At 44.2% G+C, this 288,358-nt stretch overlaps 3 protein-coding genes and 5 long non-coding RNA genes across 13 annotated transcripts in view; 4 read left to right on the top strand and 4 right to left on the bottom strand.

The window, feature by feature from the left end:
- CTDSPL (CTD small phosphatase like) overlaps positions 1–2,015 on the bottom strand; it is a 64,472-nt gene extending 62,457 nt beyond the window's left edge. For 2 of the 4 annotated variants that reach the window (XM_015852919.1, XM_015852920.1), the window contains exon 1: positions 776–815. In XM_015852919.1, coding sequence (XP_015708405.1) covers positions 776–800 — 25 coding nt within the window. In that variant the 5' untranslated portion in view covers positions 801–815. Of the gene's footprint in view, positions 1–775; positions 816–1,841 lie in introns of those variants that run through there. The other 2 variants (XM_015852921.2, XM_015852922.2) reach the window with 2 other exon arrangements.
- Positions 2,016–2,574: 559 nt separating this feature from the next.
- Positions 2,575–5,899, top strand: LOC107308796. The gene is made up of 2 exons (XR_001552918.2): positions 2,575–2,818; positions 3,131–5,899. It is a non-coding gene; the product is annotated as an uncharacterized LOC107308796 (long non-coding RNA).
- A 56,607-nt stretch (positions 5,900–62,506) lies between these two features.
- Positions 62,507–72,167, top strand: LOC107308856. Of its 2 annotated transcripts, XR_004306339.1 has the most exons (4): positions 62,507–62,553; positions 67,055–68,197; positions 68,596–68,818; positions 69,123–72,167. It is a non-coding gene; the product is annotated as an uncharacterized LOC107308856 (long non-coding RNA). The 2 variants fall into 2 exon arrangements; XR_004306338.1 differs by lacking the exon at positions 62,507–62,553 and having other exon boundaries at positions 66,587–68,197.
- On the bottom strand, positions 69,882–86,297 carry LOC107308857. The gene is made up of 2 exons (XR_001552947.2): positions 85,982–86,297; positions 69,882–72,487 (listed from the first exon to the last, which is right to left on the bottom strand). It is a non-coding gene; the product is annotated as an uncharacterized LOC107308857 (long non-coding RNA).
- A 7,276-nt stretch (positions 86,298–93,573) lies between these two features.
- LOC107308858 lies at positions 93,574–102,352 on the bottom strand. Its single transcript, XR_001552948.2, has 3 exons — positions 102,195–102,352; positions 96,642–96,707; positions 93,574–94,503 (listed from the first exon to the last, which is right to left on the bottom strand). It is a non-coding gene; the product is annotated as an uncharacterized LOC107308858 (long non-coding RNA).
- Positions 102,353–102,407: 55 nt separating this feature from the next.
- Positions 102,408–106,763, top strand: LOC107308735. Its single transcript, XR_001552887.2, has 2 exons — positions 102,408–105,636; positions 106,270–106,763. It is a non-coding gene; the product is annotated as an uncharacterized LOC107308735 (long non-coding RNA).
- A 2,889-nt stretch (positions 106,764–109,652) lies between these two features.
- On the top strand, positions 109,653–129,818 carry GARS1 (glycyl-tRNA synthetase 1). Its single transcript, XM_015852924.2, has 17 exons — positions 109,653–109,945; positions 112,764–112,865; positions 114,081–114,183; positions 115,139–115,280; positions 115,926–116,014; positions 117,103–117,179; positions 118,709–118,854; positions 119,348–119,497; positions 121,026–121,188; positions 122,096–122,260; positions 123,645–123,752; positions 123,994–124,139; positions 124,810–124,895; positions 126,184–126,293; positions 127,451–127,544; positions 128,270–128,460; positions 129,478–129,818. Exons 1-17 carry the CDS (start codon positions 109,769–109,771, stop codon positions 129,601–129,603), a joined length of 2,175 nt encoding a protein of 724 aa, XP_015708410.1. The 5' UTR covers positions 109,653–109,768; the 3' UTR covers positions 129,604–129,818.
- A 31,262-nt stretch (positions 129,819–161,080) lies between these two features.
- CRHR2 (corticotropin releasing hormone receptor 2) lies at positions 161,081–269,034 on the bottom strand. Of its 2 annotated transcripts, XM_015852925.2 has the most exons (13): positions 268,936–269,034; positions 260,284–260,377; positions 236,925–237,044; positions 210,467–210,552; positions 204,870–204,976; positions 195,320–195,437; positions 191,128–191,281; positions 190,447–190,507; positions 186,429–186,501; positions 175,563–175,648; positions 172,835–172,970; positions 171,087–171,128; positions 161,081–162,241 (listed from the first exon to the last, which is right to left on the bottom strand). In XM_015852925.2, the coding sequence occupies exons 1-13, from the start codon at positions 268,999–269,001 to the stop codon at positions 162,101–162,103; spliced, it is 1,284 nt and encodes a 427-aa protein (XP_015708411.1). In that variant the 5' UTR covers positions 269,002–269,034; the 3' UTR covers positions 161,081–162,100. The 2 variants fall into 2 exon arrangements, with proteins under 2 accessions (XP_015708411.1, XP_015708412.1); XM_015852926.1 differs by lacking the exons at positions 260,284–260,377; positions 268,936–269,034 and adding an exon at positions 237,177–237,684.
- Between the last annotated feature and the right edge of the window lie 19,324 nt (positions 269,035–288,358).

The raw sequence follows: 288,358 nt of genomic DNA, 5'->3' as shown, positions 1-288,358 counted from the left end.
CTCCTCTGCCAAAGTTCCTACCATTGCATGCTCAAGGCTCACCGCACAGCACGTACCACCATGCTGCTAAGCAGTCAATCTGTCCAAAGCACTCACTTAAGACTACACTTAAAATAAGATAAAGGAAAACCCATCTTCCTCCTGTACCACACTCATACTCTTGCCTGTTCAACTTCAACTACCCTCCTGCTGCTCTCCCCAACCCACCCATGTTTGCACGCAGCCTTCAAGGCCCCTGCTATGTAATTAAAGCCCATCGTGATTTTTCTGCTCCAGACAAACCAACAGCAAGAACACAATGCATCTTATGCAAGTTACTGCATAGTTATGCAAGTTAGATGCATCTTTTCGATACACAGAGTGGCTGGTTGCACTCGAGCCACTTGTTTGATGTGGATTCTCAGCCTTATTTTGAGCTGTCAATTTTTCCTGTTTCTCCTTTTTTTTTTATATTAAGGCTTCGACCAGCTGTTAGCAACGCTACCCAAACCCTTCCAGCACTGCAATAACAGGCTGTTAAGACCACGGCACCATCTGAGCTCTATGTGACATAAATCTGCTCCAAAGCAGCCTTAGGAGATGTCATAAGCAGAGCAGCAGCGCCGTGCTCCTGCAGCCACCCCACACTCGGTGCTGCCAAAAGAGAAGAAAATATCAGTAATCTCCAGGGATAAGATATAGGTCTTGGAGTGCCACTTCTCAAGCAATACAAATTAAAGAGTAAGCAATGTAAGAAAAAAAGAAAATCATCTTTTAGTTTAATGGGACACCCCACCTTCACGCCACAATGTTTTTGACATCCATCTCCATCCTCCTTTTGCAGGCAGCACACATGAGATGAGCTCGCAGTGTCCTGGTGGGAGCCTTTGGCTTACCAGCGAACAGCAGCAACTTCTGCAGCTGCCCAGGACCCCCTTGCTGTGAGCCATGCAAAAATGGAAGGCAGGTTTGAGACGTAAACCTATCAACCTACCACTTGGAGACCACTTGGAGATCTACCACCATACCTATGCCAGATAACACCACCACAGCATTGGCACGTGAGTAATTTCTGCCTTTTTTCCCCTGCTTGCACAAACCTACAACACCAAAACCATTCCAAATGTAGGACTCCGTTCACATCAAACCTAAAGAGGAACCTTCATCCCACCAACACGCTGTAAGGACGCAGCCCAAGACTCAGCCAGGCTTCCAGATGGGAAGGAGGTGATGGCGGACTGATGGCTCTAAAGGAACAGCAGCTCCTTTGGCCGAGCTGGATCCATCTTATTTTGGAGCAAAATACCGCCTGGATGCAACGCTTTACGCAAGCAACAGCTGTTGATCCACCCAGCCATTGGGATGGCCAGCTTTTAGAAGTCGCCTGCATTTCTTCCAGCAGCGAGCAGCCTTTAAATAAAAACACCAATCTGAAAGCTACATGGATTCTCATAAGCAAGGAAAACAAGATGAGAGAAAGACAGAAAGTGGGAAAGGAGGGATCCCAAAGAAGAGGGATGAAAACACTGAAACTGAGATCTCAAAGCACAGATCTCAAAGCCAGGGAAGGTACCGACCCCACGCTGCACAGTGACAACCTGCCAAACTTCCATCCCCACCTCGTGGAACAAAAGCCTTCTATCCAATTAAGCCCCGATTCCAATCCGTACCCCACACCCCAATCTCTTGGCAAGTTGTGGGCCGTATCCAGCCCGTAGTGCCCCAGCAAAGCCTTCCATCCCACCAACAGCACAACCTTCCATCCCACCAACAACAGCACAACCTTCCCAGCTCCCCAGTTTGGGGGGGAAGGGGGTGGTTAGGAAAGCCGGCTGCTCCCCGCGCATTTCTCGGCCGCTCACCTTTATCCTGAGCGCAGGACAGGATCTCCTCCTCTTTGGGGTTAGTCACCTGGGTGATAATGGACGGGTTGTCCATGGAAACAGAGGGAGATTTCACCTGGCCGTTTTCCCTCCCGGAGGCTTCGTGTGTGCGAGGAGGGGGGCGGTGAAAAAGGGGGGGGGGGAGGTTGGCAGGCGGAGGGAGTTGTTTGTGTTTAAAAAAAAAAATAAATCAATACGCAGATTTAAAAAATAAAAATACTAAAAAAAGGAGGGGAAAAAAAGAATAAAAATAAAAAAAAAATCCCAAAACTCCTCCAGGAACGAAGCCAAGAGGACGGGCGGGAGGAGGGGGGGGGGGGGGGGGGGGGCAGCCCCACACTCGGGGCCCCTCCGGCCCTACCACCACCACCGCCTCCTCCCGGCGCCGATTCCCTGCGGAGGAGGGAAGGGGGAGGGACAGGGGAGGGGGAAGGGGAAAGGGGAAGGGGGGGGAAGGAAAAGCGAGAGGAGCCCCCCCCCGGCACCGAGAGCTGCCCCGTCGGGAACCGCTGCCCACACTAAAAATCCCCTCGGTTCTCCTCAGGAGCCCCCCCCGCCCTCCTCACACCGCCCCCCGCATCCACCTGAGGCCTCTCCTCCTCCTCCTCCTCCTCCTCTTCCTCCTCCTCCCCCCTCAGCGCGTCCCCCTGCACAGCCGCCCCGCTGCCTCCATGCCCGCCGCCCGCTTATCTCATCCCCGCGGCTCCCCCCTCCCTGCTCCCTGCTCCCCCCTCCTCCTCCTCCTCCTCCTCCTCCTCCTCCCGTGGTGCCTCCGAGCTCGGCCGAGGAGGGAAACGCGCTACGAGGGGAAGAAGGGAGGGGAAAGGGGCCGCTCTGCGCCACAGCCCGCCGCCACCGCTCGCAGCCTGTTAGCGCCCCGCAGCCCGGCCCCGCCCGGCCCCGCCTCCGCCAACATGGAGGAGGGCGGCGGGCAGCGCCCGGGCCCCGCTGAGCGGGTAAACAACGAGGCGGAGCTTCGTGTGTGATGGAGGAGGGGATTCGTGTGGGGGGAGGAGAGAAGGGGCCATTGTTGTGGGTTACAAAAGGGGGAGGTGTTAGATCAGAGGGGGCGTGGGAAGGGGGTGGGGGCGGAGATGAGGATGTGAGGGGCCCCTGAGGAGGCCTCGGAGGGGTCTGTGTGAGTGTGGGCTCATGTCAGGGTCTGACTGGAATAGCAGTGTGGTGAGCTGAGGTTAGAAGTGAGGAGCTGCCTACTGAGATTAAATGATATATGTGTTTTCCAATAGAGTGTCTTAAAACCTATCCAGGAGTACCCAGCTCTGACGTGCCAGGATGAGGACTGTGCTTCTCAGAACCTTAGAATGGCCTGGGGTTGAAAAGCACCACGATGATCATCCAGTTCCAATCCCCTGCTATGTGCAGGGTCACCAACCAGCCCAGGGCCCCATTTAACCTGGCCTTAAACACCTCCAAAGATGGAGCATCCACAGCCTCCTTGGGCAGCCCATTCCATTCAATGTATGTACACACATATAGCTGCTCCCATTGCTTTACCAGCAGGCCTGGCCTGGAGGAGTTCATCAGAACTGTAATAGTGCCCCATTGAGTTTCTGGGTCAAAATACTTGCAAATCTGGACTCTTGTTTCACTCCTGGTCAGTATATTCCTACAGTCAACATATGTAAATGTTTTGCTGTGCATTTTCATATCACTGCGTTGGTTTATTGCAGAAAAAATGCTGTTCCACATCTTGCTGTGTGTTCTCTCTCACAAACCTAACACTCCCTGAGCAGCAGCACATGCAGAGATACCAGTATTGCAGGTTTCTCAGACTTGTATTTTAGGTTTGCCCGCCTAGTCCTATGACAAACACTTGCACGGGGAATGAGTGCAATGCCACTGCTTGCACTGCATCCCGCTGTGCAAGTTTCAACCTGTTGTTTAGCTTTGGCTTCTGCAGACAAGAGTCTCGCAGTTGCAAGCAGTCCCTTACGGGTTAGATCGGGCACAGATGAATGGGGTTTAGAACACGTTGGCTGGTGGAATCGGTCCTCTTAGCTGCAGAGGCTGAGAGCTGCTGCTCCTAAGCCATTAGGAAGATTTATCGCAGCTTTAGCTGTGTTGTAATCCAGCAAGTGCTTGATCTTTTACCCGCCCAGACACTGCAGGCATTTTTAATTATCCGATGGTTAATTTACGTGGAAGCTTTTGCTGAAATAATAAATTCATACCTCTGTTGTTATTCGCTTCTATATCAACGTTTATATTTGGATAAACCCGAGTAGCTTCCTACAAAGTGGTTGATTAAGAGCGAGTTCGAGAACCATCCAGCACTAAAAGCATCTGTTTCTGTGCATGGAAAGGGCAATTATAATGTATAATAGGAGAACATGTGCTGCAGTGCTTCTTTCCTATGCAGGAATGAGGAGGTACAAACATCTCATCTGATGAAAGGTACATTCTGCAAGGCCAGACAAATGCAGTTCTCACCCCACGCCGGTGTTTTATGTGTGCATTAAATGCTGGCGAGTTGTTTTTACAAAGCACACTGTAAAACTCCTGTTGAACTACCTGTTTACTCATCTTTCCTGAATAATTTCCTTTGAGGGGAGCTGCCACTTATGGTGAAGCATAATGTGGAAATAGGGTGAGAGGCCGTGCCAGGAGGGGATGCATCTCCTCACTCCCATTCATGCACCAAGACTTCAACAGAATCAAGAGCAACCCATGCAGTTTCCTTTCTTTGCTTTCGAGGCACTCTGAAGCACATACGGGATCTTCCATCTGTGATTCTTTATACATTGCTTGAACTAAACCCTAAATAATCCTGTAGATCCATCTCCATTTTATGGATTGGAGGGTGAGGCGCAGCCAAAACAAGACTGTATTGGAAATTGCAGCCTAAGCTGGTAAGAGATTCAGATTTCCATCACGACTCCTGACATTTGTCCTTGCCCTTAGAATGTGTCCCCCCTTGCACTGCCACGGGATGTTTTATAATAGGAGAGAGAGAAAAAAAAATGCTTTTTAGCAGAACTGTTCTACATTAAAAAGGAAGCATTTATTTTCATTGATATCAGCTCAGTGAAGGCTTGACCCTGGGCTCACAATGGGAGTTTTATCCTTGACTTTAATGGAAGAACAATCAAGGTCTCATGATATTACATCCTAAAGAAAAGGAAAATACCACAGTTTATATCAATAAGACAAATGCTTCCCAGTTAGTGGAAGCTCCTATAGTCTTGCAATACATGGTTTATTAGATTGATTAGATGTCTTCAGCTATTAATCAGTTTTGGCAGCTGTTTATGGCTTTGTATACTTCAAAGTAATGGAGATTATCTGTTAATTATCTCACTGCAGCCCATTCATTGTTTCCTAAATAGTGCCATCACAACAGTAAATTGCAACAGTAAAACAGTGTCAATGCAAACTTATGGAGTTCCCATTTTTATGGTGCTTTCATAAAGTTAACACAGTCCATTTGAAAAGTCGCTGTTATTTCAACATAGTGACCTATTTGATGGGGCAGAAGAGATTTTGATGAGAATACAATAAAGCATTAAATGCACCGAGGCTCTGCTTTCACTAAAGTAAAACACAGACTATTCCCTTATGGAATGTATGTATGTGTAAGAATTAACCTAACGCTTCTTTTTGATCACTTGCAGTTTCACCCAATGCTGTGAATCCTGAAGATTTTGTGCTTTTAAATGCAATGTATTTCTTTCTTTATGAGAAATGAGAAGGCAAGACTAGTGTTCAGAGGATAACATTGCTATGCCACAGGAGGGTAAAGGAACACCAAATAGACCAGAAGAAAGCAGCTGCTTTTTGGATTATCACCCGATCTGGCAGCAGTTCATAAAGTAGTGGTTGCGTAACAATCTCCATCCTAAGTCCCTTTTTCCTTTGCTGTAACTATACGTCATTTTATGAGCTGTCTGTTTCAGGCTGAGTCTCTTTGGAGGAATTGGAAGTACTGTCAAGCCTGGAAAGATTCATGCTTTCAGAAACTGTAACATAAATTGTTTCCTTCCTTGCTCTGAAATACAATGTTGTTGGAGAAAAGATAACATAGAATATGTTGGTTCCTATTTATTTAGTTATTTTTAATTCTCCTTGCCTTCCTCTGACTGTAAGCTAGCAGAAAATGTAGGTTCTTAGTGTGTGTTAAACTAGTGCTGGAAATAAAGCCAACTTAACTTCTTTTGTACAACCATTAAGTTTATATTCTACCCAGGCTCCCCATAGACTTCTATTCCAGAAACTCAGATTAAGGAACCCAGTGGAGACAAGCCCCAGTTGTGCCAGACACCAGACACCCACATGAGAAACAGTGCCTGAAAATCACTCTAGTCAGTGTGAAGCAAACATATAATTAAAAAGCCTGTCCATAATATTAATGCTGGGTTGAACTTAACTGATGACCAATAGATGGAAGGCTTGGTGTAACTCATCACCTGGTGACCTACAGGTGACATATCCAGTCCTCCCTATTTGCTAATGGTACAGTGTTGCAAGAGAGCCTGCTTTTTTAATTAATTAATTAGCAACTCAATCATGCTCTGGCCTTTTCAGCCAAAGTCTCCCATTCATTGGGTGTGCTAATTGTGTCTTCTGCTTCTTATGGTCAAGTTTAAGCAGCCTGCTGCTGCCCTAATATGCTCATCAACATCTTGGAGCTGGAGGTCCACTGCCACCAGCATTCAGCAGCAGCGATTGCCTTAAGGGAACTCCCACTCAGCCAGAACTGGCTGACTCAGGGCAACTACTTAGAATCCTTAACCTAGATAACTTGGCCTAGAACAGATAAGGGTTTACACTGAATCTTTCAAGCTACAGAAGTTATAATCTCTACCACAAAACACCTCAGGAGGCAACAGCATCTTCACGTAGTGCAATTGCTTGTCTGTCTGCAGCATCAGACAAGATCTACGCTATAAGTTTTTGTTGGTGGTCAGAGATGAGAGGTGGGAATTCTGTGTCATCAAGGCTCCACAGTGGAGATATGAAAGAATTCACTCCTAATTCTACTTCAGTTCCATTTTAGCTCAGCAATAGAATATGCTAAAACTTGGTTTTGCCTTTATCTGTGTACCCATTACGAACACTGTTCTTCAGTATCCTGCTGCATCACTTCTATGGATACAGCGATAGAGGCCTGGTTTCCTTTTTAGTTCTACTGGTTGTCAGATAGTTAATCTATGAAATAAATATAATAACAGCTAACGTCATGTAACGGTTCACTGACTATTTATAAACCCTATTAATAGCTACTGTGGAAAGCCTGGGACTAGGTTTTATAGAGCACTGGGTAACTAGTTACTGCACATTCCCCTGAGGATATGTTGCATCAAGAGTTGCAGCTTATCCTTTCCAGACTAGGTCATGATCATCTCAACTAGCATTCCTTAATTTGGGGCAATTTGACTTTGTGTTCTTAGTATTCTTTCTGTGATGTGATTGGTTAGCAATTGATTTTGCTCTGTGACCGACACTTGAGAATGTCCCAATTCATTTCCAAGGAGAGGCCATATAACTAAGCCCTACCTACTGTATCAACTCAGGTGGATGTCTGATGAGCTGTGAGAAAGTTCTTGACTCATGATAGGACTGTGGATAAAAAAGACTTGACAAAGGCCTGAAACAGCTCTTAACAAGGACTCCAAGTCATTTTAGCACAGTATAGTAGTAATTTATTATAGGAGTCGCTGTACTGAAATAATCATCAGCTAGGAAATAAAGCAATGGTATGAATAAAGGTAGCAGAATCTGGCCTTATTGAGTAACAGAAAAGGAGGAGTGAGGAACACAAAAGCTCTTGTGAGTATGATGTGCAGTCATCTGAGTGAAGTGATGGTTACAGTAGGCAGCTTATTTTAAAAAGGAAGAAAGAAAGAAGGAAATAGACTTTTCAGAAGAAAATCCTGCTTTGGGAAAATAAAGCCAAAACAATTAGGAACTGCAATAGGAAAAGTCCTACTTAATTTTATGCCATTCATTTAAAATTGCATAAATGGTACCTTAGCTCTTGGCCTCTTGCCTAGAAAAGCACCTGAGAACGCACCATTGCATCATCACTGAGAATCTATTGGGCTTCTTTTTTTAATTACAGGCTGGCTTTTGAAAGGGAAGGGGTTTGATTGATGAAGGCTGATACTAGACCTAACTAGTACTGAATGACTACCACAAGAAATGCCTGAAAACCACAACTTCTCTTTGAAGTCTTTGGAGTTATCCTTACTTGCCATCCCTGTGACCATTTGCATGGTTGAAATTTTGTTCACACGGCTGGTTGCGGTGCATCAGAGTGTCAAGAATGTGTAAAGGTATTTCTGAGCTGGTGGAGCAATGGCTGGAAGTAGAGAAGAAAGAGTTAATATATGAAGGAGATTATTTAGATGGAGGAAGTTGTAAGGCAGAGAACAGGAAAATGAGCTACAGAAATGGTATGAAATAGGAAATCCTCGAACAAAAGCTCCCAACAACCTTCAACACTTCAGTCCTACTGACTTGACTCTGGACCGTTTCCTGCTGGGGCAAATATGAAAATTGAGGTGATCTTCAGCACCTTGTTGGTGGAGAGCTGCAAAGAAACTTGGTGGCATTTATTGAGGAAAGGAGCTTTAAGTGTTAGAAATTCAGAGCTAATGTAGAAGAGTTCTGTGACTTGGCAGCTGGGATGGCTTGGACAGGGCTACTGGGTGAAGAACCATATGGAGAGCTGGGATCAAACAATCCTAGTGAATGGAGCTCAATCCAGTCAATGGCCGATCACCTGTGGTGTCCCCCAGGGCTTAGTCTTGGGGCCAGTTTTGTTCCATGTTTTTATCACTGATAAGGGGACCAAGTACACCCTCAGTGAGTTCACAGGCAATATCAAGTGAGGCAGGACTGTCAATCTGTCTTGGGGTAGGAAGGCTTTGCAAAGGGAGCTCTTCAGGCTGATCAATGGGTTGAGTGAGCCCAGTCTCATGACATTCACCTAGAATAAATGGTGGGTTCTATGCTTGAGTCACAACAACCCAATGCAGCAATATAATTGTGGGGAAGAGTGGTAGAAAGTTGCTCATCAGAAAAGGACCTGGTTGAACAGGAGCTAGCAGTGTGCCTAGGTGGCCAAGAAGGCCAAGGGCATCCTGACCTGCCTCAGGAATAGTGCGACTAGAGAATTAGGAAAGGGATTGTCTGTCCCCTTGTACTAAACACTGGTGAGTCCTCACATCAAATATGGTGTTCACCTGAGGGTCCTTCACTACAAGAAGGCTGCTGAGGTGCTTGAGTGTGTGCAGTAAAGCTGATGAAGGGACTAGAAAATGAGTGTAAGTGGAAAAACTAGATCAAATGTGGGGAAAAGAGAATATAATTTCAAGTGGAAAGAATAATTAAGCTGAGATTACACAGGCAATTTCTGTCAGCGTTAGGAATACCCAATTCTAACTCTCCAGTCAGAGAAGATACTGTCTTGTTCGGTTTTGAAAATTCACTCAGTAAATACACAGGAAGAAATACTGTGTGGCAAGTGATGTATTGCTCCCAGAAAATGGACGGAGACCATAATTCCTGGTCCTATCACCCACCCATCAGAAACAGAAGCACTGAGCGGCCCCCTGGGTTGCAAAAGCTCAGCACTCTGAGCAGACACAAAGGACTCATGGAGCGTGTGCTATTGCCTCATGCAACCACAGTGCAGTCATTTGTTAAAAGGGTGCCAAGTGTAAAAACGTAACTGATGCTGTGTCAGTGGGTCAGTGGGAAGCCTCTGCTTGTTTATTTTTGTAGCCACCACCGCCCCAGCAGGATACTGCTGAACTGAGATTCTCACATAAGCCATTCCCCGCTTGAAGCCCATCCCAAGCCACCAGCTTAATGAGTGCCATTGCTGTCATTTGCAGCTAGCAGAGCCTCGGTTGTAAATGCAAGCAAATAGATTGTGGTGTTACGAACCGAAGATGCGTAGGCAGGCTTGCCACAGCAACAGACTTCACACAGTTGCAGAGTGTTGACTGCTTAGGATAACGATATGCCATGCTAATTCAATTAATTGGTTCTACAGCTCGGTTGAAAGATCAACCCATGAAGTACAAATATCTCAGGCCAAACAATGTTTTCTTGTCTATCATGGGTGAAGTTCTCTGCATGTGATTGTTTTCCAAGTGTTCATCTTGGTTCTCTCAGGTGTTTTTCTCCAAGCTTCACATGACAGCTCTTCCATATTTCAGTTTCCCATGGGTCAGCAACTAAAGGATTTTCTTTGCATGCTGGCATTGCATTCGGCTGGGGAGATATATATGTCTGGTTATGAGCCAAACTGGTATTTAGGGACAATCATACAACTTCAAAACAGTATTGCAATGTGTTACACCAACCACCATTCACAGTGCTTTGCCCCTGGCTGGTCATCCTGCAGTTCTGTGTACCAGAAGCATACTCTGCTCTGTTTGCAAAAGGAGAAGACTTTGAACTAACTGCCTGGTATTTCGCATGAAATTTCCCCTTGGCTGAAGGCCCTATGCAAGGTCTGTGTACCATTTAAGCTCTTTATGCATTAGCTTTTACCAGAATAGTTAAATAATGAAGACAGTCTGTTGGCCAACGTATTGATAAATGAATTACTTGGCTTCCATTGACTGCTATTTATGTGACTGTGTGGTTACTATTCGGAAGTATTCATGCAGCTTCAACTACATGTGGAAGTTCCTGGGTCAGGGGGTAAAAGTACTTGTGTAGAGAGCTGGGTTTTGACCTCCCCAGGACCTCCCCGGCTCTCTCCCCAAGGAGGAGTTGGAGGCTGAGAGGTTGTGTTGTATTTACTGGCTGCCTGGGCCTGAGACAAAACCAACAAACAGCTCGAGGACACCTGCTTGACCCACACCGCTTTGATGTAGAGAAATAAAACTCTGCCCCACAGAGAAAGAGCTGAAATCTCGCTGCTCTTGGGAATGTTATTTCATTGCACTTGTTCAGTGAGTTGGCCTGGTAGCTCACAATTTAGAAACCCTAGAGCATTTCTGAATTGTGAGGGAAGTACACTATTCATTATCTGCTGTCAGGCATTCATCATTCCAGTGTAAGCTTCAATCCTCTCATCAAGATGCAGAACATTACTTATGACCAGTCGCAGGCCATGAATAATGGCTTAACGAAATGAACAGTTCTCTAACAATTCAAACTCGAGTTTGTTAATCAAAACTATTCAGATCCAGCTTCTGGCACCCCATCACACACATATGCACTGAATAACACCTTCCCCTAATGCAATCTCTTTGGTTTTCATTGCATTCATAGTTTAACAAACTTCCCCCCTCCCCCTTTATTTTTGTCTGGCTGACCTCACCAAACAAGCTCACAGAAAAAGCTGGAGTTTGCCTCCCTCAGAATAAGCAGTTCTTGTCTTGTTCTGCATTAGCACTTCCTGTGCAAAACCACTTTGGCAGTGATGACAAATCTGCACGCCTTTTCCTCAGCTCCATCAGCTGGGATATCCACACCGGTCAGCAGCTAAGTGCTGCCTAAAGCTAAGCACTGATTTAAACACATCTTTTATTCTTTATGTGGGAAAAGTAACTCAAAGTGACACATTCTTTATGGGACCTTTTGCACAGCAATAAAATATCATGACCATATTCATCCATGAGTGGGATTATGCACTGTTCTAGTCAACCTCCCAGCTGAGGTTTCACACCATCAGCAGTTCTTCCCAGTATATTGCCAAACATACTTAAGGCTCCTGGAAAGTGGAATATACTGATGTATGTGCAGCCCAGTCCCCAAGCATTCCTCTACAAACGTTCAGAGCAGCTGGTAGCTCTAGCTCTCTTCCCCAGCCGTAGGAGGCTTCTTACATTTTTGCTATTCTGAACTATGCCAAGGAAGCTGGTACTGCATTTCCAGAAGCAGAGATTGATTCAGTTGGCACACTTCATTTACAGAGAGATTTCTGGGTAGAAAGGTAAAATCCTGGAAATTCTTATCTGCACATTCTGTATCCAATACTATCTTTGTACTGTAAAGCTCAGCTTTGGCACTACATATATTAGGAAAGACCTCTAAGAGTGGTTTCCTAGCTCTGTTCTTGGGCACGTGATTGCTTAGCAGATGTGAGGGTGGTATAATATGACCAGAGTCCTGATTGTATTCCTACTTGCTTGCATTCCTTGGCAGAGAATTCCAATGGGATTCTCAGGGATGTAGGTACCCAGCTTCCACTGTGGTCAGACCCTATTATGTGTTTAAGCAGAACTCTGCATTCTACTGTATGTATTCATTTCTAAAATCACTTTCAACGCACCATCTTCCATAGCCAATTCTTCCTTGGGGCCATACTGTGGGAAACACTCGCAGTAGTTTCTCCCCTGGAATGTGCTTCCCCATGTGATTAAATGTCAGTCTGTTTGTATGATTAAATTGGTGCTCAAAAGGAGGGAGAAAAAACCCTCTAGAGTTGTGTTGGAGGATCTCTTGATCAGCAACGGCTGGTGCAGGGGAGGCACAGTATGCACTGGTTTTTTTCCAGCAGATCATGGTTTGAGGCAGTAGCTGCAATGAGTGGGAAGGAACGAGTGAGGAAAAGAGTTGGAGAGGAAAGAAAAGGCCCTAATCTAGAGGGAAGTCAGGGTGCTTACCTCACACTTTCTCTCCCTCCTCTGTCTTGCATTCACTCTTCAAGATCTCATCCTGCCCTTAGCCAACGTCTTTGGACGTTGTATGTTTATTAGAGAAAAGAGAGGGAAAAAAATGCAACCCAAACAACATTTCAGCTTCTCCAGCAAAGTTTCTGTTTTGATTTATTGAAAACTTGTCCAACCAGTTATTTATATTTCATCTGTGAAAGACTCAAAAAATTTCATCTGAAACAGAGATTTCCATGGAAACGTCCATCTTTGATGAGATGTCAACCCTCAGATGTTTCAGCTGAAGAATTTTGTCAGTTCTGGCAGAAAAAGGGTGGGGAGGGGGCAGAACAAACAAAGAAGAAAGCACGCAGGAAAACATGCAATGCTTCAAGTTAATGGGCAAAAATGTCAGCTGGTGAACTGCCATAAAGCCAAAAAAGTCAACCAGTCAACCCAAGTCAATGGAGCTATGCTAATTTGCAGAGGATCTAGCCTTAGATTTTAATAAAACCAGCCTAGCAAGCTCTTTCTCCTCTTGCCCATCCTCCTCCCTTTTTAATAAGCTCTCAGTCATACTTGGCCTATCCTTTAATAATTCACCCTTCTCTCTTCACGATCCTTCTTTCCTTTCTGGAGATAATGGGCTGGGATTTTCTGCTCGCAGCCCTCACAGAAATATCACAGGCAGGTTAAACTGCACAGCTGGCTGCTGGCTTCTGCCATATCCCTTGTGCCTCTTTCTGGACTCTAATATCAACACTCTGTTTGGTCCTTGCTTAGACAGTGCCAACTGACTTTAGTGGTATTTGCTATATATTATGATATAATGTATTGTATTGTAATGTATAGATCCTGGGATAGTGAAGTATTAAGCTCAAGGAGCAATCAATTACTTTAATGTGAGTTTTGTGCACACTGTTGCAGTTCTGGAAGGCAGATCTATGGGATAGCTCTAGGACACAATACAGCCTTTGGAACAAGAGACTTTTCTACAGCGGAAGTTACTATTTCTTGTTCTTGCTAAGGGCCAAATAGATACTTAAAACACAATTGGCAGGATGCACATTAAAACATGGATTTTTTTTGTTGTTAAGTGTAACTACAGTATATAACAATCCTTAGTAACTGTTCAATCCTAAGCAGCCTGAAGGAAATACTTGGATGATATCCATTTCCAGAGCTGCAAGTTCCTTACACTTTTCCTTTGAAGTCAAAATCCAAAATACTGCCTCTGTCCATCCCAGCAGATTGCTTTTCTTAACCTACTTCTAATATCTCTGTGACCACATCCTTCTTTCTCATCTACTTTTTTTTTTTTAAACAAAACCTCCCTTTCAGACCTTAGAAGGCTCATGCATCTTTATTTGGAAGATCCTGGTAGAAAGAGGAGCAGCACCTGATTGTCCCCTGTATAGGCAAATATTTCTGAGCCCCCAGAGAATCTGTTTCCAGTGACATATTTCAAATGCTTCAGTTTGCTCTACCAGATCATGTTTGTGTGGAGGAGTGGAGATGCATTGTGAAGTCTGGGATCTCTTCTCTGCTGATTTTTAAGAAGCACATCATGTGGAGCGCATCCTGTCATCTGAATTTCAGCTCAGCATCTCGACTGGCATTCTTTTGTAATGACTTTTCCCTTATTTGATACATTTAATTGATGGTTTTTTGTATTTGTTTCCAAAGAACGTTGCTTTAATTAAACAATTCTCTGCTCTACGGGAATTAATACTCATCATGTATATGGCACAAAAGGGTATGCGGTGAAGATAGAGAACAATTACGGAGGAGAACTTATGAGAAAGTGATTATAAATATGTAATGGAGGAAATAGACTACAAGGAAATTAAACAGAGAAAATTATGAGCGAATAATTGGTCTCTCAGTAAATAGTAGCATTCTTTCAACAGCCACTTGAAGTGTTGTTAACCACTCAGTATTTCAAAACATTAACCACTCTTCTAGCTAACCAGCTCTTTGCTATCAGCAATGGCTTGCTTGGGTGTTGCTTTACTGTTTTACAGTGTGACTGCTTACTGTACACACAATGCTGAAAATACATGTGCTGCCAAAGCATTGGGGTGGGTGTGAGAAAGGTCATAGCCTAAATATCAAGCTAAGCCCTCAACCGGAGAAAATAGCAATAGGGACTAACTATATCTGCTTCCAAAATCGTGCTGTTATAAGTGAGGTCTAATTTTTATCACAGCTACCAAATAAATACAGAAAGCTATGCCCAATGCATCAGCCTAAATATGGGATTTTTAGAGCTGATAGTGAAGATTCTGAATTTGATTTTCAAAGTTTCCAAGCTTTCACTTCTCCTTGGATTTGTTGAGTAATTAGAAATTCTTCCTGTAGGTTTAAGACTGTGGGCTAGAGGTATAAGCTCATTCCAAGGAAAGTCTCAGTATCTTCCAAATGACAGCTGTGATGGATATGAGCAGATAGGAAAGCAAGAAGACCAATGCTGACAGCAGTTTTATTTAAGAGGTAGGCCCCAAGAAATGCAGAGGATCCACGAGTAAGGGGTAGGCCTTCTACCCGAACTGTGTGATTAAGTAAGTAGGGTCAAAGTTTCCTGAAGAGTGCTGGGGTTCATCTTTTGGGGATTCGGAATTCATAATGTTAAAAAAACAAGATGGAAAGGATGGTTCATTGGAAAATTTTATATTATGGTGGCCCATGCAGAATGAGGTATAATGGCCGTATACAAAGGATCGTCATAGAATCAAATAATCATAGAATGGCCCAGGCTGGAAGGGACCTCAAGGATCATGAAGCTCCAAACCTCCTGCTGCAGACAGGGCCACCAACATCCACATTTAATACCAGACCAGGCTGCCCAGGGCCCCATTCAACCTGGCCTTGAACACCTCCAGGGATGGGGCATCCACAGCCTCTCTGGGCAGCTGCTCCAGCAACTCACCACTCTCATAGTAAAGAACTTCTCCCTGATATCCAGCCTAAAGGATAAAGATTATAGTTTCATTCCAGAGAGAATATTTATTCCTTCTGATTGTGGAACCGACACCTTGCTAAGTTATTGCTAGCTTTACACCCCTGAAATTGATAAGAAAGATATGGTACTGGTGAAGCTTTCACTCTTTTCCTTCCCATTAAGGAATGGTTAGTGCACTGAATATTTTACATCAATGAATAAACGACGTGTAGTTACCTAGAATATGTAATGATCAACTCCAATATGTGACTGATTGAATCAAGTGAGGAGCGTGAAAGATGAGGTTCAGCTGCTGGCCTTGACTGCATTGTTTGGCAAAGGCAGATAAGTAGACAAAGCTCAGTTTCTTTTGGAAGTTAACAAATGACTAAGTAGATGAGAATCTCATCTCAGCTTTCTATTTCACTGCGATCCAAGTAAATAATGTAGTGTGTTTGAAGGAAGAGGTAAAACACCAAACTTAGTACTTTTTTTGTTGTCCCCATCATTTCTGCTGGAACGTAAAGGGGTACTGCTGGGATGCATCGGTGTGGGCCAGGTAGAGCTGTTGGATCTGAAGGCAGTTTCTTTGAAGGATCCTAATCTGCACAGCTGCAGTCACTATCAATCCATACCCACAGTCCCAAGTCCCACCTTTGGGACTTCCAGCTTTTGGGCTGAAAGTCAGTAAGTTTGGGGAGCAAAGTTGTGAGCCATATGAATGAAACCATGAGCTTATCCCATGGGAAAGAAATGTGGATGTGCTGCACTTCAGCAGGGATCTTGTAAGTAGTGAACATTTCTTCCTCTCTGGGAAAAAAACAGATTTACACATTAACCCATAGTTCAGAAAAAAATTGATCTGAGCGTTTTGTTTGTGGTGGCAGGAAGGTTTTAAAGTATAGATCAACACTAGTTAAATAAACAATGTTGGATCCCTTTGGATAGCCAGACTGTGCTAGTTGGCTTCCGGACCATAAAATGCTCCCTGGTACGATTTAGACCATTAGAAGAGGTGAGGCTGAAACACTTTGGGCTGTGTTCAGATATTTAGGGGAGATCCAACTGGGAACAGCTGAGGTAAATTGTAAGAGGAAGAAGGAATGCACGAGATCTTCAGTGCAGGTAAACTATATTAGAAATGATAAGCCTGTCTGAAAGAACTAACATTATTTGAACTGCAGTTTAGTGATTTCTGGGGCATTCTTCTTTGCAGGAGGTTTTCAGTGTGGAAAATGGAGGGCACAATGGAGAACCTGGGCTGTATTTTGAGTCTCTGGCTGTGCTGTTTCAAAACAAACAGCAGCAAAGACTCAAAGGCCAAAGTTCAGACAGAGATTCTGCAGGATCCTGGGGCTCGGAGTGAGATGCAAACAGAGTGAGCTGCAGAGAAGGCTCCAGGAATGCATCTTTTTTTGCAAGCAAACACTGATTTATTGGTCTAAATAGGTTAACAGGGGCTTATGTGCTTCTGAGAGATTAGAGTAGGGTCATGCAGAACTAGAAACGTGATGCTACAGGACTTTGATTCTGAAGTTCCTGAGACATGGCTTTAGGGGGTTGGGCTTGGCTGTATGGGAGGGAAGGTGTTAGAAAACTGGACAGTTGCAGAAATCAAAGGAAGCCAAGAGGCTGTCCGTAGGAAGAGATCTGAAGAAGTAAAGGTTAGCTTTGTTTGACTGACATTAACATTTTCTGCATTCTTAAGCAATGGGCCGAGTTCATTTGTACTGGCACAAATGAGAAAGAAACCTCTCTGCACACTTGAGCTTCTGCTGCATGCGAGATCAAAATCAGAGCCAGAGGCATTTGGAGTTTGAAAGAAATGTTTTTGTTTTTGATGTCTATTTTTGCTGTCTCTATTTAGAGCAGACATAGCCAGGGCTGGAAGTGAATGCAGCATCTCTGAAGAGGTGAATTATTCCCAGCCAGTCTGTAGTGGCAGAAGTATGGTATCTTATGGGCTTGAAATAGACTATCCTCATTAACCACATGTAGGGCCAAACTCCATTAATTTCTACAGCCCCTCAGGGCTGAATTTAGCCCATTACAACAAAGTGATAATATTGTTGTGAGCTATTTTTATGTCCTGTGCTGGAAGTTGAATACTACGATACATTATAAACTAGGCAAAGCCAAGATATTTTAGGCTTCTTGGCATAAAATAATTTCTCAGTGTTTATCAATGCCTTTCTCAAGAGTTCCCAACAGTACTAATTAGTGGAGATTAATGATAGTTGCAATTGAGGGAGAACTAATGTGGGGGGAATGCTGGGGGTGCTGTGATGGCTTCAGAGTCATGTCCTAAAGGTGTGCAAAGGAAGCTGTGTGATGCTGGCTGGTGGTCAGGCTGACTTTACAAGTGGTAGGGATTGTAGGTGCCAGTGATATGGAAGGAAGGAAGGAAGGAAGGAAGGAAGGAAGGAGAACCAAGCAAGACTCTAGGCTTTATTTTACTAAAGCCTCTAGTGTGACCCAAATGAGGTTATTGAGTTGTATGTGGCTCGTGTGCATCTCCCCTCCTGGTCTAAGTTACATGAAAAGCTGTAGGGCTTTGCTAGTGTGACTTAGACTCCCAGCTGAGGAAAGTGTAGGGATGAAGAGGACATTTAGGCTGGCCAGATCCCTTTCCATAGGGGACTGTAGGAAGCAAGAAGTGATTGATGTATCTGATCTGTGCGCCACTTAAGCCCTCCCCTCAATTTGTCTTTCTGTTTGTCACTTGTCTCATGGCTAAAAGCCATATCAAGATTTTGGTACATAGCTGGTGAGCTCAAGAATGTCAATCACTGCTGGGGTTCAGAAGCAAATAGAACACACTGAAAACCTCTCCCGCACACATTTTGTGCACGGTGTCTCAAAATCTCACTCCCTTTCTGACAAGGGTGCAGGTGGATGCCATGCTAAGAAGTCACCATCTACCACAAGGCTGCATGATCTCCTCTGTGTTGTTATTCCCGTGGCAACAACAGCCATCATTTGACACATCAGCCCTCCTGCCGCATGCCTGAGCTGCACTGTACTGGCGTTAGCTGGCTTTACACCTGCTAAATAATTGTGCTCTCCCTTCAAGATCAGGCATGTCAGCTTCAGCCATTCTGAGAACAGCCTCACCAGAGCAAAAAAATCCAGTTAAAGAGAGGAACGCAGCAGGCAGAGCTGCTGAGTCATTCCTCAGCCCTCCTCGGGTAGCCTTGCAGCAACCAGGGGATCAAAGGTGAGGTGACCTTGTGCATCCAAGGTGAGGCAGAGTTCCTTGCACGGGCTGGAATGTGCATTAGCTTTGGAATGCAGACATGCAAACAAGGCTGAGCGAGCGCCTTTAGAGCTGCTGGGGGTACGGCTCTAATTCACCTGCATCTTGGGGGGAAAAAGCTGTGTGTGTGTCTGAAACACAGGGGTTCAGATGCTCAGAGGATGTTCTCTTAGCCCTGTTCTTCAGACTAGGATTGTGATTAGTCTGGATGATGTTTGGTTTGGATCTGTTCTGTTTTGAAGCTGGCTGGGTCATTCTGGAGAGACTAGAAACCTCTCTGTAATTTGCTAAGTAGCAAACCTGCACCCAGCCTGTAATTTCACAATTCTCATTTCAATCTGCAAAGTCATGTTTTGAAGAGTATTGTTACTCACCCCACTTACAGCCCACTCCTTGTATGGCAGTGGACAAAATACCAATATTTCTGGGTACGTCTTGACCATTGGTTCTGTATTGCTGATATTTGTACTGTCTTCTGTCCTTGGGAATAGAACTAAGCAACCTCCTGTCTTCTTATACAGGGATTGTCTGACCAGGCCTGTTCTACTGGCTTGTCCTATAGATCCAAAGCAGGAATGATCCCGGTGCTGACTCCTCCATCGCTCTGGAAGGAGTGTTACAGAGAACACAGAACAGTTTGTGAAGATGAAACCAGGACTGCTGTCTTTTGTTTTGACGCTTTGCTGTGTTCTGGGATCACAGGTGTTACTACAAGGTACAGACAAATGAGATTCCTCATCAGTAACCTCATAGGTCTGCAATTTACTTCTGAGGAGTCATCCTGGACCCTTTTAAAGGCCAACAATATACTTCCCTCTAAAGTAGACATTGGCATTCTTTTGGGATATGCCCTAGAAGACTCCATTTGTCTTCACAGACCCTAATGGAGTTCAGCAGATAGTAGAGAGAGATATTTATGCATGAGCTATCCAGATTTATTGACCTCAGATTTTTAGTCTAGTTTTCATTGAAACTCAAGATTTGAAAACCAAACCTCTTTTCAGCCTTACTCTTACATCACTTAAACATCTCTGGAGATGGAATCGCCCTCTTCTCAAGATACGATTTGAATTTGTTCACTAGAACATCTGCTCATATGGCCCCACACAGAAATTATACTTTCATGTGTTTCTTGCCTTGGGCCACACCACTCTTTCAACCCATCCTCTGGGAAGAGTTTTGTAACAGGGTGAACAAATGGGATGGATGTGTTTCTTTCCACTTCTTTTTGGGAAATAACTGGTGGGTAGGCACAGACTGGCTCCCCCTGGAGAAATTCATTGTGATGTCCTCATGAGCCTGCCTACCTGCTGTGCCTGGGTCATGCCATACAGAACACTATGGGATCCTTGGGATGAAAGGAGCTGTATAAAACATACACATCTCCATTGATGATAAGTGACGGGGAAAGGGAAATGTGTGATTTAAAGCAGTGCCAGCTGTGGTCTAATACCAGATAAACCACACCAAGGCTGTTCTCAAATAGCCACCCTGAGCCACTCATGGCCAGGCAAGCTAGGGGGTAAGAATAATTTTTCCTATCAACCCCGCAAAGATCTTTCTGCTCCTGAATGTCTTTCCTGTAGAGATAAAGCCATGGACACTGCTGACATGTTGCATTCCTCTTATCTGGGACGGTTATGTCATCCAACTGGTGTAAATCTCCTGCTTCCTTGTGCGCTGCAAGCAAGCTCTGCTGTTGTGAAGAGGCAGTTTGTCTTGGTGCTGCTACCCAGAGCAAGAGGTGTGACTTGTCAGCAAAAAGTCATGGGAGTGCTTATACGGGAGGTGGCAAAAGGTTGAAAAGCTGAGGCAGGGAGCTCAGAAAGCACCACACAATCTGCACAGCGATCCCTCCTCTCACCATGTGTCTTATGTAAGGTGATGAGACTGACTCACCGTGCTGGGAAATCTCCTGACAATCTGGGCAGGACTGCCTTGCTGCAGCTTTGGAAACGCAGAGCCATCAGGAGCGCCTGTACATTGTGCTTTACCAGACTTTGCATCTCTTGCAACTTCAGGGGGATGAGTGAGGCACTCAGTGCTATGCCAGATGGCAGTGTTACCAGAGACCTCAGCACGGACACCTCCCACCAGACCAGGCTGCCCAGAGCCCCATCCAGCCTCACCTTGAGCACCTCCAGGGATGGAGCATCCACAGCTCTTTGGCAGCAGTACCAGTGTCTCACTGCTCTCTGAGCAAAGAATTTCATCCTAACATCTAATCTAAGTCTCCTCTCTTTTGGTTTAAAACCATTTCCCCTTGTTCTACCTTAGTAGTGGCTGAGTTGTCCCCCAAACACCACTGACCATCACACACGCTTTTCTATGCCTGCAAAGGGAGTGTGGAGTTGCAAACGTGACCACATATATTTGCATCCCATCAGCTGCATCTCAGCCCAGGTCCAGTCTGTCTTGTGTTGACATTAACTTCACACCAAGAAAACTGCAATTCCCGGACCTGATTTTACATGTAATTGCAGCAGTGCTGAGGAGATGAGATTCAGAACCACCATTTGGCAGTTTTGTCCCCCAGTGTACACTCTGACAGTCATTACAGTACAATTTCCATGGCTCCTTTCATAAAAAGAAGCCTTTCAGTTAAGAATTATTTGCTTGGATTGGAGCCAATTGCAAACTGCTGCTATCTTAACAGGGTGTCCCGCGATGCTTTCAGCTACAACGAGGTGTGCGAGAGGTGTTTTGGTTTGCTGGCAGTTCTGAAAGATAACTACATGCATCTCCGTAGTTCCTGATCTACTGAAAAGTTTCACTCAGCCCCAGAGAAAACATTTCAGTTGGTCTTTAAGTGAAAAAGAAAAACAGAGTGAAAGGAAACCTCTGAGCAGAAAGACATCTCACAGCAAAAGCCCTTCTCAAGCAACTTATTTTTACAGTTCTAACTGAATTCATTTGGCAAAACTGACAGAAATTCGCAGTGTTTCTGCTCTTTTTTTTCCCACCAGAAAGAGCACTTAGCCCCCCAAAATCCACCCACACTGTTTCTGCTGCAGTGTTTAAAAAGCCACAGGGCTCCGGGCCCTTGCTGGCAAGATGGGAGGGATGAGGATCAGCCCTGCAGGTTGGTGACAGAAGGTTTAGCAAAGGGCTCCTGGAATCCTTCCCTCTGCCATACTTCCATGCAGTGAATGTTCCCGTTACTACTTGCAAGCTGGTCTCAGAACACAGCAAATACCAGGTACAATAAAGACCCAGACAGCAGAAAGGAGTATAAATAGATGATGGAATTCCTGGCATTAGCTCTGGAGCAGTTTGGGACTGGAACGAGTGAAAAATACAGTTTCTCTAAAAGGGAAATTTCCTGCGAGTAAAAGCCAAATGTTCCCCCTTTGCTCCCCCTCCTTCTTTCCCCAGATTCCAGTTTTTCACTGGGGAGAATCCAAGTGTTTCAAGTGAGTTCAAGCAGAATTTCGCTGCGTTGAACTGGCCTGATTTGGGATGCAAACCGACCTCTGAAACACCGAAATTTCCCGTGGGAGCAGAAATTCGGAATTCTGCTCAGCTCCAGTTACTCTGTGCATGGAAATGGCCTCAAGCAAACAAACAGCGCAGACAGGAGATGCGCCTGGTAAGTAGGTTAAGCTGGAAGGGGTTCCCTGGTGGCTGCTCCTCTTCCTCTCTTCTGCCCAGGGAAACCTGGGAATGGAACAGCACTGCAGAGTGGGCAGCAATGAGCTCCCCTGCAAGGCAAAGGGAAGCATACATATCTTTAAGCTCAGAAGTACAGCGGTCATGTACACTCCAGGGCAGGTTGATCTGGTCTGAATGTGCTCCACTGACCTCAAAAGAGCATCCCACCAAGAGGGTCACTGCATCCTCTTTGTGAAAACATGCAATTTTCCAGCAAAACAAGACTCAAACATTTTGTGGTCTGCCCCACAGAGCCCCATTCCTGGGTGCATTCAAGGCCAGGCTGGACGTGGCTCTGGGCAGCCTGGTCTGGTGGTTGTTGACCCTGCCCATGGCAGGGGGTTGAAACTGGATGATCTTTGAGATCCTTTTCAACCCAGGCTGTTCTATGATTCAGTGATTCTATGATAACAGCCTTTTACAGGCTGTTGGATGGCTGCAGTCCTTTACCTCTTGTGCGAGCACTGCAAAGTGCCCTGCAAACAATTAAGTCTCACAATCCCCTAGCGAACCAGGGAAGAATTATCTCCTCATTTTTACCTGTCTGGAAAATGACACAGAAATTAATTGACTTCTTCAAGGTCACTCAAAGAGTCAATGGGAGATGTGAAAATGGGACCCAGGAGTCCTGACTGCCGGTCTTTTCTATCCACCAGATACCTAACATCAATTGCCGGAGAACCCACTCTTAGGCTTTGTAATTTTGATTAAAGATTCAAACAATATTGGAGCTTTAAGGGAGAAAATAATTCACTCCAACTTTACCAAGCGGTGCATGACCAGGCACGGCCCCTCTGGGGATAGGAGCATTGTTGAAGGAGAGCAGATCTGCTGTATGCTCTGCATACACATGAGGTCCTAGGCTTGACGCCAGGGGACATGGGCAGCAGGTCTGGCTCCTTGGAGCCAGCAGCTCAGGGCTCTGGCAGGGCTTTGCATATTTGTGAGTCACCAGAAGATGAGGCCCTGAATAGAAGAAGGAGCAAGCTGTGCACTTATGCCTTGCACTGGATGCGTGTTTAGTATCTGTATTGATTAACTGAATTGTGTGCATGCTCAGTAAGTTTGCAGACAGTATCAAGTTGGGGGAAAGTGTTCATCGTGTAGAAAGGCCCTGGAGTGTGTCCAGAGAAAGGCAACAGAGCTGTGAAAGATCTGGAGCACAAATCTTATGTGGGGCGGCTGAGGGAGTTGGGGTTGTTCAGTCTGGAGAAGAGGAGGCTCATCATTCTCTACAGCTGCCTGAGAGGAGGTTGTGGTGAGGTGGGAGTTGGCCTCTTCTCCCAGGTAACAGTGATAAGATGAGAGGTGATGGCCTTACGTTGTACCAGGGGAGATTCAGGTTGGATATTAGGAAAAATTTCCTCTCTGAAGAAGTAGAAATGCATTGGCACAGACTGCCCAGGGAGGTGGTGGAGTAACTATCCCTGGAGGTGTCCAAGGGTAAAATGCTGCACTGAGTGATGTGATTGATTGTATGGTGAGGGTGGGTTGATGGTTGGACTAAAAGACCTTAGTGTATTTTTCCAACCTTAACAATTCCTTGGTTCTGTGAATAGTATATGGAGTTTGTCAGATGTGCCTCCTGCTCTGCATGCACAAAGGTGGCCCCTTGCCCTGTGTAGAGGAGAATGCACCTCCCACCAAGCTCCCTAACCCCTTCCCTCCAGTCCCATGCAAAGCTTGGTAGCCCATTTCCAATGCCATCTCCTTTCTTCTCCTACCAGCACCTGGGGACACCCTCACAGTACACTGCACTAGTGCTCCACACCCAGGCTGGTGAGGGGACCACAACCAGCCCCTTTATTTGTTCTCACCTTGCTCTTATCTCTCTGGGTTCACCACTTCTAAACACTCCATCTCCTCTGTCAAGACCTTACCCAGACGTGAGTCTGGAAGGGCCTAACTCACTGTTACCCTCTAGTGCTGGACCAGATGGCTACCAGCCATGGAAAAATGGGCTCTGTAGGCATCAGCAGGTTATCCCCATAATTTCAGGCCACCTCAAATGCAAGTCCTGCTCACAGCAACTTATTTTAGCTCCTCAATACTTTGCCTTCCTTTGCCTCTCAGAAAATAGTTGCCTGTGTGTCAGTAGCATCAACAAGCATTTTGGTTCACTTTATTACATGCCCACGGTGGATTTATTTATTTAAATGTTTAGATAATTGTTGATTCTTCCTTTTTTTTTTTTTAATTTATTTTTTTTTCTTTTATTTGAAGTTCTACCTGTCATCTCGAGTTTTGTTCTCATGTTTGCTGTGGTTGCAGCAGAGGGACTGGTTGCTGGTTGGCTCATGGAGAAGCTGACTGTGCAATAGCTGCCAGCAATGATTAGAGAAACTCATTTTATGAAAAAAATTCCTTATATTTTTGTAATGAAAGCAGTGCTGGAGATGGCGGCTATGTTTTGCTCCCAGTCTGCAACAGTAAGGGTTGGATGCTGAATATACTGACGTCTTCTTCTGCTTATTCTGCCATGGGCTTCCAAACAGCCAGGATTTCAGCTCTTGTATGGGAAAGGGGGAGCTGAGCTTCTCAAAAGTAGTCTTTATGGATGACAGCCACACAGTGGTCCATCCAGTAACCTGACCATGGCATGGGAAGATGCTTGGGTCTGTCCAACAGGCCATAGCCCAGATGCCAATGATTAAATACTGGAAACACTAATAAAACCACTTTTTATTTCAAAGTTTTCTTCTTTATTTTCTTTTTCAACATGAAATGCTGCATACTGTATTCCATTCTAGTGCACCTAGTTAGACTGTATTTTAACTTCATTTAATGTTCTCATTGATAGAATAAACGTTAGTATTCATATAAATCATTTACACGTTGAGATACTGTGATAAAGCACGGTAAAAGTGTCTTGCCCACACTAATGAACTGAGCAAAGCAAACATCCTGTAAGATAAGGAGCGTTTTGAAACTTTACGGACAGAAACAACATTTGATCTTTGAGTCTGAGTACTTGTATATACAAGCCATAAAAATTCACCCACATGTTTTTGCACTGTGTCCAGTAATGCATTCTTGAGTAATGTGTCTGTTCCTGGAAATCATACAGGGGTTCATTTGCCTAAATGGAGGTGTATGGGTTTGGTTGTTTTTTCTTTTGAGATTCTTGGGGAATATGACATATCCTTGCAGGTCTGGTAGGAAATGACACAGGGCTACAGATTGCTGGGTTCACGGAGACAGCTGGCAGTGGGGCAGGACACCTCTATGGCCATCTAGATGTGTGAGATATCTGCGTAGCCAACAGAGCTAAGCTCTGTGCAGTGATTTGAAGGGTGATGCTGCAGCCCCAGAGATGAACATGGCACTCACAAGAGTGAATTAGAGGTGGACAATCAAACCCCTCACCCTGCTGACCATGCTTCTTTTGATGCAGCCCAAGGTGCGATTTGCTTTCTGGGCTGTAAAGGCACATGGTTGGATCATGTTGAGCTTTTCATCAGCCAGCACCCTCAAGTCCTTCTCGTAACAGCTGCTTTCAGTGCACTCACTGCCCAGTCTTTATATGTGCTTGGGGCTGCCCAACCCAGGTGCAGGACCTTGCTGTTGGTCTTGTTGAACTCCATGAGGCTCACATAGGCCTCTTCTCAAGCCTGTCTAGCTCCCTCTGAATGGCATCCCTCTCCTCCAATGTGTCAACCACACCACTCAGCTTGGTGCCATCTGCAAGAGTAGATGCTGTCATTTAATGAAAATAATTGGATTTCAGGAGATAGACACTCCACCAATTCCCTTGATAAATTTTCCTTTTGACTGGTAATATTCTCATCTGAATCTATGTGCCTTGATCTTCTGGATTTGGTTTACAACCTTTTTCTCCTTGGTAGATTGAAGAACCCTTTAGTTCTGCAGTGAGTCCTATATTACCATCATCCCATTGACAAAATAAACAGCTGCAGCTGCTCATGGCCTTGTGAGATTGCTGGAATTTTGTAGGAACTGATGTGACACATGGTTGAACACATTGTTTCTGTCAAAGAGGACACACAGAGCAAGTTATTAAGTAATTCTCTGTTGCGAGATAACTAACTTAACAGCATCATCACAATGCAACCCTCTATGACAAATCAAAGCAAAGCCACGTGTAAGTCACACACGTGTGGGAGAGTTTAGCTGCATATCAAAGTTTGCACATCCATGGAAGGGACTCAGAAAGATCAGAAAGCTGGAAAGAGAAGATCCAGTGCATGTAGTCACAGGAAACACTGTCAGTGTGCGCTGAGGAAGTAGAGAAGAGAATGATAGTGCAGTTATAGAGTGATATAATGTAGTTATCCAGAAAGTAGATTGGAGCTGTGAACTCAGAAAATACTTTCAGTTCTTTTCCACCATTTCTAGAGATTTAAGAAATAAAAGGACTTTGCAATGAACAGGACTGCTCTGTTGGGTATCTCAGTCTCACAGTGATTTTTCCTTCTGGACACAACCCTGAATTTTGATGGCTGCTTCAACACAACCCACAATAGATAGATACCTTTCTTGCAGCCTTCTGACCACTGTGTTTTGTCCCAGGTTACAGAACAGGACGCAAAGTCTTCTCCCTCTTGCCTTTGAAATGGGGCATGACATAAAAGAAGCAACAGGGAAAGTAAATGAAACTGGTAGGATAAATCTGCTGAGTGTTTTCTGAGCTGTGTAGCTCTTCTGATTGAACTCAGCCCCCGTGATGCTGTAAATCAGCTCCCATGCTGCTGACTGACAAGGGAGGTCAGCCTGGAGTTTGCACAACAGCCAGAGAACTGCAACACGTGAATCCTTATCCCTTGGGCAAAATTCACAGCCAAGACTGGGAGCCAGAGAGGGATTTCCTCACTGGAAACATCACAGTGCTACCCCAGGGAATGGAAGCAAAACGAAGACCACATGCCACCCTCTTTCCAGGCAGAGTTTAGTTGAATTTTAAACAGCCTCACTCAAACCTCTCCCTGTGACAGCAGATGTCACTTGTAAAGTATGTAATTTGTGCCTGCAGGCTTGTGTCATCCAGGTCACATGCAGATGTGCACTCCCTGCTGTTTCCTTCTCAGCTCTGAAAGGATGTGGTTTCAGCGCTGCCTGGCATCCCAGTGAGGCACCCACAAAGCCAGGGCCTTGTTGTAACATGGGAACACTGGTGGGGCTTGGGGACCTCCAAATGTCCCCACTGTTGTGGTGACCACCTCTGTGCAGATCCTCAAACCACTCAAACCATGCTGGGAGGCCATGCAGCCTTCTGGGACAGAGTTTTCTTGCTTCATCCTGGGCAGCTATCCCTGATCTTGGCCTTGGGCTTGCATTCTTCCTGGCCAATAGACTGCTCCCTTGGCTTCACTGTGGTTGAAGGACAGATGGTGCGCACAGCATCCGGCTTGCCCATCTGAGCAACATGATCAAGCTGTAGGTGTTCCTGTTCATTGCAGGAGATTTGGACTAGATGACTTTTAAAAATCCCTTCCAACTCAAATAATTATATGCTTCTATGATTCCCTGACTCTATGCCCAGCCTGACATTGCAGAGGTCTCGTTTCTCTAACTAGAAAGCTGACACTGGTGGATGCTTTACAAACCAAGCCCATGCTGGAAAGGAGCTGCAAGACCCTTGGGAAGCCCTCATCACCTCCACGCTGTGACCTATTACTGGAGACCCTCCGTGGGTTGTTGAGGCTGTGTTGGTCACACTATGTTATATTTTATCACAGCAAAACCGTGGTGTGGTTAAATAACTCCACAGTATCATCTGGCTAAACAAGTGCTCCGACATTTTGGGAAATGAAACCTGAGCTTCTTGTGTACCAGCCCAGCAAGTGCCCTCTGAAGCTTGTTTGTAAACTGAGTGGGCATTTGGCTCTTCTGGGGGTCAGGGACACATGGTTGTAAAAGCACTCGGATGAATGAGAGTCCTGAACTGCCAGTGGCCCTGGATGATCCTACAAGGCACTTACTGTATTTCAAAGACAATGGAGGACGAATGAGGCTGGGCTCTTGTCTGGACTCTGGATGCTTCTCCTGTGGTTAAGGTATTATACACAAAGAATAAAGAATTTTTATGCCTTCCAGTAAGCACAGTAAAATCTGCTCATGAAAAGCATCTTATGGAAAACAAATATTCCTAGTGTTGTTTATTCCAATGTCAGAAGTGTATCTGCATCTAATAGGGTGCTGTCACAAAGACCTCACCATCCCATCATCCACATAAAGGTAGAAAGGATGGAAACACATCTCCCTACCTCAGCACAGCAGCTCTTAGAGAGAGGTTCCAGTTCCTCCCAGTCTCTGTGCTGGGTGATGAGCATGTGACAAGTGGGCTTCCCTCTGTATTAACCATGACATCATTTTGTTGCTTTCTCAACCCACTCCCATACACAGCTGAGACACATGTAAGTAGCTGGGTCAGAGAGGAAGCTTCCATTAAAATATTTTTAGAGTCCAAAAACTGGGTTCTTACATACCTTTATACGCCCTGCTAAATGAAATGTATGCATCGAACTCCTGTTGGAAAAGGAGGAAAACATGTGGGGCAAGAGACATCAGCGTGACTTACCCAGCCAGACAGCGTGTGAACAGAACAAGAACCATGTCCCCATCAGATCTAACTTCTGTCCTTAATTAGAAATGCTTTAATCTGTGGTGATGAAGTAAATTAGAGTGCAGTGTGAACAAAGAAGGTGCTCAGTGCTGCAGTGAATCACCTTGGTGGCTCAGTCCTGAGCAGGTGGGAGAGCAGATGCTGCTGGGTGCAGCGCTTGGAAGCAAGATGAGGATGACTAGAAAGTCTTGTTTCTTGGGGTTCTGGTCAGCCAGCAAAAGGACCTTCTTTTTAGATATGTCAGTTTGTTTGCTTTCTGTTCCTCCCTTATTCTGTATTGTGCCACAGGAGTGTTCCTCGATTTACCTTTAGTAAATGGCTCCTTTCTCCCCCCACCTTCAAGCCAAAAAATTGGATAGTGCTATAACAAGTCACTGTTGAGTGATGGTAAACAAAATCCCTTGATGGAGGGTTGTGGCATAGGAACAGATTGCCCAATTTTCTTAGAGAGATGGAGACGTGCATGTCATTAATAAAGCATCTCGTTGTATGGTTTTTAATTACTTTTCTTGTCTCAGTTAAGAGAAGAGAAGCACCCAGATAACAAGAGAAAGCAGATAATTTGATGGAGGTTCTTGTAATAGGCATTGTTGGAGCCATCATCTGCCAGAGTATCTTGGTAATTAATGTTTGTTTAAATTCCAGCGCATAATTGTCTTTGCATTCTTGACTCTGACTGCTATTTAAATCCATGTGGGATATTTGTAGAGAAAACAGGAGGGAAGTGGGAGTTTCATAGAATCATAGTACAGCTTGGGTTGGAAGGGACCTTAAGGATCACCCAGTCCCTGGAGCAGAGGGGACAGTCCCCTCCCTGTCCCCTCTGTTGCCCCACTGCTGATGCAGCCCAGGATGCTGGTGGCCTCCCAGGCTGTAGGCTCACACTGCTGGCTCGTGTGCAGCTTTTTGTCCATCAGGACTCTAAGTCCTTCTCCGCAGGGCTGCTTTCAGTGAGTTCTTGAATCTTATTAGGTTCTCGTGGACTCACTTTTCGAGCCCATGTTATCCCTGGATAACATCCCTTCCCTCTGTTGTGTCAACTGCTCCACTCAACTTGGTGTCATCAGCAGACTGCTGAGGGTGCACTTGACCCCATCATCAATGTCATTGATAAGGATGCTGAAGATCATTGATCCCAGGATGGATCCCTGGGGGACACCACTTGTGACCAGCCTCCACCTGGACACAGAACCATTGACCACAAGCCTCTGGCAGTGACCAACAAGTAGAACAACAACAAGTAGAAGGCTCTCACTCCTTGTAAAGGTAGAAGAAATACTGAAAGCACGATCCAGCCACAGCTCTGAAACAATCAGAAACCAGGAGGCAAGAAAATGAAGCATCCTGTTAAAAAAAAAAAAAAAAAAAGATAAAAAATAAAAAATAAAATAAAAGGAAGGAAAATGGAAATCATTGTGACATATATCTGAATAGATGCAAATCCTGAGGAGATGAAGGGGCTGAGGGATCTGCTCACACTGCTTTGAGGCCGGTGGGTCGTGCCATCAGCTTCATAGGGACTGTCGTGTTGCAGACATTAAGGCATTCAGCACAAGTGCAGTTTGACATACACTGGAGCACGAAGCTAATTTTGGTCAGTGACATCCATGTAGGACTGGCAGATGAGCGCATATTATCACTGAAGAGATTAATGCTGTTGGAGTGCATAAAAGGAATGAGGAATAAAATCATTGCTGAAAACAGCCTCCCCGCTCTGTGCCTCGAGAATAAACAGTGGGAAAATCCTCCTTGGAGGGTCTCTGTGTGCCACAGGAGGCAGTGACTGGAGCTGGGATTGCAAACAGTAAATAAAGGTTTTTATACCTCAGTGACTTTATGGCCTGTAATAGCATTCATGGTTCTGTGCTCTAATCAGATCTCATGCTTCAGGACATAAAGCATCCTGGCATGGGGGAGGAATCTGTCCACGGATGACCACAGGTGACCAATGATGAGGTGCATTATGTAAAACCTGCCTCTGAAGCATCCCCTATAATTGCTTGCTGATACCTAAAAGTCTTTGGCCAAAATGTTGAGAAGCTGCTAATTAAAGGAGAGCAAACAAGCTACTCATCATCTCATTGCTGATTATATTTGGGAGGCTCTCAGATACTGCAGGGAGGAGAGTCCAACATGGGTATACAGCATTAGGTGCCTTAGGACACATGAATTCCTGCAGTGTGCTGCTGGCTCCCATCTTCCAACTGTGGTATGGAACCACACAGGGTGGTTACAAGCAGTGACAGTGACAAGGGAGAGTGTCCCCAGAGCACAACTGACAGATGAGGATGATGGTTGGATATCCCACCTGTCTGGGTGGAGGTTTGGAAAATACCCTGTTCATATGAGTTGCATTAAGCAGCTTGTTGTGAAGCTCCCCAGGGAGAGAGGAGCTTCTATGATGCTGTGAGTTGGACTCAATGATCTTTATGGATCCCTTCCAACTTGGGCTGGTCTATGATACTGGAGAGGTAGCCCAGCCAGATTGGGATGGTGGGACCTACTCTCTTCCTGAGGTCTTGTCCTCTGATGCATCATTGAGAAAGAAACCCTTTGCCATGGGTAGGAGTCAGTCTGTAGACTGAGACATGAATTCATCTGTTTTGATGTCGAAGCCTTCCCAGAAGTGTGTTCTGGGTGTGAGAGTGCCTGTCACAGTCTACAGAGAAGAACTCAGTTGTCAAACAGATCCATCCCCTGGTGCCTATAAACCACATCTCAGGTCGTGGACCTTAGACTTGAAATAGAGGGTCTGGAGGAAAGTGACAGGCATGTAGAGCTGCATGGATGAAGCCATGTTGGTTTCTGCCTAAATGGTGAGGAATGGCAGCATCTCTCCTTTGAGCACCCACAGCTTTTGTCTTGCACTAGCTGCCATCCTCCTTCTATTCCTGCAAATGCCGTAATTCAAAAATAGAAAAAGGAGAAGAATGAAACAAAACAGCTGCTTGAAAAGCCCCTCAAAAAAATAAAGTAATAATAAAAAGGAGAACCTAAGATATAATTATGCCTCCTGGATGATATTTTCCCCTGATAACACTGGAAAAATGTTAAACACGTTCATGTGATATTCCAGCATACAGAGCCTGCCTCCTCTCCTCTCCCTCCCTCTTTGTTCAGGGAGCTGCCAGCTCTTACTCTGGATTTATCTGGGGACAGCTCAGAGGTGAACCTGGAGCACTGCCATACCCCGATTTAAGGAATTCAATTGCAGCCACACAGTCTGACCCAGCCCTGTTTTGAACTCTCATTCTCTATAATTTGGGTCTTCAGTTCGGGGTACCATACTAGAACTAATTGCAATGGTGGTGCTGGGCCATCCCTGCTCCCTGCACAGCCGTATTTCCCCACAAAACAGTATCAGAGCTCAAGGCTCAAGACTAAATGAATACTCCTATGGGCTGGATGCTGGCAGAGGCAGTGATGTACCATAATAGGGCTGAAGGCAGGGGATGGGCTGTGGTGTTTTAAGCCTAAACAAATGGAAGCACTGGGGGGGGGGGGTTCTGCAGCTCAGAGCACACAAGCAAACAAGCAGTGCCTTCCAGCTGCCATCTCTGCCTCTCTCCTTCCCTGTCCCCCAGGACCCACTGCTAATTGCACTGTCGAAGCTCTGCAGAAATTCCCCCTGCCTTCCCATGGGGCTGTATCTGGGGTCAGAGCATCCCGCTCTGAGTTTATGCTCCATTTTCAGACTCAGGCCCAAATAAAGACCTATGCTTCCCCTTTCACTTCTCTCCCCAGGTCTGCAGTAGCTGAGATCCAAAGCCTGCAGCAGATCACCATGTTTTGTGCTAATTTAACGTGAAGCTTCAGGTGTTCAGCCATTTCTGCAGTCTTTGAGCATGAAAGTGGCCTTATTTTCCTTTGCCTCCATTCCCTCAACTGCCGGTTCCATCTACATAAACAACCAGCAAACATTGGTGAATGTTAATAGGTGCCATTTTTCCACATGGAGGAGTTTAATCCCACCCCCTTTGCTTCATATGCACTTTGATCTCAGACACCGTTTTGCCACCCTGCCCCTCTGCTGCCATCTGTCACAAGGCAACAAAATGTAATGGAATATTGATGGGAATATTCCACCCCTCTACTGCCATCCCAACATCCGCCTCTGACATTGTAGACCAACATCATAAAATAGGAGGCATTACTTTCAGAGCAGCCCTTTCATAACAGATCTTCTTAGGTGACATTTTCTATTGGATAATGCTCAAATGAAGAGAAAAAGAGGAAAAGGGAGAGCAATCTGATATAAAAACCACAATGTGACTGTTTTTAAATGCCTGTTTTTGACCCATTGCTTTGAAAAGGAGCTGCAAATCAAAGTTTCTCCTTCCCAGCTGCAAAGGTGCTGTTCTAAATTCAACCTCACACGAAAATTCAAGTCGCCTCATCCTCACTGGGGCTTTAAATTGAATTAGTTAACTGAATTAGGAATGCTTTTTGCTTTTATAGGTTTGGTTGAGACTGATGAGCCCGGAGCTGTGAAGAAGCTCAGTCTGACTGCAGCTGCTGCTGGACCTGCATGCATTGTTCCCCGTGCCCAGAGCTTCCCTGAGCCAGCCCTGTATTTTCTGAGCCAATGATACCCGTGACAAATACCTGGTGTCATTGATATTCCATTAGTTTCCTTCAGTGAAAGACCGGACAGCTTTAAAAAGCCAATAAATTCCCACACGTTGTCTCTAAGAGAAGGATAAAGGATTCCTTGGCGGGCCACACACCATTAAGCCCCAGAAGCAAGTGGTGTTTTATGGTTTGCAGAGCTGAGGTCACTGCTTTGGGATGGATGCAATTAAGGCTCACAGAAGCTACCAAACCTGCTGCTTCTTCAGGTGCTCTCAAAAGACACCTTGCTTAGAGGAGTGCTGGTGTAGTTCCCCTTATTTTGGTCCTGGGAGCATACCTCAGTTTTAAGAGATGCTTTATTCTCTGAGAGGGAGGTGAGGCATTGGAACAGGGTGCTCAGAGCGCTGTGGGTGCCCCGTCCCTAAAGGTGCTTGAGGCTGGGTAGGATGGGGCCCTGGGCAGCTTGATTCAGTGGGAGGTATCCCTGCCTACTGCAGGGACTGGAACTGGGTGAGCACTGAGATCCATTCCAACCCAAACCATTCTATGACTCTCTGCAAAGCAGCATGGATCCCACCTCAGAAAGCCTCATGAAGATCCAGGGATTTGCATTTGAATGCAAATGCATTTGAAGCCACAGCACCCACTTGCTCTGTAGCCTAAAGGACACGTGTTCATCCACTACTTCCAAATGGTTTTTGGGATGCTGTTTGTCTCCCACCATGGACAATGTGCCTACCTTGTGCCCTCCACACCTCAAAAGATGTCACAGAATCATTAAGATTGGAAAAGACCCCTAAGATCATCTTGTCCAGCCATCAGCTCACTACGACCATGCCCACTGACCACATCCCTCAGTGCTATATGCCATATCTCAAGCCATGCCGCCTTCTCTTTTAATACTCAGGCATTAATTATTTGTGATGTGAAATTACAGCATCTTCCTCATTTCCCATTGTGCTCAGGATCTCTGGATGCTGTCCCTTTTTGGGTGCCATTCCCTGATGTTTGATGTCTCTCCACCCACCTCCCTGTCACAGTGATTTCCCCAGGGCTTGCTCTAGCTGTAATCCTTCGGTGAGTGCTTTGTTCCCCCCTGTTCTGCTTACAGCTGAAAAACTGTTACTTGTGCCCAAATTCCAGCCCCTTGCACCCAGATTTTGGGTTCCAGGAAGGCATGGGATTCTTTTCTATTGCTTGGTACATGTTAATCAGACCTTTTTAGTCAAATACAAGAATAAATGAATATGTAGATGTATTTTCTTTTTCTGAAGGTCTGGAGCACAAATGCTTGCTCTGATGAATGACTCATTCCCTTTGTCAGAGAAGCATTGTTGGGTGTTTTCAGGCTATGAGCAAGGCAAGGTTTGGAGGAGGAGTTACTCCCTTTTATTAGACTGGATGATATGGTTGGAAAAAATCAAGCAAGACTGCAGGCACGTGATCCCTTCCTTCAGGTGTAGAGCAGCTTTTGCTGCCTTCAAGCTGACTGTAAGAACAGCCATTGCACTGCTGGGCATAATGGAGCTAAAATCACAGCTGGTGTCCTCAGCTTGGACCTGGAAAAAGAGCCCTCAAGCTCCTCTGATCACATCAGCATCACCTTACATTCAACCTTATATTAAAAATCCTTAGCACTTAGTCTAATAATTTATAGCAGCTTCTTTGAGTGTATTTGCCCACATGTCCATGTGGCTTCCAGTTGCTCCTTTATACCTGACAAATAAGAGCAATTAAAACCTGGAGGTGATCAACTGCATTTCTACCTCCTTCCTCTTGACACTGGGACAAAATCTCAACATTCAGGTAATTCCAGTCCCACACAAGTGCATGGGAGGAACAGGAGGCAGGGAGGAGGTGCTTGATGTAAGTTGAAACCTCTATCCAAATTAATAGGGAAATAGAAAATCAGTGTGTCAGAATCGATGGGGTGTGTGGATGCAATGGTAATGCAATGGGTTTGCATGTCCCTGTAGGAACACGTGCAGCTCCAGCAGGGCAATGCTATCTCTAGGCTGGGGCACATGCAAGGTGCTGCCTGGGCTGGATATGAGGGAAAGTATTCAAGCAATCCCCAAATTCCACAAGTCTTTGTGTGGCACGTGTGCTTAGCAATGACATTCCTACCCTTGATCGAGGCTAGCACTGTGTACCCCCCAGCACTGTCTGTTCCAGCCTCTCTGAATGCAAGAAATCTTCCCTCCCCTCTCTCACTGCATCTGACTCAGAAATTGTTTGAAAATCCCAGTTTTCTGCCATCTCCTGGCTCTCCCCCTCTGGGTAATGGGAGGCTGAAGGCAAAGCAAACAAAGGAGTCCTTATGCTCCGGAGAGCTGGTGGATGGCGATGGCACCTCCTCCTCTCCTCCTGCTGCTGCAGTGGGTATCCGGCCTCGTTGTCTGAACAGCTCCAGGCATGGTGAGCACTCTCCTAATGTGACTTTTTCATCCCAGAGAGAGCTGGGGTCGACAGGGAGCCCTTGGTATTAATTATCTGGATTGCAGGATGCACAGGGAGGACGGCAGTGATTTGTTTCTCTGTTCCATTGAGAAGCAGCAATGGTCCCAGGCATAACTCAAGCCTGACACACTCATCGTGCTCAACTAGATGCAATTGCCGCTATGGGAATAGGAAAGAAAGGGGTCAATCCCTTACCTGGTGGTGCTGAGGAGCTGGCACAGGCTGCATAGACAAGGTGTGGATGCTCCATCCCTGGAGGTGCTCAAGATCAGGTTGGATAGGCTTTGGGCAACCTAGGCTGGTGGGAGGTGTCCCTGCCCATGGCCATTTCCTCAAACTGAAGCTATTCCATGACTCCGTGACTCCATGACACAGAAGGGCAGAGATACTGCAGATTGCAGTCCAGATGTTATCCAGCTGGAGTGGGTCATGACAGCACCCAGCTGTGACAACCGCGCCTCACGTTGAGCGCTGAATACTGAAGGAGTAAACACCACATGTCAAAGCAGTGAGATTGGGTTCAGAGAAGAAGGGCAGCTGAAGGTCTGAATGAGGCAGAACAAGTATGGGATTCTTCATCTGCCTCTGAGGACTCCTGTCTGCAAGAGGGAACCAACACCTTGCTATTTTGTATTTTAAAATGATGGCTTGTGTGCATGGCAGAACCACACCACTGCTTGGGCACTGGGGTATTGTAAAGATGCCGGAAAATAAAGGACAATCTATAGGTAACATTGTCTACAGGTAGCATTGTTGGGCATGTTCAGGTTAACGCCTGGGTGAGGTGAGGAAGAGCATTTCCATAAGCCTTCCTGGGAAGGTTTCTGAAAGTGTTTTCAAGCCTGTGACCTTGTCAGTTGAGCTCACAAACACTGCAATGGCCAAGAAGCCTTCATCCTCATGTGGTGTCCTCACCTTCTTTATATAAACTTGATACCCAAGCAAGGGCAGCCTGCCAAGCAAATACACACAGATTCCTCCCCTCCTTCCACCCTCTGCTCTGCTCAATGCATGGGCCCAACATGGGGCCTTGGAGAGAAAGGTCAGGACCATTTGGTGTCCTCTTACTTTGGCTACTGAAAGGGCATCTCTGGCTGTGCAGCTGTCTAAAAATAACCCGAGCTCTCAGAGCAGCTTAGCTCTGCCACATACAGGAATAAAATGATGGGAATGTATTCCAGCAACAGAGATGTCCAAAATGAATGTTGCATAGCATAATTCTGTTTAGCCCTGAGCTGACGGAGCTCAGGGAGCATTCGGACACTGATCTCAGGTACAGGGTTTGGATTTGGGGTGATGCTGTGCAGGGCTGGACTCAGTGATCCTTGTGAGTCTCTTCCAACTTGGGATAATCCACGGTTCTATGAATCAATGTAAATCAGCCCATTTATGTGCAGTGACACCACTACAACGTGGTAGGTTGACCATCCCACTTCTTCAAGCCCAGAAACCCAATGAACTGTTGTCTCCTTTTATCCCTTTGATAACCAAACAAATATGTCCAGTGACAGCAACTCTCCTATGATTTAAAACACTGAGTCCAGATTGATGTTCATCTAAAGATTATATTAAATGACTTTCTCACTTGACTTTTCCCAAGGAATTCTGCATCAACCAATTGCTCCATTCTCAGGACCTGCATGTACAAACCACTGGGTATACTGTCCAACCAACCATCGCTCTCAACATTAACCCCTTTTTCAACACCTACAAGTGTAAAACATACCCAGGGCCACTCTGCACCCAGTAGGGATTTCACATTGCCCAAACACCAGAGCTGTAGAAGTGAACACCAGGAATGTGGGACAGATGTTATGTGTACATCCCTGTCTTGTGATGGCTTTCTGGATGTGTGTGCGATGAAGCCTGTGGGAACTTTACAAGAAGAGAAGCTAACAGCTCTCTCTATTCAGTTGCTCCAACAGAAAGCCCTGGGCCATTGCTGTGCCATTGTTCAAAGCCATCTGAAATCACAGCTTCAGAGGCAGATCTGCTACTTGCACAGGGGGTAATTAACCCAGTCTGGGAGAGCTGAATATTAGAAGAAAAGATAAATTCTCAGTGGTACCTTGGAAAGGCTGTTGTTTCCTAAAGAAAAAGATTCCCCCCCAAACACACATTGTCCAGCATGCTGGAATTGTGACTTCAGTGTTCATCCCAGCTCTGGGCTGACTCTGCCTATGGTCTGCTCTTCTCAGTCTCCTGACTGTAAAGTGAGGATAGTTATAAATTAAGGTTGGAAAAGACCCCTAAGATCATCCAGTCCAACTGTCCACCTATCACCAACATTGCTCACTAAACCAATGTTCTTCAAAAAGCATTTGACAAACACCAAGCTTTCATAATATGCACAAGTGGTGGATTGATGAGGATGAGGTCCTAAGAAACATCCATCTCTGAGATGAATGTGATATGAGTAGACATTGTTCTTCAGGCTACAGAACGATGGTCACGGTGGGCAGGAATCATTCATGCAACATTTCAAATTAACTGATCAGCCATTGCTTAGGAAACACCTCTGGTCACTGGCAAAGGAGGATGCCAAAGAGTGATCTGATCCCTCTTCTCTCATCAGTTTCCACATGCCTTTAGAAAACCATTGTGCTCTCCAGATGATGGAAACCCATCCAAGGAAAGCAACACAAAACCTGCTCTGGAGGCTTATTTTGCAGGGAGCTATAGGGATTCTCACATACTCATAGAAACTTATCAATAATAGACAGTATCATTGGGAATATTTGTGTGTCCCATGTATGGGCCGGTGCCTTCAAGGTAGGGAAACTGAGCAAAGAGGGTCTGCAAAGGCACATGGGAACATCAGCATACGTACAGCTGTACCCTGGGGATTGCAGGAGGGGATGGATGAATCATGTGCTCCTGATCCAGGAGAGCCAGCTCAGAAATCAGAGCCAACACAGGCTGTTATCACTGGCGACTGTAAGAAATGAAAGAGGTGTTCCACGTGGTACTATCAGTCATCAGGTGTGTCAGTTTTCAGCACTTAATGGCTGGAAGTTAAAGCCTTTCTCAGCTGCATTTCCAGTCATTGGCTTTTGATTTCGGGCATAAGGGAAGGAATTACATTAGAGGTCTTGGAGGTGAGATTTCCTCCTTCAGTACACGTTTCAGTGGCAGTGCATCAGTAATGTGACTTTCTGTATTTCATCTTCCTTGAAGACCTTACTCTAAGAGTCTGCCTCAGGACACTGCCAGAGCAGCCTCCTATTTTCCCAGAGGTCAGATGTTGAAGGCCACCCATAGTCTGCACCAGCAGACCCCATCCCACCATGCCCACTGACCACGTCCTTCAGTGCCACATCTCCATGGTTCTGGAATACCTGGTTCTGGTGACCCTGGGCAGCCTGTGCCAATGCATCACCACTCTTTTCTAAGAGGGATTTTTTTTTTTTTTCTAATATCCTAATATTCCTAATTCAATGTAAACAGTGCTGCATAAACCCTGGTATTGTATATTCAGTCCTGGAGTGCAGAAGTGAGTGAGAGTAATGGCATAGGAAGCATAGGAGTTCTGAAGGACAGAGCCTCCTCGCTTTCACAGCTGCATAAATGTGTGTTAGGGAGATGAACAGACTCCTTTTTCTGTATACCAGCACATTTTTCAGATGACAGCAGCCTTTTAAGATTGTTTCTGATGGTGTCGTATGGATTTTCCTTTTATAACAATCTCTCTTTTGGAAATCCCCACCGGTCTTTGCTATTCCAGTGAAAGATTCTGCCTAATTCAGCTCGTTTTCCCCACAAATATCCAGCTGATCATGCAATAGCAATGTATATCAGCACGCTAATGATGCTTGGCACCTTCCTGTGCTGCAAGGGAGTCAGGGTAGATTGCTGTCATTGTGGAATCGGTTGTGCTGGAAACACCACAGGGTTTGTTTCATCCAAGGAGGAAAGAAAGATCTGTTCTGTAGTGGCTTTCTGAGCCAGATAGTGAGGCCAAGTGGATTCCCTGGATCTCCCCATGCCGGGGATGCCCAAAGATATAGGTGGGCTTTAAGCTGCAGGCTGTAGCTGGGGGATTTCTCACCATGCATGATCCCAGGCCAGTTCCTTGCATGCCCAGACTGAGGGGTCAGCAGCCAAGAAATGTGGGTCTGAGTGGACTGGATGACCTTTAAGCGTCCCTTCCAACAAACAATTCTATGATTCTATGCTCTCCAGGTGGAGAGAAGGGATTGGTAGCTCAAGTGCCTCATGGGGTGCATCCAGCTCCTTCTGGCCATCCTGGAGACATCCCTGCAGATAGGCTTGAAGTACATGGGACTTAGGGTCCATGCATGCCCTACCAGTTCTACAGCCCATGAGGGTTTTGGACATCTTGATTTTAAAGCCATGGTTGGACAATGGCTTCCCTGTGCCCCATGCCACTGACTGCATGCTCTATGCCATGGTGATGTTGGGATTATGCCAGCTGGAGGTCATCCTCCATTCCCCTCCACTCTCTTTGCCAGGTCATGATAAGGGACATTTTTTGTCTTTTGGTGCCCCAAATATATATACATATATATATAACAGTAGCAGCAAACCAGGCTGCATGATGGAACTCAGCCCCATCTCCCAGCGCAGAGAAAAGTTCCCATCAGTTGTCTTCATCTCTTACCCATGGTGAGAGAGAACAAGACACTGTGGGGATGCACGCTGCCCTGCTGGGTACTGTTAATTAGCATAAGAAACAACACCAGAGGCTATGAGGCATTGAGCTGGAGTATAATTAGCTACATGGGATTTGCTAAGTGTCTTGGTCCAGACAACAAGCACAAAACCTCAGGGCCAGCCTCTGTCAAAGAGCTGCTGTGTGAAAGTAGGAGCCCCCAAGGATTGCTTGGGGGCAGCCTGTCCAAGCCTGCAGATCATTTTGTGCCCAGCACAAGGCTGCGTTGAGTTGCACACAGTGTCCTGGTCCCTACCCCAGGGAGTCGACAGCACAGACACTGCTCTCCTTTCTGCTGCAGCTTCTTTAATATTTATGCACCCCAATGTTAGGGAACATCCTAATACTTCTTGTGCTCAGAGGTCCAGAGCTCTGCTGAGCTATTTTACTGCATGCATCTCCTTTCCCTTTGCACCAACTCTGGATTTCATCGTGTCATCCCCCTTTGCAGGTCAAGTGAATGTTGAAAGGGAGGCATCCAAATTAGGTCAGATGAATGACCCTTGCAGAAGTCCCTGTTTTGACCACTGAGAACACAGTGCAGTGTGGTCAATAGTAGGCGTCCATAGTTAGACTCAGATAGCTTGTTGCACCCCTCAGGTCCAAGGGCTTTAGGGACTGCAAGCCTCAGGTTCTCAATGCTTCACCTTGGTTCTGATCTCCAACTGGCAATTCATTGTGAGGATCTGAAATGAAACTCGCCTGCTTCTATGTGGTGTTTATTTGGATCACAAATAGCCTTGAGAAAGTCCATGGGTCTCCTCACTGTGCTCTTTGGTGCTCGGGAGTGTGGAGCTTGGAAAGTAATGCCCTCCCAAGGTGAGCCAATGTGGCACCCTGTAGACCTGCCTGAGCTGTGAGGGTAGATGGATGTTTTGGGAACTATGAGCCAAGGCAAAAATAAGTGAGAAAAACAACCCAGGAGCCAAACCCAGTGGAGTCCCTCAATGCCTCATTACCTTCCTGAATGCCTTGACTGCTCTGCCCAGAAACATGTGGAATATTTCCCTGCACTGGACCTATCCATGAAGTTCCTGACAGAGATTTGGCAGCACCGGGACCTGTCTCCACTACCCACATCCTAAGTCAGGAACAACATCCTTTTGTGTATCTGGGCAAAGGAGATCAATGTCTTGCCTGAACAGACATCAGGATTCACCAGCATTGCTGTAAATATAGCAAAGATGCAGCAAATAAAGGAGTGACAGGGAAGCTGATCAATTTGCCCAATTAATTAAGCTACCTTTCCTTATTAATAGCATCAAGCCTCCTTTGCAGATATCCCTCTGTCTTCTGAGGCTGTCTCCTCAGCATTTCCCCATGCCTTTAATCTGTTTTCTTCTTTCTCTCCCATGCTGGTCTCATGTTGCTGAACTCACACACCTTTTGAATGAGGATATTTTCTGGCTTCTGGAAGAAAAAATCAAGATCTGAAATAGGCTGGTTATAACCCAGTTGGGTTGATACAGGAAGATGGAAGTGAGGGGCAGAGCACAGCTGTCCCTTAGCCAGACACCACGGGCCTTGGATAGCTGAGGAAGTATGAGATGCCCCCCATGTCTTGACTGATTTATTAATCCCCACCCTCACTTCAGTGCCATCAAGAAAGAACCAATGTAAGAGTTTGGGTCTGACCCTAAACACTGGGACATGGAGGTGGTGCATCAGGAACAGGAAAGCGATGCTCAGTTCATGCAACGCCCCATTAGTAAACAGTTCTTCCCATCTGTTCCTACTGGAAGATATCAGTGCACACTGATGGCCACCTCTACCTTATAGAGAGGGATATGGAGGCTGGGGCACAGCTGGTGGGAGATCAAGGATGAGATCAGGATGCATGGGGTGCAGCCTTAAGATGCCCGTCCCCATGGGCTCACTGGCTCCACACAGCTGCTCCTCTAATCTGCACACATTCAGAGTATCTCCATTCAGTAGTGCTGCTTCCTGAAGCTTGAAAGGGATGCTGATTATTTTTAATGAGCCTTTGCCTTGCTGGAGCTTTACTTTGTGCTGATTGCGTGGGCAGCACTGCGGCCCCCTCCTACAAGGCAGGTTTGCTGGCTTTTCATGCTTGCACCTCTGGGGAGATGAGGGGCTCACAAGAGTGTCAAGGAACAAATACACAGGTGGTGCAGAGATCAATGCAGTGCACTGCCTTGGGTCAGAGAAGAACAGGATGCCTTCAGGGATACAGGATGGTAAGGAGGAAAGCACTATGCCCCTTCAGCTTAATTTTGGAGAGGGTTTGACAGTGTTTGCACAGTGTTCCCAGGCAGCATCAAGGTCATCCTGCCTTGCCCTGTAGTGTTCCTGCATGCCTTCCCCAAGGCCCCAGAGCATGATTCAGTCCATCCCAGGGCTAAAACACAGCAGGTGACTCACATCCTAAGAGTGCCTGCATCTCTCCATCAGCTTCAGAGGGATCCTATGGTGAAGAACTGAGCTCGTTATCTTTGGATGCTGGATCAGGACCTTTATCCACTGGAAAACCAGGTAGCCTTGAAGGAATTAAAACCAACATGATTGATAGGAGGTGACCTCACAATGATGGCATGGCAAGGTGCAGAACGTGGGGCTGTCACTGGTAAAGCACCAGTTCTGCTGCTCCATGCAGCGACTGCCTCGCTCATTAGTCTGTGCAATCTGATGGGATGTACCTCGTGGAAACCTGCTGCCCAGCTTTATCTCTTCCTGCTACTCTTGTTGCATTTTTTTCTCCCCTGAGAAATTACTTAAGCAGATGGCTGAGCTTGATATTAATACACTTATTTCAGCATTTTCATAGAGCATCTGTTGAGGAAAAAAAGAAAAAATACAGCACCAAAAACTTCTGCAAATTTAAAAAAAGAATTTTTTTTTTTATTTTTTTTTTTTGCATCTTTGAGTTGAATTTCAAGACTACGAAAAGACAAATATCTCTTCCAGGAATGCATAAAAGCTTCATCTGTAGACCAGTAAGATGCCACTCTACTGAGATGTCACTCACTGGTGGATGATTTGGAGTAACCCCCAATCTAATTTTATTTGGGTCAGATTAATGATTCAGAGCCAAATCATCCACTTCCCTTCATAACTTGCTCTCCCTTTATTGAGCTGTTCTTCCTGACCACTCAAAGGACCGGGATCTCCAAGGTGCAACTCGCGTGTCCTCAAAGAGAGCCCTGGGTGCAGCTCTTGAGGGGTCACTATATTTTTCTCTTAGAGAAGACATGTCAGTATGCCTCAGTTCCATTACACTTCTCCTGCGGAGGAACATCCTATGATCATTTTGGTCTACCAGATTTTTTTAGGGGCGTCCACAGTGCTGCATTTAAGAAGGTGGCTATTTGTGCCTTTCTGTTTGTACACTGCTTTCCACATGGCCCCTGGTCAGGTAGCGTGGTGGGTCCAGTCATTGAATCATCGATGCTGGAAGGAGCACTAAGATCATCTAGTCCAACCATCACGCCATGTCTGTGACCACTCTAGACTATGCCACTGAGTGCAGCATCCACCCTTTTATTGAACACCTCCAGGGATGACGACTCTACCACCACCCCGGGCAGCCTGTGCCAATGCCTCACCACTCTAAAACCAACTTGTAAAACCAAGTCCCACTCACTGACAGTAGTGGTAGAGACTGAACTCAGCAGACCTCAGCTGTGATAGTCAATTAAACAATAGCACTGTCAATGCAGAGCAGCGCCTTTTCTCTGTCGTCCTTCTGGATGGAGAGCTTAGCATCACAAGGGCAAGCATTCAGGTTCTCAGCTGTATCTTGGACTAGTTTTCCCTTATTTTTATACCACACTTAATCCAGAGGCACCATGGTCTCGGGTGTTAGAGGCGAGAGGCAGTATTATAAATTACAGCACACATACACTTTAATTATTTTGTCAAAATGATTTATAAGTCGTGACTTGCTGGAATGAACCAGGCTGTACCCGTGTAGATACCCGTGGTAACTCATCCCCTTTTCCTCCCACATTTGTGCTTTGAGGACAATACTTCCTTGAGCCAAGCAGCCCCTTTGCATGACAGCGACCATGGATATGAGCCTGACACCACACAGATGCCTTCCATCCAAAGTTAACAGAACACAGCCCCTGCCAACCATCCACCCCACAGCCCTACACTGGGATAGCTCAGATGGTCCCACAACAAACTTTTCAGGCAGGGTGTCAGCTCAGCCAGGACAATACAGATTTACAGCCACAACAGAGGCAGCACCAAAAATACTGACCATAAATAACAGCATCCCAGTACATCGGTAATGAGGTTGTGATTTAGGACCTGGGCAAGAAGGTGTGAGAGGAAGGGGTGCTGCTTTCTGATCTTCTTTCTTTTTTTGAGCATTTTCACTTTTTAATGACCTGCTTAACCCATTGTTGAAGGAATGGGTGGATCCAAAACATAACTGGGGGCATAATGCCTCCATGCTTTGGTTGCTCCATTGCTGGCTTCCTTCCTTACAGCTTTGCAAGAGGTCTAAGCGTGATGAATGGTAATGCAAACAAAACCAGGGGAGAAAGGCTTCCACTCAAAGGCCAGCACTGGTGGAAGGGTGCAAGGGAAGAGAACATTCTTGGGGAGGCCCAGGAGAAGCTGGGAAATGCTTCTGGAGCAGATGATGAGATAGAGGTGGATGTGGTGGAAAGCAAGGGCTGGATATGGGCCAAGAGGCATTAGGTGGGGAGGTGGGATCTCATCCCATCTCATCCCAACACACACTGGGATGGTGGGGTCCTCCCAGATCCTGCTTCTCTTGTATTCAGTCTGAAAATAAAGCCAGGCAGCCTCACCTCCCTCCTGCTTGTGAGATCTGAGCTCCAGAAACGTGGTTGCTTGCTCTGGCCATTTCCATAATTAAAGCAATAAGCAAGGGATATAATTTAAATCAAGCCTGAACTCTTGAAAAGCCACCTGTGGTGTTAAAAGCAAGTCAATAAAGTGTGTTAATAGAAACATTAACATTTCAGCAGTGTACAGGCAGTGTTAATTATGACATTCCCCAAGCCAGGGTCGCTTTAGGAGAGCACAGGGCTGATGGGTTTGGGTTCTGAGCTTCGGGCTGGAGAAGCAGCAGCCCAGGTCTGGAAGGGAACAGAACTGGGAGAATGCATGGGAGAGACAGTCTGATTTGCAGACTCATTAAATGCAGGCTGGTTTTCCTCTGCTTGTCCCTGGGTTACCAGGAATCTGATATTCCATCACCGTCAGCTGCGATATAGAACCATAGAATAGCTTGAGTTGGAAGAGACCTCAAAGACCTGGTATTCCAGAGCCATATGCTGGGACTTCACCATGTCCTCAAATGCTCTGCTAAGCAGTGGCCACCATCCCACTGAGCTAGACAAACCTCTGTGTCTCAATCTGTAATTAAATTCCATTTCGAAAGTAGGAAAAAGTGCTCATGAGTGCTCAATTACAGCTTTTTTTTCAGGTTTTTCAATCAGCGTGGAACAGAGGACATGTTCGATCTGTTGTTAAACAATCTCTGCTGGCTTCTGGAAGTTGAATGCTTGTCTTAAAATAATTTATCTCTTTTCCATACTTGCTGCTTTGTGATTTTGCCTTCTCCAAGTGAGCTCTCAGTGTGTGTGCAGGACAGAGAAAAATATTTGCTTGCACTCCTCCATATCTCCCATGTCTTGCATAGCTCAGACCCTGTTTCTGCCATGTTGGAAGAGGCAGCATCATTGCCCTGCATCACACATAGGGAAAGCAAGATGGAGAACTAGAACTGGAAACCGGGATCCATTCACTTTGGCTCTTTGGTCCATGTCCTCTAGTAATAACTAAGATCAGAACACAGATATTTGTCTAAGGATGAATTTATTTTCTTACAGCATCCATCAAAATGGCAGAGCCAACTCCACCAGCCTGGATGGGCACAGCTTGCTCCATGTTGCTCACTGGAGTGGGCTTTGTTATGTCCTTGTGATGAATGTGTTGGCCACTCCTGCTTACATCCCCCCATTAATATTATTTTTGTACCCTCTCACTGTCGGGAAATCTGTCCAAGAGAATCTATTTTGCCTTCTGTAAGCTGGCTGAAGTGTAGGAGACATGGTGGACAGTGGCAATGAGGGATGTGGTCAGTGGGCTCGGTGAGGATGGGTTGATGATTGGACTTGGTAACCTCAAAGGTCTTTTCCAACCTCAGTTCTTCTCTAATTTTATGATCCTGTGAGATTTGGTGTTCCCTCACAGAACCTCGTGCCTGCCTCTCCCCATCCCTTGCCCTTCATGCAGTCCCTTACAGTTCCACTTTTTCATGCAGGGAAGATCTTTTGGGATACGTGGAGCTCTGAGTTGAGGTCTTTGTTTCTTTGGTAGTGCTTTAACGCAAATGATTAAAGCACTGTGATAAGCCATCCCTGATGCTTATTGCAAAAGCAAACTGTTTCCATCCTGGCTGCTCCCTCTGTATTCAGACTCTTCAGGCATTTCCTTACTTGGCACTTGCCACTTCCAGTCTATCTACATGGGCTTTATTTTTCTCACTAAGACAGACTGAAAAAAAAAGCATTAATTTCTTGACTACTGTCCCCATTGCCTGTCACTAAATATTCTTTATCTTAGGACACGCTCCTGAAAAATGTATGGTTTCAAGCCTCTCACAGCTGCCATTTAGCTGAGATTCTTATTATTCATCTCTCCGGTCTCTCTGCAGGATCAGTCCTTCTACTCACCACTGCCTGGGTTCCCCAGTTACACATAACTTCTCCCTTCCCCTGGATGGAAATTTATTGCTTCTTGCTTGCTGGCTATGGAGGGAACAGAACCATTCCCACACTCAGTGCTGCAATCCCTCTACGCTTTGGCTGCTGGTGGCAATGAGCCAGAACATGAGCCCTGCTAGCCCTGAGGAGCTCACTGGGGTTTTGCTGGATCTGGTGGTGATGAGGTGCAGCTAAAACCATGAATCAGCCCTTGCCCTGAGGCTGGCAGGGATGGTAGGGTAGGCAGCAACACCAAAGGGGATCTCTGTGGTGCTGAGAGCTCATACCTCTATCTGTCCTTTTCATACAGTTTTCAGCTCCAGGAGCCAGGGGTTTATTTAAATAATAGCAAACAAATTGATTTCTGATGTGACCGAGGGAACTGGGAAAGCAAGCTCTGAATAACACACGAGGTTGTTATCAAATGTCACCATCATCAAAACAGACCAAAAACAGGAAAAGCACAGGACAATTAAACCCCTCTGTGGAGATGAGAGAGCCGTGTCTGCAGAGCCCATTGCTCTGTGCGTATGTATGTTGTTTTGGGCTGAATACTCAGAGATACAGTCATTTTCTGAAGCAGGACATGGCACTTGTTAGGGCTAATGATAATCATACAGAGCAAGCTTAGGTTCCAGCCAGCAACTCATTTCCACTGTCATCTTAGGGAAGCAGCCAGAGCAGAGTCCGAGATAGAGAACTTTACACCTGTGCCAATTTTAAACTAAGAAACACCATTGTGAAGTATCCAGGGAGGTCATCAAGCTGCCTTTGAATTTTATTCAGCTGGACAGGAAGGGACAACAGCACCTGATTTCTTAATAGTCTCAATACAAATAGAAGTGCCGAAGTCTCCACCAGGCTCCTCCATTATTGCTTTGGGATGTGAAATACAGGGACTTCTGCATAGTGAGGGGTCTCATCCCACCACATGCCCATGGTGTCTCCTGTGGTGGTAGCGTGCCAACCCTATGCTGCCCTAAAGCTTTCCTCCCATAAAGTCCCCTTTAAACCATGACTCAAGCCTTTCCGCCCTCTTATCTGCATTAGGCAAGAAGCCAAGCTATGGTTTTGTTGGTCGGGAGTGCCCAGAGCATAAAGATCACAGGTTTCCTATGAGATCTTGGCCAGTCTATTCACCTCTTGGCCTCAGCTTCCGTACTTTCAAAGTCTGGGCAATAACGGCCTGTTAGAGGAAGGAAACAGGAGGATTTGTATGTTAATATCTGTAGGACACTCAAGGGATACGTTGAGCAGGTCCATAAAAATATCTAGCAGCAATGAGTGATGAAAGGATCAGACCACTGCAGGAAAAGAACACAACTTCTTATGGAAAATTGACTGTCTGATGGTGGGCAATACAATCTGATCCTTGAACTTCATAATGAATAGGGTGGTGCTCATTAAACTAAATGTCAAGGTGTTTTCCATTCTAGGGAAGCACATTGCTTCACTTGCTTTGCTGGGGCTTTTAAAAGCTTTGCAGTGTTGCCTCTGTGGTTTTGGTGTTGGGAGCACCTCTCTGGTGGTCTTTCTGGATGGCTTGTCTTAGAATCATAGAATTACAGCATCATTACAGATGGAAAAGCCCTTTAAGTTCAGCTAGTCCAAGTGACCACCTACCACCAATATTGTCTACTAACCCACATGCTATATCTCCGTGGTTCTGGAACACCTCCAGGGATGCTGACTGCACCAACTCACTGTTGCAGCCTGTGCCAATGACTGACTGCTCTTTTGAAGAAGTTTTTCCTAATATGATTGCCCTATATGATGGAGACACTCAAGGTCAGGTTGGACGGAGCTCTGAGCACTTGATGGAGCTGTACATGTCCCTGTTCACTGTAAGGGAGTTGGACCACGTGGCTTTTAGTGATCCCTTCCAACTCAAACAATTCTGTGATTCTATGATAAATGTGTAGCCTGTCTTTCTGCATGGAAATGCCTTGGATCCAGAGGTTTTGCCCATCTGTCTGCATGGATTGCACCACAGGGTAGAGCTCAGGCTTGGTTACCAGCAGAGGGTTGAACTATCCTCAAAAAAATAAGCTGCTGAGATGTGAGCATTGCTATCCATAGCTGGTTCAGTCACCTGCCATGCAGCCCCCACACAGATGGGCTGTGTTTTGGGCTGGCTTTGGGTCTCACAGCAATTTGGGCAGAGCACTCTGCCACGCTCCTGCTGATGGAGCAGAGCTGTGTGGGAACACTGAGTGCTGCACGGTGCCCACATTTCCAGGAGGAAGTTGAAAAATTGAGGAAGGTGCCAAAAACAGCTGCAAAGATGATATGAGAGCCGGAAGAAATAGCTTGCAAGAGACTCAGAGCTCACACTGTTTAGCTTATCGGAAGGAAGACTGAGAGAACATTAAAGCACGTAAGTACATTCTCTTGAGGGAAAAAAAAATACAAGATATTAAAGGGATCTTTAATCTATTAGAGAGAGGAATAACAGGAGCTGGTGCTGAAGGGCAAAGGCAGACAAGCTCCAGCCAGGAAAAAGGCTTTGTGCTTTCCTCATAGCGGTGAAGGTGATGCACTGCTCAGGGAGGGAACCACGCTCCATTTCCTTGTATCCAGGCACAGCGTTTTCTGACACTGCCATCATTTCTCAGGCTCTTGACCTCAGACAGATGTGGTCTGCTGTGTCCTGGGGCTCGAACAAAATAATGCAATGATCTCTCCTGGCTTCAGGCTTTCTCATCGCTTGCAGCAAAACAGGAAGAAAAAGTACTGCTATTGGGTAGACTTGACCCAAAGCACAGGTTTACCTGCACAGCAGCCTCACGTGGGCTGTTTTTCAAGAGGTGGTGAATACTGGGTGAGCCCTGCTCATACCATGGGTAGTCCCAGGCAGTGGGTAAAGCTGGCCCATCTCAGAGGTGTTTCTCTAGTGGCACTTCAAGCTGTTAGTCTCATTTCCCCCTGTGGGGCCTTGCATGGAAAGCCCTTCCCTTTGCTCCCAGGCCAAAACCGGGTCAAAAATAACATCAAGCTTTGCATGATGCAAACTCAGCCCCCAGAAATAGGCAAGGAGCAGTGATATGTTTGCACATATCTCTGCTGGGAAGGGCTGGCTGAAATTAGGAGCTGACCGGAACCTGAAAATGAGCTGCTGGAAACTGCTTGTCCCTTCTCTACCCTTGTGCTCCTTCCACCGGCGTAACGAGGTGCAAAACATCCCCCAGCCAAAATACTAGCTTGTTTTCAATGCTTTCTCCATGTAGGCACAAATACTTACACACGGTACAGACAAGGAGAAATACAGCTTTAAATGCTTTAACATTCGAGAAAAGTACTCTGTGTACCAGGAGTTTTAGCGATCTCTTTGGGAGAGCCAAGTGTCTGAGCAAATTAGCCTTGGATACGAACAGCCTTGCAAGCGGCTGTCTAAGAGTGAGCAAATACCATATTATTAAAGACAAATGAAAGTAGCAATTGAACTGAAGAAGACAAAGAGTTTTGCTCATGTGGATGCTGAGCGTTGTTTTTTTTTTTCCCCGTGTGCATTTCTGAGCTCAAACCCAATGAGAGCCAAGCTGCTTTTACATTCACTGGCCTCCGAGTGATTATTTAGTGAAGGTCTTATGCAAATCGCACGTCACTGTCCCCATCATGAGCAGCAGCCCATGGCTGGGCTCAGCCTGAGGAAGATTCTGCAGTGTGAGATGTGTTTGTTCAAGAAATGGCCCCCACTTTGATGGGCTCCATTAAGCACAGAGCTTCCACTTTGGTCAGGAATGCGTCTCCTATTTCTAATAAACACAGCGGCTAATTAGCTGAGGGGAGGGGCTCAAAGGAAAGAAAGGGGTTGGAATAGAGATTGGAATTTCTTTAGGCTTTGAGATCTGGATGAGGTTTTTGCAGCTGGAGAGTGTGATACCAGGTGAGAATAATCTGACCCTTGTCAGCTGGGCACCATGAAGATGAAGCCAATGCTGTGATGGCAGAGCAGAGAGGCTCACTATGAGCTGTGAGTTTTGCTGCATACACAGACAGAAGCCCATAGACTCCAGCAAATGCATCCCAGAAAGACTTTAACCCCATGGGGTGGGATATAAATTACCTTCCATGAAATAACACAGAGGAAATATGCTACCTACTGTCCCTTCAGGGTGTTTTCTCCCCAGACCTACTGCCAAGCAAATTATTTCCACCCAGCTGAGCCCTAAATCCATCCCACATCAGCACAGATAGGGTTTGACCATCACCAAGTCATCCCTAGAGCGTCCTCCCAGGGGTCAAAGAGGCCATATCCAGGCTGGTGCAAAGCAGATCATTCACAGCCTGTGTGCTCATAGGACAGCTTGTGCTGCGCAGCCCTAATTCCCTGGCAGGCAGCCTGCACCAGATGTGCCTGACACATGGTGGGACTGACTGCATCGTGCCACGCACGGACCCTGAGCTCAGAGGGCAGCACCAGCAGCCAGAAGGCAGCTCGGAGAACCAAGTGGTTCCAAGTGTGCTCTTCTGCTGCTGATGCCATCCTCACAACAAGGTTGTTCAATGCAAACTAGACCGTTCTATGCTGTGATCTGACTTTGTGAAGTCCCCAGGGACTGTTCTGGGGTTGTTCCCCATGCCTGCCATGGAAAGCTCCTTGCTCTCTACATGCCATCTGCAAGACTCAGCATCAGGGGATCAGGTCTCACCATGGGTTGCACTTTATTGTCACTACAGTTTTGGTGCTGTTGCTCAGAGCTTGCCCCCTCTGTGTGGATCTGGGGTTGAATCCTGCTCCAGCCTTTCCAGCTGAAGCAGTCTCTGTGTGGAGCCTGCTCTGCTTGGGCTCGAGATAGCTAATCTTGCCTTGCTCCTCCTAGCAACAAACTAGTTGTTTGTGCCCAACATGATAGTAAACACAAGAGGTGGAGTAAGAAACATGCTGAGCCAGGAGAGCTGGAAGAGGGGCTCTCTGTCTGAGTGGAGGAGCTGGCTTGGCTCCTTCTTTTCAAGCTTGGACTGACTTCAGGAGCAAAGCAAGGCATCAGATGGGAGAAGTATTAGCCAGATTCCAAGTCTGAATTCTTTGTCCATTGCCACAATCCCAAGCCCTCGGGACCAGCCAGTCTCATCCCAGTGCAGCACCCATCATGACAATGGGACAACCCTTGGCCATCAGCTCTGTGCCTTTCCATGGTAGGGGACTGATGACCATTGCTATTTCTGCCTTTGATTGCTGTGAACCATCATTGGACCACAGAATCATTTGAGTTGGAAGGGACCCTTAAAGGCCATCTAGTCCATCTCTTCTGCAATGAACAGGGATGCCTACAGCTTGATCAGAGCCCTTTCCAGCCTGACTATGAATGCCTCCAAGGACAGGTCACCCACCACATCTCTGGGCAACCTCTGCCAGTGCTTCACTACTTTTATTATAAAAAACTTTTTCCTTAAATTCAATCTAAATCTCCCAACAGCCCAGCAGCAAAACCCCACATATAGCTTCTGTCTGTGCCAGCCTGCCTTCCTTTTACACCTAGGAAGCCAGGTGCTTAAGGATCATCCGCAAGCAGAGCTCTTCAATGTGCCTTCTCTTCCTGTGTTGTCAGACCTCAGGCTCCTATGACTTGCAACTTGGACCATGACAATTTGCAGTCACAACCACCCCCTACACACACAAGTGCCCCTTCCTCCTTCTGCTGGACACGCTGTCATTAACGAGTCTTTCTAACTTTTGGCTAATTGGCAGAGGTTATGTGCATGCTTCAGAAAAAGGGTAAATCGTTATAACCTCATGCCTCTGTAGTCAATTATAGATTGTTTTCCCAGCTCAGCCAATTTGGCAGGCGGTGACATTGCAGTAAAAAATGAAAGCCTTCAGCCAGCATGCCTGATGTCTCTGCTTGAGAGCAGCTCAAACCAGAACCTGCATCTTGGTCCTCACCCCAGTACAGAGAGAGATGAGCTCTGGATGTGTGTCAGTCCCAGAGCAGGCAGACTGGGCTTTATTCATTTGTTTGTTCCTTTTTGGTTGGATCAGAGGTGATGCTTCTATAAAGCAGCAAGGCTGATTTGTAAGAGCATCTGGTACCATCTCACAGGATAAAATGCTCAGGTGGAGCCTCTGTGTTACTTTGATTTTATCCCCATCCTTCAGTTTCCATCCTCCAGTGTAAAGAGGAGAATCCCTTGCACCTGGGCTCCCACATTGTCTCTAAGTGCTCTTGAAGGACAACATGATGCAGTTCCCAGCTAGAGCATAGAATCATAGAATCATAGAATCATAGAATCATAGAATCATAGAATCATAGAATCATAGAATCATAGAATCATAGAATCATAGAATCATTGGAAGGGACCTCAAGGATCACATAGTTCCAAACCCCCTGCCTGGCAGGGCCACCAAACATACACCTTTACTAGATCAGGTTGCCCAGGGCCCCATCCAACCTGGCCTTGAACACCTTCAAGGACGGGGCATCCACAACCTCCCTGGGCAGCCTGTTCCAGGACCTCACTACCCTCCTAGTGAAGAACTTCCCCCTAACATCCAACCTAAATCAACCCTCTTTCAACTTAAATCCATTTCCAGAAGAGCAGCGATGCAGTGGCACAGGATGCCCGGGGAGATGGTGGAGTCAGCATGCCTGGAGATGTGTGTAAGGATGTGGAGATGTGGCACTGAGGGATGTGGTCAGTTGGCATGGTGCATGGTGGGGGTGGGCTGGGGTTGGACTTCAGGACCTCAGTGGTCTTTTCCAACCTTAATGATTCTACGTCTGGATTCATGCTCACGAAGACTCTTGTAATTTCACATACTTCAAGATTTAATATACAAGAGCGCTGCAATTGCTCGCTTATAAGCTACTAGGGTCTGAGCAGGAGCGCCAAACCACAGACCCAGCCCCAGGCCTGTGTATTCCTTCAGCCATTAATACAGAACAGAAGCAGTGCCATCCCCCTTTGTAGATACTTGAGCAAAACAAAGTGGTTGTGCAAAGCTCAGGATTTTGGATCGTGCGTGGGGGCACTGCTAGGCAATGTCCAAGTGCTCTGTTTACAAGTCCACCACCTGTTAGTGCTGACTGTGCAGCTGTTTGGGGAATTACATCAAAAAGCACTCGGGGAGGTTGCTCAAACCAAAGGCAGCCAGACAACATCTTCTTGACCATCTGCTACAGAGTTCAGTGAGGTGTGGCACATGGCCACCTCCACAGTAAGGATGGGCCAGGGTTTTTGAGCTGTTTCACTCTGTGTCTCCTTTTACAAGTCACTTCCAAGGCAGTGCTGCAATAGCAGGTTGCTACTTATGGCGTTACGTAGTCCAGTCCTGAGACTGCATAGTGAAACTGGAAAAGGATGTAAATTGCAGTGCTGCACCTGGGTTCTTCCAGTTAAAATGGACAAGCTGGAAAAGGGCTCTGAACCTGAAATCTTCTGCTGCTTTTGCTAATCTTGAAAATAAGGAACCTCAAGCTTCTGGTTGGCCATGAAAACAAGGGCATATGTTATTCACCCTACATGAAGGTTAATCATTTTCACTGATATAGAAGATCCAAGAGCTCCAGCCATTTGGCAGCCTGCAAGTGTTAAATGTACCTCCTAGCCCACGGGATGGGACCAAACCCCAGCTTCTGTGGCTGCTTGTGACCAGCCATCTGCTCCAATAATAGAAGTGAAGAATTACGTTGTTTGGTTGACTTGGCTTCTCCAACAGAAAATGATAAGGCACTTTATATCTTAATATTTAATGTCTGCCAATATCCATGCAAGGAACAGATTTGTGAGAGCAGGTAGCTTTGTAGTCTTGCTGGAGCAGTGACCAGAGGATAGGAGCTAATGCCAGAAAAATCAGGAGCAGAAATGATGCACAATTTTAACAGCTTGAGTGATAAAACCAGTGGAAGTGTCTCTTTACAACCCAAATATGAGGACTTTAAATCATGATTGGATGTTCTACTGGCTGATAGATTGTAACTCATCCGGAGATTAGATGCTTGCTGAAGGCATTCCCAGATAGATAAAAAGCCTGGGTTAGGTGTGTGGGCAGAAGACAGGGGCTGCAAAGAGCAGCTCCCTCCAAACAGAGGTTTCCAAACAGCCCTGTGTTCCATCATGTTTGGATCTTTGGGTGCATGGCCATGACACAGCCATCTGTCAGAAAAGTGTTACTGATCCAAAGTCTCGGCCTAACCTCTGTATTTATCCCCACATTTTACCTCCATTAAGCACCGTGTAACTCTGCTTTGATTTTGGTGCCTCTTCCATCCCCAGACTCTTTCCTGGTGCTGATATCTTGCAGAGACACTGGAATACATGACCTTTTAAGGGTCTCTTCCAACTCAAATGACTCAATGGCTTTATGATTCTACAATAGGAGATGCTGAATAACCACTGCATTCCTCCTCCCCTGCTCTGTCACCTGGTCTGAAATTACCAAATATTTGTGGAAGAGTCAGACATGCTTTCCAGTTCCTCAATGGAGCCTTTCCTTCCACCCCAAGGTATTGGTGTCACAAGTTGGGGTCACCCAGCCAAGTGTTGGGGTCTCCATCACTGCTGCTCACTCTGGGCTGTCTCCTTGGTCAACAAGCCCAGGGTGAGTTTTTTCTCCTCTTAAATCCATCACCCAAATTAGGGCAGACAAATCTCATCCTGAAAGTGCCCCTTTCTCCTCTGTGCACTCATCCTGGGGTGAATATGTCGCATCTGATGTTAGATGAGCTTCACCCTCCGTGTGTCAGCAGCACTTGGTTCTGCTGCTGCTCTGTGGCAAGACGGGTTTCATCCTCTCTTCCTTCTCAATTCCAAAGCTCAGTTCTGAGCTTTAGAGATGCTTTGAAGAGAGCAAAGCAGCTCTGAGCTTGGTTTTGGATTGTTCCTGTAGGACAATATTGTCCTAATAATATCATCAGCACAGGGTGACGTCAGGAGGAAGGAACAGGAGGTTCTCCTCTCTCTTATTCAAACGGGTCTAAATCACGGCGATAGGGTTATTTTTTTTAGCCAAAGATTTTTTAGCTTTTTAAAGGGAATTCAGCTCCCCAGACATGCCCTGCAGATTTGTGTCAGCTTTTGTTGAACTGCCAATAATAAAAGAAAGAGAAAAGAAAAAGCAGGAGCCTGTAGGAAGGAGCCTGTAGGAATCATGTTCCAAAAAGTCTGAAGTTGGGATTAAAATAAAAGAGAAAATAATAATTAGCTTACGATCTATGAATTGTTGTTAATGTTGCCTCAATTTTACCTTTTACGAGTGTTTAAAATCTCTCAGAAGTTAGAAATAAGAATAATAAAAAATGGCTTTGTTCCCAGCAGAAACAAATGCTTTCTTCAGCAAGATCCTTCCTCTTTAATTGATTGATTCACTTCAGATTTTAAAGTGATTGCATTTCTGGTTGGCTTAAATCTGAACTTGCAGTGAACTAAGCGAGTCACTGAGCTGCTTTATGAGCTTAATTAACTAATGAAGTGCTTGTTATCAGCGCCAAAGATTTCTTTGACGCAAATTACTAGCACCCAGAAATGTAAATAACCCCCCAAAATGAGTTCTGAGAAAATCACATCGGCTAATTCATTTTAAGCACAACTAATGGCTTATATTGCTTGGCCAGTTAGTATCGATTTATTTTAGGCAGTAATTAACCACTGTGTGAGTAAGAAATATATTATCTTTCTCCTGTAAGAATGTGTAGTCATAAAGAGGAATCAATACTGATCCAACTAAACCCCACTGTACCGATAAATTGCCACTGTTTGCATTTATTATTTATGCTGTTTCTTAGGTGTCCAAGTACATAATATACAAGCAGATTTTTAATTAAAAAGTGATAAGATATCCAGTTAATTTATGGGCAGCAGTGAGCCAGTCTGTGAGAGCCTGGTGGGGCGGAAGGACCGGCTGCTCACAGGTCTCCAGCCAAGCTGAGTTTGCCATTCCCATGCAACATGAACACAAATGGATCCTTGCTCAGCCCCCATCACCTGCTGCCACCCAAAAATATGTTCCTGGGATGGGACTTGGCTTGGACCTGGTGAACCGTCCATGGCTTTAATGGAGAACAACACCTCCAGGCAATACTCAGTGCAGTATCTTCACTCATCCTTGCAACTCCATATAGTCTACTGGACAACACCGTTATAGCCTTAAAAAGCCTGTACAATCTAGTAGGTCTGCATCTTATCATAGAATCATAGAATCACTAAAGAAAAGACCTCTGGGATCACCAAGTCCAACCCCAACCCACCCCACCATGCCCACCACATCCCTCAGTGCCACATCTCCATGGTTCTGAAACCAACCTCCAGGGATGTTGACCCTACCTCCAATATGGGCAACCTGTTCCAAGATAGGTACCCTTTAAGAGCCCATAGAACCTAGTAAGCTGCTGCTGGGGAGCTCCTGTCTCCCAACACGATTTCCCAAGCAAATCCTCCTCGCCTCCAGGGCTGTTATTTATTTTCTTTTTCTTTAAATATGGAATTTCGCTAATCAGATGGTGTCAGATGGTTTAAGGTCGTTTTTATTACTATGATGATTATTTTTTTAAGCACGTTATTTATTTATGACGTTTTTGCTGCGTATTTTAGCAAGGCAAGATTTTGCCTGAGGGTTGAGCATGCATAGGCTCCATGCAATAGCCTTCCACCAGGCAGACAGAATAAGCACATGGGCATAAAAGCAAAATCTTTCCACTTGATATTTTAGTGTTACGGGATTAAAGTGTTCATTTATCTTCTATTCCTAGAGTGAACAGTGATGTGCAGTGTTCCTTAATCTCACAATGTGTCCCCCATAACTTACCTCCTACCTACGTCCTCTTGCAGTGTCTATTCACAAGTCCCTATTCCTGGAGCCTTGTGATAATTCGGCAATTTATGAACTTTTCTTCAATGGCAACAACAAAATGCTTCTCTTCCTTGTGACTGGAGGGAGCTGCTGGTATGAAACTCATCTGTGAAAACAACTAGCACGCAACGTTCTAAAACTCTGTGGTTTTTCCAGATCCAGTCTTATGATTTTTCGTTTTGGCTGAGGAGAGGGGAAATCTGCCTCGTGATTTTTGGTTCTCGTTAGCATTGCTGTCATGGTTGTTATGTGTGGGAATGCGGCTGGTGAAGCTGCACAGCTCATTTCCCTCTCTCTCCCTAGATACTGCCTTGGACAGCTTGGAAATCCCTCAAGATGAAGCTGTTATTTTGAGTGCTTTTATCAGGCTGGGTCAGGAGCTTGGGTCTGTCTGGGAAAATAACTGTGCTGTGGGGTTGGAAACACCAAGGTCCTCAGCTCAGGTGGGATGCAGACACACACATGGCCAAGGCCTTCCTTCAGCCAAATGACCAATTATTTATCAGACCAATTCTACAGCTCTAATGCAAAGTATCAGTACAGCATTGCCTTTCCCTGCAGGACTTTTATAATGAGGATGGTGAGACTTCGGAATGAACTGCCCAGGGAAGTTGTGGATGCCCATCAATGGAGATATTCAAAGTTGGGTTGGATGGGACTTTGGGCAACCTGGTCATGTGAGAGGTGTCCTTGTCCAGGACACTGGGTTGGAATGAGGTGAGCTCTTCCAAACCAAACCATTCTGTGGTTCTGGTACATGCAGGTGTATTGAGACAGGGATCAGGGAGAGCATCGCTGATGGACTCAAGCTTTTGCTTGACCTTGGAACTTTCGGGACAGTCAAATGAAGTGTCAAAGTATATCTAACTAATACTCTTATTTTCATCTAAGGCATTTATGTCAATATCACCTTGTCCAGCAAGGCTGTGGATGTCCCCTCCCTGGAAACCAGGCTGGATGGGGCTGTGAGCAACCAGGTCTAGAAGGAGGTGTCCCTGCCTACAGGAGGGGATTGGAACTGGCTGGTGTTCTTAAAGGTCCCTTCCAACCCAAACCATTCTATGATTCTATGATCACAGGTAATTATAGGTAACATTAATAATTTTATGTCATGTTATTATGCATGCATAAATAGAGCAAGGCAATTTTACACTTAACCAAAAATGCAATAGAAAAAAAGAATATAAAAATGGCAGTGATCTAATGGTTGTGAACTGAATATCTAAAAATATATTCAGAAACTGGAATTGCTGTGAGGAACAAATATCAACATAATGATGTTTCTCTTAAATATAGCAGAAAAGGATTGCAGCAGCAGAACTTTTTGCAAGTTAACTTGGGAAGTACGAGGTGAGACAGACCTGCTGTGTATTCCTTGTTTATCAGCCCCGATAGCCTGACAACTTCAGCTGGGAAAACCCTGCCTGGTGAGGCCGGGGAGAAGGGATGAACTCATGGGGGTGACAAGAGCCCTGAGGTCTTGGATCAAAGGACCGAGCCTTTCCCCAGCAAGAGACTTCATGGACAAAGCAGTGTGGTGGCACAAGTTTGGGAAATCTCTTGGTTGTCAGTGTCAATGGACAATGTCAATGGCTGTCAATGGGACTGATTTGCACTGAATTAAATTTGTTTCCAAGTTTTTGTTTTTAGAAAAGCTTCATTGAAACAATAAAATAGAAAAAATAGTGCCCCCAGATAAAAGGCAGCCCTTGTTTTCTCTGCATCAAGGAGTGTTGATGATGTTGGGGGCTAAACCTGAGCAAAGCTTGACAATATCCTCCTTGGAAGCTGCAGAAGACAAAGGACATGAATCCCTGTTGGAAAAGACTATGAAGGGTCAATAGACCTCATTTACAATGGGAAACTGAAGGAAAACGGGAGTACTCAGCAGCTGTGCAGACCAAGCAGGGTCACCGGTGGAGATTTTGGGTCTAAGTTGAAAGCTTTGGAGAAATGAAGAAAAAAAGAGAAGAAGTAAAATCTGGGGAAGTGCTTTTATCACAAACCCTTGTCCTCAGAAAGCTGTGGCAATAATAAATGCGTCCTCTAGCACATAAAGAAGAAGAAATAAAGGTTAAAACTATGTAGATCGTGTAGCTGTTTTTTTGTTGTTTTTTCTTTTTTTTTTAACCTTTTTACTTTAATTGCCAGTTGTGATGGCAGAGAAAAAATATGTAAAAAGCAAGAATAGCTAAAAATAGGTCAGATAAAAGGCAGCATATCAAGCCATAAATTATCCAGAGCCCAATAAAAGCTCAGTGAATGAGACAGTGGAATGTGTGGGGGCATGAAGACATAATGATATTAAATTAGAGCTTGCCTTCAAAACTGGAGAGGGTTGTGAATTACTCTCATTTAAGAGCCTTGCAGTAATCGATAGCAGCTTTTGCTGCCTGTGGACAAAATCTCATAAATTCCCTTTTATTGCAGGTGTCTGTGCAAGAAGAACATGTGTGATGGGGGCTCTGAGAAAGGGGAGTGGTGCGGATGAAGTGTCCGTGCTCAGGTTGTGCTCCTCCTGCCCTCACTCCCAGGATGCTCAATGCTCGCTGTGCTAATTGCCGTGCCGTTGCACTTAGGAGGTAAAATGCTGTCAAGCTAGGCTCCCTCTGGAGAAATTAAATGCTCTGCCTACACTGTATGCACCATCAGGTTGGGCATTTCCGTAATGGATTGCTGGGTCTGAGTCTACTCTCACTGGTGTAATCCTAATGTGTAGGAACAAGAGTATTCCTTCATTAAATCTGAGGGTCTTCTAGTTTGGGTCCAAAGCATCCAAATTCTTCATTTCTGAAGCCAGAAATACATAGCAGAGCTGCAGCCTATGTTTCCTACAAGGACTGTTGCTTTGTATGTTGGCAGTGTTTGTGGATTGCTACTTTGTCCATGCCTGGACACCCATATTATTCTGGAGACTGATGAGAAATGTTGGTGTCTTTGTTTTTAGTGCAGGAGACATGGGTGTGTTGGGGTATCTCTGGGTAGAGAAATATCTGCACGTTCTGGTATCTCACAGCCAAAACTTATTACAGGCCACAAAACTCAGGATCTTTTAGTATGCATGGGACCTGTAACACAAATACAGTGTACAGTGTACAAAGTACAAGTACAATGTGCCATAGTAACATAGGAAAGCACAAAGGAAAAAATTATTATCTGAAAGGCTGGTTATGCATTGGCACAGGCTGCCCAGGGAGGTAGGGGGGGGTCACAATCCCTGGAGGTGTTCCAGAATCATAGGGATGTGGTCAGTGGGCATGGTGGGGGTGGGATGATGAACTGGAGGTTGGACTTAGAGGTCTTTTCCAACCTTAATGATTCTATTTTTCTGTATCATGGAAAATGGTAACAAAAGGCAGCGTTCCCCAGACAATCCAGGATGGACGGAGCCTCTTGGCTTCCTGTGATGTTTGCATTGCTTCTTGTTTGTTAATAATTAACAGGAATCTCTTGGGCCAGTACCTCAGGAGCTGTGTGCATCTTCCTGATGGGCTTTGCAGGACAAGCCTTCACCCCAGAGAGACCTGGACAACTGGGAGATGAACGACAACAGGGCTTAGCTCTGCAGTGAGGACACAAAGCCACACTTTGGCCATGATGTTGGCTGGAGGAGAGCTGGAGTTACCAGGATCTTTGGAAGGAAACTGAGACCTGGTGTGCCTTGCTCAGTCAGGGCTTCAGGCCAGCACGCAGCCCGGCATGTGAGAAAGCAGCAACCAGCAGTTATCTGCATTCCTCTCATTCCACCAACAAAGTCTCCCCACAGTTCATTTCCTCTAGAAAGGTATTAAGGAATATTAAAAGGATAAGAATCTGCTCATTAAAGATATGTCCAGCAGATCCCTCGCTCACAAAAGGAAAGACTGCAGGGCTTAATTTACCCAATTGTTGATGATTGATTAGCAGGGCTATTTAGAAATGTTTTTGATCCTCCAGTCCCCACATTACAAGCATGGCTAAGGCTGTAGGGCTGGACTGTTCCCAACTAATCTCGGAAGCTGAGGGAACTTGGAACAAGATTTTATTAATACTCCAATCGATAAGCACCAGGGAGCAGAAAAAGAAAAGCATTCTGCCGTATTGCATCAAGGGTGGCAGGTTTTCAGTGGGCTTGGACAGCTTGCTTGGCTGCTGAGCACCTTGCAGAGCTGTGTGCTGGGCATGCACCATTCCTGGCAGCCCATGTTGTTCTAGCAATGTGCTTGGAAGCTGCTGCTGCATGGCTGCTTGCTTCTCTGCAGCTCCATGCCATGGGGGAATGTGGGGCAAGGATAGAGTTGCTTTGAAATGTCAGCAGGTCCCCTCTCCAAGATGTTCTTAATTGAGTCTTTTCATCTTTATCTTTTATCTTTCAGGCTAGATACTAGGAAAAAATTCTTCTCAGAAGGAGAGGTGATGGAGAGGCCCAGGCTGCCCATGGAGCTGGTAAGGTCACCATCCCTGGAGGTGTTCCAGAGCCATGAAGCTGTGTCACTGAGGGGACATGGTCAGTGGGCATGGTGGGGGTGGGTTGGGGTTGGTCTCAGCAGTCTTTCTCAACCTTAGTGTTGAATCAGTGGTGGTATCCAGCTCCCCTCACTTCGCTTGGTCTCCACATCAGTGCTGGTGACAGTTCCCTTTTCAGCCAATGAACAGAAGCAGACACTTGTAAGGTGTGATTTATTTACTCTGTTTTAAAGATGTACACTGGGATGCATTGTGTGGTGGGCTTCCATTGCCCAGATCTGTTTACAGAGAACTAAATTGTTAAAAAATAGCAGTGAGAGTCAACAGAGATGACTGGATAGCTCATGATGGTTGCATATGACCTGCCATTACAATGAGATGACGCCTAACATGAAAGACTATGGCCTTTGTGCTGTTCTCAAATGTCACATTTGGCCTCTTGCTGTTACCTGTAAACTTGATGTCATCTGGGTCTGCTGCCTGCCAGGTGTACATGAATAACTCAGATAGTCTGGGACATTTCAGATGGCATCAGCCATCTGTATTTAGACTTTCCTTATCCTGCCTACTAGCATCTCCCTGCTGGGTTGACATGTTGAACAACAGACAGTCAAAGAAAAAGACATGGAAGCTGTGATGTCTGACAGGGACGTGGTAGCCTTAGAGAAAATTTCAGACAATCATATCAGATCCAAACTACTTATGCTGGTTCTTGTCACTTAGCAAAGATTCAGTGGAAGGCATTAGCACTCCCTTGACTTTCAGTGCTAACATGATTTTGAAGACACAGTGCCTAAGAACAGAACCCAATTGTGGTGGGCAACAAACAGCTCAAATGGATGGAAAGATTGGCTGCACATTTTTTGCTATGTGAAGGAGAAAAATGGCTGCAATTAATCTTTTTGTGTAACTTTCTGCTTGAATCTTCCTCATGGTGAATCCTAACACTGCAGCTGAACTGAGGTATTCAATGGAATATGTTGCTTTCTCCAGTAATTGTCATGGTGGAAGACTGGAATCCTTTGTCCGCAGTCAATCAGTTTAATGACAAGCTTGAAAATTCCATGAATCCTGTGAATCCTTCCCTGTCTCTCCAGAGATTTGCTTGGATATACTGTGCAGTAAAGCATTGATATGGATATATTAAGGCAGTACTCACCCTCCACATCACTCACTGGTTGTGTCCCAGAGGTGTTCACAATCAGGGTCAAAGAGCAAGAAATCTATGGGCATCTTTTCTTTCCCTTAAATATAGCCCTGCAAGCAAGAACACTGTAAGGCGGTTCACAATCCCTGCACTTTGGCATTCCAAAATTAACATCTGACAAAGATCTCAGAGCTGCTCCTCCAAACCTGAAATCCTGTTGGGTCCATGGGTGCCTCAGTTTCCCCTCTGCAATAATGGGACACCAGCACTCATCTGTGCTGCTGGAGCTCTTCTAGTGGTTGCAGATTGTTCTGACAACATGTATGCTCTAACATACCGAGCTGAGGATTATATAACCTAGCTATGCACATAAATTGAAGGATTTATGAGGGGAAGAAGGAAGGTTATGTTTGTGTATTTTTTATTACAGGATATAAACAGGCAAATAAACAGTTTTCCATGTAGTCTGAGCTTTAAGGCAACCCAAATCCTTTCCCACTGTTTTTCAGAGTCCTGAAAGAGACAGGCAAGGGAGCAGATATGCATTTATTTCTCTGCAAAGAAACAAACAAGCACAAAGTAGTTTAAAGTTAGGATGAGGATGAATGCAGCCATTCTCATCTCTTAGGTCTGACAGTGATGCAGTCTCTCTTCATTTCCTGGTTTAGGGTTCACCAGCCTTTAGGTGCCCTAAGCATAAATTTTCCTGAAGGACTGATCATGGCAGGCTTCTTTAATGGGGAGGAATGGAGTATGAGTCATCTGATCTTGTCTCAACTATTGTAGATGGTGAGTCCATCTGTGAGAAGCACTGCAGTAGGGAGATACACAGGCAGTGCATTCACACTTGTGGGCTCAAAATTAGAGGTTCAGATGAGAGGACAGGATTCTGTTTCTTATCAAATGGATCCAGAATTACAGAAGTGGACACCTTGAGCTGCAGATCAAAGGGCTGTAAGCTTCAGCCCATCTAAGTGGTGCTTAATAGCTGTGGCCTCCATCTAAGGTAGTCTGGGATCTTGTTACAGGCAATGGAGGCCCCAGTTCATCATCATTACAAGCTGTCGTTGCATCACTTTAGCCCCAAGCCAATTGTGAGACTCTATCATACCCTGAAACAACTCCAGAAGGAAGTTGGATGTGGATCCATGGATGCATTAAGCTGTTAATGCAGAGTTTGGCTCAGCCTTGATGTTGGAGTAGAATTGTCAGTCATGTTCTTAGGGCATCCCAGCAGCCCGGGAGCATTGATATTCATGAGAGTTCAGCTTTTCTCACTCTTGTCAGGGAAAATTAAGCCTCTTCCCTCCCACCTGGGATTTACCACCTGAACTGGGAAATCCACTACTCTAGAAAAGATACAAAATGAACTGCATAAAACAGCTATGAGTTTTTTCTGGAAAATCTGGGCTTATCAGAAACAAACTTTTAAGCCTGGAGACAAGAAGTAATGTGTTGAAAAGAAACTTCAGTGAGCTACAGGGAAAAGACCTGTCTGCATTTCAGTCGGTCACAAGGTGCAATAACTGACCATACTAATGAATGCAAGTATGTACTCTGGATCAGTTCTCTGAGTTTGGTTAATCAATTACAGGACAGTTTTGCTTGCTATTGCCTTTTCAGCATGCCTCAGAAAGAAGGCTTGGATTTATTTGTGATTTAAAAACTGCATGTTATTATGAAAGGCACGTAGTGTCTGCGGCCCTCCCAAACCAACTTTGTATGGATTCCCACCTTCCTCAGGTTCTTCAAGAAGGGATGACAGGCTGGTAGAATAGTGGACGAATGAGACAGAAGAGAACCAGACTGCCCAGAAGACTAGGGCAAGTTTTCAAGGAACATATCTCACAGGATCTTCAGAGGATCTTCAAAGAACACTCAAAGGACAGGGCTGCTGAGAGGATGTCATGGATACAGGAGCACCCTTTCTGGCAACACTTTGTTATTTAGGTCCCTATATATTTTCCATTTCTGGGCATAGCTAGGTATCCTTCAGCAAGAATTATTTAAGCGGTGGTAGTTTGTTCTCTGCAGCATCTGAATTTTACTCAGAAAGATTAAGAAAAAAACAACACTGGAGGCTGAAAATTGTTGCTTAAGCTTTGACATCTAGTCCAGTAGACTTCCTTTCTCTTCCTGTCCCACTGTGCTTTCATATCCACTCCAGTCTGAGTTTGAGGTTATCTTCGTACAGATGTCACAGAGATGAGTGGCACTCATGGCCTGTTTCCTCTTTCCAAGAGAAGATCCCACGTGGGGTGACACATGGGGGCATGGCCTGCCAACAGACAGCAGCACAAATGATGTCCTGTAGGTACTTCAGCCTGTCTGGATAACTCATAGAACTGTATAGCCATAGAGGTTGGTTGGAAGGGACTTCTGGAGATCACTGGGTCCAACCATATGCTAAAAGCAGATTCCCTGCAATAAGTGGAGCAGGAAAGTGCCCACGTGGGTCTGAATACAGAGGACACTGATGTGGATACAATACTGAGTTACTTCGAGGAAAAAAAACAAACTGGAGGGTTTCCTGGTGTTAATCACACATTTTCCTCGAGCAACTGAAAAGTCTGAGTCAATCCTGATGTTTTGCTAACTTTGTTTTCTGTATCCCATCAGCAAGGCTGGTGTCCCTGATTGTGACCCAGCCCATGCTTGGCAGGTTAGCAGTTACCTGGTAAGTTGGTCCCATCAGAGAAATCCTGCTATTTTTTCTCCTTTGCTATAATTTGTCAGTCACAGAATCACAGAATCATTATGGTTGGAAAAGACCACTATAATCCCAAGTCCAGCCCCAACCCACCCAATCTGTGCCCACTGACTACATCCCTTAGCTCCATGTCTCCTTGTTTCTGGAACACCTCCAGGGATGGTGACTTCACCTCTCCCTGGGCAGCCTGTGGCACTGCATTACCACTCTTCTGGAGAATAATTTTAACTAATATCCAACCTGAACTTCACCTGGCACAACTTAAGGCCATCACCTCTTGTCCTGTTGCTATTCCCTGCGGGAAGAAGCTGACTGCAACTCACTACAATCTCCTTTCAGTAACAATGCAAGAATGACAGTCTACCTTCATGCTGTACCCTCCTCGGGGAGAAATCAATCCTTTAATTAAGCAATTGCTCTGAGGATATTAGGGATACCCATGTTGCTGGGCATGTATTGGAGGAATTTTGGAGGAGTGCTCAGTAGAGGCAACACCTGGAACAAAGAATCAAAAGCAGTGCGAGCAACACACCATAAATGTCCCCCATCCAACTTTGAATTAAACACCCACTCAGCTGAAACGTTTGAATGATGAACATCATCATCTGGGGATGAGGGGGGAGGGAAATCTAGGCGGCTTTATTTTTTCCAGCGTTACAGAAAGTTATTTCCTTCCTCCCGCAGATGTGCAGCTCGGCACTGGAAACAGTTACCCGTCGAGTTCAAGCAGCTGTACTCATGTGTCACCAGGCAATGAAACGCCAGCCCCGAGCTGTCAGCTCCACCATTGAAATTAATGGGCCAGACTGTTTACATTACTGGAAATCATCCCATTTAAATATATATGTTAGGCTGAATACGTAAAGCAACTGTGAATTGGCAGTGTGGAGAGAAGGGGATCGGGTCTGGAAAAGGGAAGTTGGATTGGGACATGACAGGGTGTAAAAGGAGAAAATCCGGGAGATTTCCCTCAGGGGAAAGATATTAATTTGATGAAAGAAGTGTAAGGAAAGACAAAAATTGATCAGATAGCACTGGAATGAGAGAGATAAAGGGGACAATCGTTTTATGTATGGATAAAAGGATGGATGGATATATGAGCTCTGTTCAAGAATAAACTCAGAGTGGGATCATATCAGTGTCCCAAGCACCAGAGGTCACTGGGATCAAATATCTCCAAGGGTCACAGAGCCTTTCAGCAGTAATGGAGAACTTCAAACAGAGGAAAACACACAGACTAGGAATGGAATTTTTTTTTTCTTTGTTAGTATTCAGGAAGAGCATCATTTTTCTGCAGCACTTTCAGAGAGTAAATAATCAAGAACATGCTGCTGGAAGAACTGGGAATGGGCCAGAGAACATGGGTGTGAGGCAGGGAATGTTCAGATGCAGGCATGGTCTGAGGAGAGTGATGAAGGCTTCTCAGTTGGAGATAGAAGAGAGGAGGAGCAGTGAACTGCAGCCTGTCCTGGGACAATGTGGTAGCCCAGATCCCCTATTCTGGGTTTGCTATGATGGGAATTTCTTGCCTCCACCAAAGGATACCTATTAGTTTCTTCTTGGAAAAGAAGAAGCCCATCTTGTTTGGGCTCTCAGCGGAGGGATCACACGCTACAAGACTCTGAAGATCCAGTTGTCATGGCTTTGTAGGAACTCCATGGTGGTGCTGGGCTGGAGGTTATCCGTGGTGACTCACACTGGGATGTTTGGGAACTCCAAGATAACGCTGGGTTGGAGATCCATCTGGGACTGTTCAAACTGCAGAAGAGGAGGCTCAGGGGAGACCTTATTTTTTTCTACAACACCCTGAAAGGAGGTTCTAGTGAGGTGAGTGATCAGCTTCTTCTCCCAGGTAACAGCAGTAAGATGAGAGGGAATGACCTCAAGTTGCACCAGGGGACGTTCAGGTTGCTAGGAAATTAGGAAATATTTCTTCTCTGAAAACGTGGTCAGGCACTGGAATGGGCTGCCCAGGGAGGTGATTGAGTCACCTATGAACCATGTTCAGATATTGCACTGAGGGACACGATTTGGTGGGGAAATATTGGTGGTAGGTGGATGGTTGGACCGGATGATCTTGAAGATCTTTTCCAACCTTGATGATTCTATGATTCTATGATCCTCCATGATGACAGTGGTGTGGGGCTACTTCCAAGGTGACACAGGGTTGGAAATCCTCCAGGCTCACAACTCTGGACATGTGTAAATGCACTTTTGTTTTGCAGAAATTTGTCTCTGCTCCAGAGTGCTGCAAGAAGCAGAACTGCAAAGGGAGGGTGCGATGTGAGCAGATCGCAGCATCCAGTCGTCAAGTATTAATGGGCCAGGAATGCTGCAGCTGTAAAATGTGGAAAGAAAATCATTCTGTTTTGCAGAAGGACCTCGCCGAGGATGACTCCACCAGCACAATCCACCAATCTATCACCTCCCAGAATCCCACATGAGAAGGTGGGATAATTACTATAATTTTAATGTACTCCAAGATGATTTAAATACTCTCGGTAACCTAAAAATATCCTGCTTTTCCGTGAAAGCTCTGATTTTCTGAGGTAATGCTGCCCCAAAGCTGCTGATGGTTCGCATGCCAGCCCTTTCTATTGCCCCACTGGGCTCCATAAACCATGTCACGGCTCTTTCCCTTTGGCCTTGTGGAAAGTCTTTGCCTCCTGCATTTTGCACATCTCTCTTTTGAAAAGAAAAAGAAAACACACATATATATGTGTGTATATATATATATGTATTTTTCTTGTAGCTTGAAGATCAGACAGGGAATTATGAATCCCATAGCTGTACTGGAGCCCCAGAAGGACAGAAGATGAAGAAGAGGACATTAGAGACAGGGTGGGGACCATGGAGCCTGGGCCAGATGAATGCTTCAGTATGCTCGGAAGTGTCAGTGAAGCAAATAGAGTGTTTCTAACAGAGTCCTGAGCATTGAAAAATAGTGCTTAAATTGCCTCCAGAACCAGCGTGAAATCTGAAGATTTGGGAATATCTCTTGTGACTGATTGAGTGACCGACTGATTTGCTGATATCTGTGCTGTACGTGTGCGCTAGTGTTTAATTCAGATGTTCAAACACCATTTCCTTGAGCTGAGTTGGATGCTAGAGGCTCCCAGACTCCAGCTTTTGCTTCTGAAAAGCACTCGTCTGCCCTTAACTGTGTCACTTTGCCAGCCCCGTGGGATGTGCCTCAGATGCACGAGGGCATCTTGGATGGCACCAGGCTCTGTGCGTGGGCTGCTGAATCCCACCCTCTGAGTCAGAAAGATTGTATTCTCAAGGTTTTCTCTACAGTTGCTGGGATCAGAACTTTACCTTCAAAATAAATAACATCCGAAGCCAAGATTCCTGGATGGTCAATTAATTTTGTGGGGGCTGGTTTGGAAAGATTCTGAAACCCAATCCTCTCTGTAAAACTGAGAGTCTTGGCAGCTGTGTCAAGAAGCAAAGTGTATGTTTTCTCTAGAATTATTTCTACCATAATAAGAGAAAATAGCAATAAGAAAGAGCCTCATCTCCTTTTATTTATTTTCAGAGGTCTCCAAGGGTCTCTTGTTTGTCCCTCTTCCTGCTGGAAAGCAGAAGAACACAAGATGAGGTCAAGCCTCATGTTTATTTGCACAAGAACGAAATTATTAGATAACCTCTCCTGACTGTACATGTTAATCCATGGGGTTTCGGTAACATGGATGTTCATCATACCTGTCCTACGGATAACTCATTTAATGAAATGAGGTGAAAGGTGCTAACCCTGCATTAGGAGCTGGGTTGGGTTTTGACCAGTAAAGGGAAGGTTTCTGGTTTGGACATCCACTGTTCTTTGGTCTTGAGCAAAGAATGAGATGCAAATGGCACATTCTGAACTGCCAGGCTTTTCCATTCATTTCTAGGGTCTCCTGCATCAAACTTGCAGGGCAAGCTCACGTAGAAGAAAACAAAGGATTGCACAAACTCCAGCTGATATGAAACTGATGACCTTTGTTCTGCTCCTTGGTTAACCACCATGAAATTATTATTGCAGAGATAAGCATCATAAATTTTGGTGTCTGGCTTTTTTCCTAGATCCTGCTTAGCAGTATTTCTTGGTAGTTTCTTAGTAGATACTTTTTAGCCCTGGCACCATTCCTGGAGTACTGGCAATTAATCCTATTAACATTTATCTTTAAAAATAGTGAGGTATTCAGCCTCCCCAGCTGAACACTGTTGAATACAGGGAGAGCCTGCAATAGAGCAGAGCACACAGATGGCAGGGAGACCACTGATCTCCCAACATTCCTTCTGCTATGGATGTCTAGGACCTTCTCACTTTGTTTCTCTCTCTCTGGTAAATTCATGCCCATCATTTCCAGACTTTGCAGAGGTGAGATAAATGTACCTGTTTTTATGTTTTCATGTTTGTTTTTTTATGTTTTTATGCCTCGCTTCTTATGTTGAGTTGTTGAAGTGATGCTGAGTGAAGCTTTTCCTCCAGCTTCTTCCAGGGAATGCTCCTGCACTGAAGAGATGCTCTGGACCCTCACATTGCTGGATTTATTGCCTAAGAGTAACATGGTATTCTTCTCCATTGAGAACCCAAATCTTTCAGTCCAAATCTGGGAGGAAGAGGGGCAGAAACAAAGGCTAGGACATGGAAAATGGAGAGCAACACAGTGACTGTGAGCTGTGAACCCAGAGGAAGCTCATGGAGTTGAACCCACTGCAGGAGGAAGCACTGCGGACCATGGAGAATGAAGAAGTCAAGGGCAGAAATAGGAGGAGCCTGAGCAGAGAAATGAAGGGTCCTCATCAGGAACTCATAGAGAATAGCAAAGGAAATCAGCATCCTGGGAAATGGCTTCCCTCCAGGAGCCAGCTGCCAAGGAGAGCTCTGCAGAACCAGGAGAACCCTTTGGGTAAAGCATGTATTTTTATTTGGGGTCCATGGTAGCCATGAGCTGCATTTCAATGGAATCTATTGGTCCAACCTTAAAAATGAAACTTGTAAAATACAGAGCACAGAAGCTGGTTATGGCTTAAAGAGAAAGGAAAGTCTTGCTCCTTCCTACTAGATCACTCCACAGATTCATGGGTTCCTCATCCTTTCAGCCTGTTGTCCCCAGCTACCAGAATCTCAAGCAATGGTTTTTGGAAAGTTGCTGGGGATGTATTCATCTCTTTTTGTGATAGACACTGATGACGAATGTCTATCTATTTATTTATTTTTTAACACATTATTTGGTCTTGAAATCTTGGCTGTTTTAGTCCTGGCTGCTTTACTATCAACAGGAAGTCTATGGCAATAGCTCACAAGAGTCAGTCCTTGAGAAGATGCCTTCCAACAGGCATTTTGAGGTTTTAATCCTTTTTGGTGTTCCTCATTATTTCAGTTAATAAATCCAGGGTGGTTGCAGTGATGATTCATGCAGGATGCATCCTGTTTCTTCTCTCCCACATCTTTCTGGCAAAAAGCTGCTATGGATTAGGAACCTTGCCCTTCATTTTTGGAGATTTCTCTCCCACTATAGACTTCAAATGAGAATTGCTGTGGTATTTCACTGTGTGCTATTTCAGAGTGCTGGCTTTTCTGACGCAGTCATCATCTATATGGAAAAGAGGTGTATACATGAATCAGTAGTATAGTTCAGCTGCATCTGCATTAGAAAGGCATAAAAATAAGTGCAACTCGTTCTTATAAACATAACTGCAGTATTTGAAATGTGTTCTTCTAGGATGCGATGCCAAGTCGGCAGTTCAGATATATGCCAAGACACTTTGCAGACAGGAAGTGCAGAATAAACAAGGTCCTACAATTTCACACCACGGCTTCTACGTTTCTATTTGTACCTCTGGTGACTGGAATGTGTCAAGGTTTGGGGGAGTTTCCTGAAAGTTGGCTGATATGTCTTTCATCTGGGCTTCCTTTTTTTTTTTTTTTTTTTGCCTCTAGTTCTAAAAAATTCAGATGTCTTTCAGCCTAGACCCCAGACAAAGGCTTCTTTCCTCCATAAAAGGCAGCAGAACAGTCTGTCCTCTGTCATCTTCACACCAAACTGTTCGTCTATGAGACTTTAGGTTGTTTTTAGGGGTCCTTTGCAGGTGTAGGACCAGTTTTCTGCTCGTGGTCTGTCCAGTCACCTGTTGGGATAGTAGAGTCACTCAACCCAATACCTCTTCTGCTGTGCTATTTGATCAATGAACAAACAAAGCAATAAAAAGCCCACATCCTCAAGGAACAGATGGCCTTAGATGGGAGGTATTTTTCCTTGTTCTTCAGTAACTGAGGGAAAAAATCACATATCCTTACCTTCACACAGCTGAATCCATCACCTGTTGCACCTCAGATGCCAGAAGCTGACATGTAAGCATAGCCGGCATCTCACCCAGAGAGGGGAACGCAAGGGACAAAGCAGGCTCTCATGGTGGTGGGCTTCTGCCTCTGGGCTGTTCTCAGGACTCTGCTTATGAAAGTGGAGAGCAGTAGGAACTAATGGAACATGATTTCAATTTGATTTTTAAAGTAGGTCAAGTAAATCTAACATCTTCTTACCAGTGGTTCTAAAGAGAGCCGGGGGTGCCACTGTAAGTATTTACTGTGTTAGGCAAGAGGAATCTCACCCTTTTATTGCAGAGATCTGAATATATTCTTTACCTCCCTGTGTGGACTTGGTAAAGGGAACAAGACCAAAGTGTATTCCAATAGGCTTAATCAGCATTGTCTCCATCTCCTACTCAACCAGCAACTACTGGAGATGGTAGAAACTTGATTTGGCTTATCACCAAACTATGCTTTAATGGCTGAGCTTTTCCTGGAGTCTTCAGGTTATGAGTCAACAGGAACATCCTTACTCCAGTTTTCAAAGTAGGAGGCGTATGTGTATGTCTGCTCATTGAAAAGAGCACAGAAGATAATAGGTAGAAGAGGAAATGAGCAGCCAAACCTACTCAATATTAACAGCAGTGCCAGGGGCGTGTTCAAGCAAGCTTATCTCCCCCTAAAACTGGCAGGCTGAGTAAAAGCACTTGGTAGAACAGTGACCCCAGGGAGGATGAGATACCTTCTGCATAATTATCCCCAGTCAGGGTTTGGCTCTGCCACCATAGATGTTAATCTTTCACACCCACAGTCAAATGGCTGCATAACAGCCCTTGTGGTGAAACGAGTGAATGGAAGGTAAAGGAATGCAGTGTTCTTGTTTTGCATGGTTCAGGATCAGATGCATCAAGCGTTGGTAGCTCGTATTGCAGCACACAGAGCTGTGCCTTATCGCAAAGGCTATATCCTGTTGGCAGCAAAGCACCCCCAACCTCACAGCAGAAACTCGTATCGAGCAATCTCTGCCCTGAGGATGTTGTAACTATTGAAGGTGAATGAAATAAAAGAAAAAAAGGGGGAAAAAAAAAAAAAAAAAAAAAAGCAATAAAGATATGTTGGGAGAGCTCTAAGCTTTGATTCAGCAAAGACTTTGAGAACATGCTTCATTTAAACGAGCCATAGCACCCACTCCCATTAACAGATCTTAAGCATTTTTAATGAAAATAAGCTGTGATGATATCTCTTATTTAAAAATAATAATAATAATAAAATAGGTCGAACTCCAAAATTATGGAAATAATTACCAGTAATTTACAGCCTAATTGACTGTGGGAGATATTATTGGTTTCTAAAGGATATTCATCAGGTTGTTAAGCACTGGGATCAATAACCACCTTGTGGTAAGACCCGGAGTTGTTGTCAGAGGCAACCACAGCATTTCCTGCAAGTGTTGCTCATCTCATATTTATGAGAGTGTGGTCACGAAAGCCAACTGCAATTCAACCTTGGTTTTGACCTGATGCCGTATCGATTCGTACCCATCAGCTGAACCTGAAATGTCATGCAATGAAAACCCACATAAGAGAAGTAGTATCTTTTTTTTCCAACTTGCTGACTTATAGGACTCTTTGGCAGTCCTGGTTTTAGCACAGGTTTTGGCTTGATGATGTTTCAGTGTCATCGTTGCAAATTTTATTTCTACAGACTCTTGAGACTGCTGGTTTAGGTGTAGGGATCACCTTTCATGTGACCCGTAACCTCGGTTTTCATGCTCAGGCTTAGATGGACTTTAAAATCACAGAAGCATTAAGGTTGGAAAAGACCTCTGAGATCATCTAGCCCAACTGTCCACCTACCACCAATATTGCCCACTAAACTATGTCTCTCAGGGCCACATCTCCGCATTTCTTGGGCAGTGACTCTTCCACTTCCCTGGGCAGTCTTTTCCAGTGCATTGCTGCTTCTGAGAAGATATATTTCCTAATATCCAATCCGAACCACCCCTGGTGCAACTTGAGGCCATTCTCTCTCATCCTATTGAAGACATTGAGCAGAGGCAACTATAGCTATAAAGAAAAGAAAAAAAAAAAAAAAGAATTTATAACCTTACATTTGTGAGAATCATGCTGCAATAAAAAATAAAATAAAACCAGCAACCGTGGCTCTGGTAGCCCTCAGTAGCTCTTTACATTCTGACACGTTGCACCCTTGAACCTGAGGCAGGAGAGTAAAATAGAGGGGAAAGCTGTGTTGACCCAAACCCAGGTTTGATGAAGTAATGCTTGTTTGGAGTGCCATAAATCCAGCAGGAAAGCAGAATCCTGAAAGGCAGGGAAGTGTGGAACAGGTAATCACAGCTGTTGGATGGATTGCCATCACTTTCAAGGCATAAATCAGCACTCAGTGCCCTTCTGGATGGCAGCACCAGCTTCTAAGACTTTCATATGTTCACCCAGATGTGGTCCTTCCTGATCTTGAAGTGGTGACCCAGTGGTGTGGCTGAGCCTGTCTGGCTCCCTGGAGCACACACAATACTGACAACCTGGTGGTGAGCACAAATCCCCCCTCCCTACCAGATGTGCCTCTTGTTTTTTGGGCTATCTGCTGCCTGACGACACACTGAGCTTACACAAAGGTGCCGGGCTTGATGATGCTCATCTTTTCTCCAGCAGAGGATGGAAAGGCCTTGTGTCCTTATGCTCTGTGGTGCTGCTTTGCTTCATCCCTCTCCTAAACCTATTGCTGGTGCTCAGAGTGAGAGTGGCTGCAACAGCCAGAGCTTGACCTGGGATGTGTTTTAGGGTCACCACAGCAACTATGATGGTTGCATTAAAAAATGGCACAGATGTCACTCAGTGCCCAAGGGGCAGGGGTGGAAGGGGAGGTCAGTGATGGATTTGCAGCCCTTTGGAGCTGCAGCATCACGAGGGTGCTTAAAGGGGGGATTTGCACGTGAGTGTGTGTGCAAGGAGGAATTTCCTGCAGTGAATGAGAGACACTATAAGCTCTGACTGAACAGCTGAAACTGGTCCTGAAAAGCAAGGTGCTTCATCTCTTAGCAGACAAACTTGCTGTAATTATACATGTGGAACAAGCAGGGGAGCAAGAACTGATAAGAGAGATGCAACAGCCCAGACAAAATTAGCTTAATTTCTCCTATGCCCTTAATTATCTTAGTGGATGAAAGGCTTGATGGGTATGCAGTGCCTGGGGAGGTGAGACAGGAGGGAAGGCAGCCCAGCATGCAAGGCTCTCCCAGCTGCTGGCTCCCAGACTCGCAGTCCTGGCATTCCTGGGCATGGCACTGCTGGGTGCAGACAACACTTGCTGTGTCCCTGCCTCAGGGTCTTTATCAAAGAACCATAAAAGTTGCTAAAGACCACTGAGATCCCCAACCATGTCCACTGACCATATCCTCAGTGCCACATCTCCATGGTTCTGGAACATCTTCAGTGATGATGACTTCACCACCTCCCTGGGCAGCCTGTGCTGCTGCATCACCACTCTTTATAAGAAGACATTGCTCCAAATATTCAACCTGAACCTCTCCTGGCACTACCCATCACCTGCCATCCTATCACTGTAACCAGGGAGCAGAGACCAACCCCCACCTCATCACAACCTCCTCTCAGGGGGTTGGAGAAAGCAATATGGTGTTCTCTGAGATGCTGTCATTACGTGGTGCCAATAAATGGTGCTGGGAGGTAGATCTATATTTGTGGTGTGGCTCTTGTTTGTGTCCCTGTGGGACAGTTGTTCATATCCACTGGGCTGGGTGGAAGGACAAGAGTTGCGTCGTAATCATATGTAGTACTCATAGAGGTATGTCCTAAATGACCTGTTGGGATGCTGAAATTAGGTGAAATTAATCCTGCCAGGATCATACTGAAGTCTTTACCAGTGGAGGTGCATTCTGAGGTTCCTATCTATGAGGGCTGCTCCAAAAGTAATGCCTTCTATTTTATTATGTTGGCCTATGAGAGGCCAACATAACAGAGGAGGATGCTGGTGAGATGTCAGTAGAGGCTGAACCTTACCAACAACATCCCATTAAATTTTGTTGCTCTACCCAACTGTGTTATTGTGCCCTTAGTTTCTGCTGTCATTTTCATGGAAATAAATCGGAGGCACAACTTTTGGAGTAACCCATATATATCCCTCCAGCCCAGCATGCAGACTCGGCTCTCCAAGAGATCCATGACCAACAACCACCCTGCCATCTATTTGGTGTGTTCTTTTACATCCTCCCAAACCAGAGGTGAATGCTTTGCCCACCCAATATGCCTCTGTCCTGCAGATGGGTCATTTCACAGCACTTTTAGCTCCAGCTGCTTTGCCAGAGCCTGGTCCTGCTATGTGGGGAGCAGCATTACCCAGACATCCAGCAAGGAATTGCAGGTGGTTTTCTCCAGGACCACCCAGGAAATAAATGGTGATACAAGAACAGGGTTTGGGTTCCTTTCTCCCTCTCCCAGCCCCAGGCTTCAACCATGAAACCAAACACAGCTGCAAACCACACAGTCTCATGTCAAAATAATCTAAAGAAATTAAGTGATGTTAAAATTGTAATCCTTCAGCCTTTCCTCAGGCTGGACTCCAGTTAAAATCAAATACACACAGACTACTACAGTAGTTCTCTTTCTTTTACCCACAGAACAAGCAATTATCCTAAATCTACGGCATTCTCAGGAAGAGGGCAGTATATATAATATGTTCCTTATGAATTTCTGGGCTGGCTCTGTGATTTTCCTTTTGGAAATTCTGAGACACCAAATGAAAGGGAAATTTTTTCACCATATCTGTGAGAAGACGGTGTGAGTTTCAATATTCGAAGTAGAAGTCTAAGAATGAAAGCATCCATGATTGGGTTGGTACAGCTTTATCTCTGAATGTCTGTCCTGATTCTTTCTATGAGTATGCCCATAAAAGCTTTACTGACAGGGGAATATACGTATTTAAATAAAAATGCACAAAAATATTGTGTCCTGAAGGTGACAACCTCTTGAATGGCTTAACTTTGTTTATTGCAACAGCTTTAAGACCTGGGAGCAATAAATGTGCAAAATAACTGTGTTCATAGGATATAATAGGACATGGTTTGCCCAGAGAGGCTGTGGGTGCTCCATCCCTGGAGGTGTTCAGGGCCAGGTTGGATGGGCCCTGGGCAGCCTGGTCTAGTACTGGATATGGAGGTTGGTGACCCTGCCTGCAGCAGGGGGGTTGGAGCTTGGTGATCCTTGAGGTCCCTTCCAACCCAAGCCATTCTATGATTCTATGATTCTATGACATCCACCAACTACATCATGATTTGCTGTTGGGAAAAGTAACGGCCTTAAGGAGCAGCTCTGCTGACAACCAGGGTGCTTTGGCTTCCTCCACTCTGTGCTGTGAGCAAAGGATCAGACCTAGCTGCAGAGCGTGGGGGAGCTTTTGGATTTGTGGTGATGTTTTAAAATACGTGCTTTATTGTACTGCAGCAGAACAGCCTATGAAAGGCACTGGGTGGAAAGAATAATTTTAATAATGGAGAAAAAAAGACTGGAGTTGGAGTCAACAAAAAGACAGGCTGCACTGGGTCTGCCAAGGGAAAAGGACTCTGTTCAGCCTTATTCTTCTCTCTCATAACTGACATAAAGGGAGAGTTGCTCAGGTGAAGTGAATGAGGTTACAGTGCTACTAAATCATTATAAGAAAGTATCAGGCTTGATATTTCATTCCTCCCAGCCTCAAAAACCACTGCTTCCCATGGGCTAGATTGTGCCTATGTAAGCCTTTCCTTCCAGGCTTTTTGTAGTGATTTATGCTCCCTTGCAGTGCGTTATTTAGCCATAAGTTATCCCTTTGTGCTATAGGAGCTCCAGGCAGGGTGCATCCCCTGGTCAATGAGACAAATCATAGAATCATCGAATCATTTGAGTTGTGAGGGGTACTGAAAAGCCATCTGGTCCAACCCCCCTGCAATGAACAGGGAACCCACAGCTCCATCAGGTGCCCAGAGCCCCATCCAGCCTGACCTTGAGTGTCACTGGGGACAGGGCACCCATCACTTCTCTGGGCAGCCTGTGCAGGTGCTTCATTACCCTTGTAGTAAACATCTTCTTCCTGATGTACCATCCTTCAGCACCTGATGGAGCTGTAGGTGTCCCTGTTCATTGCAGGGAATTTGGACCAGATAGACTTTAATGATGCAGGTGATTCTGTGATTCTATCATCCTTCATTGTTACGCTTGCTCACCAACCAGTCTCCAAACCAAATCTTGATCCTTCAGCATCCAAAAGCTGAGAGCAGCATAGCTGAGAGTCATGCAGTGATTTGGGTTGGAAGGTGTCCCTAGAGGTCACCTTGTCCAATCCTCTGCTCAGGGCAGGGCTATAGCAGGGGACAGCTCTGAAGTCACGCTGCATTGCTCAGGGCTGTGAAACTGCTCAACCATTGAAGAAGGTGACTCTGATTCCCACACTTCATTATTCTTTTCTTGAAATCATAGGAGGATTAAAAATATATCTTATCTTTTTAATTAAGGATCAGTTTAGCTTCAGATTGCAGCATAATTTAATTTATTCAAAACGTTCCTAGAGTTAATTGACACCAACTCACATACAATGGTGCTTTTTGTCTCGGTGCACTTCCCAGTCTGCAGCACACTGCGGTTTGTGCTCTGCATGGTACATGAAAGAGATCAGCCATGCCCTGGGGTGGCTCCTTGCACCCTGAAGTCACACTGACTTCAAAGGAATTGGATGGGTTGGTGCAAGCTGAGGCGCTTCACAAAATGACACCTATTCAAGACAGAGGGAAGGGAAGAATATACACAGACGTGGCCAATCCCGGGTCCTTCTTACAGCAAAGGAACTAGAGCTGAGGGATTGACACCAAGGGATCGAGAGTCTGGAGAAGAGTGTAAGAGGGCAAAAAATGGCATTGAGTGCCAGCCCCCTTCTCACAAACTGACAGAAGTGCAGGTGTTGTAGGTCCTTTCCAGCCTTGTGATTCTGTATGATTCTATGATAAGAAGGCATCATCATGTGTCAGAAGCAGTGCAAGCTGAAGATGCAAAGCTGTTGAGGGCTCTTATTGCATGTACAGATGTGTGAGCCTGAGCCCTGTGCTGAGGTCAGTTGTCAACAGCTACCTTATCATACAGGCTGCAGAGTTAAATCCATCAGCACTGGGGGCAAGCAGGTCACTCCCTTTCATATCACTATAAAAAAATCCACTGTTTTCAGCCACCATGGCTCAGCATGGCATTTCGTACAACAGAAATCAATGCAACTCAAACAATTCTATCATTCTGTGATTCTGTAAGTACTTGTGAATGAGTGGCCCACTTTAATTCATTAGTATCATTAAGTATTTAATTAAGAAAGTGAAGAATTAATCACACATGTTCATCCTATAGTAGTCACGATAATGTTGTTGCTAATGAAAAATAATTAACAGTGGGCTGTAGTTTGAGAGATAGTGGAAGTGGTGGCATCATTGTGATTACAGACATGCTTATGAAGAAAGCTTAGGAGTAGGAGAAAGCATCCATGGTGTTTATCTTCATGGACTGTAGATTCTGTTCCACTGCCTGGGGCAGGCTCCCTTTGCCCTACTCTTGCTATGCCTACACACACCGTAGAGGGTATATAAACTTGAAACAAAAATGGGAAACCACTGTTGTGCAGCTTCTCTTGGGCACTGCAAGAACTTAAAAAAAGAGACCGGTTCCTTCCCCCCAAAAGAATGGAGAAACCTCTGCCAGAGACTTCTATTTTGTTGTTTATCACCTGCCATTAATCATTACTCTATATGTCTGTTACTGCTGGCAGCTCCTGTCTGAGTTGGGGTCGATGAGAACTGCAGTATCACAAATAAAAGTAAGGCAGTGGTGGCTGCCCAGCGGAGATGATGATGGCAGCGTTATCACAACCTATTTCCACGCCAGACTCCTTGTGAGGTGTGGGATGAAATGAGAGCTCTCTACACACTCAGGAACAATCCAGAAAGTGTTTGGAAAATTCAAGGGGAAAAACTGGTCTGACTTTTGGCTTTTGCAAGGAAGGAAACTCACAGGAAATATTTTCCTGGCCGTGGGAGTAGCTGATGCTATGGGTAACACGTTCTCCGTACATACGTTCCTGTCTCACTTTGCATTCTCAGGAATGCAAGTTTAGCAGGAAAAGGCAGCTGGGAATCTGCAACAAAAAATCTTGCCCACTCTTCAAAGAGCATCTCTGATCATTTTGACGTGCACATTTAGCTTTGAGAAGCTGCTGCTGACATGAAGGCCTGAACAGAAGGGCAGTATGGGACTGGGGAAGAAGTACTAGGGCACCGGGAGGGTAAAAATCCAAGGTGCCAAGGGGAGTCTTTCCTGGTAGTTTCTGGTGTTTCACTTGAGTAGTTCTCTGTGACAGAAATCCCTGCCATCCATCCCTCCATTCATCTAACCTTCCCTCCCTCTCACCATCCATCCATCCATCCATCCATCCATCCATCCATCCATCCATCCATCCATCCATCCATCCATCCTTCCTTCCTTCCATCCATCCATCCATCCATCCATCCATCCATCCATCCATCCATCCATCCATCCATCCATCCATCCTTACATCCATCCATCCATCCATCCATCCATCCATCCATCCATCCATCCATCCATCCTTACATCCATACATCCATACATCCATCCATACATCCATACATCCATTCATCCATCCTTGCCATCCATCCATCCATCCATCCATCCATCCATCCATCCATCCATCCTTCCATTCATCCCTCCATCCATCATCTGTAGCACCATGCAAAGCCACACCAGGGAATGTCAAGGTTCACAGTGACTCGTGCTCTTCAGCACACTGTCTTTGATTCTTCTGAGGTTCCTTTGCTATTCCATTACTCAGTGGCCAAGTCCAATGCTGGGTGCAGGAATAGGTAGAGGCTGGAGAGAAGACACAGCTAAATGTTATCATAAAGCACTGGCAAGAATACTTCCTTGCCCCGACACCGGTGCTCTGTGATAGAGTGACAGTAATGGTGGACGAAGTGAAGGCAACTGCTTGACCTTTCATGTTTACCATTGAGATGAATGTGGGCATGGCAGCTGTATCCCAACACAACTCCCATTTTGTGACTAAGCAAGCAGGGGGAAGCCGTTCTGATGGGGGCAAAATGTTCAGGGATCAAAGGCTTTGATTCCACTTGTGTCAGGAGATTTGCCCTAAGAGCAGATTTGCTTTGACATTGTTAAACATAGCTCAGGAAAGGATAAAAAAAAAATGATGGAATATCCTCAGTCCTGGTAATGCTGAGCACATACACATAAATACATGTTTTTAAAATTAATAGAAAAGGAAGATCCATTATGACATCAAGGATCTTGGGGAAAAAAAAAAGCGTGCCATCTTTTTCTTTTCTTTTGCATGAACATTCCCATTTGTGCACTAGTGCTAAAATAGCTGCTGGAGGATGAGGGCTTTCAAAACTTAATTGATTAGAGGAAAATCCCACCTCCTTAATAGTTATTCGGGCTCATTTCATATTTTACAGCTATTACGTGGTTATAAAGGAGCTGATAGAAATGCCCCTGGATTGCAGATGGGAAAACTATTTCTCATGAAAAGATCAAAGTCCCAGTTTCCATATTTGAGCACCTCCACCAATAAATCACATGCCGGGATACTGAATTTCAGCGTCAGCTTTCTGCTTTCAGACCAATCAGACTCTACAGCTATTCAAAAGCAGAAAGTTTAATATTAGCAAGAACAGAAAATCCTTAAATACCTGGTACATGTAAAAATATTGTTGATTAATATGCTGTTCAGCTCTATTATTTAGCAAGCCTTTGTCTATAAGGAGATCGGCTGCAGATGGTCACTCTTCGAAGCATTTCATTGTGAAATAGTAGCTTTTTCCTCTGAAAAGTTACACTCTCATGGTGATGATCCATCATTGCTCATAGGGATGGTGTGGTCAATAATGCCTTATTTACTGCTGCTCTGACCAACAAGAAGCTTTCCAAATGGGCAAAAATCCATGTACCTCTAGAGAAAGTGAGAGACCTTCATGTCTGCGGAGAACTCAGCTGGTACTCCAGAAGTCTGAAACCACTTTTTACAGACCTGAGCACAGAATAAATACAGCCAGGAGACTCCTGAGCTGGCAAAGGACCAGTAAAGCACCAGCTAAAGTCAGTGAAAACAAAATGAGAGTGACTTTCTCTGGAAGGAGAAAAGGAGTTTTCTTTCTCCCCAAGGTTCCTAAAGAGAGAGCTGCTTTAGTTCAGCACTGGGGTGAAATTTGTATAGCTTTGCCCTACCATTGCCCATGATTCTGTCTGGAGTTTGACACTACTGGTGGTGATGAGAAGCCTGTGGTTGTATTTAATATCCCAGGTGGTGGAGTGGGACTGAGGACTGTCCCTTGGTTTGAGACTGTTCAAGGTCAGCAAAAACACTGAGGGAAGTTAATTTCTGAGCATAGAGACAAAAGGGCTTCATCTTACTCCAGGTAACCAGTGGAGTACCATGCACTGTCTGGTACAGCTGCTAAGGCCTGGAGCATTTTGGTGTAAGACGTGTCCATCTGGGTGGAACACTTGGGCCATGAAGGCATATGAAGAGCTCAAATACAGAAGCTAACATCTCCATCAATTTCCAGAAGATCTGCTCAGCCTTTATGTTTGCCTGCCAGCTGTAAAGTGTTCTCTTCCCTTCTCCATCTCATTCTCCTACTCATAATTATTTCATCAAATCAACTTATTCTCTCTTTTTTCTCCCTCAAGTTTCAAGCTGCCCAACTCCATTCTGCAATAAATATGTATAAAACCACAGCTGCTTCTGCATCCCTCATGCCTGGATGCCTGTTTTTATTGCCTGCTTTCTATTAGACATATATACGTATATATGAAATACATATATATTTTATGTGCCTTTCTTTCCCTCCCATTTCTATTTCCTTTCTACTGCATTGTTCTTGCTCCCTCTCTCCCTTTTCCTCTGGCCTCACTACAGCCATTTGTCACCCTCTGGACATTATTTTTCTTTTATCAAGATGTTTTGTCCAGGAATGTTTTCCACCAACGCAAATCCATTAACGTCCAGAGTTCAGCTGACAGCCTGGGCTCCAGGACCATTGCCTTGTGACATGGAGCGCTTTCAAGATGCTGGAATTGGTTGGTAAAATAACCCAGTCACATGCGTAAGAGAGAAAAGAAATGTAATTAAAAAAGGTAATAAATTTTAAAGCTGTGCTTGTGTCTCTCTGTCTCTGTTGTTTTTTTCCTTCCTCTTACATGGTAATCTGTTAAATGGTTGTGAGATTCTGTCTGTCCCTTAACCGGAGGTCTTTCTGATCCAGATTTCTCACATCCACCTTGAAGGATGCAACCCTTTGCAGTTCATGAGAATTGACCAGGCTTTGTACATGCTATCAACACAGATTAAGGCCTTTGAAATCATAGAATTACAGAATCAAATAATCATTAAGGTTGGAAAAGACCACTAAGATCATCTAGTCCAACCATCAGTCTTGGTTTAAGTGCTCAACTGGTACCTGAATTATCTGCATTTAAATTAGCAGGCTTACGTTTGAGGATTCTTTAGTCTTCACTGTTAATTGGATCTTGCTAATGATGAGAGCATCATTAAACTGACGTAATCCCTGTCATCCTGTTAGGGAATGATTTACAGAATTGGGAAGGGAAGCCAGCAGTGAGGCTGCGTGGCTCCAGATGCTGCTGATGGCTCTGGAGATGCTCAGCTCTCGGCCATGGTTTGGTGCCAGCTCAGCCTGTGGCTGTGTCACAAAAATAATTGCAGTGGTTAAAGCAGAGCTGGAAGAAGACACACACAGAATTAAAGAATAATAGTATCATTAAGGTTGGAAAAGATCTCTAAGATCATCCAATCCAGTCATCCACCGATAAACAATATTGGCCACTGACCATATCACTCAGTGCCACATCTCCATGGTTCCTGAACACCTCCAGGGCTGGTGACTCCACCACTTCCCCAGACAGCCTGTGCTGCTGCATTACCACTCTTTCTGAGAATAAATTTTTCCTAATATCCACCTCAAACCTCCCCTGATGCAACTTCAAGTCATTCCCTCTCATTCTACTGCTAATTACCCTCCTTTCTGTGCAGATGATGAAAGGTCAGCATCAGCAAACTGATGGACAAACCCACCTCGGGGTGTGGGATGCATCATGGGGTTTTCAGAAGTGTCTGAACTGTATAAAGGACCCACAGTGGTGGAATAGGACATGGGAAGAATTCATTAACTCACTGGTGGAGGAGAAACCTGAGTCATGGGTTTCACTTATTTTTGGGTGAGTAAAAAAAAAACAGGGGCAGGAATTTACATGAAGGGGTGACCAAAACCCATTAGAAATGGGCAGAACCTGCTCCAGATTCATTAGAGGGTAAATGTTTGAGTCTGAAGAAGGATGGTACCTGATGACCTAGTAAAACCTATAGAACAGAATGGGCTAGATATGTAATTATTACTTTCCACAGAAATTTATGTGGTTGATTTGGGTTCCATGGACCATTTAGACCCAAACTATCACATTACAGATACTTCTTCTTCCATAAGGTGAGGCACATCCCTCTCCTTAGAATCAAAGAATCACCAAGGTTGGAAAAGACCTCCAAGGTCATCCAGTCCAACCATTCAGTCCAGTCCTTCTGCCACAGAAGACTGAATGAAAAGCAGTGATGATATTCCTGAACTTGACCTAACAGAATAAAGAACCAAAGCATTTTAGCAACAACTTCCCCTTGGCCTAAGGAGGTTTAAGACACAGTGGGGACAGGCAGTAAAATACCCCCAAAACTGGGGATAAACCATGACCACCTTGGAGAACTCGTAACCAATATCAAGTGGTAAAGCTCGGAGATTTTAGGGATCACAACCTTAGTACAGCCCAAAGGAGAAGCCATGCAAGCCTGCAGGTATGTCATTCCCTCTCAGACCTCCTGGGGACCTGGAGATGTCCCCCTGAACAGGGACAATGGGGGAAGCTGGGGACAGGAAAGCAGAAGGTGGAGGAAGGAGTATCCAGGACACCTCCAAGCACTGCATATTTGGGATGGTTGGATAAGGTCTTTAGTTGTGCAGGCTCTGGAGTCTGAGTGTAATTCCCTATATCCCAACACAGATGTTGAAAATAGAGCGGATGAATCATGCTCTAAAAGCGCCTGTTTCTGCTGACTACAAAGGGAGCCTAGGGTGACCAGCTCAGCTGGAAATGTCTGCGTTGTGGATATATGAAATCAGGTGAGAGAAATCCCACATCTCCCACTGCTTTGTCTCAGTTTCTTACCTGGAAGAGTCACTTTTCAAGATAAAGGGCTGTCCCAGGCTCCAAGGCTTCTTAATTATGTACTGAGCTGCTCAAATAAATGACAGCAGTTGGCTATGTAGAAATTCCTGCAGACTTCTTTGCAAAGTTGGAGTCAGTTTTGAGGTAAGACTTCTGATTCAGTGCAGTGCACAAGAATTCATCAGAATTTTAAGGTTTTTAGTGCAGCCAATGGGAAAACAAGTGCTGCAATCAGCCCTCTCTCCCTCCTCATCTTGTTTACTCTGAGATTAAACTCAGTTATATCCCACCAACAGCATGCTCGTCCCACAGGTTCTTGTGCTGACTCCACAGATTTCCTTCATGAGAATTACTGCGGGAGTAATGTGAAGAATTTGGGTTCTTATCTCTTCTCCACCCCAAATAATCAAGACTGGGGCCTTCCTAGAAGCAAGTAACTCATCTGAACGTTTTCCATCAAACTGAACCCTGGGCAAATTGTTGATAAAAATGATATGCTTAAACGCCATCAAGCTGAACCCCAGGCAAAGTGTTGATGGAAATAATATGTTTAAATGCCATCATTAGGCTTCGTTATTATCAGCTTAAGCTGAGCAGCCCTGCTCACACTGAAACTTGCAAACTGAAGGAGACATCAGCAAAAGGCTTAGAGTTTATAGTAAAATCAGTTAAAGTTTTGGTGATAGTGTTGGGTTGTTTTATTTGTTTTTTGTTTTAATTTTCTGAAGATTGAAAAATGAAGGAGGAGAAACTGCAAAAAAGAAAACAGCAGCTAAGGCTGGTTTGGCCATGCATGCTTGACGGTAGCACTGGCTGTGATGCATACACTTGTGCAGTAGGACATGGACTGGAGCCATTACAGAGCATCTGTCAGATGATAACTTGCAGTCATTTGCAATCTCTGCTGGAGGCAAAACCAAAGGCCTGAGCCAATGCTTCACGTTACCCAGGCCTTTTCTCTGGGTCTTAATTCCATTTTCTTTACATCCCATAGAATAAGTCTCTTCTGCTGCTCTACAGTTGCACAGCAGTGACATCCAGGGGCCATTTTATTTGCTGTTGAGATCAGCCTACTGATATCAAAGAGCATATGTACCTGAGCCAAACCCCCACTGAATTCACTTGGAAAGATCCCCATCAGTGTCAACAAGCTTTCTATCCATCTGTTTTACTCCATGTTTTTTAACAGTTAGCAAAAAAAAAAAAAAAAAGAGCTTTCGTGCCCAATTACCTTGGTTGCTACCTTTTTGGCTGAGTAATTTAAGAAAGGTCCCCCTCTGTCAACCTTCTGTTCAACACACAAAGTGACTTTGTGTGCTGTGGTTCACCCAGTACCACCACACCTCCCAAGAGCAATGACCTACACGAGCAGCAGGTCCATCCACATCTGTGGGTGGTGCAAGTAGCACAACCTCAAGCTTTTCGTAGAATTACAGAATTGAGCTGGAAGGGACCCTGAAAGGCCATCTGGTCCAACTCCCCTGCAATGAACAGGGACACCTACAGCTTGAGCAGGTGCTCAGAGCCCCATCCAGCCTGACCTTGAGTGCCTGAAGCGATGGGGCAATCACCACCTCCCTGGGCAATCTGTTCCAGTTATCATAGCAAATCTCCTCCTTATATCCAGTTTAAATCTCCCCTCTTTTAGTGTGATACCATTTCACCTCGTCCTGTCACAACAGATCTGTCTAAAGATCCTATTTCCTTTCTTACAGCCCCTCCGCCCCCCCTTTAGATACTGAAAGGCTGCAATCAGGTCTTCCCACAGCCTTGTACCAAAAGCCAGTTCCATTTACTCCTCAAACATGTGACCAGCAAAACTACTGAGCCTAACACAATCATATGTGGTATTTACAATTATAATGAGCAGTTGGTACCAAAAACCTGATAAACTTGGGCCATGGATGTAACATCTGGGCTTGAAGAGGGGAAACGTGACCTCAGCACCTGCATTTCTCAGGCTGCATCTCTATGACACCCTTTCTTGATCTAGTCTCCATCACTGATACCTGGGCAAACGTTGGTAACCCGGAGTAAAGTCACTTTATCTCTTCTTGGATATGCTTTCTTACTCTAAAGCATTTTTCCAGTGCTGGCAAGACTTCTCCAAATCTTTCCTGTTTTCTTAAGATCTTTTTTTGGAAATGTGAACATCAGAACAAGGCATAACTTTTCAGAAATGGTCTCGCTAATGTTGTTTACAGAGATCCCATCACTTCAGCACTCCCTCCTCACATTTGCCAGCAGCGCGGCCAAGGATTACTCCAACCTTCTTGGCAAGGATACTGCTGGGATTTCATATAGATGATTGCTTACCAGCAGTGCTCAATCTGCTCTGAGTCATTGCTTTCCAAGACATGTGCCCCTATCTCCTAGGTGTGAGTGTGACCCACACCCCTTCGTCCAAAGCATCTGACTTTTCCCATGGCTGCATTGAATTCATTTCCTCAGACTTCCCCTCCATGGCCAAAAGCACCTGCTTGCCTCACCAGCCTGCGTCCACTGCGATGTAGCATCAATCTTGTTTTCATACCATCTGCACATTTTAACAGCTCTCCATTCTCTTGCCATTCGCATTGCTTTGAGGTTTCTGGATCGTTCTCCAGCTATTTGCTCTTCACATTTTTCTGCCTCCCACTTTCTCTCAGCTTACATTTCACCACCCATGCTACTACTTTCTCTAACACCAGACGGGTCTTCTGTTTTCCAAAGGTGACTTACTGAGCATGAATTACTGAACCCAAAGGCAGAGGTTTGGGTCTGAGGGCAGGTGAAACGAAGGAGGATGACACTGAAAACATGCCCTGTACAGACCAGAAATGCACTGTGTGGCCCAGTGCAGCAGTCATCCTGCATTGAAAATGTGAATATGAAATTATACCTCAACATGGAAGAAGTGCATAAAGCCACTGGAGGAGGCTCTGCAAAAATCCTTCCTTCTCAGCAAAAAGAAATTTTCCCATGGTCCAGCAACTGTTTTTATAACCTTTTCCTTGGTGTACAAGAATACCAATAAATAGGTAGCAAAGGAAATATTTTGCTACAGGCTTAACTACAGCATCGCAAGCACTTTCTCCAGTTGCTTTTTTCCTGCTTTCCACCTTTCCTTTGCAGACCTGTTGCTGGTTTTCACCCAGCTGGACTCAAAGGCAGGATGGAGAGCTGGGGGAAATTAAAGGACACCTGGAGCTTTTGCATTTGTATCTTTAATTCCTGGTTGGGATGTACTGGGCTGTGAAAAGGAGAAATGAGGAAAAGAGGATAAGAAATCATCTATATTAATAGTAGACATGGTGTACACAACTCAACACAGGCAAAGAGAAGCTGCTCACAGCCTTGTTAAATGCAGCAGTAGAGATTAAGGCTTAGGGCTTTCTTCATGAGAAAGTTGATTGTATTCCTGAGTTCCAGCCATGCACAGACTCTTCTTATTGGTACTGGAGAAGCTCCTCACCTTGTAATGGATGTAAAATCACAACACCTGCACCAATGGTGCTTAATCCCCATATTGTAGTTGGAGAACTTAAGGCACATCAAGCAGCTCACCCAGCATCCCACAGACAGTCAAAAGCATTTGGGGACATGTAGTCACAAGCTGGTGCTGGAGCTGCTGCACCGTCTTCCTTTACCCCTGTTGTCCCCATGGCAGGGAACCTGGCTGTCACCAGGGTGAGATGCCACCAAGCATCTCATGGTTGGAGGCCAAACCAAGCAGTAGTCCTCAGTTTAATACCAGTTTTTCTTTGAGCCTCCTATGCAAAGGATAAGAAGCTTTTCAAAGCAGGCAGAGTGATTATTCATGACTACTCATTTGCAGCAGTGCTTATTCTGCATGGCAGTGCTGATGAGCTCACCTGGAAGATTTATGGGAGGGAACTGAGGGCTGAGAATTCTGCCTGAGTGATGGTGAGGGCCAATCTGGTCCATGGGCACCTTCCTAGACCCCCATCCTGCTGCCAAGCCCTTCTCCTGCCATAGTCTGAGCTCAACCTGGCTTGTTTTATTTCTTGCCAACTACACAGGGTCTGTGAGGCTCTGTGCTTCCTAAAGCAGCTCAGCCTGGATATTGAGGGGTGGGCAGACTTGTTGGAGGATGATGATGAGTGATGATAGATTGCCCAGATAAATTGTTGATGCCCCATTCCTGGAGGTGCTCAAGGCCAGGCTGGATGGGGCCCTGGGCAGCCAGACCTTGTGGGTGGCAACCAGCCCACAGCAGGGGGTTGGAACTCAATGATTTCTCAGATCCCTTCAAAGTAAAACCGTTCTATGTTATGATGACCTAAAGGTATGAAGGTAATATGTGGCAGCACCCAGAGGGGAACACAAGCCCATAAGGTCCTCCATAAGGCAGCACATCCTGTCCTCTGCCACAGGCTGTAGGGACTGGAATTTCCTGACTTCCAAGCCCTGGGCTGCGCTGACTTCACACCCACTGAAAGTCTCCTTCTCTGCCTCTTTCCACACCCTACCCCCTCCCGATTTTGTTTGTCTGTGGTTTTGCACAGGGGAAAAAACGAAGTAACTGGAGGTTTTCTGGGAGACCAGGCTCTGTGCCACCCATCTGAGCGCAGACAATAATATTTAGCTGCTTTGGTCAGGTTTTTTTTGTTGCTGTATATTTAGATAGCGAGCTGCAAATTCCAGCACGGCAGCAGCAGCAGCAGCAGCTGTGAGCTGTGATGTGGTGCAGAGCCCAGAATACAGGCAGGGTTCATCAGCACAACTCAGCGCCGGTTGGGCTGGCTGCTGTGTGATGTAACTCCTCCTTTAATTGGTTTTCCAGAAAAATCATTTGGAGAATCGCTCCGTGAATGGTTTGGAGGTGACTGGGGGAGAGGAGGGCAGCTGTCAGCTCAGGGTGGTGTTGGAGCTCAAGGGTTGCACTCCCTGCCCAGGATGAGCCCCTGGGGCCGGATCTGTGCTGAGCTGTTGGATCTGCTGGCACAGGGACCGTGGTTATTTGTATGCTTGCACAGTGCCCAGTGCAGAGCAGTATGCACCTGTGGATGTGACAGTAAAACAAGTGATAAATAATAAGGCAAGAAGGAGCCAGTGCAATTTAATCTGTGTGAGTGGGGAAGGATGCTCGCGCTGGCAGAACACAGCTTTCCTTTGCTCAGTGGGTCTGGATTCAGGCTGAAGCCTTGCAGCATGCAGAGGATGCAGAACAGCATTGACAGCTCCCTTTTGCTCTATTTGGCCTGTTCAATTCATGTGTAGGATATGGAGGCAACTTGGCTGAGAGGGAAGCACAAGGTGTGCCAGCTATGGGGGGAGATGGAACAAGTGGAAAGTGGTCTACTCGCCCTTCCTCCCTCTCCGTCCCTCCATCCATCTCTTCCTTCCTCCCTCCCTTCCTCTCTTCCTCTCTCCCAGTGCCCATGTCCTAATAGACACAAAAGATCCCACTGTCTGGCTCTGAAGTTCCAATCCCTGTTACATCCTCTCCTCCTTTTTGATGACAAAGAGAATGGATCTCTCTCTCCTCTAGAGCTGTGAGGGGCCTCCAAGCCCATCCTACCTATCTCCAGCCTCAAGCAGAACCTCACCAACACCAACACCAACACCAACATGTTGCTATACAAGAAGCACACAGTGCTTGTTCCATGACCTCCAGAGCTTCCTGGCAGTGTGTCCTGGTGGCTGCTCACCCTTCTCCTATAGGAAGCTGCACCTGATGTGTATTCCAGGTTTCTCTTTGTGTGATGCAGTCCCTTACTTGTTGTGTGCTTGTGGGCATGGAGAAAAGACCTTCAGAATCATGAAGGCTGGAAAAGGCATCTAAAATCATCAGGTCCAATCCCAACCCTTCCCCACCATGCCCATTAACCATGTCCCTCAGTGCCACATCTCCATATTCCTTGAAAACCTTCCAGAATGATGACTCTACCACTTCCCTGGAGCCCATTCCAATGCATTACCACTCCTCCTGAGAAGATGAGATATGGTGAAAGTACCTGGTGACTTTCCTGGGCTTTGGGACATGGCAAATCACAGAAGTGCAGAGGTTGGGAGGGACCTCTGGAGATGATCTATGCCAGCCTCCTGCTAAAGCTGGTTCCCTGCAGCAGGTTGCTGTGTTAGAGCTTAATGCTGGAGGTGAACACAAGGGCAGCATCAGCTCCGTCATTACTGTGCTGCAGGTCAACTGATCCATAACTCACACAAAGCATTTCTTACAGCAGAGAAGTACAAGCCGAAGAATTCAGTTGGCCAGATTAGAATTGTCTTTTTGTCCTTTTGGAGAAATAACAGCATAGCAATTCTTTCACTTTGCCCTCTCCTGCGCTGTACCGGTAGCTGCACTGAAGCTGATTGATTAGTTTAATAACAAGCAGTTGATATGCAGCCATAAAATTATGCACTTTTACTCATCAGCCTGATTGAATTCCTCTGCTGACTGTACTGGAACAGCATGGCAGAGCTATAATAATGAGGGAAGGAGCCAAGGGAAAAGGCAGCGCGCTGCTGTTATTGTTGTTGTTGTAGAGCTGGGGAAGAAAGCGACTCCAGGGAGGAGCTGTTCCAAAATAAATAGCAAAATACAGAGGGAAAATGTTAAGATGTAATTAGCCCTGGTATAAATGACACTGAATGCCTACTGGGATTGGAGCTGCTCTGACACCCACCTGGTCTATGTTGGGGCTGCAGGAGGTTGGAGCTCAGTGATGCTGGCCCCACTGAACCCCCAGGTAGGTAAATAGGGTGAGAGGAGCTGAGCCCTTTGCAAGGCAACCCAATCTGATGTGAAGAAATGGGAATTCATGGCCTGTTCTGTCATAAAGGGAAGGATGACATGATGGACCAGAGGGAATGGTTTCAAGCTACAGCAGAGGAGATTCAAGCTGGACATTAGGAAGTATTACTTCTCAGAAAGGGTGGTCAGGCTCTGGAATGGACCGCCCTGGGAGGTGGTGGAGTCAGCAACCCTGGGGGTATTCAAGGAACAACTGGATGTTGTGTTGAGGGACATGGTTTAGTGGGAGCTATTGGTAATAGATAGGAGAACAGTTGGACTGGATGATCTTTTAGGTCTTTTCCAACCTTGGTGATTGTATGATTCTATGGAGCTGGGTAAGACATGCATGGGAAACATTTTCCCCTGCCAAGCCCATGTGAACAGCATACATGGGAAGAAGACAACATGAACTGAAGGATCATCAGGGGCAGGTTTGGGCTGATGGAAAGCCATGCAGCCCCATCCATGTGTGGAAACTGGCATTTAAAACTTCCCAAACAAATACTTCCCAGTGCTGCTCAGCACTTGGGCATGTCTCTCTCTGTTGATGGGCTCACTGTCCTGCACGCATTTATTTATATGACTAATTGGTCTGTGAATAGGTCATCTGCTCCTTGTGCCTCTGCTGGTGTCGTTGCTGAAAACCTTTTAATTTAATCACTCACAGGCTGCATCCCCAGCATGAGCGCTGTGCACAAGGAGGCTGCTGCCCTGGGGCCATATCCAGCTTCCATCAGAAGACCCAATCCACAATTATCAGGTTCTTCCCTTTGGAAGAGATGTCCCTAAAGGCCAGAGTGGGAAAAAGGGAGGGAACAAGTGCTGTTTGGCAATTATTATCTCCCAGAAGAATGTTAGGCAGATGCTTACACAGCTTTATTTTTTGCCTTTCTCCCTGATTGCACCACATCCACGTTGTTCCTGGAAGCAATGATCCTCCTTATTTACTCCAGTGGGCTTTGGGTCAGGCCAAGCATTTCTTGTATGACTCTGCTGGAGGTTACACACAGCTGATACACCCAATGGTGCTGCTTCCCCAGCTAGTTATTATGGGTGTACTTGTCTGTGGTCCTTGGGTGGGCATTCACTCTGGGTCCCAATATGCCTACAGAGCACATCCAGGGTATCCATCAGTATTCCATATAATAACACCACACCATAAGGAAACCAGGAACTACAACCCCAGCAGCCCAAATACAGAGAATGTATGGCATGATGTTATGATATGGAATTCTGATAAAAACAATGACACTACATACTGTACGAGGATAAATCAGACATTGGGAAGAGCATCCTCATACAAGCCAGATTAGCAGGAGTCAGATCCTGGGTTGCATAGGTTGCAGCTGGGTGCCGTTTTCAGTCTTTACTGCTGTGTGCCTCCCTAGCAGCCTGCAGCCCTCATTAGACTTAGTGAAGGAAAACATGGAGTGTGGAGCTGAATTCAGAGTGCTGCTGGTGCTAAGGCAATGCCTTGCTCCGCTGCTAAGCACAGCCTGTAGCAGAAGTGATGTGCACTCTTCTGCTTCATCTAAAGCCAAAGCAGACCCCCATAAACTGTCAACAACTTTTCTTCCTGCAAGTGTCAATGGTGGTAAAAGCTGTCAGGGCTTCTTTATGCAGCTGGGAGGAAGGAGTCCAGGTGGGTATCTTTCTCCAGGCTTGCAATGCAGCAGGTCTCAGTCCTCCTTCCAGCACTGGGTTACAGATGGAGCAGCACATCTGGCTTCATTTTGGGGATGTCTCACATTGTCTCCATGGGTTTTCCTTCCATCTTTTCCTAGGGAAGGGAAGGGAAGGGAAGGGAAGGGAAGGGAAGGGAAGGGAAGGGAACAGGATTTAGGAAAAAGATTTACTCGTACTTTTTAAAAGACTTTTTGTGGGATGAAAGTGCAGTGAAGCAAAGCACAGGTTTCAGACATGCTGCCTGTGTTTTCTCTCTGCAGAGGCAGCTCTCTGGCTGTGCACTGCAGGACAGTCACCGCCTGTGTTTTCTTCCAGCTCTGTGACCTCCTGCTCTCTCCAAATGTCACTGCAGTGCAGAGCCCAGCTCCCCCCAACAGCCCCTTCCGGACAGGGACACGCTGAGCACCCACAGCCTGGAAAGCCTCCAGCTTCCCCAGCTGCACTGGATCAGAGCTGGGTCTTTCCTGGGCTTTGTTTTGCCGCTGCCCTTTAGCTATCACTGCTAAACCCATGATAAGACAAATATTTGCCCAGCACCGAGAGCTGTCGTTAGGTAAATTGCGCTGCACGTCTCACACAGCATGGGTAGAGGTGCGTGGGCCGGAGCCAGGAAAATCCCCAACTCCTCTGACCAATTGCAGTTTATGAAAGATACCGATTACCCCCCCAGAGAGTTCATCTTCTGATTTAGAGCTCAGCTTGGCATGCGGGCAGCCTTGCTTTGTAAGTATAAGGGTTTATCTACCTAAACTCCAATCCTGGAGCAGCTGATGGATGCCGGGACCTGCTTGTCCCCTCCTCCAGCAAAACAGACCAGATGGGTCACCTCAAGGTGCCTCCAAGGTGGCACCAAGGGTTTGGTGTGGGGCAAGACATGCTGCTGCCCTTCAGGAGCATCCTAATCATTTGACACCATCTCTGTTAAAGGGTGGTTCTTTTTTTTCATTCAAATTTGCCCAAATCTCAGCTTTCCCACCCACTGCTATCATATATTTCTCCCCTAGATCAGGCAGCCTCTCATCACCTTCCCTCAGAGGCAATTCTATGCTGTAATCAAGTCTGCTCCCAATGTAAGCTGGTGTTTCTCAGCCCTCTCCCCACAGTGCATCAGCTCAGGCTTCCAGTTGTCTCTATGACTCCCCATCTCCAACTTCAGCCTCATTTTACCTCATATTTCTCCATTCACACCCCATGTAGAAGTAGCCCTACTACTCTCACAGACTGAACCCTCCACTTCCAAGACAAAAACTCTTCTTTGACATGAGTTCATGGGCTGCTCTTTGTCCATGCTGATCACTCTATTTTTTCACACCATCACAGCTCTCCTCATGACCAGATGGGACTGTTCTTTCCTTGGAACACCCCCAGCTGGTCAACACCTGTCTGAACTCAACCACTAATTTTTCATCCAGCATTGAATTCATCCATACCCACCACAGTGATATCCTAAATGGAGCGATTTCATTTTCAATGCATGATATGTCATACTCGTAAATTACCAGCTGGGTATTCAGGAGCACTAATGCTATTCTGCTGCCACAGTACAGGTTTCTCAGATTGAAAGCTCTGTCAAAGTGTTTTAATTTCTGCATATTAAAAACCGTAGCTCTTTTCCACTTGAATTCAATGGCTCATAGTGGATCCCCACCACTACCCACTCTTGGGTAATGTTAGCTCAGAGATGCGGAGGCATGAAAGATTCTCTGGCTCTGAGCTATCAATAAATCTTAAATGGAATGTGGGTATTTCCTTTTATTAATAGGTGTCCTTTGCTCCCTTTTCTTCTTCCTTTCTTCCTCACCACACAGCCCTACGCTGTAGCTCCCCACTTGTGCAAATGCCTCATTTGTCACTCCCAGCTCCCCGCAGCACTATGTAAGCTACTGAAAAAGCTCTCCTTCTTCTTTGTCACATCAACTCAATCTGCTCCTGTCACACAAAATCTGGTTTCGTTTTGCACTTGCTCTGCTTTACTCCTGCCCATTTTGTTACCGGTTTGTTACCTTTCTGAATTTTACTATCTGCAGCCAAAGAGAAACTCATAAACCTTCCTACCCAGGAGCTTTATAATCTGCCCACCTTTGTCTTCTTCCACAAAACCTGAACACGTCGCAGAGGAGACAGATCAACCCCCTTTTTTTCCTCTCCGTCTCTCAGAATAATTTCCCATCCACATCCCCTGCCAATTCATTGCCTCCTCAAACTCACGGGGTCTCCAAAGCCTTTGCTGACCTGCGTAGCTCCATGTGATGCTCCATCTGTTGTTGACTTCTATGTGTTTACTTGCTAAGGAGAAATCTGAAAGAAAAAAAAATAGTGACTTTGAGGTCTGGCCAACATCACTGTCATTCCTCAAAAACAAGGTCTGCTGTGGATAGAGCTCTGACACTGATCTGCTCCAGCTTTCTCTGGTTCAACCCCGGGGATGCTGTTTTTAGGTATGGGGAGCATGGGTTGCTATGGTAGAAGATGCTCTTCACGACAGCCCATAAACCCCTGATCTCAGCTTGGACCAGTCCCTGTGAACCTGTTTTAATGGGGATTAGACCTCAGTATTTTATCTTAACCAACATTCTGCATTCAGTTGTAGGCTGGACTGAAGGTGTGTCCTGGTTTGTACATACATAAAACTCCCTCTCTGTCTCTATATAGGCATACAAGATCTGGACCTCCAGGTCAAGTGTATTTATACATACGTGTGTATGTGCATGGCTGGTGAGGTGTATTAAAAACAGTTCATTTCAGAAATAGCATCATTTTTCCTGGTGGAGGAGAACAGCTTTTCTTGTTTTCTGTGCCACTCATATTTTTGGTCTTAGCGAGGCAAAATGCCAGGGAATGACTGTGTGTTTACCTAAGAGCAGCTAAAAGAGCTGTGTAGCAATCAAGGTACTGGGTGGGTTGGGCTGAAAATAGATCAGCATGGAAGGATTTTGGTCAGAAATGTTCAGCAAGGGACTAGATGGTTGTGAGCACTGGTGACAAACTACAGACACTCTCATTTTGGAGGAATATATCTCCACCTTGCCCAAACTAATTGCTGCAATGCTTTTGGACAGCATCTGTGGTCTGTCTTGCTGACTCATTGCACCATTTCCCCATCTGTGAGGAGTGAATTGTGCTCCTCCACTCTTTGAGGTTTAGCTTTCTAGGTGAGGAGACATGTGGAGCATCATGCTGAGCAAGATTTATGCTCCTTCCTCCTGCCCTGAAGCTTCCTCTGAAATGAGAATCACTGTTGGGAGCAAGATATTTGGGGAATGGGAAACACCTCTTTATGCAAAAACCTGTTTTGAAATGTGTTTGTGGCCCCCCTGAGACAGCACAGTGTCCTTTACCTCAGTCCTTCTGGATTAATTGTTTTTCTTTAAACCCTCATTGCTCTCATTAAGACGTTCCCCAACTCTTCTCAAGACCAGGTTGCATGAGCAGCAACTGTGCCCATGGCACTGGGGTTGGAGTTGGGTGGGCTTTAAGGTCCCTTCCAACCAAAGCCATTCAATGATTCAATAATTCAGTTATTCTGTGATTCTAAGGTGAAGTTTTGTCTCTGCCTTCCTTGATGAGCAGACATGCTCTGCCCTGTGCCAAGCCTAACTGACCCACGTGATTACCCAACTATTTGCCTGTGGCTTCACATATCCCACTTTACACACAACCTTGCACCATCTTTCCTATCTGGGCATGTCTATACCACTATTGTGGCCCAGGGTCTGGCATGTCCCTGACAGTCACGACACATTACAGGAGAAGGAAGTGTTTAGCAGGTCCAGGAAAGCTTTCAGCCTGCAAAAAGAAAACACAAACACGGTGCTGCCTTTCTGTGCTGTGGGTATGAGACAGGTCTGGTCCCAGGCCCTGGGCTCAGGTCCAAGCAATACAAACAACATTGCCATGTCTTTGCAATGCTGATCTCTGTGTCATAAAATCCAGGTCCTCTGATGGTCAGGGTAATCTAGCACTGTACAAGTCAAATGCAATGACAATGGCCATGCAGTTCATCTTAAAGATCTTGCAAACACTATAAGACGATCAGCATCTCATCAGCTGACTTCTGCCCAGCAGAGAGACCCACCAACAGCTACAAGTTCATGACATCTCTAAGTGAGCCCTGAGGGACTGGTTTCTCAGCCATGAGCAGCCACAGGCTGCAGTTCTGTGCAAAACAAATAGCAAATATATGAATGTGACTTTCCATCATCAATCTGATGGTCCTTCCCGGCTGCTGGGGGGAAGAGTGATGGGATTTTCCTGCCCAGAAGCAACTATAGACAGGGGTGTGTTCTCTATCTCAAATCCTTTAGTTGGAAGGGAATATGAAAGAAAACGTCAAGTTTGGCATAGCAACTGTGCTTGGGTTTTTAGCTTATAACTGAATATTACAGATCTATGTGTTGTGATGATTGGACTAGATGATCTCTGTGGATTTTTTCAATCTCAATAACTCTGTGATAACTTCCTTTCTCCTTCTGTGCTTGGCTATCAGAAATAGAGGAGGAGATGTCACCAGGCATTTGGGTTGCAGAATGACTGCTTAAGGGATGACAACTTTGGAAACCAAGGCAGAAACTGAGAAGACATAGTGTAAGTCCTGCAGGAACTTGTTTAGTTGCATGGATCAGCTGATGCACCTCTGCTTATTAAATCAGTATTTTGACCTTAAGTCTAAGCCCATAGGTGCGACCACAGAACACTTCTAAATGGAGGTTGTTCATCACATTTACATTCTCAGTTTTGGCTTTGAAATGGATAAAAGTCATGAAACTGGAGATATCGTAGTGCTGTTTCAGTGATCTGCCAAGATCGCAGTCCCTGCGTGCTCATAGCACCCACATTTTAGCTCCAGATGAACTGCTTGGACATGCTGCTCAACATTTCGGGCAATGGTATTGCATGCAGCACATTGACTATGATAAACTCACAGCTGCCGTCCAACCCACTGGCTGCAGAGATGCTGTAAGGATGCTTCATTTTAGCTTGCAGTGGGGACACAAAAGTATTTGCTTGTGGCCCAGGGTCTTGATCCTGCTTGCCAACAAGGTCTGCAGGTGCCTAATAATCTCTGCATAAGTAAGGACAGGTGTCTGCCCATCATCCAGTTCCATACCTGTTTGAATTTTAATGTGCATGTAGAAAAAATACCATGACTGGATAACACTCTCCCAGAGATCACTTTATTTCATATCAGCTCAGACTAATGCCACATTCAGAACTTCTCTGCAAACCTGGGAGAGTTATTTGCAGGGCTACTGAAATTACAAGAAAAGCTCAGGTTGAAGACTCCATGGCAGAGCTTGTGTAGTTACCATAGGAATCATGTTATTTCAGCTTTACACATTGGGAGGTACCCTTAGCCAAGGCAGGGAACTGGAACTGGATGACCTTTATGGTTCCTTCTGACTCAGGCCATTCTATGGCAATGGACACAAGAACCCATCCAGGGGCTGTTAGATGTACATCTAGGGAAGGTCAGGACACTTAGGAGAATCAATTGTTCTTCTTATCTCCAGTCCTGTGGCCTCCCTAGGAGTGAGGAGATCAGTCAGCGACACCAGAGGCTCATTCCCTATATAATCTCAGACTGATAACACTTTTTAAGGAGGGTTTCAATAGGTGTCTACAACCCTTCTCAGCTCAGCACACTTCACAACAGGGACCTCGCTATCTCCAGCCAAGGAAGGTTCTGGTGCACCACAAATGTGCCATTTCTCTGGCATTTGGGTTATCCATGTCTCTGCCAGCATCTCTGCAGGTTGGATGCACATAGCAGCCATGCTCCATTGTGGATATAATAACCATGATGTTGGGAGGCATTGGCAGTGACTGTAAGTTTGGTGACTTCAGCTGTTTGGACAAGGCATGTATGCACATATGTAGGTGTTGGAGGACTCATGAGTTGCTTCATTAATAGACCCTGTCCCTGATACATCAGGCTTCACACTGTGTGTTTTGCTTCCACATAAGCAGTTTATCCATCTGGAAAAGAGCAGGGTTGTCTACAAAGCCAAGCTGCAGGAGAAAGCAAGCAGTAATCTTCAACCCAAATCATCGCTGCTGTTGGATGAATCCATAACCTGTGCTCCCAACTGACTAACAGGAGCTTGCAAGGCTAAGTTTATGCCTCTGGCTTCAGGTTACAGCCTGGCACCTTAAAATAAATCAGCACCGAGTTAGAGTTAACTTAAAAACAAAACAAAACTGGGCAGTAGAAGAAAATGAATCATGGAAGACTTAAGTGAGCAGAGAAGGAGGCAGCCCCTGTGCTGCTGTCAACCCAAGCACAACTCTGGCATAAGGATAGGAGCCCTTGGGCAAAGGGGCAGCTGAGAAGAGGATGGGAGCCATGAGCAAAGCACCGTGCTCCTGCTCTGGGTACAAACTGTGCTCTTGTTACCACTGTTTCTTGTTACCATTGTTCCTTTTCTTTCTTTCTTTCCCTCTGCCAAAGGGGCAATGGTCCTGAAAACTAAGAATTATTGTGAGGAGAAATTTTTTAGGAAAAAATCCCCTTTATTTTTCAAAATGGGAAATTAAAAGGAAAAAATAAAAGATAATCAGATATTTTCTCTGCTCGTGACCAGTGAGGGCAGAAAGAGGGGAGAAATGCCTGCAAGAAAGAAATGCTTTCTCCTCGCTTTGTTGAGTGCTGGAACAGAAGCAAATGGATGAATCAGAAGTAAGGAAAAGCAAGCTGTGAGCAGTGAGTCCGAAGGCTGACTGCTGCTCATCTGCTCCCTCGGAGCAGGCAGTCTCACAGGACAGCTTCAGGTAGCATCTGACCATGTCTCCCAGCTCATCTTCATGAGGGTTTGGGGTGTGCTGGAGCTCAGCTAAACCTGCCAGCCATTTGGATCTGGCTTCCCCATGCACACGCCGAGGGAGAGGTCGGCTGGTTGGACCGAGCGTTGCAAAGCCGCTTTCTAGGAAAGAAGCTTTGCACAACAGAAGGGAAAATAGGTCATTGTCAAGGTTTAGGGCATTTGCAGAAGAAAGTAAACAAGTGGGTGAGATGGGAGGATGGCTTGGTTGTGATCCCTGGTAAACCTTTCCATGTGCACAAGGGAGGAATCTCTGCCCTGTGACATTCACAGGTGCCCTTTGGGGCACAGCTTGCATATACACATGGTGCACTTAGAGCAGATGCACCCCCTGGCATCACTGCTGATGGGAGGAGGAGGTTATGGGATGGTGCTGAGCAGTTTGCTGGGGTGAGCAGGAGGCTCCAGGTCCATGGGTTTCACTGTCTGGGGGTTTTGGTGTCACAATCTCTGGTTGTGCCCCATGGGATCCTCTAGCGACTCCAACCAGGGCACCCCAGCAGCCTCTTCCCACTGGTTCCTCCTCACCGCAGCCCTACAAAAATCCCCAAACCAAGACAGACAACAAATAACAACCACCAACCCACTGCAAAAACACCACAAGTCCCTAAAAACACCCTCAGCCTTCCACCAGCAAAACCCTTGGGGGAGCTCAGCTGCCTCCCTGCATGCTTCCCAACCCCATTACCACCCTACCAACCCCAGCGTTGGGGTTGGGACCTCGGGGGGGAGGGGGTAGGTGGGGTGAACAAGGTCGTGGGTTCATGCATTGCCAAGGAACGCTCTGTGCTCACGGTCTGCAGGGCAGCGGGGGCTCCTCTCCCACCCCACACATCTGCCAGCCGCCTGGCCCCGCCGCCAGCCGCCCCAGTACATCTTGTTTGTGTTTTTCCGCCAGCACACTCCCAGCGGGTTATGTCAGAGGTGAGGAATGCAGGGCCACCCTGTGTCATGAGATCAGACTTACATTTTTAGGCTGAAGGCTTTTTACCGTATTTTCTGGGAAGCAGCGCGCCCGCGGGGCCCCGGAGGGGTGGGAGAGTTCCCTTCGCCTCCATCCCTTCTTCCCAACCCTCGGACGGGAGGAGCGGATGGGGCCCGTCTGCTGGAACAAGCTCTCCCTCTGTTCCTTGCAAGGAAAGGCAGTGAATTAAGGGGAATGAAAAGGCAGCAGTGAAAGGCTGCCGGGCACCGGGCCAAGCGCTCTGCAAAAGCTGGCGGGGAGAAGAGGCAGTGAGCTGCGAGCTGGAGGGACCTGCACTGCAAATTGCTCCATGGGGGGAACTCATCCGAGCTCCAGTGGCCATAAAACAGCATCCTTCTGGGGGCTGAAAGCACGAGGAAGAGGCATGAACCCACCCAGGGGCATCAGGGTGCTCCTTGAGTGGAGGGTCTGACCCAAAGCAATGCACACATCCATGATTCCCCATTGCTGGTAGTGCAGCCTCACACCCAACCTTTCTAACTTCTTGCCCGTGCTGTGCAGAAGTCCTTCTGCTAAAGGAGTCCTGGTGCAAAACCCTGCAAAACCCTACTGCTTATGGCCTGCATTGCTTCCAAGAGGAGGGGAGATGGTTGGATCTCAATGCCATCACACAGAGGACCCATAGAGGTGGGCAGAAGGGCTGTGGCAGCGCTGAGACCACCTTGGTGCTGGGGAATACTCTCTTCTTAGCTCCGATGGGGATTTTGTTTGTTGCAGCGTTGTTTGATAGATGACCTTTAAGGGTCCCTTCCAATTCAAACAATTCTATCATTTTGTTTCCCTTTTTTTCTTCCCGTTTTCCTGACACAGTTGCAGTTGTACACATTCCGGGATGGAAAAGACAAAAAGCAAAGAGAAACACTTCCACTGATCACATCCGAAATGAACACCACTGTTATTTTTGTTGTTCTTCTTTGTTGTTGCTCTGTTTTGACTTATGGAGGGTTTTGACATGGTGGTGTTTTGTTCTGTGTCAGAAGGAAAACAAACCCTGAAATACCAAATTCTTTCACACAATGGCCTTTCCTTTCTCTACACACGTCCCTGTGAGATGGGCCTCTTGCAGCTCTCCTCTCTTCCCAGAACAAGAGAACAAATACCAGGAAATCTGGAGAGATGAGCTGCATGGAGCTGGCTGCAGTGCAGGAGCGCGGAGCAGCCCCATCTTTTTCATAGCTCCACTGCTGGCTGGTCCCCACCCAGAGGCCAGGTAAACCTCTAGCCAGGAAGGATGACCCCTCTGCCATTGTCATTATTCTGCTGAGGCCTTCAGACTCCTCAGACAATGATAATATATCACACACAGAATAGTAACTCAGGGAGGCCAAAGTCTGGATCTGCCCCAGATGGGGACTTGATCTCCCAAGTGGCAGTGCTGACCCTACTGACTGGGAACTTGAAGCTTATGCCTCAATGGCCAGAGTTTTCCTGCTGCATCCAGGACCACCAGGTATCCCAAAGTAAAATGAGCAAGTCAAATTCATGATCCATCCTCCCTGGTTCCCATGGAGCTCCAGGAGCTCTTAGTGACTTTGGTTCTCCTCCACTGTGGTTCATCCTCTAGTCCTCCTTGTTCTTATACCCTGCATGGCAAAACAGAAAAGATCTCAGTGCAGATGGTCAGCACTGTGCTCCATCTTCTTCCCTTGCACTAGGCAAGCACACATTCCCCTGGGGTCTGACAGCTGGCCAGCAGGAATCAGAAGGTGCTTTGGAGATGCTGAGAAGGGTGTTAGTGAACTGTTGCACAAGCCACTGCAGAAAAAAAAGGTGTGGGAAGGGTTTTAGGCAGCAAAAGCATGATGATTTAATCAACTTCTGCAGGATTTTTGCCAGCCATATCCTGTCCAGCTTGCATTGCACTGGCTGGCAATGAGGCGAGTCGGTGGCAGCCAACTTCCAATGACCACGACTAGCTTCCTTTCAGCCTCAGTAGCTGATTCATGTTTTGGTCTTCTGCCCCACCCAGTCTAGAGTGAGTTCAGCACGTCTTCCTGAGCATCGCTTTCCTGCCTCAAGGCTCTCCCTCCTCCGCTGACCTTCCCACATTCACAGTCCAACCTTCTGCCACCAGTCCCTCTCTGTTCTCCTGGACTGGACACCACGTAAGGCAAGAGCCAACAGCTTGTTGGCTTTGACTCACCATCATCTAGGAAAAACGCTGGCCTATCCTGATGGCTGTGCTTCCTCTTGCACCATCTGCTGTTCACCACAGCCATCCCCAGCCCAAAGAATCCGTGTTCGTCTCCATCACCCTGCCTCTTGGCAAAAGGCAGCTCCTGTGGCCACCACTCCTATATGGTGCTGCTGAAGATGGCATCTGGGAAGCGGAGCTGTGGAAATTGAGCATGGGCAACATGCTGGCACCCCGGCAGTGGCTTTTTGCATTTCTTGAGGCTTTTGCTGGGGCAGTGGCTCAGAAACATCAATCTACATAAAGCTCAAGTTTGGCCTCAGTGATGTACCTGTCTACAGTCGGAGACAGGAATCAAAACCTGATGGTTTCCTGTGGGATCTGGACTCTTCACCGATGGGAGCGTGTGTGGTCTGTTTCCTTAAATAACCACCACATGGGTTTTCTCTCTGACAGATGAGCAGCTCGCAGGTGCAGTCTGAGGCTGAGAGATGGAAAATCAAAAGAGCTGCCTTGATGTGGTCTCTTACTGTCTTGCAGAGAAAAGAATAGGTGAGGTCTGGCTCCCCTTTTCTGCCAGGATGTTCAGATGTTCCATCAGTACAATTTTTCCCCTCTGTTCCTGTGGGTCAGGAAAGTATCATTACTGCAACTTAAAGAGAGGAGATGGGTAATGTCTGAAGGACTGGGATGCATCCTCTGGAACAATGAGGATCTGCTTGCATAGCAAAAGACCCAGAAGAAGTGGGGCTTCGTCCATGTACAATAACAGAAAACAAAAGCTTTTCTTTCTCCCTAAATAAGTCAGTTCTGTGTTTCCTTTGTGGTTCACTTTTAAAAGCTTGCTGAATTTAAGGAGGATGTGGTCACACACATTGGAAGCTCCAGATGCTAAGACATAAAAACACAATTCTGTGCTAAACTCATCTTTCTGATGAGTTAAATCTCATGTGCTTTCACTCTATTTTTCTTACAGGCTGCCATAGCTCCCATGTCCCTGGGAGAGCATTTGCCCACCACATCAGATAACCCCTCCTTCATTCCTCTGACAGGACCCAGCCTTCTATTATTTACTGATGTCACTGTAGCCTAGGAGAGAAATCAACACAGTCATGAATTATGAACCATGCTGGTAGGACATTTCACTCTGATTGTTTGATTTGAGTGTGAACAAACACCAGATAATTAAAGATGAGTTCAAGCTACAGCACTCACTTCTGTCTCCTGAATTGCCCTGCGTGGTGAGTGGGAAGTGTCTGGATTGAGAGCTTCATGTGCATAATTACAAAGGTAAGATCCTTCAGCAAAACTAGCCAGTAGGTCTGAGTTGAGAAAGTATGGGCAGCCATTGTAGAGTTCTTCTCCATATACCCAAGCTACAGCACTCCACTTGACATAGTCAAGATGCAAGTGAACTTTTGCCTGCCCTCCAAGTTTATCGCTCATATTTTTGGTTACAAAGCTGAGAGAATTAAACATGTTGACTTTGGGTCTGGAAGACTCCTTAGCTTGGGTGTTTGAGCTTCAGCTCATCATTTTGAACTGCTGGACATCACGCTAGTGAATGTTGGCTTTGCTGTTGGATGAAGGCCATGGCTGGCAGCCAAGCACTTGACCTGGGGAGTGAAGCCCATTACTATATGACTCACAAGGCAGAATCAACAACAACAAAAGCCTTATAAACACAGTCCGACTCAACTGCTCTGTAAAATGCCACTATAGCAGCAGCAGCATGGAACAGTACTTTTACCACTCGCGAAGAAAGAAGGCTTTCCTCCCAGGAAACCTTTTTGGGTGTGACATTAAACAAGCACTTGTCCCTAGAAGGTGAAGATTTGGCTTAAAGAAAGCTGGAACTGAGCTGGGGTGATTGTTATTCAACACCTGAATTGCACTGGTGTCTATGACTCCTCTACAATGTAGGTTCCAAGTGCTGCTGCATGGCACACATCATGGCCTGGGTGGACAACTCACACAGGGTGAAGGCACTGAATGGCAGTCGATGGCCTGTCCCACCAGAGTCCGGATGGAAAATATGGATTTCCTTTAAATGCTCGAGAGAGGGAGTGGAGTCTCAGATGCAGCTGTCCTTGTAAAACAGGGAGCGTGAGGACTGCTAGGACTCGAGCTTTCCATGTATACACTGACCCTGGTGGTCTGAGCACCAAATTAGACCCTGAAGTTCCCATCATAATCAAGAGGATAATACTGAAATAAGACTCTATAACCCACAACATCTTCTACACGACACTTCAGTGCAGACCCCTGTCTCCTATTTGGGCCAGCCCCAATGTGCCATCTCCTGCTGCTCCTCCAAAATGAAGAAGGATGCTCTCATTGGAGGATGCTTTCAAGCTCAGGGGCGCTTCTAGACCCAAGCTTCAAAGCTGGGAATAAAGTGCAATCATTGCCTCAGACTTGTTTGGCTTATGTACCTCCATTGGGGTTGTCAGGAGTAGGATGTAAGAGCATGATCAGTGCTGAAATTCCAGTTTTCTGAGTGCTGCATGGGGACAGGCTCAAAGAAAAGACTTCTTGGAGGACAGTCTTGAAGAACAGAGAGGCTCCTCTCCAGACACCAAAGGCTGCTTTGCAGTTTGGAAACCTGGAGATCCAAAAGCTGCAAAGAGCTGGAAGGTAACTAACTCAATGAGGGTAAAACATGGTACATGGTCTGTGTGTCCTTTGGCCTCACTGCTCCAGTCTCTGTGTTCACTATTGCCCTGGGACACTGCTCATGCAGGCACACACCTGGAAGGACACTTTGTCTTCTTTGGCTGAAGGCATTTGTCTTAATTAAAGCATTTCAATTAAAAGTCAAGTCTGAATCACTGCAAAGTGCCAGAGACAAGAGTCATTAATACTGGAATGCAAGTTTTAAATTATTTTTAATGCGCTCTGCAAGGCATCCATAAAAGTTCCTTAATCAATATGCATTTGAATTCCCTGAACTAGAATTGAAATTCATGGCAGCAGGAGGGTTGGGAACCAACCAACGCTGCTGTCTGAGCTCTTGCACAGGCAAACCTGGCAGACCTGGGTGCCAGCTGTCAGGCAGATGTGGCCATATGGATGACAGTTCTTTGGTGATCTGTGCCAACATGAACTGCTGGTCTCTCTCCCTGGAGAATGGGCACATCATTGACGTGGGGGGTCTATGATGGAGATGGCAAACAGCCTTTTGCTTGAGCACCTGAGTCAGAATGAAGTATTCAGTGGCAGAATTGGTAATTTAAACATAATATGAGCATACCTTGTCAAGGAGAGCCCAGAGGATGAGGAGGGCTTAAGGGCAAGGAGTGAGGATGAAAGGAATGAGGGGAGTACAGGGGTCTAGATGGTCTGAAACTAAGGACACGGTTAAATGCTTGGCTGGATCAGGGCCAGTGGTGCATAAATTTCTGGCAAGGAGCAGCCTCTAGGAAGAACCAAACCCTAGAGGAAGCTCAGGGTGAGGTTTGAGCTTCCTATTTGAGTCTGAAAAAAAACAAAAACACATCGCAGGAGGGGGTGAGTTTCAGCAACACCGGCTGTTGCAGACCCCAATCTATTACTACCAGGATGGGGGGAATGAAAGCAAAGCAGGAGGTTGCCCCTATGTTGGGAGGTTGCATCCCTCCCTGCTGGCAGCACTTGGGGACCTCAATGGGACAAGCACAGACCTGGGGCAGAGCAGCATCACCCTCCTGCAGTTCACAGGAGGGATCATGAAGAGGAGCAGAGCAGCTTTATGCTCATAAATGAAAGCAAGGCCTGGGCACGGACCTACTTATCCCATGATTATTTGCATGCTCTGAACTGTGGGTTCGGACAGAACCAGCTATTTCTCTCCCCCATACATGGCTTGGAAGGAAGCAGCAGCAGAGGGGCTGCACCCTGGAAGCAGGCTGGATGAAGCCACCTTGTTTTGGAAGCAAAATAAAATAGGTTTTAAAAGCCAGGTCAAATACATGCACGCCTCAGGCCGTGCATAAGTTTGCTGGAAGCCTAAAAAATCCCCCAGTGCTGGGAAATCATAGTGAACCTCACATGTACGTTGCTGCGGCTTGGCCTGTGTTTGGAGGGATGTATCTGGATGGGTTTTTTTGTTGCCTTGAGGATTGAAACGAGGGAAGGGAAGGCAAGTGAGTGGGAGAAGAAGAGAAAGGGGGAGGAAAATAAGGAAAAGAGGGGGTAAAGGGAGAAAGGGGGGGGAGGTGGGGGGGGGGGGGGGGGGGGGGAAGGAAAAAAAGGGGGAAAAAAAGAAAGTAAAAAGAAAACAGAAGGCAGGAACGGGGGCGGGAGGGGAAGGCGTGGATCCGTCCCTGAGCTCAGCGCCGTCCCCTTGTGTTGCGAAACCTTGGGGCCCCGCTCTGCCCCCGGCTGCGCCTCGCCCCGGCCCCGCAGGAATGCCGGAGAGCGGGGCCCGCACCGGGGGCGGTGGGGATGGGGATGGGGCAGGGAATGAGCGGTCGCTGCCATCTAGCGACAACTAATAGCTCCTGCATCGGGTTTTGTGTTTGTTTCCATGTAGATGTTTGTGTGCTTAGCCTAAAAGCGGTCCTGCCCTCTGTTTGGTGGTCTCGCATCTCGCATCGCGACGTTGAGCATCGTAATGATGCTAAAGGACAACGGGGAGGGGACGTGGCCACCTTTTGGGTCTGACTTGGTCCCTGCATCACCCCTCGGCTCTTTCTGGGGGTGCTGAGAGCTGTGTGTCACTGCAGGCTGGGGGAGGTGGGGGAGATGCCTCTTCCTGCAGCTCCCTCATGCGATAAATCATAGATAGATAGGAAGGCAGCTTAAAACCCAGCTCCACCAGCTCCCTGTATCAACCCAGCTCCTCCCAGCTCCACCAGCTCCCTTTATCAACCCCAAGCTCCTCGCCATCTATTATCATTTCCGTGGGGGATAAATAGGAGGCATTACTTTCGGAGCGACCTTCATTTCCGTGGGGGATATATAGGAGGCATTACTTTCGGAGCGACTTCCATTTCCGTGTGGGATAAACAGGAGGCATTACTTTCGGAGCGACCTTCATTTCCGTGGGGGATAAATAGGAGGCATTACTTTCGGAGCGACTTCCATTTCCGTGGGGGATAAATAGGAGGCATTACTTTCGGAGCGACTTCCATTTCCGTGGGGGATAAATAGGAGGCATTACTTTCGGAGCGACTTTTGCACCCCCCCACCATCTCGGTGTGTGCGCATGCGTACTTAGAGAGACTCCATGTTTTAAAGCGCCCCCTGGCGGCTGGCGCTGCGCCGTGCCGAATCTGCCGTTGTGGTGGTGTTGGTGGCGCTGACAAGCGGCCCGCCCCATCCCGCTCGCCCGCCCTCCCATTGCCCGTGAGGAAAGTGCGTTGTGGAGGCGGGTGCCGTGTTTACGCCGCGCTGTATTTCATCATGCAGGGGGGGGCAGGGCGGCTCTCCGCTGCTCTCCATGCCGCTGCTGCCGGCCCGTAGCGCCCTGCCCGCCCTGCTGCGTCTCCTCAGCCGCCTCCCTGCTCCTCTCCGTTGTCCTTCATCATCAGCTGCTTCAATCCCGGCTTCCAACCTCATGGACGGCCCTCAAGCCGAGGCGCTGCTGGCGCCGCTGAGGCAGGCGGTGAGACATCAGGTAATTGATTGTGAAGGGGGGAGAGTGGGCCCAGCCATAGGGCTGCGATGTGGGGCCGTGCTGTTATCTATGTAGGGGCTCATTTGGGTTCATTTGGCTTCTTATTCATTAAGTGATCAGGGGGATGGAGCACCTCCACTATGAGGACAGGCTGAGGGAGTTGGGTTTGTTCAGCCTGGAGAAGAGAAGGTTGTGGGGTGACCTCATTGCAGCCTTTCAATACCTGAAGGGAACCTACATCCATGAAGGGATTAAGCTCTTGGAAAGGGCTGACAATAGCAGGACACGGGGAAATGGTTTGAAGTTAAAAGAGGGAAGATTTAGGTTGGATGTTAGGGGGAAGTTCTTCACTAGGAGAGTGGTTAGGCCCTGGAACAGGCTGCCCAGGGAGGTTGTGGATGCCCCGTCCTTGGAGGTGTTCAAGGCCAGGTTGGATGGGGCCATGGGCAACCTGATCTGTGGGGTCTCTATGGGGATCTATGGGGTCTCTATGGGGATCTATGAGGTCTCCTGGGCAACCTGATCTAGTAAATGTGTATGTTTGGTGGCCCTGCTAGGCAGGGGGGTTGGAACTACATGATCCTTGAGGTCCCTTCCAACCCGGGTCATTCTGTGTGTGATTCATCAATACTACTGATTCATGCAGGTCCTCCACCAGCATCTATGAAGTGGCTGAATCCATTGCCTTTATGCTTAGCTACACACGTATCTACGCTTGCATCCCATGTGCTGGGAGATTTCTGCACATGTTTCCCCCATTAAATGGATTTATGGCTTTTTAATGATACCAGTGCCTCAGTGAGTTGTTATGAATCACTACGCGGCATAATGCCTTGGTGGGGAAACTCCTTGTCAATAAAACACTGACCCCCTGCAGCCTTCCAATGTGTGGATGCTGCATTGATGCCTGTTTATAGCATCAGTGCCCCCCTATTTTCTGCCTGTGGGATTGGAGCAGAGCGCCTTTGGGGTGCCAGGGTGGGATTTGGGGGTTAACATGTAGGAATACTGCAGCTTATGGCTTACAGTGGTAATTCACTGCCATGTTTACGCATAGGGAAGGAAGGATTGGGGGTAGCTGGAACATTATGGTGCAGCAGACCCTGTCTGTCAGCCCTTGGAGGAGTGGAGGAGAGGCTTAATTAAGCCTCAGAGGGACTCATAGCCTATGGAGAGGGAAGTGAGCAGCGTATCTTCCTGCAGCAGCGCCTGATGCAATAAGCTGCCGTGCTCCAGGGGTGGATCCCTCTCTGCTCTATTGGTCTATGGGACAAAGCTGCAGGAAAATTTGCCACATCGAGTGCTGCTGTGCACTCCTCCTGGGCTGGGCTCAAGCTCTTAGCTTTAATTAGATCGAGTCCTGTCAGCAGACATAATTGCTTGCTTCGGTTGTGCTGTGTTGGTTGTTTTTTTCCTTGCATACGTCTGAACACTCTTAGACCTCAGGACAAAGAGTTGCTCTATGCTGCTTCTAGATGCTCTGCATTGAACGGGCTGATAGCTGTGTTGAGTCAGCACTAGCTGCCTTGCTGCTGCCTTGATGTTTTTACCACTGCCGATCCCTCAGCTCAACAAAAGCCATTGGAACTTCTTTAAAGGGGAAAAGAAATAAAGATCAGATCCCTCCCTCTGCCACGTTACCCAGGAATGGCAGTTAAGAGTCCTCAGCCCCTGAGTGAATATCACGTTTTGGTAGTAGTTAATAGGAATGAAACTGCAGCTTTGTTTTGTTCTTTTAGCTGTCAGAGCTAAGGGAGATTAGCTGTGTTATTTACCTGTCATATTTATTAACTTTAATGCATTATTTAGTGTCTTCTTCCTTCTATGCTCCTTCTGTTCTCAGGGATGTGATTTAGCAGGGGGTTGTTAGGGTAGTATGGTTAGTATGGTAGTATGGTTGCATTTGGACTTGATGATCTTTAAGTTCTTTTCCAACCTGAGCAGTTCTGTGTTTCTCTTAATATCCTCAGTCTTTAAGCTTGAAGCACTTGAACTTCCTTAAATCTGATTTCTGAATGACAGCTGTGCGTTCTCTTCTCTTTGGGTCGTCGATGCCTGTGGTATTAGTTAATGAAAAAAGCAGCTATTGTGGAAATGTGATTTTTGACCCTTTTTTTTTTGTAATGGAGATGTATGAGATATGAGCAAAGGGCTCGACTTGGAGCATCTTAGAGCACACCCCTTCAGCTACTAATACTTCAGGTACTGATATCTCTGTGCTTTATCCCTCCTGGTACTTTGTCTTCAGTAATTCAACTTAGACTTTGGTTTTGATTGAAGAAAGGTGGCCAGAAAGGAAGACTTGTAATTAATTCTGTATCCTATGAGATGTTCTTCTAAAAGGTGGTGCTCTTATTGGCTGGTTTTGATCAGGTTTGGCAGAGGAAAAGTCTTAAAGTGCTCCTAAACTTTGAAGAAAAGCAAAAGGGGTGGAAAATAGAGAAGCCTTATTAATAAGAGAGAGCACAGAGCCTGTACTGATCATCTGAGGATCTACTTAGTGCATCCTCTAAGACTGAAATCAGAATGTATGGATGTATTTGTACAGTGGTGCATGGAGGAGTATGTTTGCATGCTTAGATTTAATGGTAAGTCTGGGGTTTAACAAGGCTGGGGAAGCTGTGTTAATTTCACTAACGATGTCTGGTTTTGTGAACTCTCCAGTGTGTTTGAAACAACTGAAGCAAACCTCTTGGGACTGAAGTGAGGAGGCAGCACAAACCTTCCCTTTGGGTTGCTGGGAGAGCTGAAATACCTGGATTTCTTTTCAGTGGTGTTTGAAGAAAGAATCACAATCTTCTCTTTTGTCACCTTCTAGGGAGAACTGGTAAGGAAGCTGAAGGAAGAGAAAGCTCCCCAGGTGGATATAGACAGAGCTGTAGCAGAGCTCAAAGCTCGGAAGAGGGTCCTAGAAGCAAAGGTGAGTCAGAAAAGCCCTGAAATCTCTGCTTAATACACTTTTACAGCACTGAATCTGATAGAAAAATCACAGCATTTTAGAGAGTTGACTTCTGAAATCTTTTCTGTGCACAGTGAGAGGAAACACTGTTCATTGAATTTCATTTTCAAGATCCCTGTGTGACATTTGAATTCCCAAACTGATACTAAACATGCTTGCTTAGAAATCAGATCCTTTGCTACAGTTTAAATCAAGTTTTTTGATGATGTCACATAACCTATGGTTTTATTCAGCTTCCGAGAGCAGGATGCCATGAAGTTGTGTCCCCTTCTTAAGTGTGCTTATGCCCTGAAAAGTCTCTCTGCAAATGAAACAGCAGAACTTCAAGTTCATACAATAAATGTACAAAAGCACAGTCCTGTTCCTCAGCCATCAGGAGCTTGACATAGAGAATGGTGAGTGAGGATAGGAAACTCAGCCCTTTGAGCCCCACCTTTTGGTGGAGGAGTGCCTGTAGGATGCAGCATAGAGGTGTGCTTGGCATTACACAATTTGTGTGGGCTTTATGCCTGTCAGTGCAAGAGTGACCTTGCAAACACCGTGTCTGCCCTTGGGAGTGCAGCATTCAATATAGGTGTTTTTTTGACAGTGTTTCCTATGCATCACAGTTGCTTACGGCTTTTGCAGAAGGCAGCAGTGTGAATGCTTGTTCACTTCAGCAGCTGCTGGTACATCTTATAAGCTCTGTGGTTCCTACTTAAACACAGCACAATCTGGATGTGTAGGATTAAAAAGAGCAGAGTAGTGAAGTGTCACAGATTGTTTGGCTTTGTGTGTTTATCTCCATAAAGTCTATAGATGATTCTGCTCCTGTGCAGGGTTCTTTCACTCCCCCTTTCATCCAGATCAGGTGAGCAGTTGCTGAGCTATTGATTCAGGATCGTAACAGTTGTTTCTCCACTGGCTGTAAAGAAAGGTGCAGGCTTAGCTGCCTGAAAGTTAGGCTGGATGAACCCACCTCAGGTATCTGAAATGCTGTTTCAGACAGTCATGTTTGTCACTGCCTGCTTGAATCTCAGCATGACCATCCTGCTTGGGAAAATGAGCATGTTGGCAGGATGCCTCTGCTTCAAAATGTTCCTTACAGACTTTTCTCCATTTACTGTTATGAATCAAGATTTGTCCTTCTGCCAGAAGTAGGAGATGTTCACTGTTCTCTGTTTGTTTGAATTACAGGAGTTGGCCTTACAGCCCAAAGATGACATCGTGGACAGAGTTAAAATGGAAGACACTCTGAAAAGGAGGTTTTTCTATGATCAAGCCTTTTCTATTTATGGAGGTACAGATTTAAAGATACTTAAATCATCGTTCCTTCAGGCTAATGTTCTGGTCTGTGTAGCTGTGTGAAGCGCTGGACTCTTGGGGTGTTATCTTAATGCAACCCTGCATTTCCTTTTGTTTCGAGTTGGTTGTAAACCTTCTCCCCTCTTGAGTTTGTTAGTGTTTCTGGAAGTTTTCCTCTCCCTAAATGCGGATGAGTAGAAGTTTTAAGCATTACACAGTAGAAGGCAGAGGGGTAGAGTGTTTTGGCATTTAAGGGGAGTGATCAGCTTATTTCCTTATAACCATTTATCTGATCTTTTTTTTGTTGTTTTTTGGCAAGATAATGCTCAAAACTAACTTGAACTTTAGAACATGTTGCCATGATGAACTTTATTAGGCAGATGAACAGATGTGGCTGTTAAACCTTTTCATGTAGCTGATTTGAGGCAGCTCATGATCAGCACAGTATATGGTTAATGCTCTTTCACCTATGAAACTAAAGTAAGTATTCTGTTTTTCTCTAGTTGGTTTTATTTTTATGCTTAAACTGGTGATTAACAGAGTTGTCTTATTACTGAAGTAGCCTATTGCCTATGGAACATGCTTGATTCCTCTCTTGCATTCAGATTCCTTCTGCAGTTGGATAATATCTTATGGGAACCATCTATTGATGAAGGGAGTGTGGCTCTTAAAGTGGTTGATTGCACATACCAACAACTGTTTCATCTTCTGTCGTAATGTGATGTTGCAGTGTACTCTGCAGCTGAACTGTACTGAATAGTGTAGAGTGTTAGTGCTCTGTAATGAGCCATGTTGTTTATTCTGCTAGTACAGAAGAGTTCATGCTCAGAAAATGACCTCAGGCTTAAACTTGCTGATGGGAATGCTGAGATTGTAGGTGCTTTCCCCCAGATATTGCAAGTTCATACCATCTTGCACCTAACACACTTGACCCCTTTTCTTCTTTGCAGGTGTCAGTGGTCTGTACGACTTTGGGCCTGTTGGATGTGCTTTGAAGAACAACATAATCCAGGCATGGAGACAGCACTTTATACAGGAAGAACAGATCCTGGAGATTGACTGCACCATGCTCACACCAGAGCCAGTTTTGAAGTCAGTATGAATCTTTTCACAGCATTTCATTTCTGGTTGTGGTTGCTTTTTACAGTCTGCTTTAAAATTATCCACAGGGATCTTGAGATTGGGTTACCCAATTCAACATCCTTTTGAAATGCAAAATAATTATATATCAGGGTGAGAAGCTGTTGTTACATAAATGTGGGAGAGCAGTGTGACCAGACTGTGTAAGAATCCTGTCTTAATGTCTCCTGGCTATCCCGCTAGGTCTGAAATTGCCATTATCCCTTCTTCTAACAGGTCAAAAAGACAAGAGAATTTAAATGATCTGTCTAAAACTGGGACACCTGAGTCATGGTTTAGAGCAGTGGCCCAGTTGTTTTGCTATCCTTCCCTTGGTGAAGGGGTGGCAATCTGCAGTTTGTTAACTGAGCTCCAAATGTAGCCCAGGAATTGGAAACCCTCTTTTTATCCATGCCTGGGTCTAGGGGCAATCCTCAGAAGTGAGGATCTAGACCATTTCATCTCTGTGTCTTTCTTGCCAGCAGGTTTGCTAAATGTGTCAGGTGCTGAGCTGAGTCAAGAGCATTGCTTTCTGTGGGTCACAGCACAGATGTCACACCATACACAGGGTTGTTCACTAACAGCTTACACATTCCTTTTCTTTATCATTTCTTCTAGGACTTCTGGCCATGTAGACAAGTTTGCTGACTTCATGGTGAAAGATATGAAAAATGGGGAATGCTTTCGTGCTGATCATCTCTTAAAAGGTTTGTTTTCCTCACGAGGCCAGCAGGTTTGGGCATTTCTTGTAGTGGTTCAGACGTGAGGAAGGAATATCTTTCTCCAGGAAGGCCAGTTGATGTATCTAGTCTTTCTCAGTTGTGTTCATAGGTCATTAATTGTTACTTGCTTATCCTTACTGTAGTTCTCAGTCTCACATAAATATTGTGTTAGTGCTTTAAAGGAGATATAGGATCTTCAGCAAAGTGTAGTTGAGCTCCTTTTTACAAAACCCTGTGTCTTTGGGGCATACAGAATTACTGTGTTGTCTAAGCCAAGGATTCCCTGCTATCCCCTGCCATATTCTGGGCTTCTCATACATTTCAGTTGCTTTTTGTTCAGAACTGAGAAATAATTTAGGGAAGATACAAGAGGACAGAGCATGCATTCAATATGGAAAGTTCTCTTACAAGGCAGCTGCTGACCTCTGTGTGCCCTCATTCTAAGTTGGCTTTTGGGAATTTGAAATAGACTTCAGGCATTTCTTAAGTTTGTAGTCCTCTCATTCTTTTCTTTTTTCTGGTTATTGATTAAAACTTGCTTTAAAAAAAGCACAGAACAGCTGCCTGCTAAGTTGGCTACCACTAAAAAGCCAAAATACTTTTCCCAAATGAGTGGAAATTCTTGAGCTCACTGTCTGCTTTTGTGTCTCGGGGAGGATGTTGTGCTTATAAAGAGGAATGTAGTCTAACTCTACTGCACCAAGAAAAGTGTCTGCATCTTAGTGCAGTGGATAAAATTAGCCTTGCTGCTTTGGGATCAGGCATTACTTTCAATTTCATATCTTCATAGAATGAGAATAAGGAGAAAGGGGCTACCGAGCCATTGCTTGGGTTTATAGAAATGAGTATCAGAAAAAAATAAGAGAAGGCCCTATTTTCTCTAGTGCAGCTCCTCAGCTGTAGATCAGCATTGCCCCAATGACAGGAGTGGAATTAACCTGATAGACACCAGCAAGTCAACTGGTGGTTGATGTATACTTATGCTGGAGGATCCTCCTGATTTGTCTACCTTTAGTTTGGATTCAGTTATAGGGTTGCAATATAAACTCAGTGTGGGATTTTCTTGCTCGCAGCTCACCTGCAGAAACTTATGTCTGACAAGAAGTGCACAGCAGAGAAAAAAGCAGAAATGGAAAATGTTATAACACAGGTAGGTGCCTGCATGAGGAGGTGAGTGCTTCAGGGATGTGTGTGCCATAACGGAAATGCAGTGCACAGTAGTAATATCTGTAGTGTCTCTCTAAGGGTGCGTAGAAGTGCACTTCAGAGATGCATGTAGGTCTGTATGTGTTCTGAAATACTGGAAACTTACTGGCTAATGACATCTCCTTTCTGCTTGTTTGGACAGTTACTGCTGTTGTGGCTGTCTTTTGAATGCTGTATTGGTAGGGCTGAAGCTCTTTCCTTAGCGACTGTCTGCTCTGCTGCATTCTACATGGTGTAAAAAGCCTGTTTCTTCTGAGTCCCCCTTTGCCTTTGTCAAAATTTCACTGCAGGATTATGATGCAAAGGAATGGAGTCAGATGAGTTTTGACAGGGTGTCGAACCACTTAGCAGTGAATTGGTATGTTCTAAAGTTACTTCAGCTTTGAAGCGCTTCAGATTTGTTTCTCTTCTCCCACCACCCTGCAAAGATTTTCCTATCTTTTATTTTTTGCCTTGTGAGAAGAGTTGTTGCTCCAGTCTGACATTCCTGAGCATCTCTGCAGGCACTTGCCTTTAATTTTTGTTTGTTTGGATTGTGGTTTTTTTGGGTGTTTGTTCTCATGACTTTTAGGGTAAATGCTTTGAGAGCAGATGTTTCCTTCAAGAAGGAGCAACTCTTGTACATTGCATCACTGAACAGCAGTCATTAGCTCTTTCACACTGCAGCTTTGAACCTTTGCCATCCATTGGGGGAATCCCTCTATTAATAAACTCTTCTTCCCTTTTTGAGGCTTCTCTGATACATGAAGGATCCTGACAAAGCTAGACGTGGGTCATTTGGTTATAAATTCAAGCATAAAATCATTGTACTATTCAATGTAGGTCACGCTTTATGGTACATAGATTAAAAAAACCTACATTTAAATGTGCATATGCAAAATGCTAGCACTTGAATGCTCAAAAATAATGACATAAATTGCTACTATTATGCATTTTGGTTGCTTTTACCAAGAAGCCCCATGATGCAGATTTTCTCTGAGGAAACTGAGTATCAGATGTGTGGCTTAGATGTAGTGTTTCATACAGCAGGAGGGAGAGAAATAAGGAAGTGAATGCGGGGAAAGGACTGCAGAAATTTCAGCTTTCTTCTCCCTCACTGCTCTATATTTTTTCCTTCCCTACATGTTGTTCCCAATGTTCTAGCTTCATCTGAATGGTTTCAGCTGCTGGTGGGTGGTGATGAAGTCCCAGTGACTTCTTCTGGTTTACACCCACTCATATGCACAATACTTCCATTTCTATGTATCTGAGTTGTGGACTGACATTGCTAAAATGGGTTTGCGGATGTCCAGGATATACTTCTTTCATTGGTTCAAACTTTGGCTTGCCTGGCTATTCTGGGCATGTGTTTCAGAGCTGTGGATCATGCTCAGTAGCAGGTAAAGGGGATATGATTATCTGTTTTATATACATATATAATTATCTATTATCTTATTTACTAATTAAAATAATTCTCTTATATTTTGATATTAGTTGGACAACTATGGCCAGCAGGAGCTTGCAGATCTCTTTGTGAACTACAATGTGAAGTCACCTATCACTGGGAATGACCTTTCCCCTCCTGTTTCTTTCAATCTGATGTTCAAGACCTCCATTGGACCCGGAGGAAACATGCCTGGGTTGGTACTAATCTCATTCTGCTCACCCTTCTTCATAACTCATCTGGAATTAACATTGAGGTCACAGCAGGACTGCAGTATGCAGTTTTCTCTTGAGTAACCTTCCCCTACCTAAGCAGTCTAAGTGATGTTCACTGTGGGAGAGTCTCACGTTGTTGTTGGGATTCAAAGGGCCTTGCCCTAAAACATCTTCAGTTTGGGAAATAGCAGAGGTGCATTCATGGTTTGTGTGCCAAATGCATGTTTGAAAGCAGTCTGGCACAGCCTAAGCTCACATAGGGATCGTACAGTTACAGTCCCTCTGACCTCTGTGGTAGTACTGGGCAGTCGGTTCCCTCACAGCCTGTTGCTTCCGTGTTTTCTGTCTGTAGTTAAGACTACAAAAAGAAACCCAACCTCCAAGTTTTGTATTAACTGTTGTCATTTTTCTACCTTTTCCCCACACGTTTGTCACCCTGATTTATACTCACTCCTATCCTCCATCTCCTTTCAGCTATCTGAGGCCAGAAACAGCACAGGGAATATTCCTCAATTTCAAACGTCTTCTCGAATTCAACCAAGGCAAGCTCCCTTTTGCTGCTGCTCAGATTGGAAACTCCTTCAGAAATGAGATCTCGCCCCGATCTGGCCTTATCAGAGTGAGGTACTGCAGATTTCCTCCTTCAGCAGCAGGGTGCCTTGGAGTGGGTGGCACCTCCCTTGTGTTCCATTGTTTGTACTGTGACTGTTTCACTTCAGAAGGTTCCTGATAATGTGCCTAGTGAGTCTCAGGGTTCATGGGCAAAGAACCCATTTACCTGAGGCTTTAACAATAGAGTTCTGTCTAGGATCTGTGAAATAGCTGTTCCGTTAGAAACACCTTGATTAAACTCAGTTTTATCATGAAAACTTAGTGTTCACCATAAAGAAATAGTATTAAAAGTAGTTGTGTTCTTTACAGAGTGCACAGCTTTGTTTAATCATCACAGTGTTTATTTTTAGACTAAAATCTGGGATCGAAATGTGATTGACCTTGCAGCAGTATTTGCTTGTCTCAATTCTGCAGATCCTGCAATTCTGAAGCTTATTACAGAGAGGAAGTGAGGAGATAACCTGACTCAAGACCTGTCTTTGTGTCCCAGCATCAGTCCAGCAGGGAAAGCTCAGGATTATTACTGAGAATTATTTTTGAAGCTTTCTATCTCAGGGTGAAAGTGGTTACTGCACTTCTTTAAGGGTAATCACTGCATCTTAACTGAATTATTCTGAGCAGATGTTTCCTCTATCTAATTTGGAATAAGAAAACTGATGTACTGTTAGTGTGATTCAGCTGTACACACAGACACAATGTGTTGTAAACTTGGTAACTGATTAAGATGATCCATAAATGTCATTGCCAGGCAGTGGCATCATTAGCACTAAGGGAATGTTTTAGTATTTTCTCAGACCTCCTGTTCTCTCCTGCACATCTGGAAATGAGCGACTTCTGTCATGGAAATACATTTTCAGTCAAATATAAATGACGTGCTTGTGGCACGTTTATAGGAGGCTGTTGTTATGCTGTCGTAGCATATTACACTCTAATGCCTGTGATTTAATGATTACACAGAAGTTGGTGTATTGTTGCTTTTTTATGGTTTTTGCTAAGAAGCTAATTCGGTGTGAAGTGATTTCAGTCAAGAAGGCTAAAAATTAATGTGTGACTGTAGATGTATTAAAGATAAGTTCCTCAAACTGAATAGGTTGAACACCATTACTGAATGTGGCACTAATTATTTTCAAGACATGATCACCTAACCTGACTCCTATAGGCACCCCTCTTATGAGTTAAGGTTGCTGAACTAGACAGTGGATTATTCTTCATTGGCCCTATGCAATAGTCTGGAGAAAATGCAAACAGATTTGGGAAGGATTTCCAAAGGTGGTGTTCTTTGGTTTGAATCACAGTGGGGATAAACATGGCCTGTATTTCTAAATGATATTGTGGGAAGTTTTATTGGGAATTTAGATGTGAAAGTAAAGCCAATATCAAGACTGGTACATGTTCCACTCTATCCATTGCCTTGGCTATGGTTTTATTTATGTTTTTAAACCTGAGATTTCCTTGTGAGAGGCAAAAATGCAGCCATTTGTTAGAAGGCTTGTGGCAGATATACCAAATGCTTAATACAAATGGTTGATGTCTCCATTAGGGAATTCACCATGGCAGAAATTGAGCACTTTGTGGATCCCAGTGAGAAAAATCATCCCAAGTTTCAGAGTGTGGCAGATCTCAACATCCTCCTGTATTCTTCCAAGGCCCAGCTCAGCGGGCAGTCTGCCCATTTAATGCGGCTGGGAGATGCTGTTGAACAGGTAACATTCCTCCTGTGAGCATGTAGAGCCTGCTCTCATGACTAGGCTGAATTACACACTGTGGTGTTGATGCCATTTGGGGTTCGCTCGCAGACTTAAGACAGTTCTCTCTGATGTATCAGTGTGACTGAGATCTGATGGTGGCCCTTTGTTATCATAGAGTCGCTGAATGGCTTGGGTTGCAAAGGGACCTTAATGACCATCCAGTTCCAACCCCTTGCTGTGGGCAGGGATAGCCCCCATCCAGGCAGGCCTAGAACACCTCCAGGGATGGGTTAACAGTGATAAAAGGCTGCAGGTAGTGCTGGGATAGTGGCATCTGTCACTTAGCTATTCGGAGTAGAGCAGTAAGGAGAATTAATATTTGCCAAAAGATCAACAGTGACTGGAAATCTAACACTTAGTTGCTGACTCCCATCAGTATGTGGCTTGCATGTTGGGGCTTCCCTGCATCATTCTCCATGCATGCAAACAATAATGAGTGGGCTTATGAAACAAAAGCCCCAAGCCACAAAAAAAAAAAAAAGCCTATTGAATTGAGACTGTAAACTGAAGAGTTGTTATGGGGTCCTGAGCTCTAACTGGAATTCACATGCAGTGTTGGAATACCTGTGAGTATAACATGGTCTCTTCAAGTAGATGGACTTCGAGGAGAACTAGTAATGAGTCCTAGAGTGATAACAACTTAATATTGCCTTCAAATGGAGCTTCTGACAGTGCTGATAGTTGAGTTTGAGAAGATGTTATAATGAGTTTCAGAGAGTATGTAGTACTTTGTCACAGGCAGCTGCAAGAACTTCTGCCTGTAACATTCTTATGATAAATCATGGCTTTATTTCCCTGGGAGTTAATATTTATGATATATATATATATTATATTTTTTTCTTCCTGCTTTTGCTTCTTTCAGGGCGTGATCAATAACTCCGTTCTTGGTTACTTCATCGGTAGAATCTACCTCTTCCTTACAAAGGTTGGTGTATCCCCTGACAAGCTGCGCTTCCGACAGCACATGGAGAATGAAATGGCTCATTATGCCTGTGACTGCTGGGATGCAGAGTCCAAAACATCGTATGTAAGTGAAAAACTGAAACAGCAAATAGTACTACATGTTAATTTTGTTGCTGCTGTAGGAAGGTGTAACCACAGTGTAACCTGAATCACAAAGGACTTAGGGGATAAGTCAGTTCCTTTCATTGGGTTTGCACAATGCCTCCGAGATGTTAGTGCTCGTTTGTGGGTCCATTCTTCAGGCTCCTTTGCTAGAATCTGAAGTCACCTGTGGATTTTGCACTGATTAAATTTCATCTGCAATGAAGTGAAACCAAGTCCTGGTGCTTTCTATAAAGGAATGTAACCCCCTGTTAGAGCGGTGCTCAAGAATTTGTTTCCATGGAGGTGTTATTCCAGGATTGATTCTTTCCTGCTAGAAATGTTTCTCTTCCTTTCCCACTTCCAAGGTGTGAGGAATTAGTTAATTCCTGCCAGCTCAGCCAGCTGGAGCTGAGTGAAAGATTTCCAAGGAGCACTTACCTTCCAGTTGAGTCACCCAGAGCACTTCAGTTCAGGCCTCTTTGAGAGCTTTGTTTTTCTTTTATCTTGTTGACTGCATTTTGAAGAATGGCATGTTTGTATTGTTGTAGGTGAACAAGCAGTGAGCACTTGGGGAGCAAACTTAAACTCATTTTATATTCTTTTGGAGAGATTTCAGCTCTTTCAGTAAATGTAAATCAAAGTGTATCACTTGAAATTGTAGCTTTAGAAGAAATGCTTTTTAGAAGACATAGTAATTAGACAGTATCTGTAACGAACAGTGAAATCATTCCTGTCTTCAGGAGTGCTTAATCTATTTTTCTGACTGAGGAAGAAAATCAATCTCCATATTTTATTCTTCATATATGGTGAGATGTGTGTTTTTCAATTGGCCTTTCCACAGAGTTCGGAATATGTGCAGATTTTTGGAAGGCACCTGGAGAACTCCCAAGTGCTTTAATTCTAATAAAGAGCTGAAAGATGGAAAGGATCCTGCTGAGGTCTGTGGGGTTAGCCTGTGACATTGCAGTGACTGTTATGTGAGTGGACCCCATGCACAGCCTCTGTCAGAATAGCCAAACAAGGGTCATGTCTTCATGTGCCTGTAGTATCTGAGTAAGAGGATTGTATACTCTGGCCCCAGCCCCGAGCTATTAGCACAGCACTGTGCTCTGCCAAGTCATGTGGAAAACCTGGCCTTGAAAACAGACACTGGTTAGATAACTGATCGTTTCCTTTGGAAACAAATGGAATCATTCAAATGAAGGAGCAGCCAGTGAGCGATGGCTTCTTGTTGTAATAGAGCTAACTACGTAGAAAAAGAACAGTCATGGGAGAAGGGAGGGCTTAAGGGAAAACAAACATAAATTTGACAGTTAAGTGGGCAAAAAAGTGTGTTAGTGAAAGCTTCCACTTTGTTTTTTCAGGGTTGGATTGAGATTGTTGGCTGCGCTGATCGTTCCTGCTATGACCTCTCCTGCCATGCTCGTGCCACCAAAGTTCCTCTTATAGCTGAGAAGCTTCTCAAAGAACCTATATCCTTTCAGGATAAACCAGGTTCTCTTGTAAAGCAATTTGACAGTGGTTTGTCCTAGAGAACTATGCAACTCTTTTTAAAGTTAAATCTGTTAATTTATCAGGGAACAGATTTAACTGTTACAGCTCAGCATAGCTTTGTTAAATCACCTGCAAAGAACTGAGCGTGTGGGTGATGTCACTTGTGGCCAGAAGGGGATTTAGTGTCCTGCTTGGCTTTTTTCCTTAACTACATCATACAGAACAGTCAATGTTGTTCAGTTTGAGGCAAACAAGGGAGCCATTGGCAAAGCTTACAAGAAGGATGCCAAGGTGGTGATGGAATACCTTTCCATGTGTGATGAGTGCTACATCACTGAGATGGAGCAGCTGCTGAATGACAAAGGGTGAGCTGTGTGTATGTGTGTGTGTGTGTCCTACCCTTCTCTGACACTTCTGATGTGGGTTCCCAAAGTGTTGTTGGATTAATTGGAGCCTGCTGAAGCCAGCTTTCTCATAAAAATAGGCTGACTGGGGCACTTGAAATGTTTTAGTGCTGTTCCTTTCACTAATTCACTGCCAGTCATCCATCAACATATACCTGATGTATGCACACAACCAGTATTCAAATATGGACTGAAGCAGGCCAGCAGCTGTATATGTCAAGTGTGAAATAAGAAGAAAGGCATAATTTCTATAAGTATACATTCAACAGGATGTACAGTCTGCGGCGAGTGCCTGTTCTGCCTGTTCTTTTGTGCCTACGTTTTTTTTCCCTTTGGTGTTTATTCTTCATTCTGAGATTCTTCCATTTCCTAATTGAATTTGTTTCAGTCTCTTAACCACAACTAAGTTCGCTATGATTATAGGAATGGTTGCTTTTAATTTATATGATATAATTTTTATTATTAACTTGAATTTATTTGGTGATGCCGCACGTTTCTTTGATCTCCAGGATTTGCTCTGGCTTCTGCAGTCTTTCAAAGTAAACCAAGTGATGCAATTAAGGAAATACAACCTGTTTATTTCTTGCTGTAGCTTTTAAATGACTTTTTTTCTTTTTCCCCCCTTTTGCAGGGAATTCACTGTTGAAACTGAAGGGAAAACTTTTACATTAACAAAGGACATGGTTACTGTGAAAAGATTTCAGAAAACATTACATGGTAATGTCTGTCTTATAATTTGGTTGTCAGATGTAAGAGAGGGGTCAGGGTATGCTTTGAATGTGGAGCTGACCAGTTGCAGGGTCCCGGTGGTGGTGTTATATGGCACAGGAAAAACCTCAAATATTATTTCCTTGATATCTGTTAGTTTAAGGCAGCTGGAAAACCTTCACTCAGCAGTGGGACTTTAGTACTCATAGGCCTGTTGCCTGATCCTGCTCAGTAACCTGTTTCATAGACTTCAGGCTGTGTATTGTATTCCTGCTGCTTTATTTGCATGTTTAAGGGTTTGCAAAAGGGGTGTTAGAACCAGCTTTTCTAGTGATGGAAGAGCTGGGGTGGGTGCACCAACTCTGGGAGCCTCAATCTCCTAGTACATTTCAGTGTAACAGATGGGTTGTGGCAGTCAGGTGATGGGGCTCTGGGCACAGTTCTTTGCTTACAGCTCCAGTTTTCACTCCATTGCCTGCAGCCAGAAGTCTTCTGGCACATGCCAGCTCACCAAGCTGACCAGGCTCACTGGGCTCTGTCAGTTGGTGAATCCAGCCATATCCTCTGGCAGTTAAAAATCACATCTGTTTTGAGCAGAGACTGCATCTCCACAGAGCTTTGATATGGGAAATGGGGCTAGAAAGTGAATTAACAAAACATATGTGGATTTAGTTCCTCAGGGAAGTCTTGTCTTTCTAGCCAGCTCTGTAAGCACCTCACCTGAGGGCATTTGGGAAGTCTTTGGCTAAACTGGAGTAGTTGATCTTCATTCTTTCTCCCCTGTCCAAACACACTGGAGAACAGGGAGTAAACAGCAATACAGCAGGTGGTGAAAAACTCAGGAATTATTGGAATTTGAGTTGGATCTGATACTCCTTGCTTCACTGCTCAATCTGCTGGATGCTGAAGTGGTGTTGGTAGGTGAAGGTGAAGTGGACCAGGGCTGTAGTACTACCCTGCCATCACTCAGCCTGCTTAATTGGTAGCATGTTCCCTGGCATAGTGTTGGTCTCAGCCAAACAGTGTTCTCCCAGACAGTGCCTGGGTATAGTTTGTGGCCTGGCAGTGTGTGAGAACAGCTTCTGGTAAACACTTTGGAGAAGGTGCTGCCCTTGTGAATCGAGTCCAGATTTTTTCTCCAGGTTTGTGTATTTAGAGCAGAAATGTTTAACTATTCTTTTTCGCTGTGTTCCACTACATGGAATCAAAACTTCTGAGCAGAAAGGCAGCTTCAGTGAATGCTTTTTTGTTTTGGTATAAGTTTGTTAATGATTATGTGCATTTTTTTGTGTTCCAGTGGAAGAAATCATCCCAAATGTAATTGAACCCTCATTTGGTATTGGGAGAATCATGTACACAGTATTTGAGCACACATTTCGCATTCGGGAAGGAGACGAGCAGAGGACGGTGAGCTTTCCTGGGTCTGGGCCTCAGCCTAAAAGCATCTGCAGGCATTCACCTCTCCCTACCATCCAGGGGAAGGGTTGAGATAAGGCTGCATTAATACACAGAGATGAGGAAAACCCAAGCAGGCTGTCGAATTGCTGTTTCTGCCAGTGTGCGTGTCATTTATACACGTGCAATGGGAGTATTTGGAGTGTGTGTATGAGAGCTCTTAGTATATTGCTGGCAGGAGGGAGGGAAATTCTTTTCTTGATTCACACTTGGCTGGCAGGGTCCCATCACTTAGAGAAAACACCTCTTCGCTACTTTATTTCCTCTCTCTGCTGCTTTTCCTGGAATCCTACTTGTGTGCAGCAACATGAACAATAGACTGGCCATTTCCTCAGTCCTCCCTGAGATGCAGCCTTCTGTAATTTTAACTAAAAAGTTGCATTCCTTTGTATCTCTGATGTGTTCTGATGTGTGTGCAGGAACAAGATTCAGGAGCTCAGATTTAGGACACAGCTGACTTTCAGTCACAACTGCTCATGACATCTGGGATATTAGACTGTAACTTCTAAGTATCAATTTGCTTTCTGAAGAGCCTGGGCTGCTCTGTGTAATCACGTTGTGTTTGCATTCCTGCTGTACCCTTTAAGGTCCTGCTGACTGTAATAGTCAGGAAGGACTTTTTGGTGCTTTTGGATGTTCCTTGTTTCTGAGGGTGTCTATGGAGGGTTAAGAAAACCTTTAAGCTGCATATATTCCTTGTGCATGGCAGGTTTCTATGGGAATTAAACAGTGAGATGGGTATTGGAAGAACTTTTCCCATTACAGAAGATTAAATCTCCTGGAGAGACTCCTCTTACCCTTCATTTTTCTGTAATTCAGATGAGAATCACTTCCTCCAGAGAGTATTCTATTAGATTTCTCTTTGGATGAGAGATAACATTAGCTGTTAGGAGGGAAGGGGGAGTGGAGGACAGCTGGAGGAAATCAGTCTTTCTCTAGCACTGTGAGGTGTTTGTGCTGAAACCCTAAATGCTAATAGCTTACAGAAAGACATCTACTCCCAGTCACCCTGCCTGTAACCTCAGTTAGAGCTTATTCTTACCTCTTAAGAATCTACTCTTAACTGTTCGACTTGTATTTATTTATGCTTTTTCTTTTTTTTCCTTTAGTTCTTCAGCTTCCCGGCTGTTGTAGCACCATTCAAGTGCTCCGTTCTTCCTCTCAGCCAGAATCAGGAATTCATGCCTTTTGTCAAGGAATTATGTAAGTGAAAAACAGCACTCTGGGCTCAGTGGTGGTGTGCACTGGAGAGAGAGTTTTATTCCTCAGTGCTGGAGGGGAAAAAATAGCACTGGGTTCATGTTGCTCTCTCACGTGCAAAGGGAAAGCCATTAAACTAAAACTTGTTAGCTTTGAGCATCTATGAGGCTTTTCAAACCAGCCTCAAAACTAATCAACTCCTTGGCTTTCCCTGTGTTGGTTACAGTGTACAAACCAATTACTTTTTTTTTTTTTTTCTATCAAAGTTTCCACTTGTGCCATCTAAAAGTAAATACATGAAGGACGGAAACACAGGCTACCTATCAGACAGTGTGTTTTTTTTGCTGTCTGCATCAGACTTTGCTCTGGACCTTGCCTCCCCATGCCAAGCCTGCCCCTGCACATGTGTTAGGCTGGCTTGTTCTTGTGTTAAAGCAAAGCTATGGGAATGCAGTGACAGGTTGAAGGCAGTGACCTTCCTGTTGGTGTTGCCCTTTGGATGAGGGTTGAGTGATGCACTTGTGGAGTGGATCTGAACTTGGAGTATTGGGAGGGACTTCTGTCCAAATCAAAATGAGGACCTGTGATATTGCTTAAGACCAGGGACACACAGTGCCTCACTTCAGGTAGTGCTGTGAGGGTGTGGGAAGACTCTGCTACAAACATGTTGCCTGCTGAGTATGTAATGAGTCCTGGTGATTTCCAGCTTATTTCTCTGCTTATTGCAGCTGAAGCACTCACCAGGAATGGCATTTCTCACAAGGTGGATGATTCCTCCGGGTCCATCGGCCGACGCTATGCCAGGACTGATGAGGTTGGCGTGGCCTTTGGGATCACAATTGACTTTGACACCGTAAACCGAACGCCTCACACTGCCACGCTGAGAGACCGGGACTCAATGCGCCAGATCCGAGCTGAGGTAAAGGGCTGGCAGATGGGTTTTGCTGCTGCCAAATTGGTTTCTTACAGAGTAAGGGAGATGCTGCTGATCCACCAGTATCTCTGGTCTACATGGGAGCTGTCTCCAACTCCTTTAGGCAGTGTAGCTGTTCTGAGAAATCCTCCAGGGAAGAGATTGGTTTTCAGGGTACTTTTGAATCCACAAGCACCAAAGGCAGAAGAACTGTGCTTGCTGTATCCTGGCTGACAGAGCACAGTGCAAGCACACTTTCTCTCTTCCTGCTGGTCTTTTCAGCAGCAGTCAGACTGGTGAAATGTTGCCCTAAAGGCTTGCTTGCCCTAAGCACACTTTGCTGAGATGGTTGAAATGCAAAGACTGCAATAGGAAATCTCCTTACAGCAGTTTCGTTGCCTGTGAGCAGAACTCTGTGCCCTTCTATGTTCTTGGTGGGAGCCAGGGAGTTTGGCTCCTATTGCAGCAGGAGGCAGTGCTGAGCTCTTCCAGTTCAGATCACTGTAACCTAGTGTGCTTCTCAGAGCACCCCTCTGCCTCTGTATCCCCTGCATAACCCTCACTGCCACATAGCATTGTCATCACCAATTTTTTACCAATTTTCTGGTTTCTTAAGCCAACTCTTCCCAATATTGCCAGCGCACAGTGAGGAACAATGAAAAGGCAACCAACAACTCCTTTTGTTCTGGTCTTAGAGTAAGTAGGGCCTGGCAAACCCATGGCTTTCAGCATCTCCTGGATGTGTGTATTGTTTTCTTTCCCTTACAAAACTGTAACATAGCGTTAAAAGGGATTAATCGTGCTGTGACCCACAACACTGACTATTTTTCCTCATGTGTTACCTTGAGTAACTGAGCAGTCTACTGAGATGACACAGACTGTGATATAAGTCATCCTGTTAGCTAATGGTGCTGGTGTGTTGGCTTTATTTCTTTTTGACTTACCCACATTCCCCAAATATCCAGCAGGACAAACAGATTCTGATGGGTTCACGTTCCATTTGTGTTTGTGATTTGTCTGCAGGTCTCTGAACTTCCTGCCATAATTCGTGACCTGGCGAACGGTTATCTAACTTGGGCTGACGTGGAGGCCAAGTACCCACAATTTGAGGGACAAGAGACTGGCAAAAAGGACACAATAGAGGAATAAAGGAAAGGGACTGAAATAATTCCCCTGTCACATGTCCACTTTTTACTGTTCATGTTAATATGAAATAAACTTACCATGTATTATTCCAAGCTGCATTGTTTGTGCACACAGGGACTATTTGATTTTCTTTTTCCTCAACCGCTGCCTGAATTTAACTTTAAAAATAACTGCAGTCAAAGTAAAAGGTGTTATGAATAAAAGAGGCCGTGATATTATGCCTGCTTCTGTGTGTTCGTGAAGCCTTGTGCTTTCTTCAGAAGCGTCTTGTGGTTGGTTTATTTGTTCCTCATGTTGATTGTGGCTGTTACAGGATTATTACAGTCCCTCAAGACCACGCCACCCCGTCATCAGTTCACATCACTTTGGATGCCCGTGCAAGGTGCTGCATGCTGTCTGGCCTTGTCCATGAAGGGATGATGAAGGTATCAATCCTCTCACCACTTTTTGGTGCCTCTTGCAGCTACCATAAGAGATGGGGCTCAATGTTTTTTTTCTGTTGCAGGTCTTCAATGATATTCTGCAGAATTAGGAGCACTTGCCTGCAGGTGAGCAAGAGGAGTGGGAAATCCAGTTCTTGTTCTTGCTTGGCGTGGCTTTGCTTGCTGAGGGTATGAGCTGTAGCTGGTGCTGTCCAGCCTAGAGAAGAGGAGGCTACAAGGTGACCTGATAATGGCCCTTCAGTATGTAAAGTGGGGAAATGAGAAAGAAGGGGACAGACTTTAGCAGGGTTTGTGGTGATAAGACACAGGGAAATGGTTTCATGCTAAAAGAAGGGAGATGTAGGTTGGATGTAAGGAAAAAAGTCTTATACGGTGAGGGTGGTGAGGCCTTGGAACAGGTTGACCAGGGATGTGGTGGAAGCCCTGTCCCTGCGGGCATTCAAGGCCAGGCTGGGCCAGGCTCTGAGCAACCTGATCGAGCTCTGGGAGTCTCAGTTCATTGCAGAGGAATTAGGTTAGATGACCTTGAAAGGTGCCTTTTCATCTCAAAGGTTTCTGTAGCTCCATGAATGTGGAGTGCTAGCAGGATCACTTCTTTTCCATTCTTTACCTTCTGACAATAAAGGGGTGAAATCAAGGAGTGCCCCAGGTAGCTGAGATGAGAGACCTGTACCCCACTTTCCATGGGCAGTAGAGGATTTCCAACGCATGTGCCTTCCTGTAGCTGGAGGTGAAGATGGCACCTCTGTGACCCACATCAGTTAAGAGATACCAGCACCTACTTGTGTTTCAGTCTCTGGTCATGCTAAGAGTGGCAAGGTCTTGTTTCCCTCTACATCATTTCTAAGCCTACTTTATGTATGCTCCAGCCTGTGGAGAGGGCACTCATACCGCTGTAGCAGGGATTTCCATCCTTGGGCTCAAAACCTTTCCAGAGAGTAAGGAAGTCTTGATGTAAAAAAGGCAGCTGCTGCAGAAGCAGATGGACCAGGGTACTGTAGAGGGAGTGTGGGCTGCACCCACCTGCCAGCAGGTGCCATACAACTGCTTTGAAGAACAAGCACAAGAGCCTTCAGTGCAGCTGAACAGGGTGCAGCCTTCAGCCAGCAGCACCCACCTCCCAGAAGAGGGTGCTGTCAGGCAGAGAATGGCTGTTGAGCAGCTGGAACTGCAGGGTTGGTTGTTAACTCTTGAGTTTCCATTGTGCTGCAGCCCTGCTCCTCCAGCAAGGCACTGCTCTGGTGTTCTTTGCTAATTCAGTGGTGCTGCCTATGCGCAGGTGTGGATGCAAGAAGAAAGACTTAGGAATATGGTATGTTGTGGTTTATCTTTAGGGGAGCACACAGGAGGGGTATGAGTGAAGTATCCCCATCAGCTCATGGAGTGGAGGGGGATCTAGGTGATTCAATTGCAATTCATTTGCAACATGGGTTGCTGGAGCTTCCTGGGCAGCCCCTGTGATCAGCGAGGTCTCAGGCACGATGTGGCTTAAGTTTAAGCAGGAATTATGAAGGGGGACCATGGAAATGCCTGTTCTGCTCCTCTGGTGGATGGAACACTGGGTAGGGGAGTGCAGCCCACACCTTGCAAAAATCCCCCAGTCAAACAAGCTGGAGGGGAAGGGCTCATCCTGACAGAGATAGATCCTACAGCTGTACTTTGTAAATTCAGCTTAAACCGTCCCGATTCCTATCTTGGCTGTGACCTGTGGTTCACCCCCTGCACTAGATAGGCAGAGTTAAGTATGTATGAGTGGGCACTGCTAAATCTCAATCTAACTCCGCATCGCTCTGCTGCCCTCATTTCCATGTTCCTATCTGAGCTGATCAGGTAACGCTCTGCTTTCTGCTGTAAGCTGCGAGGGGGTGGGAGAACATTGCTCATTCATTTCATGAAGCTGCAGGAGATGAAGAGCTCTGACAAAGCTGGTTGGTCCCCTTTAAGCTGTAATTTCATAGGATCACAGACTCATTACGGTTGGAAAAGACCTCTAAGATCCCCAAGTCCAAACCCAACCCCAGCCCACCCCCACCATACACACTGACTGTGTCTCCAGGTGGCCACATCTCCACACCTTTAGGGATGGTGACCCCACCACCTCAGTAGATGTACAGGTGAGCAGGAGTTGTGTCCCCCCTCAGTAATATTCCAAATCCAACAACCCCATCTGTAAACATACAGTGGTGAAAAGAAAAGCCTGCGGATTGATTCTTCTGCCTCTTGTGGGAAATCAGATATGAAATAATAAATATATATGATATCCTCCAGGCAAAATCCTGCTAGCCACTAATGCCTACAGATTAATTGTACTAATCCAGCACGATCAAGGGGAGATGGTTGGCTACTTGGCACTATTTTGGTCTCTGGCTTATGAAATTCCATCTCCATGTTTGAAAAGTCTTTACATAACCGTAATCGCTCAGATAAGAAAAGGACTAAACTGTCCCGAAACATTTTATCTTCTGCACAGATGCTGCCTATGAATTTTGACATGATTAAATAACATGGCAACGTAATATTTTGTTCTGGATAACAAACGTAGGAGGGAAGGAGTGAGAATGGACTGGGTTATGGAGCAAAGAGAAATGGGGATTAGTGGTGGTGATGGCTCAATGATACTTCACAGTTATCATTTCATGGACAGAAACCTCAGTCTCGCACCTGCTATAGGATGAGGTTTTTGGGGTCCTGCTCCCAAGGGGACACTCCTACTCCAGGCTCCCACTTAATTCATCCCATTGGGTCATCCCATTGGGTTACCCTATTTCTTCATCCCATTGAGTCATCCCATTTGTCCATGCCATTTGTTCATCTCATTTGTCTATCCCATTGGATAAGCTCACTGGATTATCCCATGTGTTCATCCCCTTGGGTCATCCCCTTGGGTTGCCCTATTTGTCCATCCTATTGGGTCATCCCATTTGTCCACCCCATTGGGTAGTCTCACTGGATTATCCCTTTTGTTCATCCCCTTGGTTCATCCCATTTCATCACCCTGCAGATTTGCCCCATTTGGGATGGAGTTGAACAGCGCTGAGCCATGGCTTTGTTTAACCTGGGTTTCTATTAGTAAAATAGAACCAAATTGTCTGCGAGTAGAGAGGAAATACAGAAAAAAAATCAAAGGGAATGAGGTGACTCATAGCTGGAGGATCCTACACGGCAAAGTTGTGCTGGTGCGTGGTTTTAAAAGGAAGGACAGTTGCAAAAATGAAGTTATTTTGCTTTCTAAAAGGAACACAGTGAAGAACAGTAAGTAACACTGGATAATACATGATATTTCTGTGATCATCCATAACTCCTAGTTCTTTCACCTCCTACATGGTCAGTTTCTGCCTAGCAATACTTAAGAACAAAGTCTCTTTCTAGAGTGGACATCTAAATAGGGCAGATGAATCCCTTTCTGTTTCTCTTCTTTGATTTTATTTACGTAACCACCTGATTCACTCAATCTGGGTCAACCAGCTCACGTATACATCTGTGTTATAGACACCTGAATTCAGGGGATATACAGGCAGCCCCTGCAGAGCACCTGCAAGCACCGGGGATGATAGATAACATAAATGGTACAAAATAGATATTGTATATTTTATGTTCTTGATTCTGGGAACATCTGCAGGTGAGATTAAGAATTCATCTACACTCGCAGCAATCAGACTTGAATGTTAGGTTGGATATTAGGCACAATTTCTTCTCAGAAAGGGACATGATCCATTGGCACAGCTGCCCAGGGAGGTGTTGGGGTCACCATCCATGGAGGTGTTCAGAACCATGGCAGCCGTGCAGGATTAAAGGAAAGAAACCTTCCAAAGCAAAAACAGATCTACCAGGGAAGAGAAAAAAAAAGACACCAAAAACCATAACAAAATGAAAGCAGCCCTTAATTTTGTGCAGCTATCCATTATGCTCGTCCAGTGACCACGTGGGTTCTGCAGACGAGCTGGCCCAATTTCTGCGAGCTAATAGCACACAGAGCCTTCTTTCAGCTTGTGCCATCGTGGCATCAGAGCACTTCACCACGTTAATGGCTGGATGTTAATTTGATGGGCAGGAGAGAGAGCCACAGGGGCTGTGCTGGGGATGGTGTGAAGGGCATGAGCTGAATCCAGCAGGCAAAAGCACAAAGGAAAGGAGGGGTGGGGGGTCTTTTGAAGGAGAGAGTCTTTTACTCCCTTCTTTCCTGATGGCTACTGTGACTGCAACCAAACATAGCAATACAACAGTCTTGGTCTTACACACTGCCCGGTGTTCTTGTTGCATTCTTAGGAACATGCATGTTGCTATGTCCATCAGAAGCACTTTTTCTCCGTATTCATCCATCCATTTTAATTCAAGTACTTGGTCGGAAATCTCAGGAACCTTTTATTTAAGGCAGACATGGATGAGTACATGGCTCCAGATGGGCATTGGATACAGTTCAGTTTGATAACACAGCCCCATATGGCAGTGCCTGGATGGGATAAGAGGTGGCCAAGGTGCTGATGGGACGTAAATATTATAGAATCATTAAGGTTGGAAAAGACCACTAAGATCATGTAGACCAACCATCAGCCATCACCACCAAGCCCACTGACCATGTCCTCGTGGAGGCTGTTTGCTCTGTGAACTGAGGAGGGGGTTGTGGAAATGTGTGATGCTGAATGTCCCATTGCTCACCCAGTTTTCACTCTGGTCCTTTTCCTCTCCTCAGTCCCTGTCAGTGGGGACACCAGGCTCCCTGCAGCCTGAGATCCTTGAGGGAGTTCTCACGGGAACCGTCATGTCCTCAAGAGACAAGTAAACATCCCAGGATACTTATGTCCAAGCAGATGTTTGCTCTGGCGCCAAAGACCCTCTCATTCCCACCACATCATAGCATGCTGAGCACCAATTGGCTCTACACATCCCATCAAAGCACGAAATACACACTCTAATGGAAGTGCTCTCCATCTCAGCCTGTCTCCATCTCTTCTCCAGGCAGGCTGGAGTCCAGGAGATGCTGAGATGATACACAACGATAGCCAGTGAGTCACTGTAAAGTTCAGAAAGTTCTTAATGCTAAATTCCTCCTAAAAACCACATTAAAAATGTACATGGGTATAAAAAGTGTAGCAAGTGTCTCAAGACAAGATTTCCTGTCCCACTGTGCAAGGCTGCAGAAGTACTTTTTATCAGAGCTTGGATCTCTGTCCATTAACACAACTGTGATCTCATTCTTCTGGCTTCAGCCTGGCCATGATGACAAAATCAGTGCTTGTGAGGATCCTATTCACGTGGTGACTGAGACTGCTCGGTGAAGAACTCACTCACAAATGTGGTTTTCTGCATAAAATCTGTGCAGTGGAGAATGAGGCAATGACTTGGATTTTAAGCAGTTCAGTACTATCCAGGAGCTCTTTTAATGAGTTCAGTGAGAAAAGGACAAAGGTTATTTTGCTACCTGGATGGGAAAGGATTTGGCATTGTCCAGTCCCCAGATAAATCCATTTTCCCTCAAAGAGCTTTAATTATTCCATGGTCCTGATCCAAACACCCAACATAACAATTAGCAGCAAGCAGTAGACCTGGCAATCCAAACTGTGAGTTATCTCTTTGAAGAAGTCCTTTGAGGAATCTGTTGTGTCACATCCCTACGATGGGCAGAACTTGGTGGTACCCAACGCAGTCTCTTCCATCATTGTGCTTCCATAAGTGGGACACTAAGGATAGAGTTTGGATCACGGATGAAAATAACCATATTTAGGGCATAAATGTGCAGATACCTTAGAGCACTTCACGCTGTACCTATGTGTGGGTCGCTGGATGGAGCCCCAGGTCTCTACATGGGGGTCAACCTCTGCATTGGCTCTCTCTTTAATCTGGATCCTTTGGGTGTCAATCAGGTTTGGCTTCTGACCACAGTGGATCTCACACTCAGTGCTTTCCTGTGGTTCTTCCTTCACGTGGAGCACCGTGTTACCAGCTATGGGATCTTTTTGGTCATGTTGCCCATCAGAATCCCTTTCCTTTTTAACCTGTCTTCCCTGTAAAACCACCAATGAGAGCTCTGGATCAAAGAGCTTTCCATAGTCCGGGTCTTCTTGTGGTTCTTCCTTGATGTGAAGTTTCTGGCAGGCTATGGCAATAATATTTTCTGTGTCGTAGGTGGGTGGTATACTGTGATAGACGTGCTTTATTCCCAGCAGGGGAAAGGCCAACATGATAAGTGCGGTCTTCCTCATTTCTCAGCCTCCTTTCACTCAGCTGCAGAACCTGTGTTTGTAACTCCATCTCCTGCCCTGTTTGATCTCCTGCAGGAGCTTCTTGGCATTCCCAGATATCCCAGACTGAAAAAAATAAAGGGAAAATTAAGGCATTATTTCTTCTCCACCAGCTTTGTGCAGTACATAAACACAACGGGTCACACCTCAGCAGCTCCACGGAAGGCTGAACTAAGGACATGTGAAGCCACAGGACTCCCCCCCAAACCCTATGAAAAACCAAACCTGGCACCATGTGCAAAACAAGCTGTGCAGCTTTGTGCTGGCAGACCTCCATGCACAGGGGGAAATGGGGTCAGTGATGCCTTTGGTGTGGCTTAGAGTGGTAAATGAAGAGGGACAGCTATTTCAGAGGGCTGTTATAATGAGAAAAGTTATTTCAGATTTAGTTCCCTTTGGCAAAAAGCAACACATCCTGATTGGTGTTAAAGAAATCCCTGCCTGCTTTCTTCCTTTCTCTTGATTTCCAAGCATCCAGATCCCACCAATCCAAAGCCTGACTTTCCTTTCAGAAACCAAGGGCAGCATCCCAGCAAGAGCCTATTTTCCTTTTCCTCAGCCTACCCGGACACATGGAGATGGGCTGTCCAAAAAGCACCTTACCTGGCTGAGCCTTCAGGCTGGGGCTGGCATCATCCATCTCCCTGAGGGCAAGGAGCCAGCATCCACAGCCCAGCCGACCAGAGGGAGCGCTGCCGGAGGGAGGGTGAACTGAACAAAGGCAGAGAGCAAAGGGCCGAGGGGATGGGGTGCCAACGGGTGGGATTCCCATGCGTAAATCCCGCTGCTGGCTGCAGCACTGGGAGATGGGGAAGGTGGGGAGCTGAGGGCTGGAGCTCCGCGCTGCCTGCTGGGGATTGTAGTTCTTGCCCTTTGGCGGTCAGGATGAGGCTGCTTTGGAATGAAAGCGTTTGCTTTGTACGAGGGAGGATGCATTTATCAAGTGGTTCTGTGTCCTCAGCAGCTCGCAGCCCCCAGCATGGAAGCAGAAAGGCTCGCCCCTTGCAAGCAGCAAAGCTTATGTTACCCCTTTCTCATCCTTCACATTACCATAATACATTCCCCCTAACATTGCCTTTCACTAAGACCACTCTCTATGAATGGCACCAGTCAGCAGCTCCACCAACAACCTCCCCCTGGCATGCCCAAGCTTTTGCTTGTGCTGTCACAAATGGACTCAGATACCCTCATATTCATACCTAAAAGGGCCTCATGGCTGAAGTCACTGGGGCATGTTTAGGGTCCAAAAATGCCTCTTCCTATGCTCAGTTTGGAAATGGTGACCTCTTAGTCCAACTGAAATCTCCGCTACTCCACAGTGACCCATTTTGAAGGTGAAGCTGCACCATTGGCCATGGTGACTGCTCTGCTGCATACCACTAGGTGCCAGTGGAAGCTCTTCCCAGCCTGCTCCTGCCCAGGGGGGGATCTCACACTTCTGACAATTTGATTTGTTCTATTGTATTTTCCAAAAGCTAGCTCTTCACTTTTGATTTAATAAGGCCTCCTTGCATTTGGGAATTTGGGTAGTACATGTAAATATTAAGTGCGTGCTTTGTGTATCTTATTCCTCTCTCTTTTTCACTTTCTGTATCTCTCTGTTTATTAAATACATATAGATATAGCTACTATTTAGACAGGAACTCCTTCTCAGTGTCTCTACGGACAAGGATTTCACCCTCATGCTCATTCCATCATCCCCGTTCCTATTAAACCCCTAACACCCCAGACTCTTCACCTGACAACTCCTCTAGTCCATCATGGCCAATGTCCTAACAAGGACAGTGAAAAAACATAATCATCGAGTCACTAAGGTTGGAAAAGACCACTGAGATCATCTAATCTGTTGACCCATCACCAACATGCCCACTAACCCATATCCCTTGGTGCAACATCAACCCTTTCTACATACAGGTGTTGGCATGGCGTGTCCAAACCCTGTCCTGTGCTGGGAGATGTCCCCAATAACCAGCTTGTATTTGTTTGACATTTAGCAGGAAGATGGATGAATGAAACTGGATGGATGGATGGATGGATGGATGGATGGATGGATGGATGGATGGATGGATGGAGGGATGGATGGATGGATGGATGGATGGATGGATGGATGGATGGATGGATGGATGGATGGAGGGATGGAGGGATGGATGGATGGATGGATGGATGGATGGATGGATGGATGGATGGATGGATGGATGGATGATAGATGCTATAAACCAGAATGCAAACTTCTGTTGGAAACAAGACATTAGGCTCAATGGAGGAAAGATCCAACCCAGTTTGGCAGTTGATGTGTTGTATTTTAGATAAATCCAACTCTGCATTTGACCAGCCAGCTGTATCCAATGAGGCTGCACCCGAGAAGTGAGAACTAAATTTAAGCCGAGCTGTCACATGCTCCAGTGGCTGATTAATTATACAGTGAAATAAAAATGGAATTTGGCAAAGTAAAGGAGAAGGGGAAGAAAAATGAAATCATCGCCTTGCTTTACAATGGAAACATTGCTGCAGGTTTTATTAAAGATGCCACAGTTAATCACATCAGGAGGCTGAAAGGAGTGAGGTTGCTGTGCTGGGTACACACAAAGCAGGAGAGCTGGACAATGCAGCAAAGGGAGATAAGGGAGGCAGGAACCCAAACCATTATTTGTTCAGACCGTGATTGTTCCTGAGATTAGCAAACATTAGGTGCTAGCTGAGGCTCAGTACGCCATAGACTGTTGTTATTAATTTAGGAAATAGCTCTTACAGCAAAGCAAACGTGATAAAGGAGAATAACACTTTTTTTCCCCCACCCTACATCTTCTAATTGCTTTTGAGCACCTGATTAGGAAGAAAAGCTCTTTTGTTTTCAGCAGCTTCATTCAGGTGCTCTTACATCTTCATTGTGCAGCCCAAGCTCACCTTATCCCATCCTGATGCCATGAGAATCATTACTGAGTCTGTGGCTGCTTCTGTATCTGCCACATTCAGCTGAAAAGGGCCTGAAATGGAAAAGTGACTTGAGCACAATAGGTGCCAGCGCTGATTTCAATCCATCCAGGTCACCATTACCTGTCCATGTCTGTCTTTTGGGTACAAACATGTCTGGAGCTGGAAGTGGGCTCTTGGTGTCTTGGTCCGGCTGCCTGGCTTCTCTCAGCATGGTGGCACCAGCATGGATATTGGTGGACTTCTTATATGTGGGCATGGTGGGAGGGATCCAACACCTCCAGATGTCCAACATGAGGAGCAAGGAGCTGGGGCTTTATAAGGACTTCGGGACCTGCCTGGAGGGCAGTTAGGACTTCTATATAGAAAGTCTACAAAACTAGGTAGTCTACAAGACAAGGGTAATAGAAACACTTTTAGAGGGTGGAAATACTCAAGTTCAAAGTGTTTTTAAACACAGAGCAGAAGGGTAACAGGCTGATGAAGGAGAGAACTCAAGCAAGACAACACATCAACTTTTCTGACTTCCTCAAATGCCTAGAGAATAGCATACAAATTTACCTGTTGTAAGCTATGTGAAGGAATTGAAGTGTTTTGCATTGTCCTCCAAAGACTCATTTGTGGATGCCCCATGCCTGGAGGTATTCAAGGCCAGGCTGAATGGATGGAGCCCTGGGCAGCCTCATCTGGAGGTTGGTAACCCTGACAACAGCAGAGGGGGTGGAAATAGGTGATCTTTAAAGTCCCTTCCAACTCAAGCCATTCTATGATTCACGTTTAGAGTGTGCTCCAAACTAGCACAGTCAGAAAACCCTTCGGATTCAAGCCACGTTGTCTTATAAACCAGTCTTAAAAACTTAGGAAGAAATGGGGTCTTTATGAACATACAGTGGTATACAGAGGGAGGCTAGCGTGCAAAGCAAAACGTTTGGGAGCCCTTCTGCTCAAGGACATGTAGGACCTCCAAACCTGAGGGTGTTTTAGAGGTGAGCAGATGTGGCACTAAGGAATGGTACGTGGTAGGTCAGGTTGTTGGTTGGACTTATTGATCCTGAAGGTCTATGCCAACCTAATTGATTCTCTGATTCTCATGTACATATGCTCCTAGTGATTCAGGCATACGGGGCATCATTTGCTTTTCTGAGTCCCCAGAGCTTTAGGCCCCACTGGGTGCTTATGGTGAGAGACCCACCAACAAAACCTCTTGACATTTGATTACAGATACTTATCATCCCGCCTAGGTTTCGTGATAAAATGCCCACACAAGCACAGTGCAGGAGCTTCCAGTCTGATCTTACAGTGTCACAAGGATTTGTTGGCCGCTGACTCAAGGGAGAGAAGATTTTTTGACATTTCATGTTTTATTGTATTGCTTTCTTGCTCTTATTTTGGGGGTGGAGAAAACGAGTGCCATCGATTTCTTGTACTTTACATGCTTTCAAAGGAGAGGATGCAATAAAGGTCAGAAAACAAAGCTGGAAACAAATTATGGTACCACTTATGGTAGTGTTTTTTTTTTCTACTTTCTTTGAAATATCCTTTATTGGAAGCAAAACCTTGAGCAAAATGGCAAAATAATGACATCCAACTGATTCTTTGCGAGCACATAATGGATCTGAAAACAATTTGAGTAGCCTTGCTCCTTGGACATGTGATTTCTTTCTCTGTGTAATGAATTTGAAGCTCCTAGACTTAGCTCATTTGCTGGCACTGTTATAGGGTAAGAGATCTGCCTCTCTGAGACAGTAAATACAAGGGTATTTCTTCCCCCTCACTGCAAAGAAGCCATGTTCTGTCGCACCGTTCCATCTGAGCACATAGTTGCTGTTTGGCTGTATCTTTTGTCTTGACTGGGGTTCAATAGGCAGTTTATTACTTACCTAAAGGAATCTGACAGAGTCACAGTACGGTTGATGTTGGAAGGGACCTCAGGAGTTCATCTCATACTTGAGCATACTGGACTGTGTTCAGAAAGCTTTGAATATCCCCAATTTCTGGGATTATAAGTAAAATAATAAGAAGTTGTACTCAAGAGTTGTCTCAGTTTTAAAAACACCTGAGAATGGATATTCTTAAGCCATGGTGAGAATGCATCCTCTTAAGCCACACAGTTCTGATCTCCACAGAGGACTTCTACATCTCCTTAGCCAATTCTAACTGTGCATTAATAAGTCCCAATTAGTGCTAATCCTTGAACACTGAGGACTGGGCTGAGTTAGCAACTTGTGCCACAGAACTGAAAAATGGGAGGGCTTCCAACACAAACAAAATGCCTTTGATGGAAGTGAAACCCCTATTGATTCTCAAGAGCTCCTTTGGTACGGGGGAACTGTTTGTCCCCCCCTGACAGTGTGAGGGAACTGCTGTGATTACATAATGTGGGCCATGTACATGGAGACATTAGGAAACTGGTGGATGGCTCCCCCGTTGAAAGGAGCAGATGGTGTTTATTAGCAGGATAAGCATCACAAAAGACACCTTTGAAGCATCAAAGCTTTGTTGTTCTGCTATTGAAGTCAGACTGGCATCCACTTTCCTTGGTACGTGTATGAGGAAGGACTTTTATATCACCACAGAATCATAGGGGTTGGAAGGGACCTCTGGGGATCACCAGGTCCAACCCCCTGGTAAAGCCATTCCCTACAGTAGGTTGCACAGGAAAGGATCCAGGAAGGTTTTGAATCCCCCTGGGCTGCCTAACACCTTGCTGTGAATTCCAGTGATGGAGAAGTGGTTTGCTTCCACAGCCAATCAATCATAGCTTCTTCCAGTAGGAAGACTTCAGGGTGCCCCCAACACAACCTCAGCTGGTTGTGGGGAGGAGGCTCCTTTCATTCACCATGCAGTAGTGCCCTTTTCTGTGGTTATTCCTGACCCAGATAGGCTGTTGAAGATAGGTGGGCTGAAATATCTTCTAGAGAGCATCCTTTTTTCTCTCTATTGACCAAAAATGGACCCTAGGCTTAGGTTAGACACATAATGCTACTTAAGGTAGGCTGCCAGAAGGAGTTGAGATGAAGTCTGCAAAGGGTCTTGCTTACATCTGTGAGGCTGATGTAGGAAAATAGAGTGGTCTTTGCTCAGTGGATAAACCATGAATGTCTAATGTCTTTGGAGATGGTCATGTCTCAGCAGCTCCAACTTCTGATCAAGTACAAGTCCCCAAAGGTCCTATTTCATATCTCTTCCTTGTGTGGTATCTGGAATACCCTGAGGCCATTCAAATGGCAATGAACACCCACATTTAGATTAGCCTGGATTAAACCTCTTCTGTCTGATCAGTGCCTCATGTCCCACTGACTAAATTGACTCTATTGACTTCAGATCTGAAGGTGACTAGCTCAGATGGAGACAGATACTTCCCAGGTGCTTGCTCTTGACCAATTATTCCTCTTTCCATCTTCTAAAGCCTTTGTGCACCTGCCATTTGGCACAGAAGGCCCACATCTCTGCTTATTTGTTTGCAACTCACATTTAACTATGTTTGTAGCAACTGCCTTCTGTTTCTTGATTTAATCCACAGTAATTGCAGGATTGTGGGAGGAGAGCGTGATCTTGCCAGCTCTGCTCTTCCTGCATTGTCTTGGATTGCATTCATGTCCAAACGCCATGCAACAAAAGCTACGTCCAATGGTAATGAATGCTTTTGTGAGCTGTCAGGGGGAGAGAAAGGGAAATGAGTAGGATGAAAATTTGTGGGATGCACAATGCCAGCCTCCTCAGAGGAGCTATTCCAGTTACTGGTGATGACCAAGAAAAGCAAATTTTGGTCACAATTCTCCTTGTGTCTGCAAAGAGAGGCTGTGTTAAGACTGGCTGCTAAGCTTCCAGAGTTCATGACCCAAGCTTCAGAAAGGGATATTGTCTGATCTGTGTGGACAGCACAGTGTAGGCAGCAGGAATCCATTATTTTCTTTGTCACTCACTGGAGATTAGCATTAATTGATGGTCATTAACTGAGAAATGCTTCAAATCAGTCAGTATTTTATCAAGTTACATACCCATCTTTTCTAGAAATTGAAGGCATCCTGTCTGACTTGCAATTGGAATTGAGCAAAACAGAGGAAGACGTAGCCGTCAACCTCTCCCTCCCAAACACCCAGGAACACGTTATTAGCCACTCTTTTTCTTAGCATCCATGGGCCCATACGTGCTCTGTCTCAAGAGATTAATATTAAAAGACATTGTGTAACATGGAGCTTTGCTAGGTATCTGTTTCTTACAAGAAACAACTAAACAATCAGATTCAGGAGAAAAAAAAGGACTTATGAAGTGTAATTGTGGAGCTATCTGTTTAAAGGGAAAGTTAAGATAATTAATGTAGGAAGAAAGCAACACATTGACCAACTGGTTTTAGGGACAGCTCTCATGCTTTGCCTTACAAGAGCATTGTCATTTCAAGGGATGGATCATGGAAGACATTTCAGTGTGATTTAGGTGCTTAATTTAGTAGAAGTGGGCAGGTTTTCAGACACACTTTGCCTGTGTGATGAGTGTTGATGAGCCCCTGATGAGTGTTGACTTACCATGGATCCATGGGGATCCCAATGGATTCGTGTCTCTGGAAGACTCTGTTGTCAGTGAGCTCTCTGCTGAATGGGGAAGACTTGAGAGTGTGCCATGCTCACCCAGTTGGGCCAACATTTGGCCTATAGGGATGGTGACACTTCAGGTGCATGCCTAGATGATGTTAATGGTCTTTTCCAACCTTAATGATTCTATCATTCAATACTTCTAAATGAGATATCAGGATAAGAATGAAACCTTTGCCCAGAATACATATAAGTCTCTTTATAAATGAGTCCCTCCAAATGTTTCTAAGGCACAATTAATCTGGGCTAAAGCAGACCTCAAGAAACAGACACATGCTCCACAAATGCCCTCTAATCTCAGTGGTACCATAAAGGGGAGAGCAGATGTGTCATGTAATGCTCATACATGCATCACAGATGCCCATAGTTAGATGAGACAACTTCTTGCTGGTGCCTGATAATGAAAGAGCCCATTCCTATGCTGCCTGATTGCTCTCCCACGCCAGGGGAACCAGCAAGTGGGTTCACCAACCCCTTTAAAAGTGATGGCTCACCGCTATGTGAGAAATGATTGGGTTTGCAGTGGTTTGGGAGGAAGGCAAAATGCAAAGCATTTGGTTTTGACAGGGTGCTGTTTTGTGGGCTTTCTTTCCTTGTTCTGTACCTTTTATTCTTATATAAACCTGTGACAATAATAACAGCCTAACAGAGGGAGGGGGAAAAAGAAATTGTTAGCATAAAACCAGAAAAAGCTTCTTTGAAAAACACTGGTGCATCGTTTGACATATTTTTGCATACAAATGAGATCTACTGCTATAGAATTAACCCACATGTGAGATCTCTGATTTTAGGCAAAGGAAAGGCTTCAATAAAAAACAGAGATATTAAAAAGTGATGATGAGGGCATGAACTGAAATTACTGGGGGAGGATTTCTGCATTATCCTTTAAGGAATCTGGGAGCTTAGATGGCATGCTTAACTTCTGAGCCTTTCCAGCATGTTTTTATTACTTGTAGTGCTACAACATTTAGTTTCTGGAGACCTCAGCAAGAGACAGTCGGTCTTGTCATAGGAATAACAGCTCAGCATGGAAAGGAGGGAAGCAAATCAACAGAGAAGGGCTCACCATTATAACACTGAGAGCTGTGAGAGTCAGGAGGGGATTTTCATCCCCTGCCTGGAGGGCTCTTTTCCCCCCTACACTGCCGCTTTACAGCAGGGAGTCAGTGTTGCTTGAAGTCACTGAATGCCAAGACCCTTTCCAAATCCATACATTTTGGATCAGTGAATTGCTTTTTAAAAGGAACTTCAGCAGATGCCCACACACTCACAGTGCATAGAGTTGCAGGAGAGGTGACAAAGCACAGTACAGTCATTGACTGCATGCATTTTCAGTCCAGTTCAGCCATCTCCCAAACACTCGAGTTAACATCTTTCATTTCAAAAGCATCTTTTGAATGAGGCCCCTTTTTCCATTGTCTTGACCCCGGTGCTGGCATTTGACTCTTGTTTGTGCCCACTGATAAGCAGTGGGTACACAAATAGTTCTGCAGTGACATGGGCAAAATGTTCCCAAGCACGTTATTTTATCTGAGGAAATGGCACCCGAGTGCTTCCTTTTTTCTCTCTCCTCCCTCCCCCCTCCAGCATCCTGCCTTTGAAATCACACTCAGTCTTCCCAGCTCCCCTGGGCTTCCAGGCAGCTGGCCATGTCAGAAGAGGAAAGCTTAATTGCTTTGACCTTGACAAAAGTATAAATGCATAGGATGAAATGGAGAAAGAAGGAGGCAAGCTCTTCAGTCATTCATTATAAAAGTTAATAATGTTATGATGATTACATTTAACAAGAGTTGGGTTTTTTTGTTTTTTTGTTTGTTTAATAAAATAAGTTCATTCAATGAAAGTCTAAATGAATGTTTTTGAAGATGGCAGAGAAGAGAATCAATGTTTTCCTTCCCAAACAATAAGTCTTCCTGGGTAAAATTCTTACTGGTAGAGGAGTTCTATTGTTCTATACCACAGTCAGCATAATTGTATTATTAAATGCTTTGTGTTTAAAAGATAAGCCAGGTTCCTATCTTCAGTTTCTCTTGATAGAAAAATCTCCTGCATCCCCATGGAAGGGCTGGATGTGTTAGTTCCAATTCCTACTGCACCAGAGTAAGACTCCCTAGGGCAGAAATCTCAGATTCTCTTTTCTGCATTCAGGACCAAATCGAAGAACTTTACTCAATAGCTTCATCCCTTACCTACTAAGATCACAGAAGGGATTTCTCTTCTGCAGATCTTAAACTAAGGAAGCCATGAAGGGATGGATCATCCTGGCACACAGCCTCTGATAGGGTGCCCAGTCAAGCACCGTGCCTGGCTGGTAGACCTCATTTCTCCAATGTGGTGAGCAGGGATCGCTTGCAGTTGATGATTCCATTTACATTTAATGACAAACTCAAGCTCACTGCTGGAATCAAAGCAAAATATTCTACTGTGCAGCTCAAAGACTAAGACTTTTTCTAAAACAATGTCCTTAAGCAGAGCAGAGCCTTCTTATCTTGATACAGCCTGTCTGCAGGCATAGTGTTGACAGAGTAGTTTTGTTTCTGTTGGGACCCAGCCCAGCCTGGCTCTGCATATGCAGATATTTGCTTTCTCAAGCATTATTTCTGTCTCCTGAGGTAGTCAGGAAAGAAAATATAGAGTTTGAATTGAGGTGTTCAAGGCCAGGCTGGATGGGGCTTTGAGAAACCTGGTCTAATGGGAGGTACTGGAACTTGATGATCTCAAAGGTCCCTTCCAAACCAAATCATTCTATGATTCTATGATTTATGATTTCGCATTACTGGAAACAGAGAGGGCTGAGCTGCTGTCCTCTGCATCACTCACAAATAGCTATCCTAAATTGACCTGTGCTTGCTGCAAACTCCAGGGAACTGCAACATGAAGATTTCCAGGATATATTTTTCCTGGTTTCCTTCCTCTGATACATTTCTTGCTGGTGTGGCTTCTAACAAAGATTCACAGGAGGAATGACTGAAAATTACCCTGAAGTTCTTGGCTATTTCCACAGGGAAATTTTCTATTGCAATAATTCAGTCTTTACTAACACGCTGTTAAAAGTTTGCTTCAGTCTGTTATTATCTTAACAATGTCTTTCCATGCAGGTTTAATTGTGACAGCAGGAGAACAATCACAGAGCTGGCACGCCTTGTCTTCTCCTCAAACCTGGGAAATTTTGTTCATAGAATCATAGAATTGTTTGATTTGGGAGGAACATTTAAAGGCCGCCTGGTCTGACTGCCCTGCAATGAACAGGGACAGCCACAGCTGGATCAGGTTGCTCCTCAATAGTGACAGTGTTAGCCTCATTTCTGGCATGGACACACTAATAGAAGCATTTCAGAGAGCAAGAGGCTCTTGCTATGTAACAGCTGCTTTCCCCTGTGATGCTTAGCACAGCACAAACCTGACCTCAGCATCCTCTGAAGGTCCAATATGAATACACAAAACCATGGTACCCTTTGCAACTCTCTTCAGTCCTACAGTTATCACAGAATCATTTGAGTTGGAGGCGATCTTCAAAGGTCACCTAGTTCAACTCCCAGTGCCATGTGCATTCTTCTCACATGCTTTTGCATCATAGATAAACACAGAGTAAGTGGGCAGATGGGACGCTCCATAGATGGAATAGTTTCATGCACAGTCACAGCTCTGAAAAATCACCTCGAATAGGCGCATTAGGTTGCATTGGATTCACTTGAATTGAGTCACTCAAAACAATAAGCTTGAGAGAGGAAGTACAACTGCATTTTAAACGCTGATACCTCTAATCACCATACAGAAATGAGTTGCCTTCACTGAAGTATGAGCCCTATCACTCCCTCTGAGACTATGACTGGTGGATGGAAGTAGGGATGAAAGGCCTGACCCAGGTAGCTGATAAGCCTGTTTTAGCCTAATTGCTGATGAAGTGATTAACTGGGGAATTGCATTAGGGATTAAATGCTACCCTTGGTCTTCTGCTTGCCTGCCAAGGAGATGTCAAAGGACCTTGTACAGGCAGGTGAACACAGATTCCTTCTTTTCTGGGGCCTCTTGGGAGAGGAAATCTGATGTAATGTGGAAGGTGGAGGAACATCCCTGAAAACTTCATAACCCCAGGGAAGGAAAGGGAAAGACCAGCTGGGTCTGATTAATCAAGCTAAAGTCCCAGGAGAAGCTCAGGTACAGGATCATAGAATCCTTAAGGTTGGAAAAGACCACTATGATCATCTAGTCCAACTGCCAACCCAACCCCCCCCACCATGTCCACTCAAAGAATCACACAATCATTAGGATTAGCAAAAACCTTGAGATCATGAAGTCCAACCACATGCACAGAGCTGTACGGACACTGCTTTAAAGACCCTATAGGCATGCATTTTCTTTGACTTTTCTCCTTCACTGGCTTAGCACTAACTGAAGATCCTCTAAGGTAGCTCAATCTAAGAGCTTCTGGGAGATTTTCCAGTAACACAAAGTTCAGTCTAAAAATGTTGGTCTGTTTTGACTGAGCTGTTTCACCCAGCGTGCAGTGAACCTTCCCTTGCTTAAGGAAGGGTCTTCCCTTCAGTCCTTAGGTATTAGAAGTGAGTTTCCCAACTCGGAGATAAGAAGCCAAGGGCATCAAACTCTACACAGGACTAATGAGGCCAACAAGAATGCCAAGTTCCCTCAACACTTGCAGACACCAAACCCAATCCACCAGCCTGAATTTTGTTTTCTGTTGGTCTAAGTTCCTTTCGGCTTCCTTCTGAGTCACCGCTAACCCCAGATAAAAATAAACACGAAATGTTTTGCCTTCTCCCTCTCCCTCCAGCAAATCACACTCTTACACATACATACGGCCCACCCTGGCAAGCATCCTGCATTTCTTATGAACTTGAGAAAACAAGGAAACCCTGTTTTTTTTCCTACCAGATTTAGCCACTGATTATGTTCCGCATGACTTCACAAAATCAATTTGTTTTGAAGGCCAAATAGCTGAAGGCATCTGCTGCAGGAAGTAACAGCCTGCGTGCCCAACAGCGTGTCTGCTTTCTCGAGATGCACCAATTAGATCAACAAGAGGTATTGTTTCTACTTACCACCTTCCTCTTGCTACGTACTTTAACCACAACAGTCCTTCTATGCTTCCTGGTGCTAGTATCAGTGTTAGGCCATGGCTGTGCTAGAAGAGGTTCAGAGAATCTTTTGCATCATCTTAAGGCCAGGTGAGAACCTTAATGCTGTCCAGGCAATGTGACTTACATAGCACAGAACACGCTTAAAGGATACTTTTGACAAGGAAAATCTGTTTCTTTATATTCTTACTCACTGGAAAGCAACAATGATTCCTGGTTTTGCACTGAAGGAGAAGAGAAAGGACAAGGTGAGCAGAAACTTGGTATGGCTTAAAGTGATTTTTCTTAGGAACATCTTGTTGGATCGATTCTGATAATCAGCTCTGAACCTGCTGCTGTAATGGTTTGTGTAATGGAAGGGACATAGGAGGAGAAAAGCAGAGGCAGGTGGGAGCAGGAGCAAGTGGGATATTGTTTGTTTTATTCCCTGTTATGGTGAGTGCTGACCCATTTGCACAGACAGGGTTTGCTCCTGGGTAGGTTGCTCCTGGGCAGTCGGATCTAGGGGCTGGCAACCCTGTCCATGGCAATGGGATGATCTTTGAGGTCACTTCCAACCCAAGTCATTCTATACAAGCAAACAAAACATGCTGTGGGTTACTCTGTCACCACAGCAACTCCAAGCCACTTCTTCAATACATTTTAGTACTGCCTGTGGAGTCAGTGTGGATCTCACACTCCTGTCAGTGTAAGGATGTGCCCTCTAGGTCTTGCAAAAATGTGACACCAGAGAACATCTTGGATAAGAACCAGTTTTGTCAATGAGTTGGAAATGTGCTGGCATCCTTGGAGGTAAGTCATATGTTCCTCCTTCCCTCCTTGTCTTCTCCAGTGCCGGTTGGCTTCCTTGCATAATACAGAAGACTCAATGCAATTGCAAGGTCAGATGTGGACTTTTCATCAGCCTCCCTTCCTTTCCCTAATGCTATTGCTCTGCACAAGGCACTCTATATGGAGAAGTCATAGAATCACAGAATCACTAAGGCTGGAAAAGACCTCTAAGTTCAAGTCCAACGTGCACCCATCTCCACCACACCCTCAGTGGGAAGACTGGTTTCTGATAGGCATGGATGGAAAAGCTTCTGCAGGGATAATGCGTTGCACGGCTTGGGTAATTCTCTGTTGAAGGACGTGGGGAATGCAGGGCTCAGTTTTTGGCACCCATTTGTGCTTCCTATAATGCAGTGAGAAAGAGAGGAAGGAATTTTTGGAGGCTGAGAATCCACTGAACAGCTCTGACAGAATGGTGGGAATTGACCCTGAGGGACATGGCAGCACTTGTGGGCTCCTTCTTGGGAAAGCTGCAGATAAATGATTTACGGTGTGTTTTGACATCACTGGCTCCATGGAGAGATCCTCAGGAGGTCTTAGAGGATGTGATAGAAGGAAATAGTCCACGACAAAGGCGAAAAGATGGAGCCAGCTTGACCTGCTATGGTTCTTAGGGTAGGAGGAGAGCTTGCAAACATGGGGGGAGATGACAGGGCTCGGGGGTCCTGCAGTAGAGGCACTCACCCTGGGCAGGACTGGGATGTTCTCAGCTTTGTCATTTTCCTATAGCAGGCTACAGACTACACAGGAGATATAAAAGATCAGAAGGAGATATAACTTCATCATCTGGAGATGGAACCAGGATGACCCTGGAATCTAATGCTTTACTTTGCTCTGTGTCCTTCACAGGGCCAGTAAGTGGTTCCTGGAAGACAAGGGGTCAAGGTTGTGATAATTGAAGCTGGGAAAAGGATCCTTATGGTGAATGCCCTACAGAGACTCTTCTGATGGGACAGAGGCACACAGAAGAATGTCTGGTTTCTGTACCTATCTGTAATTTGTGTTTAGCAATTTCTGGTTTTCGCTTGGTGCTTAACAGTTTAATAAGTTTAATGCTTCTCTATGAAACACAAAGATTAGGCTGGTATCTTCCATCCAGCATAGATCCAAGAATAGACTCCAGCACGACAATTCCCCGGCTCCTCCACCCGCAGATGGCTGCAGACAGGAAAGCTGTCAACGTCTGGCATTAAGGAAACCTCTCTTGCTTTGACTCAGCTAAAAGTTTCATATTAAATCCGGAGTGGCAATTTGAGCATGGATCAAAGCATTATGACAGCTGCCAGCCTTTGAGACAAGGTTTTCGTTGGAAAAAATAAGAGATGGAAGGAACACAGCTCATGTGTTATTGGTGGATAATGGATTTTAAATTGCACATACATACCTTAAAAGGTTGGGATTTTTGCTGAGAGCTCTTGCTATTTTTCTTCAGACTACTGTATGTTTCTTCTTCAGGAAAAATGGGTTTTCATGGCTGCACTGATGCTTTGTTAAACAGAAAATGTTTAGCAAGAACTACTACAGATAAAAAAATGCCTGTTTCCCCCCTTAATTGTAGTCTTAAGTCAACTAAGCATTTAAATACAAACCAATTGCTGCTACTTACAGTTTTATGGCCTGCCAGTTTTACGTTGTCCTGTGTTGCTGCTGTGCTTACAGATTTGCTCCCATTGAGTGCCTTGAATCCTCAGCTGTGTGGATCAGGTCTCATGTGGGCTGTGCACAACTACAACAAAAGCCAGATCATTGTGATTTATTGGACATCCTCATAGATGCCTACAGTGGGGCCAGTCCTTCTCAGCTCCCTTCACTGACAGCAGGGAGAACCACGCATGGTAGATGCCTGTGTTGAGATGGGGTAACACATGCTCTGGACTCCTGATTGCCCAGACACAGGGATATTAACTCAAAAGAGATGCTTCCACCCAGGAATGAGCTGGTGTGACAGTGTACATCCTCCCAGAATGAGAAGAATATCCAACATGAAACCTGGCTGTGATGGCTGAATCGCCATCTATTGGTGCTGCGTTTATGATTTTAACCCAACCTTGTAGCCTACTTGTTGACCAGCAATGGTGCTAACCATAAAGATGAAGGCACAATGGAAGTCTCCTCCTTTTTCATGGGGTGGTTCATTTGGAATTCCCTGCCAAAATGAGCCTCTATTTTTACTGCAATCCACAGGATGGGAAAGGGAAATGCTATGTCCATGCTGCTATCCCAGCACTGAAGGAGCAAGAATTTTGGCAAGAAGAAGAGGAAACTATGTTTACAGAAAAGAACAGCACTCCTGCTGTCAGCTTTTGTAAATGTGGAATGGGAAAGAGGCAGTAAATAATGTGCTGTTGTGTTTTTTCTGTATCTGGGCTTTTCTTGTTTTAGTTGGAGGTTGTTTTGTCCCCATTCCTTGAGAACGGATTTATTATTTTACCTTCTTTTTGCTGTGTGCAGTGAATACTCATTCAAGAATACATCTGATAGCATAAAATAAATATTTCTGCTTTCCACTCACAAAATAAATTTGTAGTGACAGACTGATTGAGGGAATGGTTTTCTCAAGAGGGATGATGACCTCATCAGTTGGTTTTCTACTCCCTCTTCTGCCACCCTTCATCAAATGGAGCTCCGTGGAAAGCAGTAGATGTGATTCATCATAATTGTACATATTGTACTACTGTAAAAATGAAATGATACATCAATTAAGTGATCCTAGTGGGCTTAAGCAGCTTCAGAATATGGTCTGTTTCTGTGTTGAGGAATAAAGAATGAGTTATTTGACTGCTCAATGAGAATCTCTATAGTTAACAGAGAAGCCAGTGGTGTAGTTCATCGACCCCAGACACCTGAGGCATGATCTGTAAGAGGATGAGTGAGCTGAGACCACAGAGTGCCCATTTCTTTCCTCTGCACTGACTGAACAGCTCAAAGGTAGATTTCCACATCATGGACATCCCACATGACATGAGATGCATCTTTCTATCCAACAGCTCTGAAATATGTAGGACAGTGATTGCTTAGAAACTGGAGATGCTCTGTAGTATTGTACATATGGACTTGGAACAGCATGGGGTGGTGAGGCACTGGCACTGCTGCCCAGAGAGGCTGTGGGTACCCCATCCCTAGAGGTGCTCAAGACTGAACTGGATGGGAGCAACCAAACCCATGGCAGGGGTTGGAGGCAATTATCTCTAGGGTCCCTTCCAACCCACGCCATTCTATGATCCTATGGTTCCATGATCCTATGATCTTATGATGGGAGCACTATGCAAGAGCAAAGCAGATGTGAGCACAGGCATGGTGGGGGTGGGTTGGGCTTGGGCTTGGGCATCTCAAAGGCCTTTTCTAACCTTAATGACTCCGTGACAGTGCATTATCTAATAAACCCAACAAAGAAGACTGCAGCCAAATCCTGCATTGGGTGAATTGTGAAGCCCTGCTTTATTTACCTTCTTGCACGTGATAGGTGCACAGACGTTCACTGAAAACCACGGTCAAATGGAGATTGTCATAGCCAGTGTTTGAGATGGTCAGAGGGGGAGGCAGAGAGCTGGGGATGGGGGATGCATGCACAGTTTGTTGGTTTCAGAAGGTCAGAGAGTCCTTCAGACGCAGCATTAGATCCAAACTCACTACAGCTTAGTCATGCACATTTGAATGGAGTCAGTCTTTACTTACTCTCAGATGAGATCTGAATTTTAAACTTTTCTACACAAGCAAAATCCAATATTCATTTATTCTTGCAGCCTCTACTGACCCTACAGACCACAGCCTGGTCTGACTCACTCTAATACAGCTTCTAGGTTGAGGGCATCTACAGTCAGGTGCATCCCCAATGTGTCTGGGGAGAAAGATTGCTAGGGTAGAGGTCTCTGTAGTCTAGCTGAGACATAAGCAATTTCATTTTTTCATCAGCGAGGCTTAGTGTTGAAATGCATCACCTAGAAAAATGATGTGCACAGATTCTGCAAGTATCAGTAATCAGGTATTCACCAATAACACAAGAGGTGCAATGCAGAAAGAGTATTATGTGTGTAAAGCCTCTGTGAAAGTCAAAAAAGTATTCCATTATGTTCAGTATACTTGCAGCATGGTCTGGAATTTAAATGTAGAGAATAGGAGATAATGAACATGACAAGAGGTCAAATGTGAGGGTTGTTGCTTCCCAGTGGAGGTGCTTTGATGTTCAGTTTGCTCTTCATTCTGAACTGTGAATGGGGGTCTGCAATGGCGCTGCTACTGAAATATTCTTTGCTGGCTCCTGGGGAACAAGCACAGCAGGGCAGAGACTGTCCTACATATTAGAGAATAGGCTTCAGTCTCCAAAAAGGGGAAACACGGTGAGTGGGAATGGTGGGCAATAGGTGGGTGCAGAAGAAATGGGAGCATCATGGGGGATGTATCTGGGAGTGTAGGGATCTAATATAGGTGTGTAAAACAGAAAACATGATGGCGAGTGTCACATTGTCCATTTCTTCACTACTTTGCCCCCTTCCCTGGTACTGCTGTCTCGTGAGATGAAGCCCAAGCCAGCACCGAACCCACATCTGAGTTTGCATGTGCTGGTGTCTGCTTGCTGCACTGTCCTGGATTATCTGTCACAGCACAATGAGAAATAACCCCGTGGGCATTCCCTCTCCTTTCCCCAGCACCATCCAAAGCTGTGATAAAATAACAAAATGAATAAAAGTCTTCATTTAGGACATGACAAAGGGAAGTAAATTAGATGACTAATTCAGGGTAATCAAAGCATTTCAACTGCAAATGAAGAGCAGAAGGTACAAGAGGGCTTAAATTAAACACAAAGTGGTTTTCTTTGGCTTGACACAAAAGGATTGTCACATTGCACTGGTGATATAGAAAAGCCCTAAACAAGTGACTCACCTGCTGGTGTCTGCTGCCTATGGAGACCTACTCAGCCTCTGTTTTCCCAACCTATCATCCCTGTGGATGTTTCAGACTCCATAGGTCACCTCAGGAGCCCTTGGCAGTTCTGTGTAGGCAAGTCAAACAGCTTCTGAGATGTAGCTCAGGAGATGTACCTTTGTACATGCAGGTGTCCATGAGTCAGCCTCCAAACTCCTCTTATGGCCAGCAGGAATATCATCACCGAGTGGCCAACACCAGTGTAGGGTCACCAACACCTACACGTGGACAATATGAGTCTTTGATGTGGTTCTGGAGAGAGATGTTGATCTTGACCAAGAAAAAGGCATGTTTCTTTTGGCTTGGTGGGATATATGGGATTCCCAAGGGGTTCACAGACACTGTCTTTCCATCAGATTGTCTGTAAACAGCAAGCTGAGACAGTTTGATTGTTTGGGTTGTTATTTTTGTGTGGGAGAAACCAATAAATAACACCATTCAAAATGGTGCCGATGAGTCACTGACAGAGGGAAAACATGTGATCCTTTCTTGCTGAAACACGCTTCGGGAGCTCTGATGGATCTGTTCTTTAACTGCCTTCGACTGCACAGACTTTTGGTGTTATGCTGCAGATGGAACTGCTTGTAATCATTTCCCAAGGAGCCCGTCCTGTATGAATCATAAATGTCTTGTGGCTGGGAGCTAATGTGATTTCAGAACGTGTGGGAAGGGCTGATTTATTGAAGGAGTTGCTGGATGAGGTTGAGGTCTGCACATGCTGGAGGCTTTCGTTTCAGTCCTTTGGTGTACAGTGGAGGGGGGGTGGCAGATTGAATCTGTTTCATTTCACATCTTTGCCTATGTGGGGAACTACAACCTTCCTGGAAGGTTTTTGAAGTTGGCAACTTTGATAAAATGCAACATTTGCAACATTTTGTCCATATTGCTTCACAAGCAACTTCCCAATATTTGTCAGTGCTGACAAAAGCAAAAATGCTTTGAAAAACATTATACACTGAGAAGGGGGAAATGAATGAGGATGAGCAAGCAAGATGCTGTTAACAAGGTGAAGTCTCACCTGGAGAACAGCATACCTGTAGAGACATACTGCTAGTCATGGGTATTTAGCAGCGAGCATGGAAAACATGCAAGGAGAATAATCTCAAAGGTTCTACAGTGAGAAATTATTGGTTATGGCATTGGCTGTTTGTGGTGTTATCCCCTGCTACTTACCCCAGGCAAAGAACTTTCCTTGCACAGTAAGGAGCTGCCCATGACCAATGCAAGAACATCACTGCCTACTCCAGCTCCAGGACTACTTTCCATAGAGTTTTCTATGCCTCCTGACCATTCAGCATTTGCCATGTACTGAAATTTAGTAATATTTATTTATTTTTTAAATGAAAAGCTGGTGTTTACAGTGACCTGTGAAATGCAGAGCTTAGTCACCACCAACTGCATGTTGAACAACCTGTTTTCCTTCAGCCAAGATTACTGCCTGATTTAACCCAGTTTTGTGCCTCAGCTCCTGCGAAATGGAATGAGAACTATTGGGAACATGTCAAGTTGTTCTGGTTCAGCCACACAAGCTGATTTGGGGATGGATCTAGATATATAAATGGTACCACCTGCACTTATCAGCTCCTGCAAAACAAAAACACTGCTGGCAGAAAAAACTGAAGAGAGAACATAAAAAAGAGCAAGTGAAAAATAACGGAGGGGTTTTTGTTATTGTACATTCATATAGACCACCATCAAAGCAATCTAAAATGGCTTTGGGAAAAAGAACAACGCTGGTCCCTTGCTGTTTTCCCAAGCTGTAAGATTATGGGTTCAAAAGCTCAATCTGTATGTTCAGAGCTCTCAGTGGGTCAGATAGAATTGATTGAAACAGTAAAACAGTAAATCTGCAGTTAGTTATTTCTGTCCATGAAATGGAGATGTGGAGCTTTCTGTGATATGGATGGCTCAGCACTGGCACTCAGCCTCATGTCCAAAGGGAAACAGCCATGTCCAGCGCTGCTTACTGAGCTCCAGCAGAGACTTTCCATCCAGTTCATGGGATATTTCTACTTGCTGCTGAAAGATGACATGCACTGAAGAACACAGATGGAATGACCTTAAGAATTCTATGGTTCTTTGGTTCTAAATCTGACAGGTGCTCAGCTCCTCCAGAAATCAATGAGAATTCCACACTCAGCCTGTGCAGAGATGTCTGGAAGTCCCATTTGGTGTCCATCTCCATTTCCAGATCCCAAGACTGGTTGATAGCTTGGAAAAGTGTCTTTCACATTATTTATGAGCTGCAGTGCGTTCATCAACCACCTCTAGCAGGGCCCGTTGTTAGCACAATGTACCCGACTATTTCTGCTGTCTGTGATAAGTCACCGCCCTGGCCCAGAGCTGTGTGCCAGGTTTCAGATGTGCACCGAACCGTGCACCTCTCAGATTATTATATTTCTTGTATTTCAGTATTGCACATTGGAAAATGAGCCCACACTGTGTTAGGTGCTGGATGTTTTATGGACAACCACCAAGAGAGGTCTATGCCCCAGAAAACTTCTAAGTGCTCAGCTGGACAAATGCAGGAAGAAGTTAATAAAGGAAAAAAGAAAAGAACCTTCCTTGGAGTGACACCAAAAGTCTACAGAAGTGGTGGAGAAAGTACACAGGGGTCCTATTCCCAATTTAGCACTCATTTGCTTTCTGAGAGTTTCTTGGTCTGTGAGTCATTTTCTAGCCACAAGGCATCTCAAGCAAGCAACAGCATTACAAAAACGTGTGCTTCTATATATACATGCAAACAAACTGAGGGCCAAGAAAAGGCATCATTAGCTATTCAGAGTGAACTCCAACTTTCCCTTGAGTGTTGCTATTGTGTCAACACGGTACAGGATGAGTAGTTGGTGGCGTTGTGGTTTGTTTGGGTTTTTTTTCCATCTCCCAAAACGATGTATAATCTTTTCACTAAGGAGAGGCTCTTCAAGACTTGATGGCTTATCTGAAATGCATGCAAACACTGAGATGGAGCAACTCTCAGCCTGGTTAGGAGGCAAGGAGAGGAGACTGGCAGGGATGCCCGTGAGGTATGAAATTACAGCAATCAGCAGATCTCATAAACAAATCTGGAGCTGGGTCAGCACTCAGGGTGCCCCAGAGCTCCTTACTGCCTTGGTTGTGTGCTGCTGCTGAGTTGGTTAAGATGCTGCCTTACCCTTGTGCTAGGGAGAAACAGCCCCTGCTTCAGACCCCAGAGAGGATTAGCTAATGGTTCAGGACCCAGGGATGGACAGGGCTGTGGAGCAGTGAGTCCTTCTGCTGACCAGTGAACTGCTGAGCTGTAAGTCAGCAGTCAAAGAACATGGCCAAGGCCAAACTGAGTCAACTCCTAAATCACAAACAAGACATCTGAAGGACTTTCAGAAGCTTTCACCATCTACATGTGCTCTCAGGCTGGATGTGGCTGGTGAGCACCAGGATGAGCCAGGCTAGCTCTGCTCCCTGCTCAGCCTGGATCAGGCAGCTCATTAGCAGCCATGCCAAGAAAACACTACTGGATTCTGAGCAAAGCATCCCTGCAGAGTGTTGTTGCTGTTTCATATGACCTTGCCAGCAGCTTTATAATTTGTCAGTTTTCTCCCCCAGAAGACGAAATCATTCATTTGGCACACACTGATATCCAGAGTGCAATTAATGGGTTCAGCCTCTGACATGGCCCCGTGCAGCCTGGGAGCACTGAGCAGAGATGTGTCAGAGGGGTCAGAGGTTCATTTCACAGCCTTTGGAGACAGCGGAGCACAGATACCTTTAATGGAAGCTGGCCTGCTCGTTAGCATCTGGGGAACTCATTAAAGTTTTATGAGTATTTTTTAAAGCTCTGGCTTTTCATAGTTGAAGGTCACTACAGCAGTGCTCTATGGCAATTATACTAATCGGAAGCATTTTCCTCCCACTACATTAATTAGAACGTGTAGAAATGTAAGAAACTGATGTATACTTCAACACATAATAATTCCAATGTACATGTTTTTGTTTTAGCCACATATTTTGCTACCAGTCCACCATTTATAGGCATACTTTGTTTTCCAGAAGTTTCTCCAGAGATGCCAGCTATCTTCCAGATGTTCTGCATTAAAACAAGAAAAGGAATGAAATGAACTAATCCATGGAAATCTGAAGGATTTCTGTGAAGTCTTCATATCTGTGAACCTACAACATTCTTTTTGCATGGGTAAATGCCACTTTCCGGGTGGGGAGCTCAGAGGACGGTGATCTCCAAAGTACTGCTTCTCTCCATGAACTACAAGGAGAGTCTATGGGGACTGTTTCAAGAAGCAAACTCCTGTTTGCAGCACAGAGCATGTGAGGCAGCATAAGGTTGCCCCAAACCTCCTTTTCTCATATCTGCTACTGTCGGGATGCTCGGAATGCTGAAGAAGGTTAACTTCTCTGTATACTGAAGAGGAGCCTTGGTACGGCTGCTATAAGACATCACCTGTTTCCTGTGTTCATCCTTGCGATCTTCTCCAGGGGATGCTGCCTATTTGCTTGAGACCTCAACATCTTCACCTGACCACAGAGTCAATTTGCAGAAAACAAAGTTCCTTCTTTCTTCCTCTGGTTCTTAAGCCATATTGACCTTGATGCCCTGGTAGTACACCCTTTCATCTCCCTGCCCAGGGAGGTGGTGGAGTCACCAAGAGTCATATGGAGTCACCAAGAGTCATATGGAGTCACCAAGAGTCATCTGGAGTCATCAAGAGGCATCTGGATGAGGTGCTGCAAGATATGGTTTAGTAGTTTAGTGGGTAGTAATGGTGATAGGAGGACGGTTGGATTAGCTGATCTTGCAGGTCCTTTCCAACCCTTGATTCTATGATTTTATAATCTTCCATTGTACAGACGTGGTTTCACAGAATGGCTTCATGCCTCTCTCTTTTTCTCATCCAAGATTGCCCCCAAGCTTGCTGTGTCTGTTCAGAATGGCAGATCTTCATTTTCTTCTTTTTTGGCATTTTGACCTTTGAAAACCTCTCTGCTATGATCTGGTGGTCAGCATGGCCCATATGTGCTCCCCTGGAACAGCTGATATTGATGCTCAATGACCATCTGTTCCAGATGCAGAGGGTTTTTACTGGTACCTCCTGGGGGCTGGAGCTCAGTCTGGAAGTAAAAGACGTCAGAGAAGGCCACCATGTGCCATGCACTTCAAATGGTGGTTGCCATCTGACACAAATCTCCTCAGTATCAAACACAATCCCTAAGCTGATAACCTTGCACCCATGGAACTGCAGTGCAGCATTGCTGACTCCCAGAGGCCACAGTCAGGAGGACATGGGATGCTTTCTCCAGAGAGCTAATAAGGGGGGTGAAAAGGCTTAAAGGGCATCAGAAAGAAGTAATTAGTGCAGATCCAAAGTAAGCTTACACTTGTTCTCACATGACATTTAGCATGTGAATTGTCTGCAACACTCAGCACTGCAGGTTTTTTTCTGTAAGAGCTCTCATGAATTTTGTTTCAAGTACTTTAGTGTTCATGGATGCTCATTTCCATAATAACTCACTGAGACCAAGAAACCTCCTTTTCTTCCTGAGCAATGTGCTGTAAATTTGATATAACTTTTCTGCTTTTGTTCATATACACAGACATACATTTACCAACCTGCAAACAGAAGTGCATGTACCAACACATGCACCAGTATACAAACACACACAGTTTGTCACTCCATCATATACACAGCCATTTTCCTGGCACACTGAGAGTTCTCCTGCTGATCCAGAAGACACATCTGAATCATCCCAAATCCCTGCGCTGAGTGGTTGTTTTGTTAAAGGGAGATAGGGGAATGAAAGGTACTGCAGCATCAGGGAGAGAGTCTTGCGTAAAGCAGATGAGACTTGATTCATCTTTGCATCCTTACCAGGAGAAAGCAATGGACCTGGCTGCTAAGAGCTTTATCCAGCTGGGTGCTGAAAACATTTGGAGGTGGAGATGAAGCACCCTTACTGGGCAACTGCTTGGAGGGGTCATCATCTATGTGCTGATGGTAAATGCTCGGTGAGTATTTACTGTGAGTGAAAATAAGGCATCCTAGAAACAGCCCTGAGGAAACTGGTACAAGGTTGGTGCCCGAAGTAAATTAGCACTGATACATTCCAGTGGTTTACTGTGAGGTTAATAACAGCTCCAAAGGACTTTGTGAAAGCTGAGTGTCTATTGATAGACACATTAGTTCACTTCTTCAGGTGCCAGACGTCTGGGTTTGGTCTGGACAATATGAATTTGAAGTCAGCTATATTGATTACTGCACTTCTGCTACAGTTAGGGTTGTTTAGCTCACAGAGTCCCCATAAGGCTTATTTCTTTAGCCACACCACATGACTAAAAGGAGGCATGACAAACAACATCTAGGTTTAGATCTGGAAATTATTTGGTTGCAGTTCTCAAGTCTACAGGTAGTCAGGGCTCCTTTTTCTTCCCAGAGTAAAGAAAATGATGTCTGGTTTTATTGAAACCAACCCAGAGTAGTGTTTATTATTGAAAATATACAGTATTTCTGAACATCACATAAAAAGCCTAGTAGATACAACTGCTCTAGTTCAAAATGCTGAGTAGATAATCTTTGTGCAGCATATAGCACTATCTTCATAATGCAAACATCCTCTTCTCGTGGTTGATTGTTTTTTTACAGTGTTTCCCTTTTCTATTTTTTAAACCCAGAAATCACGTCCTGCTGTCCTTCCCCAGCCCAGTCGTCTTAGCTAAAACCAAACACATCCCAAAGGCTACTTACATTGTGTGGAAAATATGGGGGTGAGAGGGTTAAGGATACTTTATAGAGCTATCTAGAGATACTGCTGTCCTTTTCAACATCTTACACATGCACAGGGCATGGTTCATGCAAGGCAAAACACCCCACATATAACAGTCCAGTGATGCCCTGGCCAACCCTTAGTCTATCAAAGGGAGAAATGGGGAAGGTAGATGAATTCGAACTCTTCACAGCATTTCTCAGATAGAGAAAGAGTATCTTTCTCTTGCAAAGAAGAAACTTTTACAAAGAACCAACGATGAGATGGGCTATCTACACACGAAATCTGTTGAAATCATTGGGAACTGATGTACAGGGTGAGATGGGCAGTGTGTCAAAAATAGTTTTGTTCGCCACACCATGGGAGGAAAAAAACAAAGGAAAAAAAAAATAGAGAAAGAATTTATTGTTCCTCTGGTGTTTCAGACTGTGCTTTGGACTTCCTCAAGGTGCAGCCAGTGTTAAATCTCTTCTTTGAATCTGCTTTGCCACCCCTTTACTCCAGGAGAGTTTTGCCTGGTTATCTTAAAGCAGCATCGTGAACACGGGAGATGAGAGTCCACAAAAATATGACGGGCACCTCGTTGCGAAAAAGCGCAGCGTAAAGGAAGAAAGTCTGAAGAAAAAGGGTTTGGGGAGACTGAAGAAAGAACCCTGAAGGCCACCAGGTGGTGTATATATGTGCAGGGCGTATCACACAGCTGCGGTCTGTTTGATGCTGTGGAAGCTGATCCGTGTTGGGGAGGTGGGGATGGACATAGCTCGAGCCACACGCACTCGGAGCGAGTGATGGTCCTGCCAGCGGTGCCATCTTTTCCTGGCAGCAGAACGGACCTGGTGAAAGAAAAAAGGAAAGGATGTGAAGACTTGGAATAATAAACAGGCGTCCTCAGTAAAGAGACACTGCACAGCACTGAGAAAAATGGTGGCAGCTGTTGTTGAGCCATTGGAACACAGAGATTGATGCAGATTCTACATGCGTGCATCCAGTTCAGTCAGTGCTCTCCTGAGTACTGCACTCTGAGGAAAGAGGGTTTCTCAGACCTCACCTCACATATATGAAGTCTCAAAGACAGCAGAGTATTTCAATGACAATACGTGTCTAAGCTTAAGAGTTAAATCAAAATCCCTTATATATCATAGAGAATCCCAGACCATCTAACTGAACACTGGCATCTACAATGCAGACATATCTGAGCCTGTGGGTTCCCAATACAGTGGAGAAATACTCTGCAATCAATGGAAGCATCACCCTCAAGCAGATACAACAGGCTAGATGAATCTTAAGTGCATATATTTTTTTTGCATAGACCATAGAGGGAGACCAGGGCCTCTAGCTGGAATATGCATGTATATATGCAAGAGACAGGTAACAGGAATCCTTGCCTAAAACACAATGGATGGAAAGGCTGGAAATGCTCCTAACACCAAATGTAACCTTTTGTTTTCTGCTAAAGCACTGGCAGAGTAGACTCAAAGTTGGAGCTTTGAAATGAAGTGGTTAGACCAGTTTTTGTTTATGTTCCTGTTACCTCCACTTACTGTAGAGTCTTGAGAGCAATTCAGATCCCTAACCTAAGCAGCCAGGTAAGCCTCCAAAATTAGGTGAGATGAATCTGGGCCCAGCTTCTTGGGCAGGTAATTATAATTACTATAACACTTGGAAAGTCTGCTGTCTGTAATGGGTGCTCAAATGAGTCGATGAGCTCAAGTAGAAGGGAATTCCTCACCCAAACCCAACACTGTGAGTATGAGGTGTCTTACATGAACAGGAATGGTGGATGACCTGATGGTTCAAGCATACAGTCTGCAAGTATGGCATAGGAAGGGAGGAACTGCACTCCATTTCTCAGCTGATTTCAATCCTCCCATTTCCTGGTGGAAATGGTCCTTATACCATAAGGACCTTAATATATCATGAACAAGCCAGGGGGATGCGTATCATCTGAAAGCTTCATACTTATTCTTGGCCAGTTATTTATGCCTTCAATGCAGTCAGTGCAGAAAGAAAGAAAGGTGTTCCCCCAAAGGAAGTGATTTAGATATGGGGAATTAAATTAGCCCAATTTGCTCCACGGAGTGCAAAACTACCTTAGCTGGATGTTGGGCACATAAGCCAAATGCTATTAGTAATATGCCCAGTGTCATGGGGTAACTAATGTCTTGAAAATGTCCTGTGAAGAATGTCTGCAGAGGGATGTTGGCTCTTGAATGCTCGTTTCTCCCCACATGCCACCAAATAATGAGATTTTGTTAGGAGAGGTTTATTCCCATTCTGTAGGAGTGAAATTCACCCTTGTACAGAGAGCCTGGACTCCTTAAGTCCTTCAAGGAGCATTTCATGGGGCCAAGGAATGGAAGAGCAACTTTGTGGGCTTTTGTGTTTCTGAGCAACTTGTGCAAACAGGTACTTACTCAGCCAGTGAAGCCAGATTAGATTTATCATTTGAGCTTCAAACCAATCAAGTCATAAAGAGACACCTGGAGATAAAGATGTGAGTCTAAACAAGCAGTTGTCTGAATGCCGTTTCTGATACGGTTTGCTTATGAGCTTTGAGAAAGGATAAAAAGTATTTAACAAAAGTGCTGTCTTGTGCAGTTGGAGCCATTCCTAATGGTCTGGGCATATGAAAATACACTCTGCATTTACAGGGCTGAGTGAAAGTTATTTTTTAATGAGAGAATAATTCACTGCAATTAGGATGTGAACAAAGCAGAAGCAGAAATGGTAAAGCTCGAATTCATCTCAAACAACCGAACTCGGACACAAAATGATTGCTTAACTTCAAGTCAGAAAAGAAGAAAGAAAAACAGCTGTGACTGCTCTAATAACGTTAAATAAAAAGGAGGGGGAAAAAAAGCTATTATACAGGGAGGGAAGTAGCGTATAAGAAGATAAAGCAAAGTAGCGTCTTCAAAGCCAGCTGTTAACTGTGAGAGGCTCCACTCCAATTCATTAAGCATTTGTAAAGTCAATACCAAATCCGAGTCAGCAGTAGCTCCTCCATGACCCAAAATGAACAGCATTAGCCAGTAACAGTGAAAAGAAATATGTAGATTATCATTAGTGCTTAAAGCCTACCAAGCAGCCTTGTAAATAAAATTGTAAGCTTCATCCCTGTGCACTTTAAGTTGCTTGACATGGCAAAGTTTCTCCATGCTGCTCAGCAAACAGCTCAGTTCTGTTTGACTCTTTTTGTTTGCAAATAGCTGCTCCCTACTACTTTAAACTCTGCATTTTGCCTGCTATGAACCATCACTGCTCCCAAATGTGTGGTCAAATCAGATTTACCATCATTCTTGTGCCTATGGAATGTGGGCATTGTACTCCATGGGCTTGCTTTTGGACAGTGAATAGAAAGAATTTGGGTGATGGACAGACAGATGTCAGAGGGTGGTGGATGGATTACCAAACTGAGGAGCTCCCAAACCTTGAGATCATGAATAAATATCACTAAAATTCACACCTAGTCTGTAAAAATTAAGACTCTTTCAGTAGAAGAGCAAGAAAAAGAGTGGAAGAGATGAAGAAAAGAATGAATACTTGCTTTGCTTTTGATAAAATTGGCATCAACTCAGCATTGCTGTGTTTTGTGCTATGCACTAGTAGCTGGCTAATATCTTGAAGCCATCACTTACAAACGAGCTGAGGAAGGAGCATTAAGTGACATTAAACATCAGTTTTTGCAAGAAACGTCAAGTCTTGTTAGCAGGGAGGAAGGCAGAAAGGACCATTTACACAGCACTCAGAACAATGAGGACCATTCACATGGGGCTTCTTGGTGATATACTGAAATAGAAGACTAGCAATGTAGGTTAAAAGGAAGGCTCTGATAACAACAGTAGGATGAAGGGAGCTGTTGTAATAATGGAAGCTGGAACTGCTGGTACACCTTTATGCTCTGTCCCCAGAGGACACACCTCACATGCAGATGTGAACAGGTGGGGGCAGAGGGAAAACAGGCACCCTCTGAATACCAAAATCATGCTGCTCAGTACTCTGTGGCTTTATAACCTTAATTATGTTATTGTTTCAACCCACTGGCCCTTAGAGTGGGCACTGAAACAGACCAATTTTTGCACCATGAAAATGGGCTTCAGTGATGAATTCATACTTGAGCAGCTTTGTGCCATGCTTCGGATCCTTATTCTGCAGTTTGGAATTAAATTGAGAATAACCCTGGACTTGTTATCTTTGGCTGCAAATGGTGGTGCAAATTGTGGAAAAGCTGATAAAGATTTATTCGACATTATTATAAGCCATGGATGGGAAACGACCACTTTCAAGCAGTCTCCACATGAACAGAAGTGAATTCTAACCTCATCTGGGTGAATTACTGCCTATAAAGGGAGCTGAGGTTGCTTACCTGCCAATGTGTATGCAACAGATGTGCAATATTATGTTAATAAATTCCACCCATTACATGTTAGAACACACAGTAAGGTGATGCCTTACATGAAACCTTGACAGTTTTCCAGAGGACTAGGATGTCCCTCAGGGAAGGACGGCATGTAATCTAAAAAGCCTTAACAATAAATGCTATGAAAAAACCTAAGGGTAGGCCCCACAGGACTAACAGACTTGGGGATGTGCTGATGAGGAATGCTAATGCTCTCAGAGAGACAGGAGTGAGTTTTTATACAGCTGTGATAGAGAACTGATCAGCTGTACCTATGCTGTACAGTAACCTCTTACCCTGTTGCTATGGCTTTTCAAGGCTCCCAGTAGAGCCAAAGATGGCCATATTACCAACAGTCACAAACCAAAGTAGACAAACATCTCAATGAAGAGGCTGTTACAGCATATAATCCTCTTAGGGCATGGAGGGGATGTAGTCAAAACAGCCTGCAAAACTCAAAGGAATCACGGTAACAAATCCTGTAATTTTGCACAAAAAGATGCTGCAGGGCCACAAAGGGACTGCTAAAAAGCAGAACCAGACACTTGAAGGGAAGGCCATAAGTGCTATCAACCCAAGCCACACCGATGTACTTTTGTTGTGGAGTGCTCTGGTGTCACTGTCATGAGAGCAGATAAAGGAAAATAAGGTGTGGAAGGATCTTTGGGTGAGATCCTAAATATTATCCCTCTAAGTCCAGCCCTATACTCATATTTATTCAGTGCTTTAAAGGAACGCTTAATGCACGTCCTTTGGATTGGGAATGATTAATGTGAAGTCTGCTTAGATTGATGGGCAGGTGGATGACTAACCATTTAGGTCATAATTCATAGCTGGCTTTTATAATGAATAGCCTCTCAAGATGATCAGATCAAAGTAAGCCACTTTGAGCTTAATAGATTTTGAGAGACAGATGGTGCCTGGGTAAAGGGTCAATATATAAAAGAAATAAATAAGCATATTTATCCTTGACATGCATCTAGTTGTGAGAATAATTTATGGTGCCATCTAATGAAGTAACTTCTTCTACTCCTCTTTAGAAATAATTGCTTTCTTTCTTAAATGTTAATTTGTAACTGGATCATTGATTTTGATCTGATAATACTAGAATCTGCTTGAGCTGAGAATTAACTCTTTGCAGGATAATTTCTGACACAGCCCTTCCTAGTTTTGCATCCTACCAGGAATGGCTGGAGATAAAGGACAACCACCTTATTACAGATATAGGATTCACAAATTGTAAAACAATTAAGTTCATAAGGGACCTCAAAAGGCTTCTGGTTTAACACTATGATCAAAGCAAGACCAGCAAAGAATTTATATCCAGATTTAAAATGTTGTCAAGGCCTTATCCAGTCACATGGAATATATCCAAAGATAAACATCACAATATACTTCCTGACCTCTCTTCAAGTGCTTACACAGACAGGTGTGTTTGGAATATGAAATATAATAATTGAATGCTTTTACTTCTCTTTTCTCTCTCAGGAAAAAAAAAATCATTGCTGGAAAGGAGGTCTGGATACCACAGTGGAAAGAAAGCTAGAGGGAAGACCCATTTCTTTTAAAGATATTTTATCAGGAATCAATTAGTAAGATAATAGAAATGCTGCCTGTAAGCAGAAGCTGTCAACTAAGGAACTTAAAGCCTGGAGACAAACTTACAAAGAACCCCCAGATGAGCAGTGAGCCTCGAGATGAACAGTGATTAAATTGCTATAGAGCATCGCTATGGCTTCCCCAGTGCTCCCCTGTGGAAAGCCCATGGGCTATGAAGCCCAATTAAACTGTCCTCATTGACCAGTTGTCAGGCTTCCTGTCTGAGCTTCTTTTGGGAATGAAGTTGTAACAGATATTTTCCCTGGATTTCGATGTTTAGAACCTTCACCAGGCCTTTTTTTCCATTTCAGTTCTGTCTGTGACCTCGATAGGTAGCGCTGTTTGCTTTCAACATTCACTTCTGAAGATTACTGACAGAAAAAAATCATATGTGCCATGTGAGATTCTTCCCACACTACAAATCCCTTTGAAAGACTTCAATTAAACACATTTAAGCTATCAGTTACTGGGTGAATTCACAGCAGAGGCTAAAGAGATAGTGTATAAATCTATCATCTCTACTTACATAAAGATGAAGTAACATGAAAGCATAACACTGCTTATACACTGTTATACTGTCACAAGCAAAATGATCTAGGTAGAATAAATTTCGTCAACTCAAAAATCCTAAATATTTGTCAATGAAGTGGAATGAGAACTGTCCAATGTTCTGCAAACGTGTATTCCATTCAGTATAGCTTCATGCCAACAACACCATATTATGTAAAACTGTATTGAGCTCATCTGGGGTCAAAGAGCACATACATAGGAAAAGAAACAAATCTCTGCTCTGTGTCATATGGACACGTTGGTTTAAATGTGGGGAGGCTACAAGATGTTACACGGCAAAAACTCCTTTCTGCTTTATTCTTTAGCTAAATTTAACAGGCAGAATATTGACCCCCCCAAAAACAGAAACTTTGGTGTCGTCTGTGATCCATACAGTGAGAGTTCTACTGCTGATGGTTATTTGCTCTACGTAGAGACAGCTACTGGCATCGGTGTCAAATATGAAATGGTAGAGATACAGCTGAGATCACAGCTTTATTAAAGCTTTATTTTCTACCCTTTTGCTCGTGTCATAATTAAGAGTAGGACAGGCATTGCGTGGGCTGAGTAACCTGTTAAAGACTATTACACGTATTCCAAGCTCCCAAGTCTGTCATTACCGGAGAACTTGAAGTATTTATAAACTTCAGAGATAGCAAATCATCAGCCCATCTATCACACAGACAGGAATACCAGGCTGATTGAAGAGATGATAATTCATCAAGGCTTCGGTGATATTTATAAAGATTTCGTGCTGTTCTACAAGGAGGAAATTTATGGAAGTTCTGCAGTCACAATTCCATATGGATATTTATGTAGATTCACTTCTCCAACAGAAGTCTTTGCAGCCGGGCGCTCATCATATTGTTATTAAGAAATACAGACTTTTTCATAACAGATATTTGAAGAACACTTAAAGCACTTCTTACCGGACTGAGCAATAAATCAATATGGCACTCACTGCTGAGATATGGAAGTTAACAAGAAGAAAATGTTCTTCTCCTACTCTAACCACCAAGGCCCTCCTCTGTGCCTTTGGTTGGCAATTCGAAGGCCTTTCCCTTCACAAAGAGGTAGGACACACCATAATGGCTGTGTTTTGCAACGGGATGTGACATGGCCATCACAATGAAAAATGTAATCTGTTTTTAGAATACTTTAGGAGTGTGTGGAGGTCTGGGGAGGATAGGCACTATCACAACAGAGAGGTTTTATAACAGTGTACTATGATACGATACAATCTTTTCCTGGGCAGAGGCACTGAAAACTCAAAAGTGTCTGAAATTTCATTGAATTTTCTACTTGTTTCTAAGCTTTGCAGATCTGAAGCTAGAACAGAGCAGGTAAAATCCTTACCATACTTTAAAAACATACTACCAAAAGATGAGTCCAAATTCCTTTTACTCTTTTGAAAGAGAAAATGGTGCAGTATTTAGGGAACTTAGCCTTAAGTTGTATCTCAAAAAAGCAGATATAATGGTTTAGCCAGTCAACTGGAATTTGCACAAGAGATGTAAACATATGCATACAGGGAAGATTTAGCACACAACTTCAGCTGTTTGTAGGTGTCTACGTGTGAGCCAAATAACTAGGCAAGCATTAGAGGGAGTAGAGAGCTAGTCCATACTGTCAGTGAACTCTAGAATTGCTTAAGTGAGCAAATCTATTGTAGACTATGCTGATAAGAAAGAGGTTGTACTGAACAGTTTGAAGTAGTTGTGTACAAACCCCATTGTAACCCCACCGCTCATCCAGAAGGTGTAGATTTCTTACAGGTTATGTATCACATAGGGTAGAGCCATGTGGATGCCTTAAATACTTGACAGCCTCTCAAAGTGATGCTAGATAACCATACGTGGAGAAATGAATCAAGCCTCAGATCACTCAGGCTGGGTATCTTAACCATGAACTGACTACCAAAGAAGTGAAAAATGTAAGTTGCAATGGTAGTGTGGTACAGAAATCCTTCCAGATCTGATACTGGGTTGCTATTAGGTTATAAACATAAATAATTCACACTGCCTTTCAACATGTCTGATTATGTCTGAACTTCCTAAAGTTGTAAGAGATGGAAAGTGGGCTCATGGGTCTTAGACAGAGAACTTCAGACTGCTGCAGTGAAGGAGCTATTTCTCCCACTTCAGAACAGTAGAAAGAATCTAAGAACAGCCAAAAGAATGAAATCTGGTTATGAACTGCCTACTGTTCCAGTTCTAGTCCAAAGGAACCAACCAACCAAACAAAAAAAAAACCCAACCCAACCCAAAATATTGGTGTTCCAATGGCTGAGAAATAGAAAAAGATAACAGAAAAATTGAAAGCAGGTGGGTAAGAAGACATGCCCACTCTTTCTCATATTGCTGCAAAGGGAGCCCTCAATGGAACCAAAACCCAGCACCTGTATATTATATACTGACACAGCAAAAGTAACTAAGAAATGAAATTAACTTCTGCAAAGGCCCAAACTTGAACTGGACAAAGAAGATGTGTTAATGCAGATAAAGTAGACACGGGCAGAGAAAGCAGAAAAAAAATGTAATTTTCTCATGTTATGGAGTGAAAGTCAAACGTTAAGAGGTATTAGTGAAACATTCCTTAGTACGTCCCACAACTAATCCAATATAGCACAGTGACCTTGTTCCCAACCTTCTTATTTGAGTGCAACAGGGATTGTTCATTCAGAGAGAGAACCTCACAGAAAAGCTCACCCACCTCAGCATGGAATTCCCTTTATAAAAATGGGTCACCTGCAGCACAGATCTTAACAATAGCCTAGATGAGAATTAATGCTTATTTATGTCCAGAAATCATATTTGGAATTACTGAAGAATTTTAAAGAAGTCTTAAAATGAGGAATATATATATATATATATATATATAATTTGGGAATATTTCTTTTCCTCTGCCCTTGCTTCCCAGTTGGAGCAGAATGGGTTAAAGCTTTCTGAACAAAGGACACTCAATAGGAGAGCTGGGAAAGTCAGATGCATGTTAACAGAAACTTCTCCAAGCAGAACAGACAAACGGGACTGCAACCCCATGTAAAAACATCTCATGTTGTTTAAACAAGCACTGAAATAGGTTCTACCTCCTGAGAACTAATGGCACTGACAGCAGAGGACGCTACTTACCTCACCATTCAAGAAGCAGTAAAATACTGACACAAAGAAACCCTGGAAAGAACAGAAAACAGTCAATTATTAGGTATTTAAACACACAGAACTGGGAGCTGTGTTTTATCCTGTTATCATCCCGAGCATAAACACAACCCTGTTGATGTCATTCTCTTAGAGACAGACAAAACCTTTACCCTACAATTTCACAAGATCCCAGATGTCTTGCAGCAAACTGTTAAAACACGAGAGCTACAATCCAGACACAGATAGAGCCAATTACCAATACAGTTGTTCTAAAGCCTCTCTCCAGCTCCCAGCTGTCTCCCCCAAATAGCAGAGCCCTTCACAGCTCCTGAGACATGCCTGTCAGCTCAATGCAGATGTCTTACATACCACATAGGGTGTCAAATGGCCTCAGATGCTCCTATGGGGGCAAGTGTATCATTGGCTTGCTTATATTCAAGTGAGCTGCAGTGCTCTGAGGAACCTATTGACTGCACCTCTAATGACTGCAAAGATTGTAATGGCTGTAATATAAGATTAGATGACAACATGATGACACTTTCATTTTTAAACCCATGAGCAGAGTCTCATTTATTCTGTTTCCTGCAATGGACTGCAATTACTGTCACCATAAAGGAGATATTCACCATGCATCCTTTCTAATGTATGCCTTTGTTATACTAACAATAAGACAAGCAGGGTGGCAGTTCTCGAGACACTGAGCAATACAGTTAATTCTAGGGAATGAAAAATGTGAGTTGATTCACTGTAAAGGTCTGAAGTTCCTTTGTTCATTGATTAAAGCTGTCACTTTCCTTTTTGATTTTCAGTTTCTGGTAAGACGCTCTGTGCTTCAAAGCTAAATATGCAGTTGGTAAATACAGTAATCCAAAACTCAAGACTTCTCACTTCCAAAGCCTTAGATTTGGCTTGACAGCCTGTGAGCTGTACATTTGGATTGATATTCTGGGCATCAGAATGTTTGTTCCTGTAGATATCGTAAGTAAAATATTAATAACAGCAGCAATTCCACTCTTGTTCAAGAGGATCTTCAGGCAGAGGCAAGGTGATAGAACACACCTAAGCAGAGGTAAGCAGCTAAACATAACTCAGTGTCAGTCACCTTGCCTTTTTTTTATGGTATTTTTTTGCCAGATTCAGAAAGCTGGGACAATTACCTTCCACTGTGCTTTACATGCTGGCAGAAATCCTGTAACATTCAGCTGAAGGAGGAAATAGAGTACAGCTACTCACAGAGTTGGATAGTCTGATGCTGACTGTACACACAACTGCAGGAGAGCTGGAGTGGGAGGTTGGGTAATATTTAAGACATAGTTAATGTCTTAATCAAGTATGCCCAACAGGCAGGAGCTGTTTCCCTTTGTTTTGGAAACATTTAGTTTAAATCTCAGCTCAATCTGTGAAGAGAGAGAGGCAGTTTGGGAGCGTGATTCATCATCCTCTCTCAGGCAGTTCATGATGGGATGAAACATTATCTCTGTGCTGATTTTAGATGGGGCTGTAGCTATAGAGTGAACACAGTGCTGATAAGGGAGGTGAATCCCTCTGGAACTCACCTGGGAGATCTCAGTTCCATAAGATATGCTGTATGTATCTATTAAGTAAGCAAATAACAAAGCTGAGCTCTTTCCAACTGCACTTGTGTGTCATAGAACTCAGTGCCATAAGATTCATGGTTGAAAAGCACTAAGGATCCTTTTAGCAGCAGCCAATACCCGAATATAAAACTGTCCTCCTACCTGAAAAGACTGCAGAAATGAATTGAAGTAGATGAAGACAATTTGGGAAATGTCATCTTCACCGGGGTTAACGAAGAAAAGCATATATGTGATGCCTAGCAGAGGCAGAAGAACTAAAGTTGCCTTGACTGCCTTCCTGTTGGGAGAAAATAGAAACCACCAGTGAACACAGGAGACAACCATGTCTGTTACCTGAACCACTCTATAATGATACAGACCCAAAAAAAACCCCAATCCTTTATTGGGGAGAGGGCACAAGACTCAGTGCAGTTCAGAGGGAAGTACCTACATTAGCTGGAGGGGGAACTTTGGTGCCTGCTTAAGTTATTTGCGCGTTGGGGTAGCTGAGAAGAAACACAAGGGTATCCTAAGACAAGGCTACTCAGATCTGTGCAGTATGTATAGTCACAAGAGAAAAGAACATTTTCAGATAGAAATAGACACTTCATGGCCTCCATTGACAGGAACAGGCCCGAGATTCATGACCAGCTTGTTGTGGAACCCAAGGTGAAGGCTCCTGGGGTCCTTATGCAACGGGTAACACAAGTTTCTTAGGGCCAGGGAAAGGAAGGTAAAACTGACTCCATGGCCTAAAGGCTGGATTTAGTTTAGCAGGGAGACGGGAAAAAACAGCAGCCTTCACTTTGAAAACATGAATGAGTTTGTGAATTGCTTCTGACCAGTGTTTGATGACTTGAAGTGTTCTGGGAAAGCCTTTGTCTTTCAGTCCTCTTTGTCCCCACAAGCTGAGTGAAACGAAACCTTTTTTACATCTGTCTTTCTCTCTCTACTTCCTCCAGGCAGTTTCTGCCCTATCTCCATGACTATTAGGCTGAAGCTTTGAGTGACCCTTTACACATCAGGAGGATAATGTGATAAATCCTGCATGAGACCTGCCTTATGCCCACCTTTTGATTCTGTCTGGAGTGTAAATGCTCCCTCTCTACAGCATCCGTATCCTCAACACAGTAGTTTAAGGCCATCTTACAATGACAAATACATGGTGCACCATGAAACGTAAGTTGTTACTAGCAGAATTATCAGAGGCTAATCTTTATTTTTGGGGTTGTAACAGTGCCTTGGGATGCTGCAGGCAGAACAACATCACTGTGTAAAATATTTTACAAGCACATACAACACGTTTGGCTAAGTCTCTATGAATCTCCATACTAAGGCTGTAAGAGATGGATAAAGGCAGGTAGGCAAGCAGGGAAGCACAAAAACACTACCAGTATCATGATACAGCAATGGTCTTAACAAACTACCTGCCACACTATTTAATACTTGCTTAACAAACGTTTGGAGTACTGAGAGCAGCAAGGCTTGCCCCAGGTTCCAGGAATCCTAAAGGTTTCTATTTCGGCTGTGAAATAGAAGATTCTCCTACAGAGCTGCTAGTGAGGATATCATCTGTTCAAGGACAAAGGCAGTTACTTTAGATTGCCTCCGAATCTAATATCTCTAATCCCTGCCAACTGCAGCAGGGAGTACAATATAATGAGATTTGAATTGGTGCTGGGTGGGTTTTTTTGAGGTGTACTTTTTTAATGCTAACTTTAGTTTCACGGCCTCAGCTTTGAGCACGAAAAAAGGCTACTTTTTGACCTTTAGTTTCTCATGATAATGCACAAAGAAGAAGGTGAGCAAGGGAATCAGACCACTGCATTCATTTCACGTTTGTCACCGGGCCCCAGGCAGGAGAGAAAGGAAAGAACCAGGTAGAGAAACAAAATTCCATTACTGCAGAACTGCCTCTGAAGTCAAGAGCAGGCTTATTTGAGGACATCAGCATTCAAGCCTCACACTGATACACTGAGATTTTATATAGAAATGATGTTATGGTCAATATTACCCCACAGAAGTGGTGCTATTTCTCAGACTTATAACCTGTCTGTCCAGAAATGATCCAAAACGCTGCTCCATTTGGCAAGGCATTGTAAATGGCAATAGAGGAAAGGCACTCAGCATCTCCTTATTGCTAAGAATTTTCTTTTGGGACTGTTTGGGTCTGATCTAACTTCACAGAAGGGCCAGGTTGTCTTCCTTTTGCTGTTCTGGGCTAAACATCCCCATCCTTCTGTTTCTGACACACTGTTTGGTTGGTGGCATGGTCAGCCAGCCCAGGGAACTGCTCTGCCTGAGAAGAGATCCCATGAACAACAGTTGGTGCCCTGATGCAGCCCAATGAGTGGTCACACTAATGCTGGTGCCAGCTAAAGGAAAGAGCACTAACAAGAGCACTAACAGCCTTCTGTCCCACATTCAGCTCTAAAAGTATAACTAAACTCTACTGCATGTGCACAGTAATCACCAGTAATTCTGCTATTGATTACAGGTATGATATGAATGCTTTGCAGGCTCTGTTTTTCTTTTCAACTCCTGGCTCTGTTAGAATCTTACTGTGAATGTAGATCTTAATATGCACACACAATTTATTGGGAAGTCTTGATACTGCATTGATCTGCATCTATCTCTATCCAGCTTGGAGGCTGGTATAGAGATCTAGAAGAGACTGAACACTTTTCCACTGATCCATCACACTGGCTGAATGAATGATCTAACCCTCACTGTCTTGACATATTTATATAATATAATATGTATACTTATGGGGCAAGGATACCCTCTGAGATCATAATGGCATCTGGAAAGGCAAAGATGGGATGAGGACAGGATGGGCAAGGCAGTTCTTTGCTACCAAACAAGGAGAAAGAAGCACCATCTGACTTACCTGTACTGTATTGTTTCTGAAGTGGTTGAAGCTCTCAGCTTTGTCATTAAAATTCTAACTATGTTAAACAGAAATACAAAATTGATCTGAAAAAGAAGGAAGAGAGAGGAAAAAAGTAAGATCGGTGAGTCAAACAGAGGCTTAAACGATAAGATACACCTTAAAAGGCACATTTTGCAGTTCCCATCTGATCAAACCCAGACCCCTGTCTTTATCGCTGATTGCAGCAGTTACCAGAAATACCAGATAATGCAGCAGATATCCAACACTTATTAATCCTTTCAGAATAGAGATGAAAATGTAGAACAAAATAGATGGCCCCAGCAAGTAGCTTTGTTTGCACACCCCTTTATTCTTTCCATCGGTGCCACAAGGAGGTGAGGGTGGGCTTTGTTTGGCTCTTTGCACCTGACTCTGGCTTAGCTCATCCAAGCTTCCTGCATGGTGTATTTGGCAGCTCTGTGGTCTGCTGACATGGCAGGCTGTAATGGCTCCCCAGACCCAAAGTACAAGACTGCAGTGCAGAGATCCAAATATAAGCTAGTCACACCAGACTCCCATTAGAGTCAATGGAGTCTATTCATTGCACTCTACAAGAGACATTTAAAACAGAGCAGATGAATCTCACTTGCAAATACATGGTGGATTTTTTGTTGCTGTTGTTTTGCACTGTCTTTAAATGTGAAACTGTGGATTTATCATTTCCCTTTTTAATCTGCTGAGCCAGGTAATGATTATTTCCATTATAATAACACTGCTGAGAATTGAGATTTGCTCTAATTGCTGTTTTAGCATATGCTGGTGAGTTTCTTATACAAGCTTCCTCCCTTTGTAAACAGGAAAGGGGAAAAAACAAATCTGAAAAGAAGATTTTGAATTATAGACTGTGATCTGCAGAGGAATTTGGCACCTAGAAGCAAGTTGGGTGTTGCTTCCAGCACAAAGTAGGGAAGCCTGCAACATCCTGATTTGTCTCAAATCTATTGGTGATGTATTTGGTCAGAACTGCAGAACAGTTATCTCTGGATTGCTGAGGTCACAACCTAAGCTTGTGAGAGATGTTTATCAACATATTTATCTCTCATTTCCAGAGTCTGAAGGCTCCTGGCATTCTGTAGTCTGTGAATGGAACAATTCTGACTGACTTCCAACTGTTTATGAATGTTGGATCAGAGATGCTAATATAAAGGTGCTGTCAAAATATGCTCTTTATTTTCCCCAATGAAATGCGATATATTTCCATGATTACAATATCTTGGCATCCATCAAAGCATTCCCTGTGGTTACTGTGGTATTATTTATAACAAATGGTGCAGTAAGCACTCAATGGGAGACTGTCAGTGTTGGGAATCTTGTACATTAAACGTTTATTACGTGAGATAGCAAAATGCTGCTCTAAGACCAAAATGTTGCTTTAAGACCACAGTATTGCTCTAGGAGTTATGTGACATTTTAAAAAGTGATTTTCTTAGCAGAGCAGGGCCATAGGGAGCCCAAGAAATAAATAAAACAGCGCGGTTTTCATACGTGTTCTTACTAGAATTGTATTTGTTGTATTTCAGAATGTCGTAGAATCATCACCAAATCATAGAACAGCCTGGGTTGAAAAGGACCACAATGATCACCCAGTTCCAACCCCCTATTATGCACAGGGTTGCCAACCAGCAGACCAGGCTGCCCAGAGCCACATCCAGCCTGGCCTTGAATGCCTGCAGGGATGGGGCATCCACAGCCTCCTTGGGCACTTGAAGTCAACTGTTTCTTACTTCAGTCAACAGAGACAGCTGCCTCAAATCACTGGTTTGGTGTGAATCTTAAACTCTTCACATTCATGACTGCATCATCCTTCAGTATCAGAAATCTTTGGACTCTGCTGAGGGGAAGGAGGTGGGGATCTCCTTCACCCACAGAAAGAAAATCTTTACCTCTGGAATTAAACTACCAAGTACTGCAGTTCTTCATCAGCTCACAGTCAGGTCTACATCACTTCTGTCAAGAAGGCAGAATAGGCATTGATCAAAAACTTATCACTTTTGCAGACATAATGGAAGGTGCTGAATGGAATCATAGACTCCTATGTGATGGTAGATTTCAAATATGAGGATTAATCACATGGGATTGACATGATGAACTGGACTGGAGAAAGCATTTCAAGTTTCAAGAGTTCTACTTTCATGTGACAGCAGGGAACAGAAAGTCAAATTGCCATAGGCTGCATCAGAAAGATTAGGATTTCTGATCTGCTTTGAAATTAAATTGTGTTGTGTTATTCGTCAGTCCAGAAGGAGAACTGTGAGCTGAAAATTTGAAAGTTATTTATTTCACCAGGGATACTCTTATTCTATATAAATCAATTTTTCATTCCCTCACTCTTTTCCCTAAGCTTCCCCATTCAAAGGCTGTTGAAAGAAACCAGTGCTGACATACAGAAAAGATGTATTAATACTTCTCACCTAGACTTTCATTTGTGCTTGCCCTGATCCCTGGTGACAGCTGGCTTGCTCATCTGGTTGGCAGCATTAATACTGACTCCCAGTGGAGGCCACAATGATGGTACTGTCCAAGGTACTCACGTATAGGTAAGTTCTACAGGTGGCACTAGCACATGTGGCAGCAACACCAATGCAGATACATCAGTGCTCACTGTAAAAGGCTGCCCAGGTGTCTGCTAGGGCCTTTTTAACATTTACTGGCAGAGAGGAACAGTGAGGCCTGAACAGGTTTTGGGAAAAAGTAGTGAGCATAGATGTGTATGAAAGCTTCTAAGATGTTCAGTGGTGCCAACACCAAGGCTTCCCTTTTTGCCTACATTTGCATTTCATTGGGAGGTCTTTAAGAGCTGGAACAGGACTACATCAATGTTCAGCAAGCAGAAAATTGCAGGACAAACATGCAAGTGGGTAACATTGATTTTTTTTTCTTTTCAGGTTTTTCCTACCAGAAGCACACTTGACTGTGTTCCATTTTACTGATAGCTATTAAAAGACCATTACAGAAAGACACGTGGCTCATTTGCACCTATTAGTAGCACTCAGAAGTCTAATCTGAAGATAGATTTTCAACACATAATCAGATGGATTTTATAATCCATTTGTCCATGGTGGATCTCATATCACAGCTCACAGGAATGCATTTAACTCATAGTTTGAGTTCATCCTGGAGAGAAGACAATCTAGGAATCCAACAGGGAACAGACTGCAGCACTTAGCATGAAGTGGTAGTCTTTGAAAGAAGAACCACACATTTCTAGTGACTACCTGAATGAGTCTAATTTAGAAGCATGGAACATCAGGTCTCTGGAACATCAGGTCTCTGGTGTTTATTCCGTATGTATGTACATATATACAGTATATGTACATATATACAGTAGCATCTCAAAGGAAAAAAGAGCTTACCACTGCAAAGTAAGTTTTCCTAGAGAAAAGCCTCTGTCCTGCACCCAGAGAAGTACACAGTTATCTGTTAAGGACTTTTTTTGTTGTTATTATTGCAGTTCTGTGTCAACACATTAATTTCTCTCAGAGCTGGGCAGCTCTAACAAAACCACACACATTAATTCTGTTAATGGAGACTGATGAATGGATATCTAAGAGAAGCAGTGATGACAGCCAGCGCATCCTTTTTATTTATCTTTAATCTGATTTGATATTTTTATTCAGTTCTGTTTATATAACACATTTTCTGCTTCACAATGGAAAAGAGAATTAAGGATTTTTCCTTTGATATGCACTGGCAGATAAAATCAGTCCAAAGGCAAGATCCGGAATATAGCATAAAAGAACTTTCTCATTCTCTCACTGTTATTTGTGGTGTGCTAAGAATATCCTTATTGCTGGAATAAGACCATCTCCAGTTACAGCTGGGAAAGAAGTAGCTTTCATTACTTGCCAGGACTTTGGAGGTTTCTTGTTTCCTTTCCCAAACTGGGATGAAAATTCCGAGTTCAAGAATAGTTTTATAAGTCAGTGATCCAGAAAGCACTTGGACCACCTGTTTTGGCAGAGATCAATTTTAATCTGAATTTTTAAACCTGGAAGACCTTCTGAACCGAAAATAAACTTTACAGTGAAAGGTTGTGGTTATGAAAAATGTACAAAAAACCAGATCCCATTTGAGTGTAAATTCAGCTCCCTCAGAGAGATGAAATAGCCAAAATATTCCAAGAAGCATGAAAGAGTACCAAGGCTTCTTTGCAGTTTTCATTAAAATCAAGAACTTAAATGCTTTTCCTCTCTTTTGAGAGTTTAATGGGCATCTAGCATTTATTTTCCTCATTTCTGTTGGGCTTCTTGTTTTATGCTTCGCAGAAAGCTTGTATTTCCATGCTTCCCAGAATGCTTGCTCCTCCTCCTCACTCCCAGGAAATGTAAATATTAATCTACTTAGCCTTTGCATTTTTATGCAATGTGGTAAAATTCCCCCCAGGACTAAGTAACCCAAATTAGCATCAAAGCAGACATCTTAGCTGGAGCTCAAATGAAAAGTCTGCCAGTTAATTCTTCTTTTTAATTGTTCTATCACACTGTCGTGACATGATTCTCAGAGAGGCCTCTTATTACTGGAGTTCCCCTACTAGAGATCATGGGCACTATAATGTCTCCTTCTGCCATGCAGAGAAATGATGGAAAATGCATTCTGATCAGGAATAATGAGATGTGATTAAGAGGAGCGAGACATAATACAATGGATGGTTAGGAACAGGGAGTCAATGGATGAGTCTCTCTAGGACAGCAGTGAAAGACCAATGCTTTGGGCCAGCACAGCAGGACTACCTACATCCTGAAGGTTGTATGGGATAGAATGGAGTTTTGGTGAGTAAAAGAGAAGGTGGTAGATGAATGGTTAATTCCCTACCTAATGTCTGTGTTATACATGAGCACACAGACGCCTGTCTTTGTCCATGCTTTGATCTAAACATCAAATCCAACTCCAGATGCGGTCGGGATGACAAATTAGCATATTATCTCCATCTTAATGGTACACAGCCATGAGAGCATGCTTGCAAACCAGTGAAAATGATGATAAATGTGATGATAAACTCAGATATGTCTCAAGTTTGCAAGGCACGAACTACAATCACCTTAGCTGTGGAAGAACTAGAAATCCGTGTAGAGAAGTAAATTAAATGAAAATCAATAGGTAGAATTAATCAGCAACCCAGGGGCTGAGAAACACCATACAGTAGTCAGTAAGAGGAAGGGAAAATGAAAGACAGATGAGAAACAATAAAAATAGAAGAAAAATCCTCTGTCTCAGAGCATGGTGTTGAATTGCAAGAACAGAAGTGAGAAAAGTCGATGGAAACTAATAAAATATTCAGAGAAGCAATTACATTGGTAATAAAGACGTTTGTGAAGAACTAGGAGATGCTCTTCAGAGAAAGAAAACATGAAATGCATATAAATGTATACATAGGCACAGTGCTTGTGCAATTAAAGTGAGAGACTAAGACAAAGGATGGGAAAAATACTGAGTGACATCGAACAGCTGTTATAACCTGTTGTGTTGAAACATCCTTTGCACTGGTGGGAAATATCCTCTCAAATAATTTGTTTTAATTGTTACCATTCCTTTATTTCTATTGGAAGTTGGGTCATGTACGTCATGAAATTAACATACTGGTAGTCAGGCTCTGGAAGGAATTCAGCATTTCGCCAAAGGATCCTGTAGAAATCTGGCTAAGTTTGGATGGAATAGCACCACATAAAAAGTACAAGAAAGAAAATGCAGGGATGTATATAATCTGTTTTCTCAATGGAGAGAGGCCAGCAGTGGATTTATGCAGGCTTGACAGGACATTAAGCTACTCAGGATAGCAAAAATAAAAGCTGACTGCAAAGAGTTGTGCAGGGACTCACAGTAGTAAGTGAACTGTGACACATGAAACCACATGACATAAAGTTAAATGCAATGGGGAAGTAAAGCAATCTTCAGTTTACATGAAGAATTATGAGCTCTGGGTATTTTAATTAAAGAAAGAAATGAGCTAATTCCCTGAAAATTTCTTCTCAGTTCCTTGTAGCACTCAAGAAAAGAAACAAAACTTGTTTGGAATAATTAGAAAGAAAGAAAGAAAACGATAAAACAGAAGAAGATGCTGCTACAAAAATCCATTGGCATGGTTGAGTACTGTGGCAAACTTTGATCAAACACCCCAAAATCACAGCATGGCTGGGGTTGGAGTTGGACCCTGAACTGACTTCTCCTCATCAGACCAAGCTGCCCACAGCCCATCCAGCACCTTCAACTCTATGGGCACCAATGCCAGTGCCTCACCATAGGAACGCATTTCTTCCTAATGCCCAATCTAAATCTGCATTCTGTTACTTTGAAACCTTTCCCTCTTGTCCTATCCCTACAGCTGCTATAAGATATCTGCAGAGCCTTCATTTCTCCAGGTTGAACAGCCCCAGCTTTCTCAGCACCAAATTCTACATCACTGCTAATGAGCACATCACACAGACCACATGTCAGCTGTTTCATGGTCAAGATCATTCTAAGGGTGAACCCATTTTCTTAAGGGCATTTTGCTCTTTTACAGCATCCAGGGATCTCAAAGTATTTCATGAAGGAAGAGAAGTGTCGTTAAGTTTGCTTTATGGCTGGAGAATCTGAGACCCAGAGCAGCAGCATCACTTCTTCAATAGAAAATAGCTGTTAAAGTTGAATCTGAAACATGTGAAAAAAAATCCTAAATATTTGAAATGCTTGCTTGAAAAGCTGAAAATGCAACAGTCTGAGAAGCATCGAAGCGTGGTTCACATCTGGGGTCAGCTCACAACAGCAGTTAATGAGAAAAAACACAGCTCAGTTAACCATCCCTGGAGCCTGTTTGCTGAGGTTCTTCTTCCCGTCTTGCTGTGTTTTCATGGTTCACCAGCTCTTCGACAGGGATTACATTTAAAATTGAATGTAAGTAATGCATTTTTCTTAATAAATTCATGCTGAAATTCAATTCCCTGGCATACATTTCCAGCCCATTGCCCCTTCTTTACTTTCAGACAGGGATGTATGATTAAAACTTGGTTATGCCATTCTGAGGAAAGGCACCATAGTAATAACATTAAAAAATAACTATTAAAAAACCCCACTATATTGAACAGAAAATAACCAACAATGTAATTTTCTAGTTTTATCAGAAATTGAATCTCAGAGCATTCGGTGCACTGAATGGCTCAGTATCTCCAAGGATGTGTTGAAGCCAATGCAGGCTCAGGAATTAAACACCGGAGAATGACTAAGTGCATTTTCTCCTTCACAATCTTTGTCACAGGTTCCTAGGATCACAATTCATACCCAGCTTCTTTTGTCTCTGGAACTGTTTGAATGCAGGTCAATGTTCAAACTTCTTCTAAAGAAATCAATCAAACAAATGCCTTGTGCATTGTTCAGAGTCCTCATACGCTGGGACATAGTGGAGTAATAAGGTATAACGATGAATTTCAGGACAGGCATCATGATCAAAAAAGCTTTATTCTCAGCCAACCTAAATTTTCCCCGGTAACGATCAGATCTGTTCCTTGGTGTCACGCTTGCTTGGAACGCAGCAGTCCAGTGCATAGAGACAAATGAGAGATCAAAACCGGTGGAAATAACGTTTGACAGATGAAATCCCATCTTTTAAAGAGGCTCAGGATCTTTAAAAGTACTTTCCATCCCTCTGGAACTGAGAATATTTAGCAACAAGAGCATTCCAGTCATACTGTATTGAAGGATGTGGTTTGGTGGGAAGTATTGGCAGTAAGTGAACGGTTGGACTGGATGATCTTGGAGGTCTTTTCCAACCTTGGTGATCCTATGATTCTACATTGCCATGGGCTGGTATAATGACTCCTCTTGAAGAATACGATTCTGGTTTTGTCTAACAAGTGACCAGAACTCAGCTGAGTTGTACACTGGGCATTTGGTTCTCAACTAACAGAAAAATACAATTATTTTTATTAGCAAAAGCTTCCTTCTCTGTGGGTGAAACCAATTTTAATGGCCACTGGCTGAGTGCTTGTATATTGACAGACAATCTAATGGAATTTTAAGACTGGGCCCTCATTTGGAAATACAACATTGATTTCTTCTAGTAGCATTTATATCTTCTTATATCTTCCCAGCTGTGCACTAGGATGGTTCTCTCACAGAATCAATCCTGGATGTCCTTCGGTAAAATGCGAAGCTCAACCTACCCAATACTTTTAGTTCTTCATTAGTTCAAATCCAACTCGTATCTGTAACTGAACGAGGCCAGGGGAAGAGCTGTGTTGTTTTTAAAAGCTTTGTGCCCTCCATTTCTAATGGCCACTTCTCAGTTACAGAAAGAGGAAAGCGGGCAGCTGGATGCAGTACTTTGCTCCCATCTGTGATAAGGCAGAGGAAGAGGTAACATGTTTGACTGTGTTACCATGGTACACAGCAGACACTAAATTTCAGTGCTTTCATTTTAGCACTTCTCACAGCATCCTTGGCAGGGTCAGTAATTCTAATAACAGTAAGTGGGCTGCATCCAAAGCAGCATGGCCAGCAGGGTGAGGAAGGGGATCATGCCCCTCTGCTCTGTGCTGTGAGGTCTCACCTGGAGCACGGCATCCAGATGTAGAATGCCCAGTAGAGAAGAGATGTGGACCTGCTGTAATGCATCCAGAGGAGGGCCACAAAAATGATCCCAGGGATGGAACACCTCCCTACAGGGACAGGCTGAGAGAGCTGAGGCTGTGCACCATGGAGAAGAGAAAGCTCCATGGAGAGCTGAGAGCAGCATGTTGGCATTGAAAGGGGGGATGTGAGAAAGTGGCCAGCAAAGTTAGCAGCGTCTATTGTGACAGGACAAGGGAAAATTGTTTCAAACTAAAAGAGGGGTGATTTAGATTGCACATCAGGAAGCTTATTACAATAAGGGTAGTGAAGCACTGGCACAAGTTGCCCAGAGAGGTTGTGGATGCCTCATCCCCGCAGACACTCAAGGTCAGGCTGGATGGGGCTCTGAGCACCTGATGGAGCTGTGGGTGTCCCTGTTCATTGCAGAGGAATTGGACTAGATGACCTTTAGAAGACCCTTCCAGCTCAAAAGATTTTGTGATTCTAAGTGATGCTTGACTCATTATGTACAGTTTAACTTGCATAACAATCCAACGTGAGCCTGTCAGCTTGCTTCAACACATTGCAAAGCCACGCATCCTTAATTACAAACATAAGACTCAACAGTTATTTAAAGAGCCAAAAACCACAACACATTTTGGTAATCAGGGCTGTACTGTAACATGAGTTTTTAGGTTCACCTTTCAGCATACATTTGCAGAGAGCTCCTTCCCTCACTCTGCGGTACCTTCTGATGGGAAGAAGCATGAGGAAAACAAAGAAAGGGCTTTACCTTATGTGACATGTCTACATTTTATCAGCTTCTCCCTACCCTACTGTACAATTTCTGTTGCTGGCTTATTGGTGCTTTAATTAGAACTCAAGTGCAAGCCAATGTGGAATGGTTTAATAGGTCAGGTTGGTTGGTTGGTTGGTTGGTCATTAGCTTGCTAGCTATGGGGTATGCTCAGGACTTGGTTGGTTATTGGTTTGGTTTAAAGGGTTTTAAGGGCTGCTCTAAATTACAGGCAGAGAAAAAGGCCTGCTCAGATAGAGCCTCCAAATGTTCTTCCATTTGTCATCCCTCTCTGGTGACATTATGGGGAAGAAAAAGTTATTCTTATGATTCTGACCTACCTGTGGTATCCAACCAGCAGTACATGCAAGGATTTTACAGACCTTATGGATTTCTAGAGAGACACAAAATATCTATGGTAGATCCACAGTTCAGGCATAAAACCAGACCTTTTATCTCTTTCCAGCTACACGCATTGTGATCTATTTGCCTCATCCTAACCATTAATTCAGCAATTAACTTTCCTACATCCAGGTTAGGAAACATTTAGATTAGTAGCTGGCTTCCTAGGCAACAGAGAAGTTGTTTTCATACAGAATCACATGAAAAGCACAGACCTGACAAGGTGAGAGCTCAAGGCTTAACTTTGAAAAAGGTTCTTAGCCTTGAAAAAGCTCTGAGACATTTATACCCACTCTATGGAGGCTGGAGCAGCATAAAGGACATTTACAGCCCTTCTTGGTGCCCTAAGTGAAAGGGAATCCATTGAGCCTGGGAACTCCGCCAGGACAGCTGCCTTCTTCCCAGCTGGATCTTAATGAAGAGTGGTAGAAGAAGATTGGCTTTTGTTCAGTATTGTCCTTTCTAATAAGGTTGATCTCACCCATCCACACAGAGTATATTCTGAGAAAGCATCACTGTGTTTATGTTGAAGGTCCAAAATGGTTTATCAATAAACTCCCAACCTTCTCTGCCTGCTGTTGGTTGGCACAAGGAACAGAGTGCTGGCTACCCAGATAAACAGCCTGTTAACTGTGTGCAGCTCTGAGAAGGAAAGTTAAAGTGTGAAGGCCTTCATACACTGCAATAATGGGGACAGAGGAGATGCAGATGACTACACAAGGAAATGCAATTCCTTACCACAATTACTAATGTTTTTTTAATCAATATGCAGGATGGAAGTGATCTAGCTCTCAAGAGCCTCAAGTGGAGAAGCAGACATTATCACATGCTTACTGTTTTTGATTGTGCTTCCTTTGTATATCCTTCCACAAAGGAAGGCAAACAGCTTTACAAAGAAAGGAGAGAAGAAGCCCTAAGGTCAAGGAAACAACCAAAAACAGACCACAGCAATTTTTGACCTGCAGTGTTAGCTAGCAAGGTGAAGGTGCTTCGCCTTGTTTGTGTCTTATTGCATTTGAAAGTACAAGTGGAACATCATGGGTGCTTATGAAATATCCCTCAATGGAAGATGGCAGTGTCCTTCCACCCACATAAATCCTTACCAGAAGAACAAGAATCACTGGCCCTTGATATATGTAGTCGATATATTTCCCTGGTTCTTTTCCAAACCAGCATCTGCAAGAAACAAAACAAATGAGAAAACTGTTTACAAAAGGAATGAAGGCAGGTTGTAATATCAAGGACACTGTGGAGAGATGTTATCCTCGAACTTCTTTAATTATGTATATAGCTATCAATGATGGAGTTCTCCTCTACAAAGCCTTCTTTTGTTTTGGACACAGGTCTGAGCTCCACTTTCGCAGCCCCTCAGAAAATTAACACTCCAGCTATGTTTTTGATCATTGCCTATATAACTGTTTCCAAGAAAAGTGAGAACCTGCTATCAGGCGGACACAAAAGATGTAACCTTCTGTGTCTGAAAGGGGTGAAAGAGAGATTAATTTTAAGGAACAAATCTGTTATTTGTTGCAGCGCTCAGGCACCCTTCAAGGAAGGGCTATTGTATCAAATGTGTCTCAATTTGCCAGGAAATAATGTCTAAATAAGGTACTGGGTGAATTGGCTTTGAACCAAGCTGGTGTACACCAAATTCAGCACTTAGTACAAAGAAATTAAAGCTAGCAAATAAATGATCCAACATTACTAAAAGGGAATGAACTTAGGTTAAATCAAACCAGAAGTAAACCACAGAAACAAAGTTCAGGCACAGAATCAATGATTTACACCATTGTGTTGTCCTTGGTGTAGTTTTGTTGCAGTCCAGACAACAGCCAACTCCCAGACAACCCATGGGAAACAAATCTAGAGCTGGTATGATCTAGAAAACCTTCCCAATAGTCTGCAGACTACTCAGTCCATTCTGTTTGAACTGTGGTCCCACTAGTGATTCCAGGCTCATCTAATTTAGTACTACAGACACAGCCACACAGTCTACATAATGCTCCCACCAAGCAGAGACAACTTTGCTGCCACGATGTCGTCAACGCCCCAAGGCTTATGTCATTGCAGCTCCATATCTTGTTCCTTAGGAAGTTGGTTTTGGAGTTCAAGTGGACGAGGGCTTTTTCTCTTAGTGAATGCTACGCAAATCTACACAGCAAAAATGATGTCTTCTCTGCATGAGTTTTGTCACTAAATAAAAGGCTACTGGGGCTGGGGACATGAAAACAAGGGCAACCACTGAGCCAAGAGGACCACTGATACAAATGCAGATCTGTTTTTACAAACATGAATGACTGTATTACTTGCAAAATTCTCCTATCAATGTGAACCCAAGGAAACGTTGAGACATGCAGTAGGCTTCCAGGAAGACAATTCAGTCCCACCAAACTGTTTGCTTTTCTGTAATATTTTAAGGTTTAAATGAATGACGGGCTTTGAATATTTTGTAAGTATAAAACACATCTGTTATTCCCTGGTTCACTGGCTACAAATTAGTTGTAAATTGATAATTTTGCAACTCATCTCCCAAAATCTGGCAGTAAGAGTGAGACTTGGAATACGGAACTTTCTGCAGCCAATTCCTCTTCCAAGAAGAATCCCCAAGGCAGCTTTAATAGAATGAAACTTGGATTAGAGAAATGGAAAGAAATGAAATAAAATTGAAGTCTAAGATATGCCAAGGCATGAAATGCAACTCTCCAGGACTTGGATTTGAGAGATGTTTTTGAAGGGCATTTTGAGGCGGCTCTTACAGATTGACTGAAAACTGTAGAACCAGAAGCTGATAAGGAGTTTCTAGGAAGCTGGTTGTTCTAGCAGAAGAATTCAGATGGGACCAATAAGAGACTGAGACATGCAGAAGCGCTCTGTGGGCCTAGGAGAAATCCAAAGAAAATCTGGAAGGGTGCTGGTAGAGCACAAATGAGGTTACAGAGCAAAGGCTGCTCACTGCTCTCTGGAATTCAAATATTGCTTAACTGTAAGATCATGCTGAAGAGCAAAATACTAATCATGTGCTGTCTGAAGCTCAGTACCAGACCAAGGTTGTATGGATTGAAATAACATGCATATAAACACACCTTCACAAAATTTGAGGGAATCGGGTTGTTGCCAAAGTAGGCTTCTACAATACAGGCAAGCTTGACTATCCAGATTCCTTTTGAAGTCAGTAGAGAAAAAAAAGATACAGAAAGCTTTTCTAGGAAGGTGCTCATCCTCTTATGCTATAATTAAGTTAGTTTGCAATATAAACATTTCTAATCTGCCCATTAATAGTAAGATGGTGACATTACATATATCTACATTTATTACACTGCACTTCACACCTTCAGTCTAATTTACCAGACTGAGGCCTTAGCTGGTTTGTTGCAGACTTTCTGTCATGCCAACTCTTGCTCCAAATCCTACATAAGCCCTTATTCTTACAGTAAAACCTTCACTACACATTTCTTTAAAACCAAAAAGGGAAATCTGAAACACTGACAGTGACACAGTGCGTCAGAATTTTAATCCCAGCTGTGTGAAATTACATATGTAAAAGCCATTTTCTTTTTTATCTCTACAACAGTAAACAAACACTCCCTCGATACTGAAGAGCAATTGTGCATTATTCTAACCTTTCAAGCTACCATGAATTGCTTAACATGAACCCCAGTTCAGGATCCAAACAACTCACGTTACAGTCTAAATGAAATATCATGTGCTTGAGAAGATGACCGACTATTTATGACAGCTGACAGGCTCTCAGCAGCTGGCTCACTTCTTGTTTTGCTCCAGTTTATTCACTTTGCTGAGTCTGTCCTCCATAGACATTACTACAAACGTGAATAGTAGGCTTCACTTAATATCCTTTGGCTTATAGCTTAATGCCCTCAATAGATCTTCATTTACAAGAGTTCTGCCTCTGTGTGTGCATGCGTCAGACCAAAGGAATGCCACCAAAGCATCAAGCATGCAGTCTCAGTTTCTCAAGCAGAGTGATGAAGAACAGGAGGCCTGGACCCACCACTGACACTGATGCTCCAGGTCATTACACCTCACGCTAGTGTGGGTAGAAGCCAAAAGGACTTTCAGAACAGAGAACAGCATCACTTTCTCCTTCTCAACCTGCTGTCAGTATTATGCATCCTTCTTCCTTTCACAGTGCCACACTGTGCTTAATCTTCACTGCTGAAAGGTGCCATACATGCCAGTATAAACCTATCACGTCTTTCTTCTGATCTAAGTAAGGTACATGAAAGTGAGATTCTTTAACATTCACATTGCAGGCATAGAGGTGATGGTGAAAGGAGGCGGCTGTACCAAAGATGCAGTGGCTTCTCTATCCATCCACCTAGTCTGCATCATGAGCACAGTAATTCAGCTCCATGCTGTCCTGTGCAAGGCAACAGCTACAAGGAACCTGACTGTGAGGCCCAGAACCACTCACACAGAAAAAGAAAGATCACACCACAGATTAGTGCAGATGCAGACACCTACAAGGCAGACACATTTAATCGGAGAAACAGACAGGGTGGTCACACGAATAACAGATTTGCAAAGCAAATAATTCTGTTATGGTTCAAAGAAGTGGGCTGTAACAGCCAGGAGATGTTGATCCAAACACCAGTTGCAAAGTACAAGCTGAGCTATATCTGACCAGTATCAAAGTTTGGGTTAAAAATCCCAACACAGATGCCTGTTTATCTCCCACACTTTTCAATTTCATGCACTTACTGCTTTCAGATGACAGAAACAGAAATGAAAGAGTTCCAACCATCAGACTATTGTTGGCAGGCTGACAACTGAATTCTGCACACCCTTTAGCACTCAGCTCTTTCACCAATGCTTTACTCAAGCAGAACTCTGGCTGAAGGAGATTAACCTGACTGTAAATCATATACAAAGCTATCAAATGAGAACACTGGGGTTTGGCTAAGGAGATTTGGGAACGTATCGATACTATTAGGAGCTGGCTCAAACAGTACTCTGAAATTCGAGATTTTTTTGGGTTTAGATGGAGGGGATTTGACCTTTTCTCTTTCCAAATAGTCTGATTTCTAAATTCTTAGTTCAGCCTGTAGGAATTTCCTAATTTATTTAGACAGATGCATAAACACAAATGTCAACATCACTTACTGTTCGTTTTCATAATACAGTTTGCCAATGGCCCACGCAATGATGATTGGGCAAGGAATACCTGCAACAACACAACAAATTCATTATTTAATCGCGGCCCATTTATGTAATGATGATACAGATATAGAAAGAGGCTTGTGATGAGCACAGGAAGTCTTGCTTAATGCTCTGGAAGACTAAATACAAGTGGTCCTATCGGTTTATGTGAGACATTGCAATTGCTGCGGCTTCTTTATGTTCTAAAGAATGATATCCATAAGGAAAGAAATTAAGTTCTAGTAAGAAAAGTTAATAAAAATATTAACAACATAAGTACATGATATCATTTTTCTGCAGACATTACCAGAACATTTTGGTTCCTTTATAGGCAATTCTGGTCCCTTTTCATTTTCCCGCAGTTTATACGGCAAAAAGTTTAAAGAGAGCATTTGGAGGTGGGTATTGCTTGAATTTTTATTTCCCAGGTTGCAAGAAGATGGTAGATTTAGTTGGATTTGGGGACGAAATTCATTTTCCAACATCTTCCCAGCTACTATTAACCAGACATATTTCACTGAAGACGTGCTTGGGAAGTTCCCATCCCCATTTCTCCCTTTCCCTTTAACCTGCCTCGCTGCTCTTATTCTCATCACATTAATGCTCAGCCCCATACAACACCATTTAAACACACGAGGCACTTACACCATCCTATGAAGAGAAAGACCCATTTCCGCAGCTTATCCGTGGAGTAGGTCATCACTATAGCAGTATGTAAGTAGCAGCCTTCCACAAACATCCAGAAGAAGTTGGTCACCACAAAATAATTGTAGACAGTGGTAATACATCGACACCAAGGCTGGAAAAGAGATAAGAAATAACATCTTAATATATTGGTAAGCCCATTTTGAAAACTATTTCTTGCTCTTCCCTTAAAATCAGTGACAGAAGTCATTCAAAGGATGCACATTTATACTTGGGGTGTGGAACTGTGGTATCTTAGGTGCACTTGGGAGCTCACATCTGTGTCTGTGACTTTCTGCTGAGGCTTGGCTTTGAACACAGAATGCAGGAGTCTCTGCATCAAGCATGTATGGATGCTAACATGCCAGGAGATGTGCCCACCTGAGCAGTACTACCTACCTGCTGAGCAACTTGAGGGAAATTTAAGATAAAATTTAATGTTGCAGCCCTATTTGACTTCCACTGAAGGGAAGGAGCAATAATGACATTTTAAAGCTACGTCTTTATCAACCACTTCTTCCCCTCTATCCCTGCCATTTGTGCTTCAGTCTATAAGTCACAGGACTGCACACAACAGCCCTGAATTTCATCACTTTATGGTCAGGCTCAGTGTAGGCAGCTCCTATGGCTGAGTGCAGGGAGAGCACAGCTGTGCAACAGGCAATTAGCCACAGAGAGGCAGATGGTAACATCCCATCAATAAATCATTAAGTAGCTGCTGATGGTGATTTCCATAGCGTTACACATACAAGTCTGGGAAAATTCCTTCCTGTCCAAGCAGGCATTCTGTGTATTCCCTTAAGCAGGACGTTAATTGCCTATGTTAGCTGGTAGCACGGATGTCATTTTCAGCCTCACCATTCTTCGGCCTTTTAATTAACTCTACTGAAGAGTTCAAAACTTTTGACCTTCAGTTAATTTCATTTTGGACTTTATCTGCACGGCGTACTGAGGATCTCTAGGCATTCAGCAGAGCAACAGATGCACTTTCAAACCCAGCTGAATTCCATGGACTGAAAATTTATCAGGCGAGAAACACAGACACAAAATGATGGCGCATCCACAAGCAGAGATCACTTCTGTTTACTGAGCTGCAATAAACACAGGGAAAGAAACAACCCTTCTGAGCACTCTGGTTCCATTCCTGATTGACTCCCAAACTACTAAGACCATTTTTCCTAAGGCACTCAGTCTCATATTTGCCTTTGCTGTCTAAGAAGGCATAAGCATGAATTAAATCTTTCCCCGTGGCCTCCATCTCATGTAAATGCTCTGATGTGACACTGACACTCTTGTTCTGCCCTTTCCCTCAGCTATAACACTTACACAGCCTTTCTTCTCTTCAAACCAACCATACAACTAATTGTACTTCAGCCCGCTGCTCCTCTGTCAGAACTGAGTGGCATTGCTCCGTGGGTTGTGCACGTGCAGGGCCACATGCAGACCTACACACATGAAGGTTGTCAGATTTCCCTCCGCGCTGTTTCCATAGGAAACCAGAACAAAATGAATTTTAACAACTCCAAGCAATTCCTGTCGGAATTGTGCATTTGTTATTATCGTACAATAAACCCAATTAGCAGAACTCATTAATTTACGCCATTTCATTTGTTTGCCTGAGGACATCCCAGTCCTCTCATGTATCCACCATTCCAGCACTTCCCCTTCTTGATTTATCAGCATCAGCATGACGACTTTGTGCAAAATGTTTTCATGTTGAGTCCTTTACGTTTCTGTAACTGTATGATTTCATCTCCTCTGATCAGCCCCACAGAGATAACGTGATGAGCTGCCATACATTACGCTGCTCCCACTGACTTCGGAGGCGTCGTTTTGTGACTTCCATCACAATAATAGCACAACTACTAAGCTTGTATAGTGCACTCCCCCCAAAAAGGACTGCAGAGAAAAGGTGAGTAATGGCAAACTGAGCCACATGGCGATCTGCCTTTGCCTTCATTGGTTTATGTTCTTCTCAGCACTTTGTGGTGCCATTTGAAGATGCGGTTGAGTCTCTGAGTGCAACGGATTACTCCAAAATAACTGTAAAAATCTTCATTAATATTGGCAGTATTATCCTGAGAGCAAACCACACGGCACAGAACTATCAATGATAAAGCTCACATCTCACCATCTTTCATAGCCTGAAAATGACAGAAACACAAAGCAAAGAGGGAACTAATGGAAGCTCCATCTTCTTAAAGGAGTATTTCCTTGAACAGTAATAGTTATGCATAGATATGAGAAAAAACTTGGAATGTTGGGTTGTATTTTGATCACGGTGCTGTTGATTTTTCCAAGAAGTGGGATCACAGAATCATAGAACCACAGGTTCTATGATGCTCATCCACAGTGCTCATGCAGTTCCAACCCCCTGCTATGTGCAAGGTCACCAACCAGCAGCCCAGGCTGCCCAGAGCCACATCCAGCCTGGCCTTGAATGCCTGCAGGGATGGGGCATCTACAGCCTCCTTGGGCAACCTGTTCCAGTGCGTCACCACCCTCTGGGTGAAAAACTTCCTCCTAATGTCCAACCTAAACCTCCCCTGTCTCAGTTTAAAACCATTCCCCCTTGTCCTGTCGCTATCCACCCTTGTTAACAGTCGTACCTTCTCCTGTTTATATGCTCCCTTCAAATATTGGAAGGCCACAAATCTGACCCTCAAAAAGTTAACCAAGGATGATTCAGTGCCCAGCTGACTTCAAACAAATGGATATCTGAGCTCTTCAAAGAGCTTTTCAATTTCTGCAGAACCAGCTCCTGCAGGAACACACACTGCCTGCTGTCAGTGAGGGATCCAGCTCATACGCTATGGGCACTTTAGGCCACTTGCTTTCCAAAACAAAACTATGAAGGCTGTGCTCATGTGTGTATCCGTAACACAATGGTAAGTTGCTTATTGTGGAGGCAGCCATCTGGAAACAGTCCTAAAAGCAGAACATTCCACTATAAGCATATTACTGAGAACAGTAAAAAACTCTGTAAAAGGGGACTGTCAAAAAGAATGACTCCCCAAGGAAATGTAGAATTATTCCCCAAGAAAAACTGAGAACGAGTATTTTTCTTTATGAGTGAATGCATTTAATCCATTTCAAAATCCTCGTGTTACTGGGCTTTTGGGTAAGGTAAGGCATTGCAGTGCTAGCAAAGGGACTGCTGCCATGCCCTCACTCAAACCAGAAGCATCAGTTGGGAGTTTCGTGAGTGAACAAGAAAAAAGAGAAATGGAAATGTGGAGACATCTTGTTTTTATCAAGACATCTTCATGCTATGCACAAAAAATGCCCCACTTCTTGCCCCTCTCCAGCCTTCCCATTTTTAACTGCATAGATCTGCCCTGTCCCTTGGAGTGGCCATTGCCCTCAATCACCCATAAGAAAGCTGACTTAGGAAGCAGGAGCCTCTTCTTAGCTATTTTGTTGGCTGTACTATTCTCCCACTCAACTAAGTGAGCTCATCTCCAAGGATTCAGTTCTCCCCAAAGGATCAAGAGAAGGAGCAGAGCTAAAGCCAAGCAAGCAGCAGGAGCTGGAGTGAAGAGTTCACATCCCTGGAGGAACGTGTCCCTGGATGCAGCTCATCTCACACAACCTCATAGTGAAGATGATTAGCAGAAAAATGGAACCACAAAGATATAAAGGGGTAAAATTGTTCTGTTTCGGGTCTGATTTCTTTTCTCCTGCAGCATCCCTCAGGCTCCAGACAGAAAGGTGCCTGCTGCCATCAGACAAAGTAGCTGACTGAAAGCCTGAGCAGCCAAAGCAATTATTTCTGTTTCTGTTCGTGGAGGTGTTGTCCTCTGGAATGAATGGGGGTTTTTTTTGCACAGAAATGCAATCACTGCAAGCTGCTGTGACGGGAATATTTGAGAACCTCGATGCTGTGTTTCTAAGCAGAAACATTTGGAAAACCTCAATGGACGCTGAAGATCAGAGAGATTTTTTGGGGCAGATTATGACTTCAAAAATGTTGATATTCAGCATTGAGCAAATAAATGGAAGTTTAGAAAATCTGTTTCTCTCTTTTTTTTTCCTACAGTGGCATGAAAAAATGCTCTGTGCATGTGCCCTTTGGTATATTTCTATCCACTGAATGTATTTAGCATCTCTGTTCACTCCCAAACTGCGTGCCACACCACCTCCAAACACTTACTTCATTGCTTTCATGTATGTTGTGATCTATCATTTGGAGCAGAAACCACATCACATTTCTCAGGATGAACGTGGTGATTAAATTCCAGTGGATAATATTCCGAAGGCATCTGATACTCCTGAACAGGGAAATAGATTGAAAGCATTATACACAGTGAATACATACATGTACACACTCAATAGTATATGAAATAAACAGGTTAATTCTGTTCACTTGCCAAGCTCCAGCAAAGATTCCTTAAAATGAGAAGGCACGATCCAATAGCCCACACAGCTACTGCCTTGGGTTTTTTGTACGACAAGCAAGCCAGCCTTCTTCATAACAAACATTGTGCTATCGTTAAACCCTACTGCATTTTTCCAACAACCTGATTAGTCAACCTGAGGGCCAGAAGCAATTCTGATTGTGTTCCTCAGCCTCACAACCCTCTCAAAGATTTCACATCAATCCAGTAAAAAACCCATGGAAAGCCTCCCACATACGGCATATTGCAACATACACGATGCTCCGAGGTATAACCCTGCAAACTCAGTGTCAAAACAGCTTCTGAGTTTAACAACTCAGGCTGTAAAATCAGTATTTTGTGTTTTCTTTTGTTTTCAGAGCCCTGGTGACTCATGACCGGAGTCAATTTGGAATAAATAAATACATAAGTAAGTCCAGCTACTGACATCCATTCACTTTTATGTAGGGCACAAAGCAAAGAGCGTTGCTCTCAGCTAACCCATGTTAGCAGGGGACCTGGCAGAGATGTCTCAGTTCTTTGAAAACTTCACTTCCAGCCAAAGGCTGGTGTTCATGGGTAGGCTTTCAAAGCAACCAACACCCACTGCCTGTTGTGTTGAACCCCAAGAACCCATCTGGCTCTAGCCAGACTTGGAAATGTGCTATTAAGGTTCACTCTTTGTTGAGCATTCTGCACACAAACGTCCTTCAGCTTCTGTTCTTCTAAATGTTTTATTTACTTCCATCAGATCAAGGATTAGAAGATTAAGGAAGGAGTTTGAAATAATACTGCTGGGGGTGGGGAAAGAAGCAGGGGACCAAAACTGAGGAAATTCAGGTCAAACAACAGAGGTGCACTCATGAAACTAATTGCTTTTGAGAACTCTGGCAGCAAAACAGATTCAGTGCGTTATGCCTCTGCTGAGATGTAGTTTCATCATTCGATATGCTAGGACATCACTACTGAAGGCTGGAAGAAGCCTGATTCCCACTAGGCATACAGCACAGCATCGGACTGGAGAAGAAAACAGGATCAAACTGTATTCTTAGAAAGAGCTTTCCTCCCAGCAGGATCCCAGTCATCAAAATCACCTTCTTTTCTGTGCCTTGGAATACAAAGACAACCCTAACATACACAGTGAGGTTACCCCAGGCATGGAATAGTTTTCATTTTTCCTCTTTTGGTTTCTGTGTTTCGGGCTTCTAACCAATACCAGCACAGAAATCAGTGTCCATAACACAATTCATAGCCAAGGGTAGAAAAAGCATGAGAGGAAAGCGTGTCAGATTCAGGCTGGGCAGGGAGCACTGGCTGCAGTGCACAGCAGTGAGAACTGGTATATAAGGGAAAAGCTCTTGCCAACCACCTGAACAAGTTTCTCTCATGTGCAGGAACTGCTGGTGAATATCAGCATGGTTATTTACTATGGAGAAAGAAAGCATCATAAGGAATACTGGCTGAAATAAGGGTCCCCAGAGCCTACCGATACATTTTGTCTGTGTAGTCAGATATGTAAGAGGTGGGCAGAGGATGAAGGATATGCAACAAAGCTACAAAGAAAGAGGAAACCTGCAGTATATGTGGTGTTTGGTGGAGAGACAAAGCTGACCTGTTCATAACTATCTCAGATCCTGATAAAGAAGCTCATAATTCTTGGAGTCGTTTGTCCTCCCCGGGTATCTTCTTGGCCATTGGTAGTTAGAAGCAAGCTTGAACTTATATACCTTAATTTGCTTTGACATACTACTGTTATTCATAAAAATGACCTGTCCTGATGTCACAACATTCTTCTGTGGCAATGGGTTCTACAGCTCCTTTCTCCATGATTAATTACTGGCTTTCCTTTGTGGAGTGAGAAAGCAAGTCAGTGCTCCAGGAACAGTGATAACTGCCTTCATGGGCAGCCCTGAAAAGGAGCTCACATTGTTATTGTCAATAGGGGGAGGTGGAATTTGTGCTGAATGACAAGTAAGTGAACTGAACTCATGTAAAGTCAGGTGAATGGCATGAATGCATTTCCTTGCAACTCAGAAGCCATGAATGCTGGTGTTATTCTTACCTCAGCAGGGAGACATTGCAGTCTAAAGTGTGGCAGTGACAGTATAAAGAAAATGATATTTTCCTGATACAGGGAGGCCAAATAGTCATGAAAGGGAAGAACTGGGTGACTGAAATGATGCTTCGGATACAAGTGAAGAAGAAATTGTAATTTATAGAGCCATTTTAAGTGCCCCAGCCTAAAATACTCGATGACAGAAGGTTTAATCTTCATCTTCGTGTCATGTATCGTTGTTTCTAACATTTCTGCCTGTTTACAGCCCTTGCTGCCCATGGAGGTGTGCAGTCCCACTTCCAAGACCAGCAGTCTACTGGACTAGTATCAGATCTCTGTGCTTGACAGAGCCAGACAAGGTGATCCAGGAGCTCACACCTCCCATTGCACATACACACAGAGCCCCGTGAAAACATGAGCTTCAGCCCTACAGCAGAAAGTCAGATGCAAAGAAGCAATTAAGGTGAAGGCAAATATAATTCTCATTGGCCCTTCTAGCTAGTAATTAAAAGGCAGGTGGGAAATTACACATAATGACTTTTTTATTTGATTTGAGAACATATCGTGTTTCAAGCTCAAATGTCATTTTCTGGCTTAACACCACACCCCTGGCATCCTGAATTGGATTTCATAGCTGGGCTTCCATACCAGGAACGAGCTGCAGATGAAAAGCAAGGAAAACTCTCTTGCAGTTGGCTGCAACCTTTGTCAGGAGTGGGCAGAGTTTCTGACTGTTCATAGAGAAAAGCACACTCCGCTAATTATCTCAGTCAAATGATCTTAATTGCACGATGTGGTGTAGAAAGCAAAGAATTAGCTAATTCATTCTTTGAACTTGGGAAATGCTGAGAGCTGAAAAGGCAGGAAACTTATTTATTGTTCCCATACAGGTGATCTTCCTGGTTCAGAAATGGAGGTCTCCCAAATGGCTTATAGTTATAGCACTGATAAAACTCATTGTGGCCTTTCTGTCGATTCATGCTTTTTCTTCTCACTCTATCCGCACAGTGCTATTTTTTCCTTTGGGATGTTCGGAGCTACTGTTGTCTGATTCAAAGCATGGCACAAATAATTAACATTAACCATCATCACTATGTGCCGGCATGGTTGAAAGCAAGCTGAATTAGTAGAATTATCTGCACAGAAATGATACAAATGATAACTGTATTAAAGAAGCTTGGATGCTTTCTACTAATTCACATAGTATTCCATTAATAATAATGTTCAATTAAACACCACCATGAAGCCTGTCTGAAAACAGTTGGCATGAGAAATCTGTAAGCACTTAACTGGAGTCCTTCCCACTCCACGAGTGCTGAACAAGCAGGAAGGAAAACCATGGGCAATACTTTAAAAAGTATTTTCCCCCTTCAGTCTTTTTGAGGGCAGGCAAAGCTTGTAGACAACCCATAAATGGCACAGAGCAGGAGGAATAACCTAATTGCACAGCAGTTTCCCAGGCTGGGTGTCTGCCACAGCCTATTTGTTTTCATCCACATGGAGCCCTCCCCTGAGGACCTCATGGTTTCCCTGTGTGCTCATGTATATATTCTGGTATTCCTGCTGCTTACCAATGGGAAATGCAGCTGGAGAGGCTGGCAGGGAAGATGGATTTCTTGGTGGCAGTTGCCCAGGGTAATAGAAATATTCCCACACAAAACATGAGGGGTAGTTGAAAGGGAAGAATGAAAGCCACGAAGCCTTATTTTGAGGGCAGGGATTAGGGTTAGCAGCAGCTTCCACCAGTGCTTAGGATGAGCACAGACACTAAAATGAACCCACTGTGGAATTATCTGAGCTGTTTCCAAGGCCTGTTTCTGCTTAAACACAGCGCACAGGGGATTCTGCTGGTAGGTCGGAATGGGAAAGCAATGATGTTCCTTGGACTGGAAGACTGCAGCCAAAGCACCCATGAGCACGCTGAGAATGAACAGGATGGGCAACTATAGGGCACTACCTGTGCAGAACAACCTGTACAGGGTATGTTTCTTTTGGAAGAAAAGTGGCATTCTTGAGCATTATTCATGTCTAACAAAAGAAAAAAGAAAACCCTGCAAAGACCAAACTTTGCTTTCCTTATTCCTCTGAAACCTTGGAAAAGTTGCAAGATTTGCCCCACTGTTCTCCAAACCATTCCATCATCATTAATAGGAGAATAGAGCACAGGCATGTTTTAGCTCGTCATTCAACAGTCTTCCCACAGTGCACTTTCATGACCAGGATCTGGGTCTGTGCCATATTATTCTAGGACTTCAGGAGAGCTCTGCTCCTTTGTGATTTATGTGGGCTCTATACATATTGCCTAAGGAAGAAGTGATACAGATACGAGATGAGTGGGGAGTGATTAGGAGCAGTGGGAAGCAAAGACAGTGGCCTAGGGCTAATCAATAGGAAATGCACCTCTGTCTTTCATCTGAGTCTCTGAGACAAGGATACTTCAGATCACAGAATCATAGAGTAATAGAATAGTTTTGTTGGAAGGGACCTCAAGGATCATCAGGTTCCAACCTCACCCTGCCACAGATGGTTTCAAGCAGCACACACTTCAGATTAAAAAATGCCCCGTACTTGAACCATCATTAAAAGCTTTGGTATTCTAAGTAGCAGACAGCAGACTGAACAAGGACAGGTGGAAAACCTGAAACTGAAGGTCAGAATGAAGCACTAATGTGAATTGATTAATTTTAGTTGATGCATTATCCTGGGACTTGCTATTTTTCCTTTGCTTCATGACAGAAAGGTACCCACAGCAGGACTGCACCTCAGGTCTGGAGCCTACGCTGCTCTCATCACCTTGGATGCCTCATGAGTTTTCAGTAGGAACTGCAGAGACCACCTACCCATCTGATACATCATCAAGGCTCTGACAGCCCTTAGACCTCTCTGCTCCATGAAATCACAGAATCATAGGATCATTAAGGTTAGAAAAGATCTCTAAGATCGTCTTGTCCAACCACTCATCTACCACCAATACTGCCCACTGCCCATGTCCCTCAGTGTCACATCTCTGTGGTTCTTGAACACCTCCAGAGATGGTGACTCCACCACCTCCCTGGGCAGCCTGTGCCAATGCCTCACAACTCTCACCATGAATATTTTTTCCCAAATATCCAACCTGAACCTCCTGTAGGCACAACTTAAAGCCATTCCCTCTCACCCTATCATAGGTGATGCAAGAGACCAACTCCCATCTTCCATTCTCTCAGATAGATGTAGAGAGCGACAAGGTTTCTCCTGAGCAATGAACAATTCCAGTTCCCTCAACTGCTCCCCATAAAAGTTGTGCTCCAGACCCATCACCGACTTTGCTGCCCTTCTTTGGATAAGCTCTAGGACCTGTAGCAGCAGTCTCACCAACTGTGAGCAAATGTGAAGATCAAGAGGTAATACAAAGAAACATGGAACCAGAGGAGATAGAGGACAATCAGTCTTTTACTTCCCAACGCTGGGAGCTGATTAGAATTGAAAAATGAAAGGTGAATATGTTGCTGAAAAGAAAAAAATCATAATAATTCAATCTCTCAGGGGAAAAAAAAAAAGTGTGGTTTTGGTAATCTAGCTGTTATTCCAGAGAGAAAGGGCAACCTGTCTTGCAAAATACGAATTCAGATGTGTTAAAGTGGAAATATAAAGCGTTAAATTATGAAGAACAGGAAAGCAAAGTTTCCCTCATCCCTTCAATTTACTTTCATTACCACCATGCTAGCAGAAGAAGTTGCTGTGCCAATGTTTGCGGCTTTTATTTTTATAGAGCTGCCTTTATCCTGCAACCTGTGCAGGAGGACCCGTCATTTTCAATCTTCAGTCTTCCTTTTAGTACCATCCTTCTTTATTAGATTCAAAACGCGGCAGTGACTTTGGCATTTCCCAGAACAAACACACGTCTTCTTGTAGTCGTTACTTCTGCTTCAGTCACCAGCGCACAAATAAAACATCTGGAAATCAAATCCAGCCAGGTCGCTGCTGGAAATTGCCATCACTTTGCTTGATAACAAGAGAGTTTTACAAGAGACTCATATTCCACTTTGGAGGGGGATAAAGCAGCACACTAACAAGGAAAAAGGCAAGAGAAAGCAATTTGGGTTTCTGCATTCTCAGCAACAGCAAAAGAAACTACTAGTGAAAAGAAGCATTTCAATCCTTCTTTTCTTTCTTCCTCCTTAGCCTGGTTGGTATTAACTTTAGCAGGGTTCCTCCTATGGAAAACTTCAGCTTTAGTGATGAGAGAATGTGATTATGTGGGAAGGTGAGCCCCATGTCAGCAGGAACTGCCTGCATGCACCTGCGGGATGAATTAAACCTTTAGTGTTAATGAGTAGCACACACAACCCAGGAGGCTCACAGCAGCGCGGATACATTTAACAGCGCTCTATGAAGTGCACTGAGCAAATCGCTCCAGATCCCGTGCTGGGGATCAGCACAGCTCTACATCACACCTGCCTTTATGCAGAAATACCTCATTTTCCCTTCTCAGCATATTTCTCCTTGCAGGTTTTATTGTGCCTCGTAACAACAGCACAGCTGTTAAGACTTTTAAGAGCACCTACGTTTATACCCTGAGGAATCATCCATGACTTGGATCTTTAGAAGAAATTTCAATGACTCATGCAGTCAATATGCCAACTATAAGCATCTCCTCTCCCATGAGCTGGGCTTCACTTTTTGGTGTTTAAGCACTGAATGAAACGCTTACTTGAATATTTTTTTATTACAGCACCCAAGAAAAAGGCTTGTGACAGAGCTGTATTAAGAAAGGGTTAGAATAGGTCTTCCCAGTGGAAAGGAGACCTTGGTTGAGCCCTCCTCCCTTCTCAGCTGCTTTAGGGTCTCCTGATAACACAAAACAGATGGCAGTTGATTTCATTGCTTGCTGTTATGTCTGAGCTTTCTGCCCTTCAAAACATCTTTCAGTGTAAAATTCCCTGGGGTTTAGGATAGGAGAACACTCCTGCTGGTGTGGCTGTGAATGGAGGTCAGAAAGTGGCATAAGGAGCTGAAGATGGAACTGGGGAAGAGATGAGCCAAGACACATTTGGAAGAAGAAGGGCCACATCCAGCTCTGTCCCCTTCCCACTTCAGCAGAACTGAAGACTACCCCTCATTCAATACAGCAGGTTGGGCTGGAGCAGCAACAGTGATGGAGCCACTCACCCCCAGCAGCACAGCCCCCCTCTTATTGGTTGTAACCAAAGCAACATTCCTTACCACTCCAGCCCACTCCACACTAAACCTGCTCTTGAAGCCTCCAATGTAAGAGATCCCCCAGCTCCCCCAGCAGTTATTTCCCAATGCAGCAGGTGTGCTCCTGTCTATTATTTGAGATGGGGTTGTCTTTGGGTCTCCATGTGTATTAGCAAAGCAAAGGGCAAATCAAGCATATGATGAGTGAGAGGCCTAAAACTATGCAGTTGTAGAATGCGAGCCTTCCTGGAGATGTACTCTATTTTCACCTTCAGCAAGTACCATGAAGTAAGGTAGAGTGGGAAGGGATAAGGAAATGATCAATTCCCACTATGGAAATTCCAATACAAGAAATTATCAGAACTTGCCCTGAAGGTCTTCCAATGTGTTGGTTTCCTAAGGCAGGAATTATCTGCATACCCACTGTGCTTTAGTGGGAACTACTGGTGACAGGTGGAGTGTTGGACTGGATGGTCTTGTAGGTTTTTTCCAACCTTGATGATTCTATGACTCTCTCATATCACCCAGTTGGTAGATGCTTCCTTCTGGCCCAGATAAAGCAGGTGAAAAATAAAAGCCCCAGATAACAAAACTCAATCATCAGAACAGATTTGCTCCTGGGACACTCCTCAGAGGTATGGGTGATAGAGGCGTACACAGTATAGGAAACATGTAGGGGAAAAGATTAATGCAGTCTGGACTGTCTTTACTGGAGCATCATTAGAGCTCTTGAAAACAATTTGGTCTCATCTCTGCTGAGATAACTTATGCTGGCAACACAGTTTGGAAAGTTATATCAGAGCTATTGATTTTTCTTTTGCACGGTGCAATGGAAATGTAGAGAGATGGAATATCTTAATTCATGGCATGTACAGGGAGCTCCTTAATTGCTGCAGTCCCTTTTCATGCTGCACAACTTAAATCGTCACATCAGAATTTTAAATACCAGAAAAACAGTTTAAAAGAGATCAGTTGAGGCGATTCCAATAGAAGCTGGGTACGTTTAGACCGGATCATCTAATTGTTTCTGCATTATTTACTTAAGCATTCATAAAAGATTCAGCAGCAAAGCAGAGAATATAGTTGCAATTAATAACCCGAGCTCTTTATTCAGTGTGAATTAATTCAGGGCTCCGAGCACGATGGGAATTAGCATTATCTGCTAAGTGAAAAGGTTAAAGTGGAAGTTTAAACTGATGCACCAGAAATGTTCCCAGTGAACGTTTAAAGCTTTATTTTTTGTCCTCCCACGAGCACAGATTATTCTGCTTATACACTCTGGGGTGAAAGAAGATTCCTGCTGTTAACAAGACTGACCCTCCCCTTAGCAATGCTTAAGGGAAAGGCTCAATGCAAGCCTTTGCAGGGAGGCTCCGGCCTAGGAAAGCAGCAATACTTTCAATTTGGTCACTGTCTATCAGCATATCACAGTCCTGGATGGGGTCTGATTGCACATTCCTAGACAAGGCCACTCAAATAACATGGGAATATCCCTCAACCAGGCCACTCCTATTTGACCAGGAGAAGGGAAGCATTTCTACATGGTTTCATTGACTGCATCCCTTGTTTCACGAGCTCTTGCAAAGATAAAGGTCCTCTAAAGATGTTTCCCTTGTTATTTAAGCAAAATTCTAAGTTCTTTAATGGAAGAAAAATTGAAATTGACACAAATCAAAATTGAAAGCTTTAATTTCATCTCTCCTGGGTCTAGATGTGGGAATTAGCTGCCAGGCAACACCAAATGCCCCATGTTATCATGCAGTGCCTTGGAAAACTCGCCCCCCAAAACTGCAACTCAACACTCAAATCCCAGCTTCCTTTAATGAAGCACTCTACGCTCAGTGAATTTTTTGCTGCATCAATAAATCATGTAGAGCCCTCTTCCTGAATACCAATAAGCTTCAGGTCTTAAGCATGGCAGCCATCATTACAGCTCATCCAGTGCAGCAACCAGTGAAAACACATATAGGCTCTGGAGCAGAAAAGCTATAATCTTTCAAGTTCATACACAAACTGGACAGTGTAAATAGAGGGCTTGAGTAACCCAGTAACACCCAACCAAGTGAGAAGCATGCAAACAGATTACTCACCTCAAGCACAAGAAAAGCATAAAGGCAACTATAAGGGCCCCTACTGATATACAGTGCCCCAGGTAGTTTATGATGAGGGCAATCTTGTAATGGTGCGCATACTTCCTCTGGAGGTAAAGAGATAACATGATTAAATCAGCATGACCCTCTGAGCACTGACATTAAGGAACAGTTAATCAGCTTAGGAAACAGTAATTACTTTTCTGGACTTTCAAATGATATAACAGCCCCAGGGCTGATGCCTACATAGAAGCCAAACATGCTGCCAAGGCACAAAGTACACACTTGGTTTCATTTCTCTTTGGGATTTATCCAGAGTTTCTTACAAATCTCAGCAGAAGAGTTACTTTTCCCTCTTTTCCCTCAATTTCCTTGAGACCTTTTATTTTCATCATCATGTAGAACTGAAAAACTTTGTATTTTTGGGGTAACAAAGCTACCAAAGACACAGGCAATGACCTTCTCACAGCTGCAACACATCAATGCGTTATAGAACATTCCTATGTTAGGAACCTACACAGTCATAACGAGGCAGGTTATGCTACTTTCCCTCACATGTGGCCCAATATTCATATAGAAATGGTTTTCATGTAGAATGAATCAGTGAATCAGAAGAAACCCTTTCCATTATGAGCTGATTTTTCTCTGAGGAGCCTTCCTGCAAACTATGAGCCTTATCATTCTCTGAGGGCAGAACAAGTGATACAGACTAATACAGAGCTGGTGGGGCCCTACATGGTTTGAGAACTTGAATGAAACAGAGCTCTTGGTTTTAGCAGGGTCCAACTATGTGATGACATTACTATATTAGAGTCTGTTTCTTGGGATGCTGAGGGTTTTATTGGTAGGTTCTTGATCCCATAGATGGAAAAATAAGCACAAAGTGCCCCCACCTAAACCAGTGAATGTAGCAACGTGGCCAAAATTTGACCTTGAAGTAAATGGAATGTCTTGTTTCTCTTCAGGTTAAGCATACTTTCCCCCATTTGAAATGCTTTCCTTCCTCAGAAGAGAAAGACCCAGAATCTAAACTTCCTCCCTTTTGATCAAGATACTGAACTAAAATCCTGCAAATAGCACCGATTTTCTAATTTAGGTTGAACTTACTTTGTTTCATTTTTTTCTAGCAATTTCCCTTTGCATTTTATTCCAGTCAGAGGAATTTGTCAGTGAATGGAAGTTTGGATGAAAGAACAACCAGCAGCTGTAGTTAATCTGCACCATTGTTCCATAGAGATAGCATCTTCCAGTGCTCTGCCAGAGAGCGAGCCCTCTTGGAACCATTTCTATGATGAAACCTGCCTGCATCTTCAGCACATGGAGTAATGTGCTGTTTCTGGACTGAACTCAACCATGTAAGGTATTTTTAAGTCTATTATAAAAAGCCCTAAAATAAACTTCCCCACGCACAGGCCCATTTTCTGAATAGCCTTGAGGAGGAAAGCAAAAAACCAACAATAACCCAAGACCCGAATTCCACACTAAGCTTTACTTAAGTCAACAGGTCACCTAAGGGAGGAAACACACTCTAACTGATGTGTCTGCCTGAAAAGCAGTGCTGTGCTATTCAGTTCATGCTCTGGCAAAGTGGCTTGCATCATTTTTACCTGACTAATTGCTCATATAGTGTTAGAAGTCTTCTAGAAGACGGCAGTGCTTCTCCCAGACCAAGCATCTGCTCTATAATAGTGACCCTTCCAGTTGCTCCTTTGGCTCCTAACCTCTATCTTGACTTTACTTTGGTTTTAAGAAGGTGTCATGGCTCAAAACATGCCAAAATAACACAGTATATAATTAAGGTCCTCGTTGGTATGTGCATGCTGAAGGAAAAGCAGGACTGAATTTATTTTCCCGTTGCTGACACAACCAAGGTTTCCTGAAGGCGAATCTGAATATCATAGAAACAAGAAGTGACTCTGTGCCTACGAGAAAAGAAGCTCACAGGGTTGCAAGATCACTTCCCACCAGCCCACATGCAATCTGCATCACTGGTAGAAGTGGAGACAACACCTCCAGGGCTGAAAAAACACGTGCCCAGAATGAGCCACGCTGGTCAAAGATGAGTTAATGCAAACACTTGCATAACTGTTCCGTCTTGAAGGCTGATGTGTTTAAAATGCTAAGAAACTTCTGCTGCTACAGAGTGTTCCTCTGCCTCCAGGAAGGTAGTGCAGATTAAATCCTGATCGTGGTTTAGAAGGAGGGTCGTGATGTTAAAAAGGAAATAGAAAAAGGAATGGCAAGGACATTCTGCTGGCTGTGGACTCATCACTGGAGCTCCCTTCCACTCCATACCCCATGTCTGACAATCATGCTATGTCAGAGTGCTAACTGCCCAGACTGCTGGCAAGTTCAGTGGCTGAGCAGAGCAGATTGCCTGGGGCTCCCAGCAGTCAGAGAAAGTGCAGTGCAAGAATAGTTCAACTCTGTGCGAAAACAGTTGGAACAGGAATGACTCACTCCTCGAGGAGGCCTCTCTATTGCACTCTTGGTCACATAGAAGAGCTAGACGACTAGCTGGACTGAATGTGTAACTTCTGGACAATTAAAGATCATCTGAGATGAATCATAACTCAACACCAAACAAATGAACAGAAAGCCAGGCAAACTTTCACTGCTGTCAGACTGAGGGAAGAGGCAGCTGCCTCTGAGCTCACTGTTTTCCATCTCTGGGCCAGCTGGAAGCTGGGTGGCTGTGCCTAACATGACTGTGGTCCTCAGCAGGATCCCTTAACTTAGGCCCAGCACGGTGCTGATTCAGCAACACTTCTTCAAGCCTCCTCAAAAGAGCTGCAGAGCCAATTTCCCAGCCAGCTGCCAAAGGCCGCGTAAACAAACCCATAGTCCTTGATTTATAGCTCCTTATGAAGGCTGAGGCAGACTTTCTGCTGCTCGAGACTCTCATTTATCTTCTAACAAGAGCACGGATTTGTGCTAGATGCAGCAAGGATCTCTGACACAGGAGACTGCAGGCTGGGTAGGAACTTTCCATTTATTACACCTATGACAAACAGCCAGCTTCTGTACCTGGTTTGGGTGCCTACAGAAGGTGTTAATTTATCATTCAGCGGGTGGAATTTGGTCTGACAATGAGACGTTTACATTTGGATACCTGTCCAAATTTGCACCAATAGCTGAAGCAAGGGCTGGAAACAGCTGTGGGACACACACAGGCATCCCTTGAGGTGCATGCAGGAGGCTTTGTGCTGCCTGGTCGGTCCTAGTGACTGACCAACCTCAAATTGCTGCTGCTGAAGGACACAGTTATACCGAAAGACCTGTGTCACAACTGTCTGATGTATGAAGATGCACTGGGACATCTTAAACATCACTGCCTAACTACACGGGGGAAGCCAAATCCAGCCCAGATGCCTATCTAGGAGCAAAACAGTCCCAGAGCATGATTTTATCAGCTATGGCCATAGGTTAAGCACTCATGTATGAATGCGGAGCATCAGTGAATGCATACTTCAGGATCTGGTGCCCACTGAAACTGAACTACAGCTGAAAAGAAGTGCGATTCCATAAAGCACGTGGCACTTGACAATGGGCTGATCCTGTCCCCATGTATCACCTATTGATAGCTGCATCTGAAGTCCAGCTACATCCTTCCTTAGAACTCTGGTAAGTGCTCAAGCTTGAGACAAAACACAAGGGGTACATCCTGAAGACATGTGGCATCTGCTGGGATCAGACAACAAACAACAACAGGCTCATGTCTGTGCCCGAATCTCACCTTTAAACAGAACTGAGGATTATGGAAATCCATGCAGATTTTGTTGTCTTTATTTGTTTTGAGATCACAAAGCGACTCAAGTATTCATCTGTAACTCCGAGCATTATGTAGAGATTTAGAAAATATTCACAAATATTAAAATTTGTAAAGCCTGTCACCAATCCTTAAAGGTCTAGTAAATGAATTTTTAAGCTTTTGCAAACAAGGGGTGGAGGGGAACATCTACGCTCCCCTCTGTTTAAGGAGCACGCTCCTTCAGAATCCTTCAACTATAGCTGCAAAGGTTTGAATAGCAAAAGCAGAGCTAATGTCAGCTCAGGTTTCCCTTTGCCTGCCTCATTACCCCATTCTCTAACTCAGCACTGGATGTCTCACTCTACCCCCTCTCAATGCTGCTCATCAGTAAGACACTCATTTCACAGCACTGCAAATCCTCCCCAGTCAAAGCTACCCTGGGCTGCTATCCCCCTCCATCCCAGACACCTCTTCCCTCCTGCTGTGTGCCTTGTCCCCAAAACTCCTGCAGTACTCCAATGTGATGTTCAGGGAATCGAGCCAGCTGGAAAAGCACAAAGCAAGTAAAGTTTTGCCATTTCAGTGGAACATAACTATAAGGATGGGCTGAACTGGAGCAGTCTCAAATTAGATCAGCTTGAGATGCCATGGTGCCTTCTCCACTATGCCAGACAACCTTGAATGTTGATCAGTCCTGAAGGAGAATAGTTATCTTCTAGTGCTTTCTTCTTACTTTCTTGAAGCCTCTAGTTCTTTTGGGGGGTGGATTCCACCTAGACAATGAATGAATGGGTGCACCTTAGCACCTGCTGTGTAGCTACCTGCTTTCTCATTCATTTGATGAAGCCGACGTTCAGCAACATGGATCTTCTGGGACAGATGTCAAGCCACGTTATGACTGTTCTGGGTGCAGACAGTCTTGAGACTAAAATCTGGATTAGTTCTGCAAGCAACTTGCAATAGGCAAGATCTTGCCTTCCTCCTCTATGATTGAACCTGGCATGGCACAACTCTAATGATGAAAGAGTACAAAGAAACCCAAAACATCAACAGGCCTGAGCTGCTGGGCTTGGTCACCCTTGTCAAAGAAACAGGACAAAGCCTAAGTGTGCCCTTGTGCCCCACCACAGCCCTCAAAAGAAGAAGGGAAAGAGAACATGGCATGGGAAGACAAGGTTTAAGTTGTGTGAGGATGAATGCTTGTGATGTGTCCCAAAAAAGATGACATCTGACAACAAAAAAGAGCTTTGCATAATTGCTTGCAGCTCTTCTGAAGGAGTTTACCCCTGCATGCTAATTTCATTCTGTGAACTCCTATATAGTGTCGGGCTGGCTCAGTTTTTTAAAGACAACTGGGACTTGAGTTTGCTTTTTATGTATTTTTCTTTTGCCTCTCCTTTACATATTTGCCTTAGGGAAAATGGCATTGAGATCTGGAAAGGCCAGTGGTTGATAAGGCTTCAGAACTGGCATATAGAGAGTGGAACCAGCTGATGAAAGCTTACATTTCACTCCCAATGAAGCTTTTGGTATTATTGCTCTTATTAGTAACATTTACTGTAGCAGCTGTGGGCTCTCAACAAAGCTAGGATGGATCTGCATAAACATACATCATCAGAGGCTGAGTCTAGTAAAGCATCCTTTGTTTTTAAATAAAACTATGAGTAGGAAATGTGGAGACTGGATTAATAATCTGACTGAACTCACAGGGAGGATTCATTGCAGAGACAGAAATGGAATCCAACTCAGAAATCTCAAATCAGTATGTTAACCTTAAGCTTGGCTTTGCATTCATATATATTGAGAAATGATACTGAGAAGAACAAAGGAAAGGAAAAATACAGACCTTGTCATCCAGAATAGGCTCACACTGAGAGTAGTTTATCTTGGAAGCCCACGTCCCATTGCCCAGGCATTCTCTGTAGGCATTTCCTGGTAGGGAACAAAATAAAAGAGAAATGAGCACTCTGTGCTGGAGTTCAGTCTAACACATTCGTGTAATTAAGAAGAGATTAACAATACAGATTATTCACAACACAAATCAGCATATCCCAACTGCTGTGGGGGTTGAAGATGTGACAGCCTGCCAAGGAGGGAAGAAGAGAAATAAAGGATGTAAATATCTAGAGACCACCAGTTTATCAATATATTTATTGGTAATGGTTTCCATAAGAAAATAGGTTTGGAAGACAGCAAAGGTAGGGAAAAGAGCATTTCAAGAGAAAACGTGTCTATAAAAGGTGTATTCAAACACAGGCTAAAAGGTTTAGGTCTTAAGTGTTCCAATGAGGAAATTACAATGCATGTGATAAACACTGCTCCACTCTCCTCTCACGTATCCCACTGTAAACTCAATACTGGATATTGATTTTCTAAAGTCTTCCAATGCAACAACGTTGTTGATAAATCCTGCAAGGAATCTGAAAGCGGAGGAAGACAACCACACCTCCCAGCCATGGGATGGTCACACACGAACAGACCTTAGAAATGGGTAGGATGCAGTATAAAATACCTTCTCCCAGACATTAAAAGCGCAGCTACTCCCATGAAACAGATTTTTCCGTGCTTATTTTCAGCTGTCTTAAAAACAAGAAAGTTAAAGTAAAACAGGAAATTCAGGCAGATCCCCAAAGGATACATATAACTTCCTAATGAACTCTTCATGATGTTCGTGCTGCCCTTTACCCGATTTCTTGTTGGGAGTCTGCCATGGTCAATCAGTATAACTCAACACTCAGTCATCAGGAAAATAAAATGCCAAAGGAAAGCATTAGACTGAATGTTCCTAAAAGTACTGTTGGTGATAGCCATTGAAAAAAAGCCATTGAAAAGACTTAGAAGGTGCTTTTTGATACAGAGAAGGGAATGGAAAGCAACAAGGGACAACCGTTCACCTACACACTCCAGGTTAAGCTGTATCTATTCAGACCACTGAACTTCATGCTGCTCTTTTCTACTTGCAGTTTCTTCTTGGAGTGACCTGGTCAAATAAAACGACTGCTAACATTTGGGTCAACTAAGAAAACCTGTGCTACAGGTAAAGTCCTGTATACTAATCGCCTCCATCTCCATTTCTGTCAGCGATTAGTGGCAAATTCCTGCTCCTTCTTACAGTAAAATTAGGTACAGACTGCCACTTTCTGTGCAGTTTTACATGCTCTTTTCTCCTGAGAAAGAAACAAGACTTCCCACAGAGCAGGATGGCCAGCTGAAAATCCTCCCAGCAGTAAATGAGCAATATCACTACGTGAGAAACAATCCTTCCACAAGAGGCTCCCATGGCCTGTAGTGACTCACTGGAGGCACCCAGCTATTCCTCTGGGTTCACACTTGCTGCCTGTGACATTAAACATCCATTAAAGATTCTTTCGATCTTCTCTTTCTTACCGTCAGATATTCAAAGAGGGTCTTGTCCTATCCTTTTTCATCTGGATTGACACAGTTGGTAAACACAAAAAAGGTCCCACTGAAGGCCACAAAGCTTTGTTTTCACACGAAACCTCATTAATAAAATGGAAGGGAGTCCTACAGCCAGTCTGGGATTCGTAATCAAATCTGACTTCTGCATGGGTCCTATTCCCAGAGAGAAGAGAGCAGTGCTGCCCCTTTGCTTCTCTATCATGAACAATCATCTTAATTCTTTCCATGGTGACCAAAGGTCATTTCACAGACCCCCTACAGTAAGTCAAAAGAGGAATAGAAAAGGTGAGATAACACAGACTGGACTCGATGACAAGCTGAGTCACAAGGACATGGGGAGTTGCAGCAATGATCAAAGCACCAAAGAGAAATAGAAGGCAGGTATGCCTCATCTCTGGTGTGAAGAGAGAAACCACCAGTGATTTTACAAAGAGAACTCCATGATCTCTTTGGCTTTAAAGAGAAGAACATTCCTCCATGCCTGTTTTTCCAATAAGAACTGTTTTCAATGTGCTTTTTGCTATAAGGATTACTGTGATCTGTTTTCAAGCACAACGTACGGAAGGAGACTGGATGAAGTCCATTTGCTCTTAATCATTCTCATGAAAAAGGAGAAAAAGGAAGATTTGTGATGGAGAATGAGCAGCAGATGACTGATGATGCCAAAGGCAACAGACAGCCATTATACACACAACTTCCAACACATGATCTGATATTAATTTCTCTGCCCTCATCTACAGCCTCTTCTTTGACTTTGATAATGTTGATTTCCTTTTACTGTAGATTATTAGCAACATTTCTGGCTCTTGATTGATTCCGCTTAATCATCACTCCAAGGGACAGGAAAGGAGGTAAAAGGGGATTCCCTGAACAGCAACAAATACTCAGTAGTGCTCAGACCTCCATTCTGGTTTCCAGCTTCCAAAAAATACACTTCACCCCCTCCAGCCCAGCCACTAAAACACACCCATTTCCATATTCTTTATTAGGAATGATTCAGTCATATAGACCACAGTCATATTCCATCAATAAAACCAATGACAGCTATGGCACTACTCCCAGAGTCACCTGCAGCCATCACAGCCCTTCAGACAGCACTGCTGTATCTTCCACTGCTGCTCCTGTTCAGTGGCTGCTGCTTTGACAGCAGGATGCCAGGCCTTGAGCCTACACACCAACCATTATTTCAGCTCCAGCTGTCTAATGTTAGTTTTGAAACCTTTATTCACCCGCATACACGAAGACAGAGGAAATAAAAGCCTCTGCAGCGTGGTGAGGACACTGCAGATAGCAGTATGGTGCCAAATCAACCTCACTTCAGGTTTTTGGAGGAGCTTGTCCAGCTCAGTCTATTTTTTACCATTCTTTGCTGAATAAAGTTAGAAAAAAGCTATCAAATAACTACAGGAATGTCTCGCTCTCATGCATACATACAAACACATGCATACACTGCTATATAAAACTTGATCTGTTCTTAGCGGAGAATAATCATTTAGGAGCAGCTGAGGAATTCCAAGATGGAGATAAAAGGCTCCTTAAGTGGGAAAGAAAAACACAGTGTCACTTATTTTTATCTGATCACAGAGTGTGATAATTACAATTCTATCAGTATTGGGAAGAAATAAGATTGCTAAGAAACCCCAGCCTGTTGGTTGTTTAAATAAAAAGATCAACTTGGATTTGACCAATGTATCCCCAAACAGCCCATAAGCCAATAAGGGATAACGACAGAATTGCTCAGGTTAGAAAGGACCCTCAAAAGTCCAGCCTCAACCTAACCATACCATCCTAACTCTGACAACCCATCATGACACATATCTGACAAGGAAGGTCTTGAGAGACCTTGTAGAAGCTTGCAGACTTTACTCATGTATTCCATAATGCAAACAGAACTTGGTCAGGTTGGATGGGGCTCTGAGCACTGATGGAGCTGTGGGTGTCCCTGTTCCCTGCAGGGGAGTTGGACCAGATGGCCTTTACAAGTCCCTTCCAACACAAACAGTCCTGTGATTCTGCGATTCTGATTTTGAAGGATTCCTCACACCCAAGATAGTTGGTCATAGAGAAGAGGGGGAGACATCAAAACTGTTTCCAGCTTTGCTTATCACCCTTCCAGCATCCCTGCCAATCTGTACCATGATGAGCCTGGGGAAAGTCTAGAAAAAAACTAAGCGTGAGTTGTTGCTACCTAAATTCATGCAAAAAAAATTCCTCCCCAGCAAAGTACACTTTATTAACAGAACTGCCAGAGACTCCTCTAAAAGACTCCCCAGTCTTCTGTTTAGTTCCTCCTCAGGAGGAACTTAAATCAATGTGCTTATTCAGTGGAAAAAGCAGAGCTTTTTCTTGGGTGATTATCCACTGTGATAACCAGTAAAAACAAAAGGAACTTTGTAATAGGGGACACATCATTGTGGCCTTCCAATACTTGAAGGAAGCATATGAACAGGAAGGGTATGGCTGTTTACGAGGGTGGATAGTGATAGGACAAGGGGGAGGGAACAGTTTTAAACTGAGACAGGGGAGGTTTAGGTTGGATCTTAGGTGGAAGTTTTCACCCAGAGGGTGGTGACACACTGGAACAGGTTGCCCAAGGAGGCTGTGGATGCCCCATCCCTGCAGGCATTCAAAGCCAGGCTGGATGTGGCTCTGGGCAGCCTGGGCTGCTGGTTGGTGACCCTGCACATAGCAGGGGGTTGAAACCAGACAAGCACTGTGGTCCTTTTCAATCCAGGCCATTCTATGATTCTATGGCAGAAGCTCATCACACTGACTGCTCAGATTCCATAGGACCCAATGAGACAGAAAACAAAGCCGTGTTGCATAAAGGATATGTCACTACATGTGTATGCTATTCTTAGCCCTTTTTTCCAAGTCCCAGAAAAACAGCAAGCCTCTAAAGATAGGGACTGAATCACAAGCAATGAATTATTTATTCATGTGCCATCCTTCCCACCTGAGAGCGGTGATGGGTTTCTTCTGAATGCTGCAGTGACAAGCTGGATCCAGGTAGGCTTCACCAAGCATCAGTTTGCTGCTTGCTATTTCTAGAAGTGACAGTGTTAGCACTTGGATGTGATTTTAACAGCACTCAGGTGTGCGTGAGAGTGAAAAGAAAAACATCTCTCCTCACACTTCATTTGTGTATGAAGGATATTCAGACAAAAAGGACAGGAAAGAAGAGTTATCCAACCAACGCTTATTGTTCTGTATGCCAGCCAGCACCATCCTGAGAGCCAGCCTTTGTGCAAAGGGGTTTTTGTAGATACCACGCTGCCATTTTGGGTTGGGTGTGCCTTTGTTTGACATTGATATTGAATGATTATGCACTTACAGGTGAGGGTTGGAAGGTAGACAAATAGTACTCCAGGCAATGAATGTTCCCCTAGAGAAATATTTCTGACCTCAGCTTTATCTAGCCCACCAATCTGATGCTTCTCCAGGCTTGAAAGCACATCAGAACCACTGCTCAGCTTTCTATCATTTTCTTTTGCCAGAAATCTAAAATGCTTTACAAGAAACTCAAGCAGTCTAATAATGCTCACTTTTTGTATTGATTTCGTATCTGCCACAGAGCTCGAGTGGTTCACCCAGGTCATACAACACGCCAAAAAGCAAAGTCAGGAAAGGAACTTTCAAGGAGTTTAGAAGCCGTCCAGATTTCTTCACATTTCCAGCCCGAGGCCCATCAGAAATACTGATAAAGACTATAGTCTAAAGAGCATCGTCTCAGTTCAGAGCTTCTGATGCTGATGGACCTCTGCTCTGCTCACTCTTGCTCTAGGCTGGGGCTGCCTACCTGCAAGTATTCCCTTATCAACACATCAACACAGACCCTGCAGAATAAACTGCACAAAGCACTCAGAAATGTGGAGTTATACACCTTTGACCCATGAAATTCCTATGAACACGAACTAACGGAAAATAAAGTACATGCTCTCTTTGGTTTCCCAGTTCCCTTCCGATCAATGCCACACAGTTCTTCTTGGGAAACGTAAACATGACTTTCTCTTCTTCGACTCATCTGAGGTTAACAAAACACGTACAATAAAATACATCTCCAATACAGTTTATATTTTCCTCTTCACATCTCCAGTTGGAACTGTTTCAGGACTGAGGTGTGAATGGTGTCAAACCAGTTGTCCTTTCCCAAAGCAATCAGTCTTTAGAAGCATGACTCAGGAACTATCCCAGAAGCTGCTCTGTCATCTCTGCTTACAACACCTATTAATCACTCAGCAAAATAACCATAATTCAGTTTACAATTGCCTGTATACAAGGGGAGGTCATCATGCACATGCTGCTAGATGGATATTGAGCTCTATTTGAGATGCCCCATGGTGTCCAAGGCACGGATATCAAGTGTCCTTATGGACTTCTTGCCTTCAGTCAAGGACACCACAGACAGAACTCTAATCTTATGCTTAAGCAAGCAAGGTGATCCCTGGTGACTGGGAGGAGGGATGTCATCACCAGGGCTGAAGCCCAGCTTGTTCCTCAGCTTGATCAACTTGGGGAGCACAAAGCTATGAAGCTCCCTGCCTAACCCCCTTCTGGGATGCTATCAGGGCTGATAATAATATTTGAACTTTATAGTAATTGCCTCTTAGCTGAAATTCAGAATTCAATTAGTCACTTGCCATAATTACTGAACGCACTGAGAAACGGCAGTGACAACAAGGAGAGGTGTAACTGTGCTTTATTACCCATAGATGAAGCACAGTGGAATTAAGAAGTGCTATGATCTGATTAGCACAGCAGTGGGAGAGAGGGGGAAGCAGCCTGAAGGTGGACTTGTGCTCAGCCAGGAGACAACGCTGGTGTGCTAGGATCTGCAACACCTGACTACCACACTGTCAAATATCACTTCAAAAGGGGATAAGAAGGGGCAAGTTCTCCCAGTTTCTATGAACACAACCTGAGTCTCAATAATACAAAATCCCCCCTAATCCCGCTGTCCCGCAGGATGAGCTCAATACTCAGCAAGACCAAGAGCTTGAATTCTGATTGCGGTGATGACTGCTGATGTGACAGGATATAAATAGCTCCTTTAAGCTGGTGCAGATCAGGTTTGTTGGAAATAAGAAAGCAAAGCCCCTGCAGACAGAGGGAAATACAGCAGTAATTCTAAGTCTTGAAGTCCTATTACACCTAATAATAGCGCTGTGCTTTCTGTTGATTGTTTCTCCCTGTAAATGCCTTCCTTCTCCCACTGGGGAGCAGGATAAGGAAGGTTTAAGAACAAACGCATGAAAACACTTGGCAGGAGAAAAGCAACACCCACCTCAGATCTTTCTTCTTTCTTTCCAAGAGGAACGGAAAACATTTGTTGAAGAAATTGTGCTAAAGTGCACTGGGCTTGAGCTGCAGTTTTGCCTCTCTGTCTACCAGCTTTTCTCTGATCGCCCTTCAGTCTAGTTCCAAAAGGTTCATTGAATAAGAAGCACAAACCAAGCACCGCACTGCTGCAGGGAACACTGTGTCCAGAGATGTTCTACCTGGTAAGAAGAGAGTCAGGCACCAGCTGGCATTAGAAATGCACTATGATGTGCTATGTTGATAACACATCTAATTGTCAGCTCCTGAATTGGAACTCCCATCTTCTACCAGAGCTCCCCTTCCTATGCTTTATATCATTGCTTCCATTGCTGTAAACACCGACACATTTGCATGTTTTCCCTACAGTGTAGCACGAAACATGAATCACATTCCTATCCCATCCTCTAGGACAGCATGGATAAAAACTTCACTTGGAAGTATGATTTCTGTTCGGCTTCTGATCCATCTAACATACATTAGTACTGGAGAGGTACCACAAAGTTACTTGATTTGCAAGTGATAGCACAAATGAAGTGATAAAGTATGAGATCTGTTCTAAGAGGGAACTGCAAGAGACCACATTGTTTTGTGGGTGTAGTTTTCATGGACACAACCCCATTTGGCATTCTGCGTGCAAGATGGGAATGTCTGCAGTGCTCTCTGTCTCTGCTGGTGCAGCTCCCCAAGGCATCTCCGAGCTCCCACCCTAATGAACTCGCTGCTTATAGGAAATGCCTACATGCACCATTTGCTGAGCAACCACACGTGGGCCAGGAAGGCCATGATTAATCTGTAACAATCTCAGGCAGATGGGAAAAAAGGAAAAGAGGCTGTTCCCCTGACATAACCTTATTAACACAATGCATCCATCATCTAGAAAACCTGCTGTTATGTGGGAAGGTGCTTTCTTATCAGCTGATAATTATTGTCTATTTGGGGGTTTGAAATGGCATGGGAGGGAGAAGGGAGATTTTAAAATCTCTTCTAATTTTGCAGTGTACAGTGGGTTCTGTCAGCACACGCTGTGACAGCCTAAGAAAAGCATCTCGCCAGCTTCATTTCTTGGCTGTGATTTCTGATGGATCTTAAAAGCCTGAGCTCATTTTGACTAGGAGTGATTGGTAGGCAATCTATCTCCGACACATCTCACTTTAGTTGGCTGTAGGTTCACCACAGATTGGTAAGCGTGGCCTGGCAGTTTCCATGTTGCCACACCAGACTCAGAAATATGTGAATTTAGGGCTGGTTGTAATACTTTACATAAAGCCTGGCTGTGAAAAGGGTCAGGGTTTCAAAGCAGGCTGTGAGTCATCCTTACAGTGATGCTCAGCCCTGAGAAGTGCCTCCTGTTGGCAGCCCAGCCCATGAGGGACCATTCTTCCTATGGAGAAGTCATTATATTGGAGCTGGATGACTTTTGAGGTCCATTCTAATCTAAGCCAATCTATGGTTCACAAGTGTCACAATAATACAAAAGCATCTGGGCAGCAGTTTAATGCAACAGTGGCCAAAACTTCAATTGCCATGGGGTCTATTCTGCCTTCTGACTCCCTGCAGTTCCACACCTACAAGGAACTGAGGTTTTCAAAACACATATTTGTCTCACCAGCCACAGCTCTATACATCACCTTCCCAGAGGACAGCATAAGCACCAATGAAGCACTGGGAAAGGAAAGAAGGAGGTGAGGAGAGCAAGGCAGGCATCTCAGCACAACACTACCCTTATGGCAAATCCAGCAAGGACATCAGCCAAGAATGTAGAGTGAGAGAAAATGCTCTACGTGTTCAGAGAAGAAAAAAAGAACTGGTGATGCATAATCATATGGCAGATTTGAAGTGTAGTGCATATAACCGCACAAAGGAACCTGAAGGCAGGAAGTCATGGAAAGCTCCTATCATTCAGCAGCTGATTTGATTGCTTTTTAATCAACTGCAGATTTCCTGTCATGTTGACATGGGAGATAGACATGAAGACTGCTTGCTTACAGTGAGGATTTTTAGAACACGCAAAGCAAAACAGAAATAACAACAACATGAACAAAAGTGACTTTAAAAGGATTTACCATCTCCTTGCAAAGAGAGCAGGGAGATCTATATATGTCAGAAAGTGCTAACCCACCTAGGAGAAACGTTTAGCGCTCACCACGTGCTTCCATTTACTCCACGTTCTCCCATTTCTACACTTACTGCTTTCCTTGGTAAAACATTTTTCTCTTCTGAAAAGTACAACATCGCTGAGTACTCACAGATTAAACTTCCCTCGTTGAGACAGATTTATTCCCAGTGCCCTTTCCGCTTCAACTATGGAATCGCTCCCAGAGAGTAAATGGAGTGTGCTCTATTTAAACACTGGGTATTCAAATGAGGACTGTTTTAATTCACATTCTGGTACTGAACCACAAATTCTTAATACCCAAGCTTGCCAAAACAACTGCACTGGAGAAGAGACAAAATGTGTGAATGGACAGACAAAACGCATTGCATTTCAAAGAATGCAAAGAGCATGAAGAGGATTCTTCAATTTCTAATGCTTTTCTGAGCAACACAACTTGGATGTAACTTCCCAAATATCAGTGAGCTACTACTGCCTTATATATTTAATGTGGAAAAGGTGATGCCAGAGTTCTTTTCTTTGACAGGCTGCCCAGACAGGTTGTAGAAGTCCCATCCCTGGAGGTGTTCAAGACCAGGTTGGATGGGACCCTGGGCAGTCTGGTCTAGTATTAGACATGGAATTTAATGGCCCTGCTTGCAGCAGGGGGTTGGAGCTTTGTGATCCTTGAGGTCCCTTCCAACCCAAGCCATTCTATGATTCTATGATAGGTGAATTAACTCCTTTACATCTTTAAGTTTCATCATTTACCTTTACAGAGCAGTGAATGATGCTTTATGGCTGCACAGCCTTCATGTTCACATTACAACCAGGGTACAAAAGGCAACGTTTGGTTGAAAAAAGCATGCTAGCTTTGACAGTTTAAGCTACTTCTAACTAAATGTGAACAGTAAAAAAAAAAAAATAAAAAAATCTGCAGTAAAATATAAAAGCATTGAAATGAGCACCCAAATCCTGAAGCCTCTCCTGTCAGAAAAATAAGCATTCACTTTTACAGTTTCCCCTGGAAACGTTCATTTTGGCCTGGTGCCTCAGGAGCCCAAGTAAGTGCCGTTCTATTAAAGACTAACATTATTTGTTTCCATTTTTACTCCAGGAGTTTTGTTTTCATAAATGGCAGTGGGGAGACCCAGTCTGTCTCCCAGCTGCAGTGCCCTCTCCCTTCTACACACCTCCTGGAAGTAACATAGCTTTCTATTGAGTTGTGCACTCACCTCCCCTGAAAGCACATCACTGCATATGTGGGTCAGACCTTGCCTCTAGACAAGGCAGGAGACAACCCTGCTGTCAGGGTTTACAATTACAGTCAAGAATTTTGTTCTTCTCCGTTTCTGATCTTAATGACTCCCATCATAGAACCATAGAATGGCCTGGGTTGAAAAGAACCACCATGATCATCCAGTTTCAACGCCCCCTGCTATGTGCAGGGTTGCCAACCACCATATCAGGCTGCCCAGAGCCACATCCAGCCTGGCCTTGAGTGCCTGAAGGGATGGAGCACCCATTGTGTACAATAATACATAATGTATTATTACATTAATACATCATGTAACAGTTTCATCTGGTCATCACATGGGAACTTGAGCTAATTGCCCCAATTAGCTGTTACATGATCGTATATCCAGAATATGACAGGAAGAAACACTCAGCTTCAGAGAATTACTCGGGAATTAGTTCTGTCTACAAGAAAAGCAGAGATCATTATCTCTGTTTAAACAGATTTACAATGCAGCGTGTATGTACCAATTACTTCAAGTGCCTCCGTTACTTCGGTATTGGAAATCATTTACAAAAGCCGTTCACAAGATGCTTCCAATTGCAGAGAATACTGTGTGATTACATCTGACAGCAGCCAGTTCACACATCCTGCTTTCAATCCGTCCACCATCTTTCTATTTACTAATGGGAACATTTTTCCCATGGATAAGCCAAAGTCACTGACCTCAGAATTCAAACACTGAGATCACAGGATCCCAGAGCATTCGGGGTTGATGGCCTCGCAGTAACTGTGAGGGAAGCAGATGATTGGCAAATGCTGCTCCAGTGGGAACTGAAGTTCTTAGAGATGAGTTGAATGGAGAGAAGCTGGGCAAGGGAAGTCCTGGAGCTTTGAGCTGACATGGTGGGGAAAAGTGAGGGAGCTTCAGCCTTGGAGCAAAGTCAGAGAAGGCAAAAACACTTTTATGTGCAGCTCTCAGGACCATATTAAACAGGACATGACTTCAAAAACTCCAGGGAAGTATCTCTGTATTATATATAACAATACTTGCGTTGAATGAAGATGATTACTTCTGATCAGTGAGTTTGTTTCAATGAAAACAAAGATCTGTTTTGATATCCTTTGAACCAAGACAACCACCCTAGAACTTCAGGTAAAAATAACAAGGCAATGCAGCCCGGTGTCTCTATTTTAGGAAAGGATTCGTGCCGCAGGCAAAGAGTTTCTCTATAGGGCTTCACTAAGCTGCTAAGAGACAGAAATGGTTTTAGGCAGCGCACTGAATGAATCCTGATGGTTTTCTGAGGCTGAAAAGCAGCGCGTTTAGCGATAAGTGATAGGTGTTGAATTTAAAGCACTTACAACTCCCTTAAAATTCAGGCATGGATCTCCAGTCACTTTTATGCTGCCGACCAAAACAGCTCCATGAGAATTATGAACGCTGGCAATATCTACCAGGAAGCAATAGGAATGCAACCAACTGAACTGTCAGAGCACACATCCAGGTATTGACATCTCTGCCTTTTTGTCCCTGCTGGGCTTGAGCACCAGAAATTGGAGATGGAGCTGTTACACATTTGATGCTGTTGGCACTGAGACAAGGTGCTACGGGTGCACCTGCAACAGCCAACAGCCTAAATCACACCTCCAGACTGCAAAGTAGACCATGGTTCTTGGGATTAAAAAACAATCTCCTTCCATGTTCATGGCAGGATATACCACTAAGAAATGAGCTAGCTTGGGTATAGAAAATGGTTTAAAGTTGAAGGAGGGAAGATTTAGGTTGGATGTCAAGAGGAAGTTCTTTACTACAAGAGTGCTGAGGTGCTAGAACAGCTGCCCAGAGAGGCTGTGGATGCCCCATCCCTGGAGGTGTTCAAGGCCAGGTTGGATGGGGCCCTGGGCAGCCTGGTCTAGTATTAGATATGGAGGTTGGTGGCCCTGCTTGCAGCAGGGCGGTTGGAGCTTCGTGATCCTTGAGGTCTCTTCCAACCTGTGCCATTCTAAGATTCTGTAGTTCTGTGATTTTGAACAACTGTCAGAATGAGGTTTTAGTGTTTATACCACATCTCCTGGCCTGCTAAATCCTCTCTAGAGCCTCCTAACAGTTGCCATGTTCAATTATTTGTCTAGAGCCAACCAAAGACCCGATCCCAAGGCACTACAGAAGGACGAGAAGAATGAAGGTAATCACCAGCGACTTTATCCATACAGGAAGGAAGACAAAAATTACCACAAACAACACCATGACAACAGAGCACACAGCACAGCAAACAGCTCGCCTAGCCTTGCAAAAAATGAAATCAGTACTTCAAAATCTGCAGAGAATCAGTTACATTTTCATACATTCATTCATAAGATCCGTTTAAGCATCCAGGACATTGCTAGTACTGCAGCTGAAAGCTACTTATCCACCAATAAGATTGTTAATACATAGGCACTCGCTTCCAAATGGACACAGAATTGTCTTGAGTTGTTTGTTGTTATCAATGATCTGACTCTTATTTGGCCACTTTAAGCAAAGTTTCTCCTGCAAAGCTTCCTGCCAGACCCTTGTAGTCAAAGGCGGATTGATGCAAATGGTTTCTACATGGCACTCCTCCTTCATTACAAAATTACATGTGTGAGATGCAACCAAATGGCATAATCTATGTAATTAGCTCATCCCAGTCATTGCCACTGATGGAAACAGCTGTGAAGGTTAAACAGTAGGGAAAGTTAATGACATTTGTTCACAAGTAAGGACTGTAGCAGTAAAACTGAGCAGCTCTGGTTGTATTTCATCCCGGAGCACATGTTGCTGAGACGACCACTGAATTGGAGCACTCAAAGGATACCAATTTAAAGCCAACACCTGCTGCAACTGCAGCAATCCAGAAGGTGACTTGTGAACTGAGTAACGTCCATGAGCTGGGCTTTGGGGTGGATAGAGACCATTTGTATAATGACAAGTGGTGTTAATCAGCGTAATCCCAGTGACAGAGCAAAGCCTCACAGTGCACAGAAAAAGGACAATCCTCCCCCTTCCCTCTTCTCTTTATGTTCGCCATCTACTGGGAAACCCCACTGCCACTGTAGGTCTCCCATATCAGACAGGCAATAAGCCTCCAGATAGTCAACGTACCTTCTGCTTTAGTTTTAGAATGAAGAGGCAGTGCAGAGCCTCATCAAATGTTGCTTTCTTTTAGCACACTGTCTTTGTTTTGATTCTACAATATCTCCATCATCGCCTGAGAGCTTGAATTCCTCTTCATTTGTGCTATGGCGCTGAATGATGCATCCAAAACACATTTTCAGAAGAAAAAAAAACAAGTTCTTTGCAAAAACTGAGCTCATTTTACAGAAACTGAAGACAATCTCTGCTGATAAAGCAAGACAGTTCATTAATTTATCTTCAGTGGATCAAGGAAGGAGACAAAACCCACTGGATAGGATATTTGACAACAGAATATGTATTGCAGTAGCAAACGTAGCCTAGGAAACAATTCTGCATTGCAGAGAAGAGCACCAAGTAGCAGAAGAAACAAGATTTTGATAGCTAAGCATTCCCTTTGGCATGCAGAAAAACAGCAGGTGATGGAGACAAGCACATCTGCACCAAAACTAAACCAGGAGTGATAGATGAGCTCCAAAAGTAGATGGTCAAATACAGAAATATATTGGCCACTGTAATAATCACGTACACATATTGACTGAAAAATGAAGCTCACGGATACTTTGGTTACTCTGAGCATGTTAATCACAAATGCTCCGTGTCCCCAGATAACCACACAGAAGGATGCTTCACATTCACTTCACGTTTTCTTGTTGAAAACAGAAGATTCTATTACTGAAAAAGAGCCCTGGAGACAATAATGTTACAATATTGAATTCCAACAGCCTACTTAGCACCCCGCGCATCTGAAAGCCACGGTATTAAAACTCTTACAAAGGGCTGCAAAACACCAGTTCTCTCCTCAAAACTGTCCTTCTTGGGCAGGGAAATTAATGGCACCAGGGAATAAAGGTGACACTTCATCTGAGAACTTCTTGCACTCTAAACCAAAAAATCACAACAGAGGTCCTTAGAGGAGCTGTGTGGCTGCAGAGATCCTGATTTATTGGAGCTTCTTTACAAAGGGTAAGACCAAGGGGCAGGAGACCAAAGCATCATGCTTGAGGGTATGGAATGGATCTCATTTATTGTCTGTTCTGACAGTTAGAGGTGAAACCTGCCTACTACCACCCCTTTCAAGCTGGCACAAACACAAATGCTCTCTACTGACCGCAGCTGTGTATCAGAACAGCCCCACATATTAGTGGTGTCCTGAGCACATAAGACAAGCCATGGCCGGGTCTTTGTATTCCCAGTGAAATCTGCTCTTTTAAGGCAATTAGTCACAATCAATCAGTTCTAATATGCAGCTGTGCTCCTGTTGCCTGCATGCCCAACAACTCAAAGGCCCAGAAAGCCAAAGGAGAGGCAGCAACAGATCATTAAGAGAAAGTCTATGGACAACTTTTTCCATAGGAGAATGGAAACTGTGCAAGCATTTAAGCCAAACACACTCAAAACCAAGCCAGACAACGTTTCATTTGCAAGACAGGTACATTGGCTTGGCCATTATTTTTACTTTCTCTTTGAGTTTTAGCTTGCTCAGAGGCTCCAGGTGACACTGCTGTCAGCTATCCTGACCATTATTTCATCCTTGTTGTCATACAGCACATATCACACAGTCTGTACATCTGTTATTTACCCAACAGCTCCCCTGTCTCACCCTCCGCTCCTTGGGATGACTGCTCACATTTTCATTGCTATTTATTGCTGGCAGGCACGGCACTGAAGCTGTTCTTTACAAATGCCTTCTGTGCGTCTACTAATACTTGCCCAATCCCACCACCAGGATTCACACACTGTATTTTTAGGCAGCACTGAGTCTGAGCCCTTCCCAACCTGCAGCTGAAGCCATCTTTCCATCCAACCTCTCAACACCCACCTCGGAGCTGCCGTGCTGCTGCTCATCTCTTCACAACCTGCCACACAGTGCTGCCAAGCCCTGCATAAGGTCATTTCTGCATCTAAAACCACTAAACTCTTTCAGTAAAGTTTTCTGCAGAAACTGTCCCCTCACCCATTCCCATCGTGGCACTCAACTCATGCATGAGATTTCCATCTCCACTCACTTTTATCTCAACTGATTGCCTCCCTTTTCATTCCCAGCCTGCCAGGATGATTCCCTGCTCTCCCTCTGCCCAATCTTTTCTCTGCTATCCTTTTTTTTATTAACACTGCCACTCTTTTTGTACCCTTCAGTAACTCCTTCCCCTTAGAGCAAGGGAAAGAAATCAGCACTGCAAACAAGTCAGTCCCAATAAGACAAGAGAGCTTTAAATTCTGATATCTGGTCTGTGTGTTTCTAGATGGCTTCAGAGAGCCACCCAGGTGTGAAAGGGACTTCTGCATCAAGAATTCACCTCACTGCTTAAATGCAAGCTCCAGGCTCATCCCAGGGACATCTGGAACCAAGTCACTGGTGCTTTCTGCTGAGAGCTGGACAGCAGCTTTATTCCTCTTAACCCAAGATGGAAGCAGATGCAGATAGAAAAGTCAGAGTTCAAGATTTCAGCAAGCATTACACAACATTCAGAACCCAGACACTTGAAACTTCCAGCGCTTAAACTATTCAACTTCATCTCAAGAAAGCTATTTTTATCCAGTCCTTCTACCTTAAGTATCTGCTTTCCAGAAAGAGCCATCAATGAGTCATCAGCAGTACAGGATTAAATCTAAGCAATTAGCCCTGCCTTTCCTAGTTGATTTTCATTAAGGCAACACAGCAACAAGACAGAGGTCAGTGCCCTGTGAGTCTCACTTGGTTCCCCAGAAATCAGGCAAAGTGTGAACAAAAGCAAACAAGATGGTGCAGAGCAATTGCACAGACCAGAAGGTAAAATATATGGAATCCCAATAGGAAACTGAGGACTTGAAGTTGGTAGAAACACTTCATTTCCAGATGAAAATGGTTAAGTCAGTGCCAAGTTTTCAAAGTTAGTCCTGAATGCAAAGGGCTGGCTGGACACCCAACTTACCAAATGAATTTATTCTCCTGAGTTTTAAGAAGACGAGTTTTATCTCAGGTTTACCAGAAGCTGAGCACACTCCTGGTTGATTTCCATACGGTTTGCAGAGCATCAGCGACTTATTCATGTGTCTGCCCCATTCCTGGTACGTTCAGTGCCTGGTCAAGGTGCTGCAGGAATAGGGAGCCAGGAATGGGGCTATGGAAGCACACCAAGGTGAGGCAGGCAGGAAGCATGCAGCTTACCTAACCGGCTGGAAAAGTGATGAAAAATAGCAAAACAAATTGTCTTCAGGCCCCGTATTTGCAATCAGTTGTTCTACTTCTGCTCATCCATAGAGTGCTGATGTAATCACAGCAACCCAGACATGGGTCTGCAGCTGAAATCTAGCAGGGAATCAGCAAAACAAGGATCTCTGGTACCTTACACACACTCGCTGAAAAATCCAAGTGCTATTTATCACATTTCTAGTTACAAGAGAACATTCTGCATGCTCTCGTGGCAATGTAAACTGAAACACACTGCCGGGATGCCTGCCCTCCTCTGCCAAACCTGCCTCTCCAGTGCAGCTCACAGATCCATCCATTCCATCAGCATTCACAGAACGGATAAAAGAAAGCTCTAAATGGTTCTTGGGAAGAATAAAACTGCTATTATTGTTGTTGTCAGAATTCATTTAGTAGGAGAAAGGAGACATGAAGGCGTTACCAAAAGATTAGGATAAAAAAAGGCAAATTCAGGCTGAGAATGGGATAGGGATGACCTAATGATAAGAGAAAAATCTTTGTGATGGTCTTTGAGATCTCTACAAGGACAAAAGAGGAACCTGCATCAAATGTCTGTATTCAGAGTGTTACACCCTCTCCCATCTGGGCTGGGAAATGCAGAACATCATCCTAGATGCATTTGGGTCCACCCCTGTCCTTTTTGAGGGGACACTGAAGCAGGGTGCAGATCCAAAAAGATCTTTCTTCTCTCCTTTCCCTTCCCAAACCAAAATAAAACAGATAAAACACTACCCTTCTTATTCTAGTGCTGTAAAGAAGGTTTCCTTAGTCACAACCAACAGCTACGAGCTGACAGGTGGAAATGTTCATTTTTAGGGAGGCCCAACATGAGGCAGACGTGCTAAATACGAATTATTTATGCATGAAACTTAATTGAAATGGGAAACGCAGATCACACTGGATGGTTGAAATGAACTAAGTATGGATCTATGGGATCCTGGCATCCCTTAGTGCAAAGCACTGGTGAGGAACTATGAAAGGCTGTCACTCTACAAAGGACATGTGGGCTGGCAGCAGTCACCTGGCTCCCTGCAACCCCACATCACTCAGAGAACAAGTGCTCAGGACAGTTGTTCAAGTGTATTCCAATACACAGATGCTGATGTTTCAGGTATTAGTGGTGTAATTCTCTATTAATTAATACTCTCAGCACTGAGAAAAAGAGTCGATAGGAGTTCACAGCTAAGTTTAGTTGAGATGGTAACAGTGCACTAAAAAAGTAACTTCCTGTTTTGTCTTTCTCGTTTCCATAGCACGTTTTCTGTTTTCCATCCCAGTCTCTGCTCCCTGGCTGACTCAGAAGGACAAGGAACTGCATTAATTCATGGGTCACTCTATAGTCAGCACTTTCCATCTATACAGGGTTTTGGACAGGGAGGGAGTGAACGACTGCATGGTGCTTAACCACCTGCCAGGTGGATTACAACTGGATGTAAGGAAGGTTTTCACAGTAAGGGCAGTGAGGTACAGGCACAGGTTGCCCTTTGAGGTGGTGGATGCTCCATAACTGTAGGCACTCAAGGTGAGGCTGGACAGGGCTCTGAGCACCTGATGGAGCTGTGGGTGTCCCAGTGCATTGCAGGGAGGTTGGACCAGATGGCCTCTAAAAGTCTCTTCCCATCTAAACAATTCTATGGTTCTGCAATTTTCCCAGGGAAAGATCTTTATTTTTAAAACACCGAGACCGTTTTTGTTCTTATTGTTCACTTCAATAGATTGCTTCTTCTTTTACGGGTCTCTTTTGGAGCAGCATCTAGCCCTTCAGTTTGTTTCCAAGCACTGCAGAACTTTGTCAGCATAATGCAGCCTGAGTTTTATTGATTTTAGGGATTTGTCCCAAGAGATTGCTGGTTACTAATTCCATGAGTAACATCTGATAGGAATTAAACAGTGCTGAAAAAGCAGAGTATCTACTAAAAATCCACCTCCCTCCGATTTCCATATTTCTCATTGTCTTTCCCAGCTACTAAGAATGACTACTATAAGCTGACACCAAGTAATAAGCAGTGTTGTGATCCAAAACTGATTAAGAGCTCCTTTTTCACGGGACAGCAGACCACAAGCAAAGCCTTGCATGACATTGGCAGTTAGAACTTTGCTGGGACCCAGATAAAACTTAAAATACTGCTCTTCCAAAGCCATAGGAATTGCAAAAATTCACTGTTACACGAAGAGCAAAGAAATTTCCACACCACTGAAAAACAAAGAAGGAAAGACAAATAACAGGGAACAGAGCTTAGCACTTCCCATCCTTTAGCAGTCCTGGTGAAGCCAGCACCAGCTGACCCTTCCAGCCTGTAACTTACAAGTGCTCCCTCAGGCCAAGGACAGCTGGGCTCCTTCCAAACACCCTCCACCTCCTCCTTCACCACTGTATTCTGGTCACCACTTCCCTTCAGGGAGCCCTATTTACCACCCAGCAGGATGTGGCAGCTGCTAAGGCATCACTGTCAGTGATTACAGCAGGACAACATCCAGGAGCACTGGTCACAGCAGTTCTCATTACGCCATCCATCATTTCACCCTCAAGTGTCTCAACGCAGATGCTTGTGGACACTTTACCTGCACTATAAGTGACACCCTGTGGCTGAGAGGAAGAATTACGGGTGACCATTCCTTCAGTGTCATTCCAATGACACTCCCTGGAAGCCAGAGCATCACAGTCACATCCTGGCTATGCCTTCCCCACTGAGCTCTCAGACCTCATCCACAAACAGCACGGCTAGGAGGAAGATGGTCATGATGGAGAACAACCAAAGAAATCCCACCTCCACGTCAGAGTGCCCACACTGATGTAACTGGGTGGGATTCTTCCCCCTCATTTTGATCCTCTGAGATGAGCTTTGTATCCCACTGTAAAGCATTGGTTTTTCCCCTTTCCGATGTTCTCATGAGCTGTTCCCTCTTTCATACCTCCCTAGACCCAGAAGCACGTGATTGTGCAAGCATTATCTGATTCCCAATTTGTGGGAATCATCTGTTTGCCATCTGGAAGTAGCTGTTTAGACAACAGCTTGCTCAGGCAAGCAACAGAGAGGTGCACTAGACATCTTAGAGAAGAAACATCCAAAAACCCACTCTTTGCCATGGGGCTCAGGCTCTCACAGAGGCCCATCCCATTGCAACAAGCCATTGCTCCAAGCAACCCTAGAGATGAGTGCTCTGCCCCAAGCTCAAGGTCAGGACACTGCAAGCAAAGCAAGGGTCTGGGCCACCAACTACTGTGCCAGCTCCAACAGCCCTTGGCATAGGATTGGAACAGCAGCAGCAGCAAGCCCCAGCTCTGGGAAATGTGTCAAATCTGCCCCAAAGATTGAGTCTAAGCTTCAGAGCATCCCAAGTAGGCAAAAGAGGATCACAGCAAAGCCAGCTCATAGCTAGCTGGTGAAGAACAAAAATACCGATCACTGTTTAATTAGCTGTACAAAAGGTCCCTCAAATGACTGAAGCAGCGTTAGTAATCTTATTTTACTACATGCAATTAGCTTCTGTTCCACGTTCAATAAACATCACACACATCTCAGGATGATAGCAGCAGGAAAGATGAGTTATTTTCATTTCCCCTTTTGTTTTCAACGCTCTATTTCCAACTACAAAAGCAGGGAGATCTTTTTACCACAACTTACGCTTCACAATGGAAATAGGAAGAAAAAGAAAAGAAAAACTTGAGGAAAACAAAAACGTAAAGCCTTCCCCATTGTGTATGCACTGAAATCAAGAGCTTCCCACTGCTTTATTTGTGGAAGAACCCAACCTAAAGTAGCGAGAGAAAATGAACGAAGACGGTTTGAGATTTTCATCTGGATACAGCTCTGCTGGAGTCAAGCTGACCTCATCAGCCGCAGACTCAGGCTCCTCAGAGAGACTTTTATGAGCTTAAAAATACGTTTTATTCCCTCCTCCAGAATTCCAATTCCGGCTTTATTTTTCCTCTGCTGTGTTTTTTTTTCCCATTTCTCATCCACCTCCTTCCTTTTAACTTCCATATGCTCTTGACTCCCTAACTGGCAAATAACTGTCCTGGTCACCCCAGCATGACTGGAGACTTTCTTTTATTACCTTTCTGTGGTGAGTCCATAATTAAAACTGGATAAAAACATCTTTTCTTGACCCAGATCTCTTCCAGTCGTTGAAGAGCACCTTGGGATAAAAGCATTCCAAGCATCTAACAAGGTGACAGGGCTTAGTAACACCTAAGTCTGAAAACACACGTGCATTGCCTTGCAAAAGGAGAAAGCTTTGCATGTGACCTTTGAAACCTCATCTTGGCAATGTGTTTTAAATATGCAAAGAGCCCTTTGGTCCAAATGGCAGCACACCAGCACTGCTCAGCATCTGCTGGCTGCCACTTGGACGCTTCCTCTTGCCTCATCCTTCTCCCCAGCCCACACCTCCACTGCATCCAGCTGTGCCTCTAGGAACTGCCACTCGTGCTGACAAGGCACCCTTGATGGACAATTAATTTCCTTCTCTCCCTAAAGATGAAAGGCCACCATAGCATAAACAGTCTCCATCTATCAGGAAGGGATTTGACTTTCATGGATGCAGCCTTCAGAGATCAAGCCCTAATAATCACTCAGGAGAATGGAAGCCGTGTGTGTGTGATCAACAGAACTGCTCAGGATGGTGAAATACACAAGGTAGAACACAAGTGAAAACGTTAATTGAGCCTCTAGGCCAGCCACATATAGAAATGCACGTGTCTGTAATTACCAGGATGGATCTTATCCACACAGTTTGAACAGGACTCTGAGACCAAGGATTTCCAAGCAAGGTTCGTGTTTTATGTACAGGTTAAAGCTAGTGCTCCAGAAGAACTCTGAACAATAATTAATCAGAAAGAAAAGCAGCACAGGTTAGATCTTGTCAAAACAAGGGCTGTTTAACCTATGAAAATTAGCTCTTTTGCTCCTTTAAAAATAATCTCTTGAACTTCTCTTAAAAGAGGAGCATGGAAAAGAAAGAGAGCTATTAATTCACTTCTTCACCCTACCCTCATCACACAAAAGATTACAAGCAAAGAGCTGCAGGAGTTGTTCTTTCATGTGAAGCAATTTGTGTCAATAGATACAGCTGTGATACCCACACTCACACTCTCCCATGTCTGGCCACACGAACAGCAGCCCAGTTGCTAAGTCACCAGCCCTCTCCAAATCATTCCCCACAACGCATCCAGTTGTAGGGCCAGAGAGGAGAAGGTGGTGAGCACAGCCCTGTAACAGACAGTAAGGGACCAGGGCACAGTTAGGTGCCTGTATGCCTATTTTCAGTAGCAGAAAATGGAGAAAATGAGGATGCTTCTTGCAATACCCCAAAGACTTGTCTGAACTGCCTGTCTCAGTCAAAGAGCTTTCATGTAGTGAGAAAGAGACGGGCTTTACAGTGAGAGCTGCAGAGACCTTCTGTCCCCGCTGACCACAAAAGTACTACGACCTCCTATGGCCAGATCCCACATTTCAGCTCAACAGGCACCTGGCACAATACCCACACCTCCACTGCCAACCTTTAAAGAAAGTCTGGGAAAGGATGAAGCCAGGGTCCACACTTTCTGGTCACTCAGGTGCATGGCATGCACCTGAGCTCCCCTGGGCTGACCCTGCCTCCCCACCAGGTGCTCAATCACTGCTTCAGGCTGTGAATTAGCATCTCCACAACTCAACCTTAATCTACAGACCAAAGGCTTGCAATGCTTCCACCTCTCACTTGCCACCACCATCTGCCATGCTGAGCTGGCCCGGAGAGCTGTCCCACCACAAAGTCAAACTCCAGCCAGCCATGCATGGCTACCAGAGCCATCTCTTACTATCCAATGAACACTAATCCTGGAATTCCCCATTATAAAAGGCAATTTGCAATGACAGGAAAGAGCTGAAGTAGACATACTTCAGCCTGCGACACGCTCCAAATACTTACACATACAACCACCTCTTCTGCGAGCCGTGAAAAAAGCCACATTATGCCCATCTGCTGAATTAATCAAGCTTGAGGATATCCTAATAAGTGAATTATTCTGTTTTCTAAAAGAGGAATAAGAGCTTCACGCTGTCAAAGCATAAACACATCTAGAGGGCAGCAACGATACTGTCATCTTTAGCTAAATATAGATCCCAAGCAGAGACAAGCGCACAGACACATGCTGCACCAACATTTCCCCCTTGGTTTTCACTTCTTCCCTCCAGGTTTAACACAAAGACTTCTCTGCCAAAAGGCAAAGCTCTGAGTGGATGGTGTCATTTTCAGATGGTTGGCCGAAGAACGTTCTGCCTGTACTCACCCATCGCACCACAGAGAAACCAGACCTTGATTTGTCAGCATGACTGAGTTTCTCAAATAAAGACAAAAAAATCAAAAACCAACAAAAAAAACCCAACAAAAGTAACAAAGTGTCAGAGATGAGAAATACTCCCAGACTGACAGACTGTGTTTAATGAATCCAGCTGAAACTTATCTGAGTCACTCAGCGGTTCCCAGGGGACGCATAGAAACACAGGCACACCAGCACAGCGCCGCGGGAACGTTCTGCAGTTAGAATGGAAATATTTTATGAAAAAGAAGGCAAAAAGGATTGTAGATATTTTTAATGCACTATTATTTCTTACGGGGTGGGTTTCTGTGTGTGTGTGTGTGTTCTGCTGGTACACGGTACGGTGTTAGAGTGATGGTCAAAGCGTAACAGCTGTCAAGATGGATACCAAGATGTCCATCCAAAGCCTTTGATGATCTGATGTGTGGTGATGATACCGACTGTTCTGCCTTGAATTCCATCCGCTACATGCACAAGAACTACAATAACGCAGAGAAATAGACTTGTGAGCTTCAGGACACAGAGAGGCTGCTTTGCCATGGAGGGGAGCATTGAGTTTGACTTGAGCCTGCTGTAAGTTTTCCATATAGTTTGGGCACTTACAAGTCTGGGTTTACTTGGTGTCTGGAAAGCAAAGTCTTTGCTAAAGAGGAACTCTATTGCTACGGGTCCTTGAGCTGATGAGCTGCTTATAGAAAATGGGTACAAACTTTGAATCTCTGAGGTCTTAGTTTCTAAAAGAATCACCAAAATGGATCCAGAAGTTTTATACACATTAGATTGAAAAATAAACTAACAGGCATGTAAAATACAACTAACACTATGTTACAGCTCCTCAAAGGCAACAGCTCTCAAATAGAGGATTCATGACAGTGCAACAAATAGCGGAATCACAAACCAGAGCTGGATAAGCCCTTAGAAGAAGAAAGGCATTTCACATTGGTTTTTCTATACTTGTCTGAATTGTGTCTCAGAACCAACTCAGTGAGGTGTTACACACAACCGATTCTCCACCAAAATGCAAAACAGAATGGGACAAACTACACTCCTTGTCCGAGGCAGAAATCTCACGCCACTCCAAGCCACCCCCTGACCAAGTCTTGACTTTGCAGCTGGGTTATTCACCTCTGAAATCCGCAATCACGTCCCTGTTTTGCTTTAATCAGTACAGTGTTTATTTTATTACAGGCACACATAGTTCAGGCTTTAAGCACACTGAGTCCTTCTACAAATGGACACCTAGTCATCCCACAAGCTAACATGGTGAAACCATGCAAACAAAAGAAGTCAGATCATAGAATCACAGAATCATTAAGATTAGAAAATACCTCTGAGATCATCCAGTCCAACCACCCACCCATCACCAATATCTCCCACTAAACCATGTCCCCCAGAACAACATCTAAACTCTTCTTGAACAATTGGCCTCCCCAAATTAAGGGCATACTCTGCATGTACTAATTGCCAAGTCTTTCAAACCACAAAAGAGATTGTACCTCTCTGCTCAAATCTGAGCTTGCTGCCCCACTGCTTTTCCAAGCTGTAACCACCAACTACTTGTTCCCCAGCTAAGGACTATACAAGTTGACTCAAACCTTTTGTTCCTCTTCTGTGAAGTGAGTTGGAAGAGCTGCCCAAATGGAGGAGTATTAAGATCACTTGCAAGCTGGAGTGTAGCTTAGTTCTGTATACACACTGCTGCACCTGGGCACCAGCACAGCATGCGCTACAAGTCCGACCTGCAGACATGCACCTTCTCGCCACAAATACTCACAATTCATACTGAAAAATACCCATTTTCCCAGGCTATGACAAAGAAATTATTTCATTCAAAAGAAGAACCCAAAGCAACCAACCACAAAAAAAAAACAAAAAAAAAAACCTCATCAGTATTTCTCCCATTTAAATCTGCCTTAGGAAGAAGGTACTTAAGAGGATCTATGCCACTGTAAGATGAGAATTAGCCATCAATGGAAAGGAGAGATCAGAGAAGAACCTTACATCAGCACAGTGATGAACGACTGAAAGCATTAACACAGTTCATGGAAATACACTGGGGTATTTAAGACTTTTTTATTCCACGCACAGGAAAAGCATTTAAATTCTCTCCAGTGTATTTATGACATAAATAAGAAATCACCAGTCGTTTTTTGTTGTGTTTGGTTTTTTTTTTTCCCTTTTATCCTTTCTTTTTGGAGGAACAACATTAATGCAGTGGAAATACTGACATCCTCCACCAAAGAAATGGAAACAAAAAGAATATTCCTACTTCTTGAGTGCACCTTTGCTCTGGTTGCTCTTTCAGGGCACATTCTCATACTATTGCTCTAGTTTAAGCTGTCCTTAATTCTCAGAATGTGTCTCAACTGGTACTGGAAAGGTAGTTGGCTATTTACCAGAGCATAACCCAGCCCATTGCCATCTATCATACTGCAAAGCACACAGGTCAGAGAACACTGAATTTGGGGACGATATCACAGCAGTAACTCTCTTCCTTTGCTTAAAGGCAATAACAGTGGATCCCTAAGAACAAATCTGGACAGATGATGCTTTCTTTTGCACGGCATGTGCACGGAACTTTTGTTTAGTTGTCTGATCTGGGGAAAGAGGAAAGTCACTTTGAGCAAGTTAAAAAACAAAGTCTAAGATGAGAGGGTCACTGCTAGCGCCACGAAAGCAACACTACCTGACCATCAGATTAACACCTCAACAACAGTTAGGAGTGGAACACAGAATTAAATGCTCCCAGCACAACACGCCCAGAGTAGCTGGAAAACGAAGTGACAAACAAGTAGGAGAGACGTATTTGGAAGTAATGCATGAAAACATCTTAATGAAAGGTCCAAACAATATTGACAGATAAGGGAAAGGAAATGAGTGCCTGGGTCCGACAGCCTGAATAATGCATCCTCGGTGAGTCATTGCAACTGTTTACCCCTAAGACTGAAGCATCACTTCCAAGCCATTTCCAAGGAGCCCCCATATTCCCCTGCTCTGACTTTCACCTGCCTTGTAGCACTCTCTCCCCTTTCTCTTGCAGCAGCGATGCAGCCACCCCAGTCTTAAAAGAGAATGTGAAGTTACGGATGAGCCTTCTGCTCATCAGACAGACCTTCCAGCCCTGTTTGTCCCCATTCACAGTAACAGTCACTCCAAGGGGAAGCCTTTTTAAAACACAGTTATGTGTGTGTCCTTAACACCTTGCAAGCCAGAGGATCTTTAATTACCCAAAGGGCTGAAGCACTGCAACATTACAACAAGCATACGGCCATACATATCTGCATATAAACACACTGACAGCCAGCCAGCACAGTAGACACTCCTTTGGATTGATGGGGGCATTTTTGTTTAATCTACCCAAACACGATTAACCAAAAAAAGAATCACTGTCCAAAAGTCAGAGCTTCTGAGAAATCTGCATCATTCCAGGCAGGAATTTGGAGTATACAGGCTGGAATGTGGAGGAAATGTTAATTCCCAGGGAAATGCTCCTTTCTTTTTTCTTGGAGAAATAATTTGAACGTCCCCAGGTGATTTCTCAACATCAGATGTGCCGGAGAAAGGAAAGGAGTTTGCACTTACTTGTGGTGTTGTATTTGATCCCATTGAAGAACTCCGGGCAGGGTCTCTCCACCAGTTTCCCCGCCGAGGCTCTGGGCCAGCAGGTCCCGATCTGATCCGTGGTGGCATTACAGTACAGACCTTCAGAGTGACAAAAAGAGACAGAAAGGGAGAAAGAAGCAGCTGAGAAAGCACACGAAAGCAACACACTGCATCACAAATCTTAGCACTCGCCAAGCTTTCCGGAGCCCTGCGCTAGGTAACGTTTCCTACCATGAAAGCCCAGGAAAGAGATAGAGAAACTCTCTAAAACAGTCTCTTGTAGATCCAGGAGGCTGCAGTTGACATCAAATTCTTCTAAGATGAACTGAGAGATGGTCACATCCATTATTCCCCCTTGGGGCTGCAGGGCTGGCTCAGCCTCCTTCCCCTCCCTCCTTATTCTGCTTTTTTTTGTTCCCTTTTCTGCCTTTTCGGACACGCCAAGCTGCGGACACCCAGCGATCCCTCGCAGCGCGCTGGCAACTTGGCTGAGACTCTGCTTTTGCCTGTGAAGCTCCGAGCTCTGAGCTCTTCTCGGCTTTAAACCAGCAGCTCAGGAACCAATGGGATGAGGCTGAGCCCGGAGAGAGAGAGGGGTTTGCGTCTCCCAGCCTGGTTCCTTGCTCTCGCAGCTCCCCGGTGCCGCCTCGCATCGCAGGGCTGCAGTAATGCTCCGCTCCCTCCCTCCCCTCGCACAACGCACACCGGTGCTTATTGGGAGCATCGGGGATGGACTCTTCTGCAACAAAACAAAAAACAAAAAAACACAAAAAACGCTGCGAATCAGAGCCAGGCAGAAAAGGAAAAGCCATCACAGCAATAAAAGTCCTGCGTTTCTTTTCTTTTCTTAATTGGGAAAGCCAAGGCGATGGCTGCCTTTGGTGTGCAGAGATGAGGATGAGCAGAGATGCTCGGATAGGGAGAAGGGACCTGGCCCAGCAGATGGGGTGCTGGGAATGCCCTGAGCAAGAGGCAGAAATAATAAAATGGGGTGGTTTGACGGAAGGGAAGAATAGGAACAAAGGGAGCTGGAGGATCCAAACAGAGATGCTGGTGGGGGAAAGCAAATGACACTGGGGGGGACAATGGGTTGGGGTGAAGCACTGCGAGTGGGGCAGAGCTCTAGGATGAGGAATGGACCTTTAGTGGACCTGAGGGAGCTGGGGTTGTTCACTGTGGAGTAGAGGGGGCTCGGGGGAGATATCATTGCTCCCTACAGCTCCTGAAAGGAGGTTGTGGACAGGTGGGGGTCAACCACTGCTCCCAGGTAACAGCAAAACGGTTAGAGGTGATGGGCTTAAGCTGTACCAGGGGAGGTTCAGGATCTGGATCCTAAGCAGTGGTACTTGTGGTAACATCCATCTCCCACCCTGCAATGTCCTGGATCTTCCTGGTAATCATACTTAAGACTGAAAGGCTTCATTCTTCAAGGACAGAAAGAGGAATGTTATCCAAAGAAAGGAAAAAAATACACTTGGGCTAGAAAGGCAAACAAATTGCCCACATGCAATGATGAGAGAACTAGCCAGAAAACTACCTCGCCATCTGGGAAACTGGAGATTTCTGAACACTTTCAGAGATGGCAATGAAAGAGGGAAAGAGAGTTTTGAAATGAGTACTTTTGGTTTCAAATATGCAAAACCAACAAATGCCCCAACCAGAGCATGATGCTCTGAGGCAAGTGAATGCAGCTCCATCCAGAGCCATAACTGCCTTCCCAAAGAAATGATCCTAAAACTGCATTCTTTTCTGAGAAATCTGCTTTTTGACACATTAACCTGTGTCAGCACTTCCAGATCTCCTCATCCCAACCATCTCTGGGCCTGAAAAGCAGGAAAGAAAATGTATTCAGCATCATTCACACCTGTTTGCACAGCACCTTCAGCAACATCTTGGCCGAAGGGTTGGGGCAGCAGAGTTTGATGAGCTTTTGGAGGAATTCATCGTTTTCTGAATGACCAAAAGAATGGCAATTTCAAACATGGAGCTCCTTAGATATTTGGTAAACCCTTCACTTTTCTAAATGCAGTCCTGTATTTTCCAGCAGAAATACGTGAAGATTCTTCAAGTGGTTCCAATATTACAAAGACAAAGATTGAGCTGGCTTTAATTTCCAAACCATTCTTTATAGCACTTAACATCCATCCAAAAAAGCACTGAATTAAACTAAGTATATTTTTCATGGTGAAGAAAATGGTTTCTTCATTTCAGTGAGAAGAGCTAAAGGATCAATGCAAAATGATTCTCCCTTCCATCTTTTCAATTCAGCTATCTATAGAACATCAGATACTGCTGTATTGTGTATACAACAAAAGCCCTCAAAAATAAAGACAGATGTGATGAAAAAAATATATTGGAGTAAATCTGGGTCAGGAAAACAACTTCTTGTTCCTTGATCCACAAGGGAGCACCTTCGATGAATGATCTCTTTGCATTTCTACCTTGAATGAAAAGCTCCTTTTGCAAACTTTCCTCATATATAATTAAGTATTAAGCCACAGTTTCCCTTTGGCTGGATCCAATCAAATCCTAGACTCATAGAATGGCCTGTGTAGAAAAAGACCACAGTGCTCATCCAGTTCCAACCCCCTGCTGTGTGCAGGGTCACCAACCAGCAGCCCAGGCTGCCCAGAGCCACATCCAGCCTGGCCTTGAATGCCTGCAGGGATGGGGCATCCACAGCCTCCTTGGGCAACCCATCTAGAGGAGACTGAAAAGTGACCTATGGCACTTCTGGAAAAGAAATAAGCTCTGCCCAAAAGTGTGACCTACACTGTCTGGAAAAGAAAGCTTTGTATGCCAGCTCTTGCACTACTTCACATAGTTGTTTCTCAGTCCCCAGCCAATCTACATGTGATAGAGTTGAATGGCTGCTGTCTCACCCATCTCCCTACCCACTGATGTGATGAGCTCTTTCCCATCTATGAAAGCTTTACAGGCACAACAATCTCTTCCACTGTGCAGCACAAGGCTCGGAAACAAGAAATTCATATTGTCCATCAAGCCACCTCGTTACACCTCTGCTCTTCCTGACTTAATTCCACCGACTCACACATGAAATGCCATGAACACATTATGACGGTTATCAGGTTCTCACTGATAAGACTCAGGCGAATCTCAAAGGTTTCCCTACTGTGGTTTTGATGGAAAAAACAGCAGGCAGAGAGAAAGATTAAAGAGTAGAAGGAGGAGGAGGATGAAATACATCTCTTATTTGTGGAACTGAGCTATTTAAATCCCAAGAGGCCAACTGAGAGGCAGAACTACAGCTGACAGCAGAAATGCAGGATCATCAACTAATTCCTCACCACTCGGCTGTTGTAATTGGGAGTTTAGTGCCTACCTTTGCATTTCCCTGCCTCTATGCTTTTTGTTTAATATAAGGCAGAAGGGTTTCAAATGACATAAGTTGTCTTTTCTCATCTCTTCATTTTCTGTTTGAAAAATACCCCAAGAATCCTTATTAAACAATGACATTTGAGCATCTGATCTTAAAATTAGTGAGACTATTCAGTTGGGCAAGGAAAGCAAGATCACACCCTTTAAGTTACCGATTTATCAGAGGGGCTTCTGGACCATAATGTTTCTCAACACGTGCTGTAAAATGGATCCAAACACACTTTCAAATGCAACAACAATGTGGCCATAAGCTGGTACTATGCTGTCCTATAGATTGTCACCATGAACTGTACATTGTTTGAAGACAGACACTTGTAGAAACCACTTTCACTTGGTTGTGGATGCCCCATCCCTGGAGGTTTTCATGCCAGCTTGGATGGGGCCCTGAGCTGCCTGGTCTGGTATTAAATGTGGAGGTTGGTGGCCCTGCATGCAGCAGGGGGTTGGAGCTTCATGATCCTTGAGGTCCCTTCCAACCTAAGCCATCCTATGATTCTATGATGCTGTGATTCCCCCATAAAGTAAAGCTCTTCTAATCAAAATCTGGTCCTTGCTGCACGTACTTGAGATAAAACACAAAGCGAGCACAGCTGCAAGTTATCGCATGCAAAGGGGAGGATCTGCCATACAAATGGAAATCTTCATTTCAGTTGATGGACTCATTTGTTAGAAAATGGAGACATCTTCTTTTTTTTGCTGGGAATATGACTGCAGTGAAGAAGGAGAGAATTAAGAAATGCAGGTTTGTGGTGATGAATCCCTCCAGCTTCATAGAAGTTGGAAAATATTTACTGTGGGTGTAAAAAGATTCTAACAGCATAAATAATAAATGACTTCTAGCTACACATTAATATATTTCCTCCAGCACATTAATACACTTGTCATTCTCCACAGCTACAAAACCTGTACAAGTGAATCACATTATGAGACGAATGATGAGACACAGCAGGGTGATTATAAGAACACACAAGAGAACCAACCTTGACACGCTCATATGGTGCCAATGTTATTTTTTTAAGTGAGCTGCTCCAGGTGGGTGCACAGAACTCCATACGTCACACGAGAACACAGAAGCATTCATTTCAGAATAGCTGTGATTTCACACAAGGTCAAATTCAGGGTCGGTGTTTCACAGATAAGAACACAAAGGACCCATTTAACACCCACAGACTGCTCCGAAAGTAATGCCTCCTGTCTTATTACACTGGTTTATGATACACTGGTGGATGTTGGAGGGATGGCAATAGAAGTTGAACCTTCCCACCAATATTCCATTACAACATTTTGTTGCCATGAGACAGATGGCAGCAGAGGGGCAGCAGGACAGTACAGTGTCTGACATGGAAGTGCATATGAAGCAAAGAGGTGGAACTGAATTCCTCCATGAGGAAAAAATGGCACCCACTGACAATTGTTGATGCTTGCTGAACATTTATGGAGACCAAGCACATAGTTTCCATAGAAATAAACAGGAGGCATTACTTTCAGAGCAGCCTACACTTGTGTATGTGTATTATATATATATATCTCTATATATTTAAGCCTTACAAAGACCTGGTGCTCTGACTGCGGTGTGAGTATGTAAAATTGAATAAAAATGGGGTTAGGTTATATCTGAGTAGTCCCACCCTCTTTCCATCAAGTATAATGGGATCAGTGCCAAGTAAGAATAGATTAAGGGGTCTTGCCCTGTACTCTTCCTTTCAATACATTAGGCAGTAAGATTTATTGTGGCATAATTCAGGCTGAGCCAGTCAAGCTTTTGCTTCCCCTGCCTCCCACTCTGTTTCACTGTGATATTTTCCAGTGCATGCTAGGAAGATTTGGATAGTCATCACGTAAGCCTCAAGTTGAAAGGAAGAAGAGAAAGAAAAGGTGGAGAATAATCATATTGTCACAAGTCAATCATCTCCCATTTCCTCTGAAAACATATAGACACCATGCATGATAACTGACTTGGAAACACTCTGTTCCTCTAAGTGCCCAGAAGTCCCTTACTACTGTCCAAGTCAGCAAGGAACAACAACAACACATTTGCTTTTTAGGCCATTAGATCTCCTGCTATGTACCTCTGTTCAGGTTACTCTATATGAAACTGAACAAAAATCAGACCTTACATAAAAGGGAGGATGCCCACCATCAGCACGTCCCTAAGGAGACTCACTGTTATTGCTTAGGCTTTAATGTATGTAAAGAATTTGTGGCCCTGTGCTACCTCACTTTAATCCTTCATAAATGCAGAAAACACAAACAAAAGGCAGAAGAAGTTGCCTTGTGAGCAAATGAAGCTTTCCTGCCAATGCTTGGTCCTCATTGAGCTGTCGAGCCTACATCATCCTCTCAGAGATAGAATGCCCTCTTTATAGCTCGGGGAAGCTGGAGCTTGGCCTCTCTATCAATTTTGATTGGAATTAGCCAGTGTGTCCATGAGGAGGAGGATGAAGAGCAAACCAAAAGAAGCCATGTTTAAAAACAGGCTGTAAAACATAAACTAAGTTGCCAAGCAGGATATTGCCTGAAAGCCACAAGAAGAGTCTCATCTGACCTTCTAAAAATACTAGGCTGTGGAAAGGAGAAGAAAATTAGTCTGCGTTTTAGGAATAAAGAAATCAAAAACCTGGATTAGGTTATTGGGGTTGCTAAGAGCTTTCTACACATATTGACTAATACATCTTGCACATGTGGAAAGAATCTTACAGTCCCCAGTGAGACTTTCCAGTTGACCAGAAACCTGTATTGGCTCCTTTTGTCTTCCCCGAAGCCTGCAACTTAATCTAATACTCAATTGGTTCTGCTGGGAAGCAAAAAAGCAGCGGGTGATGTGCAGGCAGCCTTGGAAGTTCATCGTGCTTCTGTCTTCTGTGCAGAGTTAGTGGTATTTCATAGCTTCACAAAGGTTGATTGGAGTTTGAAGACTTTATAACTGCTGAACATAGAGTATTTCAGGGGCACTGTTACATAGAAATTCACAATTATTCTTCTGTTAGTGTTCTGATATCCTAAAAATCATTAGGACCTTCAATGGTCCTAATTAGGACCTTCCAATGGTCTCTCCACAAACACGTGAGAGCTTCCATCCTCTCAAACACTACCAATGTAGAAAAGAAAGGAGGAAAATAAAACAAGACTGCACAGCACAGTCGTTTGTCCAAAGTCACACAAAGGTTAGCAGAAAAGGAAGGAAAAAACTCTGGCATGGTTGCATGTCACATCTCTTTGGGTTTCTCCAGCACAGATATCTCCAGAGGAGCCAATTAGCCTGGGTTTCCTTTGCAGCCAGTAGAAAGAAATAGACTTTTTTTTGGTAATGAAATTCACCTGATCTACTGTTGTCATCTACTTTAGGATGAGATTGATTTTACTCTCAGCTCAGTCCAATACTCTGAGATCCTCACTGCCTGAAAGGGAATATATAGCAACTAGGGCTGATGTAAACGTCTACATTTAGCCCAGTGAGTCCCACTCCAGATGCCTAGAACATAGGCCAAAATGCTGCCAAGCCAATTCCCAATGCACACAGCACCCACCCCCATTGAGTTCAAGCTCACTATCTCATGAGGGAATAAACCCACACAATTTGAACAAAATACATCATGAATAAAGATGAGGAAAAAGTGTCCTGCTACGGCAGGAGTGTCACAATGGCAGCAACATGTATGTATGTCTTACAGATATCACTGTCTCATACTGAATACCATTATGTGTAAAAAGAAATTAATTAACACAGCAAAAGCACTGTAAAACAGATTTGCATCATGTTGGTTATTGTAAGAGTTTGAGGACAGCCTGCAAGCAGCAAGGAAAATGCCTAGGAATTAAGCAGAAGAAATGATGAGGGGTCGTGTCCACTTCCAAAAGTGACATAGTAGTTTGCAAAAGCATCGTTCTGTCACAGATAGTTGGGAAGGATCTAGAGACACTAGGCAGAAGGTGGAATGATGAGGCATGAGAAGTGGATTACAGTAATAGCATTAAGGTCGTGATAACTGAGGAGCAGGAACCTCATGGATGCCTCATATGCGATTTGAGAAGCACTCCTGAACTGCTACAGTATGAGATTGTAGCCCCAGAAGGAGGGAATGGATCAAAGAACATTTTCTGTGTCTGCAGCATTAGTTTTAACCTGTCTGCAATCTGTGGCTCTTGCTTGCTATATAATTTCAGATACCTTCTGGGATAAGAAATCCATCTACTTTGCTTCAGATCTTTAACCAGTGAGGCTTTGCCATCCTTTAACCTTTACATGAATACAGGCAGTAATTCTGATTCTGTACCACAGCATAACTCAGGCCTTGCACAGGTATGGGCTGGATATCTGAGAGGTTGGGGAGAGCAGAAGGATCCATCTCACTTTGTTTCAGCCATCTGAAATGTGGGTGTCTGGACAAGGCGATGCATCTCGCCTCCTCAACAGGGAGTTGGCTACTTCCAGAGAATGATGATCCCTTTGATCTTGAGACAAATACTTCCTTCAGATTCCCAATTCTTAGATGTCCTACTTAGTAGGATGTAATTCGGCCCAAGAAATGGTTAGATAAATCTTTATTTCATACAGAGCTCTTCCATTCCAATATATCATGTACCTGATACAGACATTGGAGCTGTAGATATGTGATGGATGTTAAGCATAACTTGAAGAGGGCAAATCACAGTGCAGTACCGAGCACGTCAAAGCAGAAACAAAAATGGCTACATTATCCTTACAAGATAAATTATATTAACTGTTGCTCATAGAGATGGTTCAGTGGTTGGGAATTCCAGTGAAGCACACACGTATCTGTCATTGACTTCAGGAATTAAGGAAGCATTTCAGTGCCTTGTAAAATGGATGCAGTTTGTTGATCTAGGGCTTAAATGCTGCTTTAATTGAAATGCACATGTAGGTGTTCAACTCTGACGTTTTCCATTAGGCTTTATTTGTCTTGTATAAAGCTTATAGAAGCTTTCTGTTCTAAAACATAAGTTCAGAGCCACTCGTAAACCAACTGAGCCCGTTCTGCGGGTCAGAACTTACGTAGAAAGAATTAACCTTAGAACAGAGTTTAAAGCCAAATAAATCATGTTTTTCTGTTCTTCTTAAGTATTTAGATAGAGAGAGCTGGTTACATTGGCACTGGGGTTTTATCATAGCCAACGATCCCCAAGGATTCAATGCAAAACGTTTGCAGATTGAAAGGAAGGCTATCATTAAAACAGATGCAATCTAGCATAGATGTGAAATACAAGGAACTGTCATTAAGTGAAATAACTGAAATTGTGATAGTTGCCTTAATAACAGGTGCAGAAAAAATTAATTCTGGGAAGTGTGACATATCTGATCTATGCGACAGCACAACTGTGTTTCTTTCCCCATGATGCCTTAATTTGTTTTGTATTTGGTAAACTGCAAGCCTCAACCCAATGAATATTAAAGAAAGATTTGGGGAAAACATGGAACGTTATGATTAAATATTTTGTCATTCATGTGCTTTCAAACTCCATTACGAATAGAGTATAACTTGTGTTGCTTCTCTCACAGGCTTGCTGCTTCTCTTCTTTTACCTTTCAGAACCTCCAACCTGAAGAGCCATTCCTGATGTTGCTAACTGGCAATTATCAGAAGCAGATGTCAAATGACGTGGACTGATATCTGGAAAAAAACTTATTGCAGCAGTTTTCTTCCAGCTAATAAGATCATTAGAACCTTCGTTTACAGCAATATCGCATGCAAGAAGCACCTGGTCAGCCCAACTTTGCCTTTGGGAGGTTATTTAATGAAGAAATAATTATTATTGGATTTTTTTATTTTTTTTCTGCAGCTACTGCAACATCAGTACTAAGAATTACTTCAGTGAGGACCGAGCTCTCTTCACTTTCATTTCCTGTACAAAGTTATTAAATATAAAACCTATTAGTTCATCCCTGAAGTATTTTCCCCTTTATGCAAACAAGCCCTCCTAGACAGGAATGATGAATGAGTAAATACATACCATTACACTCAGGGACGGACAGAGCAAGGGTCAAGTGCTATGGAATTCTTCTGGATCAAAGGCACCAATGTAAGCAGGAAATAAGTCACCCCTAACAGAAGTGGAAGTTACTACCTTTTAAATATGTAGCACATATTTCTCTCCCTACCTCCTAGCCTTGTTTGGCTCACTGCCGTAGCAGCGTTGATTTCTTTTGCTTGGCCACTGGAGGGCTCTCCTAATTCTCCATTACTGCAAAAGCCACATTTGATTGAAGTTTAATAAGGTTAAAAAGGAAAACCTGTTTATAGTTACTTGGATATAAAAACACATGCACACACACACACACACAAAAAAAAAAACAAAACAAAACCAAAAAACACCAGGAGAGTTCATCCATTCATACAAAGATCTGTATGCAGAGAAAACACACTTTAATTCCCCTTCTTTGGCAGCAAAAATGTCACTCCAGCAAGAGATGAATTTTGCTGCACAGGGGATTTTATTTTACACACAAGATTATCAACCACAGAAACGATGATGGGTTTGAGATGGAGAGCAGCCTCCGTCCTCATCAGTCCTTCCCACACCACATCCTTTCACTCTGAAATCACTGCACAAATCAATTCATTTTTCAACCAAGTGTGCCTTTAGACATTTGTCATCTGATTTCCAATCTATTTCCCCACCTTGAGACCTATCGCCCCAGCTGATCTGATTTGTCTCCTGGTGGCAACAGTGATGGATCTTTCATCTCATCCTTTTCGCATTAACGCTCATCCCATGGAAAGGGATCATGAAAGGCTTTCATTCCCATGCTATATCCACAAAGCTGTGAGAACCTGCAGATTATTTCTAACAAAGTGCTGCTGTTTTTTCCTTCCCTACTCTTCTTTCTACTTTCCTACCACACATCTGGTAGAAAACATTTTATTTCCCTTCACTTGGAAGAAATTGCTTTGATAAACAGTTCTGTCTTTGACTATTTTATCAAGATATTCAAACACAGATAGGAAAACTACCCATAATATGAGAAAATTGGTATTCTTGGCCTCTGTGACTCTGCTTCAGTCTTTGAACACAAGACCAGCTATAGTTGGGATAGAGTTTGCCAGGTACCATGTGGACAGGAGAACAAAGATGCAATATCTGGAGCAGGAGTCGGTACCAATTTCAAAGGCTTTTCTGAACAAAGTAAGGATGAATTTATCCTAAATGCCATGATGAAATCGTGGTTGTATCTCTGTTAATTTCTCTGTGCTTGGACATGCAGAAAATCCTGTGCAAACATAGGCTACAAGCTCTGGGTGAGAACACTCTGACCAAGCAGATCTGCCTGTGAGCTGAAATAGTCATTGAAAGAACCAGGCATATCTGGGCATGGTTCATTTCATTACAAAGTGCACATCTAAACCACATGGATGTATAAATGCACTTGCCATTGCCTATATGAGGATTCATAGAATCATAGAATGGCCTGGGTTGAAAAGCACCACGATGATCATCTGGTTTCAAACCCCTGCTATGTGCAGGGTCACTAATCACCAAACAAGGCTGCCCAGAGCCACATCCAGCCTGGCCTTGAATGCCTGCAGGGATGGGGCACCCACAGCCTCCTTGGGCAACCTGTTCCAGTGCATCACCACCCTCTGGGTGAAAAACTTCCTCCTAATATTCAACCTAAACCTCCCCTGTCTCAGTTTAAAACCATTCCTCCTTCTCCTGTCAGCACAGATTATTCCTCCAGACCATTAGGGTTAAAATTCCAGTCCCCACTGAACTCAACAGTTGAGAACATTCTGCCACCAAAAAGTCAGGGTGTCACCTGAAATCAATGCTTCTGCGATGGAGATGGAAACCAGTTCACCCTATTGCACATAAACAGCTACCAGCCACCCTGCATAAAACTTCTCAGAAAAAGCAGCAATTTGCACTTTTTAGAGGAAAACACTGCTCCTCTCCAGGAGATGTGTATGAGATTGTATGCATTATGTTCTATACAACTCTTTGCTGGAGGCAAAATCTGCAGTAAATGTAAAGGACCGAGTCCATAAAAGGAGTGATTGATGGATGCTGCTCCCACCAATTCTTCTCTGAGTTACAGATGATGCAGTTGTTTCAGTTTAAAAGACTATGGAGCAGCTGCTGGGGGCAGAGAAATCTCCAGGCTCCCTCAAAGCAGGGAGGGATCAGTCAGCGGGCTCTTCTGAATGATTTCTGTCACCCTGAAGGAAATACTTAAACTGGGTCAGACAAATTGCCTTCTAAAAGTCTCTCTTAACCATTAACCCAACTGTCAGTACAGCCCATCAGTCTGGGAGTGGTGCGGTTTTAAGGGCGTTGGGGAAGGGGTGCAAACCTCATTTAAGCTTGTTGCCCCCAGTTTAAATACAAAAGGAATGAAGGAAGCAAGCAGGTGCTATACTCTATACTAGTCTGTGAGAGACTACAACTCTCATTGTCTGAGGAATAAAGAACATTTCTCTTCTGAACATGGTTATATCTACCCAGTGTTGGCCTGATTTGGCTTATAGATACTCATATTACGTGAAAATGAAAAATGACTTGGAACTAGGTGATCATCAAGGTGCCTTCCAACCTAAGCCATTCTATGACTCTATGACTATTAGTCTGGAGAGCAATAGAACCTCAGTATACAAAGCATACGTGGATTTGCAAAGAACAAAGAATAGAAAACTAGGATTTCCAAGCCAGCTGCAGCAACACAACTGCATGTTCTCAGTTGCATAATGAGTCACAACTTCCCATTTCTCTGCTGATAAAAAAAAAAGGGGGCGGGATTTTGTAATGTTTTTGGAGAAGCTTATCTGCATTTTAACAACCATTACAACTCTCAGAAGCCAGAAGTATGAATAGCGCTGCCCTTGAGACCTCAAGAGAAAACGAACGTTTCTCAACTACATAATCTACACTACAGAAAGCTGGCGATAAAAAATGACCTCTTTTCAGGATCAAAGTACATTTCTTCATCATGAATCATTGAAAATGATCTTCAGTGGTACTCAAACTGTGGCAGCAGGACGGAAGCCCACAGCAATGGAGAAAAATGTTGTATCATTTTCAGAGCCGCTTTCACCACTCTCCCTAATTAGTCCCTACAGTTTTTCAGAACAGCGTTTTCCTTGAATAATTACTATTCAGCTTCTGAAAGAAACACAGAAAGACACAGTCCAAAGGTTAAAGGAAGAAAATATGTATGATACCTTAATAGCAAAGGACTGATTGTACCAACAAGTGGGCTGGAGTTCATCTCATCTCATTTCAGGCATCCACACTGGAGGCTGAGTTTTATCCTGCATACTTTACGGAGTAGAAATGCCTGAATTGACTCAGACAAACCCCACTCGTTTTCTGACTAGGCATATATTAAAGAAATTGCTTTGAAAGAAGTTTGTTCCATTCCTGGATTGTGTGTAATTATTCTAATAAATGGATTTTCTGCTCGTGTGTTTAATTTGTCAAAAGAAAACATTCAGACTGATATAAACCCAGATTATTTTTCCCCCCTGTGGCAGTTACTGTTGCAAATTAAACACGTTTTTAAGGTCAGTCAATATCTGCCTGATTTGGAGATAAAAGTGAAGGAAAACATCCACCCCGTTCTCAATGCTATTGGGAGTCAGCAGACTTCATCTCCAGGATGTCCCTGGCGAGCTCTACAGGGAGTTCAACCACCTACCAATGCTCAGTAGATGCAGAACCCAGCAAATCATTACTGGTCCTTTCACAGTTTGCCCTTTGCTCCATCCATTTTATACTCTCACTTGACTTAATAATTTATGTTGGGTGTTCTGAAATAGATGGGAATGGATAACACAGTGGATAACACTCTGACACTAATTGTGTTATACCGTGTATGTGGTCCTTGTGGGACAATAGGATTCTATGATTCAGTGTTTGGGAACCCTTTGGTACATTGGAGGAACTGAAAGAAAAGCCACCGAATGCTCACACTGCTGGCATTCACAGATAACATCTCACAGATACCGATATAAAGAAGTTTTTCACCCAGAGGGTGGTGACACACTGGAACAGGTTGCCCAAGGAGGCTGTGGATGCCCCATCCCTGCAGGCATTCAAGGCCAGGCTGGATGTGGCTCTGGGCAGCCTGGGCTGCTGGTTGGCGACCCTGCATATAACAAGGGGGTTGGAACTGATATCAATGTTTTTGCCATTAGTTTTTTTTTTTAAGTTTTTCATCAGGGAAATGTAATTAGAACAAACTATTCCTATGTGCTGCAACAGTGAAAACAAAAAGCAACCCCAAATACGGTATAGCTGACGGTAAGCTGAGACATGCGGCAACAGATTCAGGCCTCCTGAAACCTCAAAAAGAGTTCAAAAGTGCTCCAAAATCTGCAATGCAGACCAAAACTTTAGCATGCTTTGCTTGTTTCATCTGTAGCCTGTAGAACAGCAGAAAAACTAAGTAACAAATTTCATATAATACAGCATGCTTTTTTTTTTTTTTTTTTTTTTTCCAGTTGTTTTTTTCTCCAATCAAAGGGATGCATTTGTTTCGCTTTCTTACAGGTGTTGATGAAATCCTAGCTAGATTGTAACTCAGAAATAGAAGGCGTAATCATTTCTACTGTGTGTGTGTGCGCCGATGTCCCTCAGCGTTCCGCATTCCGACTGAAAAGGTTCACATAACTCTTCAAGTTAGGGAAACAGTAGCCAAAAGTTTGACAACATACACGGCTGTTCTCATTTTAGTTGTCATTGCTTATCCTATAAAGGATATATACTGAGCTACTTTCTGCATCGCTTATCTTAGAGATTTGTGGTTTTAATAGTAAAGCAAGATGTCTTGCAACAGCCCCAAAAAAACCCCACATCTTTCCTGCTAATGTGAGTTTTACATTGGGTTCTGAGATGGCTTCCTAAGGAATTATGTACAAGAAGAAGAGCAATCAATCAAAACAGCATGGAAGAACACCAGCCTCATTTCTGAGCCAATGAGGCAGTCTCTCCCAAGGAAAAATAGATGCCACATTTACCCAGTGGCTACTGGAGGAAGGGCAATTACAGCATCATGACACTTATCATTCTTCAAAAGACTGTATATATGTAGGTATTACCATATACATGCGTTAAAACAAAGCACATTGGTCGAATAGGACAGCATCCATCTTTGCCAGGAATCATGGTTTAAGCTTGCAAATTCACATTTGAAAGACTTGATACTCACTGGGGCATCTGCACATGGAGGATTAACCTAAAGATTTCATTCCCACATTCACAGTGATGAACTCCCAAGAAGACTTCCTGAGCAGATTAACAATGAAGCTGCAAATATATCTCCCTTTCCATTATTAACTATTTCCCCTTTACTTACAATGAAGGCAGAAAATAATAGTCTTCCACATGCTGCTGAATTACCTCAGGGATGCTTTCAAAGAAAGAAGGTTCTTAGGAGTATGATTAATTTCCTGTAACTCCAAATACTGCAAAGTAGACTTATACAGCCGAGTGGGTCTTAGGCTGTTTCTATACCCAAGGAAGAAGCCAGGCTTGTATAAAAGACTGGCACAGCCCTACTGGTCCTGTCTGAAGTTCCATCTGCTGCAGCATCCCATCTGCAACAGCAGCCCTAAGTGGGTGCTTAGGGAAGAGAAGGAGATGCACTAGCACTCTCCCAGCCATCATAGTATCATATCATAGAATCACATCATCATATAATCATAGAATCACAGAATGACCTGGGTTGAAATGGACCACAATGCTCACCCAGTTTCAACCCCTCTGCTATGTGAAGGGTCACCAACCACCAGACCAGGCTGCCCAGAGCCACATCCAGCCTGGATATTCATCTCAGGGTTTTTGTTCTGAACGAGATGAGGTTTTTTTCTGGTACAGGAAACCTCTGTGCATTTCACAGTGTTAGCCAGGAAGGTATCAGCTCCTGAATGCTTGGCCTTATGTACAAGGGGCATCTGCACAAGACAGTTTAAAGAGAGAGCACTGAATGAAAACACCGCCTGCACTGCTCATGGCAGGGTTTTAGGAAGGACAAACAAACCCACAGATAGGCTACCAACTTCATCACAACACTATTTAGAGCGACGGAATTCAACTCCTGCAGCATGTTAATGGAGATGAGATACCACACAGCATTTACACCTTTGGGAATCTGTTTCTCATTTGGTTCCTCTGTTAGCCATGGGTACATTCACTTTAAGTATGGGAATCCATAAACCATCTTTCTGTCTAACATTTATGCATAAAAGTAATATCACTCAGTGGGCTGCATCTCCAGTGCCTGAGTCTTCTCGCATGAGTAAAGATATACAGAGGGCAAAGCGGTTGAACAGTTCAGGTCTTAGAGGCTTACATAAACTGTGTTAACATTTCCCATTATCTTTTTCTTACGGAGCCAGCTTGCACACTTTGACAGCTTAATGAGTAAGATGAATGCCTGGAGGGGAAAAAAAAAAAGAACTTGCACAGTTTTTATTTTGTAATGGAGCAAGAAAACCAACCAAACAATTTAAAGCTGGAGCTTTACAGGTCAGCTTTGCATTTTGCCTAGCTTTAGTGCTTAGCTATTTTTTCACATGTGGAATAATACAATAAGATGTCCCCACCGCAGGGTTGGAGGCCAAGGCAAATCAATTCCATACTTAACAGGGTTTATTCAGAAAAGACCAAACAAGTTGATGCAGCAGAGAGCTAAACAAGGAAGGATGAGCTGTCAGATGCACCTTTACAACAGGAGATGAATGCAAGCTGAATCTCGAATCCATTTTCTGTATTCACTTTCTAATCCACAGTAGGCCATGAAAGCATCAGTAAGTATGAAGCACCATATCACAGAATCATGGAATGGCCTGGGTTGAAAAGGCCCACAGTGCTCAGCCCATCCCAACCCCCTGCTATGTGCAGGGTCACTAATCACCAAACAAGGCTGCCCAGAGCCACATCCAGCCTGGCCTTGAATGCCTGCAGGGATGGAGCATTCACAGCCTCCTTGGGCAACCTGTTCCAGTGCATCACCACACTTCCTCAGACCAATCACTGTATTCTCAAACTGCATTTCCGAGCACATCTCTCAATGTAGTGATGGTAGACAATAGAAGGTCCCCTTCTGATGCTCTGCGGAATGGCCACAGTATTACTTCCCTCCTTGGAGGGCTCATCAATTCACAGACCCTTCAGAACGGTGAACTGAAAGGACAGGAGGTGTTTTCATTTAAGACCAGATTCAATGTGAACAGAAAAAAGCACTACATCTGCTCAGCAGATCTGAACAAAATCAGAAGCTCCGCAATGTCTATTTTTATCTTCCAAATGTTAAGAAAACATCTAATTTAGAAACCATACTAGGCAAATGGTGGTTATTGTATCAAATGTGTAAATCTGAAGATTTAAGCCTATTTGATTTGGGATCTGCCCTGATTTCATGCCATCAGCACCCTATTCTATGGTCAGACCCACAAACCCAGCACCTCTGTCACTCCAGTTGTGTTACAGATGGTTTTCTTTTATCTAGTTCAGTGCTGATGCCATTAAGAGAATTTGCTGATGAAGGCGTTTGGAGGGTTGCTGCCTTCCTGCATAATGCAAAGTTCAAGGAAAATGATTGCTGACTTTAAGGCTGTTGATAGTTCATTCTTAAGCACTTCTAGTGCAGTGTCAAGGCTATTGCACCGAGTCGCGTGCTGAGGTTCTGCAAAAGTGCCCGTATATGGGGTCAAAACACTGGAACAAGTCCTCATCAAAACACATTTCCACATTCAGAATCAAAGCAAAAGCCAGACCATGAATTACAGGTTGCCTTTTTAAATATACAAGAACAAGGGGAAAACAAATCTCTTTGCGTTGCTGTCACCACTGTGATGGCTGAGAGCTTCACCGCCCAAGGAGGCTGTGGATTGTGCAATACTGTACACTGCACTCAGCTTTATTTTGGGAAGTTCAAACAAGCAGCACTAAACTAAATGCCTGGTATGTCATATGAAGCAGTGGGAAAGTAAACCACCATCATCGCCTCTATTTAAACAGTGCCATTGCAACATCTGAAAATAGGAAGTGCTAGGAAGATCACCCGTGTCCTCAGTTCAAGGTCTGATCATGCAAATGCTGTTGCTCAAGGTTAACTTTATGCCCATGAGCAGTAATTGAGTTGTGTTGATGCGATGATGCATGTTCTTGAGAGCCCAGTGGGCAGACCACGCTCCAGCCAACAGGCTGAAGCACCAGGAGCACAAAGCAGACTTTAAAATAAATAGCTCATCCAAATATCATCGCAAATGGAAGGGCTCGCTAATGTAACCTGCTGGGAAAATCAGAAGGGAAACTGTGAGAATTGCTGCCATGCCATTACTGTGGAGGGATATTTAGAGATGTAATCAGGCCAAACTTTCTGCTTCCAAGAAACGGAGTAGGGCAATGCACAGAAATAAATAACCCCTAGAGCAACGAGTGTCTCACCGACGCCATTTTGGATAGAAAGCCAGTTACTGAATGTGTTTGTCTGTCATGAAACTTTCATTTACTAAAAGAATGATTGACTGAAACCGACTTCTAAAAATAACAACAGTCAGCCAAGCAAAATCTGCAGCATATGAGCATTCATGACAGTTTTCTTTGGTAGCCATCATCTTGTTAGAGAATATTTCATACATGTTTCAAGCTATAAATATGGATTTAACTCCCAGTTTGCAGGCCATGTGATACATGTCAGATCTCAATGAAGCTCCTGTGTGGAATGCCTACATAAGGCTGCCTACTAGCTCTCCCAGTACAGTGAGAGTCAATGGAGATCTAAGAAAGGACTCAGATGACCACACATAGGAACCAGTGCCACTATATCTCTGAGACATTCCACCAGCCAGCAGCATCTGCTCTAGAGGACACAGATCTCTTGCACGTTCTTTGTCATATCTGCCAGCCCCACAGGTCTTAGGTGCTCTAAAGCACCTCAAAGGGGACCAGGACACTAAATCCAATCCCAATGACAGTAATAGGAGATCAGACACTTAATTTACACATAAACACGAATACTCAAGATGACAAATCTTGGAGTTGAGCCCCATCCCATGGGTCCAGGATAGCCCTGATGAAAGTGTGATGGCTCCAAACCACGTGCACTTTCAGTTATTACCTTTTGCTCTCAAACTCCCAGGTTCTATCCTTCCAATAGGCTTTGAGCTTGCCCTAAGAGAAAGCCTATGTTGCTCCTACACTGGAAAGAATCTGGATGACAAAGAAAGCCTTCTAGACACAAATGAGAGAACCCTTTCCAATTACAGCAGCACAGATAAAACCTCCATAAATAAAACTTAGAAAACTCGGATTTTGTTCAAACAAAGCTCCGAGAAGACAGAAATTATGTAAAAACAAAACTATTCACCAAGCCTGCAAAGTCCATCTTCTCACAAATAGTTACAAAAATTTGTTTATAGATGTTTGCACTTGTGACAAGTTCAGTGAAGCAGATCTGTCTAGGGACATAATCAATGAACTAAAAGCATTTAATGAATCATCAGCTTCAGAGTGAGAGAAACAATGTACTTAGTATTGAGTCTTCATACCTTTTCTGACCAAAAAGGATGGGAAATCATTTTCTGCAAATAAACTTGACAATTTTTCATGCTTAAAATAAAGCCTTACAATTATGTATCTTTTTCTTCTACGTGAATATTTCAAATGAAAGTTAAGAGAAATACAATGCCTATAATAGAGGTTACATTAAGTTACACATTCAATTGGTTCTCTAAGTAAAGCATTCAAATTTTCATGTCAACAAGAGACCCACATTTTAGGATGCTACTGTTTCCCAATTCCTATGGTTTTGTCACCACTCTACACAAACATACACATCCATGTACTCTCCTCAGTGCTTTTCCAAACTGGAAATGGAAGTAGATCCATGCTACTTCAGTGGTACTCAAAGGTCAGAAATAACCTGTGCAGAGAGTGCTTATTTATGGCACAAGTTTGATGAGATCCCCTGTGGGATCTTTAAGATATTCAAGGAAGAATAAGAACACAACTTTTAGGATCTTCCATGGTTTGCCTTATTTGAAGCACTGGAGAAACCCCCACTGTCCCAGCAACAGGACAAAATGATGGAAATATCTAAATGGAGTTGGGTTAATTGATAGGTGACCAGCAACATGAGGAGTCATGTGTTGGAATCCAACATCGGATACATCCCTTTCATACACTGAGACGGTCCCTCTACTTACAGCTTCCTCAAAGACTTAAGAAGACAACATTGTAATAGAATAGTACAGAGTCTGTATACATGGGATCCTATATCACTTAAGAGATTTATGCCCTCTCTGGGGGACACCAGTCTTTCACCATAGTACAAAGTGACCAGAACAAGGACGAGGATCCAGTTAAACAAGAGGAAGACATCATTTTATTCTTTCAATGAATCCCAGAACTTCACGAAATAAAATGCATGACACATCTGACCTACTGTCTCAAATTTAGTGGCTTGTCTGAATAGCTTTAACTACCATAAATGCAAATTACCATCTTCAGTGTGAGTGAAGGATAAGAGAGGAAACAGAAAATGTAATTCTTATATTAACAAAGCAACTACAGTGGCACTGGCTATTCACCTTCTTGTTAAGTTTTGGAAAGAAAATCCTATTTTCAGATGAATCCACTTTTGACGAGGTCTTAAAGATTGTGTCCAAACAAGTAAATGGACCAAGAAGTGGAATAACAAGACTTTTACAGAGGTTAAAAGTGAATAGGAACAGATGGAAGACAGGACTTGTAGTCTCTAGTGGAAATATGGAAGATGGGGACGTGTGAAAAGAAGCACGACAAAACCCACTGAAAAGAAAACAACATAACAAAACCCACATTACTATGAATAGAGGACCCACTTCCTCTGAATAAAAATTCAATCTATAGCTCAGTTTATGTATCAGATGAGATATATAGGGTTACAGTCAACTGGTCAACTTGGATATTAATGTAATTCTAGTCACAGATATGAATGGACTACAACATCAGGAACACCTTCAGCTGAATCACTGTAGAATAATCCAGTCATTTCAACCAGTATATCTTTCATATGAAAGAGAAGTGAGAATGAAATGAAATTCCTCTTCAGGTCCACAAATACACAATCCCAGCAAGCTCAGAAGCTGCACCCAAGCAGTCATGAAGGTATTATCGAGGTATTTTTCAAGGAAACAAAACCCAAAAGAGAGAGTGAGCTCTACTGCCTTTCACCTCTTCAACTGCTTGGTTTAAATCACTTCAGACTGAATTTACAGTGCCATTCACTGAGCAATTTGTTGCACTTACACATAAATGAAAATCTCAAAGCCATTCTGTCCCATCTGTTTGGGAGGGGGAGGAAATTAACATATTGGACTAATTAACAGCACCTTCTGGAAAAGAGACAAGGAATATATCCAATTACAAAACTTGCATATTTCTGTTCTACCAGCTATAAATAAAGATTGTTCAATATGGCTCTCCTTGGTTTATTTATTTATTTTTGGTGGATTTACTTTCCTCTGTCAAAGACTGTATCTGCACTGTGTCAAAGACTGTGAGCCAGAGAGAAAACTCAGACATACATACAACGGTTCTGGTCTGATCTGATTCTGCACACCTGTAGTACTGGGCAGAGGACACCAAAGTTTCAGTGTGATACATCCTTGCTTTTATGAGGGGCCAAAATTCAGTAACCTAATTTTGGATATCAGTGGAGACAGCGTTCTTCATTCTTTCATCCCTTTAGAGGATTAAAAAAAAGAACATTTCAAAAGCATATCTCTGACTCCTTCTAGATCCTTTAGGATGAAGTCATGCTCTGCAATTTGGACTAGAACTTCACTGATTATAAAAAGGAGATCTCTGTACTGTAGACCTCCATTTTTCATGAGAAGACTCATAGCTGAAAAGTACAGACCTTTCTGAAGATCCTGCAGTTGTCTCATAAGACAAGAGGAGCACACAATGTTTAGAAGCACTGGGTAGGTGATCCACTGACACAAAGGAAAACATACACCAGTATGTCCCACAGTTATGCTTCAATCTACACCTATGTCCAACCTGCCTGAAAATGAAGCATCTCAAGGGTTTGCTACTTGTATAAGCCCACGCACAAATAAGGATCATAGTATTTTTGAAGCACACTGCAGGAACAGCTGTGGTCGCGAGCATCACAAGAAGGTATATTCAATAAACACTTTATAAAGGTATGTTGGCTTGTCTCCACATAACAATTGAGTTATATTAAGTCTAGGATAGTGCTTTACCTCTTTGATCGGTGCTACCTTACAACAGTAGAGCAATCTAAGAGACTTCTGTGACTTATCCCTACCTTATTTATCTCAAAATCCTATTACAATAGTTGCATTCAGCTTGAGAAGATGCCTTGCATTCATAGATGGAAATAACCCGGAAAATTAATCTTATTGTCAACAATTGAGAAGTAAAATGTTTGCCAACTTTTAAGACAGTCTGCTGTAAAATTTAATTCTTAACAATGAGAGCTCAAGAAATGAAAGAATAACTATGAATTACTGAGAGATTGACAATAGTGTTTACAAAAACACTCAGAAGTCAAAGAACACCTGAAAGAAAGGTCCAAAATTATGGAAGCTTTCACAAAACCTCATTTATCTTTCCTTTGTTTCCAGCCACAAAATGGAACAGTCGGTCATTAAAAGTTATACAAGCAAATATGCCACAAGGCAGTTGCTCCCTAGAATACAATGGCACGAGTTACAGAGCTCAGGCTAGATTCATAATACAGGTCAGTGCACCCATTTATATGCAGATGAAGAGGCAGTCAAAGCAACACAACTTTCAGACTTCAGTCTGATCAGGATATTCAGATCAGTTTACTGTCCTTAAGTCAAACACAACTGATCTGATATACTACATGGAATGACTTTCTCTTCCTCGAACCTCGTTTGTGTTGTCATTTCTCTAGGCTGGAGAACTAGCTGATTAATAACAAGACAATTTAAGTTCCTCCCTCTATGAGGATTTACTGTGGGAAAGCAGCAAAAAACAACCTTACATCTGCCCCCAGGAGAACCACTCATTGCAGGACCCTCCAGTCCTCCTGCAAAGCACTGACTGACTTTGAGCGTCCCTCTTCTCCTCCTGAAGAAAAGCCAGACCCAGATTCACATCTCTTACCAAAACATTTTTGCGCTAATGCATTTTAGCCAAGAATCAAACATATGAATCAATGCTTTGCTCTGCTTTCAAAAATTGGAATAAGGAAAGCTTTAAATCCTCCCCATATCCTTATATCCTCCTTAGTCCCTCCTTCTGTCTGCATTCACCTTATGAAGAATCTGTGATACTCCATTTTCCCTTCAACCCGCTGCCCATTCCCCAGTACTAACTGTACGGTCCTCTATCAGAAAAGACTCATCTCCTCACCTGAAAAGTTAAGAGTCAGGCTTTGGAGACTTCAGTCCAGGAAATAGAAATTATAAAGTTAAAAGGTTAGACATGTTTTGATTTGGAGGACAGATGTCTTTCACAGAAGAGAATCCAATGGCTTGATTGAAATGGTCCAAGGTTCATCCCTAGCTTATATAAGCTGCCAGCCAGGTTGGAGAACCTGGTTCTTCAGGGAATGCCATACAAGGACAGGATTTGACTACCATGGCCACCTTTGCCTGTCCATGCAGCTCCTGGAGAACTGCTGACAGCCTGTGATGCTGAATCCAGACCAGTCCAGACATAGGAGCTGTGGAAGTTGTGCCCCTCAATGATCTTCTTGGTGTCGACTCAACAGATCAAGTTACGAAAAAGGGCTGCCATTATTACTTCACTTGAAGCCCTTTCCAGGTGTGCAAAATGCAGTTTTCTTTCCACATCACACCACTGTACGTTGCTGCCAATGAAATTTCAAGGCTGGAAGCACTATGTTTATCTCAGCAGGGAAAGATGTTCCTGGAGCAAGGACACTTTGAAAACAGATCCTACAGTAACAAGAAGCCACCGAGAAACAGAGAAATAAATACCTGTGACATTGGCGTGGGCTGACAAATCTTCACAGTGCTTTTCCAGCAGAACAGACAAGGGCAGGTTCACAGAAGATTCACAGTGGAGAACTATCTGGATGGACAGACAGAAGCAATGCAAAACAAACAGTAAAGCAGCAGCAAAGGGCAGAATTTCTTAATCACAAACACAAACCCACCCAGCACTTCACAGCAGTTCTCATTCATAATCAGTTCGGGTACAAACATTCCCTTGTGACAGAGGAACTTCTGGTTATAGTTGCTTTGGATTGTGACAGTGGGTTTCATTCATCTGTCTAAAGACAGACATCTACAAATGAACCACCTACACTTGTGGCAGCTACTCAATGGCCTTATCAACACTCAGGACACAATTTTATCTTACCTAAGAGTATATACCAACAATGGAGCATATTAATCAAGTCCCATTCAATTCTATTGGCCAAACTTCTTTATCAAATACAATTAAAAGCCTACCAAAAGATGGTTACACAGTCAAGAGATGCAGGAATTACCAAAGAGCAAGGATGAGCTGCTGGCACAGCTGCCCAGAGAGGCTGTGGATAACCCATCCCTGGAGGTGTTCAAGGCCAGGTTGGATGGGGCCCTGGGCAGCCTGGGCTGGTATTAAATGTGGAGGTTGGTGGCCCTGCCTGCAGCAGGGGGGTTGGAGCTTTGTGATCCTTTGTGTCCCTTCCAACCTGAGCCATTCTATGACTCTATAATTCTATAATAAAAGGCTTGAAATAAGTGCTTCCACTGACTGCACAGGGAAAGGTGGCATCCCCTTTAATGTGATCCATTGCTCTGTTGTCCAGCAAAAAACACACAAGTTTCTGACCCTCAGAATGTGAGTTCTGAGCCCTGGACTGTGGGCAAGCACTAGTGAGAGTAAAAGTAGCATCATCAACATGGGCACTTAAGGAAGCCGCAGGTTCAAGACAGGACAATAGCACCAAATAGATTACATTCAGAAATGAAACCAAGAAATACATTGTCATTTTCAAGCTTGAAAATTAAAATTACAGAAGAGCCCATTGCAGACAAAGGACAGAAACCAATAGAATTACACATCTCAACATGCAGCTGAGCTGGGAGCAAGAGAAGCTCTTGAAAAGCCCTCAAGGAAAGGCAGCGCTAAAAAGTGCTGAGAAAATTCAGGAGTCACACATCAATGACAGAAACCTCCATTTTCATACTGTGAAACAAAATCTTTCTGACTTCTTCTGAAGGGACGTAAAGCCTTGGCAACAGACAAAATGCCTCTGCTTTTCTACTTATGCAGAATGACTAACATAATACGGGGGAACAGCCACACTCTGTGAATACTGACACCATATTTCAGTGCTTCCAGATGCGTTAAGTGACTGCGGAGCCCTTTTTATATCACCAAATTCCCTAATGCTCAATAAGAAGTGGAATGAATGACCGCAACAACAGAATACATCAGCAATATTGGTCTGGAAAGAACTTTTCTTTCAGTATCACTTGTATGTATTTCTCACTCTGCCATTATTTTACAGAATAGGAGGTCTTGGAAAGCAAACAAAAAAATCCCTTCTCAAATTTGATTCTTTTTGAACAAATATCATGATTTCCAGCAGGAAGATTTAAACCTCAGCTGCCCATAGTAAAGCCTTGCAGACTGGTGGCCATGCATGGTCAGGACAAGGAGATGGGGAAAGTCCAGGGCTGCCTTCCTGCAGGGACAGCACTCCAAGCAGACTCTACAGTGGTTGTGTCAGACCCAGCCACGTGAGCTGACATAGCAGACGTAATTCGTCCCTTCTATCTCCCTACCCTTCCGCCTCCTCTTAGGCCAAAGCACTTGGCTCACTTCAAAGAAGAAACTTGAGACATCTCCATGCACTGTAAATACACAGCATGTTCAGCTGTCCGCTTCCTAAGATGACGGGAAAGAACAGACAGAGGTCAAGTTTAGCACAGCATGTGTAGGAACGAAAAAGGTTAAATGTCACATTTGCTTTAGGGTCAACTTGGGTTCACTTGGCTAGAAGGGAAATGCACCTTCTGCTTCTTATGTTACTTTTGCTTTCATTTTCTCTCCACCAACCACAGCGAACAGCTCTCTTCTGTATGGTATCTTTCAAAGAATGTATTTAAAGCAAGCAAACTCTAACCATGAATATTTAAAACTATTTATAAAGTACGCAACAATAATAAAGACCAGCAAAAAAAGGTGTTGCCTCCTCTTGATTCCTACTAGAAGACTGCATTTCTCTTAAGCCCGTTCCAAGTCCTCTTCCCACCAAGTCAGTTCGGTGTTGTCTTGCTTATTAACCTGAAATGACTACCTTAATTTCTACTGAGGACATCTACAAACAAACGAAAGCAATGCACTGAGACAGAGATTAAAGTGAAAAGGAGTCCCTTATGGTCTTATCAGGTGCACCAACAGGTTTATTCTTACTGCAGAACAATGTAAGGAGCCTTTGGTCAATGTCCTGCCTCTCCTGTGGTTATCTTCTTAGATCTTTTCCCTTGGCCATGATTATTGCTCTTCATTAATCCATGACAGGTCTTTACCTCACACCAGTGCGAGGCACAATCAGATGAACTCACCACAAGATCACCTCTGGATATGGGAAAGGCAAGTGAAAAGGGAGAGAATCTAAGAGACAGCAACATACTACCCTATTAATTACATTAGAAGTTGTGAGTCTCTGATGGTAAATGTGCGCTCTTCCTCTGAAGAGGAAAGGTCTCAGAACCCTGCAAAATCCAACACTTATTTACACAGTGTTGTTCTTCTAAATAGTGAGAAGTATATCAAACAAATTATCACTGATAACCGTGATTCACTAACACTGGGGAGGTTGGTTTCTTCTTTCAAACACAAAGAAATGTTTACAGTAACACAGACAAGTCCAAATCTGTATGAACAGGGCCCAAAACTGTCAGTACAGACATGAACGGATGGCATCTTGAAATTTAACTATATCGTAATAAGAAGCAGCAGAGGATGAAGTCAGCATGACTGGAAAGAGCAGGAAAGAGCTGAAGTGAGAAAGGATGACACACAACAGTGCAATATTTGCCATCAAGATAAGGGAGGGATGCCCGGGAGGCAATGAATGCCAAACATGGACAGATGCATACACTCTTCTTTTCCATTCTCATATAAGAACTCCCAGATGCCGTATTTCAGTTGTCTAATAGCAGCCAACTTTTTAGAGAAAGCTGTTAGGGATATCTGCTGCAGATAAGTACATTCAGTGACATAAATCCCTACTAAGTTACCTCTAGACACCAACTTAAGTGCATCCTTCATGGCTAGAGAAGACACAAACCCAACGTGATCTTATGAACATACTGATCAAGATAAAGCGGCTTTCCAACACCAAACTGTGCTGGAGTTACCAACCACAAAACATGCATTTGGTCCACAGCAATCAAGACTAAGATCCATCTTCTATCTCCACTGCCACACAAAGCTTCAGGCTACAGTAGGTATCTATGACCCATAAAGTCTCATCCCAAGTATAGATCCGTGGTGCCAGATTAGACATCAGGCAATTCAAATAAATCAGTATGAGAAATCCTTCTGTTCCAAATACAGTCAGGGAGCTTCCAAGGCAGGTGGGCAGCAGGCAAGACTTACAGGGCCTCCCATCACCAGTGTTTGTCTATGAAAACAGATGCTTTGAGGATAGAGGAGAGAGGAGAGGAGGGGGTGGCACTTTCCTGTCCTGCAGTTCCTCTGCACCCAGTATGTATGCAGGAGAGATGGTCACTCAAGGACAGAGCTGGAAGGCCATCACACTGGAAAGATTTTGCTTGCTGAAGAACCACAAGAAAAAAGATATTCAGTCCTACGCTTAAGATACCTTTGGCCTTTCCCAGCTCTGTTACTTAGCTTTGCTTAACGCAGCAGCATTTGGCTGCACGCAGTCATTTGGCTCTGCTTCACCAGAAAAATAATTTCCATTTGTGACAGAAGGTCTAAACAGAAGTTTGCACAGCAATCTGCAACCTGAGGCCTAAGCCAGCTAAGGTTACAGTAAAAGGACAGATTGCTAGCACAGTTCAAGGAAAAGCCTCCTTTTCGAGTCATCCTTCAGCTCTTTCACCTCCCTGTCATTACTTGCCTCTAAGTTAATCCTGGCGGCTACATCAAACTGTGCTGCCAGCTACTGATCCCCAGCTGAGCTGGGTGATGCTGCTCTATGATCTTAGTGCCCGGCAGGTACTCTGCAGCTCTTTCAGGAAGTCTGGAGAAGCAGAATTGTACAGCTGCAAGGAACGGGAAATGTGATCTCAGTTCAATAAAGCGACCACACGCACGTTTAGTTCTGAGCACGAAATGAAATTCAGAAATCAATTAGAAAGTCTCGAGCATCTGCTACACTGAGACAGCAAGTAAATAGCACTGCTGTCTTCTGAGCTTGATGTTACACCTTCATTAAGCATCTGCCTATGTGCTCTGCTGATTAAGGGTGATGGGGAGACGTTCTTCACCCACTGAGAGCCGTGCATGCACTGTGTGCCTTGCTGAGTCACAGCATGCAAAGGGAAACAGCTCAAAGCCACCCATCAGCTGGATTTGTCCGCTTACTGTGGATATCCTGCTCAGTATCTGGAAGGGCAGTGAGTCTTTCACAGTTCTGGCTTCACATCAGCCCTTATCCAAAGTCTTTAGACTAGGACCACAACTAATTCCTTCCCACTCTTCCCACCTAGTTTATATTACGATGATTCCTCTCAGCATCTCAGATGTGATTCATCTCACTCACTGACCTCAGAAGTCATTGCTTTAAGTTCCCTAATACTTAATGGAAGATCAAAGCACTATCAAGGCACAATCCTTAATATTCTTTTGTTGTTGTTGTTGTTGGAAATAAAGAAATATGGAAAGCTTGCTAGGACTTGAAAATATTCACGAAATACAACAATATTCATGAATATTTTGTGGAATTTGCTTGCTGGGGAGTTGTTTACTCTATGAAGGGTCTCTCAAGTTCACAATGGTCTATAGCTCATCATCCAGCAGAGACTACAAGAGGCAAGAAGAGGAAAGATCCTCACTCCTGATTGGGAGCTCACCTACTCAAAGTCCTGTCGTGTGCTCCAAGCCATCACTCTGGCCTTCCCCCCTACTTTGAAAGAGGTGCAGCCTGGCACCCGGATGTCCTCACTCCCAAGACATGGAAACTGCAGGAGCAGCACAGCAGCTCCAGGGCCTGCAACAGAGAAAGCTGAACAGTTTTGTCTATGATGTCCACATTACAAAGCTCTGCCAGGGTTTTTGGCTCACACACCATCCCTCTGCTCCTGCTGGCATGAGACTTCTGAAACCCAAGCTATGGCCGGGCTGTGGGAGCCTGCTACTGCCACTCAAAGGGAACTGATACTTCAGTCCATGCACTGAGATGCCTGCTAGCAGAGCCTGGCTGCCAGCCCTGCAGACAGCCTGTTCAGGTTTGTCAACACACTTCCTTTAATTCACTTTCGTCTCCTTCCCTCCTTCCTCCCACAACTTCCTTTCCACTGGAAAAGCCACCCCTGGGAGATGACAAAACTAAGGCAGTACCCAGATATCAGCATCACAAAGCCAACAGTGTCCCAGGGACTTGAGTAACAGCAAGAGAAATTACCCCAAAGCCCTCATGGGCAGGTGGATCCCTTCCAGTCCTCTGGCACTTCAGCTACTATTACCAGGGCAAGCGTTTAGCATCATAGCGAGGCCAACTAATGTATTTTAATCTCCATTGGCATTGCTCACTATTTACTTTCCCAGCATACATATCTCAAAGTGGATCATTATTCATCCAGTATTATGTAAAACTTGGTAGAACTTCCATTAGTTTCACTTTCTCACGGCTCCGTTGAAGAAGTATTTTTCACCTCTTGACATCCCAAAGGCATTTCCTCTCTTATTTAGAGAGAACAAGCCACCTTTCCGTACAAACACACTCCATTTATTTGCTTGTTCCCAAAGAAACACGGCTTCCAAGTTCTCCACCCATTTAGATCCACAATAGAGCTGCTGGCATGAGCCTTGTCAGAACAAGGTGTGCATGGGCAGCACGTCCCCAGCCTTACCCAGCTATGAGCTACTCATGAACAGGAGGTCAGGACAGGATGTCACAGCCTGTCTCTGCCAAGCAATGCTGCTGTCACTACACAGCCCTTCCCAAATGGCCTTTGTTGGGATGCTGCAGGCAAGCAGGCCTGCGAGTGCTGATCTAAATGATCCTACATCAGGAACTGGTCAGTGCTTCCAAAAGCAGGACATGCTGTAAGCCAGAGACCATTGCAGCCCACTGCACTGCAACAAGGAGTGCAATTCTCCTACACTGGGATGTGCTCAATGAAATTCAAGCAGCCATTGATGTGAAGCTGCACTTGCAGGCTGACTCTCAGTGTTAAATAACTAGTTCCTACTTGTCTTCCTTTGTAATAAGGGCTATAGCAAAGCTTACCAAACTCTTCAGAGAAAGAAATAAAGGTAAAAGACATAAAGCTCTGTGCCGAACCCTTGCCAGCTCAAACCAAATATAGCTATTTTCAAAGCTATTCAGATATAAAGAAAAGGATTAGCTGTGAGGGAAAAACAAGTAATTCCATACAAAGAAACAGGTTGATAAAGCCAAGCAGCAGCGAGCGTTTAGTTGTCAAGGCTGGCTATTAGGAATAGAAAGATGAGGAGGCAAAGAGGATGCTTCTGCAAGGCCTTGGCACATAGCACTGCATAACTGGAGAGGGGGCAAGGAGGTGCCATGGGGCCACCGCAGAGCTCCGGCTTCACATCTGAGAATTCATGCCTGCACTTCACATGGGAACAGCTGACACCTGAGTTCAGAAGTGGTACGGGACAAAAGAAAGCTGTTTACAGCACAGAAAGGAAAGGAAAGGAGAAATGTTTCCCTCTCCTTCATGGAAGGAGAGGGAAATGTGAATTACTGAAGTGTCGTTTACTGGATATAAGGTTTACAGTGAAGCAAAGTAGCACCTCCCCCAGCAGATCCATTTTTCCAAACTCCACAACTATATATGTACATTTTTCTAACAGCGATGTGTTATTTTAATGTCTTTTTCAACAGCATGATGAGCAACACACAAATCAAAGGGAACACAGAGACACTGCTCCTTTATACACAGGTATTGCCCACTGTCCCGGTGCCTTCATTGTGAATCTCTACCAGCAGGATCCTGCAGTCATCTCCAGCAAAAAGAAAGCTGAGCTCAAAGCAGTGAAGAGTTTGCTTAGAGGAAAATGCCTCCCTTGGGCGCTCAGAGCTCTGAGCAATGGAAGTAAAGCACGCTCCATGGGAGCCAATAAATCAAACAGCGCAAAGGTCTGTTTTAAGCACTTAATCATTTACACTGTTAAATGTTTAGAATGGTTCCTGGCTACATTTTTGCCCCAAGCAATCTAGCAGTATCTCAAACAGTTGCCGGGAATGACCTGGGAGTGAGGCTGCTCTGTGGACAGAGCTCAACATGCAGTTTGTGCACTGTTTTAGAGGCTGAAGGAGTTGAGTAGTATGGGCACGAGCCGTGCTTGGGCATTCGGCCTGAAGACTGAATGGCTGTCCTGGCAATCTTAATGTACAAGCAGAGGTAACAACCTATGTGAGTGTAACTCAAGAAGTGTGGATCTGATGGTCCTTGCTCTACCCTGTCCTTCTTCATCAGCCCAGGTCCCCATCCAACCTGACCTTGAACACCATGGACAGGGCACCCACATATATCATATATATATATCATATATATACTCAGAGTATACCCCAAGTGAGCATTCATCTCCAAACAAACCCCTCTTGGCATTGTATGTGACTCCTTTCTTGCAGGGCAACTAAAGAAGCCAGCCACCCAAATTCACACAAACAATTCCAATGCAAAGCTGCAGGAAACTGAAGGGGGGAAAAAAAGAAAGGCCACGTCCATAGATTAGATCTACAGGGGAAACACATGGTGGGTTTTATTCACTGTCAAAGAATGAGTCTGGCAGCAGCGGGCACCTGGGTGCTACTGATAAGCTCATAGCAAGGAGTCCTCTCTATGTGGGAACTGAAGTGCTGCTGTGGACTGATGGAAAGCACAGTGAGGATGATGAGAGCAGTCCAGAAAGCTTTTATACTGTTGTGGGAGCTGCCACCGTGAATTAGGAGGATTAATGCACCTCCTGCACACCTCATACACACACACAGCCTGCCCGGCCGACCCTATTTGCTGCCTCATCATGATGGTGATGGAGAAGGATCGGAAGGAAAGATCTCCCTGATGCTCTAAAGTTGTTACAAATGCTTGGGCAGATGGGAAGGGCTTGAGAAAGCGATGGAAACGGAGCCACGTGTTGAGAGGAGAGCAAGCAGGGCACGGGGCTGCGGCAGGGCACTCCTTCATTGCTAATGGGAATACAAGGAGAGTCACGGCACAGCACGGGGGCTCTGAAGGGACCCACGGATCAGCAGCCACGGGGATATCGTGGAGCTGAGGCCGGGGTCTGTGCGGGGTCTGTGCGGGACCGTCCCGCAGCGCCGAGGGGACGGGAAGGAGCCGCACGGCTGGGACGCACTCCGTGCTCCCTCCCGGACCCAGTGGGCTCCTGGCGGGGCGTGGGGAGCCTCCCGCTCACCCTCCCACCCCTCTCTTCCCCACTCCTCCCTCCCCAGCCGGTGCACTTACGGGCAGGAGAAGGAGCGCGGCTGTGGCCGCCGCCGGGAGGCTGCGCTGCGGCGCCCGTCCAGCCATGGGGCCGGAGGGGCTGCGGGGGGCTGCGGGGGGCTGGCGCTGCCCTCTCAGCAGCTCTGCCCCTCTGCTGGCATCTCTAACCCCCCTCCCTCCCACCAACCCCCCCCCGATGCTGCCCCTCACCGCCGCCCCGCTGTCGGACCCGGTGCCGCCGGCGCGTCCCAGGGCAAAGCCCCGCAGGGAGGGAGGGAGGGAGGGAGCCTGGAGGGGGAGCCGAGCCCGCCCTCCGCCCGAGGCGCTGCGGGGATGGAGGAGGACGAAGCCCCCGGGGAGCGCGACCCCAAAGCTACCAGCAATAGAGCGGGGCTCTGTATGGCTCTGTAGTGCGGACAAAGGGAGGCACCCCGAGTCTTGTAATGACCTGAAGGATCCTGAACACAGGCATGGTGCTGTTAGGTCAGCAGTTGGATCAGAACATTTCCAATCTTAGAATCATAGAGCCATAGAATGGCCTCGATTGAAAAGCACCACGATGATCATCCAGTTCCAACCCCCTGCTATGTGCAGGGTCACCAACCAGCAGCCCAGGCTGCCCAGAGCCACATCCAGCCTGGCCTTGAATGCTGCAAGGGATGGGCCATCCACACCTCCTTGGGCACCTGTTCCAGTGCATCACCACCCTCTGGGTGAAAAACTTCTCCCTAATATCCAACCTCATAAAGGTAGCAAAGAAGAAAAGAGGAAAGAGTCCCTTTTGCACAACAAATTCCCAAGGTTTGCATGAACTTACAGCAAGGCTTAACTTGGGGTGAGAATTGCCCAGGCATCTTTCTTTGGGGAGTTGAATTGTTTTTGCCTTTTGTCAATTGATCACAAAAGACATAAAGCAAACAGCTTCTCAGCCCCTCTCCAGAACACACCTACAAGGAGGCTGAAGTACCTGAACCCATGCAGAGGTTGAGCTTCATACAGTATGAACATCACAGCAAGGAGACAGATAGACTCTATGGACTAGTGGACCTGAGAGGTGGGGGAAAGAAAGAAAGAAAGAAAGAAAGAAAGAAAGAAAGAAAGAAAGAAAGAAAGAAAGAAAGAAAGAAAGAAAGAAAGAAGAGAAAAGAAGAAAGAAAGAAAGAAAAGAAAGAAAAAAAGAAAGAAAGAAAAAGAAAGAAAGAAAGAACACAAGAAAGAAAGAAAAAGAAAGGAAAAAGAAAGCAAAGATGAATGTAATAAAGAAAGAAAGAAAGGAAAGAAAGAAAGAAAAAAAGAGAAAGAATGAAAAGAAGAGTGAGGAAGGAAGGAAGGAAGGAAGGAGGAAGGAAGGAAGGAAGAAGAAGGAAGGAAGGAAGGAAGGAAAAGTAAGGAAGGAAGGAAGGAAGGAGAAGGAAGGAAGAAAAGAGGAAGGAAGGAAGGAAGGAAGGGAAGGAAGGAAGGAAGGAAGGAAGGAAGAAGGAAGGAAGGAAGGAAGGAAGGAAGGAAGGAAGGAAGGAAGGAAGGAAGGAAGGAAGGAAGGAAGGAAGGAAGGAAGAAAGAAAGAAAGAAAGAAAGAAAGAAAGAAAGAAAGAAAGAAAGAAAGAAAGAAAGAAAGAAACTCATTGTTTTCTCTTTTCTTTCAATTATTCAACAGTCTGAATGCATTTAAATATTGAAGCTTTCCTACTTTTCCCTCTCGTGTTGGTTGTGCTCCGCCATTTGTTTCCTTTCATTATTAAAAGAAAACAAAGCTGTAACTCAGCGTTGCAATGCTTCCAATTAATATGAATGCTTTCATGAAAATGCAAAAGGAGGAATAAATCCAGCTGAAGTTTTTTATTGCATTTAAACATCCACCTCCAGGAATGGAAACTCACATGTGGTGGGATGGAATGAATTGATGAGAACTGGTGAAAGGAGCCTGAAGCTGCTCGTGCATAGACATGGGTCAGTTCCCTTGAAGCCAGAGAGGATTTCCATCACTCTATTCCATGGCTTTCTGTTATGATTTATCTCTGTTTATTACTCTGTGCAGTACTAGAAGCTCATAATGTTAACGCTGTATTGAAACAGCACAAAACAACCCCAAACAATGACTATTTAAGGATTAAACTGATCATTCCATTCTGTCGTGTTGCTAGGGCTTTTCGACTTATGGATGACTGCAAAATCCAACCAGAGTTTTCTGTTGACTGGGTTGCTTGCTTAGAAGGTCAGTCTCCTTCTAATTCCCTTCTGTTCTTTAAGGGGTGAGCTCATGTTGCAAGCTTCTCCTTCAGTCATGGTGCTTCTGGCTGCTCTTCTCACAGTCATATCCTTTTATGAAAGTTATGGGGATGTTCATCATATTGTTTGACTTTATGTGTAAGATGGATGGAAGATTTCAAATGGAGACAGAGAGATAAATATAGATACAGATAGACACACACAACATAAGGCGATGTTTTTATATGAGATGCAAGCCTTGTTCTTTCAGAGAGCAGACGAAGACCCACGAGACCAACAAGCAGAGATGTAGGAATGCAGGAGAACATGACAGTTCTGATCAGCTGGATGGAGAGAGTCTCTGTGTAGGAGCATGGCATGGACCCAATTGCTTAGCTCTTGCTCAAATGACATTCAGATATTACTTTCAACCATGACCATACAAGGGGGACTTGTTTTTCCTTGTTTGGGGATTTGAGTTTTCTGTTCTTGTTTCTTTATCATTGTGTTGGGTTGTTTTTTTTTTCCCTTCTTTTCAGAGCTCAAGCCCTGAAAGGATTTAAATGGATCTTAAACCCTAAACCTGCAATTGTTCTTACTGGTCCCAATGGGGAAACAACACAGAATCCATCCTCACTAAAGGAAGGACATGGTCAACTCTTGGTGTAACACCTAAGTCAAGAAGTTTTTTGCCATATCTGGAACTCTGAGAAGTTCCCACAATATAACCTGGTAGAATAACAGAGATGTCACACAGTATATAAGTATCCAAAGGGTGGAGTTGGGCTGAAATATTAGATCGCCTCGTAGAAGGATGAAATATCTTACAGTAAAAGGAAAGAGAAGCAGTAAGAAATACCCGATATGTCTCTCCAGACCTCTCCTCTGTGATTTCCCCAGCACAGCAATGGCGGGGATGACTTTACTGGTCTGCTCATCTGCAAAGTGAGACACCATCCAATATTCATCTGTTGTCCTAAAATCAGTCTGTACGGACTGAGCTCCAGTTGCTCCATCTGTCCTGTAAGTATTCTGGAAGATCACGTTCTGTATCTTCTCTTGAAGTTGAACCCAGACTGAAAAGTCTTGGGGTCAGAAGAAGGTAAGTAAGTAATGAACACCAGCATATGGTTGGTTGCACTCTGTGGTAGATCTTCACTGAGTGAAAACAGACACACATCCTGGACTTCTGACTGTAGTCTCAATCTCTACATAAGCCCTCTGTACACAAGGCAAAATGTAGGTTTCACTCCTATTTTCAGCATCCAAATCTTGTAAACTTCTATGGAAGGTAGACTGACTGCGTTCCCAGTTGGGATCTCAAGTAGGATTTAGATGTCTTGTGCAGTGTCTGAGTGGATCCAGCTTGTACTACATATCAAGGGTGTTTTATTCATCTCCTAAGCTAATAAACTCTTTCCAGAGATGCTGTGATATCTCATACCATCTTCAGGTGTCTGCAAATGTTGTGCTGATGTATCCCTTTTTGGCTGCATCATTTTTGAGGAGCCAGGTGAGATGGTCTGGATATGCTGGATCTGAGGAAAGTCAGGCTAGGAAAGGGAATGGGAGGAATCCCATGCTTCTTGCAGAGTGAGTGAATGCCACAGAGAAAAGAGCACATGATGACATTTGAAGCCGCATAATGTCTGCTGGGGAGGAAAGCTAGCTGGAGGGATCTTATTAATAATAAATGTAATGGTTTCCTGAAATAATGATGGGTCAGAGTTGGTAACAAGCACAGCTTGGGATAATAGAAATCACTCTGACAGTATAGAAGCACGTAGTTTCTTCCTCCTCAGTGCCTGCAGTTACACTTGAATGAAGAATATAAGTGGGATGGAGGAGAAAATGGTTATATTTAAAGAATGTTCCATTGTTTGAAATCGGTCCTAATAGTGAAGTCTCTGAAGTGTTATATAAACCCTAAGAGTGGGGAATGAGGAGGAAAACTAGGTGGAAGCATCCTCCTTTGGCATAAAATAGATTTTTTGGCTTTCTTTACTGTGGAACTCATGAGGACACAGTATTCTCATGGAGTGATACAAGGCTTTTCCTTGAGATAGCATGCCCAGCTCAGTGTTTTGTACATGTTGCTGCCAAGGCAATGCAATCTTGGCTTCTCTGGACCTCTACAAACCTCAAAGAGCACCAAGCATTTCTTTCTGAAGTAGCTTTTCTTCTGAACTGAGGGTCAGACAGTGTATTAAGTCCTGCAATTTAGATAAGTTACCTTGTATAGGACTCCTCACAGTCTGGGAAGAATAGGCACAGGTACCATAGTAGTTTAATGCTGAGCTTATATCTCAGTGGAGAGCTGGTAAATCCAGTGAAACATCAAGAGCTACTTTGATGCCCAACAGAGATAATCTCTTTGGGGCTCACCCTCTACATTCCACTGCCTGTATGGAGCAGGTCTCCATTAACCAGAGTGAGGCAGCCAGGTTGTGTGGACGCATCTAAATACAATGTGCTTTAGTATTTGTACAGAATCCTGCACTGCATGTCAGCTGAAACACGTTTCCACAACACTTGCATGTTCCCAGCCCATCACATGTGTTAGGCAAGTTGAGGTGCTGTGGGTTGAGTGCGTGCACGTGCCAGCTGACTGCAGCCAGCACTTGGTAATTCAATAAGCTCTACACTAATTCCCCCACATTTCAGTCTGTCATTTCTGACAAGCTTCATCTTTGCCTTTGAAAGCTTCATTGCCGAAGTGCAGTTTCACCAGATGATCTTAGGAGAGGATCCTTCACTTGAATAGGCTGCTTTGAATTTAATCATAGAATCATAGAATAGCCTGGGTTGAAAAGGACCACAATGCTCATCCAGTTTCAACCCCCCTGTTGTGTGCAGGGTCACCAACCACCAGACCAGGCTGCCCAGAGCCACATCCAGCCTGGCCTTGCATTTGTGAGGTCTCAGTTATCTCAGCAACTGAGTTGTGTTTGTTTAGCTTTTGTAGTGACACATTTGAAAATCACTTCTTATTTTCTTTTTCCCCCAGGAGCTGCTCTCTATCTCCCTGCAAGCTCACAGCATAGCAAACAAACAAGAAATGTTCATGGTATTTCTTCATATAGTTGCCTGACACTGTCAGACATAGCGGAGAAACCTCTAAAATTCGCCACAGCAGTTGGCAGGTAAATGGGTTAGAAACAGTTTTACAAACATCCACTTGTCAGTCACAGCAATAAAACCGTGAGGATTTCAATGAAGTAACAGTGGAGTTACACACCAGAGTACCAAGCTTACAGAGTAGAAGAATGCATGAAGTGGGGATTTGCACATCCCCTTGCCCAGAACTCAGCTGCCAACATAAATTCTCTTCATCTCTGTAGCCCAATAGTGTTGTGTCATTCGCAAAGAAAAGCATCAGCTTTTCCCAAGAATAACAGTCATCTATTCTGGATCATGCTTGCTTCATTTTTCCATTCTGGGTGCCTAAAGTTAGCCCCTTGAAACTATATTTGGCATGTATTTGTGTGTAAGTACCAACTTCCCTTCAACAAGACAAGTATCCATGCAAACTAAGTCAGAATTCAATATTTCTTGAAGTTAAGACTCTCAAACTGGCCATACAGTTATAAAACTTATCCTGAAGTTACCGAGCATGACTGTAGAGTTTGCTTTGGCAGCATTTGTGTTATATACAAATTGCTTGTGAAAATCTTACTGGCAAGAAGCAATAGTCAAGTAATTGACTTGTCTTTTGTTAGGAAAGAGAAGCAAGAAACTTGAACATAGTACGTTCTTCCTTTTACTTATCTCTGTGCAGTCACCTCAGTTTTGCTAGCTATTAGAGTCATTAGCAGCACAATACTCCATTTGGCAAGCAACAGGGCTGGAAAATATGCTGATAAATAGCTATAAGTGTGAGTGAACAGGTTGCATACTAAGCAGATGATCTTGTTAGTATCTCAGTCTCTGCATGAGATGTTCGCGACATGTCCAGTATAGAACAAACTGCCATCATAGGTAGGACAGGGCTGAATAAAATTATCAATGAATATCATTATCAGCGAGTACCTACAGATGGTCTGATCTACCCAGGCTTCCTTTGTAGTCACTGGATTTCTCATCAGTACAGTTGGAAAAGGCCAGCTTCATTCACATCACCCTAAACTCAGTGTCTACAGTCAATCTGTTGACTCACAGCCCAGCTCTGTCTGTTTCTTCCCTTGGCTACGAGAGGAGCTGAGAGCAAGAAGTTCAGATGGGAATATCTACATTGCAGACATTGAGTTAGATGAGATGAATCCCATCCAATCTTTCCAGATTAAAAAAAAAAAACAAAACACCTATAAGGCAGTTTCTATTTCTTGCTACATACTTGGCTGTTCTTCATTTACAACTGTATTATGACAGTTTACAGCGGCTGAAGATGTAGCCCAACATGCTTAAATCCTTACTTAAAGAGCATAAGAGCACATTCCATTTTTGATACCCATCTTGTTAGCAGCATTTTTGTCAGCAGTTCCCTGTGATGAATGTCTGTCTCCCAGAGTCTGAATCAAATTTGTACTTTATTTTATGGGAGAGCCCTGGCAGGAAGGAAAGCTATAGGACCTTCCAGTCATTCCATTAATCTGCTCCTAAATATTTCAGCAATCAGATAAAGCAGTTTCAAACATGATGGTTTTGGATATGAAGCTTTACAGAGCAATGCTTAATACACACGGTCAGCTTCTAATTAAAATAGATGGCCAGAGGGTTTGCTGTGGCTTGGGCCTTCATTTTCTGCAGCCCTTCTAAAGAGCAGCCATAATTCCTTTCCATGTGAGTTTTTCGCGTTAGACGTCTTGAGCTCTAAATGTCTCCATTTTTATTAATAGGTCATTCTGGGGGCCTTACAATGACTTATTTTGCCAAGAAATTATGGCTTACTTATGCTATTTCAAGTTAGGATAGTTCTGCCTTTTCCAGGCTAGATGCCTGTATTGAAATCCCCCACCTGAAGGGTCAGATGAAGCTGGCAGTGGATCCTCCAAAGTTTAAGGATGACTTATAAGTTATGATAACAGAATAGGTTTGCATCATTTCGTGCTTATTTATCAAAGAACTGGTAATAAAGATTCATTTGTTCAGCAGTCAAGTTCCCTGGGTATTGGCTGTTTGTCAATAAATGCTGCATTACAAACTGGGATATGAAAAGGAAAGGCAAAGATCGTTGCTAGGTCTAAAGCAATTTACGCTACAATGAAAACAGAGGTAGAGAGACTGAACTAAAGTGTATTCAATCAAATTGCTTAAGGATGTGTGATTTTTCAAATGCATTTATCTTCTTTTTATAAGGGGAAAGCAAGCAAGACACTTTTTCTGGATAAGCTGATGAGTGCAATTGATTGAATCTTGAACTTCTTCCCAGAAAAAAATATCAAGTTCTAGGCTGTGAAAGACTGAAGTTTTATGTATAAAATCGTACAACTCAGACTCTGAGAGACAGAAGGCAATTGGCTGACTTAACAAAGGCTTCATTCATTCTCACTTGAAATCTTTGAAACAGCTGGACAAGACATGTCAGGATTGACAAAGTAATATTCCCCAAGTACCTACAGCTGTCAATAATGCTGGCTGAATGGTAGGCAGACCCCATAGATTTTTCTCTCAATCCACATTAAAAAAAGACCCATAACAGGGTGCAGGTAATGTTACCTGAAAGCAGCACCTCTGCCTGTGAGTCACTGGTAGGTGTAATGGTTAAAATGCAGCCGGACTACAAAATCACATTGCTCTTATTGTGCCTGAATTAAAGTTAAGATAGGAGTTCAAATGCTTCACAGGAATTCTAAGCTGTAGAGTGCCCTACTGAACTCCAAAACATTCTGTAAGAATTAAAAACCTAGAAACAACCCTATGGAGGTAGAAAGCAAGCAGCAGAAATGAATGGAACCATCATTTCTTAGCATGTCAGTGCATTTATTCTGATCCAAGTCGGAAAGAGTTCCAGTGTATTCAACATTATTTATTAAAAAAGGGCTTGGAGATCCTATCAGTGCTTCGGATAACTTACCTATTTAAAAGCTAAGCTTGGGGATTTTCAGGACCTCACTGGGCAAATCCCTCAGCCAGATTTTGAAGTCAGCCCAGCAGTTGTAAGAGTGGAGAGATCCAGGAGTGTCTTCCGACTCAAGTTTGTCTACTATTCCGTGTCTCCCTGCCCTTCAATTTTCCTTTGAGTAAAGTCTTTGTAGGACTCCTGAAGGGGGAAAACTGAAGATCACTTATTGCCAGATCGTGGATGTTTTCAGCTTATGCTCTCTTCATGTGATTTATGCTAGGAATCAGATGTTGGACAACCACGCTTCGCATCCTGATGCTCCAGAAACGTGGACTTGCTTTCCATGCACCTCCCTGCTGAGGTTGTTAGCAACCAAGTGGAACCAGCGGAAAGCTGAGTGAGTTAATGGTCTGATCTGACACAAGAGTCAAATGTTGGAGGAGACAAACATGAAGAGTAGGGTCACAGAGCCAAAAAAAGGCAGACAAAAATACTTCTGTCGAAAGAAAGGAAAAGGCACTTGTTGTACAGGAAGTTTCCCATAGCTGAGTGCTTGCTTAAAAGGATCTATCCCCTTTTCTGGCACAGGATCGTACTTGCTGTTCAAATATCTTCCACAGCTGAGGGAAAAATAAACAACAAACAGCCTTTCTCTTGACCTCTTTATCCAGAGTAATCACGTTCATCTCCTTAGAGCAACAGTCAGGATTAAAACAAATGCACCAGGCTTTACTCTAGTGAGCCCCATGGGGGAAAGTCCTTTATAACTCGAGGTTATGGAAGTAAAGCCTATAAATAATAAAAAGCAAACTTAAATGTACCTGGTAAATGCATCTTGCTTTTGCCTTCTGGCCTCAGAACTGACTTTGACATTTCCTGTATTCTTACGGACAATGTGTTACAATAACCAGTATGAGTCAGGACCATGGGCATAGGGCCACCGGGATTAATATAACCAAGTAATCCAATCTTAATGAGGTTTAAAAAGGAGCTTGACAGTAGTTCAAAAGCACTTATTAGATGTATGGCTTGTCTGTGATCACTGAAGCATGCAAAGAATGTTGTTAATAGGTCTGCAGTCAGGTGAATAGGTCCATGGTGTTTGCGTTCATTTCATGTAGCAACAGGCAGTGGTGTTAAAAGTAAGTGGAAACTCCAATGACAAACACGTTGATAAACTTTCCAAGAGCTTGAGGAAACACAGCCGTGGAAAATGGATAAGGATGAATGTGTTGAGCAAACATTTGTATCTCAAATTTATCCTTCAAGCACATCTGCTCTACAGAGCCCAATTTCACAAGCTTCCACACCTGGACATGACTTCTTTCCAGAATGAGCTCTGGTAGGAAATACCTCCCTGCACACCTGGGAGCATATGTGGCCAGGAAGAATAATGAACTGCAGTGCATGGAAGGTGTAGATGCCATTGACTCCTGTACGTGTGTGTGTGTCAGCAATGTAGTTTAAATGAAGAGCTGCCTCCTTGAAATTGCAGTGTTGTAAAAGCACGATGGTCTGTATGGCTGCGTAGGGATGGCTGTGACTGGTTAAAGCAAAGGACTCTCCCACTGTGTTTCATGGGCTGTGTGACTACAATAGAAATGGGACAAGCAGATGGTTCATCCCTGGAGTATTTTCTCATTCTCAGGCAATTTGTGTCCTAACTGGATCCTATTTTAGGAGGAGGTTTTTCACCCAGAGGGTGGTGACACACTGGAACAGGTTGCCCAAGGAGGCTGTAGATGCCCCATCCCTGCAGGCATTCAAGGCCAGGCTGGATGTGGCTCTGGGCAGCCGGGGCTGCTGGTTGGTGACCCTGCACATAGCAGGGGGTTGGAACTGGATGATCATCATGGTCCTTTTCAACCCAGGCCATTCTATGATTCTATGATTCTATGATTCCATGTTATGATTTCCATGGGATCTCTGCTTAAAAGCTTAGGCCCAGTCCATTTGTTTTCAAGAAACAGAAGCCTTTCAGTAAGCATGCTTTTCACTTAGCAGCACATTCAGTCTGCTGAAGTCCCAAGCAGCTATTTAAGTCTTGAGACTTAACAGATTAGTTTGGGAATGCTTATTAAAAATCAAGATATTAAGTCTCACCTTAAGGATTTTCTACAGAGTCTGTGTTCTCATGGTAAAGAGGCATCGGGTCACCTGATCTATGAAGCACTAGCGTTTGCTTATGCAATTCATTAATGCAAAATGCAGTGATTTGTCTGTTTCCAAACCCTTCCTCCAGCCCCCAGTGGAACTATTATAACTCCTTTCAGCATCCCACACCTTCTGCCTTTGCTTTAAGAACTGCAAATCTTCTCAAACAACCCATCAGAAACATTCCTGGGGAATGGTTTCCCGCTGGGAAATGTCAATCTGTCAAAAGAAAAATGCATCATGGAAATACGTCAGGTTTGATAAAGCACTGTATTGAAATATCAGAATGGAACATCCATACAAATACTCTCTGCTTAGTCTCTCAGGAACAGCAGATTTTGTTTTCCATTTAAAACAGGTTTTTGTTTTACATTATTTCCCGTGAAACAAAGGGCAGAAATCATAATGAAAAAATTTCACTCCCCCCGAACAAACAGAATTTGATGTTACTGTTAATTTCATTTCACGGATAAATATGGTTTTCTATTATCCACTTTAAATTGATCTTTTCCCCACCTTTCAGAGTTCCAAGTGAAAATGAAAATCTATTTTTTTCCCCAATTTTAATTAAGCTCCGTGTTTCCCAAACACTTAATCAGAAGAGGAATGGTTAAAGTCCTTCAAGAACTCTTAAATGGAGTAGAAATTTGTACCGTGTAATTACAGTAGAAATATAGTAGAAAGAATGAAGTGAAAATTGAAGAAAAATAGAGTAAATGAGGATGGCAGCGTTCCTTTCTTAACCTGCCTTTGGGTTCTTATCTTGGGATCATAGAACCACCAAGGCCGGCAAAGTCCTACAAGATCATCCAGTCCAACCTCCCACTTATCCCCAGTAGTTCTCACTAAACCATATCCCTCATTCCCCCAAATCCTTTCCCACTTGAATGTCTCCAGGGCCATTCTAAGGATAGGGGATGACAAATCACATTCTCTTTTCTCCTTGAACTGGGAAAAAGACATTGCGTATTTTCCCCATCATTATAACCTTTCAGAAGGGGAAAGGAAAATGTAGAAAATACAGAAATGCGCATTAATACAGAATGTTGGAATATGTATGGATAGAACCGACAAACTGAAGGGATAAAAGGAGTTATTAAGGGCTTTTAAATAGAAAGACATACCAACCAACCTTGGGAATCTGGCTGACTCCATGGAAATCTTCAGGTCATGAAGAACTTAATCTTAGCAGGTGTGGCCTGCTCTCAAGGCTCCAGTGCAAAAAGAAGCATGAACTAAGGTTGATTCTTGCTGGGATGAATCTCTGTGCAATTTTGCATATTTTGCTTCATCTGAGACTATTTCTTTTTACATCTGAGTCTGCCATTGTGTCCTCCTAGAGTTATGTGTGCTCAGTTTTCTGTGGGAAGCTGTGGATGGCAGTCATGGAAACTCATTTTGCCATAGGTCATACGCCTCTCAGAAAGGAGCTATGGTGGGTCAATTAGCAAGGTTAATTTATCTGAGTGGAACATCTTACTGACACAACTATACTGTTTCCACGTCCAGAATTAGCTTCGCTGGGACTAAACTGAATATCAGCATGTTGCAGAAAGTAGATTTTTCCCATGGGATTTATCCATAATCTATCTGCTTTCATGACAGCTCCTGCCAGATATAATAATGTGTCATTGCTCTACATTTACAATCAAAAGCAACGGCAGTATTTGTTGTGTTTCCATCAATTGTGCAGATTCTCTGGCATTCCACCTTCCCAAATTCAGAATAGATTTAAGGCTACAGCTGGATTAGCTGTTTTGTTTTGTGGTGGTGATGGAAGTTGTGAGAGAATTTCAGAATGGGAAGGATGTTCTCCAGATCTGAGATGTTGAAATCTTTCCTGAAGAAGTCAAAAAAAACCCCAGAGTTACTTGAATTTCACAAGGAGATTTCCCCATAGCCACATATCAGCGGTGCACAGGAGTTTGTTCCCAGCTTTTACGTGCTTTGGTTTGAGAGCCATTGGATTGATGGAGCCATTGGGGCACAAATATCCATGCTTTGTACTTGCTATTGTACAGGTAACAAGGAGTGAGTGCCCAGAGCGTAGCCTAGAGCTGGTAAATGCATGGATTACAGAAGCCTATCATCACATTGTATTTCTCAGGCCTCATCCTGTCCCCCTGCCCTTCAGACAAGAGCAAACTGAATGCACCGAAGGTATTTCAGTCTGTTACAAGTAAGAGTAGTTGTTTCTGTGCAAGAAAAATATGTATGTGGTTATTAGACTAGATGTAGTGCCTTATTAGCCAGGCTAATGTCACTGCTTTTTCTAATGGTCTCATGAGAAACTGAAGGAAGAATGGTATCTATCTTTAGGTGATACTGGAGTGGAGGCTTTGGAAGAGAGAAAACATCGCAGTGGATGAATTAATTGATGGAGACACAATAAAAAGCTAAAGCCCTTTGCTCTCGCCACACAGGTTTGTGAGCAGTGCTCTGCTTTCTAGTCTGTGTGTCATCCCACTCACCACTTAATGCACTCATCAGACAGAGGATGTCTTCCCCCATGTAGAGCTCACGTGATGTGATTCTAAGTACTTGGCTGATTTACAAGGGGATGGATGCTGCAGTAGAGTCCTTGATAAAGACCCTGGAGGGATGCTTTGTACTGTTTAGCTGCGGCCTGATGTCAAGGTAAAAAAGTGATGCTGTGATTGATTTCTCTGGATCTGCCTCATTCTGGGACACAATCTCTCCTGTGAGGCCCTTGTCCTGCTGGGTTATCACTCTTGGTTCCTGGCTTTCTGTGCCTCAGGAAGCAGCTGGTCCTGACAAAGGCATTTTATAGCTCGTGCTGTTGCCTAACAGCTGCCTACTGCAGTGTGGAACAGGACCAACTTTTCACTAAGACTCCCAAAGCCCTGTTAGGAGGTGAGCGGCTTTTCACTACTTGAGATGTGGCTGTAAGACGGTGTGCCTGAAAAGCTGTTGGGAGATAGACTCAAAACATAAACTAAAAGAAATAGCAACAGGGTTTACCTTTGTTTGGTTAGGTATAGCTGCACTGTGCTTCAGTACACCTTCACCTCACCTGATTCACGGGCTGTTTTCTTATCAGTGCACAGATCAGCGATGGTTTTAATGTGGGATATTAATGTATTCGCTTGATGCCACTCTTCTATCCCAAGGATCTTTTCTGCTTTCTTGGGTTGTGTCCACTCTGCTGTCCCTCCATTTCAAACCTACAGGAGTACAGTAATTCCCAGTTAACACACATGCATGCTTCCTGCTTAAAACTGCAACACAGGCTCATCTGTTTCATAAGGCAGCGCTCCTTTAAAAATAGCAGCGTGTGTCTGGGAACAGCGCCTGCCTTCCCCTGCCATAGGATACTCCTGAACATTGCATTTCCTATTGTGTTAACATGAGGCTTTTGACCCCGGTGCTGCAGTCAGACTTTAAATTCTTCACTGAAATCCCAGCAGCAGCAGCACGACCCTCATGGCGAATGCTTTGGTCTTTTATTTTTAGAAAGGCTGCTTTGAAGGATTATCTGCCTGTTCTCTTCTGCCCAAGAGTAACACAAGATAAATTGCGCTAAGTAAAGGGAGCTGCAGATCCCAAAACAGTCTGTGCCACAACAGATCCAGGCATCCCAACCCAACCCTTCTTTGCTCATGTCTAAGACAGATTTTACCATCGCTGTTGATTTTTATATGGATGTTTCACTACTCAGACAGTCAGTACCTCAAAATACAACTTTCGGAAAATGAGGTCATTGAAACTGGAGATCACTTGGATAGAAGATTTGGGGGAAATGGAAGGATTAGATATGCAAGATTCCTGCCTAAAGCAGAGATTGTGTGTGATGGCCTCCAGGGAGTGATAAACAAGGCTGTTGGCTTTTTGGGTGTCATATAGGGGGTAAGCAAGCAGCTCTCTGACACTCGTGGAGCTTTTTGTTTTGGGATCCTTGTGGTCATGGTTTCAAAACTGCATTGCATCAGTACAATGGAGTCCAAGCAAGCAAGCAATATCCATAAGTTAAACGCATTCCCTGGCCCTGGGCAGCAACCGGCAGAGAACACTCTACATTGTATTAAACTTGGCCTTTGAGAGAGGGGGCCTCATCCAAAAAATCTGTTGGGAACAGATGCTGGTGTGTGTTGACTCCTGTCCCATCCAGGAAATGCTTGTTGGCTCAGACTTGAGATGCGACCAGCAGCACTCCCTTTTGACAGAAGAGATGCTTGTATTCTAGCAACAGCTCCTGGCAGGCTTTAATTTCTCAGTGTAGGTGAAGCTAAAGTGGGCAGAGATATGGCACTGCAGATCAGACTTCTTCTATGAGCTCCACCAGGTGTTTTTCATCTGTCCATGAGAAAAGAGACCAAATACAATTGACGAATGCTCTGAGAAACTGAAGCAAAGCAAAGAACAAGTAGGACGTTCAGGCATGCAGCGCTGCCCTGGGCACTGCTTAGACTGCTGTACAACCCAACCTCTGTGCGGTGCTTGGGATGGAAACAATGATAAACCTTAAATGTGAATCCCCACTCTCCCCAACTTCAATATTTTATGTAAATAGCAGAAAGACTCCATGCAAATATCAAGAAAGTATTTCACTGCATCCCTTCATTGTGAGATATTCAAACATCTGCCCTTAGGGACCCTCTGGGCTCAGAACCCTACTTTTATGTCAGTGATTAACTAGACGAAAGTGTTGGAATGAAGAAGGCAAAGTGTTTCTGATGTATTCCTCTTCTCATCATTTCCCACCAGACAACTCATCCCCCCAGTCCCACGAGCATTGAACTGTGACCAGAGCCCAGATCAACACAGGGAGTTTGAAGAATCCCTATGTCCAAGCATCTTCCCCAACCCTGGATCCGTGCCTTTCTCATACACTGTGCCAGTACCCTGACCATTTTCACTCAGCAGTCTTCCCAGCTGTATGGATTAAGATCCCATCTTTCTAGGGTTGGTATTTTTTCGTAACCATCCTTCTACTCCATTAAGGCAGATTAAATCTGTGTATATGTTTATACTTGCTAAATTCTTACTGTCAGTTCAGAAAGCTCAGTTTGGAAGTCCAGCTGAGCCTGACACTTTCACAAGACACTTCATATGAGATTCTTGGAAAGGTGCTCCTCTATCCAGTGGATTATTGAATTAATTGACAGTAGTAATGCCTTTGCTGTGTATAGATGGAAAAAGGAAAGCCAAACAGCTCACTGACTTGGAGCCGAGACAGTCTCCTGAGGATATTAATGTCACCAGTCCAAAAAGGGATTATATAGTCCAATAAAAATAGAAACAAAGTCAGTGCCTTGTTTAAAAAGACAAAGAAGGTCAACCATAACTTGATCAGGGCAGTTCGGAGAAAGGCAGCACAAAGTGAATTGAAGCACAGTCATCAAGAATTAACAAATAACCCTAAGTGAGTGATTTATTCTTCTGTTTCTGTTTGTAATTTGCCCTTGCCCAACTGTTATTACTCCCTTATTATCCTCCCACCCTGAAATTCCTATCAAAGCACTCCAGGACATAACCCATGCCTTCTAGCCTGGCCACAAGCAATATATGCCAGAATGCAACATCTGACATCAAGGAATCATCTTCTGTGGAAAGACTGCAGCAAGCTTTTGTGTCCTCTTTGGAAGAGAATAACTCTTCAGATGAGTTATCCTTGTTTACAAATCTGAAAGGAGCAATTAGCAGTAAATATTCTCTTCTGGGTAATATTATTTTATGCTTCTAAGAACTAGGCTTAATTGAAGAACAAGCATTTGCTTTATCCTCCAAGCCATTGGAGCCTGCAGTGGGAGGAGGAGGTTTCTGTGAGATGCATTTTGTTGGTTCCTGTGTAAGGTCAGCTGTGCTTGCTTGGCTAATCCCAGTCACAGATTTATAGGTTTGTTGTTGTTGTTGTTGGGACTGCTTTGCAATATTCATTAAAAAATGAACGATTCCAGTCCCTCTTGCAGTTGGTAACACTGCTATGGACTGTGTTAGGTGGTTCGGGTACCTATAGGTAGCTCCTCTCTCCACTGCAGCACCGATCACAGAGGGGCATAGGGATGTCAGCGCAGTGTTGGGACTAATGAGGTGCCCATAGCAGATGCTGTAGCATCCAGAAGGCACCCAGCAGGAACCAAGGGACTTCATGAGCTTCACAGAATTGTATCATAGAGTCATAGAATGGCTTGGGTTGGAAGGGACCTCAGGGATCATCAGGTTCCAACACCCCCCACCACAGGCAGGGCTGTCAGCCACTACATCAAGCACTGGATCAGACTGCCCAGGGCCTCATCCAACCTGGCCTTAAACACCTCCAGGATCGGGGCATCCACAGCCTCTCTGTTGAGTCGTGTTGTCTGGGGGCTTTGAAACTGCAGTGGATGGATTTGAAACATCAGTGGCTGCAAGCTGTTGATACAAGGCAGAGGATTTTACTCTGCTTTGCCACTCCTCCTCCTGCCCCACTCACTTTTGTGGAGTGATTCTGGCACTCACCTGAGCAGCAGCAGCAGCTCCTGCTGTCATTTTCCTTGCAGACAGGAGCACTATGCAATTTAAAGAGCTGGCAGTTTGGGTCTTTACTGCAAAGACCAAAGTGACTGGTAATCAGACCTGAGCATTACTCAAGCATTATTACTGCAGTGTATCTCCTGACTAAATTCCCCCCAGGGTTTTTCGGGTACTGACAAGGCCCTGCAGACACAGTGTGAGCAGCAGCTAGTTCATGTGTAACTGCCTGTAGCAATCTGCATCTGCTTCCTCCTTGAGAGCTTTTGGATACTGTACGTGTGCATTTACAAACCAGGATGCTGTTTTCTGTGGGCTGAGTTTTTCTGTGAAGGACTGGGAGAAGAGCCTGTTTGGACCCACACATATCTACCCCATGCTCTGCCCTGGGCAGTGTTGCATGCAGACCATCTATTTTCTTTCTGCTGGTTGTTCTATCATTGTGACTGAGCTAATTTAAGCACAAAGTGGGAGAATGCAGGCAGAAATCTAAAGCAGGTGGCATCTAGAGGACAGTGAATAGATTGAAGAGCAAGGAATGACTATTCTCAAGTACTTTAGGATGGTACTGATTGATTAAAGGTTAAATCTTACACTCAGCACCAGCATCCATCTGTGATGCAGGAGGACAAGGGCAATTCTCTGACCTGAATCTTACAGGAAATAGATTGGAAATGGAGTCTTAAAGCTCTTGGATTGAAAAGAGAACTGTTGCCCTTACAGTCAGACCTTTTCTTGACCAAATATTACAGCCCTGTTGAACTGCTGGCACTTGGGGGTATTGCAGGTGCAGAGGTGTGAGAGACGTGATGCCGGGCTACTGGGCACTACTGAAAGGTTCTGCTTGAAAGGATATATCTTGTACTTCAATCCAGGGGCTCTTAATGCTGTCAAACTACCGTGTTTCTGCTAATGCTGTGAGGCAGCAATTCTGCAAACTCCCTCCTGTAGTCCAGTGCTGATGTCTGAAAAGAAGGCTTGAAACAAAGCCCCTATATCAACTCATCCTGGCATCCTGCAAACCCATTCAGCAGGGGCAGAGCTGGATAAGTCCCATGGAACCTCCCAAGCTCCATCTCACATTGAGCAGGACTGACTTTGGGGATCTGTAGGTTCTCCAGCTCTATCTGAGATGTTTTTCTCTCTGTTCATCATTTTAGAAGCTGGATGTGGGAGACAGCTGGATCAAATTCCACACCCTCCCACAACAGTAGAATGTTGATGCCTTGGTGTCAAGAGTTGGCAAGTCCAAACTGCAACAAGGATAGTGAGAAATAGAGAGAAAGTAGAGCCCATCATGCTGAGAAAGCCTTCATTCCCCTGCTGGAGTGATGTGTAAACAAATAGCAAGAAATATTTATTCCACGCTGCATAAAGCTGTGGATGTGACTGTAATAAGAATCAAACTTTCCAGGCATGGGACATTTGCTAATCTGAAGAACCTTTAAATACCAACATCACAGCAGACTGGGTACATATACTTCATATTCTCGGTCACTCAAACTACAAATATTCAAGAGATGCTCACCAAATATTTGCTCCTGGTTTCAAATAAACTTTGGTTTATCCTGGTATTCCATGTTTGTTCTGTGCAACAGCCCAGAGAAATGATTTATGTGGCAGATCACATCTGTGAGTGATTCTTGGTCTGTAACTTTCTTTACGAGCTGTTTATTTCGTAGGTTTGAACACAGGGATTTGAAGTTCAGGATGTTTTGGGTTGTTTCTCTGCATTTTGGTTCCTTGCATAGGGAACAGCGATGCTAGAACTGCATTTCTATAGAGACTCACCATGCATTTCAAATACGCTCTGCAAATACACTCAGTGACCAACCTGGATTAGCCAGCACTGTCCTGCTTTGTTTGAGTCTGGGGATGTGTATTTTAGCCGGGCTGAAGGACATGTGCTGAATGTGCTCTCCTTGTCCCCACCTTGAATGTATGGAGCTGCTATTCACTGCCAAAGAACCTGGATTTGGTGGCAGAGCCTGGGGATTGGAAGGCAAATAACCTCCTGTCATAGGCATTCAGATGATAAGCTTGGTGCTGTTGTCTTTCCTTACTTTATCTATTCCCAGAAAATGGCAGGAAGTCTCCAACCTCTGCGAATTCCTGAAAAGCTCTACAAATATCCCATAAATAATGGTGATCCTGTACTGGCAGACACGTCTGAATCCTGACATTTAGCTCATCTTTCATTCATGAGGTGTGCCCTACGAGTACTGCACAGTGCCGTTTTGCTCAAACAGAGCATCATGAAGTCTCAGCTCACACCCTTCAGTGCATTCTGCCATATAGCTGTACACATAAACCAAACACGGAATGGTAACTTGATAATGAGAGCACTCAGGCTGTCCTCCCAGCCATCACAGGGGATCAATTCTTAGCACAGACAATGTGTAACAGATGCATTAATTCTTTCCCCTTTTCCTTCCCAGGACAAGACACCAGGCACACAACTAAGATGACTTTAAGAGTGACAGTGGGTAGGAATCACCAGACCAGATACTGATGACCACAATGCCACAATTGGGCTTCTGCCAGGATTCACCATGATAACAGGAATAAATGGGTGTTTTCTCAGTATTATTCCTCTTACCCTAAACAGACTTT

This window comes from Coturnix japonica, chromosome 2 (genome assembly GCF_001577835.2).
Source record: "Coturnix japonica isolate 7356 chromosome 2, Coturnix japonica 2.1, whole genome shotgun sequence".
Taxonomy (NCBI): Eukaryota; Metazoa; Chordata; class Aves; order Galliformes; family Phasianidae; genus Coturnix; species Coturnix japonica.
This window is presented reverse-complemented; position numbering and strand designations above follow the sequence as displayed.

What these genes read in the sequence shown, in the direction of transcription:
- GARS1 (XM_015852924.2), top strand. Translation starts at nt 109,769, where the DNA reads ATGCCGCTGCTGCCGGCCCGTAGCGCCCTGCCCGCCCTGCTGCGTCTC. An exon ending in GGCAGGCGGTGAGACATCAG is followed by an intron (nt 109,946 to 112,763) that starts GTAATTGATTGT and finishes GTCACCTTCTAG; the next exon opens with GGAGAACTGGTAAGGAAGCT. An exon ending in AGAGGGTCCTAGAAGCAAAG is followed by an intron (nt 112,866 to 114,080) that starts GTGAGTCAGAAA and finishes TTTGAATTACAG; the next exon opens with GAGTTGGCCTTACAGCCCAA.
- CRHR2 (XM_015852925.2), bottom strand. Translation starts at nt 269,001, where the DNA reads ATGGCTGGACGGGCGCCGCAGCGCAGCCTCCCGGCGGCGGCCACAGCC. An exon ending in CCGCGCTCCTTCTCCTGCCC is followed by an intron (nt 260,378 to 268,935) that starts GTAAGTGCACCG and finishes CTGTCCATCCAG; the next exon opens with ATAGTTCTCCACTGTGAATC. An exon ending in ATGCTTTTCTTGTGCTTGAG is followed by an intron (nt 195,438 to 204,869) that starts GTGAGTAATCTG and finishes TTCCCTGTTCAG; the next exon opens with GAGTATCAGATGCCTTCGGA.